We start from the raw sequence: 288,358 nt of genomic DNA, 5'->3' as shown, positions 1-288,358 counted from the left end.
CTTGCCACTTGACCAGAAGTCAGTACTGTGGGAAGGATATCCAGATGGGGAAGCTTGGTCTGTTGCCTAGAAGCCCTGCTTGTGCATGGCAGGAGTGAGAGTTTGACAGCCATGGAGAATATCAGGTTGCAGCTCAGGTAAGTGTGTGGCATCATCCCACCTGTTGAGCCATTCAAGCAACCCTGCTGGATACTTTGAATCTTCCTGGATCCTACAGAGCTGATGAGATTCGTTATGTTTTGAGATCAGAGAGGGAAGGAGATGCCCATCAGGCAGATTAACCGGTAGCTTAAACAATAGCTTGAAGGAATGCTGGAGAGGAAACATTAATGAAAGGAGACAAATACAGCGTGGTCTTAAGAATTTGATGTGACACTGTGGGGAGCCATAGAGGAAAAAGAGATGTTGGAAATGTGTGGATAGTCATCAGTGAGAAAATGTATCTGCTGGGAGGTGACCTACCCTAGCTGAAGAGACTGATTTGAGTATGTAAGACTAATATGCTAAGGAAAGTGTTGGGTGAGGGAAATGAGATTGAGAGGTGTGAGTAATTAAAAAGGTAGTTCAGACAGTGGGCAGGAAGAAGCCAGAATGTTAGAATGGCTGCAGAAAGACAGATGCAATGATTTTGGATAAGAGTGGAAAAGAAGAGAAGCAGGAAGCAGACACAAATATTGATCAAGGATAATGAGGTGATGCTTTGGGGGTGGTTGGAATGATACAGAGTAGTTAAAAGTTGGAGAAAATGGGGTGAGGTGTTAGTTGGCACAGAAATGATTGAAGAACAGCTTATAGAATAGCTTTGTTCATGCATCTGGTGCCTTGCAAGATAAATGATGGTACTGAGTGGAGTACATGTAGTGTATGAGCTCATCTGAGGTGGACTTGATGCCACTGTGTCTTACAGCCACTAAGAGGCTTGCTGCTAGCACAGTTAGCCCTCCAAATTTTAGAAAAGGAGATTCATTAATAAGAGCCAAACACGCCGATTGTGTCTGCTTCTCTTTTCTTTTTTGTGCCATACCAGCCCTAGCTAAACAGGTTTAAAGACAATTTGCTGCAGTCTATGAAGTGATTTTAAACATTTAGTGTCCTAGATTTGTTGTTGTCCTCAGCAACAGTGCAGAGCATCATTAACGTTCTTGACATCACACTGTAAAATGCAGAGTAGTAAAACTGCATGTACGAAAGTGCAGTTTTTGATTAAAATATATATATATATGTATAAACAGATTGAGGGGCTTTTCTACTAAAAGCTGTGGTAACAACAGTATTGTTGGCTACACAGTAGTTCTGTTAATTAGTTAAACTGTAACCTTATTTACAATACCTACAGATAAATTATTCTGGATTTTAAAGAAAAAAAAAATCCATAAATGCATTAAGGAGGATATCTATCACCATTTATCACCTGAACAGGGGGACAAGGTCTACTGTACTTGTGACATGAGTGCAAAAAGATCGTATTAGATTTATGAAAGTCTGTACTGGAAAATGAGACTCTTCTATCTCCTGTCCTGCAGAGCCCCCTATCTATGGGTTTATTTCACGCAACTTGATTAATATGGGGATGTCTTGCAAGCTCTTGATTTCCCCACACAGTGAGATTTTCCTCTCCAGAAAATACTATTTTGTCTTCCATATAGAGCAGCACACAAGTTTTCTTTACTTTGCTATTAAGTAGAAAGTTTTCTTTGAACATCATAGAACACTGCAGTTTGAAAGTGGATGCAGCTGCCATGTCAGAACATAAAACATATAGAAACATAATGTCGTTCCTTTCCAATAGTTAGGCACTAGCATGGACTTAAGCCAATTATTGTTCACTGCTACAGTTCAGTAAGATGAGAATAATTGTTAATGATGCTGAGAATCAATGTCTGTTATTCTTGAGATGGAGTGTATTTTTTCTAAATGTGAGTGCTCCTAGTTGGCAAATCTGTTGCCTGCAAATATGACACAAAATTGTGCCAGGAAAGCACAGCAAAGCACCAGCAAAGACGTTCAGGGAGAAGTTTCTGCCCTGGCAAAGTGGTATCACCTTGCTATCTACATTTTGAAGTAGGGGTTGAGGGAGATGGGAGGACTTGTACATGATAAATTACAGACATAGTGAGTGATCTCAGTGGTTTTACCTCCTTTTCTGCTTCTTTTTTTTTTTTTATGATGTGTCTACACTGCAGCCAAAAATGCCATGCAACTCCTGTAGGCTGCCAGCTCTGCTTCAGCAAAAAGTAGCAAAACCAGCACCGGCCTTAGAGCTTGCAGAACAAACCTATGAAGACCTTAGGTATAAAACTAGGGGATATACTCATGCTGAGTTCCCATCTGACTGCACTCCACTGCTAGCAGGACTGAGCTTGGCTAGTGTTAAAGCAGTCTCTGATATATCAGCATGAGCTACTCTCATAATTTTGCAGTTACACATGTGGTGGCTAGAACAAAGTCATTGTTGGTCAGGCTTCATTTCAGTTGGTCTGACAAAACAGTCCAGCTCCAGTGGACACATCTCTATTGCTATATATAAGTGATCCAAGGGGCCAGCTTGAGCACTGGACCTTGATCATCGTTGTATAATTATCAGTATCATCCTTTTCTGTACATTGCACTAGTCCTACCAGTTCTCTTCAATTTACAAGGTCATTTGTAGTCAGATGCATTGTATTTTATCCTGTAGTCTGGGGCCAATGTCAGTTTAACAGCCATGCTGTTAAACTCTGGTCTGTGCTGGTGCTACTCAACATCACCACCATTGGCCACATTTTTTTTAATTAAGTCAGTTCTGTCAGCATCTTTTGGACGTTCTTCAGCCTAGGCATCTAGAAGTGAATGTAAAGCCTAACCATCTTTCCAGGGGCTGTGGGACTTTGGCAAGAGATGGGTATGTGTCTCGCAAGGCAGAGTACCTCTAAGCTGTATCTAAATTTTATGTGCCCAGTGTTCTGCTTCTGATAGTGACAAAAGAGGATGCTTTCTGGGAGAGCACATAAATTGGCTTCTTTCTATGATTCCTCCCCTTATACTCCCCTGGCATCTGCAACTGTTGTATTAGAGTTGTTAGCATGTACCCCTTAATAGATGTGCTGTCCATTATCTAACCTCTTTTAAAACCTGCTGATACTGTCTGCTTCCACAACCTCTGTTATCGGAACAATATCTACTGCATAAAAAGATAACTTCTTTTATTCAGTGTAAACTTAACTCCTACAGTTCAATTCACTTTTTAGTATGTGAGATATGGTAAATAACTGTTCTTCAGGCAGCATATCTATTGCTTTCATTATTTTGCAGAACTTAATCCTGCTTATGCTCTCTGAACTGAAGATTCTCATCCTCTCCTCCTCATAAAAGGAAGATTCTCATCCTCTGCTACTCACCTTATACCACTTTAGCTGCCCTTTTCTGTACTACGTCCAACTCCACTGCACCATTCTTTGAGATGCAGAAAACAGAGTGATACGTAGGACCCAGTGTGTGCATAGTAGATTTTTTACATAGCAACCAAGTGACGTCCTTTCTGTCTTGTCCATAGTACCCTTCACAGTGATGCCCAAGATTCTGTGGGCTTTTTTTGCCTGCCACTGTGCACTAAGCCAGTGATTCAGAGAGCTGTCAACTCTGTTACTTTAAAATCTCTTTCGTTACTTTTAGTAGCAGTTCTGAAGTCAGCACCATGTAGACAGGGTTTATATTGTTTTCCCTAGATGTATTACTTCATGCTTATGTATACTGAAGCTCACATGCCACATTTTTTGCCTTAGGTAGCCTTGCTTCTGCGGACTAGGAAATGTCCCTGTTTATTCCCTTCATACTGCTGAAGACACTGGCAAAGCTAGTTCCATGCTGGTCTACAGGAGACTCCACTGATTCTTCCTCATTTAGAGAAGTGATTGATTATTAATCTTACCATATACCTCCTATTCTTTAATCAACCTTCAGTTCATAAAAGAGCCTTCTCTCCAATTCCAGTGGCAACTTGTTTTCTTTAATAACCTTTGACATAGAATTTTATATGTATGTATATATATATATACACACATATATGTATACATATGTGTGTATATATTATATATATGTACATATATATATATGTATATATATATATTAGACAGATTCCTTTTATCCAGGTAACTCCTGACACTCCCCTCAGATACCAGCAGGTTAGCAAGATTTCACTTTACAGAAGCTGGGCCAACTTTTTCCCTAGCAGTCCATTTTACCAGAAATAGAAGCCATAAACACCAGTTTGTAGCTCCCAGGATCTTCTCCAGTGCCATTCTGTAGATGGGAAGGTCACACTGTTCATCCACCTATATGATGACACAATGGCTGTTTGTAAAAATAGGTTTCACAACTTGGCCAGCAGCTCTACAATTTCACATTTAAATAAAGAAAGAATATACTGGTGGAGGGTCAAACAAATATTTTGGTACTTGACTAGACACCCAGATTCGCATATATAGTGTGTTTCTCCAGTAACACACATAGCGTACATCCTGAGTACCTTAGAGTCTCTGTGTAAAGCTGATATTGCCTTTGGCAACTACAGAATGTCTCTCACTTTCAGCTTCCAGGAGAATGGAAGATGCTAATACATTCATGTTGTTCTTCACCTTGTACTTGCTGTTTCACTCAGTATGTCAGTACTTGAAAAGTGCCAGGCGTATGTTGGTTGCTGCATGTCACTCTTGCTGTCTTAGAGTCTTGAGACACGAACATTAGATATGTGACATATGCTAAGAGTGAACAGTTAATGTTTGAAAAGGATTTCCATTCCTTAACATCAACTTTGTGAGTGTTAGCCCTCCAGCTTCTCATATCTAATTCTGTTTGTGTCCCCTGACTAGTTAACTTTGTGCTCTTATGAGCCTGCACAATAGTGGAATTTGCAACATAACTATTCAGTGAATTTAATCAGTTGCTTATCAAACCTTTATTTGAGCTCTGCTTTGTGAGGATGAATTGGTAAATCCAGAATATTTCCATCCCCTGCACTACTGTATATTCTTTCATCTTTCATCCGTTTATTTTCCTCTTAACATTTAATTATTTTCTTAGTTCTGTTTAATTCCTTGTCCTTATTTACCCTCTTCTCTGTATTTAAAGAATGTATTTTGATGTATTTATTGACTCTTTCCTATTTGACTCTTTTCTCCTCTCCGTCTTTCTCCCTTTGCATTCTCCAACTCATTTATTCAGTCCCTCACTCTACAGTCTGGCATGCTAATGCTTCCAGAACCAAATGAATTAATGAGTCCCTTGGGTCAGAGGGACAACCACTTTAGCTTTATATAATCAGGGAGAGATGGGTTGGAACTACCTGGCACTCCAATTTACTGCTAATAGGTCAAAATCCTAGACACCATCTCCTCAGCTGTTCTAAGCTAAGCTTCATTTGGACTGGATGGCTCAATGATATTTATACCAGTGGACAATTTGGCCCTTGAATATGCCTTAGTGAATGCCATTTGTGCTGCATGCTATACTTCTCATCCACATAAGGAAGTAAGAAATATAAATAATTACATAATAGTTTTACCACAATGAAAATAAGTTTCTTCAGGTACCACACATACCAGTTCAGACCTAAGCATAGTCTTAATTAAGCCTCTATAAAGATCACAGAACTTCTTGCTAGCACGAATATAGGTGAACACAGAGTCATTGAACAATTTAAAGTATAGGAACTGGGCTTTTTTATTTCATCAAATAGAACTTCAAAGCAAATTAGATATGTAGTAGGAAAGACATACCAACTGTCTGCTGACTTTTATCCAGGAGGAGCAAAAATGCCTGGTTTGCATGTAGAAATACAGTTGCAGCTACGATCATTCAAGAGTTATAAATAAGATAAATTTTGCATGGAGGTGTGGTAAGTTTGATTAAACTTACTGATATAAGTTGGGGGAAAAAAAAGACAAGCTTTTGGATTATTTTGGGGTCATTTAGAACAATTTGCATAGAGGCTTATTATGATTCAGGTTTGCTTTCTTTCAGTAATTTGAAGCATTTTTTTCTCATCCGAGTATATTTTGCAAGCAGATGAGTAGATGAAGTGAAGGACGTGGAGCTTTTTTTATATGCAAAAGAGAAAATATTTTCTTTTGCATAGAATGTCATCATAATGGTCCGATAATCAGAATTATGCATGATATATTTTATGAGGATGATGTCATATTTCAAAAGCTCCCAACAGAGATGATACAATAATTTCACAGAGGGAGCTATATGATATAATTGCCAGCAACACCACATGGATCAGTGACCCAGCAGGCTTCATTCAGTTCACATTTCCTATGATGCTAATTCATCTCTTTTAGGTGTTTTTCCACCTGAACATATCACAGATGCTTTATTTCAAATCTGGATTTTGTTTATTTGTTTGTTTTAAATAGATTTATAATACTTTTTTTTTTTTTAATCTGCTTCTCCCATTTTTTATCCTGATATTATGTTATAAAGATGCTAGGTTGAAAGATTTCTTTTTCTCCACTTTCCCGGTTGTTAGTATACTCTCAGTCTTTTCCTCGGTTATATTCTTTCTACTGAGCAATCTAGTAGGTAAAGCATGGACATCTGCTTTGAAGAATGAAGTCCAAGACCTTGGCAACTTTGCAAGTGTGGAGTCTTTCCAAATTGCTCCGTCCTCAGAGTCCACAGAGGTTCACTTCTTTTAGTGACTGAATTAAAAGATGAGTCCTCCCCTATTAGACATCTCTCTGGTAAACCATATGTGCATGATGAGACAGCTCCCAACTTCTGTAGCCCTCTTTAAGCTTCAACTGTAATAACTAGTGCCAACACCCATTTGCCTAACAAGCCAAGTTACCACACAGATATCACCGTACCACATGGAACAGGAGTAACACTGCTCCCATTGTATCCTTGCTCACCAACAATGTGCAGCCTGAGTACACAGCCCAGCTTCCAATAGGTGGGCTGGTGTGTGCAGATTTCTGTAAAGCCCCGTAGGTAATGTACATTCTCTGAGGCCTGAGATCAGTGTCCAGTAGATATGGCTAATGCGTTTAGGGTATGAGAAAAGGATATTTGTTTGGCAGGAGTTTTGTTTCAACATGTGAAAGTTGATGCAAGATTTGATGGAACAGCCATTGCTTTGTCACTCAAATCTAAATGCAAAATGCCATACAAAGAGCTGTGGACACAACCATGGCCCTTAACAAGTAGATGCAAGTTTTTTTCTTCTCACTTACAGGAACAGAAAGATTCATTTTCTGTTTCTAATTTATGCATTGGAAAGATACAATCATTACACTGGTTAGATTATAACTAGATTATATAGATTATGTATGTATTTAAAAGATACATGGTGTTAGATGATGAATCAGGATGAAGGAAATTTCAAAAATAAAACAAAAATTCAATTTAAAACTGAAAATATAGAAATATGTAGGAAAATCGTCAGTTTTTTGAAAACTACTGTCATCAAAAGCAAAAAGTTGTTAAGAAACTCAAAACTAAAATATTAATTCAGCTATCCTAGGTATCATTATCCTGTTATTCAAGCTGTGCTTAGTTACTGTTTGGTAAACTTTGTCAGTTATACTCAGAAGTGAACTAGATTTGACAACCTAGTTTCAAAATGAGCTCTATAATTTCATATATTTCTCTTAGCTGTTTAAAAATACATTGGGACCAGTTTGACACTTTTCATTTCTGAAAATATTTCTGAAGAGAAGTAGATTCATTTGCTTATTTGCTTTTAATGTCTGATTTCTCACATTTGGGTGGTCACAGCTCTTTAAGAAGTAGCTGGTTTTCCTGGACAGTATATATAAATATATATAATCGTATGTATATATAAAAGGTTAAATTCAGATCTGTCTTCATCAATATATATTTATGATTTTTCTGGATGTAAGTGTATTATTAGTTATTATTTATTACTTAGTTATTTTTACCCAGGTGTCCATCAGGTAGTCATTGGCCATTATCTTGGGCAATGCTGGACTCTAACTATTGCTACCTTTGAAATTGTTTGTTAGTCAAAAGTCTTAAAGTGAATTTCAATTGTTTCCACATTAAATAAATAACTATCCTGTCTATCCCTTTCCCATTCTGACCTTGTTCAACTTTTCAGCTTTGTTTAGATAGCCCTGCACTCCTGCATATGGTCTGTTGTGAATTTCCTCTTCAATGGCAAGAAATAAAAATGGCTTACTCCAGAGCAAGGGTTAAGAACAGAAATTAGAGGACTGTAGGGATGTTGTATTCCATTTGCTTTTATGATGGAGTCTCTGATTTCCTTGGGGGTGATTGCTCAATTTATGCTTTTACATGAACTGAAATCAAGTGATTACACTGAAAATATGTCTTGACAGATACAGCTGTGCAAAAGGCAGTCTCCATCATTTCCTCACACCTATTATCTGTAGCTTGTTCTCTTCAGGAGGGAAAAAAAAAAAAAAAAAACTATCTTCTGTTTAGATAATGATATTTTTTACCTATGATTTTTTTTTCAAGCAGAAACTATCAAGTAGAGAAAATGTATCTACCTTTAACTACAGACCTCCACCTTATGAAGCTCAAGGTAGTGACACAGAGCAGTGTATATGGCCTGAAATTTCTTAGTCAGGCCTGTACGTAACAACTAATATAACCCAATTTACAGCCTCTAAGACATTTTTAAAATTTCTTAAAATAGTTTTATTATTTGATTACAATTAGCAATTTTACTAGTCCTTCCTTCTCATTTTATTGAAATATACTTTCCTTTAAAGCCTTATTATTGCCATCTTGTTGATCTCTTTCTCGTCCTTGCACTAATTATAAGATAGAAGTATTCTTCCTTCATTCAATAACATGCAAGAAAAAGTGATTTAAAGAGAGATGCTTAGCATAGAAAACTCGTAAACTGGCACCTAAATAAGCAGTTAGAGAACAGCAGATGTTTTCAGATTGCATTGGTAAATGGTGCAGTGTTATAGACCAATCAATACAGTTAATGCTAATTGTAATGTACTTTTGTCAAAAAGATGCTTTTTCTTAAAGTTAATTTCTGATTTATATCATTTTCTATACAGTAATTCTGCAAACCTGGTGTCTGTTCTGTTGCATTTTGTGCCTGCTAATAGAAAGCTGTATTCATTTAGGTATTAATCTGTCTCAAGTATATTAAAACAGACTTCAACATGCTTGATGGAAAAGTAGATCAGATATTTACAGAAGACTTTTCTTTTTTTTTTTTCCTTTTTTTTTTTTGTTTTGTTTTAATTTTTCATGGTGTTGCATTAAGTTACATGGCTTACTCTAAGCCAAGTAATGTTCAAGAAGTTTCAAAGTCTGAAGTTCTTCAAGTTCTAATTCTAATCTCATGCTACTTTGTACAGTCACATAATGTTTTTGGCTTTGGAAGCTTAACTGTTGAATTAGAAAGCAAATTGGATTTTTTGCTATAGAAAATGGCATGAATTTTTTGCCATTTGATTTCTGAAATGGTTTAATTTAAAATATGTGTTTCTAATGTGTTGTTTAAGCTCTGTTGCAAGATCTTTGGGAGACAGGCTGTGCTTTATTTTTATTATGTACAATACTTGGGAGAGTGGAGCATTTTTCAACAGGAAAGTGCTGCCACAATATCAATTGTAGCTGTTCTGTGAAGTACAATGGTTGCTTTTTAAATAGGTCTTTTTGTCCCACTCTGTTCTTCTGGTGTCTCAACTGCCATTTTGTACACCATTTTTGGATCATAATACAATGAAAAATATATATATTATATATATATATAAATATATATAAAAGGGACTCACCTGAAAAAAAAAATGGACAAAAACTTCCTGAGACAACTGTGATAATAAAAGCAAAATGTAATTAACTCATTGAAAATATTAAAGAGATTTTATGCTTATAAAATATCAGTATTTTCCTCCATCCACAACACAGAAAGCATACCCATGCCACATATATAAAGAGTGAATTTCTCATCCCAGTTCCACAACTTTAAAAGAAACCCAAACACAGTTAGTCTGGACCTACATTGGTGTAATGCTTGGCCCATTTAGCACACTTGTATTTTATGCTTGCACTTTTATTTACTTCTGAGCAGACAACTCTCCTATCATTGAAGTCTAGCATTTCACAGCCTGTATAACTGCATGTTTATTTTTACTGATAAATACTTGTTCAGAGTGCTTCCCTTTCTGTCCTCTTTTCTTGGAATAAAACAGTATAATGCAAGTCCCTCCATCCATACAGCAGTAAAAAAAATAAAAAAATAAAAATAATAATATCACTCTGACTCCAACATACTCTTTGAAAATTGAGCTGAAAATATTCTCTTTGTGAGACTGCCAGTTTGACTTTTACTGTTGCTTGTACAAACACTGACTGACCAAGGAAGGCTCTCTCATATACCCCTGATCATCAGTCTGAAATCATCTCATTAGCCTAATGAGGGCAAAGACGGACAAAAGTTAACATAGCTGATTTGATCAGTAGGCATTAGAGTTGTTCCTGCCTGGACAGTGGTGGACAAATACATACTGTGTACTGGCAGGCAGGTCACCTCTGAATTTCGAGATGAAGGAAAAGAAAGGTTCAGTTCAGATTTTCACCTGACTTCTTAACAATGTGGTTCTCCGTGTTCCCTTGTGAAATCTTTCCTAATACATTCTGATACTATTTAGATTAAAAATGTCATTCACATTTGGATACAGCTAAATCTCCAGTGTCCTTTTCTGCCAGTGTTCACTTATCACAAGCGTGGCTCTATTGACTAGGATGAAATAGGGCTTTCTTTATATTACTAGGATTATTGGCAAAAATGACCCTCTGCTATTACTGGAATTGCCTCACTTTCATTTGAAGTACTGAGGGATAGAGAATAAAAGTTTCTCAATAGTTGAAATACATTGATATTTAGTTAATTTTTCTCTCTGTTGGTCTATACCAGACATTTTAAGCCAGAGAGGGGCTGTTTTGTCCCACACTGGCAGTTCTGTCCAGGTGGTGATGTAAAGAGTGATGGATGCTGAGTGAGGTACCATAATCCTGAGACAGCATTTGCCTGGAAAACCTCCAGATCAGTCTTACTCTCAGTGAGATTCAGCCTGAGATCTCAACCTGAGATCATCAAACTTGAGACTAGGGCTAAACAAAGCTCCTTTCTCATTCAGACAGTAAGTACAGGTTGTTCTTTTCTGGCAAGACAGTGACTGAGAGCCAGACTGCCCTTTAGACTCCTGCAGCTGGGGAACGTGGCACAAAACCATTACCTCTCCCTGACTTGGCCACAGATGTAAGAGAGGAGGGAGCCCCCTGACTTCACCTTGCAAGGAGAAATGCTGGCACAGGAAGGGGAAGAGGAAAAGGGTCTGGGTATGAAAACTTACTTCATATACCCTATATTTGAAAGGCTTTGCTGAAAATCTGAGTTGGTCTGAGAGGAAGGAGATTAAAGGAAAAGTTTGAAAAGCTGGGTCAGGATTGTGTCTACAAAAAAAAAAAAAAAAGGCACAGATCAAAACTCTTTATAGTGATGGTGGTTTGGTGATTCCAGTATCACTTTTCACATAGTTGGTAAGTAAATTAGACATTCACAGACCACTCTCTACCAATATTATCTTATGTAAAGTATATGTTTGTCATAATCTTTTCTGGAATGGGGATGGATCCTGAGCACACCTGCTCGAAGTCAGTAAGGCAACGTTATCATCAAGAATTTATCTAGTGTCCTGATAACAAAGTTGATTTCTGTGCTTCTGCTCAAGAAGATATCTTCTGAACTATTTCAGGACTCAACAGAGATTAAATTAACCTAAAAATGATGGAATGTAATAGTCAATTACACTGTATGTCAGTGATGCCATTTCACAGCAGTCACTTCTTTTCAGACTCTCAGAATTTTTCAGAAACTCTGAAAAGTCTGTGTTTTAAAATTATTTTCTGAGAGGAGTAAAGCAAATATGCAGGATATCTGTGTCATTAAATCTTCATGTGAATCTTTCTCTACTGTCTGATCAGGGCAGCATGGTGACAAACTGCTGCTTCTCTTTTTTTTCTTTTTTTTTTCTTTTTTTCTTTTTTCTTTTTTTCTTTTTTCTTTTTTTTTTTTTCCTTTTTTTTCTTTTTTTGCCCAAGTAATTAAATATTTCAGCCTTTTCAAGCTCAACCTGATGTTAAAGGATCACATCCAAAAAGGGATTGTGTGTGGAAGCCTGTCAGAGACACTTTATTGATTTAAGAAAATACAAGCACGCAGTTCACAGAAACATGCTAACTAGCCCTTTTTTCCCAGCAGCAGCTTGTTAAAGAGAAGTTTTGCCCACAGTGTAGAAGTACTCACATGGTGTTCATACCTGCTAGTATTCCTATTCTGGCCAAACTTGCCCAGGACAACAAAATTCTTGCGAAGATATTTTCTAGGAAGGTTCCCTGAGGAAACTGGGTAGGGAGACTTTTGACAGCATCAACCTCCTCTATTGTTCCTTCACAGATATGTATGTCTCTCACAGTTGGAATTCCAGAGTTTGAAAATAAAGTAATAGCAGGAGAAGCTGGTGTTAATCTCCATAGACCCCATTAGCTCAACAATGTGCTTAGTCTCAAATGTGTGATAGCAGGGTGCACAAGAGGTTGCTATAGAGTCAGCTTGGCTTCCTGTGTATCTTTTAGTCTTAGCAACTATGCAGAAATGCTAACATAACTCAAAAGTAATTGTTGCATTGTGATAATCAGAATTGCTGCACTTTGTCAGCTCATTAGGAAGGCAAGTATATTGCATTTACAAAGGAACATTTTGGCTGATGATTAAAGTACAGGACTGGAAGTCAGTTACCCAAGATCATGTTTCCATATCTGTAGTGGTATTTATTATTATTATTATTTATTTTAATTTCTGTGAAGTCTTCAATTAATCACATCGTGCCTCAGTTTCCTTTCAGGTACCAGGAAGTTAATATGTTGAAAGCTTTTGATTGACAAATTTAATGTTTGTTAGGTGCTTTGAGGTGTTTAGATAAAAGGTTCTCTTGAAGTGCAAATTACAGAGGTAAGCATGGCTGAGTTGGAAGTACCCTATTCCTGTTTTAGTGTCAGCAGCTGCTGTAGGTAGTTAGGTCTTTAACTGTTTTTTTGTGAAAACCTGTCTCCCAACACTGCCTAATATTCTGTTTCATCTCATTCATACAGAGAACCTTGCTTTGCTAGGAAGCCACTGATATATTTCTTTTCCCCCATAGGAAACTGTATTTATTTTTATAGAGACTTAAAGGCAGTTGATAAGTGGGACTTATAATACATATTGTATATGAGTGGTCTGGGTAAAGCATTCATCTTTATTGAGGTGACTTTCCTGCAAGGAGGTAAATTTCAGCTGATTAATATCTACTAGTTAATGTTTAAATGTTTAAAGCTCTAAATATGCTAAGTCTATGCTTAGCTATCCTTCAGTCAAAAGATACCGTTTGCAAAGATGACCTCAGGATGTACAATTAAGGTGTCTTTGTCCCTCTTAAGCCATCTCCACACTCAGATCATCAGCTATTACCTTTATTGGGTGGGAACCTCTTTCTCCCTTCACAGCAGAGGTTTAGAGATGAAGCTGGTTGGTGATTTCTGACCTTGTGAGTATAGCCTGCTGTTTTCAACCCCGTGTATGCTCTATTGCTGGAATTACAGAAGTGAGTCAAGGTACCTGGTAGTCAGACCTTTTCACATTATCCTCTGTACTCACAGTAGCTTCTGTTCAATGGGTATACTCCTTTGGACTTTCCCCAACTGAAATGAAAATGAATATATCTACAGTAACTCAGAAAACTGGAAAAGGGAAATATTTCAAGAGGAAGATTTTCATTAGGCTTCATTAATGAACTCTTCATTTTTAGACTTTGCACAACATTAGAGGAAAAAAAAGAAAAAAGAAAAAAGAAAAAAAGAAAAAAAAAAGCCTTTATCTACCAAAAGGGATTTCACATCAGGGCAGAGGATATGTAAATTAATCATGGTCTGTTTTGTCAGAGGCTTTTTCATCTTATCTGCATGATGTTGGGAGAGGTTGGCAATTGGGGGAAGCTATTAATCTTGCATTATTTTCACTGTACCATGTCTATTTTTGAAAAATGACCTTTGATTTAGGTACATTACTTTGAAGAAACAATTATAATTTATTAACCAAAATCTTTTCCAACAATCCACAATGATAAGCATATATGTGTGCCTGTTTGTGTGTACCCATATAGGCTTCTAGCTGTAAAACAAACAGGCTTATGTGTTCAGCAGGGATTAGTTCAACTATGTGGACTTTATGTGGCCTCAAGCTAGAGGTCGGCACCTTTTAGGAATAAGTCTGTAGGCCATCCCCCAAGTTCATAGGTCATATTGACTTTTCACTGTCATATAAGAAAGGTGGTAAGTAATTATATTTACAGTATTAGCTTTCAAATGTCCATTAAATATCACTGTCTAATAATTACTCTCAGTAGCAATGTCTCATTGAATACAGCTAATGACTAATTAATTAACATAAAAATTTGCACTCTTTAACTTTTGTAACCCCTAGATGTGTTCAATTCTCAGGAATCTGCCTTAACCTCTAAGAATGAGGCAGACTTGAGGTCCAGGAACACTTGAAGACTTCTACTTAAAAGCAAGCAAAGAAAAGGTACCTTTGCAGAGCTAAGAAATATAAAATTCCATTGGAATCTCAGCTTCTGGTGGAATTATTTGATATAATTCAATTGAAACTTTTTTGCTAGTTGGAACATTACAAACATGCTTTGTTTTCACTGCAGAAATTCGTTGTTGTTGAGCAATATCTGCAGGTTTTCCCTTGAAGGAAAAGGGACAGAAATGTCGATCCTTCTTTTCTTAAACATTGACTTTAGTAAGTGTTGAAATACTTATCTATACCCAAAAAATTGTAAGTGGATGGATAGAAAGATGTACATGCATATATATACTTGCACACATTTTCATCATGTACACTCCATAACCTAAGGAATTCAGGCTAAGAATTAAATCTTAATAAAAAAGTGTTCTAATGCAACTTAACGTGTTTCTTGCAATCTTCGGTGACAAGCTTTAAGTTGATGTAAAGATAGGATTTTCTTCCATGTTCCATGGTCTTTCCTTGTCTTGAAAGCACAGGAGACCACAGAATAGAAAATTTCTCCAGGCCTTCTTCAGAGGCAAAAATTGTGCATTGGTTGTTATTCTATTTTGCTTTTGCAAAATCTAGTAGGAAGTCAGCCCAGTTGCAAAATTCATTATAATCACAAGTGTCAGTGTGTCTGAAGTAACTGTGGAAACTGTTGAGTCCTCTAGGGGATGTTTATTTTAGTTGTTTCATTTGTTCTAGCTATTTAGATTGTCCTTTGTCTGGATTTCTTTCTCTATTTGTTGCACCTTCAAAGCAAATACGTATCTCAGAGTACTAACAGCTGACAGCTCTCTTGGGCTTAACAGAAAAAACATATTTTTCTCTCCCACCCCCCATCCATGAATAACTTAAATGCAGTGATACACTCTCTTGGGCTTTCGTGTTTCTAACTATATATAAATAAAGCAGATGCAAGTTCTTTGGAACCGGGTTCCTGTCATTTTGCATTTGTCTGTAAAGTACGTGTCTTCAGAATTAAAAAGGCAATTCAGTCTGATAAATCTGATAAAGCATAGCAAATAATAATGATTAATCATACAAAATGTAATCTTCAGTCTAGCTTTAAGAAATATCTCCAGCTGTCTCAGGATTACTAAAACCTGCTTCTTCTTTCCATGTTAATGAGTTGTTTACAGATACTAATTTTAAATCACCCATGATTTTCACACAATTTATTTGTCCTTTTTTTTTTTAATGTTCTGTTTTAAAATGATCCCAGCTATTCTTATAACCCTAATGAGTAGGTGGATTTTTTTTTTAATTATTTTTGGTGAGTGAGATATTTATTTCAGCGATGCATTTTCATATCTTTCTGGGATTCATAGGATTTCATGTTTAGTTATACTGTTAAGTTACAAGGAATTCCTCGAGGACTTCCTTGTAGGATCTTCAGGCAGTAAACACAGTCCTTCAGTGTTTCCTTATCAGCCCCCAAATTTGTTAAGAAAGAATGCTACCTGATTTTTATTTTTACTGCACTGTTACATGACTAGTACATCAGTGAAAGGTTATCAGGATCACAGGATGTTGAAATTCATACATCTGAAAAAGAATTTATCTCTGTTTGTAATAGACAACTTGATTTTGCTTTTATATTCTGTAGTAAAAATGCTGTGCACTTCTGAACATGAAGGTGGTGAACTCAGAGACAAAATTTGGATTTATAGGGTCAGTAAGGAATCGATTCCACCTTTTGCTTGATAGCTCCATATCACATGAGATGTCCTTACAGGTGAGTACACTGATGGTATTCATAGTCCTGTGTCAAACTGTAATATGCTTAGAGCAAGGCCTTTTCTGACAGTCTGATACCTGAGGGCAGAACCAAATCTCTCAGTGACTGATGCCAAACAACACCATATATTATCAAGTCCCTCCCTAGTCTTTCTTGTTCCTAAGTCACACCAAACATCCTGGTTGCAAAGGCTAAATTTCAAATTTACTTTCCAACTTATAGGCTCAAAGTCACATTAGTAATGCATATAATTCTTTAAATGTTTTCTCTCTTGTTAGGCATTTCTTCCAGACAGAAAGCAGTACTGTTCCAAGATACACAGTTCTCAAAAATGTAGTCTTTCTGTAAGAAAAATCAAGATTCCTCTGTTGGCTAAATATCACAGTCTAATCCTTAGGAACAGCAGTGGAGGTAGTCACAACTTCTCATTTATTGACAAATGCTGAGCAGCATAGCTCATATCATATTCTCATCAATATAAGAATCCATCAAGTTACATATTTTGAATGTTTTTCTCCTAGTCAACTCCATTTCTAAGCAGAAGTTTTAATTTACTTTAATACCCAGAGCATTTGTTAAAACTTTTTAATATAGAACACTATTTCATCCCGGTACCTGCATTGACAAGGAAAAATGGCTGCTATGAAATGGCCAGTTTACCTGCCTAGAGAGAAGAGTAGGAAAATATACCCTAGCTTACTTGTAAAGCAGATTTCAGCATGCATTATTGAACAAATTAATTTAGGTAGCTTTTATGTAACAATGTTTAATTTTCCATTTTTTAATTAAAAACTGTTCTTACAGTTTTTAATTTGAGGATATAACTTCACTTTTCAAGCTGCTGTTCAGTGGTTTATTTTGACAGGTAGGGTGTTCATACTCCTATCTAAAGTTCTGAGCTCTATACTTGCTGTCCAGGTCTGCACTACCTATAGAGTTCTTAGGCCAGGCTGTAGCTATGCAGGTCATTGCCCAGTCTGGAAGCCTAAGGAGATCATATAGGTCCTAGGAGCTGCTATGTCCCTCTCTTATCAGCCTGCTCTCCTCATGGTGGGACTACATGAGCTTTTTTGTACCAAACCCAGTCCTGTGCCAACCTCCCCCATTGCCTTCTTTCAAACCCAAGGCAAGCAGTTAGGTGCAACCTGGAAGGTGTAGCCAAACAAGCTGAGATGTGCAGGAAGTAGACTTGGCTCTCACTTTCTTGCTCTCTCTCTCTGTAGCTAAGGACCTTGTGCTTACCCTATGGCTAAGTACCACTGATGGGGTCACTAGCCATTTCCATCACAGGTTTGTCTTGGTGAGACCTAGATGAAGAAATGCAAGGCAAAGCCATGGCATGAGCCAAGGCTGGGATGACAAGAGGTTTGCTGCTGTGCCTTGCTCCTTGGACCTCTTTCAATTCCTCCATTTTCATTTGAGTCCCATTAGCTGATTATTTTACACCCACTCCTGGGAGGAAGAAAGGGAAAGTTCAGACTGTAGCCTCTGGGGTAGTGGCCTTTCCCAGCAACACTTCTTAAAATATCTTTCTGAGATCCTCAGGGTAGCAAAGCTTAGTTTTGCCTACAGTACTGTGAAGTTTGGAACCAAGCGTGCCATCTGATAAAATCCATAGTTTCTTGCAAGCAAGCAGAATACGTTAGGTAGTGTTTACACTTGTTTTCAAGCCTTTCAGTTTGCTCCTGCAGGTCATAGAAAAAAATCCTTGTAAGAATCTCATTGATTTGCACTTGTAAATTCTCTTTTCAGAAGTAATTTAGGAGCAAAAATTACATTAACTGTCAAGGAAACCTATGATTCAAAATGTTAGCCCCATTTGAAAATGGACTTTAGCTTCTAAATCTGGTACTTTTGGGAAATCTAAATTAGGCAGAATAGAATATGAATACTTTTTGACAAAAGATCAGATTTTGAAGATTACAAGACAAATGTATTGATCATTACATATATATGTTGGTAAATATCCAAAAACATTTTAGTTTTTCTAACAGCTGTCTGTGGAAATGTTTTCAGTTTTTGAAGAAGAACATAAAGCCAGTGTTCATCAAACAAATAATAACTTATATGTAGGACCCTTAAATGTTCAAAGGGAAAAAATAATCTGTTACTGAAAATGTTTAGCAGCAACTAGTTCCCAGCACTTTTTCTGCTGTATGCATATCTTTGCTAAAGTCACTGAAATGATGCCCACTCAGGGTCTATGGAAATAACAACTAACCATCTGCTGCAGAAAGGACTTTTTAAGGAAAAAAAAAAAAAAAGCTGCTTTTTATTCTTTTATTTTAACTGAAATACTCTGGATAAATATGGGAATATGGGGAAGTGATAAGTATCTTCATTTTCTCTGTATACTACTCAATATTTTCCATGATTTTTTTAGACTTTTCACTGAAAAAAAAAAAAAAGAAAAAACAAGTCATTATAAACCAAAATCTTTGTTCTTGCTGTGTTTTTTTTTTTTTAGTTGTTGTTGTTTCATTTATTTGTTTGTTTTGTTTTGTTTTGTTGGTGAGGTTTTTTTGTTTGTTTTTTGTAACAAATTCAGCAACAGCGACTTACAACACAAAATCCTTCTTTGTCTTGCATAACCTATAGTGTGTGCACTAGCGTGTCTGTTATCAGTCCAGTGCACTATGTGACTGCAAACAGTAATACAATCAGGTTTTCATTTATATTTATGTGACTAAGCTCTGTGTTTGATCGTGTTAGAAGATACACATTTTCTAAATGTAATTCCCATATATTAATATATTACCTACAAAAAGCCATTGTTTAGGAAGTGTGACTCACATGAGGATTCTGAATGAAAATTTATCAGTGAGATTGGCAAATATTTTCATTTAGTTTCAGATTAGAAGATTTTTTTCTTTTTTTAATGGAATTCACATGAAATCTGTGAATTACCATCAGCAGCAGATTTATTACTGGCATAGCAAGACAAAAGTCATCATTATGTACAAAGCCAAATCCCAGAGTTCTTTTCAGGAAAACATCCATTATTATTGAGTGAAAACTGAACTATGAATTCCTGTTACTCAGAAATCTCCTTCTTTATGCACATGGAAAGTTGACAAAATAAATTCCAGAGCTAAGCGTTGTGGCCCATAATGACCTCTACATTACAATTAGGGCTGTGCTGGTAATTGATTTTACAGCAGCTGATATTCAGAAAGCTGGAAGTAACCACAAGCCTTCCACTCATTAATGCAGTGGTTAGAGAACACTCTGGAAATGCAGAAAACCTGGCTTGGTTCCTTCTTTGCTTGAGGGGACCTGAACTCTCTTTTCCCAAAGAGGTCTATTTTGATTTTCCTGTTAATTGAACATGAACTGGAACAAAAACATAGATCCAAGTATTCACATGTTGAGACGTCCTACTCTCTGTTACCATAATCTTGTACTTTTCCTCACTAGACAATTTTTGTAGGATACCAGCACTGGCTTCAAACCCGTTCAAAGAAAGGAAGAAATTTAACTTCAGTCTTCCACATCCTAAGTGCACTCCCCAGGGAGATTTGAAGTAGAAGGTGATTATATATGTGCACTTGGTTTTCACAGAAGATGTCATCTAGCACTCCTGAGATCATAGGAAATTGCATTCTTCTGGATACTTCCTTATGATTTCTTTGCATGCAGCACAGATGCTAAGCTAGTTGTAACTGGAGCCCTGTTGGAACATGGGAGTTCCCATTTACTTAAAAAATGTGCCTGAATGGCATTTTATATTAATATCACTTGGCAGAGAATGAAAAGTAACCAATCTGATTGCTTATCAGTACCCAATACTCCATTTCAGGCAGATATGCTTCTTGCCAACAGTTAAATGTTTTAAGAGGCAAAATTAGGAGAATAGGGAAAGGTGTGGGAGATAGAGAAGATGTATTATTACACTATGGGGTTTCTATCTGGAGGAGTTTGTTATTGAGGAGTAGTTAAGCTGGGCAGCGAAATTTTAGTCTGCCAAGCTAGGGTTACTTTCAGGGGAGATAATGAAGCCTTAAAGATGGTGGGGTTTACTGGGAATTAAGATGAATAATAAGTTGTTACCAGCAGCTGGAAAGGAGTCTCTGACAGAGAAAGGGTTGCATAAACTGAAGAAAACAGATTGCATATACTGGGCTGACTGGAATATATCAAAACTTCAAGGAAAATCTACTTTGAGGGAGGAACGGAATATCCAAAGAAGGTTATTTTATTTTTAACTCTCTACTCTGCATGTGTGCACCTTTGAAAAAGTGAATGCTTTGTTCTGAAAAAGCTTCAGTCAGCTAGGTAGTCACAAATCCCTGAAGGAAGAAGGGTTCACAGATGCCAGATGCACTTGTCATGCTACTAGAGTGGAGAAATGGGAATGTCTGCCCAGTGATCCATTTCAGGTTTCATCTTCTGAGAGAGTAACCTGGTCACTGACTACAATGGAAGAAAGATGGAAATAGTTCACAGGGAAGCTCTCCCAAATACAGTAATGTTCAGTGTTGTTTGGTGACTGTTTTTAGCTGGTGACAACGACAGCTGAAGAAATCTCTGTCCCCAGGCACTTGTTCTGCAGCTTACTAGCCCATCGGTTTTGTCAACACTGTTTCTAAGGCTGCACTGTAACCCGGAGCAGCAAAGCCATCAGGCTGAAAACAAAAAAACAAGCCTGGATTGGGATCTTCTCTAAATCCCAGGTGGTCATTCTCCTGACCACCATGCCATGGCCACCTGGATGTGCTTTGGCATTACAGAGAAAGAGACAGACTGCAATGTTAATCTCTGAGGGAACGGCTACAGATGGAGAACAGGATGGGCACTTTTCAGCCTGCTTATCCAGCATGGTTTACACAGCTTTATGATGCTCACACTGCTAGCAGTGTGTGCTGGGACTGACTGTGTGTTGCAAATTGTTGCATATGTTTTTAAGTTGCAATATATGTTGGTTGATGATCTGTCACAGATTTGGGAAAATACATCTAAGTGAGCACAGGTTTAATGTGGGCACAGGTTAGATCTGTCAAGACAGAAAGGAAGTTTTCTTTTTCTAAAAGTATATAATAGCCCTGATTTTTTGCTTGCATAACATGAGCCAACTTTCATTTACAGAAAAGTTTAGAATAAGATTGCTAATTAGCATGGAGGTGATTAAATTCTTATTCTTACGAGTGGATAGGGGAATGACCTGGGATGTACCTTTTGTTTTATAGGTAGGACAACATAAAATCACTGAGGCAATATCAGATGGCTTTTTGACAATATGTTATATGGTACCACCATATTACTGGAGAAATACAGCCATTTTTTAAAGGGAATGTTGTGGTGCACTTTTCCATGAGATACTGATTAATATGCTATTGAGTCTATAAATAAGGTGCCAACAAATGACAGCTGTGACAGCATTTCTGCACTTTGCTAGGATGGGACGGAGATCAGTAACTTGGTTCACATAGGCCAGTTATCTACTATCTAACAGTAATGAATGGTGAAAGGCAGGATATGAGTTGCTATTTAGAGACAAAATGTTCAGAAAAAAAGGACAAGATGAGAATTTCTTCATACAACTTTAGTCATGTTACTAACACACTTGGACAGAAAAATGAGAGAAGTGTCTAAATGCAAAACAAGCAATAAATCCAAAGATAATAAAAAGCAATGACTGACAGTCCAAGGCCATACACTGCATTTCAACAGGTATTAATAAAATATATATATATATATAAAAAACTCTAGTCTGGTGTTCAGTTTAGGTTTAAGGTAGCGTGTCTCTTTCAAGTCCTATTTCGATACAGCCTCAGCTGATTTACAGTTGAACACATAAATAATAACATAACCTTTTTTCTGTGTTCTGGATCAGATTTCTAATTTTGAAATATCTTTAGGGACCTCTTGGAGATTTCTACTGTGAAAATAGTTAGGATAGAGTAGAAAAGTAGGCGAAATGAAGGGAACCATTTAATGAGCTGTTCCCTGGTCTGCTCTGCTTCTTCACTTCTGTGTGTGAGGATTTTAATTTATAAACTCCTGTTTTCCTAGGAGGTTAACAAAAGTCCATGCAGTCTTTGTGTCTCCATTAGAAGTAATGAAATGGGGTAGTTCCCTTAAAATTACAGCATATAACAAGAAATCAAAAGCCAACGGAGATAGCAATAATAATGTGTTAAGTATTCCAGGCAGTGGTTTGTATCTACTGGCAGGTGTTAAGATTTTAAGGCAGTTGTGTGATCTAACCAGTAGTAATTTATCAAAAGACTTATTCATATTTCAGTAGTCTGTATCAGTTATTTCTGTGAGATTTATTTTGCTTGAAGTTTTCCCCTGAGCCTTCTCCTCTCCAGGCTGACCAGTCCCAGCTCCACCAGCCTTTCTCTGTATGACAGATGCTCCAGTTTTTTCATCACTTTCATGGCCCTTCACTGGACCCACTCCAGTATGCCCATGTCTCTCCTGTACTGGGTAGCCCAACACCGTACCCAGCACTCCAGATATGTCTCACCAGGGGAAGGGTCAGCTCCCTCCCCCTGCTGGCAACATTTCTCTTGCTGTGATGGCCTTCATTGCCGTGAGGGTGCATTGCTGGCTTATGGGCAATCATCTGTCCATCAGGATGCCCACAGCCTTTTCTGCAAACCTGCTTTCCAACCAGTCAGCCCCAGCATGTGTTCATGCATAGGGTTATTCCTTCTCAGCACTTTGTTTCATCTTTTGTTAAACTTCACAGGTCCCTGTCAGCCCTTGAAAATGGGTCTTGCATATCAGAAAGCCTGTCTCATGTTTTTCATTTTTTTTCCTGTCCCAGCTGCAGCAGTGTGTCCATTGATAGATAGCCACTCTCCCTGCAGATTTGACCATACTTAGTCCTGAGATCAGGACAGCTACAACACTACTACTGCTGTTACAACTGATACCGTATTTAGGGTATAGGTTTCTCCTCTCTGGTGGTTTGTCTTTTTTTTTTTTTTTCTTCCCACAATTACATGAGCTTTATAATAGATCAAACAAAATCTATATTCAGTCTTTTTACCAAACAGGCATTTTTAGATTGGAATTTTGCAAATTACTTTCCTTGTTACTTAAAAAATCACCCTTTCTGTTGACAGATCTTTTACACTTTAGGTAACTATCAGGAACAATAACTTGTGAATTGTAATGGAATGTAGAAACTGAACTGCATGCTAATTTAGTAATTGTCATACTGAGGGTATTGACACTGACTGATTTTGGGCACCTATGTGTCTGTGTTTGGAGGTTAGTCTGCATTACATAGCAGCTAATACCAAATGCCTGTAGGTTTCCAAATGATGATATCATCTGGTTCTTAATATGTTTTCTCCTTAAGGGTCAGCCATGAAACTTTAAATGTCATCTTTTTATTTTTGTTTGGTTTGGCTGCTAGACATTATAGCTGGACAATTTTATTAATAGGAATATATGTAGACCACCTATAATCTTGCTGGTTTATTAATCTCAAGAGTGTCCTGTGATAATCCGTTCCACAGGCTGGTTGCATATTTTGTTTTGCCTATGCAATCAGTCTGTTGTTCTTTATTCAAATTTGGATTTGCTGTCTTTCAGTGTCTCTGGATGTCATTTTAGTCTTATCCCAAGAAAAGAAGAAAGAAGATAGCAATTATCTTTCTTTACACTATTCATTATTTATACCCTTTATTTTTTTGCATCTCTTCTGATTTAAATGCTTTTACATGAAAAATCTTATTCTCTGAGATATTTTTTTCCTCTGCTAATCATTCTTGTTGCCACAGGAGCTTTGTTTTTGCAAATGGTGTCAGCATAATCATTTTATGGTATTTTAGCTTTATGCTTAATGGTTGTATATTAAAGTATATAATCATTTATGTTTGATGATTGACTGATTATTGTTTTCTGCTGTAAAAAATGCACACAGGTATCTCTCTTTGTATTTCACTTTGCAAGTGAAATTGAGAGTTATTTTCCATTTGCTAGAAAAAAATGTAAAACCTCTTTGTCTGCATTTTTTATTTCTTACATTTCCTAAGCAAAAAAAAAAAAAAATCCCCTCCTGTTCTTCATGATTTCTTTGCTGTTTACCAGAGGGACATCGATTAAAAAGATCAGACATCATGAAAAGTCATTACTGCTTAAAGACTTTAAAATCCATGCTTTTGTGACTCCCTTGTTACCTATTTTCATATAACCTCTTCCAAATTCACTAAGCTGATATGAATTGAGATAAATTAGATCATTTGTAGCCTACTCTTTACTGCCAAATTCAGATCAGTAGTCTGAGTGCTTCACTGTACAGAGCATGGCATTGTGTGCTGGGTTGTGTTTGAAGATGAAATCTCTGATTTACTCTCAGTCCTGACAGTTATTTTGCTTCCCCAGCATAGGTAGTAGTCATTGTTTTCCTCATTTTCTTTCCACAATTGTCAATACTTACCTTCCCTGTGCCAGTTCTGTCCAACAATTTCCAAGTACATAAGAAAATGCCAGCAGGTTTGACTGCAGTGTTGCATGCCTCTTTGCATCATTTTAAAAGTATATAGTTGATAATACCCTTGCAGGTGCTTCTAGCTAGTATTCTCTCTTCCATAATGATGGCAATGTACTTCATTGAGCTCACATTTTTTTGTTGTTTACAAGGAAAGTAGGAATTCATTCATCTTAAATGACAATCTTGTTGAAATATTACCTTGACTTATTTTGTGCCAAATAGTAATTTCCAATTTGAGTATCTAATTAGACTCACACAGGGGAGAACATTTGTACTTGTGTGAACTGTGATTGACTCAGTTCTGAAATAAGTGTTTGTTTCTGTATTCTCTAGACCTTAGTTTTTGACTTTTTCTACATCTTCTTTTAAGAAACATGTATCTTGTAGAGTTCAGTTCTGTCCATAGTGCTCTTTGGAAGAATGGTATTTCTGCAATTAAAAGCGGAAATTTAGTAGAGCAAAATTTATTTGAGTTTTCAAATTATAAATCACTTTCCAAATTACAGTGACTAAGAATGGAATCTGCCTTCAAAAATGCCTCCAAATTTGGCTTTGTAACATCTGACAAGATTCTGAAGGGAAAAAAAAAAAAAAAAAAAAAAAAAACACTATGCTTTATACCTATTTGTCACTCTCAAACCAATGAGATTTGGAGCAAACATACATTTGGAGAGCAATGTTAGTACTACATGGCAAGCTGTTGGGTGCATTCACTACTTTGGAAAATTGTGTAACTTCCATATCAGTTCGAAATTCAGTGATGACAAAAGCTGTGATTGTATATAGAGACCTGGTCCTAGGCTCTGTTTGCCTAAGACTTTGTAGACCTGGTTAAAATTGGAAGTCTGTTTTTACTTAGACTCCTGCCTACTTACAAACACAGGTGCTCCAGCAAATTGGGGAGCATAGATCAGCTGTGGTTGAAAGAATGTTAAAGCTTCATTGATAGTTCTTCTGTGAGTCATCTTTTAGTGTACGTGTTGAGCAGCTGTTTTAAGGTAGGTGGATCATGGCTGCAGAGGCCATGTTTTGGAGGTGGGTCACACTTGAGGGAGAGAAGTGCTGCTACTAATAGGTTGCTACATTAAGGATGGGTCCAAAAACAATGAAGGATCTAAGAACTGGATTTATTGATTGCAGATCACAAAATGACCAACAATAATTGTATAGCCCAGCTGATCACCACAAGCTAGCTGTATTTCTCTGGCCACATAAGCAGTCAGTGGAGGAGAAGGAGGAGGTATTCACACTGTGCTGGAGCTAACCTGGTTTAGAAAAGTGTTATCACAACTACAGTACTGAAGCAGTATTGAAGTACTCTGTGGTGGTATTCATATAAATAGGAAACAATAACATTTTATTTTAAAATTATATTAAAGTTAATATTAGGACTGTGTTTCTGTGTATATTTTTTCTGTCTTTGGAATGTGTTCAGGACATGCTCAAGCTTGTCTTCACACCAAGAGACTGTGAACTTGCTCTCTACTTAAGTTAGGGCTGAAGCACTGAAAAATTAACAGAAATGATTCAGAACTGTGTAGCCCTGTACATAGCCAGAGTCATGAAATGCCAACCTATGCAATATAAATACTCAGAATTACTTTTCTGTACTTCTCTCCTGACCAAGAATGCTATGAGAACTTGGTCTACACTAGATTCACAGACACAGTTTCTCACCCCCATGACCTCTTCTATCTCCCATCCCCTTTCTCTATATTTTCCTGTAGTTACTGTGGACTGAGCAGGTGGTGACAGCATCCTGTCTTTTCCTATCCCTGTCCTTTACTTTTTGTGTCAGACACCCTGCAGCAGGCAACAGAACTAATGGACTGGAGAATGCTGTGAGGACTAATGGGAAGGAAAGGTGGGGCAGCACTACAAGTGACAGTAAGGGAACATTGAGCGGGACTCCAAAAATACAGAAAAAGTAGTATCCTAGGTTGTGATAGTTTTTGCATTATGCTGGCAGTATTCAGAGAATTTCACTGAGACCATTTCTTCTGTGAAATGAAATGTGGAATCCTCCTCCATCACGTAAGCTAGCACAGCATATGCATCAGCTCTACATTGAAGTTTATTGTGTTGTGCTGAACAGACCTCACCATTGACACTGATCAGTAGAGAAAAGCAGTATGCAAATCACTGACACACAGGACACATTGTAAAATAGATTCGTTTGTGAGATTTAGAAATAAGAGTATTCTTGCACAGTAGCTGCTAGAGGGGAAGGTAATCTGTGTGTTTCTACTTTGGTAGCAACACCGGAATGGATATGGCATTGGAAGACCTACTCTTTAGTATGTCTGTTCACAGTGCATCATACTGAGGCAAATAGACAAAATGTGAAGATTGGCTGGCATGAATTCATGCTTCTCAGGAGATCATCCACTGAAGATTTTGAAAACAGAAGTAGGGGCAAAATACCTAAAACTGGACACTTTGGGGAAAAAATGCAAAAATCTCTTGAACACTTTCTGAAGCTAGGATAGAAAAGGAATAAATCAGCTTTGGGGAGAAAAAAAATGCACGTTGTGTCACTCAGAGGAGATATAAGTAACACGTTACCATGTACCATTGGTACGGAATGATTTCCATAGTTATGTGAACTGTTCTGATCTTACAAAGATGCACTGTAACAGTGCAAAGCAGGACTGAAACCTCTAGTGAATAGGCACCCTTAAGTCTATATGTATATCAGAAGACCTGGTGATACACAGAAAGTTCTGTGCTTTTCCCTATGTAATAATAATAATAAATATACATATATAAACATATATACATATAAACATAGCTGTCTTGCTTTTACAAGTGATAATGCAGAGACTGGCTGCAAGAAAGAAAATTGAGCTGGGATCCTGTTTGCAACCTCATTCTGGAAACAGCTGGTGCCAGCTTATCCATTCATTCAAGTACAGTTACAGATCTCATAAGGTATAAAATATAATGTTTATATCCAGGAGGAGATCTGTCCACAAGACAAATTGCTTTTGTCATCAAGGTAAAAACAACATGAAGACCAGTTTAGACAGGATGGGTAACAGGAAATTGCTTCCCTTGTGTGGTTATCTCAATTTAGTATAAAAATTGGTATATTGCTAATTGTTCATGAGCTCCTTCATTTAGCAAGGACCCTCTCAGGGTACAAAATGTAATAAAGCGGGTGGTCAGGGCAACTAGAATCATAGAACCACAGAATATCCCGAGTTAGAGAGGGCACACAAGGGTTATTGAATCCAACTCCTGACTCCACACAGGGCTGCCCCAAAATCAAACCACATGCCTGAGAGCATTGTCCAAATGCCTCTTGAACCCTGGCAGACTTGGTGCCATGACCAGATTGGTGCCATGACTTCCTTGGGGAACCCGTTCCAGTGCCCAAGCACCCTCTGGGTAAAGAACCTTTCCCTAACACCCACCCTGACCCTCCCCTGTCCCAGCTCCATGACGTTCCCTTGGGTCCTGTCACTGTCCCCAGAGAGCAGAGCTCAGCGCCTGCCCCTCCTCTCCCCTCGTGAGGGAGCTGCAGGCCGCCATGAGGCCTCCCCTCAGCCTGCTCTGCTCTGGGCTGAACAAACCAAGGGACGTCAGCTGCTTCTCATACATCTTGCTCTCTAGACCTTTCATCATCTTTGTAGCCCTCCTTTGGAAATTCTTTAATAGTTTTATGTCCTTATATTGTGGCATCCAAAACTGCACACAGCACTTGAGGTGAGGCCGCATCCGTGCAGAGCAGAGTAGAACAATTCCTTCCCTCAACTGGCTAGCAATACCATGCCTGATGTGCCTCAGCGTATGGTTGGCCCTTTTGGCTGCCAGGGCACACTGCTGGCTCATATTCAATTTGCCATCAACCAAAAGCCGCAGATCCTTTTCCGTGGGGCTGCTCTCCGGCCTCTTGTCCCTCAGTCCATACACATATCCAGGGTTGCAAGTGCAGAATCCAGCACTTGCTCTTGTTGAATTTCATGCAGTTGGTGATTGCCCTCTAATTTGTCAAGATCTCCCTGCAAGGCCTCTCTGCCCTCAAAGGAGTAAACAGATCCTTCTAATTTAGTTTCATCTTCAAACTTACTTATTATGCATTTGAGTCCTGCATCCAGATCATTTATAGAAACATTATAGAGATCCAGCCCTAAAATGGAGCCAAATAGAATCAAAGGCTGAAAGAAAAAAAGATTACAAGTGAAGTAAAATTCAGCTTAACAATGGGATATGACCTTTGTTGCCCTGTTGGCCTGGTGTGTAGTCTGCCCCCCATTTCCCCGTTTTTTAGCAAAGACCATTATGCTCAAGTTTTAGCTGCTTCTCCACACAGGAGAGTCATACATGTCTTTAAAAACTCTTTGATTTACAGCAGGCTGTGTGTGGTGCACTCCAAAAGTGTTTGTCATATGCACGTTCGGTTGTGTCAGAGGCCTGCAGCATATTCTCAGGCTTTCATTATTAAGAAGGTACGACAGGAATCTCTCTTGACTTGCCTTTAAAGGCAGGCTACTCCTTTACCTACTCTGGTGTGGGGGCACAAGAAGAATTCCACAAATTCTGCTTATAAGCTAACAATTTCACGATACTCACTTTTTATTTTATTTATTTATTTATTTATTTATTCTGTGCTGTGAACTGAGTAGATTGCATGATTGCACCGTGCCTTTCCTTTCAGTGGATTTGGACAGACTGGCAACTTTGTGGTTGGACAGACCTTGTGTTTGGACAGACTGGCCTTTTGTGTTAGTGTTTGTACGTGTATATAAGGAAGCATCAAGTATACACATACATAACAAGTATGCATGTATGTGAATATAGATATAGATATACATATATATATGTTATTTCCCCTCAATCTTTTCTTTTAGTTGGTCTTTTAACAATTCCCATAGATCTTGTACTTCCAAAAGTGTTGTCTCTGTTGTTTCAACCACATTTGCCACTGACAACTCTGCATTCTTTCCACCTCTTTATTGAAGTGTGCTGCTTGAAACTGGACATAGAAAAGCTAGATGGAGTCTATGTTGTCTCAATACACATATGTGTCTATGTACACATAGGGTACAATAATTTGTGTACTGCTACATTATTGTAAATACATCCCAAAATGAAAAAAAAAGAAAAAAAAAAAAAAGGACTAATCACATAATCACAGTGGTAATCTGTTATCTGTTGTCTCAAAATAGGATTGCTTGACAATATACTGCTGAATTAATCAAGCTCTCCACATTTTTATTGTTACATTAATACTTTTAAGTATTACCCTTTTCTGTTTATTGATTCACATCATTTTTATTTTATCCTATGTCTCTAATTTACAGAGTAATTTAAGACTTTAATCCTATTATCCCAAATGGTTGCAAATTCGCATGGCCAGGTACCATCTGTGTTTTCCAGATGTAATCTTTTCTGTAATCCAACCAGTTCAAAATAGACCTGGCATAGAACTGGATCCATGATCAATCAGGATCTGGTGCAAAATGTTCTCATTTTTCTCAATGAATTACAGCTACTCACCTTGTGAAGCCTTTTTGAACAACTATGTAGCTACCATATGGCATTATCATTTAGGTAAAATTACATGGGTTTTGTTCAAGAAAAAAAAAAATGATCTGGATTGTCAGAAGCCTTAGCACAGTCAGTGCCTCAAAAGGTTTTGCTATGCCATCTCACCCACTAAATCCCATCAAAGAAAGAAATCAGATAAGTCTGCCACAGTGTATTCTTTGCAGCTGTAGGTTGGCTTTCCATCACAGCATTACCATCTAGGTCAGTGTCTGTCAAATCACTCATGGTCCAGGTGGCTGATGTAAGTGGGGTGAAGCTGGTATGTGGTTGGCATCTGTGAAAAGCTTATTTAAGAATTATCATCATCATATACTCTTACATCACAATCATCACAATCTTTACAAAGTCCATTTACATAAAATAAAATAAAATAGTAATAAAATAAAAAAAGGAATTCCCCACACCAAAATACACATAACATCATCACAACACTGACAAAATGAACAGCTTACACACACTCCATCCCTCATCCCGTCACCACATTACTACAACACATATTCTTCACAATTATTACATCGTAAATTCTTCAGAACTATTATATTCTTAGACGATATCTGGTCCATGTTTTGCCTGTTACTTCTCTCAATTCTCATCCTTATCTCAAATTCCTTAAGCCCCATGCTAGACGCCAAAAAGGACTGTGGTGGTTTTACTCAGGTGGGCAGCTGAGCTCCACCACCACCACTCTCTCACTCCCCCTCCTCAAAGGGAAAGGGGGAGAAAATACGATGGAAAGGGCTCAAGGATTCAGTTAAGGACAGGGAGATCACTCAACAATTATCATCATGGGCAAAACAGACTCAGCATAGGGAGATTAGTAAAATTTATTGCCTATCACTAGCAGACTGAACAGTGAGAAATTAAAAATGAACTAAAAACACCTTCCCCCCATCCACCCTCTTCCACCTATTTCCCCTGAGCAGCACAGGGAAAGGGGGAATGGGGGCTGTGGTCAGTCCCTAAGGTTTCATCCTTGCCGCTCCTTCACGGTCACTCCCTGCCCCTGCTCCACTTGGGGTCCTCCCCACGGGATGCTGTCCTTCCCCAGCTGAGCCTGCGGGGGCTGCCCACAGGCAGCAGCTCTTCAAGAACTGCTTCAACATGGGTCCATAACACGGGGTCCATCCCCCAGGAGCAAACTGCTCCAGCACGGGTCCCCCACGGGCATCAGCTCCCCCCAGACCCCCTGCTCCTGTGTGGGCTCCTCTCCACGGGCTGCAGCTCAGGCCCGGGGCCTGCTCCTGTGGGGGCTCTCCATGGCCCACAGCCTCCTCCAGGCCACATCCACGTGCTCCACCGGGGGCTCCTCCACAGGCTGCAGCGTGGAGACCTGCTCCATGTGGGACCCATGGGCTGCAGGGGGACAGCCTGCTCCACCAGGGGCCTCTCCACAGGCCGCAGGGGAACTTCTGCTCTGTGCCTGGAGCACCTCCTGCCCTCCTTCTGCACTGACCTTGGGGTCTGCAGGGCTGGTTCTCACTCCTCTCTCTCCCAGATGCTGTTTGGGTTAGGATGGCATCCCGTGAGAGGGACCCAGCCTGGCGCAGAAGAGAATGAAGATGAAGGAGCAGCAAGAGATGGAGTTTTATGGACTGACTGTAACTCCCATTCCATGTTCCCCTGAGCCACTCAGGGGGAAAGGAGTGAATGGGAGGAAAGTGTTTTTAGTTTGCTTTTAGTTCTCACTGCTCTAGTCTGTTATTACTAGGCAATAAATTACATTAATCTCCATTATGCTGAGTCTGGTTTGCCCGTGACAGTAATTGGAGAGTGATCTCTCTGTCCTTATCTCAGTCAATGAGCTTTTTCCATCATATATTCTCCCCCTTAACTTTTGAGGAAGGGAACTGAGAAAGTGGCATGATGGTGCTGAGCTGCCCCTCTGTTATTAAACTGACAATTTCTTTATTTTATCGATACATCTTTATTTTATCCTATCCTAGGTTTCTAGCTCCTTATAAAACCATTGCTCTACATATCTGATCACACATAAACATCTTTATGAAGACTGACAAAAAAAAAGATGAAATATTTCAGACATCTCTGTGCCCTTATTTATTTATTTGTCCTCCTTTGATTTGAATAATCAGTCTATATTTTCCTTTGTCTATTTCACATTTCTATTTTATTTGTAAAACCTTTTCAAGTTTCTTTGTAGGTCCTTTGCTACTTGTAAGTCATTTTGGAACCTACATGTTCTGATTACATCTCTGCATGCCTTGCTGCTTCTTTAATACTGATGCATTCAAATCAAGTGGTAGGTTCTTGCCTGTGGTACTAAAACTAGAGCACTACTTGTTGATACAGTAGGCAAATGCAGGAGTCCTGGTATAAAATCCCATCTCAGCAAGATGCTGAGATGGAAGATGTTCAGCCCCCGTTTGTTCTAAGAAAGCACTGAATGTCATGATGACATGCTGTAAGCATCTTTAATAGTTACAGAAAATTGTATTGGATCACCTGGAATATTTTGATTTCCTATAGATATGGTGTGGACTTACCAGGCTGTACCAAAAAAATATAACACATCTTCCTGAGTAATCTTTGAAAGTCACCTAGTAAATCTCCAATGGAATAATCCTTACAATTTTTTTCGAGTTGCTCGAAGAAAACATTACCTTTCTAAAACATATGAGTATAGCACAACTGAAATGCAGCCAATTCTGCAGTGAAGGGCAATAGGCAGGCAGGCTGTTGACAAGGCAGAGAAAATGTTGGTGAAGGACAATGGGGCAATCCTTCTTTTCATGGGAAAAATGTCACTCATTCTTTAATGTCCTTGCAGAGCAGACAAGGCCTCATTTTTTACAGTTCTGTATTATCATAATGGCTCTCTGTTATACACTGAGTAGTCACTAACAAGGCTACCCCCTGGCCTTTCTTTTTAATTACTTCCAGGTTAATGCATCACGTTTCATTGAGGTTCATTTGTGCAGGCCACATTTTTCCTTTCTGGGTGCCCATTCTGGCCTCTCTGTGTCTCTGTACCTCAAACACTGACAATATGAATATTAGTCTCAAAGCAAAAAATATCTCTGACTATCAGACAACTCTGTAATTTACATTTAGATTTATTTCATTTCTCAGACTCTGCAAGTTACAAAGCTGGGAACATTTTGGCCTGCAAAACCTTTTCCAAATAGCTGAAGCTGCATTCTCATCCTCTTTTTAAACCATCAGACACCAGGTGCTGACCCAGTCCCATTATCCAATTACTCACACGTCATACAATTAATCTTTCATTGCAATTCAATCAAGTTCATTCCCATCTCCATATTATTCTTTACAATGACGGTGTGTAAAACCTGCATATTTTTGTCACTGTTCATTTTACCCTGGTCTGTACTGCCTCAGGCTGGGAAATGAAGTGACTGTAAATGTAATTTATAGAATCATTGGCTGTGTGGAAACTCTTTTCAGGCTGACCTGATATGACAGGTTGTAATTGTTGCTTTGGAACCATTCTGGTTTGTCAAGTGGGCAGGCTCTTTTCTTTAAATATCCAAAATAACAGATTTGTTTGAGCAGGATTAGGTGGTGTTCAGAGCTCTATTGCTGTCTTATCCTTTGTCTCTTTTGTTTCAGACACTTTTTCTTGCAGCCTTCTGTTCATACTGAGCTTTGGAAAGAAAAGGAGGGGAATTCTAGCAGGCAAAAATTACGTACAGAAATTGAAATCTCCACCCTCATCTTCGGGTATTTGAAGTGAATTCAGTAAAAGCCATTGCGATAGCTGGAGTGCCGGAGCATGTACTCTGTCCCTTTTACAGAAATAGTCCTCTCAGTTCTCATTCCCTTCCTGGTATCCACAGGCAATGGACAGAGCTCTGTATTAACACTGCAGCTGCACAATGTAGGCCAGTCAAATATCACGTTTTGGTTCCAGAAAAAGAATTGCAAGTGGGCCACACATCTTGGTGTTAGCACTGGCAGATCGGCTTAGGTATCAGAGGATTACTCTGACTACTCTATCATGAAACAGGAGGATGAAAGTCCTGTTTTCTCAGATGGACAAAAAATTAGAGGGCAAGAAGGGATCTTAAGAGATTGCTTACTTAATCCATCACCCTGCCTTATGGTTCAACTCTAATTATGGAAATCCTGATAGATATTTGACTAAGCAGTTAAAAGACATGCAATGTGGGAAGTACACATCCTCCGCCAGTGAGGGGTGTATTTTGTGGTACCAGTGCATACGGTGGATTTGTTGCCTTTCTCCATAAAGCCAGAAAGTTTTCTCTATTGTCTGTCTTAAATCTTTGTCACTTCGCTTTAAGTCTGTGACTTTCATAATGACCATCATATACATCAAAAACAGATTACTCCCCTTCTCTTTGTGCTCCTTTCCTCTACATTATTTTGTATCCCTCCTCATTTTTGTCTAGGTAAGCAACCCCAAATCTTTCAGTCTTTCCTTCTCAGACAGGTTTTCTAAATATCTGATTGCTCTCCTTGCTCTTCTCAGGGTTTGTCTGAATCATTTACTATTAAATTATCATGTATCATTTATTACCAGTGCCCAAAACCTGGCCACAGCTCTCCAAGGATGTTCTACCAAGGCTGACTTAAAAGTCTTGATTACTTTGGGGATTTATCATGCTGTACAAGAATCTATAAGCCTCAGTATGATGGTAACTTTTTTTTTTTTTTTTGAGACTGCTTCAGTTTTACACAAATCCTCTTTTTTTTTTTTTCTGTGTAGTTACTTACAATTGTTTCTCATTCCTATTTGTGCTACAGGTTATTTCTGCCTACTATGGAATACATTCTTCTAATCAGCTTTGTAACTATTTGGGACTGTTTTTGTGTAGTGTATGTATTCCTCCAAAAAGGAATATATGGTGAAAATCCATATTGATGCCAGAGTGCATAACATTTTAAGCTATTGTTCTGTGGCTTTTTTTTTTGGGGGGGTGGGGGGCAGCACCATATTTACTGCTTTCCAGTCTCTTTGTACCTCCTGAACCCTTAAGAACTGCCAAAGATGATCACTGAATGAACTGGAATGAACTTCCAGAGACCCAGCTGATCGGAATGTTTTTAACTTCTTTGTGCCTTTAAGGCTCTCTAGTCCATGTTTCTCTGTTCAAAAATAAAGTCTTGTCCCTTACTTGCATATATGAACTGTGACAGCCATTTGATCACACTTTCTCTTTTTACTGAAGGCATGCAAGAAAGATATTAAAGAGCTTTCTTGTAGTTATCTTTTAATAACTATTTTTTCTATTTTTTTCTATTGAAAATCAGACCAATGCTTTTCTTAATATTTGTGTTAATACCAGAAACTGATTTATTTCTAACTGCCAGCTGAATCCCACGTTGCATCACTTTCTTTCTTTCTTGTGCTTTAATTGTTTTTCTTTCTGTCCTGAGAAGCCTCATTGTAAAATCTTTCTGGCTCTCAAATCCAACTTGCTTATATTTGCATCTGTTAACATACATTAACTTTCACTCTGCACATTTGTACTTATCCCCATGGTTTGTTAATTTTATTTGGTGGTGGTGGTGGTTTTTATTGGATGGGGCATTTGGGGGAGGGGTGGGGGGGCGTTGCAGGGGAGGGATGCCATACTTTTCTTCCATTGCCTTTGAATCTCATCCCCAGATGGCTTTACCATCCAAATCTCTGAATTTACTGGTGTGTCTATTCCAGAACTCTATTATTTTCTTTTGTTATTATACTTCTCCTAGTTTGTTTTACTCCAGTTCTGTTATCTAGTGTGCCGATTTAGTTATCATGTATCTAGCCTTCCATCTTCTCCTCTTTATTTGTGTTAGGTTACAATAACTGAATTGTTCTGGTGACTGCTTTAGCATACTCCTCTGTGGACCTTCAATCTCCACATGTTTTCTCTACCTCAATCTCCACATGTTTTTTAGGGTAGTCTGTTTATAATGTTACTCTCTTTCTTTTTCCCCTTTCACTAGCCTCTTTATTAAATGCAAATACATTGATAATGTGGACTTAATCCTTTCCCAACCACACAATGAACAGCAGCCCGCAGACGAGAAAGTCAGTACTCCAGTGCCACCTCCAAAAGCCTGCTCTGTTTTTTACCTGAAATATGATTCTTGTTAGGGAGAATTGGCACTTGCAAGTTTTTCCACCCATGCTCTAGTTCCTTGTAGTGACTTTTGGTCTGCAATGGTCATTCCTGTCAGTATTATTAATGCCATATGGATGAGCAGCATAGGGTAGCAGTTGGTGCTAACTTTCACTGGATGTCATGTCTGGTTGACAGATATGTTCCTCCGTTGCCCTTAGGAAAGAGTCAGCAATCACCACCATCGCTCTTTCGCTTCTCTCTGGAAATGATGATGAATTGCTGAACCTTTGGAGTATGTGACTCTTCTTAAACTGCCAGTGAGGTGGGAGCAATACCTGCAGCACAAGAATTAAGGCCAGCACATGGAGTTGGTAGGAGTTAAGTTCAAAATAAATAAAAGGAGATGGAGTGGGAGAGTAAATGGGTTGAGTTCCTTGCCAAAGTATATTGTGTACAAGAGATTTTTGCATGACTGGACAAATAGCATAAAGAGAGATCAGCTGGGTGCTAGATGTTTACAGAATTGAATTGTTTGCATTTGTAGCTCTTCCCACAGTGGGATAAGCAGTTGTGCTAGACACAGGTAAGTCCCTGCATTCCCCTTCAGGGATCAGGGATGGTTTCTTGTTGCTGTATTCTCTTAACTGTATTCCAGTTATCTCTGGAAATCTCATGCTTTTTTTTTTTTTTGCTTTTTTTTTTTGCTTTTTTTTTTGTGAGCTGCTGGAAACAGCAGTACAAAGCTCTTTGCTTTGGAATAAAACCTCATTGCTTTTTGTCCTGATGCCATGTGTCTGCAGCATCTTGGAGGACTGTGCATTTCACTTTCTGCATTATTATTATTAAAAAAAAAAAGGGCTGGGGGGGAGTAGATTAGGTATTTTGATATCTGGTAACAGCTATGCTTTTTAGAAGTCCTCTGTGCAAAAGTGGCACTCTTCAGCCTTTTGGAACATGACACTAGACAATTCCCCTTTGCTTTCTGTGAGACAGTGCAAATCTGCCACAGAGCCAGAGGCTTTCAGCATATTGCTGCACCTATGATCTATGAAGCATTTTGGAATACTGTGGCAGGGGATTAAGCAGTTCTGCATGCAGATACAATTAGGTGAGATAAAGGTGAAACTGGGAGGTCAGCATTCTGAAATGTCCTTGTTTTTGCAAGCTAAAGTAATTTTTCCTGTTTTTTTTTCTTCCCTTTTTTTTTTTAATGGAGTTTTCTGAGATAAAGTCTCTAAAAAAACACAGATAGTGAGCACACTGCTATGTAACACTTAAGTAATATCTTCTTTTTAGTTTTATAAAGAACTTAAAGTCATACTACAGTCCTTCAAGGTGAAGTTCGAGTAGCTGTTCTTGTCATCAAAAGCCTGATGTGAAAATACAGCTTTGTGTTGTACATTTTATATATATTATTTTTCGAGAGAATTTTCATAGTGCTAGAATATGAGAGGGCAAACAGGTTTTATAGGTGACTGCATGAAGGTATAAAGCTGAGAAATTTGCAGAAGTTGTTTATTTTCAATATAATCCATGCCATGAATAGCTGTTGTACAAGACAAAGGTTGATTCAAGGCACAGAAAGCACACACTTCCTTGCTATGCGATTGCTTCAAAGTTTGTGCTGCTGTTTCCTCAAGCTGCAGTGCCTGCTGCTTTGTTGATGGATTGTTTTTCAGTGAATCATTGTTTTGCCATAGGCTTAATGACTGAATGCTGGTGGCTGGGTCAAAGGTGGGTATTTAATTTCAAGTGCTAAACTGAGAAGAAAATCCATGAGACAATAGACAACATCACAGTGTTAAACTCCTGATGAAAATGTGCACCCTGTTGGATTGTGGTTTGGACTTCAGCTGGACTGTATGTCCAGCTTACAGTTAACTGCAAGGCAGAAGGAAGGGTCCTGGGGAAGAAAATTGTCCAGGTATTTTTTAGAAAAAAAGTTGTGCTAATGCCATTCAAGAACACAATTTTCTAGCAAGAGGACTCGCTTCACCTCCTCCTTTTGAGAGCTGTCAAGATGGCTTCTGTTTTAAGCTTGGCAAGGAAGAACAAAGCACATGAAGTTCATGACAGAATGCTGAGCAGGGGCTCCATCGTCCCTTTTATTCTAGATTTAGGTAGCTCACTGATCTCTCTGATCATTTGTAAATGTTCAGATTCATCTACTCACTTCTGAGCTGGTCCCCTCAGGCTTGCTTTCTAGTCAGAGGAGGGAAATAGGCATGGGTGCAAACTCATTTCTCTCTTCCTTATGTACTCAGTTGAAAGAGTTCAAATTGGCCTGTTCTATATAGGAGGAAAGCCAGGATGAGTAATAAAGGAACGCCAGGATGAATGATAATCTCAGTTGGAGGCTTTATCAAAATCATCTGAAGTTAGGTAAGATGAATCCCACACAAGAGACTGTGTATTGTTCTAGGCAAAAATAACTTTCCTTTCACTTTTGTTGTTAGAAAGAACAATTTGTATAAAATGCATTTTGCACTCCATCATAGCTCGACTGTGTGCAGGGCCCCTGGATTTCAGTGGTAGTGCCCTTCTGAAGCCCCTAGTCCAACGTTGTCAGCATCTTCTTTCATGCATGACATCTCCTAGGAAAGCAGAGAAATATGTCATACCATGTACTTCTGGGCCTCATTTTTATATAATTAGCTGCTTTTCCACCTGAAATAGTATAATTAAGCTTTCACGTGTAAAGCAGGAGCATATGCCGCTGTCAAATAACTGTGAATGAGATAAGTCAGGCATTTCATGTTAATTTAACTTTACCAGGATTAACTTTCTTTCACTTGTTAATGGTGACCATATGCACAAAACACTGGTGGTGATTACTTCATGCAAACAAACTTGATAGGTTTCTTAGTAAGGTTACATACTGCACCATGCTCTTATAACTTGGCATATGTTAAGGGTAGGAGTTAGCTCTGTTCAGCACGACTAACCTCAGCATCACTGAGAAAATTTCACTCAGAGATTTCTTACTTCTAGTCAGTAATCTATGCCCAAACTAGTGCTGGATGGACAGAGGATGTGTGCTAATGTACTTTGTCTTTATAAGAAAGCTAGAATGTGTCAGAATGGGGATTTCAAGTACACAAAATCTCTGCCTGTAATAATACTCTAAAGAGGGTCATGGCATGGGCCCAGGTATTGGCCCTCAGTCACCAATACTGCATAATTGTTAAACTGAACCTGACACAAGTTTGACCCATGCCAACCCACTCCCGCACAATCTGTAGGATTATCTCTGTAGCATAACACAACAGGCAATATGGAGACCATGTGTTCTGGGACAGTGGCTATCAAAATGGCTTGCCCGTTTCTTTTTCCCTCAGCTGGTTCAGCCACTATCAGAAATGCCACCTGTAGACCACAGGTCTTCACCTGTTGAGTGGACTTAATGGCTGTGGCTCTTGTAAGGAAAATGGGAACTGTACCCAAGACCCATTCTCACTCTTGCTTGATAGTCTGTCTTTCCTTTCCTTGAAAAAATGGTGTTACGGCAACACTAGGTGTTATGTGAATACTGATTGTAGGATTATTTTTGCTGCTTAAAATTTCATGAAGGCAGAATTCAATTCGCCTGTTCAGCATCATATTTATTGGGCTGGCAACTAGAAAATAATAATTATACTTACAAACTGCACAGATTGGAGCCTGGAGCAATGAGACAATAAAGCCCCACAATACCATCTGTATAGCTGCCTCCAGGCTAGAGCAGCACTTTGAGTCATCCCATTTAGGAGCTGTCTCTAGCAGCCACTGAAGTCAACAAGAGCCTTTGATTTCTTCTCAGTAGGTGCTGTATCAGATTGCTATAGTCTCCTTTTAAAGTCTAAGAACAAGGGGGCAAAAGGCAAGTTTAGAGAGCTACATTGTAAGGATAAAATAATACCACTTTAAGAAGAACCATTCCCTTTGGAGGAACATTAAATCTGCAGGGGGGATAAGAGTTCAGGGCACAGCAATTACCACATAATAGTAAAATTTCATCAACAAGCAAGGACAAAGCTGAATTTCTGGGGTACTGCCTGATGTACAGCATGAGGGAGATTTGTAAAAAAAAATAAAATAAAAAAATCTGTGCTTGGAAAATGGTCATCATGTAGAAATAAAAATGTAACAATTAACGGTACAGTTTGCCTGCAATTTTCTTGAAGTTAAAAAGGTATTATACACTCATCTGATATTTTACATCTACTGCATATATGGACAATTTTTATTTTCTTCTGGTGACCTGTGCAACATGCCAATCATTTGGCAAACAAACCTGCCCCAAAATCAGTTGGATGAATTGGTTCATTGGAGCATTACCCATTCCTTTCTCAAGGCCAGTCGTCCAGGGGTCAAGTTGTTCTGCCAGGAAAATGTCCTAAGAGGAATATTTTATTTTACCTTTGTCAGTACATTGGAGAGGATTTTACTCAAGTCACCTTTGTATATTTTATTCATTAGGGCATGATCCTGAAAGGCTATAGTAACCCTGTGCTCTGAATGTTTTTGTGCAATTTGAGTATGATGAGTACTTGTGAGGACATGCAGGGGACCTCATAGGATTAGGCCCTTCCTTTGGCCATCTGTGTTCGTATATTGGACTTCTGCTCTCAGTTGAAAAATGGGACAGGTTAATTCTTTGAGACAAGGTGCTGAAACTGTGCTAATCAAAGCATCCTAGTAAAAGGCGCAGCTGAATCTTCTTAGCTTTATCTAATTAAAAGCAATTCTAAATTTATTTTAATATAGATTTGTGTATTTAGTATTAAAGGCATTGGTAAGGGAAAGGGATGCAATGATCCTGCACAGCCATTCTCAGGAAGGGCTTAATTTGTTCTTGCCTGCTGATTTTGATGCTCTACCTAGCTGCTATTGAATTTAAACTGTTTATTAGTTTGTGGAAAGATTTACTGTAGTGCAGTCCTTCTGAGAAAAATAAAAACTTCTGATCCTTCTTTGGGGATTTAGTAATCAAGAAGTAGAAAATTGTATTCTGGAGCCAAAGTTAATGCGAGCTCATTCTGTTCTTTGTGGACCAGACTGCCCCCATGTTCCCTGCAGAGCAGACAGGGAGAAAGCTGGCTCTTCTCCCCTGCCATCCTGTGGTTTCAGCAGTGTGGTTTCTGTACTGTGGGTTTGCAGGTCAGAACCTGTTACACCTCAAGTGACAAAAAATCTCTTACTACTTGAGTTACTTTTTAATCCGATTCTCCACAATGTTGGTTGATTCAAGGATAGGTATGAAGATAGGTTTAGGTTGGAAATGAGAAGACATTTCTTCTCAGAAAGTAGTCGGGCATTGGAACAGGTTGCCCAGGGAAGTGGTGGCATCATCATCCCTGGGGGTGTTCAAGGAAAGGTTGGACCTGGTGTTTAGGGACATGTTTTAGTGGGTGACATCGGTGGCAGGGAGATGGTTGGACCAGATGGTCTTGGAGGTCTTTTCCAACCTTAATGAGTCTATGATTCTATATTACTCCAGGTATCTTACCATCTTACCATGATGTTGTAGCAAAAAATGGTGAGATGCCACCAACTATGCAGTGGGATCTTTTTTTTTTTTTTTCCTTCTGTCTAAGCATTTTTAAGGCACTGCTCAGTCACCTTGTAGATAAAATCGGCATAATTGTTTCCACTTTTAAAGGGGTGGAAAGCTCTTATCCCATTTTTTGTTTCAAACCACTGACTGTGGTTTGTCTACCTCAGTGGCTGTCTTTCAGGAGAAATGTTGATGGGTTGTGCTTCAGGATTCATTACCGAAGAAGTTCTGTGCAAAATTGGTGGGTCTTGCATTACATTGCATATATCAAGGTGACTTGTTGGACTTCACGGCTTTTCTTTCCCATCCATTAGCAGAAAATACAAGTCATTAGCAAAAAAATCCTTTCAACAGATAGCATAATTGCCATTTCTGTCTTACTTGATGGAAAGTCTTGTTGCACTGCATGTTTTCAACTACGTACAACAATCACATTAAAATGCAACAAATTAAGCAGAGCTTTTACAAAAGTTGTTTTTTTTTTTTTTTTTTTTTTTTTTTTTTTACTAACAGTTATAGACTGCAAATGTTATGGCTTGCTTTGGACTGAAAATTTCAGCTAGAGGCTGAACAGTACATAACAAATAAGCCTAAATAATGAGAATTAAAGCTCCTTCTGAATGCATAGCTTGCATGGAGTCATCAGGCTTAGTGAAATGATTAGGGATGACATACTTCCTATATTTTCTCTCCCATTTTCCATGTTTTTTTTTTTTTAAATTTTTTAATTATTTTTTCCTAAGTTTTCTTTGCACACCTTCTGTTGCAATTTTGACATCTTTAGATTTTTGGAAGACAGTCTTTTTTATTGTATTTAATTTGTGTCTGTAGAACTGTTTTTTTGTTTATTTTGTTTTGTTTTTAATTATTATGATCTCATGATATGAGCCCATATTTGTTGACCATGGCCCGTGTGGCTTTCTCCACAGTCTGAAATGCTATGAGGACATACTGCCTTCTGTGTCGCCTTCTCTATGTCAGCCACCATAGCTACCAAGAACAGCCCAGCCCAGTATGACAGAGTGGAGATATTACAATTATGTGGACTCATCTGACTCCTCACACTCTTCCTTTTACCTGTTGAAGTGAATGGGAGCCAGTCTGACCCTTGGATTTATGAAAATATTCTTAGTTTTTTGGGGGCTCATATTTATCTCTGTCAGACTTTTCCTTCCTTTTATTCATTTGAGAGCTTTGTGAACTAGCAGCCCCACAGCATTGCTATTCTGAGGATATTCTGATATATGTCTTCGAATAGACAAGACACCTGTGGCCATACCAACTCTGGATCACCCACCATCATTTCCTTCATGACCTTTAAAGATGTCAGATGAGACTATTTTTCTCCAGTTGCTTCATTCTGCACTAGATGCAATTTCAGGTCCCAGAAGTGAAATCAGGCAGCACATTAATCAACTCTCCTCCTCGGTCTCCTCACTTCCGTCTTTCCATAGTTTATTTTTCTGGGTAATATAACAGACTTAAAAACAGAGGTATATTACCCTCCAGAAATACATACAATTCTAATACCCGTAGCGGAATAAGCTCATTTAGATGAAAGGAACTATTTTCTTTTGGTGGAGTGAAATACCTTATCTGCCTCTGCTTGGATTTTGTTCAACAGTTATGTCTCTATGGTATATGACTGACATTGCATGCAAGTCATCTGCTCGGTGTATTTTTGGTATGTTGTCAGAAAATATTTCCCTTAATAATTCAGTGTATGACATTGCATGGATCACAAAAAGAAAATGCTGCATTACTGAAGAAAATAAAAGTACAGAGAGGTTTAGAATGCACTCAGCTAATGTATCAAACTTAATGGCTATCTCTGTAACTGGAAGGGAGAGAAAAATTGTATCTGGACCACCTCTTGTTTATTCTTTAGTGGTGTTACGGTGGCCAGAATGCTTTTTTGACATGCTTTTACAATGAGATGTATAGCCCTGATCTTACAGGCAAAACACAAAATAGTGCAATGTAGAAAGTATATTTGGAAAGGAAGAAAATGTGCTTGCTTCATGTGCCAGAATAATTTAAATCAAATTGATTAATTTATTGCATAATTAATGCAAGATGGTTATTTCAGAATTTCTTACATGTAGGAATCTTGGCACTGATAAAAGCTACAAGATTTTTTTTTTCTTTTTCATAAACTAGAGAAACTGTTCCTCAGACTTAGAATTACAAGTGAAGTTATTTTTCTCCTTTAGTTCAGGTGCAAAAACCCACACATCATATTAAAAAAAAAAATAGAAACTGGTGTAGTATCGCTTAATTTTGTTCTAGCGAAAACATTGTCACTGATCTCTTTCACTTGACCCTGACTGCTTATTATAATGTTTTAGTTGCCATAGCTCAGGGTTTACCATCCCCTGCTTCTTGCCCATTCGTTTTATAGTTACCAAGTGTTGTAAGACTTGGAAAGATTAGTGTGAAAATTATAATTTGTTCCTGTTCATTAAAAGTGGATGTGGAAGAAGAGTTAGCAGCAAATGTCTTTTTCAGCTTTTATTATAAAAGCCTAAAGGGCTGTATTGCCTCATGCTGCTCAGCATTAACTCATTCGGGTCGAGAAAGTCTGATTTTGGCTGGGACAGGCTGAGGATTGGTCACATGAGGTGGCTTCAGATGAGCAAAGCAAGGCAAATTGTGTTGGAGGAAAACTGTTTATAACAGCTGCATCTGAGGTATTTTTCAACATGTGGTCTTTTAAGTAGCCTTGCCCTAAGTAAGAGAACCAGAAGTAACTACAATTATTTCAGGTTCCAGGCCAAGCTTCTTTAATGATGTGCTTAATTCAGAGCAGTGTTGCATCTCATGGCAGCCACCGTCTCCTGATGCCATTGTGCAATTTTGTAATAAAGTGGCTACCATCATTTTTTCCTTCTGCATTCACATGGACTAGCATATTACCTACGGTCCATAAGCCAGATGTCAAGCTTGGTTGCAAGCAGCTTGAGGAGACTGATAGCAAACATTAATATCTTGAGAAGGTCAAAACATTAGAATTATGTAAATATGAATTTAGACCACTGCCATGAGTAATATGGCATATAAACTGAAAAATGATGTAATAATCAAAATTCTTTTACTGAGTGAAATAAAAAGTCATCCAAAATGAATGTGAAGTATCACAATCACATTAGACCTTTACAGTTTCACTGGTAAGAAAAGCCATTGCTGTCTGTGCCTTCTGTGTGCCGATCAAGGAAAGAACGAGCAGTGGAACGTACCTCACAAGATTATTTCAAATGCTTTTATTTGAACAGTCATGTTTGAAGATATCAGGAAGCTCTTTTTATAGGAATTTAATTTTCAGGTGTGAATTACAGAAACAGAGGGGTTTTCACTGAATGTGAAACCTTCTTCAATAGCTAGCAAAAGTGGTATATAGTCCAGTCCTACAGTTCAGGCAATAGACCTGATACTAAAAATGTCTTACTAAAAATAACTAGCACACAGCATTAAAAGTCTACCTGCATTTTTTAAAACTTTAATTAGCTTTAAATTTTAAATTGAATTAATGAATTAATTTTTAAATTGAATTAAAACAATTTACCCCGTACAATTTAGAAGCTGAGCTTTACATTTTAATAAAAACATAAAAGCATAGTAATAGAATGCAGACATAATATTCTCAAAGTTATTTTTATGTGAACTTATTAGGCAATTTAGGCATTTTTCATATTCAAAATGACCTATTTGTTTACTTATAAGGTAAGTTAAAGAAAGATGAAATGTAGAAAGAAAACTTGCTGTGCACTTGAACTGGACTGTGTACTTCAACTCTGAATACATCAAATTATGATGTTACAAAGAAATACTGAAGCAGAAAAATTACATATTGTATTTGCATAGGTTGTGAAAACTTGTATGGCTTTTTTTATTCTTCTGGTTATACAAAGGAAACTGTGAATTAACTTGATGGCTTCTTGAAAGGATTAATTCAGAAACAAAACGCTAAGAAGGACTAAAAGCCCTGGAATACATTTCTAACAGCTTCTCAGTCTGTGTGAAAGTGTGGTTTAAGATCTATAATTTTAAATGTAAATATTTATTTTAAAATCAGAAGATGCTAGGCTGCTAGAAACACTTTGTCTACTGAAAATTTCAGTAGGTAGTTTCATATAATTTATTTGCTTGATATACACAGTAGTGTCCTTAACTGTCATTTTTTTACTGTGTTCTATTGCCCACTAATTCAAATGAACAAACTTCCTGAAACTGTTTAGGAAAATGAATCCTACTTCCACCTTCACTTAGTAGGTCATCATGTTCATATTTCAGAGGCAGTTCTCCACTTCCAGCCCTTTCATTTTAGCGTGTCCTCCAGCAATCTTTTTTTTCTTTCTTCAACATATATTTTCATTGTGTTTGAGAAACAATTTTATTTACTCAAGCATATTGTACTTTGTAGACAGTAATTTGTATGGTACCCTGTAAGCAAGGGTAGGAAGTCTTAACAGTTGACAAGTTGCAGACCTTAGTTGAACTTTAGTAATAGCTGTATTACACAGTGATTGCTTACATTTTACTGTAGTGACTGGAGAGGACATGTGACCCACACTCTAGTTATTATGATAGTAGCAGTTGCTACTCACCCACTAAAAGGCACCAAAGGCAGCCTCATATGGCAGCTTTGCCTTTTTTTTTTTTTTCAAGTAGAGCTGAAGAAATTACTGTCTAGTAGGATTTCTCTGCATCTTTCCCTGACTTCTGTTCATACTTCCTATTTTTTTAAGCAAATGCTGGAAATGTAATTAGAGTGTGTAATGGCAGTTACAACAGCCCCAGAAACATGAGATTGATTCCCGTGATGGATGAAAAACACTCCATGCAGTATGTATAAACAGGCCCAATTTCAGAGTTCTAATTAACTTTATTAATGTTTAGTGCAGAAAGTAAGAAGGCAACTTAAACAAGGATATAAAAAGCACTGAAGCATTGAAACACTGGTTTCATGTAACTGACTCTTATTGAAAGACATATTTTTCAGCATTTTGTAAAGAAAAATAGAGTAATTTAGTAGAAAGATATTAGATACCTAATACACTCTTATAATAAGGAAGCTTTAAATAATGGACCAAAGATACTAATAGTATCTTCCCACTTGGTAACATAGGTAGCAATTCTTTATGATGTGCAATTAATAAATATGATAGCGAACATGTAAGAATGTACAATGACAGTGCGATAAAAGAGAAGCAATTATGTGCAAGTTTCCTATTGTGCCAGCAAATAAGACTTTATGGGCTACTGGAAAATGAGTTTGTGAAAAAAACACTTGTAAAAACCTTTTCCATTATATGTTTCTTTTATAGAAACATGTTACCTCACTCACATGTGAAAAGATAAAAAATTACATTCGTAAATAACTGTGAAGAAAGACCTTTTGCCCACTATGGACACAACTGCAAAACATTGCATTCATAGAAATCATATATATTATCTTGATATAATTATTATAACTAAGCTTAATAGACGTGATATATTATTCACACGTAAAGTATATTATGTGCATAGATTCTTTGTTTACTGTCCATGGATTTCCCTTTCGTAAATGCATATATAATTAAGCAAGCTTTGGTACTCTTCGATGAACTCAAACTAGAACATGGCTGAGAAATTTATATGATACACATTTCTCATTATTATAATCACAAATGACGCTATAATAATACTTTTTAGATGATAAAATCTCTTCAGAATAAAAAATGTAGTGGAAAATATAAGACTGACTTTCCTGTTATTTACTGACCCTTATTCCCAGGCATGATGATCTAACAATATTTAAAAGACACTCTACTTCTATTCTGAGAAGCTCTCAAAACATTTGGTCAGCAGCCTGTTGACTAAAAGGACTGTGTCTTGGAATAAAAAACGGTGAAATATATAATGAAAATCGTTTTGAAGTTAAGCAAAACTACAGTATCATTTTGTGGAGTCTTGCAAAATGTTTAGAAGTAGAGTATTAATACCTAGGGAAGTTTGGAACTCAAAAGTATGTGATGTCAATAATGGAAAATTAGTGTATCTTGAAGAGATACACTATTATAGCTTGTTTTTAAGCTTTGATTTAATCCTTTATATGATTACTCTATAGTGCTCGCAGTCTTGCCAGGAGAGCTTCTACTTCTGGAATGACTTCTCCCTTAGAAGGAGACCCAATACGCTCCATTTTCTTTTCTTTGTTGCCTTCTCCATTACAGGCTTCCTTCCTCCCAACAGCCTTGCTCCGTGCCATAGAAGAACTTGTTTCCACATCATAAGTAACTTCTTTGTTGACTGGGCTTCTTGTCGATTTTAAACTGATACTGTGGTGTGAACATGACTTCTCTGGCTGTGCTTTCTGGTTCTCTGTAGAAGATAGAACAAACAAACTTAATTTCAATATTAAAATACTCAGTTTCAATACTTTGTAACAAAAACACCTCTTGATCAGACAAAATTGTACATCTATGCAGATGATGCATTAGAAGGACTAATGATGGCCAAAGAGGCAAGAAAACATCTTATCACTTCAAAAGTAGTGGGCTTGGTCCCCTAGAAATGATACCCCCCCTAGAAATGATACAGACTTTACATGACTTTGTTAGATTAGCATCCATATTCCCCATGAAATCAAGAAGAGAGCCTGAAGAGCCTTCTTTCTCACTGGCGTCAAAGAGAAAACAGAATACCCAGCACTTCACAATGACTTCCAAATTTTTATCTAGTTAATTACATTTCCTATATATATCTTTAATTGATCAAATTTTAAAATATTTAAAAAATCTATTTCAATTCATTTATCCATTGTAATAATTTTTCTTTCCTTTGTGATCTTTTAGGCAGCTAAGTAATTTTAAGAATTTGCATAACCTGCTACCTTTTGCTAAACATCTCTGGTATTAACTGCCTCAAGGAGATGCACTCAGTTAAGATTTGGGAGCTTTGGTGGGTTGACATGCATTAACAGACAGATTGCTTCCCCCCACCCAACACCAAATCAAGTGGCTGTTCTCTATAACAGCACCTGAGAGGTCCCTCTCATAGATCTCCAACTCTTTAAAAACAGGCATACTCAATATTCATGTAACCTTGAACAAGGCTTGAAAATGGCTTCAACAAACTTGACATGACATTTAAAGTTTTTTGGTTATTCGCTGAAAGATGTTCCATCATCCCAATAGTAATGACTTTGGAGCACAGGCAGTCACTCATGACAGTGTGTTTTATGTGAGAGCTGAAAATTCCTACCGAAAACAGCTTGTACATTAAAAGGCAGCTGCTGAAGATATTTACTGCACTGTCATTCCCTGACCAGGGGCTCTCGGTGATGGATGAGGATTTTACACACTTTCTTGGACAATCTCAGCAAATTTTACAAGTACAATCACCTTTTGGAAAGTGGAAGAAAATAATACCTTCTTTCTATCATCTTCTAAATCAGATAAACAATTCTTAATTAAAATTTGATAATAACAGATTTTCTTCACTTAGCTGAATGACCTTTTATTTTTTTTATATATTGAAAAATAATTTGACCCTGAAGATGCAGCAGCATACATTTCAGTTTTTCTGAATCACAGAAGGCCAAAGTTTGGAGATGAATACATCTTTATAATTACACATAATAAACCCAACATATATAATTTAAATATCCCATTCCATTTAAATGTTTACATTTATTGATTCTGAACACATATTTGCAGGTTGATAAATTCATGCTACCTGTGTTAATATACAACATACTAGCTGCATCGTAGCCCTTTTAGTTTGCACTCTGTTGAAGGCAACCTAGTGGGTAGTGGGAAAAACTCTTGGAGTTTTGAAAATCAATACATTTTAAAGCAGAAAAAATAATCCTCATAATCAGAGATCAAGTGCAGATGTGTACCATGTACCAAGATGTGACCACTTTGCAGTTCAGAGGAATCTTCACCACAAAATAGTCAAGTACAAGGATCAACTAAGTATGATGAACTACACTAAATAAAAGATGAAGCGAACATTTAGCATGGAGGCTTCAAAGTAAAATCCACCAGTATTTTCCCCAGTTTCTCATACCGTTCCTTAGAGTGACTTACAACAGCAAATAGTCTAAGCAGGAAACTGCTTCAGGTTAGATATTAACAAATAGTAGATATTAGGATCTATCCCCAGTCTCATCCCACTTTGAAACTCTGATTCAACCTTGCAGAAAGATGTCTTCCATAACTTGCTGCTTACAATCTAGAATTCTTGTGTGGGGATAAGTGAATGAATAAAGCTCAGTATAGATTCTTCTTTTTTCATTTTTTTCCCATAAAAATTGGAGCAATGTCACTGATAATCATGACTTTCTAGGCATAGACTAGTGAACAGAGTCAACCTGAAAGACCAGAGTCCTTGCTTTCTGTTTGAGGGGTCCTGCAACAACAGGAAACGGCATTAGGAAAGTGCTTTAAACACCAGCCAGTTTACGTGAGTAGTCCTCACTTTGCTTGTTGTAACTCCTGTGCAGTGAAGAAGCCATAATTCATCGAAATAATCACATTTTCATTTTCTTAATACATGATACTCTAGTGATTAACACACTTCCTAAGAAATGAGAACATTTTGGTTTCAGCCGTGTTACAAAAAATATTGCGGGACTAGTGTCAATTTAAAAGAAAGAAAAAAAAAGAAAAAGATTTTCTCTGAATCTTGTTCTGTCATCTTAAAGTTGTTATTTCTGATGCTTCCTAAATCAGGTGGCATCTTTTCCCTATATGTTCTTTCAGTCAAGGAGGGTTTTTCTATATAGCACTGATATACCTGCTATGTCTATGCATGTCCATTTTGCTATGCCTACTGTATGTCTTTCGTATGCCATTTTGCTATGCCTAGGCTTGTCCATATTGCTATGCCTATTGTATGTCCAGTAGTAGCAGATTAGGCTGTATGCAATTCCCAGCTTATTAAATTGACTGTTATGATTCCTATTCAGAAACACTGAACTTTGCTGGGCCTGTCTCAGAAAGCATACATACTTACAGTCCTACATTTCACTTTGTTAAATATGCATGTAAAAAATCAACTGCTGCAATACTTGAGGTATATATGTTTCTGGTGGTATTTTTTGTAATAGAATGAAGGATCACTGCCATTTAAGTCAAAGTTTAAAACTAGTTAGATACTAGTAAGAAGAAAAGGAGAAACTCTCAGTAATTAATAAGAAATAATATTTTCTACCCTGTCAGTGGTTTATTTTAATACAACAGGAATTAATTTGTGTTAACCCCAAACTCTGTAACAACCTGTACTGTTTCACACACTAATTCAAAGCTTTCATGTGTTAGTGATTTGGTACCTCATCCATTCCAAAGTCATTTCTTTGGATTGCTACCACAGCTTCCTCAAATCCTATGCTACAGGAACAAAAGTGCATTTTCAGCCTACAACTGATGGGTGGTTTAAAAAAACCAATGCACCATACATGTGAGTGTGACTGAAACCATGACAGTGAGTTAAAAACTACAAGACTACAATCTGCTGCAGTTCAGCATGTAACCTGGATCAGGACAGTAGAAGAGCTTGTTTACTTTAGTGTGATAAAGGCTAGGAAGAATATTGTTATTTACTTTCAGAAAAGGCCCCAAATCAAGATTAACTGATAAAGTGAGCACAAGAACAAATAACTATTACAATATTTCCGTTAGAGACCTGAATATTTTGAACCATCAGACTAAGGAAGTTCTGGAATGCACATATAATAAAGTGAGAGCAAAAAAATATATAACCAGTTATAAGGAGCAATTCAATCTGTTTCTGAAGAGAATATTTTTTATATGTCTGTCTGCAACAGCAAGGAAATGGCTTAGTCACATTGGGCCACCATTTTAATACTTTCCTCTCTATAACAAGGGTACCCCCAGAAGATCCATAAACCAGGCAGAAATAACACACTTTTTCTAAAATACTTTGAACCATTACACTATGGACATTTATTAGCTTTTGCTTTTATTTGAAACAAAGACTATATTTGAAACTATATTTTGAAACTATATTTGAATCAACTCACAGAATAAAATAAATATATTTACACATTATATATCTTGGTTCAAATACAATGTTAACAGAAAAGAATAATGTTATATACAGTTAAAAGAAAACTGCTTATGGAGAGGTACTTCTACGTGAAGTCTTGTTAATAAGAAAGCTTACATTGCTGGAGGTGCACTACTTGTCCACCTACTGTAGCGAGGTGTACCTTCATGCAGCAGCAAGACAAAAAAGAAAGCAGACATTAAAAATCACTGGATAAGGACAGAATTTATTAATTTGCTGTATACATTGGAAGTAGTTGGCATCTGTAAGACTGAAGTTTCTAACGTTTGGTCACTCTTAGCAATCAAAAACTGTCATTCACCTGTATTATAACAATCACTATGTAGATGAAAATAAAAGAAACAAAACCTTTGATTTCAGAGTTAAGGTTTCTAAAGGCTGGAGTGAGAAAACATTTACCCATAACAGTTTTGACTTTACCACTACTAAACGCTTCCAGGCATGGGTTAGGCAGGGCTTGCATTGTACACTACTGAAGTCTCAGTGTTCAGATTGTATGACATTTAAATTCTATTGTAGGTCCTTGACATCTTCAGACCTATTAAAATTCAGTTTTCCCAGATATGAATTTCCTGAACATTGCTGTTAATCAAAAACATTTCAAAATCATATTCACATAACCCAGAGCCAAAAAGCTACTATCATCTCACTGCAAGTCTTTTAAAATTACTTTGATTAACAGCAATGCTCATGAAATTCAGTTGACAGAAAATTGTGCTTAATAGCTTTCCTTAGTTTAAATGGTGTCCTGGCATAGAACGACTTATAATAATATGCTTATAATCTATTAAAGGCTGCATACTTTATATTCAGAAAAAGGAAATTGTGTAATAGTATGTGAACAAAAGAAATCAGTAATATGAGACCTGCCTGCTGTGAACCTGGGAAAACAAAATATGATCAGTTGGAGATTTTAAAATCCTGCCTAATGCTTTTGTATATTACCTTTAATAGTGAAAAAAATGATTGCAAGAGACTTACTGAAGTAGAGATATGGATTTTTTTAAAGCCACTAATAAATATTTAAAATAAAAAAGTACTTTGAAAAGCTTTATTTCATTGCATAGTTTCTCAATAAAAGTCTTAATGCTAAGGACAAACTTGCTTTTTATGTAAATACTTGTACACTGATTGAAAAATAAATTTGTAAATACAATAAGGAGAACGACATTACATGGCATTATAAGCTTGTATTACAATCATACATCTCAATGTGGGGCATGATGAAATCATAATATAGGCAAGAACAATTGCAGTTACAGTCTCATTACATCTTTTACCAAGCTAACAGGGAAAATTGCTCAAAGACCCAGCGGACTTATTTCCTAGCTGTTCGGCTTGTGCTCCACACACCACATTGTACTCCTGAAGCTATGTCTATGCTGATAGATTTTCTTCAGCCAACACTTACGCACCAACCTTACCACCAACGCAAATTATTTCTTACATTATGAGTCATGACTTGCTTTTGCTAGAAGATATTCTGGGGACATGCCCCAGAGAGTAGCACGATATTGCTGATTTTGGATGCAACTATACAGCACTCCCGTAAGCCTGAATATTTTCAGCAGTCCAGCCTCAGTCTGGAAGTCCCGTCCATCTTCCACGAATTATACTGACTGCACCATCATGCATATGCCAATGAAACCTTATGTATTTAGAGCGTGGTCACATAAAATGGGCTTTGCGAGGAGATTGATGTATGCCCCCATCATCCCTGTATGCTCTAGCTAAATAAAGACAAAGCCTTGAAAAGTTAGTCTGAAAGTATCAATGACGGATTCCCTTGCCTATACCAAAGTATTAACCATCCATAAATTATTAACCATCCGTTGGCACGTTGCTGAAGAGGTAAACAGCAAAACAATTTTCAGATATGAACGACTTCTTCTGAGGTAAACCAGGCAATAATGGCTTATGTTTCAGCTGGCTGAGATTTACTTCTAAGACAGACTCTTAATTTTGAAAGGCTGAATACAACCACAGCTGGCAGCCATCTTGAGGACCTCTGTTTTCAAGTTCAGGACAAGATGGAGGCTTCAGAGGCACCTAGCTTCACCTCTAACAGGGACAGCTATATTGGATGTTGGCATCCAGGTGCTGCCATCCAGATGTTGGTCAAAGTATTTGGGGAGCTGCAGGGCTCCTCTCTGAGGTAAGGCCGGGGCTGCCCCATGCTGGACACGGTGAGTTGCAGCTGGCTCCCAGGGCCCCGCTGCAGGGCAGGACCGGGCCCAGCAGCCCCTTGTGCTGTTTGTTGCCTCCCTGAAGGGACCACATGGAACCTTGTCTTGACCCGTGACCTTTCTTGGTCCTGTTCTTCCTATTTTCCACCCCTGTCCTGCTGGGGGCTTGGGCAGCAAACAAGCAGCTGGCTGGGGGTTTGGCTGCCACCCAAGGCCAACCCACCACAATAGCTTAGAGATGAGAGGACTCTATCTGTCTTCTAGCATTCCCGATTTGAATTTCCCAGTTAGAAAGGGAAAGAGAGAAAGAGAAAGAGAGAGAGAGAGAAAGAGAAAGAGAGAGAGAGAGAGAGAGAGAAAGAGGAAGGGAGGAAGGGAGGGAGGCAGGGAGGGAGGGAGGGAGGAAGGAAGGGAGGAAGGAAGGGAGGAAGGAAGGAAGGAAGGAAGGAAGGAAGGAAGGAAGGAAAGAGAGACCCCTTCAATTTTCAAATTGTGATTCCACACTCTTGACTTTTTACTGTCAGAAAGGACAACACAAAAATCGTTTTCTTGTTTTCTTCTCAGGTAGGAAATGAGGGTCTCATTTCCCGCACTGCCCTCTCCCCCACTCCCCTCACATTCCTATTAGAGCTTAAGGTACAGGACACATGTGAGCCATGATTTTTTTCAGGCACCTATCTTTCCTTAATGTAATTTATACAGCACAAAGCTGGCCCCCTGAAACCCATTCCCAGCCCTTGGCATTGGCATTAGAAGACAGAACATCACAACACCTAATTCTCTTTCTTAAAAGCCTGCCTTACCACCCAGAAGCAGAATTTGGATGTAATAAGAAAGACTGCTATAGCTAGAAGGTCCATGCCTATCACGTAACATGACTCATAAAAAATGGGATATCTCCTTGCTGGATAGTATAATGGAAAATACTTTGAATATATTTTATTGTCACTTTTTATTAGTTTCATATTTTTTTCAACAATTTCAGTGACTGACAAGGGTAGGATTGGAGAATGTCCCCAACATGTTAAAGGAGTGCTATGTGTTGTTACGACTTATTTCAGTTATACCCTGCAGCCCCAGCACCTAAAAAGTGTTAGCTGTACTGAGATGATCTTTGTTTGATAAGTAATTTCTTACACGTTAATATTTCATGCTCACAATTTGACTAATCCAAAGCAGAAAAGAATTGATAAGGCATGGAAAAGTGTTACTAAAATTTTGAAGACTAAATAAAAAATAAAAATGTGCATTTAATTGGTACTGCTGTTCAAGTGTTTTATTAAGAAGTGTGAAATGCAAGGAATAAACACTAATCAATACTTCAATTTAAGATGAGATTCACTAAGTGTTCAGAAACACCAAATATATATTTTTTGTCATTTCACAGGCAAGAAGAGAATATGTCAGAACTAAGTGAGAATAGGATAGAGGATTTATAGAAACTAAATTTCAAAGCTAATCAATTATAAACTGTGAGCAGACTATTTTGTGAAGAAATGAACTGTGCTGGACCAGCTCCCTTTTACCTGACCCTACAGCACAGCCTTTCAAAATTCTTTTAATCCCTTGCCTACCTACATCTTCTCAAAGACTACTTTAAGCTCCTGTTGATCACTCCATTCGATCTTTTTCCTGTTTTTCCAAATGTACCTTGCGTTTGTGTTGAGATGGGACCACTTTCTCTTTTTAACACACTCTCACCTCTAATATGGCAATGACTTTCATTACAAGAAATGCAACTTTAAGTTACTGGGATTTAAATGAAAGTCTTGAGTGCCTGTCAAGATCAAAAGAGAACAAAACTGCGCATCAAACTACTGACAAAATTCATCCAAGCTTTTCATGTGAGGGAAGAAGCTTCTGAGGGTGTCTGATGGCTAATTCAGTCTTAGGGGTTTAGCCTCCTCCCTATTTCAGTCTGCATTACAGTTGATCTTCTGTGTCTTGTTCTCATATGCATATTTCCATAGATCACGGTATATTGTGGAGTTCTTAGGAAACTGCAAAACAGAAACTTCCAAATTGGAAACTTACTTTATGGTCTCTATTGATTCTTACAGCTCATGGTTTGAATCATCCTTAAAAACCTAAATGGGTAAGTCTCTTAATTAAAGGATAAATAATTTGGTATGACTGTACTATTAATAAATATAAATTAATCTTATTTATGTTGGGATTAGGGGTGTAAAAAGATAAATCTTGATCCTGTCTATATGGATGAGGCACAACCAGTGACAGTGGGCTTTCAGGTAGTGGATGGAAATGTTATGCAAGTTAGGTATTTATGGGATTTCTCCCAATGTACAACTAGAATAAACATCACCTTTTTCTCTTCTTCAGAACAGGAAACGATTGGGAAATTATAATGATCTACGATAAAATATGGCAGTTAACATATTTGGACTATTTTACATTTCTGAAATGTGGTTTTATTACGTGGCTTTTTACTTTGTACATAAGCATATTGTAGCTTGCCTTTTTAGAGTTAATAGAGTAAAAAATGATGACTATAAATAGGTGGTTTGTGACAAAATACATAGAGTTCTGTAGTCTCAAGTTATACTCAGTTCAGCTGAAGTTAATTTGTGTAGATCCCACATACTAAACTGATGTCTTTGAGCAGGAGATGCATTTAGTCTCCAAAATATTCTGCGTAGTATCTACGTATAGATGAATACTGCTTTCAAGGTACACTTTGATAAAGAATTTAAGGAATATGCATAAAGACTGCTGCCATCAAAGGAAAGCTACAGGCAGCTGCAGTGGGTAATGATAAGTAACACGCTGATGAAAATAACCAAAATGGAAAAGAAACACACAAATTGTGGCTTTCTTTTACCAATTGTTGTGCCTCCTCCCCCCCCCCCCCCAAAAAAAAAAAAACACACAAAAAACAACAGTAGGGAGCCTCATTCTTCTGAAAAATAAAAACTCAACAAATCCAAGCAACAAAGCAACAAGTCCTAAAGAATGGAACGATACTGATGAGATTCCATGCACTGCAGTTCTAAATCATGTTGTTGCTTCTGTCAAGTATTTACTATTTTAGAATAAATATTCTAGAAAAACTATGTAACTATGTCTAGTACATAAATTGCCTTTAGAATTTAACACTAAACTCTAAGTTCATCCACTTAGCCACTTTTTATGCTCTATTTCTGATAGTAAAGGTTTACAAAGACCCTAAGTATTCTAATAACTGCTAAAAACTATACCATTTGCATACCCTTATTTTAGCCCAAATTTCAATTTCCAGGTTTATATCAGCAATCAGAGTATTGGTAGGTTGAAATACTGAAGGTAAATCACAAGTATTTTGTAATGTCAGGTCAAACTGATGGGAAAAAAAGTCTTTCATCACCTGTTGCACTTCTCCATCATCCACTATTATCCCAAAGATTGCAAGAGTAGCTTTTGGCTCCCAGGCTCTTCACTTTACAGGACAGAAGCCAAGACCTGATTGTGAAGTTTGACCCGTGTACACTTAGCAACCAAGACTGCCTTCATGAACACACTGGAGATAGGATGAAGCTGAATCATCTTAGTCCATGTGACTTTCATTGTTCAATAATAATTATTATTATTATGGTTCCTTCTTTTCTCTGTCAAAATGCTGCAGAAAATGGAATAGTCAAAAGCATGCTATCAAGGAGACTGAAACTGTGTAGCAGGAAATAGTACATTTTTAAGAAGAGCCTCACACAAAACTAAATATTATGAAATAAATACACAGAAAAGTGATTTATCTTTTGCTCCTTCTTCAAGGTTGTATATAAACTCCTTTCACAATTCTCTCTCTCTTTGTATGAAGCTAATTAATGCTGTGTATTTTCACTTAATAATTTCCTCCCTTTGGGATGGACTGTAACTTGGCCTTGTTCATGTATGGAGGGAGGTGGGACATAAAAAAAAAATCTGCTTGCACATGATCCAGCCATAGGTGTGTTTGATGTACTTTGCAAGTGCAACAAAGCACTTTGAAAATAACTAGGATTTCAACAGAATCTAAATAACGAATTACTCTTTAAAGATGGCTTTTACTCGTCTCAGTATCACTGAATTATGATCTGAAACAAATTCTAGACACAATGTCATAGGTAATTAATCCAGTCTAGGCAAATTCAAAACGCTGTTTTTAACAACATTAATGGTATGCATTTTTCACTTGACGAACATATTTAATGTCCTATATTCTAACAATTACACTTTCCTATGTAAAAATTTGAATTTCAAGAAATTTAAGACATAAGACATTTTTGGTTTGCCAGAAGCCTCTCTCTCATTTAGAAAATCTTCATGTAGATAGAATGGCAAAAAAAAAAAAAAAAAAAAAAAGAGAGAGAGAGAGAGAGAAACCGAAAAAATAATCCCTTTACAGTCACTGAGAAATCAAAGCGGAAAGCTGCAAGACCTCCTAAGACACTGAAAAAAAAAAATTTTACAAATAGACTTGGTATTGCTTTGTCTGTTCTGACTTACAAAGCAGCCTTGCAACTGTGTCTAGCTCAAAAGGTGATATTAAAAACAAAAGGTTAGAGATCATCATGGTATATTAATTATGCAAAAGAAGCCAAACAGAATTTAATCAGAAACAGCAGACTCCAGACAGTAAAAATCTCTTTTTTTGACAGAGATGGTTAAGAAAACATTTATGGTAATGCCAGAGCATCTGCTGATTACAGTCAAAGCTGCAGGATGCCAACATTAAATCAGTGAACCATCTTGACAGCTTCTCGGTACTCAAGTCACATTCTAATAATAATTTGCTGTGAAATTTACCCAAATCTGAAAATTAGCCAGAAAATGTTTACAAAGAATATATGTACGAGTCAATAAAGCAGATACAAAATTGATTTGCATCTGAAAAAACATATCTAATATAGATGTTCAGCACTCAGACATTTCAGTTTATATTTATATTGATAAATCTCTATAAAAGACTACGCATTTTAAGAACAAAATATAATTTTATCATCAATTTCCTATTGATTGTGACCTATCACTTTTTTTGTTTAGAATGTTAGTAGGCTTGTTTGTTTAATATAAACCCAGATTATCCATTTGAAGAAGGTCTGCACCATTTAAAATCAATTTTTAATTCCTGACACCTGAGGATTCTACACAGAACAATATACTTCATTGTAAAGCTTTAATTGATGCATCTATGTGCTGCGGTGGGTGATTACTTGAATAATAAGTATCAGAGAGGTGTGATCTGGTTGCTAAGCAAATGTGAGTAAGAGAAAAAGCCCAAGAAACTACGTAACAATGAATCAAGGTGTGATGACAGGATAATTATTCTATGAACTGTCACATTGAAGAACTCGCAGAACACTGACCTGCACACAACCACACATCAGAAAATTGCCTGAGGGGTAATTAAAATAATAATATACAAGTTCACTCAGTCAGAAAGAGAAAAATACATGCTTAACTTACTTCTCTGTAGCGTGCACGGTCAAATGCTTTCTCATGTTAAATGTAAATGCTTGAACAGTGAAAATTCAGAGGACAACAGATTACAGCAAAGACCACTGAAGTTTATCTGAATTAGCATTAATGGTTTCCTTTCCTCAGTTACTTTGAGCATTTAACTAAATATTTTTCATGCTATGACATTAAATTATAAAACCTGTGAACTGACTTTCTGAAGGAAGTCAGAAAAAAATGTAATCCTTTCAAAACACGTTTAAGATTGTAACATCATCTGTTAAAAAGAATTACTGTTGTGGTGTATTGACCCTGGCCAACAGCCAAACAAAAACCCAGCCTCTTGCTTATTCCCCTCTCCCTTGGGATGAGAAGAAAATAGAAGGAAAGTGAGAAGGCTAGTATAGATCAAGATAACGAGAGTTTAATACAGGTAGCAAAAACTGCGTGCGAAAGCAAAACAAGGGGTTCACACTACTTCTCATCTGCAGGCAGACGTCCAGCCACATCCAGGAAAGCAGGGGCTCAGCACGCCTAACACTTGCTTGGGAAGATAAACGCCATAACCACGAATGTTCCATCTTTCCTCCTCCTTTCCCCGAGTTTTTCCTGATGAGAATGATGTTTTATGTATAGAGCATCTCTTTATTCAGCTTGGGTCAGCTGCCCCAGCTATGTGCCCTGCCAACCTCTTGCCTACTTGCTGTGTGCAAGGCTACTCGCCCTGCTTTCTTTGGGGGTGGTAAAGAGAAAGCCTTGAGGCTATTCAGCAACAGCCAAAACATTGGTGTGTTATCGACAGCGTTCTGTTGGGGAACACAAAGCACAGCACCATATGGGTTGCCAGGATGAAAGTTAATTCCAGCCCAGCCAAACCCAGTACAACTGTTGATACTGTAACAGATCTGTACTTACTTGGTTGCCATTGTATATCTAAATTTGATGAAAGCCTTTTACATGCCAGTTTTAAGACTTTTAAGACTTTCAGGATAGATGTTCACAGTTCTGATATTTGCTTAACACATTTCCATGTCTGTCTCTTCAGCTTTTGTTCGGTTGTTTGGTGTATCAGTTTATATTGGCATACAGCCCTCGACAAGTCTATACTTCAGCTCCAAGTACATAACCCATGACCACTCCCCAGCAATGCATTCTGCATATCCTTCTGAAATGCAAATGTGCAGAAACTTGAAGCACCTTAAAGTAGCCATCGGCAGTCTTAATAACTAAACAATCTTTGCACTGTCTGTGCTCTTCATTCTGCTTTTTGGGTGTGCTTTGACAAATTTCTGTAACCACTGAAAAATTACCACTTTGCAATTATAGTGATTATACACATCTATTTAGTGTAGACAAGAACTACAAAACAAGCTGGCTCTGGCAGCAAGCTCATCTTTAATGAAAACCACTTGATTGCTCAGGAGAATAAATTCAGAAATTTCCTCACTCCCCTCCTGCCCTGCCATTATTCCTTTTTTTTTTTTCCCCACTAAATTTTCATGTAGATCATGATGTCCATAGATTACCCTCATGCCATATATAACCACTGCATTTCTAAAAGAGGAAATTCTTTTTCTCCCATTGTATTCTAAAGAAAAGCTAAAAACGCCTCTTAGGAAACACACTGCATGTAATAATTGAAATTGTCATAATGACATTTTTTTCTAGAATGAATATGTTCTGTAAACACATTGCCAGCTCATCAATTAAGTTACTCAGTCATGCTAAATATGTTAGAGTTATATTTCCAAATCTTTCCTAGAATCCTCATTTTAGCACTCATTTCAAAAGGGTAATGTTATACTCAAATAGCTTTAAATGCTATGAAGGAAAACAAATGCTACTGAAAAACAACCCAATGTTCAGTAGCTAACTGTCTAGGTAAAATCTATTAAAATGCAAAGCTTGAGCACATATTTGCTCATTTCAAAGTAACATCCTATAGAACAAATGTAATTTTAGTTTTGCATAGTAAGATAACACCATGCACAAATCTAGGTTCTCAACATCAGCCAGCACCATTGAAGAATAACAATTCAGCAGACTCTGAAGACATTTGTAAAAATTTTGGCTAGATATTTATATATTACATCCTAACTGAGGAATACTATGGGGGTGAGGGAGAATACCCCACTACTCTAAGTAATACTCCTCTACCTCTAAGAATTCAGCAATTATAAGCTGCAAGTTGTCTGATGTCTTCAGTTGAAAATGTTTGCTGCTTCTGAGCATATTAATGACACAGAGTTTTTCCACAACTCAGGACAGTTTCAATAAGCTAAAGTGTATGTTTATATTTAAATCTTCTATCATCTAAGAGTATACACCTTAGAACAAAAGTTCAATTACATTTGTGTAGGTGCACTGCAACTACAGAAACAAAACCAGCTCTTTTGTTCAGTATTGTATCAAATTATTTGAAACAATGGAACATGCTTAGTCCTCTGTGTCCTTGTGCCTCGTCAAAGGCCGGTGACCCCCATGTGAGACTCACTGGACTAAACGAATTTATGCTGGTTGCCTCAGGCTCCCTTCACAGTCAATGAGGAGAAACAAGCACTTCTGAAGTGCGCTTCATTTCACCTTAATGTAGATATCTGAAACAGGTAAAGAGAGTTTATGGCAGCTAACTCAAATGTGAATGCCTGCTCTCCAGGCATCTAACAGTAACAGAGTCACCAGATACTATTTTTAAGGGTTACAATTCGTTTGTCTGAAAAGTTCCAACTTTTGGCTGCATAAAAGTCTGCATAAAAGATGGACTGTCTAGCCCGTGCATTGACAGCAGGTTGTAGAGACTCTATGTTCTACTGTTGGTGACTTTAGGGCCATATAGAACATTATGGGCATCAATCTCACCAACTATTTAACACAAGCTATAGAATTTCACAGTTTCTTCTTGATGCATACAGAATAGAACTGAAATAAATTGTACTATATTTGCTACGGAGAATAGTTTGGATGTGAACAATGGAATTCTGCTTTGTATATATTATACTGACAAGAACTGCAGATATGAAAGTAGTCATTATTAAGTATGCCACTCAGCCATTAGTTAACACATATTTTTCCTTCTCTTAAAAATCCTTTCTGTTCTCCACCTTTTCTCTAAATAGGCATATTTAGAGAATATCTTACAGTTATTAAGGTTATATCTTACAGTTATTTAGGTTCCTCTGCCTTACAGATTTGTGATACTTTTGTGTAGCTTCACAAGTTTCTGACAAGCTTGAAACATATTCAGGACTTAAAAATCAGCCTATAACATAAATGACTTCTATTTCTGTACTGGTATATGGAATCCTACCCCTCACATGAAACTCGTCACTGCTTTAAACTGAAGTTGACTTAGATTTAGTCCTGGCCATGCAAAATTTATAAATTCCAGTATTGTACATTCAAATTTAAGAATCTCATAGCCAGTGTTTGCTTTTAGTTTTTACGGATGGAGATAGAAATATGATGCTTTGTATGGCAAGGCAACTCTGATTTTTAGATATTGCTCAGTCCTATGTATTTGAATTTGTGTTACCTAAGATTACAAGATTAGTAGATGAAAGAATTAAAAGAAAAATGACTTAAGACCCATGAGAGTTTTTACAACACTCCTTCTCATAAACAAACAAATAAATAAATAAATCCTATAACAGTGCTTATGTATGTAGCAAGTTAAAAAAAAAAAAAAAATTTAAAAATAGTATGCAGTGATAAAAACTATAGCAGCACCTGTTATTCAACAGTACTTTAATTCATATAGTCTCATTGCCATTCAAAATACACAGTAAACAAAATGCTTTCATTGGATCTTATCATCATATTTTATGCATATATTAAATAACATTTGCCTCTCACTTGTAAACATAATAAATATGTTAAATTTGAATTATTCCATAAAACATAAAGCTAACGCATTAGCAAAGAAATGCATCTAAGTTCCAACATGGGAAAACTTATAAGAACAATAATAATAGTAGTAGTAAAACAGCTATTTTTCGTATGAAATAAATATATGAAGTTACTTAGACTTCCATTTTTGTTCATCTCTGGACATATACCTTGTTCACTTTTCACTAGTGTTGAATAAACTTCCATATTATATTCCATTTAATATTCAGAAACAAATCTGAGTTACCTCTGTCCACCAGAATTAAAATAAAAATGTAATTTCCCTTATCAGATTACACACAGCTCCATATTATTCCAAAAAGGTAGGAATGACCGTGCTACAGAAAAGAGATCCCGCTGAAATACATTTCAAATTTTTGAAATATCTTTTTTATAGGCAAACACATAAGCCATTTGTAGGTGGCTGACGTTGTTTAGTGCTGTACAAGCTATACAATTTTCAAGTGCAACACAAAGCGTGGGATGTTGTCTACAGATCCTATGCACCCACTAGTGCTGTACTCCACTGTGATAAAATGGTTGTAGAATATTGTAGCCTCTGTGCAGAATCATTATGCCTGACTCTACAGGACAATAATGGCAAAGAGATTGCACTGTCAAGGGACTAGTCAAGGGAAAAAGGCAATCTTCAGATTGCCTTACAATTAAAAGCACATACTTTAGATATCTATTGCCTTCTTGTGATTAAAGAGATAGCCCAGCTTAGATTAGTTTTAAAAAGATGGTTACAACAGGCAAATCAGATTCCATGAACTTTGATGCCTACATCAGACCATGAAATTTTTTTACCTGCTTTACAGGTCTTGGAACCTGCATGGTTTGGAAACTTAAAAAATGTTAGTTTTTTTTTGTTTGTTTGTTTGTTTTTAAAACACAAGTGTTGCAAATCAGAGAAGTGAGCTGAAGAAGTTAAAAAGAGTACATGGCAGACCGACAGCACTGAGCCTAGAGTTATGGATAGCTGGCTGGCTGTCGAGGAGACACTTCCCAGCCAGTGAAACCGGTACATCTTGGACTAAGAGAAATGTCTTCACCTGCCAGGGGAAGACATTTCTGCTATTATCAAAGGTAAATTAATTCTTGGCTACTTTAAGGATGACGTGAACACAATTAGGAAAAGACTGTGCTGGCATTAGTGCAGTAATAACAGACTAGTTTCAACTGCAATCCAATCGGGTGTTAATGAGATCATGTTACATTCTAACCCTGGGATCTTCACCAGTGCTTGTTTCAACTGACTGTTTTCATTTGTAGTTTCACTTGATTTGAAACTGTTTAAGACTTTTTTTTTTCTTTTTTAACACAGATCAGTAAGATAGTTAAATAAAATGAAAAAAAAAGTGAGATAAAGTTAATAATTAAATATAATTATATAGAGCATTGACTGCATACAAATAGGCATTAGATGGCATAGTATTTTGGAAGAATTACCGTAAACGTTATCATGGATAACAGGATTTTGGAAGATCACCTGACTGCCTGTCATGAAGGGAAGGATAGGGAAATGCAAAATATCCAAATTTATGATTACAGAAATCCAGCGCTCAGAACAGCATTTAAGTTTTGTTCAGTCTTACTTGACTGACAGAGATGAAATCCAATAGGAAGGTAAAACACAGAAGGATGCTGGGACCAGTTTAAGAAAGCACCCAATTGCCTGTATCTCCTAGGTTAGAAAAAGCGTTGTAGAAAAGAGTAATGAAGAAATGACATGATTATGATGCTGCTGTATATTTTAAAACAGATGGTTCATATTACTTCTCATTAAGCCTAATTAAATGTCCTTTATCATTACCAAAGCATGAGTTTTTTTAATAAGGTTGAAATAATATAAATCCAGATATAGCATCAGTTCAGTTTTTCATTCTCAAAAATATAAGTACAGTTTCTTGATATATTTATTACAATATAAATAAAATGTCAAAAAATGCTATTACAGGGTAAAACAGAATGTTCATTAATGTGATATCACCATTTCTGAAACTGATTTCACTGAAATGTAAATATTTGAAGGTTAGAAACTATAATTACAAATGGGTTATCAAAGAAAATACACTCACTAGGTGGAAAAAGCCATTAACTTTCTTTGACAAAATTTAATTTTTTATTAGTTGCTGAAGTCTTCATGTAAGATGTTTCTCATTGAACAATTGTCATCATATTTCAAAAATAACCATGAAATACAACAGCTGATTGAAGATAAACTCATCCTTCATCCTCACGATTTGAAGGAAATTGTACTTTTATCTTTGTAACTATTTACTTCACTAACAGGTTTTACTCCCACAAATAGGAAATATTATATTTGTCCTCATTTGAAAATTAGGTCTTCAATGTTCAATATCCTGTTTTTGATAATTTGGAACTCAAATATGTACAACAGTACATATTTTACATATATACATATATTACCTTTCTTTTTTTTTTTTTTTTTCTACAGAGAAACGCTCAGTTATAGCAGGACTCATCACAATTCAGCAGCAGCCAGTTTTCTAACGGAAGAAATCACGTAGTAGGAGAGAGAATGTCCTTATCTAAGACTATAAGGAATACTCTAATAGACAGAAGCAATTAAAAAGATATGCACTAGTACACCTTCTACAAACAGGCATTTGGAAACGTCTAGTGTCCAGTGTTATAGTATAGTTAAAGATATTAGGTACTTTCTTGTGGAATATAACCCTCCAGAGAAATACAAAATACACCCCACTGTGGATGTTACTGCATATGAAGGATCATCAATTCTTTAACGATCAACTATTACCACTGGTCATAAATCAGTTTATTGCAATTATCAGTGTCCTAACTAATGAGTTCCAATTTGGAAAAAAATAGTATTCTTTTCATTCTCACTGTTTTTACTGCTTTTAAGTGGTGGTAAGAAAAAATAATTTTCCAAAGCAAAACCATTCATAACTGCTTTCCTTCTTTTCCCCTCCCCAAAAAAGTAATAAATAAATAAATGCTCATTAATAAATGTTATATATAATATATATAAACATATTTTATATATAAATGTTATATATCTATATATCTACATTTTAGCTGATTTCAGTTAAAAGAAATACCAAACAGTATTAACGATACATTACTATAATATGAAATTCAGGGCAGTATAAAAACCTGTCGCTTGATGCAATTACAGTTTCACAACAGGAGGAATAATTTCTTGTAGAGTGACATGTTCCCTTATGTCACAGCTATTCTTCCTTTACAAAAGCTGTTACTTTGATGGGGAGGACAAATGCCTGCCATATATTACTATGCAGTCCATTACAATGGATTCATTCATATTTATAATACAATCTGTGATGTTGATGCAATCACTTTAGACTTCACTGTTATTTCAAACAAATCCATAACTGAGAAAAAGGCAGGCTGTTGACAGGAGTTAATGTGGGTTTTACTCTGTTTACAATTGCTTTCTAATCTACTAAATGGCTGTGAAAATTGATGCACTGTTAGAAGTGCTTTTGTACACTACTACAGATAAAGGGCTGTTATACTGAAGTAATCTCTGCAATGCTAAATTGAATTTTCGACAGTAGTTTTTTGTTTTTCCAATTTGAATGTGACAAGGTAGGCTACTCAATTTATGCTAAGTTTAATTCCATCAATTCAAAACATTTTTTTCCATCTTTATTAATTGAGATGCCTATTACTGCTAGAAGAAAAAAGTCAGGGATAAAGCTTGTAATATCAGAATGTGTGTTTTAGAGAAATCTGTTGGTGGACAAAGGATGGGCCGCAGTTAGTGAATTCTGCAATCAAATCTGTGATCTGTTGAAGCTAGTCAAGTGAATCCTCAGCAGGTACACAGCTTGCAGAACTGCCCAGCTTGTCATGAAGGTAAACAGAGTCTGCCTAAACATGACGAAACAAAACTTGGAACTGATTAGATGACTTGCCAATAAATAGTTTTATGGGACATGGAAGGATAGTTTTTTTGTTTTTTGTTTTTAATTTGTATGACCAATGAAATCTCATTCATAAAGTAGTCCAAACTTTAGCTTACCACCCTAAAAAAGAAGGCAATCAGGCCTTTTAAACTTTAGATTTACCCAAAACAGAAGATGCAAAGAAATACCAAGGCTGTTGCCAATATGGAACTACAGAAGACCTTGGTACTGTCTCTGTAGAATAGTTGCCCTAATAAAACTCCTGATGCAATTTGCTGAAATGTTTGGTGTCTCATTAAAACCTTAACCTGAGTAATGTATGACAAAAACATCTTTTTATGTTAATCAAGGAGTTGCTAATCTTCTACATGAAAATATTACTAAACATTAATTAACAAAATTTTTAGATGGCTTCTGATGAAAATAAATCCTTCATAATCAAGACATCTGCATGTCTAGTAACTTTCAAATTTGCTTATGTGTTTTAATTCTACTAGATTTAATAAAGAGGCATAAATCTCTCAGACAACAAAGTAATTTAGGTTGGAGGACACCTCTCGAGGTCATCTGGTTCAAACCTAACTTCAAGGTGTGATACAGCTGTTAAGTCAGATCATAAATTTTTTCAAAAAATAGGCAGTAGATATAACGATTCAAACCTCATAATTCAGCTTTGGTGACATTTAATCACAACAGCTGAATCCAGGAGTCAAATATACTAGGAAAAACACCTGTGCATTTCACACAGGACAGTAATATCAGACTATGAAGAGTAGTAAGTAAAACTCACTCAAACAGTCAATCAACTAAGAAACACAAATGTGTAGTAACCATGCTACACGAACAATAAAGTTCACAGAGCATTTTATTTCTTTTCCTTTACTCCCCTCTCACCCCGCTTTCTATATGACATCGTATTTCTTTCCTGAATTCTCACTTTTTTTTTCCTCTCCATTTTCAAAAGAAAATAGCCTTAAGAGCTAAATTCTGTAACTCTTTACTGACTCAAGTGAAGGAGAACTATTAAAGTGCAATTAAATATGTTTTATGGGTTCTGAAAAATAAAGAACAAGTGAAAGCGTGGTATGTAAAGACTGAATAGTTCTAGAGGATGACAGATTTGTAAGAAGGTACTTCTGGAGTTGCTCCAATATATAGTGGGAATAATCATTACTTATAAGCTATCACTGACAAACCATATTATTTGAGATAGTAACTCAGATTAAATTTAGCCTTTGTTGGCCTAGAGATAGTGACATCTCCTTTGTGTAGTCACGAAGTTGAGAAAGTTGGTATAAGAAGTGTCCCATTTGTTTATTATTTACCACACAGCACTTCAAAATATGGCTGAAAGAGGTATTTCTAAATATGCCTGAATGCCCAGACTGGGAAAAGACCAACCTTTGAGGTTATACTGAAAAAATGTTATTAAAACAGTTAAGAAACTATATTTCCTTACTTTTGCTAAAAATATTTTAATGCACTATGAACACTAAACTTAAACAAAAACACTCAAAAATTATGTCTATATGAATATTACAATGTTTTGTAATACCAAGTCTTCACTTTTTAAAAAAGTATAAATAGGAAAGTGTATAAAGATTTGTTTACTAAAAATGCTGCAAGAATCATAGTGAGTACAATGTAAGAAAAGTTGAACATTTAGCAATAACTTTGCCATAAGCTTAAATATATTAAATTATCAGTCTAAAAAGTGCCTTTAAATATTTAATGATCTAATCAAGTTGTATTAATATTTTTTCTAATGAAGGTAAGAATCTTAGCTGTTTATTCGGTAGACAATATATACTTTCTTACTATTTACACCTAAATTCCTCTTATTCTGTGAATACAGAATTGCAGAATCATCATTTGGGTTGGAAAGGACCTTTAAGATCACCAAGTCCAACGATCAAAAATCAACCTACCAAATCCCATCACTAAACCACGCGTCCCTTAGTGCCATGTCCACACATCCCTACAAGGATGGGGACTCCACTGCTTCCCTGGGCAGCCCATTCCAGTGCTTGACCACCCTCTCCATGAAGAAAATCTTCCTCATATCCAACTTAAACCTCCCCTGGTGCAACTTGAGACCATTATCACTGAGTTCCTAATTTTCTCACTATCTTCAGTATTTGACTAGATGCAACAATTTAATTATCATACAGTAAGTTTTTCTACCATTTTCCAAAACTTTTTGTGCTTCTTAATGTCTTCAACTGTCAACTCTGATTTCTCCAACCTTACTAAAGTGTCCAGCTGTCAGTTTATTTTCACCAGCCAGCTAATCCCTTTTTGTCTCTTCTCCTTACTCTCTATCCATTTCCACCCCCTTTCTGGTCAAATTCTTCAGTTCTGTTGTTTGCTCCCTGATCAAGAGTTCCAGTCTGCCACAACCCTAGAAATCAGAAGTTTCCTCCTACAGGTAAGTTTTAGTTCAGTTTCTTTCTGTATATTGTTTGGATTCCCTTTTAGTATGAGGAGAGCAGAGGAGAAAAGGCATGCCCAGAGGGGTGGGGCATCAACCTCAGGTAGAAGTCCATAGAAAAGTTCATCTAAAACAATCTAGTTTAGCAAAGACATAAGCAATTGAAAACTACAGTGAAAAGCACCAGACAAATTAAAAATTGGCACACAGGGTCCTGCTTAATATATTTTCCTGTCTACAATGAAAGCTATTCACCTTTTAAAATGGTGAATATATAAGACAACAGTTTGGAGCTTGCAGTTCTGAAAGGGAACAGAAACATAGAAAAAAAAAGTCAGAATCGTTCAGTTAAGCTCTATCTATTGCCAGATTTAAATCAGACCAAATCTTGCTGAAGGAACACAGAAACAGGTCCCACTGATTTGCTGCTTAGACATGATTAGGCACTGTAGCATGATGAACACCAAGGTTTGCTCCCACATGGTAGGACTGGCTGGAAAACAACAGATTCAAAGTGGAATCTCCAGACTGTTGACAAGGATGCTCTTATAAGCCAAAGTATAAAATCTTAATTATGCTCTCTTAATTAAGCTTAATTTCAATGATGAAGGTTCTTTGTACACAACTGTATTTCTAAAAAAAGCTCCTATTGCAGTAAATGGAATTTTCTAAATAGAAAGCATTTTCACAAAAAAAAGCGTAGTCATTCCTAACACACAGTATATTAATTTCTGTGTGCTGTATAGCATTCATTTTTATTGTCATATAACTCTAGTAAAACTTCCCCACTGGACACTGAACAAGCCATATCATCCTAACTGCACCTATAAGCTTTAAAATTTTTTTGACATTGATTAGACTACTGGCACAACCGTGGACAAAAGCCTTGTTTCCCCCTACATCATGGAAATAGGATGATACAACACAGTTGTCATCACCAATTTCACAGCAGATTCACATTCTAAGATTATTATATACATCAGTGGAATTAAATTTGTCTTTGTTATCTCACAGCAGGAAGCCACAGAGCAGAGCTCCTGTTCCTTTTATCCTCCAGTTTCTATAACTTATGGTGGCCACAGAAACACGGAGGTCTCTAAAGCAGGCTTTAGCATTTTGTGCTTATGGTGGTAAGTGATCCTCGTATGATGAAACAAAAACCTTCTACCTTCACCCCACCCATGCTTCCTTTTTCTTTTCTTCTTAAACAAGACTATAGCAATTCAATTAAGAAACTGTACATGTATGCCCACTAATGTATTTAACGCCATACAAGGAGGTATGGGGATTTAGACTACAAAATCTAAGTTAGGCTGTATTCATTCATAGCAATTACAGAATCACAGAATCGTCCAGGTTGGAAGAGATCTCCAAGATCATCTAGTCCAACCTCTGTCCTAACACTAACAAGACCTCCACTAAACCATATCACTAAGGACTACATCTAAACGTCTTTTAAAGACCTCCAGGGATGGTGACTCAACCACTTCCCTGGGCAGTCCATTCCAATGCCTAACAACCCTTTCGGTAAAGAAGTTCTTCCTAATATCCAACCTAAACCTCCCCTGGCGCAACTTTAGCCCATTCCCCCTCGTCCTGTCACCAGGCACGTGGGAGAACAGACCAACCCCCACCTCTCTACAGCCTCCTTTAAGGTACCTATAGAGAGCGATGAGGTCTCCCCTGAGCCTCCTCTTCTCCTGGCTAAACAACCCCAGCTCCCTCAGCCGCTCCTCGTAAGACTTGTTCTCCAGACCCCACACCAGCCTCGTTGCCATTCTCTGGACACTCTCGAGCACCTCCATGTCCTTCTTGTAGCGAGGGGCCCAAAACTGAACACAGTACTCGAGGTGCGGCCTCACCAGAGCCGAGTACAGGGGGACAATCACCTCCCTAGACCTGCTGGCCACACTGCTTCTTATACAAGCCAGGATGCTGTTGGCCTTCTTGGCCACCTGAGCACACTGCTGGCTCATATTCAGCTGCCTATCAACCAGGTCCTTCTCGGCCAGGCAGCTTTCCAACCACTCATCTCCCAGCCTGTAGCGCTGCTTGGGGTTGTTGCGCCCCAGGTGCAGGACCCGGCACTTGGCCTTGTTGAACTTCATGCAGTTGACCTCAGCCCATCGGTCCAGCCTATCCAGATCCTTCTGCAGAGCTTTCCTTCCCTCGAGCAGATCGACACACGCACCTAACTTGGTGTCGTCTGCAAACTTACTGAGGGTGCACTCGATCCCCTCGTCCAGGTCATCGATAAAGATATTAAAGAGGACTGGCCCCAGCACTGAGCCCTGGGGGACTCCACTAGTGACCGGCCTCCAACTGGGTTTGACTCCATTCACCACAACTCTTTGGGCCTGGCCATCCAGCCAGTTTTTAACCCAACAAAGCGTACGCCAGTCCAAGCCACAAGCAGCCAGTTTCTTGAGGAGAATGTTGTGGGAAACACTGTCAAAAGCCTTACTGAAGTCAAGGTAGATCACATCCACAGCCTTCCCCTCATCCACCAAGCGCGTCACTTGGTCATAGAAGGAGATCAGGTTCGTCAAGCAGGACCTACCTTTCATAAACCCATGCTGACTGGGCCTGATCGCCTGGTTGCCCTTCAAGTGCCGCATGACGACATTCAAGATAATCTGATCCATGAGCTTCCCTGGCACTGAGGTCAAACTAACAGGCCTATAGTTCCCCGGGTCTACCCTCCGGCCCTTCTTGTAGATCGGCATCACATTTGCTAGCCGCCAGTTGACTGGGACCTCCCCTGATAGCCAGGACTGCCAATAAATGATGGAAAGCGGCTTGGCCAGCTCCTCCGCCAGTTCTTTCAGTACCCTCGGGTGGATCCCATCCGGCCCCATCGACTTGCGTACATCCAAGTGCTGTAGCAGGTCGCCAACCAATTGTTCATAAATGAACCGATCAACCAATTGTTCATAAATGAAGCAGAAGAGGTTTTCATTGCATTTTATTGCTCTGAAGGAAATAAGAAACATTGTCTGATTGTAACCAGATCTAGTAGCTTAAAAACAACCATCTCACTGGTATACAATAGACTATCTTGCAGCTGGCTCTTATCTTCTCCAAAATGGATAACTGCAACTATTCCATAACCTTTCTATATGGATTTGTTGTTGTTGTTGTTTGTTTCTTTTTAACTGAGTTTATGTATTTGAAATTTTAAGTGTTTAATCTCAGTTTTACTTAGAATACATTGACCACATAGCCCTTTTGGCTATACAGCTTTCACAGCTCTTCAGACAACAAACAAGAAATGACAGAACTGAGTTGTACACGGGGATTTTATTTACGCTGTCTGATAATTCCCAACACTGATCTGGATTGTGCTGGATAAAGGTGCTTTCGCTGTACTGATGAAGACACTTATTTCTGCAGCTGTGAACTGGTTTCAGTTCATTTCTGGACTTTAAGTGTGTGTTTGTAGTATAATCAATTGAACAGGTGGCACATCTCACTTACATTCAGTTGCTTGCTGGAAGAAACAGTATTTCTGGAGTGTCTGACTCCAGTCCAGGGTGTACTTCACCAGCAACAGTATGCTCAGATCTTGGTACTTCATGAGGCATGAAACTTTGTTCTTAGTCCTTTTTTAATTTGATTTTTTTTTCTGCACTGCTGCATTTTTGTGTTTTTATTCTTATGTGCACTTCTAGGATGCAGTAGTAAGGATCAACTACACCTCAAAATCTCTTATAAACAAACGCTCATACATAAAATTTATACTTGCAGACATATATGGCAGACTGAACTTAAAGGGCCTGACAGAAAAAGAATTTGTATTAATACATCATAGATACCATTACTCCACATAACTCCACACTGTTATGGAAAGACACTTTAGCACTTTTAAACACTCTATTAGCTCAAAATTTTTACAAGTATCTTACATTTTATATATAGTCTTATTTGGACAATACAGAACAACACAGTATTATTCTTACACACAAGAAACATACATTAATGTAACTATAGGAAGTAAGAGACAGATCTCAGTACTTGAACAATGCAGTTGTATGATTACCGATGTGATGACTTAGTAAAGCTATGAACAAAAGATGAAATACATATAATTATTTTTCAGAAATGTATGGCACTAGAACAGTTTTGAGCACCAACTGCTTTATGATGTGCAACTCAGTCCAAGCTAATGTGAATATAACATCCTTCAGTTATTTCAAGAATCATGTTTTTTTCCCCTACAACTAAAGTTGAAATCAGATTTCTAACTTTGAACTGTTCTGCTTATAAGCACAACTTGAAAACACTCAAACACAGTCACAGACACGGTAAATTCTAACCCGGTAGGTCACATTTTTCCAGTAAGCACAGTGACCACGCAAGTCTCAGTTACAACATATGCTAACATTTTGGAAGACATATGGCAGAAAAGCAGAAATTAAGTAACAATAATATCCTGCACAACCTAAAGAAAAAGAGATGAAGGATAATAACGATACGTCTTTAAAGATGGCACACGTTTTGGACAGGAGGCATAATAAAAGTGGTAACAACTAAAGACTGGAGCTAAAGACTGAAAACTATATGGGATGTAAGGATTAGCTGGTCATTTAATGCATCATAACTTGCAGCATGATTCTGGAAGGCTGGATTTGTAAGTTGTAGAAATTAAAATTATTTATTAATTAAAACTATGTACTTTGGATAATGTGTATATAACAAGGGATTTACTTGTCTGAAGCCGAATTTGCACATAATTAACAAAAATAGCCAAATACAATTAGAGAGAAGTTTGACAAGGTATTTCACAAATACACCTACTTGTGTATCATGGAAATAGAACAATATTATAAATAAACTGTAGTTGCCAAGACATTTTTGAATTTTCAGTTAACCTCTTGACAATAAAATGGCCTTATCTTGAACAGCAGTTTTCTATGACTGCAAGATCCCACTTTATTTAGGAGAAGAAGAGTTGGAAATATGGCAGTTAGGCCATTTGATCCTTCTTTTATTCTTTCTCCCACATAAGCAAGCTCCAGATTTTCTGTCTCTCCATACTGAAATCAAACTGAAATATTAATGAGGTTTTTCTTTAGGCACTCACACAAACATACCAGAGTTAAGAAACAAGATTGTCTTCCAAATGGCATTAAGACAGTTGCATGTCTGTTGCTGTAACTATTAATAACAAGTAAGTTTCCAAAGTATCCTGTAATAGGCAACAGATATGGAGATTTGCTTGCACTAAAATGAACGCTTAAATCTTACTTGACCCTTTGATATGTTACAGATAAGAATTAATGGCAGAATATGAAACTACAGATGGGTGTAGATAATCATGTCCTATCTTTCTTAAGTCCGTACAGATGCATTCTCCTAGAAAAGAGATGTAACAGTTCTAGCAAATTGATTATCTCATATAATCAATCAGACCGGACCCTAATCTCAGTGTTGCTGCAATCTACTGTAAGTGCAAATACTCTGCAAGTACTATCTGGTTTTCATACCACTTAAGATGCCCTTGCTGTGTTTTGTAGCCAAAACCTTTCACAGTTCTGTGAAAACCAGACTAGAGAAACTGAGCTTGATAGCTTAGCTTTGACAGCTGAATCTGTTTCACCTTTTAATGAAATGTGTTTTCTGAAAATATAAAGGAAATGCTAATATATGTAATTAAGAACACGGTGAGTAAGATCTCGGTATGTAATATTTTAAATGTTTCAAATTAATGATATTTACAGTTTCAGCACTAAGATCAGGAAAAACTACTTTGCACACAATGCTGTTTCAAAAAGAAAATTGTATCTCTGAATGCCTCCATCAGCACCTGGGCTCCTCGGGAGAATATTTTATACAAGCCAACTCAGTTTCTTAAAGTATTCTTTATTTTTGTTTCATTATTTTTTTACATAAAATATCATATGAAACTTGTCTTGAAATGTATAAAACTTATCATTTAGCTTCTGTGACAATTTTCTTTTTTTCCTGTGTATCTTGCTTGTACAAAAGAGAAAAAGATATTAAATATTGCTTTTATAATTTCTATTTCTTGTAATCGTTTTTTAAAGATATGAAAATGGAAAGAAAATCAATCACAAATGTCAGTACTGTTTCTTTTAGATATACATTTGTAATATTACAGAAGCTGTAGTTTAGAAGCGTATAATTTAAGTCCAGATTGCCTGATTTACATTACTGATTCCCTGATCTAGCTTAGTTGAATTTAAATAGAGGTGCTTGCAGTCAGGAGGGACTTATGTATGTGCTTATATGCTGTATTGAATCAACATCCTATTGCAACAAAGCACCAGTACAGCATGTTTAAGGAGCTTAACATGGCAAAAGCATATTTATCTATCTATAACAAAGCCAAATATGACACATCTCCCCTAAGCATTTTTGTGAGTTAGCGGAAATCAGCTGGCAACAATAACCTTACTTACTACCTACTTTTCTTCAGAAAGAATTGTCTAGCATAATAAACCAAAACCAGCATATATATTTTGAAATTGAAAGGGAAAGGTCCAGACTGGCACAAACTGGCACACGTTAGCTGTTTGTTAACTGTGTTTTTCCTAATGAATTGCCCTGTTGCTCTGCATCACTCTGATTGCAGCGTAACAGCTTTCATTAGTCATTGTAAATAAGGCTTTGTGCCACCTTATTTACATTCTTATTGCAAATAGCTAGAACCTCACATTATAATAATTCAGATATTTCTGCACTTGCTGGGAAATCATTTGATAATGTCTAATACATGATTTCACTTTAAAGAACCTCTAAACTAAATCTTTAAGGTTTGAGGATTTTTTGTTTTTGATATGCTGACTTTGCCACCAGCATGTTTCCACCATGGCCAGAATTCTTGCCAATAACACCACTAAGGGAGTCAGAATTTTACTGTAATTAGACTTTGCAAACTGGGCTTCTCCTGTGGTACAACTGTCACAAGGGGAAACTGATATTCAAAGCTTAAAATATGATTACTATTTGAAAATGAACTAGCATTGTAAATACACATAGAAATGAGCTTTGAAAAAATCTGAATCACAAATACAAACAATGATAAATTAAATATTAATTAGCAATAGGATGATTTTCACAATACACAATTATTTTCTAGATATTTTCATTACAAGCTTTTATTTTCATCCTAACACTTCTAACAAGTCAAAAACTGTGAGGCAACAGCTGTTATCTGAAAAACAGTTTGATCGTAGAGGTTCTTTATGTAATAGTTTTTTGTTTGTTTGTTTGTTTTTCTATAAACTACACTATTTTACCTAAGTCAAAGAATTTCAGACAGAATTGACCTGCTCTGAATTCTGGAGTGATTGAAGTACAAAAGTCAGAGTATATTTTATCCAAAAGTGAAAAATTTCAAAATTAAAAACAAAACAAAAAACTGCTTTCCTACAGTTGAAAAACAGAAGTAACAAAAAAAAATCTACATTTGAATACGTTTTAGAGAATATTTATTAGTACTAGCATTCTTCACACCATGACTTTGGTACTACTAAAAATGAATATCTGATACTTAAATGAATGTATATATGTATATGTACAAAAATAATTATGTATATATACATTTTATACACACAGATATGGTGCATGCATACATATTATTTTCAGCTTTATTGATTAAACAGGCTTTAATGTAACTATTAATGCCAACACAAGTTTTACTAATGCTCTACTCAAATGCTTTGAAACAGTGACTCTTAGCAAAAACCCAGCTGGCAGTCCAAACTCAGAAAAAGGCATTTCACATTTTAACAGACTTACTCTGCCAAAGAAAGATTTATCAAGTCCATTACAAGGATTCCAAAATACTATTTACATAATATAGTAGGGAAAAGTACAAAGACATGAAAAGATGTCTATATAAGAGTCTTAGTCAACAAAAAGGGAAAAAAAGAAAAGCTAATCCATTTCTTAGAAAGGGGAACAATGCTATTTTCTAAACTCATTTTCAACCTTCCTAAAATAAAGAACTAAGCTTATTTTTTTCAAATATTAAGGTTTCTTAAAGTGAACATATAAACAAACTCTCTGGTATTTACTGTATTCATCCCTGTTCAGCTAAGTCTACATACATCTCTACATCTTCAGGCTGTATTCAACTTGCTCTGAGACACACTACTGTTGAAGACAAACCTTGTGCTGTGGTTTTCCAGGTTATAAACTGTTGGCAAATATAAAACAATTTTAAATTGAGGGGTGTGATTTTAGGTATATTTGGTATATTATCTGGCAACCCAAATTCCCAAGAGGCTTCTTGCTCCTCATAATAACTGATTATGAACCATACATCACACATGTGGCACCTACAACACAATATACCTACGTAACCTATCTGGCAAAATAATTACTTCGTTTCATGGTAGAATTTGGTCTTAGCACTATTTTTGTATTCTTTTAAATATTTGAAGCATTATTACAACATTGCACTTCTAAACACATTCTACAGGATTTTTCTGAATGATAGAATAATTTTCCATTCAGAGAAGATGAAAAACAGTGCTAATGTTGGTCAACTGCTGTGGCTGTGAAGCTATTTTACTGCTCATTTAATAAACTACATTATGGTAACTTTAATGGAAAAATATTACGTCTTCATTTCTAATGAAATTATCATGTAGTTATCGCATAGCAGATTCTGCTACTTTGCACTAACAATGAGATCAACTTGGCATCATTATACTTTACTCTCTAGCATTCGAGGATCACACAGCTCAGAAAAATTAGAGTACTTTAGCAAACAACCCCTTCCATCAATATACTTCACTCCATATATTTTAGAATACATATATTCTAGAATACATACAAGTTTAGAAAGGTAGAAAAAACAGAGAAAGTTTTTCACTATATTCAATAAATATGTTGAATTTGAGACACTGAAGAAAGCCTTAAAACATGTCAAAATAAAGAACATGGTGTCTTTCAGTGTGCGTATTGATCAATAAGTATCAAGTGGTCTCAGACACGTCAGCTGAAATGTTCCACATTTTCCAAATGCCACTAAAAACACATCTCTTTCCCACTTTTGCTATCTGATATCTTTTAAAAATAATTAATAAGTATACTATTCATCTTCAGTGCTGGCATAGCTGAAAACCAAACAGATTGGCATGAACAGCTACTTATTTTAACCTGTTTAATGTGGGAGATCAGAAATTTTATTGACCAGAAATCTTACCGCAATATGGATTTTATACTACTCTGAAAATTTTAACTGGTGTCAGATAACCAATATATCATCTTTTCTTAAATGTAATTAAGGGAATAAAACAAAACTGTTTTTCTCCAAGAGTATATTTTTCTCTGACCAGTTTTTAAATTAACGGACCTTATAAAGTTATCAGATATAGTAAGTTACTCAATCTTTAAGAGGGAAATTATTACCTATCAATAAAAACAGGTTGAAACACCAACTTTCTTAATTTAGATTAATGCTAGAAATGTCTTAAAACTCTCAAAAATGCTTTAGAAAAGGAAAAATTAATATGGGTTTTTACTAGCTTCATCCTAAACACAGCCCACATTATTTTTTACACAGAAGTAAGATCCCATAGCAAATAATACTAGAAAAAAAGAGGGCTCAAAACTGTTGTCACATTCAAAAGAATGCAATATAAAAGTCACAAAACCCCATTACTTCGATGCAGAGAAAGTACAGAAAAGGTAGTAAAGAAATCAAGTTGATTAACTCACAAGGTCTTCTATGACTTGAAATTCAGAAAAGAAAAGCACAAAGTATGGTAATTGGAGAGAATTAGTAAGGATGAATATACAAGAATAATGCTACTGTCTAAGGACAAAATAGAAACATCACTGCACAGAATGAGATACAACTAGAAACAAACAAACACTTTATACTGATAAGAAGAAGGAGAAAATAAATAAAGACTTGGTTCACTACTCAAAAGGGATGGAAATCTATGAGTGGATGAGGTTGCACCAGCTCTAATATTTACTGACTTCTTTTACTTCACTGTACACTAAAATAATATTTTGAACATAATTAATACCATTGACAGGACCACAACTCAGGTTGGAACAAAGGAAAAATATGTCATAGAATGCACAGACAGCTCTGATGCTTACTAGAAAAACCAAGAAAACAACCAGAGTGGGATAAAATCAGACCCAGAACATTAGTTAAAGTAACCTCAAAGACAACTGCAGCTACACTGGAAATTTTTTTTTGGAGAGATTTGATTTAAGAAGACTAGAAGAATGCAAATGCTGTGACTATAACAATAAAGAGAATAACGAGTCAGAGAATTGCTCGATCCAAGTCAAAATGTCAGCCTGTTTCTAGGAGGTATGAACAGGAACATCATGTTTTAAGATATGTGAAATTATACTTTAGTCCTCCCCTGCATCAACATCAACTCTTTGTCCCGTTTTAGACACCGAACTACAAGGGAGAATTTGACTTTTTCCTTTTAGTTATCAAGAGACCAATGAAAATCATGAACATCTAAAAATCTTAATCTAGAAGAAAAGACATAATAAAGAATGGGTGCTGTTTAATCTACAGAAAACAAAATACCAAAGAAAGACACAGGACGATGAAGGTACATTAAAAGGACATCTTAGCCTCTTCCTTGTTCACAAGATCAATGCTGTCTTTCTTCTGCTGTGAGATACTCCACTCAATAACTTTTTTTTTCCAAACAAATGGTAGAACTGAAGGATTTAATATTAGAATGGTATTCATACCCAGTTGTTTAGATTTACAGATTGGGCTAAGTACTCACATCCATTCCCAACTAACGATACATCAGTGTTTGGTTCCCAAAAGAGTATTTAAATCACTACGACCTATCCACAGTTTAGGATTACCCAACATAGATTAGAACTGAAATTAAAAAGTGTCACAAACTAAAGTGACAGATAATTTTCTTAACTCCCCAGAATTCCCACAAGGATAACTGGGAATAATTATTCTCCCTTTCACAGCTAGGCTTTTCCTTAGCTTTTTCCCCCTGAATTGGCACATGACTATTTTAAATTATCAAGATCAGGTGCCTGATTACTAGCCTAGACTAGTTTTAGGCTACTAAGTAGGGGCTAAGTACTTAGGGCTACTAAGTACTAGCCATTCTCTCTCTCTCTCTCTCTCTTTTTTTTAATCCACACAAAATTAGGTAGCACAACGAATACTTTTCTAAAGCTAGGTATATTCACACAGAGATATCGGGCATTTTGTTTACACATACTGAATCTGATGTGTAAGCAGGTAATGAATATTATAGACCATATCTAAAATATTCATTTGGAGAGATCTCAAAGTACACGAAATTTGGCATTATTAGAGCAGGTTTTGAAACACGCATATCTCTAATGCTTTAGGGCATATTTTGAAGTGCTACAGGCCTTAACGTATTATAGGTATACACTAGTATCTGTCCAAATATACAAATGGTAAGTGGATGAGTAAAAATCCATTTCCAATCCTAGTAAAATGTCTCATTTTAAAACTTCTGTAATAGGTGGCTGTAATTTTGTAATTTTTATGCTTGTGAAGTTTCGAAACACAGAATCTTTAATAACACAGAATCATTAATAACAATGGAGAGGCAGCTAAAAAACAAAACCAAAAAACAATCAGACAAAAAAAAACACTAACGAGCAAAAAACCCCAACAAAACAGAAAGATGGTGAAAGGAAAAACCAGAAAGCTTTAGGAAGATAAAGAATGATGGAGATTGTTGAGTACTTCCGTAAGATTTAGTTAAGCATCAGTATCTGGTTAAATGTTTTCAAGTGCTTTAGAAAAAGGCCACAGCCAACTTAAAAATCACATTTGCCCAACTGCAATTCAAAGAAATAAAATAAAGAAAATAATTTCCCTTTTATAAGGGATCATTCCGCATTATTTACCTCGCTTGGCTTACCAATTTCCTCTTTCGCATTGGTCTTTTGCAAAGCAATAATGGACAGAAAACCATGAAAATATAATAATAAAACCACAGAAAGTAAAAATGGAATACATAGATTAGGTATAAATGCATACAATTAAAATTTCAAGCTAAAATGTGTTCCCAGAAAACTCCTAACACAAAATATTAAGCTATAAATATATAATCTATGGCAATATAGCACAGCCTTACCCTTCAATGCAGGAGAAGGAGGAGTAAAATTAAAAAAAAATAAAGTAAGCTAAAAATAAAAATCATTTATAAGAAAGAAATAAAACAACTAAAGATTCATGGACAGTATCACAGAAGCAAACACTGAAAGCTTTCATTATTTTTTTCCCATGGCATTAAATAACTTTTAAACACCTTCAAGTGATTCAACTCATCTCAACTCACAGCTAGGTAACAACATGATATAGGAAAAGGTTGAAAAGTTTGTTTACAGTTTGCTGCCTGGATGTAGTAATGAACATTTTGTGAAAAAACCATGCCAGCAGGGAGAAACGTTTCCTATTTACCATCTCCTGACCCTTGCAGAGCAGGCGAATTTGAACCTTCTGGAGGTGGGGCCATTTCCTTTTTGCCTGAGGAAGTAATCATTCCCAGGTTTAGCAAACTTTCTTCATGCACAATGGAAGGAGATGAAGAGATATAATTTTTCAGAGGATGTGGAGGGCAGGATACAAATGAGTTCTGAAGTTTTTAATGTCATCCTGTCACACCCCAGTTTTCATTTTTCACTACATACTTTTTTTTAAAAAAAATACTCTTATATAACTGAAAAGATAAATAAGGAACCTTCTGGTGCACTTCCTTCAAAAATCTGGCTAAATCAGTCTCATCATAATATTCTAATCTAAAAACATGCAAGTTTCTAGGGCTTTTGACATGCTAGCTTCAGAGGCAAGAAGCACCTTGGGAAATCTCAGAGGTGATTTGGTCTCAAGCTATATCAAGTCAAAGGACTGTCTGATGAGATACTATGTAAATGTTAATGAAATCCTCTCCGAAATGTTAATGGTCTACTGCAGGTGACCAGGAGTGTCTCTGAATAAGTACACTAAGAAAAATTGGGTAGCTACATATATTATCTCCATAACGAGTTGCCAAAGAATTGAAATTACATTAATGAAAACAAGCTATTAATTTTATCCAGCTACAGCTAAGCTCAAATGCCACATCTTATTTAGCTTACAGGATATGTAAATTTAGATTTTACCTTTTAATTGTTTTGTACCCTACAAGAGGATTTGTAATACCTAAGAAAAGGTGAGGAATTTCTAGAATTTGTACTCATAAGCCCATTAAGGTAAGAGACTGGAGGATGAAAGTTGCATTCCAGTGACTTCAGTTGCTTCAAATTTTGTTAAGTGGACATAGGAGTCCAAAACAGCAAGTAGAAAATAGGAATTGTGTGTTATGGGGTGGAGAAAAATACCAGGTTAATAACTGAAGTGAATCTTCAGAATTTGTTCTGGGGGGAGGCAGGGGTAGGGGTTAGAAACCCATAGGATAATGAGCATACGATCAGTACAGAGCAGCCAGTTTTAGCTCTAAGTCTCAGTAAGAGTCCTCAGTGTCAGCTTCATAATGAGCAAGCCTTCTACTCAGCTGGGGAAGTTTATTAAACAAATCACAGTATACAAAAATAGACTGCTTGTGGAAACAAGCATAAAACGATCAGCATTTAAGATGAAGTGCAACAGACAAAATAAGGAGACAAGGACACAGAAGCAAAACTAGTTTAAATAGTTTACGCTACTTAAAGCTTAGTTTAAGCACAATCACCTTTGACACAAGCTGTTTTGATGTCTCAGTACCCCACCTATATTGAAAACCAGGAACGTCAGACTTTGGAACAGTGTCTTAAAGGTTGTAGCTAATTAAAACAGATTGTCTTCTGCATGTTCCAAGGCTGTTTCTTGTGGGACAGAACTTCCAGTGTTTGCTTATAGCTTAAATTGACTCAATCTGCAGTGTTCTCTTTAGTACAAAAGTAGCGTAAAAATAGAGGAACTAAATGCATCATTTTTTTATGAGTAAGCCGTGTAGGGTTTTGGATCAGTATTTCTACATGTATTGCAGCCGCTCAGTAGCATATTAGCCCTATGCTCATAGGTCTCACCGTGCACCTAGGTAGAATGCAAGATTAAGAACAGACTGTAAAAAGTCCAAATAATTTAACTCCCAAATCTTCAAAAAACTGGTTCCTTTCACAGGTAACAGTTTTGTGGTTTTTTTTTTTTTTGATTTTTGTTCCCAGAGTAACTCATTTAGGACCTGGAACGGTGATCTCATTACAAGTTTTTTCAGTTACAGAAACTCTTCAAGATTATACCCACAATATTGCCTTTACCTACATCTTTAATCCTAGTTGTTTCAATTTTCTCGCTCTCTCCAGGTTCCTTGCAGACTTCAGTATTCCTTTTGTGTCTTCTTTAGATCTTAGCTTCAAGTGTTTTATCAAAACACCCATGAAATTGAAGCAGATTTCCACTTCTTATCCACCTAACACCCTCTTTAAACTGGATTTTTTAAAAAGCAGTATGAAATATGAACCCTCTTTAGCTCCATGAGCCGTCTTTTCTTTCTCTGTCCTATCTATAATGTTGCTATGAAATGAATATCCATTTTGAATTCAGCATAAAACAAAATAAACACTTTTTAAGATAGAGATGGATTCTCTGAAAAGAATCTCAGAAAAGTAAGAGAGAATTTAAGTAATAAGCAATGGAAAAGATTTAGGGAAGTCATTATGTTTAAAAGATATATTTGACATTTGGAATGCAAAAAACTGCAAATGACAACTTTTTTTTTCTTTAAGGTAAACTGCACAAATGACCATCTCTGTTTCAAAGAGCTTTTTACCTAAGAGAGAGAAGCCCTGTGAGCAGATAGGCATAGACTGGGAAAAATTACAAATAAGTGTGGGAAATTCACAGTTAAAAATACAGAATACAAGTCTTAAGAGACTCCAGTTCCCTATTATATTCAATCAAAATGCTAAAATACTTTCACTTGTTGTTTAATAGGTGATATTTTAAAACATTTAATTGATCGCTCATCCTAACAGAATGCTATTTTCAAAACTTCATTTATAACTCATTTTCCCTTGCTCTTGTGCTAATGCTGTTAACATTTCTTCTCCCACACTTCCCCCCATATACATATACAGCATTATACAGTATATGTTATATTGTAATTGTATATAATTATATTGCATATGACATGTATGTGTGTATTTTATACACACACATGCATATATCTACACATAAACAAACCTCCTTCTTGCCTTTGTGAGACTAAACAGACCAGGCTGTTTCAATCACATCATTTAATTCATTTTAAATAGTCTCCATTTTTCTATATTATTCTAGCAGCTCTGCTCTACATTTACCCTAGTTAAATTAATTATTTTTGAACACCAGTGAATGGCATCAATACTTCACTTTTTTTATTGCAAAAATACTTCTTTTCCTACAGTCAAGAGAATTACTGACTTTTCTTACAGTTATACTGCAGTGGAATTAAAAAATAAGTCTCCTCTTTCCACCTGCTTACTTGTCTGAGTCCTTCCTAGCCATGAATCCCCAGTTTATAGAAAAAAATATGATCTTTTCTCATCTCTTAAGTTTTCGTGTACATACCATTATTATTGAAACATAATTCTGTTTGGGAATAAAGTCTGTATTTAATTGGTAAACTTCGTACTTATAAATGTGGACGAGGGGAATATATCCATGACTTCCATGCAATTATACCAAAATATACTTTGAATGTTTCTTAAGATAATTCTCTGCAATGTGAGTTTTTAATTCTATAATCCTTACCCTTGTAGGGAAGGCTGATTATGTGCCTTTGTTAATTAACTTAGCTGGAACCTCAAACTTCAAAATTCTTCAGGAATCAAAAAAGGGACAGAGAAACAACTAACATTTCATGTTATTTGTCTTATCCAATAGTCATACTAGGTCTCCAATAGCCATCGCTGGGTTGTTTCTTTTTTGGTTTTGATTTTAAATTAATAATTAAAAAACAGCCTATTACCGATGATCAAGGTGTCATAGTGATAATCTACAGTCGCAGCAGACATAACTGGGACAGATACCTTATCATGGCAAAAGCTTTATCAAAAGAACAAGCTGAATGAGATCATGTAAGCTGCTTGTTCAAGGCAAAGGAAAGAGAAAGTCTCTTTATCCATGCAAATCCTTTTATGTCATAAAACATCTATTAAATTAAGGCCACAATATATGGTAAAACAGTTTCCAGATTAACCTCAAAACTGTATGCTATCAATAAATTGCATCTCTGTCTGAAAATTCTGATTTATAAAATGGTTTGATAAACATAACCCTTTATATCATACAACTTTGCCTCTGAGGAGTCATGTCACTTCCTTTTCATGTCAATTCTCTGCACTGCTGCATTGCCACAATCTGCCGTGGCCACTAGAGCTCAAGACAGAGCTATCAAATCAATTATAACAGCCTGCCACTGTCTTACACCGACAACAAATGATTGATAACAAAACCTGCCTACTTTCAGTTCTCATCTGACAGCAACAAAAGTCCCTGCCTGCTTTTACTAGCATTTGTCATAAATCAATAGCAATTTCATCACTGAGAAAGGTGCTGTCAACTCTACTCAGTCCATCTGGTTTCACTTTACCATTATAATTTTTAACGCATAAACTATTCAGGAATGTTAATGTATAAAGCTGGTTTCTTTTAGAACTTGCTAGGCATTGGCAACAGAGCAACACTTACAAAATATAAAGCATCAATCATTTTTAAAGATGGGAGGAGGAACTGAAAGAATCTCGATCTGTAATCTTAACAATGTATCTGCAGCTATCTTTGCTGGGAATTTTCTCTTTATTAGGTAATACTGATCTTCTCTGATCCAACAAGAATTGCTTTTTCTGACCAATGATTATGGCCTTATAATAATTACACGTGTAAGTCAGAACAGTGAATTGTTTAAATGAAACTCGGACGTTTCAAGCACAAGGCGATAGGTAAGTTCTGTATTCTTCCTACCATGCCGAGCTAAGCTGTCAATGCTTTAAAAAAGTAGCTATTTAATATTCTATAAACATGAAAAACGAATTATAATGCTTTAAAACACTGTGAATAGTTACAAATATAACATGTACTATCTCACAGAATTCACTGATCTACCAAGTGGTACAAGGAATTGTGTGGCGATGGAAAAACTACATAAATTAACACATGGATCTACTTCATACCAAAGTTTCCAGGGCTGAACTAAAAAGAATTGTATCACAAAGTGAATTGGAATTCTCATTTGCATAAAGCAGTTGGTGAATGTTTCAACTTTATTGCAGTGCGTGAAGCTCTGAACCATGGTATTTAACAAGTTATAGCTTATACACAGAAATAATGTCTTTCACGCTTGGTTTTCTAGCAAACAACTGTTCAGATGTTGCTGGGGGGGGAATGCTGTTTTAATGACATACCCTGGGACAGAATTTTGGGTATTTTGTTTTGGTATTTAACAGGCCATGTTAATACTTTTATTTGGAATAGTGATGTAGTGGTACTTCATAGTAACATTACTACCTGGATTAATAATACCTGTATCATATTACTTATTAAGTACTTATATAAATCAGGTAGAAATTTCCAATTCATAATAATATTAGTTAAATCAGCAGAAAATAGCCCCATTAATACCTCACTCTTCTATATGTAAACACTATGATATGTACTCTTCTGGGAGAGAATACTGATTGACCAAGGACAGATGATTTTGTTTTCCCTTCTGAAATAAATAAATAAATAAATAAAGTAACACCATCAAAGGCATTCACAGGATCCCTTATGCTAATCTCTAAAAGATTCAAGAGAGAACACCACAAAATGAGTTAAAATAGCCAAAACTCATTTGTAGCCTTTTTTTCTTTTTTTTTTCTTTGACATCTAACTGTACAAATAAAGAAAGAAACAAATAAATAATAAATAAATGAACAAGTCATGCTTACGGGCTGACTGAAATTCTCTTTCTGATGTTCCTGAGCGCTGTCACCTTTTTTTTTTTTCCAACTGAATGTCCTTTGAGATCTTGCACTTGTATTCATAGCAAGACTAAGAGATTATAAGCAGTTTCCAAATGACTTGTCTCTCTGAGTTTCCTTCCCTGGGTACTTGGGGCAAATGCTATCGACTAACAGCCTTCTCAGATAGATGGTATTTAACAGGTATACTAACACATCAAAGAACTTGCAGATTTTAAAGGAACAAACGACTTACAGATTTTGAATGCCACAGGTCAATTAAACAAGAGACTTCTCTCTTACATTATGGAAAGCCATAAAACATCATCTGCTATCCAAATGTGCACTTATATCCAAGGTGCCATCTTACTGCTGCCAATCACTTACTTGAATCTTTAATGTGTAGCCAGTGGATATAAGCTTTTTTTTTTTTCTTCTTACATTTTACTGCGACAAACATATCAAAATCTAAGAATTTTTCTTAAGAAATAAATGGGCTGATAAAGCAGTGAAAGATAGGCAGGTCAGTTTGATGGTTGTACTTGACAATCTTGAAGGTCTTTTCCAACCTTAATGAGTCAATAATTCTACAATTCTAAGATGCTAGCTTAACAATGTAAAACCCATGAAAAAATATTCATTTTTTCATAAAATTTATAGAACAGGAACTATATTTTTCTTTGGTATGAAAACCTAACCTAAATGTTACCTTATAACCTTCTGTTACCGTATGAAAAACAGGAGAGACATTAGAAATATACACTGTTTTCTTCACTGCTTCTCTTAACCATAACTAATGACTAAGATGGAAGATAAAGGAAAAAGGGAAAAAAAAAAAAAAAAAAACAAACAACGAACCATAAGATATCCAGGAAATGACTGGATAACACACACCAAATCTTAATTCATATTGAGGATTATTTGAAAGAAAAATACAGGAGACATTTTTCTGAAGCCATAGAAGAATTTATCTTGCTTTTGCCTAAATTGATTCATCATCTTTTTAAAGCAATTTCTCCCATGAAGGAGCCAGAAAAGGGCAACATGGGAGATGATCTGGAAAAATATGAGGTGAAATTAGAACAGTAAATTTTCTCAGAAGTCACTATATTTGTTTGAATACTATAGCAAAACATGAACCTTCAAAAGAAAAGAAAGAAGAAAAGCATAAAAGTTGTATTGGTCCTATGATCTACAGAACTATGCCAAACAGTACCTTTTATTCCCACGGAATTCGGGGAAGGTGCCTTGGGACTGTTTTACTTCAAAGACAAAAAACTGTCATATATTGTGGCATGTTTTCACGGGTTATTACAAAAAGAAAGGGTTGTATGAAAGTTGTTAAAGAAAGGCTGCAGACATGTTTTCTTTTGATTTTACTAGCACATCATCCGCAAAGAAAATCCAGCACCTTGCAAAACAGGCCCACAGATCAATCTAAATCTTAGACATTATGCTCTGACCCAAAACTTGTCTAAATTGTAATTATTGAGGCCCTAAACCTTGCAACTTCACCTAAAAAGTTAGTTGAAGATCTAAAGCAGTGGCTGGATGTCTTGATTAACTCTGTCAAAGCCGTTTGTCTTTCAGACAAGTTAGACACTCAGCCTATTGGCACTGTCCCACTGTCCATAGATAATCAGAGTACTTGGAGTACTTAATTCATGTACTGATTGAATATTTAATCCAGTGGGATGGTGAATTATTTTATTTCTGGTAAATTCACAAATATTCTCAAGGACAGGAGAGAAACTGAATCTCTGTTTCTCATACCCTAGCTAAATGATGAAGTAATCTGGATGTTGAGCAAAGGCAGTAACATTCATCTCCCTCCTTCTCTATTGCTTTTCTTCTTTCAGAAAAGCAAATATTTCATACCAAATGGAAAGAAATTTCAGTTTTCAATACAATAAGGAAAAATGTACATATTTGGTCAAATTTATTTTTTTCTCTTTCTGTCTCCCTATTCGTGAAAAGAACAATATATATGCACAGCTCTGCTGCAGACATTTTTCCTAGGTAATAACTTCACAAACTCAAGCTCCTCACTGAGTAATCCATTCCATAACTCCACCCTTTCCACAAATACATCTACTGTTGTGGAGGTACTTCTTCATGGCAATCAGACTGTTGTTCAACAACAGATTCACTTATAAAAGAGTGAATCATCCTTATCTTCAGCCCAAGATTTCTCCTAGTACTTTCTCAGTGTGTTGTTTCAACTTTAACACCACCACCCTCCAGACAAAAGCAAAACAAAACAAAACAAAACTACAAAACCCTCACTGTACAGACAGTTCCCATCATTTTCTTGGAGATGAAAAAAGGATTGGATGTTTTAAATAGATGTAAATGCACAGACAGGAAAGAAAAGCAGAAAAACAAACATTCTGCCTTTTAAGTGAGTTATGTGGTACAAGGGTAATAAAAATCTCCGTCACTTGAAAATACAGTAACCAGTTTTAACAGTGAACCAGTTTTCACCTTTCAGAAATACACAAAAATTACGTCTTCCTTTGATGAGATTTTTTTAAGGTTGAATGTAATTGCTTATTTTACAGATTCTGGTATGTAAAGACATGGAATTATAGAATGGTTGTGGTTGGAAGGGTCCTCTGGAGGTCATCTGCTCAAGCAGGGACTCCCAGAGCAGACCACCTAGGACCATGTCCAAACACCTTTTGAAGATCTCCAAGGAGACCTCACAGTCTCTGGGCAACCTGTGCCAGTGCTCTGTCACCTGCACAGTAATGAAGTGCTTCCTGATGTTCAGATGGAATCTCTTGTGTTCCAGTTTGTGCCCATGGCTTCTTGTCCTAGAACTGGGCACCGTTAAAAAGAGCCTGGCTCTGTCCTCTTTGCACTCTCCCTTCAGATATGTGCATGCATTTTTGAGCTCTTCTCCAGGCTGAGCGGTCCCAGCTCTCTCAGCCGCTCCTCACAGGAGAGGTGCTGCAGTCCCTTCATCATCTCGGTGGCCATGTGCTGGACTCTCTCATATGTCCAAGTCTCTCTCATACTGGGGATCCCAAAACTGAGCCCAGCACTGCAGAGGCAGCCTCCCCAGAGCTGAACAGAGGGAAGGACCACCTCCCTCGACCCACTGGCAATGTGTTGCACAGGGTATCATTAGCCTTCTTTGCAGCAAACAGCTAAAGAACATGCAGCTTAGAAATTCTATTTAAAGCTGAAGAACAACGCACGTTTTTAACAACAGAAAACAGTCACTTGTGCAGGAAACTATGAGTCTGTTACTACTATCAAGGCAGATTCTTATGCATTCACAAATATGAGGGGGTATTTCACTTGTTTGCAGCTTTTATGGAAGGCAACCAGAGCCCTCAGCAGCTCTGTGCACTTCTACACGAACACTACAAAATAAAACCGTGCTGGATGCTCCACAGGTTGTAAAACCGGCCGCAGCCAGCGGCAAGGACCCCCTCCAACGGGCCGGGCAGGGCCGGGTCGGGGGGGCCGCCCGGGGCCGTCATTTGCATGCGCCCCGCGGCCGCAGCCGCCTGGCGTTGCCACGGCAACCCGGGTTGCCCCGACGACGCGGGGCTGCGGCGTCCTCGCTAGGCCGCGCCTCACGCCCCGCTTTTTTCTGTTACTATTATTATTTTTTCCCCCCAAGCAGTACATCCAGGCCAATTTCAATAAGTAGGAACAGCTGAAATACCTTTCTCACTCCTTCCTTTACACAGCGGTAAAAACAAACCAAAACAAAACCCCAAAACCACACCACTTGGAATACAGCCAAACACGCAAACGCAAGAAGTCTGTCCAAATATGCTATTTATTTATATATTTTTTTTCCACAGGTGGTTTACATTCCTTTCACAGAAGCTGACGGGGAGAAGAAAAGATTTATTTCTAAGTAACCGAGCTGCTATAGCAATGGAGTAAAGACAGCTATAGGGGTGGGCAATAGTCTGCATGGTGAGCCAAGATAAGAGGAGACAGTAATTTAATTATCCCAAAGCACATAGAGCTGTTAATTTGGGCTGAATTTGAATTAACTGAAAATACTGTAACAGAAACTAAAATGTGTAAATAAAGTGTTCCATATCCGCTGCTCAAAACTTTTAAACCAAACAACACAGAGAACTCCATGCTGATTTTTCCTGTTGGGCCACACATTTAACTCGGGAAGCTACTGTGAATTTTTTAAAACTTTCAGAGTGTCTTAGAATTAGTCCTTTTTGTTTGTTTGTTTGTTTGACAATGCTTATGCCTTTATCAATGCAAGCTCCACTCTGAATAATGGCTATGAATGCTCCTTCAGCAGATTCCTTTTAATGAACTATCCAGTAATGAAATACTCCACACAAGAAACTACTACACTTGAAGTCTCCATGTCAGTTTGGCTACGATGTCAGCTGCCACCTTTTTATTTATTTATTTATAATTTTTGGGCAGGTTCCTAAACGCAGGGAAAGAGTAAAAATGAAGATGCTTTTCTGACTTCTTTCTGCAAAATAAGTGCTTTCTTCTCTTTCTCTCAACACATAAAGAATGGCTGTTACCACAGTAGATTAAGAAAAGTGACTATCGAAAGATAAATCAGAATCTCATTTCTGGCATCACTGCTTCTGTGAAATAATTTATTTCCCTAATTCCTTTCATATTCAAAAGTAGCAAGGGAATGGGCACAAAATAGTCAATTTCTAAAAACAAACAAACAAAAACCTATAAACACTTTTCTTTAAACTAATAGCCCTTCCTTCCCTTAAGATTTTAGTTTTAAGACAATCATTTCTGTTGCATGAGAAAACAAATTCTTAGGTAAGCTCTGTTTTTGAAAAACAAATATGCAAATTTCTGATCATAAGTGCTAGTGATAGCGCTTGGATAATTTATCTTGTTGCTGCTTTGGAAGATAGTCTTATTTAACTTGCTTTAAACTTTAATTTAGTTTGATAAATAATATTGGTTAGACTATCATATTTCTTTTTTCCTTAAACTGTTGAAAATGAAATTCACCAACAAAAAAGAAACAAGTAATATTATTTGGAAACCCAAGTTTTAGAAAAGTATCCTGGAAAAATCACTGCTTCTGTGTGACGCTGCACTGTGATCAAGTTTTCTGAGTATCAAGGGTCACTCAATTTTTTGTTAATAATTAATGGAATTTTATTTACAAAAATGTGAAATGAAAATTAATATAGGCACTTTCCATGAATACAGATTACAACAGACTATCTCTTGAGCATTGATCTGTAATGAGATATTATGTGCACTTCCAACAACAAATCCCAATGGAAAGTTTAAATGATAGACATTCTATTCTTAGGTTGACTGAACAAAGCCTAAGCTGATTTACTGAGTAAACTCAAAGTTACTTCAACTTTCTTTGCATGAATTCGTTCACTTCCACATACCACTTCTATACAAGTTTACGCTAAAATTAAATGCACTGCCCTAGTCAGGTCATATACCTCAAAGATAAGAAACTCCACAGAAGGGATGGGTAAAGTGTCTGTTAAACTATATGTTACTTGTATTACATGTTGAAATCATTACTGAAAAATGGCCCAGGTTTGAAGCTCAGCTTTAATTTCTTTGATGCACCAAACAAGAAAATATTAATAGGACTTAAAATACCAATTAATTAAATATTATTTGGTGAGAGAACCACCAAACTTTTTGTCCTGAGGACAAGGGACAGAAGTTGATACCACAGAGAAGCAGCCAAGCTTCAACAGAAAGAAACAATTAAATGGCAACTTATTTTCTGAATTTTCCCAGTTGCTGCCAGTGAACCTCATAAAAACATATTAAGTGTATGATTATCTCCAAAATCTGAAAATCTTGTTTAGGACAGTGAGGTTGCAATGCTTTCTGAATATAAAGCACCTTGAAGTGGACTGGTCCACAGGCATGCCCATCATATTCCAAGAAAACTATCAGACTGTAAAATTTTACTGCACTCCATTTAATTTTTGAAGGTGAACAATTTGACGTAAGAGAATCCACATTAATAACTAACACAATTAAGGCTGAAATCCAGAACTGATGCCAAAAGCATAAGGCAGTGGAGTGTGCCATTTACTAACATACAGCTTAAAAAAAGCTTTCCAATTTCTCATATGTTCATATTGTTCTCCCTAACTTTTTGAGTTTGGCATTGACAAAACCAGACTTAGGAAGATTAGTTTTAGTCAAACTTTATTTCCACATAAAAATGCAGTTAGCATTCTTGTTAAAAAGTGTTCTTGACCAAATAAGTTTTCTTATCACTTGCAGAAATGTATTTCTTACTGCAAACATTTAAATAACTGTTTCACTATATCAATGCAGGCTAAGGGAATAAAGATTTGCAAACTTAAAAAAAAAAAAAAAAAACTATTCAAAAGGTAGGGGGGAGGGAGAGGGCTAAATTAAAAGCAGAAAAGTGCTACATATAAGAGAAAATACCCTGCAACTACTCAAGGTACTAGCACTGTAGAAGCAGGGATAAAGAAAACCTTGTCGGATTGTATGGTGTGAGACTGGAGCTATCAGCTCTTAAAGTGCATCTTACAGCAATTTCTGAGCAAATACAGATTCTGAGTGACATACACTTTGGATGGGAGATTTGAGCATATGACACCTCTGAAAAAGGATTTGATGGATGGACCACTTGGTGCATAAGGAGTTGGTTGGATGGTCGCATTCAAAGAATTGTGGTCAATGGCTCCACATCCAGGTGGAGACCAGAGACAAGTGATGTTCCTTGGCTGTTAGTATTGGGACTGGTACAACTTAACACCTTTGTGACATGGACTGAGTGGAACTGAGTGCACCCTCTGCAAATTGCAGATGACACCAAGCTGTGCCGTGCAGTCGATGTACTGAGGGGAAGGGATGCCATCCAGAGGGACTTTGATGGGCTTGTGAGAGGGCTTGTGTGCAAAAACAAGCGGTTTGACAAGGCCAAGCACAAGGTCCTGCAGCTGGGTCAGGGCAATCTCAAACATGAATACAGGCTGGGCGATGAGTGGACAGACAGCAGCATGCAGAGAAGGACTTGAAGGTGTTGGTTGATGAAAAACTCAACAAGAGCTGGCAATGTGTGCTTGCAGCCCAGAAAGATAATCACATCCTGGACTGCATCAAAAGAAGTGTGACCAGCAGGTCAAGGAAGGTGTTTCTCCCCCTGGAAGTGTTCAAAGCCAGGCTGGATGGGGCTTTGAGCAACCTGGTCTAGTGGGAGGTGTCCCTGCCCATGGCAGGGTGGTTGGAACTGGGTGGCCTTTAAAGTCCTTTCCAACCCAAACCATTCTGTGATTCTGTCTGAACACCTCCCCCAAAGGCCAGCTCCCCCCACATCTTTAAAAGGACATAAACAGTATGGTTATTTAAGTTTGGACAGTATATTACTTTAAGTCACTCCTGACCTGCTTGTCTCTTATCATTCTTTTAAACAAGCAAAACCGTACTTTTTTTAATGCATACTCTTGTAGTTGCAGTTAATAGGAAAAAACAAAATAAAAAAAATCACAAGTATACTGTATGTGCTGTTACCATAGATTTCCCACAAAAGATTAGTTGGAGATTCTTCTGCAACCTTTCTGGTTGCTTAGTTCCTTCAACATGCACAATTTCCCCAAAGCTTTATGACTAATGTGAGTATAGAAGATTCCTGTAACAAGTAATAGTCTCACTTAGGCCACAGTGTATTTTACAGTTTATCGGTGCAAGTCGAAAACACCCTTTTTATTAGGCTAAGTCTGCAGTTACACACTGAAGTAAGGGTAAAATGTTTTATACACTACAGTAAGTGGTACTGCTGAATGTTCTCATAGATAAGTAAGAAAGATGGGCTTAGAATAAGAAAGCGACAAGATGTGGTAGGGAACAAGAAAAAGCTTAGGTGTCTCTCAAAAGGCTTCGGAAATAACCAGAAAGGAAGAAAAAAACGATCCATGTAAGGTGATCACAGCCCAAACTATGAAATTAGGATATAGCCAGCTGTATCTTCAATTAAATACACAGTCATTAACAGTTTGTTTTTTTAACTTTCAATAATGAGGACAAACCTTTTTATTTTTATTTTTTTTTAATTGACTGTCATTGGAATGTGGAAAAGGAAGAAAATCCACTTTCAGCAGACTTTGTTTTCAGTCCCATAGGAAGCAACTATTCCAAATATGGTATTCAATCTTAAACTGTAAGATTCGTATATTTTTGATGATGCTGAAACAAAACTACCATTTTCTAATAGGAGATCTCACTACATATCAAGTTTTCACTAAAATGATCTCAGGGCAACTGCTGTTAGGTGGATAAACAGTGACTGCGTAAGCTCAATGGAGAGTAATTGGCTGTGTCCTGTTTTCAGTTGGTGACTGGCAAACAGAGAAAGAACAGACTGAAAGCACTGGGGTAAGCCTGGAGACTGATTAGTCAGGAAGCTATTGCTAAAGGCAGCAAGAGTAGGAGCTATCCCACGAGCTCCCTCGCAGCAGTTTTCTCTGCCCTGCGAGACACAACTGGAAATCCCTTAATGCACTCTGCCCTTCATTTATTTTTGCTACTGGACATTTGAGAGCATTTAAGAACGTTACTTTTTTGAGTAGTTGCCTGATGATGGATCACACAGAATTAAAACGGTTTTGTATTTCTTAGGGAAAGGGGAAGACTACCATCTACAGTACAATTATAAAACTAGGGATAACCTGATAGCATACTACTTTTTATCCTGTGCTGAATAGACAGAACAGAGTTTGCAACTACTCAGGCACCACTCTTTATTATATGTATATTAGTCTTTAGGCTGAAATCATGAACTTAACATATCCAATTCAGATATTTAGCTGAGTCCGTTTTCTTATAATTCCGATAAACTTGCTGTTTTTAACTATTTTAATGTATTCTAAAGTCTGCCAGAATTACATTTGATGCAACTTTTATCTTTTTATACCAGTCAGCAGTGACGAAACATTAACTTTAAATATTGCATATCAATAAGATTTTATATATATATATATGTAACATAACACCACAGTACTGATTCATTTACTTTTTATCCAGCTATTCTAATGGAACATTAGCAGACTTAAAAAGTATTAACATTGTAGCTAGCAGTATAAAATAAATTACATGAACACTCTATAGTAAAGGGAAAGACTTGAGTATCAAAGAACAAGAATTTGGAAGCAAAAGAAAGTTGGCTATCCAAATTTAATGCAAATGTTTATATATATGCATTATAAGAGAATTATTTTTTTCCCCCTCTTTCCTTGCCCAGGACAGAATATACTAACTTAAGGAGCAGCTATTCAAGCTACTGTTTTATCTTCAGTATTCATTGCATTGTGCCAATTTCTATTAACTTTATTATAGATATAGAATTAAAACATGGAGAAACCTATTCAGGTCACTTAAATTAGATGCCTAAACTCACTGACTATTAACAATTTATAGAAGCTAATTCCTGTCTAACATGGGTATGTCCCTCTCTTTATCCAGTATAAAGAGCATAAGCTTCATAAATTGGGTATCTATATTAATGAGGCATGAATACTCTTCAAGAAATTAAATACATACATTAATTTTGAGAGATAAGTTAAAAATGTTTGATACCTGATATGCCCGAGTAATTAGCATTAAAAAGCACTATAGATGCTTAATGCTTTGATCCTACTGGTTTCATCTATAGTTTTGGATGGCTGGTACATCTATAAAGCAGACCTTATGGATCGCAAGTTTCAAACAGTGAAAACTGAAACTAAACAACAAAACACAACGAAACAACACAAAATGAAACAACCACCACTACCACCAAGTAAAAACACCCAGGAACTGCTTCGAACCAGAGGAAAGGATAGGGCACTCTACCAGCTTTAAGCATTGTTTCTTTTGATGTAGTTCTCATTTCATCTCAGTTCATTCTTTAAACACTGTCCAAAATTTAACAGTCCTCTCCAAGCTCCTCCATCAGCCTAATTTGGCACCGTGATCATATGGGTTATCAGCAGGTTTGGAATAACTAGAATGACTCACCCAGTTTTTCAGCTAATGATGGCAGAGTGAAAGGAGAGATGTCATGAACTTTACTTTCTCAGGGAAAAGACGGAAGAAAAAATATTTTTATTTTAGAACATAGCAAGAAAAAGTATAATATCTCTCCCTTCTCTGGTAACAACAGTAATGCATAAAATGCACACGTTGAAATAAGAATAGGGCCTCAGATAAATTTCTCCAGACACAGTTGTTATGGGAAGAAAAAGCAATTTTAGCAAGGAATTGAAGTATGGTATTTGGGGAAGAATCTCTACTTTTGAAACTACGAAAATGGAAAAAAAATCATCAAATGTAATTACGCCTACAGTAAGAAAGGGTACCAATTTCAATTGGATTGAAATTGGATTATGAAAACCCTCACTCAGCTGCATTTAACCCTGGTTTATCCAGATTCCACCATTCCCTTAGAGAATGGATTTAAACCATATTTTCCATATCCCTGGAAAATTCCCTCTGTTCATTAGCCTCTCTACTTACACAGTTCTGCTGTAACTAACAAATGTTACTGAGCCTAGTGATTCAAATATTCATACTGAATGAGGAAAGCAGATTATGATTCCTGCCACAGAAAACATTCAGTCTTTAATCCAGTGACTGAAGTAAAATGCATATGGGGACATGGAAGCTCCAACCATGAAAGTATCAGCCTGTTAATTGGTGTCCCATAGGCAGGCATTTTCTAACAAATAGTTTACCCATGGCTTTATTAAGCTCTTTTATCCAAGATGTTTATACCAAACCAGCTCTGATTTCATTCCATTCCATGACACAAATAGCTATGATATTAATACAAACTTTATCACTTCCCACAACTGTTTATTGGTGAAGTTGTAGAAATTCATCTCAAATTTAACTCAGTCACTGAATCAAGCAAAATGAAAGGCACATCCTGTTTTTAGATTATCTAAAATGGTTTCCCTTTTTCTGTTTATGAAGAGTGATTATTGCAAAATGCTGTGTTTCTAGCCAGTATAGGTTCTCAAATGGCAGGGAAGAACCCAAGTGACAAAGTGATTCTAGATGTGAAAATACATACTCTACCCTATTAAATTATTTAATTCAGATTTTACATATAGAAAAGAAGCCTATGAAAAAGACTGTTTATTATGACAGCACATTCTATGTTTCTGTGGTTTTCTTGGACATGTCTCTGCATAGCTCAATTAGGTGTTGTCCCACAGATATCCAAATTTGTTTTAAAACTCAAAGATTATATTTTGATATCCAAAATTTGCTCCAAAAAGCTATCCAGAACCAAGCTGACAAAGTAGTCTGTCCAGTGGTACATCAAGTGTCCATATACACATTGTACTATATTGTATTACATATATATTAATTACATAAATATACAGTCAAAGTGGTAGGTTTAGATAACTGTTTTTCTTTGTTTCTTTTATAAGAAGTTAGATGAATGTCATGAGATAATAAAGCATGAGAACTCTCAGTAAAATTAAAAATGGTCATAATTTTGAAAGTCTTTTTAAGCTATCATGAAAAAATATTGTAATAGAAAGACTACGCCTACTAACAAGGAATTCCTATAGTCTTTCAAAGAAAAAAAAAGGGGGGGGGGCTGGAGCATCTCTCCTATGAAGACAAGCTGAGGGAGTTGGGGTTGTTTAGCCTTGTGAAGAGAAGCCTCCAGGGAGACCTTACAGTGGCTTTCCAGTACTTAAAGGGGGCCTACAAGAAAACTGGAGAGGGACTTTTTACAAGGGCATGCAGTGGTAGGACAAGGCATAATGGCTTTAAATTGAAAGAGGGTAGACTTAGATTAGACATGAGGAAGAAATTCTTTACTTGGAGGGTGGCAAGGCACTGGCACAGGCTGCCCAGAGAAGCTGTGGATGCCCCATCCCTGGAGGTGTTCAAGGCCAGGCTGGATGGGGCTTTGGGCAACCTGCTCTGGTGGGAGGTGTCCCTGCCCATGGCAGGGTGGTTGGAACTGGGTGGCCTTTAAGGTCCCTTCCAACCCAAACCATTCTGTGATTCTATGATTGATTCTAATATTCTATGCCAAGAACATGGGTGAAACTATATTACAATGTATACTGAAAGTGAGTAGATTCGTTATTAGCCCAATATCCTTCAAAACCCAAATACTCTTCCAGAAATGACTTAGAAAACAGTTTTTCATCTTGTATTTGTAAACTACATGAACATAAGAAAATATATTGGGTAAAACTTGTGGGTGCTGCATTACGGTGACATAAAAGGCTGCACATACGGTGTAAACTGGAAGCAGAAAGTCAAAAGTAGTGAAAATATCAGAGTGCGAGCATAATGTATTCACAAAGGTGTTTTGCATTGATGAGATGTTTAAGTGAATTGTGAAATTTTTTTGGCAGCTGCTATATTTCATCCATGTACAATGCCAGAAACAGCTTAAGGTAGATCACTATGAAACTGATGAATTCTCATGGAAGAAAAAGAAAAAAATAAAAGTAATTTCCAAAACCACTTCCATAGGATCTAATGATCTAACTGTAGTCTAGCTATTATCCTGCACTACTCCAGATCATGCAGTGTCGTTCTGGCTATCACCTCTCCTTCTGTCATTTATGTGAAACCTGTATATGCCCCTCTATTTGCCTCCTTTGCCACTCATGATCTCTAAGCCTGAGCCACCAAGAAAGACTTCTGAGCCTTCTCATTATTTTGCTATGTGGTTGATGTCAATTTTGCCTTAGGCGTGTATGATGGAAATGCACAAGACTTATCTGTTCTTGGAATGAAACAAAGACAATACCACATTTATCAAGCAACTTACAGGCACAACCACCAGTTCTGGTTCATCTTAAATGCAAATTTTCCTTTAGAGTATTCCACTTCTAAGTGTTCCTACCCTAACAAAAGGAAGAAATCATAGGATACTCTTGTTTCCCCTGCATTTATTTAATGTCCTTTATTTGCACATTTCCTGAATGTTTACTTGCAATGAAAAACATCAGGAAGAAACATAACTCCAGTATTTCTTTCACACTGCACATTTTTTGCTCTTTTGCAACAACCACTTAGGATGAAAATGAAACTAAATTCTCCCAAAGGAGGAAAAAAAACCCAGAACATTAAGGGAACACATTCATTTACATGGCAATGAAAGATGAATTAAGTGCGCTTAAAGAATTTAATGAGTAATGTTTTGTGTTTCCTCTACATCTGTTGAGATTTCACTGTTGCATTTACCAGGCATTGCCTGAGTCACAAAATGGACTCCAGTCAGCACTGATACACTGTACCAATCTAAGCTTTTGTCCGCAATGCACCATGCACCTTTTAACCAGACAAAACTAAATTCTAATGTTATGCTGATGAAATTTCACTATCTGGTGTTTCACCATTCTTTTCTTTTTTTCAAAAAAAAAAAAAAAAAGATAACGCCTTTAAAATTATATATATATAACAATATAATGAGGATTATGGCTGTTGTTCAGTTGATAGATATTCTATTTGGATCAGAATTCTTAAAGCCTTTGAGGAAAGAGAAAGGAGTTTAGATACCACTTGTTCTTAATGCTCTGAAAACAATAAACAGAAGTGGAAAAAAAATGGTAATTTATACCTAAAGCCTTGTTTAACAAATATGGAAGAGACTTGAAAAGTAGTCTGAGAAATGACAGAACCCTCTTTACTATACAGATCAACTCAGTAATTGTCTTTGAATGGAAAGTTCTGCGTGACTAAACAATGAAAAGACAAATACGGGTAAATTGTTGGTAATTTACAGCTCCCTTCACAGATTTAAGATTGTCCACTGATGCATATTCAGAAGACTGCTTTGAATATATAAGTTGCCTGTAGTAGCTCTTGGAAATCTGGCTAGCCAGCTAGACGATTATGAAGCTGACATTTACTGTATGTGAAATTATGGGATGTAACAGTGTCACTGCTTTCAAATGTCACCTCTTTGCCACAGTTCTTATCTTGCAGAAAACGTTCTTGCTTCCCTTGAAAGAAGTATTCTTATTGAACTAGTACCGATGAACGCCAGCAAGGTATTTACAAAAGCAGTTAGCTCTTCTGAGTGTCTAATATGAGGTCTTCGAAAGGTCTCACTTTAGGAATGAACTCATCAGATCTCTGGAGAATAAGTCCCATTATAAGGTCCCCCTTGTCTCAAGGTGGCACCTAGAATTTTTACTCTTAAAAGCTTTCATCCTCTTTGATGCCTATACTAAGTTCACATATAATTCTTCAAGGTAAGACACAAAATGGTAGGATGTGCACATGCTCCCTCACTCATGGGAGTCGATAACAGAAATCTCAGAAGATTTTATAAGAGGAGTAATAGAGACATTTTTTGTAGGATTACCATTCCTCATTATCTTATCTAAATGTGGGTAATACTAAGAAGTTGACAGTTTGGGTTTGGCTTATACAGAGAGCAAATTAACAGCATTTGTTTTCTTTCTATACCAATTTTTTCACAATACTAACAAGTGCATTTACATATCCATTTTCCACCACTTGGCATTTCAAAATAAAAAAATAAATAAATGGCTATTTTCTATTTCTCTTTATGTCAGTCCTTATAGTTAATGTTGATGTTGCTGACGTTGTTGGAAAGACTCTGATAGAATCAAACTACCATTTTTCATCCAAAACTCTTCTCAGTGCCTTTCATCCCTTCTGTCTCAAATACTTTCTCCACTCCAACATAAAATTACAAGAAAGGGAGATCCCTAGATAAAGATCCTAAAAATTTTGCAACCAAATTAAATTTATTCTATATATTTTGGAATGAAAACTCTTTGGGGCCACCTCTGTGACAGACTGTATTCGTGTGCAACTATGCCAGTGCAGAACTAGTTCTAAACAAACAAATAAAAATGAGTAAATTAACTTTCCTTGTCTGGTTATTTTTCACACATGCAAAATTGATTCTTATGGTCACAATTTCTTTGAACTCTGCTGTCTGCTCCAGGAAAAAACTCTTTATTATAAACAGTGCAGATGGTTTCAGGGGAATTATTTCTGTTAGAATAAGCAGCAATTTTACTTGACCTATGAAGCCAACACTGAAGTGAAGCTTTGGACTTAAAATGGGAAAACCTGAGAAGTTTTTTTTTTTTTTTAAAGAAATCCTATTAAATGTTTCCGTTTCATAACAGTGCCTACAGATATTCCAAGTCTCCCATTGAGGAAACTAGTCTGTTGAGTAAACCTTTACAAATCCTTATAAAAAAAAAATAAAATCTCTACCTTCTTTCCATATGTGAGTTAAAAACATTTAGCCAGACGGAAAAAACAGGCTAACATGCATAATGCCTTAAAAACAGCATCTACCATGAGGAACTGGTGATGTTCAAGAATCCATCTTTAGTGCTATGGGTTAAGCAACATGTACTGAAAAAAAAATATCTTAACAGGCTTCAGTGCTTCTCCAGTGTTAGGTACATCCCTAATGTTCACTAGATGCAGTTATGGAAAGGACAGCAACATACATACATTTAAGAAAAAATAAGGAAAAATTAGGTTCAAATGTCTATCATCATATGCTGCCAAATACAGCAATGCTGAAATAAAATAGTGACCTCCAAGTGGTTGCAGTATTGGTTTCAAGAATTAAGATGAGCCTGAGCTCATTGCCAGCTATGATTGTCAAAATAAGGTAGCAGAGACACTAATATGAACCTCAGATGACAGTTCTATTATGAATAAGAGATGAAAAAAAAAAAAAACACAGAACATGAAAAAAGGGTTTTCTTCAGCTTAATTGGGACCAGAATGACATTGCTGGGCAAGAGTTTTATTTAACAGAGGTGTTTAAAATGCTTCAGACTAAATGTGACATGAAAATTATTCTATTGTTTATAAATTTACTGAACAAAAAGCTATAGTAATTAAGACTAACCCTTACAATGTAATTTTGTTTTTAAAATAGAAGCAAGACTTTCTTGTTACCTTTGTAAGTGTAGTCCACGACCTAGCTAACCGCAAAAGAAAGATTTCTTTCAACCTTTGCAGTCACAAAAAAGAACCTGCATTTTTACTTCCATTTTACTAGAGCTTTTCTTTACTCACAGCATTTTGAAATCAACCTACTTGTAAAGAAAAACACTTTGCACTGCATTTGAGATATATATACGTGCAATCAAAGCTGTATCTAGAATTTGTATTTATGCATTTCAGATAACATTACCTTGGCCAATGTTACTGCAAATAAATGCGTAGCCATAGCAGCAGAGAACTTGATGCAGGCTGCAAAGCCTGACGGAAAACTTAGTGAATAATGCAGCTTTCTGTGCTGCAATGGGCTCTGAGCTGCCTTGGATATGGTGCTATGTGTATTTGAACATAACTAGCTTGAAATAAACATGCAAGCAGCTAATGTGTCTTGACTGTTGTTGTAAATAACTGATAAACTCAGATCAAGCTCAGGTATTAGCTGCTTGAAAATATCTTCTAATGTGAAAAATCCTTATGACTGATAACTAAGCGCTTTCTTCTGCTCTCTAAATAAAATAAAAAAGCTCCCCCGCTAGATGAGTCTGAATCAAAACCTTACCGAAGTACAAAGACACTAAAACTATACTAATACACTACTTGTGTCATACAGTAGTCTGAACAGAAATTACAACAAAAGCATATAGTGCAATAGTTCTGCAGGTTATGGTTCTTTTCGGTTAAAGTTAACTGCAACATTAACAGGCAGTTTTGAGTGTATATGTAATACAGCTGTTAATAAAATAAAACAGCATTAATGGAAACAAAGGAAATAAATATACCAATCATATCAACATCAACAAAAATCAAGTGAAAAGATTTGTATTCATTAGGTAATTCTGATCACAGAAATAAGAATAGAATTAAATGACCAAAACAAAACAAAACAAAAACATACACCATGTTAGGAAAAAAGGCAATCTATTTAATAAAAGAAGAGCGTAGTAGGACTGAAAATAAAATAACACACCCAAGAGGCCACCCTGGGAAGCAGCATGAGAACCAGTACTCCTTTTTAGTCAGAAATAACAATTGAATACTATCAGAGGTTTCTGTGGAGCTCAAAGGATCACGATGAGAAAAATGGCCAACCAATGGCTAGCATTTCACAAAATTTCCTCCTCCTTTTTTTCAGTCCATTTAATTAGAAGAAGAAATTTCTGTTCTCAGTTCTACAGCTATGTAGTGTTGGCTTGCTCCTTTGTATTCTTTTTCTATTTTTTAATAGAGCTTGGCTCAGCCTCACCAGTAAGTGGTAGTTTGGTACTTTGAGCAGTATCGTACTGAGGATAACAATGGCAATAGTTAAATAAATTTCCTTCCTGCTGCCATTTATATTACAGCTATGGAGAGAGTGGGCATTCTCTCCCTTGCCATTCCCTGTGAAACACGAAGCCACTTCTTTCTACCTCCCATCTGCATTGGTATACAATTTCTATTCCACTTTTTTAGACAAATATAGATGAAAGAGCCTTTGTTTGGTTTTATTTTGTTTTTAAACAAATATATCAGTTAGAACTTGATTCCATCTGCCCAATAGAGACTGCTACACTCTGAATGATTCAGTAGGTAGATATTTCAACTCGTGGCTTGTAATTCTTTTTGACTGCGCAATGAGTTGAAGAAGTACACCCTAGGTTTGAATCTGCAGTGTGTATTAATAAACCATACCCACTGTAAGTGAATCTGTTAGTCTCATCAGAAGAAGCAAACAAGAAAAGTGCTTTATCACTTTCCACATATTTTGAGCTAGTGGCTTTTTTGGCACTCTGATATAAGATTCAGCATTCATTTGAAATTTCACGTTGGGAAAAACAGCAAATCAATGACAGGACAAGCCAATCTTTCTGTCTTATGACATGTTTCTGTTTTTCTTGAGCTGAAATCAGAGACTTCTTGCTTATATGGTGTATATATAATGAGCTATAGAAAATAAACCATCATATATAGTATACATTACCTAATATGCAGATATACATAGAAATAATAGGTTATTGCATATTTATTAACATTAGACGTAAAGTGCAAAAAAAAATTACAAAGAGGACAAAACTGAAATAAATAAAACTGACATAAAATACTCAATTCCTTGTTAACAGAAAATTAAAGAAGCCTTATAATTCATGGTTTGATCAGCCACAGTACTTACTTTAGTGAGGTAACTGTTATATAAAAACAAGCTTTGCTACTGAGGGTCTAGAATACATTCTAGATAGTATACAACCTACATAATTTCTGATTTGCAACAAAATAAATTATCAACCAGCAAATTCTCAACTTAGGCTTTGAATAGGGGAAGGGAAGGGAAGGGAAGGGAAGGGAAGGGAAGGGAAGGGAAGGGAAGGGAAGGGAAGGGAAGGGAAGGGAAGGGAAGGGAAGGGAAGGGAAGGGAAGGGAAGGGAAGGGAAGGGAAGGGAAGGGAAGGGAAGGGAAGGGAAGGGAAGGGAAGGGAAGGGAAGGGAAGGGAAGGGAAGGGAAGGGAAGGGAAGGGAAGGGAAGGGAAGGGAAGGGAAGGGAAGGGAAGGGAAGGGAAGGGAAGGGAAGGGAAGGGAAGGGAAGGGAAGGGAAGGGAAGGGAAGGGAAGGGAAGGGAAGGGAAGGGAAGGGAAGGGAAGGGAAGGGAAGGGAAGGGAAGGGAAGGGAAGGGAAGGGAAGGGAAGGGAAGGGAAGGGAAGGGAAGGGAAGGGAAGGGAAGGGTCTAATAGATGAACTCAAAGAAACCAATGACCATATATTTCTATCATTGAACTCCCCAGAAACAACATCAAGTTCAGTGCTCTGTTTGGCTCAAGATAGGAAGAAGCAACATACAGATATTGTGACAAGTGTCCACAAATCAAGAACATACTACTGAATTCCTTAAAAGTAAGTTTAAGATAGTATTTATCCAGTTTCATAGCAAACAAGACAGGTGCAACAAAGGCTGGATTCATTCTAAAATGTCTTAGAATAAGATTGTCTCAAGATGATCTATGGAAAAGTGACTACGGTAAAAACAACAAAACATCCAAGAGTTTACTTTTACTTTTCTAAAACAAACATATGATTTTTAATCAAACGTGAGTATCATATTATATCCATCAGATGCATAAATCAGTGTGCAAGTTTTGCAGAATTTATAGTCTTGGTTTCTTTATTATTTTTTCACCTGGAACATAAAACATAGCCCTCATGTTTGTCCAAATGCATTTATAGTTTGAAAACTGGAAACTATATTGCCTGGAGACAGGAAGATAGAATGGGCTGAAAAGAAGCAACATTCAACATAACTATTCCTACAAGCGGTAACACTTATAGGATAAATTCAGATGTGCTCTGTAGTCATTATTTAAATATCAATATATTATGTGCCAGACAAGCACCTGTCAAATATACTTCATTCTTCTTTGGGCCAATTCCTAGAAGTGAATTAAATTATCTTTCAGCTGTCCTTCTAGCTCTATTTTATTTGATTTTGTGTTTAATAATGACAAAATCTCTATCTTCTTTTTTCTACTCTAGTCACTTAAGAAATAAACATGTAGGAAAAATGAAGTAAAATTAATATCCTCAATGTGATGGCATCTGCTTTATAAATTCTGAAGTGTATTTAAATATCAAAAGAGAATGCATTCTGCTTACAAAACTGAGAATTAAGATTTTTTTCTTTAAGTTTCTTTAATTTTTTTCTTTAAGTTTAATTTTTCTATAATAGAGATACTATGTAAAACTTTTTCTTGAGACCACTAGGTTAGGAGCCACTGAAAACATGCTCCATACTCCTCAGGCTTAATTAAAACACAGATAATGTAATAATGTTCTGTAGATTATCTAACAGAGCGACAAAACACCCATGCCCTCACTGTAACTTTATGCATACGAGCAGTCCTACTGATTCAGTGGGATTTTTTCAGGAGCTTATGCATAAACACATGCATAAGACTCATACTCAACATTTGGAGAAATATTTTGCCATGAAATAAATGACTAATTTCCTCTTTACTGATACAACATCACTTTTGAATTACTGGTAAATGATAGCTTATACCTGGACTACCTGTATTACCACGAAAACCAAGACGAACAGAATGAATTGAAAAGGTTCTCTAATTTGGTATCATAAATACTTAACATTTGAAATGTTCCACAATCTTTGCTTTCTAACACAGCTCATAATCTGTTAAAAAAATCCCTGCATTATTGTTTTTAAGGATTATCAAAGTACTACATTTTAAACCGTAATCAAATTTTAAATAAATACAAAAAACCTGCAAACGATAGAAGAGATTTGCAAAGTAATCAGCAAGTACTGTTTAAGGCTGTAATATGCATGTGAACCTTAAGAACCAGTTTCCAATACTGTTTCAGTATTCCACTAATGTAGAAAACAAAATATCACAGCAATCTTTTGAAAGCACATATCGACTACATAAGCCAAGTTAAGAAGAGCATGCAATTCATGAATATGGTTCATTACCATGGTTACAAGCTTTCAGCACAGGCCTCTGTGTGGTTGGACTGACATTTTGTGGTATGTCTGCAAAAGCAAGAAAACAATGGAAATAAAACACCTCTCTGAAAGTACTAGAGTATTGCAACAACATTAGCAAGCAGAAATATTTTAAAGTTAGATATTTCTAGGTGTACAGCTACAGTTAATACCAGTGAAATAATCTGATGCACTGGCAGGGCAAGATGACTTTTACCTCCCCCATTCAACTGTTGTTAGTATAAACCCCCAAAATGTAAAGTACACAAGGCTGTATGGAAGAGAGTTAACAATCAGGCTATGCTAAATTCAGTACACTGATCTCCAAAGCACTACGGACAACAGCAAAACAGTCTGAACATCCCTGAAAGATGTCACCGCAAAAAAAAAAAAAAAAAAAAAAAAAAAAAAAGAATTAAACACGACAGCATTTAGGTTCCGGAGCACTGGACCAATAATATTTTTATCTTTTTCTGGAAAGTAAAAAGTAAAATGTAATATTCACCTTTAGCCCTTGGTATCCTTTTCCTTCGGTCCCGAAAAGCTGCACCTGACTGCAAGGCCTCCAACAGGCTATCCATCACTCCAGTCTCCTCACCTTCTATAGCAGAGAGAGGGAAGGAACACTCTTTGATTACCACAGCAATATCAAAGCATAAGTAATAAGAATAAACAACAACAATAGAAGATATTAATGGTAGAATTAAAACTACTTATTTCAAACTTAACCAGGCTTTTAACATTTACCAATAGCTCTCTCACAACTAAGCAGAACAGATTTGGTCTTCTCTACATTGAACTAGGCCAAATTTTATTCCATTCATTTCACATTCATTCTTTCTCTACTGTAGTTTTACATGAAATGTCATTTCACTCATATTTTTATTTCAGTACCCTTTTGCAACTGCAAATAATCAGTTTCATGTCAGCTTTTGAGAGCTGTCCCTTAAATGATTTGCTATATTAGACAAAAGAGATTATTTCAGTTATTGTTATAAAAAGTTGAAATTGTTTCTCAGCAGGAAGCTGAAGGAACGATATTGGACTAGATAGAATACAGAGTGTTATCCATAGGTAGCTTTAATCAAAAGCCATTTTCCTTTTATATTTAATAACCTGTAGCCAATATTAAATAACTGATGTAGTTCAGGAAAATTCTACTCGTCATATCACGTGTATGTATAATATTCCCCTGAAAGAATTATGAATGTTACCATGAGATTATAATTAATCGCAAGCATTAAAACCCTTACTTTTATTTCCTCAAATAAAAACATCAGAAAAGCTTAGATTTCTGAACCTTATTAGCCCCTTGTCTCCACAACCGTGAGGACGAAGAACACAACACCACAGATTTCCAATACGATGAAAAATCTCCACAGAGCAATAAAGAATTACATGACAGAAAACTCATTATGCCTCACTAGGCAAAACTCCCAAGGTCAACATACACCTTGGATACAGTCAGACACATCACATGATTCTGCAGTTATTGCTAACAGTAATATTCAGATCAGAATCTAATCTAGCTAGAGAAGAGATACTACCGATTTAAGGAATTCTGAAAGTGCTGGACTACGATTAAGGAAGGAAGACAACCTTCTAGACATGAATATGGGGAAAACTATTAGGAGAAATGTTTCTTGCCAATACTATTTCTATTTGTTTCCCTTCTTTAAAGGAATTCCATCTTTCGTTAAGGCTTAAAGAATTCTATCTTTCTAATATATGTGGTTTCAAGGACAACAAAATAAATAAATAAATAAGACAAATAAAGTTCAAAGTTACAGAAGTTCAAAGACAGGAAGGCCTGGCAAAGAACTGTCAAATCAGCATAGGCCAAATTATGAATATGACATTCTAGAAACAACATATTTACTTTCATTACTCTACAGAGTCAAGCGTTTAATCTAATTTGGCTTCCAAGAATCTAAGCCTGGATATCATTCACAAACCAAAGAAGAAATCATTCCAAAAAGAGGCACAAGATTTTGTGAACTGAGATATGCAAATCATTAGTTAAAAAAACAACAACCAACAAAACACAGTCCTTGTCTCAAAATCTGAGCTTTCCTGTCCACAAGAAAAATGATCTTCAGATATGACTTAAAGCCAAATGGTGGTAACTATTTCATTAAAGGTAATAAGAGTTTCTATTTTCAAAAATTCCAGAGAAATACACATATAAACATATGTAAAGCTCACAACAGATGTTCTATAACATTGATTCAAAATTAAATTAGATTTTCTTAAACATTTTGACATTTTTTCTAACATCAGCAACTACTTTATTGCTTACAGACAGACTAAAAATATTTTTTTAAAAGCTGTTTTTGTACAATTGTATTACCACATAACAAATTGCACTTCATTAGTACTTCTTTAATTTTTGCTAATTCTACAAATGTATTTCAGAAAATGATTTTGTTTTCAGTTTTTGAATTTTCTAAAAGTATTCCCCTAAGGAGACCACTCTTCCTTCTTTGTTTCATCTACTACACCAAGATGCTGGTCCTCAAAATGACAAAACTATAATCTGCGAACATCCTTAGTTATCCTTTTTTCTCTAGCCCAAACTAGTTAACTTAAATAGCTTACCTCTATATACAAGGAGAAATAATGAAAAATTAGGAAATATTTTACAATTTTGTATAACATTTAAACCCATTTATTTTCTATGCAATACATGGCAGATATAGAGTAAATGTGAAGACTGAAATACTGATTTTTCTCTTCCTTTGAATTTAGTATAACATGCTTTACTACAGTGAAGTTTGCTCTCTCATGACCAGTGAAGCAGCACAGCTACTAATTGGAACATACCTTAAAAATTACTCAGATCATATATTCAGCTTCCTGTTGTTGTTGTTGCTGTCGCCAGCACCCCCACCCCGCCCCTTTCCTTTTTCCATCTGATCTCATTCAACTCTCTAATATTCATGTCTCAAATGAAAACACTCTGCAAGTGGTTCAACCCAAAGTGATGCTTGAGGAAGAAACCGTTAGTTACATTAAGGTACAAGAATGTTGGAGGAAAGTTTAAAAACATTTTGAGAGATAGCAATTCAAAAAAGACTCAGTAATATCACAATCCCCAAAATACCATCAATGTTTATGGAAGAAGAGTTCATAAAGTTTGTTTTAGGCAGTAGGAATAACAGAAAAAAAGTAAAATTGCTTTCAATCCTATTTCAGCATGTCACCTTTTTCCTTTTTAAGCCTTTCCATGACTACTATGGATTCCTACTTATTTCAAAAACATAACAGTTTTCAGTAGAAAACCTGGTGCATAATCTGCTATACTATATTAAAAATAAATAAATAAATAAATAAATTCAATAATAGAATAAAAATACTGCAAAAACAACTTTTTGTTGCATAGCTGGAACACATTGAAGGGTACTATCTATTTTTCACACTTATCTTAAATATACTGTAGTCGGAAATTCAACTAGAGACTAATGTTTTCATTGACATGCAAAACAGTTCATAGAAGAATAAATGGCATATATAAAACTTGAATAAAAAAAGAGAAACAAACAAAAAAACCCACACACCTCTAGTAATTTTACACTATGCAGAGCTATATTGAAGAACAGTTAACAACTGCAAATAAAAATATTCATAGTTAATGTTCTGTACCCAAAACATGCAGAAAGCCTGTTTTTCAAGCTTCTACACCTTCAGTTAGGCACCAAATTCTGTTTTTTGATGCCGAAACCAACAGTTGATTTCAACACCTTCTATAATGTTGTACAGCTGTTAATACCCATACTGTTATTGGCTATCTATAACCTTGCCCAAGTTTATGTGATGGAAAGTTTAACAAATGAATGTGTACCATGCAATACTTTAGAAATCTTTTAAATTGCCCTGGGAGAACTGTGTACAACATAGCTATTGTGATAGTGTAAGAGTGGAAAGTATTGTTCAATATTAACACTTCCTATGGGACCTTTAAATCAGCTTTCACAAGTTGCTGCAGACTGCTGTCACCAGTCCCAAGGGGCTTCCTAATTAATCAAGTGTATCAATCTTTTGACATTCTAAAACTAGTAATTCCAGTCAACTTGCAGAGAGCTGCATAGTCCACGGTAATTCCTTTGAGAAATATACACCTTTATGATCTCTTTTCCTTCAATTGTGGAAAAGGAGATTTAAATACTTTTTAATATCATACCTAATTAAAACTCATACAACTGTCTTTTAAATACTATCTAAAGCAGAAGTAAACTTACCGTAATGGCTGGTAAGTTGTGCCCTTGACATTTCAGTGCCAAGTCAGATATAAACTGCCTAATTTCATAATTATGTTTTTAAAAATGTCAAAAATACTACAGATGCTTCTCCTTTAGCGCATTATTATAAGCTTGACAGTACAACTTTTAATGTCTTATGATAGCAACAGATACTGCAGTAACGAGCCCAGCATTTTTATGCAGTTATTAAGCAGCAGATGATATATATCATAATTTGACTAGCAGTAGTTCATGACATGAAAAATCACAAATATCATTAGCAGTACTGTTTCAAAGTAAGAGTAGTGCAACAAGATTACTGTGGATTAAAAATGTTTTATTTTTTACAGTTTCCCTGCAACTGTCCAGTGTAAACTAAAACATCATACTCGATGCTAGTTCTCCAGAAGAGAAAGCAAGAGAAAAACATCTCATAATATGTCTATTTCCTCTTTCAAGGAATCAAAGCTTTAATCAGCCACTCAAATAAAACAAACAAACAAAACAAAACAAAATGCTTCAGGAAAAAAAGAAAAGAATTCTTTATCATGTTCTTTGTTGACACTACCTATTCAGTCTGCACACTTAGGACATTCATCTACAGGAACTTAGACTGTCAGTTTCCACCAGGATCTATTTTTGAGACATTGCAATTAAATACAGCTTTTATACTGTAAGTAACTAAAGGACTATGTTCCTGCAGTCAAATTCTGAATACTAAGCCTCATTTGAAATTAAAACTCTACAATTTGGATAAACATATACATTAAAACCAGACCTTATGCACTGGGCTCACGTGGCAAGGTTTTGGCAGCGGGGTGAGGAGCTGCAAGGGTGGCCTCTGTGAGCAGAGCCCAGCAGCTGCCCCATGTCAGATCAGAGCCAGCTCCAGCCAGCTCCAAAAGGGACCTGCTGCTGGCCAGAACTGAGCCAGTGAGAACCACTGGTTATGCCTCTGTGAGAGCTGATTTAAGATAGGGAAAAATGCTATGCAACAGCAGTCAGGAGAGCAGAGTGAGAAAATGCTGAGGGAAACAGCCCTGGAGATGCCAAGGTCAGTGCAGAAGGAGGGCAGGAGGTGCTCCAGGCACAGAGCAGAAGTTCCCCTGCAGCCTGTGGAGAGGCCCCTGGTGGAGCAGGCTGTCCCCCTGCAGCCCATGGATCCCACATGGAGCAGATCTCCACGCTGCAGCCCGTGGAGGAGCCCCCAGTGGAGCAGGTGGAGGTGGCCTGGAGGAGGCTGCGGGCCATGGAGAGCCCCTGCAGGAGCAGGCCCCAGGCTGGAGCTGCAGCCCGAGGAGAGGAGCCCACGCAGGAGCAGGAGATCTGGGGATCAGGGGATTTTAGAATGGTTTTAGTTATCACTGCCCTACTCTATTAGCAATAGGCAACAAATTACATTAACCTCCCTTATTCTGAGTCTGTTTTGCCTTTAATAGGAATTGGTGAGTGATCTCTCTATCTCTGTGTTCTGATCTCCATGTCCTTATCCATGAGCGTTTTTTCATCATATTTTCTCCCCCTGTTCTTTTGAGGAGGGTGAGTAAGAAAGCAGCATGGTGGAACTTAACTGCCCATCAGTGTGAAACCACAACACTTTAATATATCTTTCTCTTCAGCTCAGGATATAATTAAGGTCAGATATATTAGGGAGAGATTTAGGAAAAAAAATCAACAAAGTATATATAACAAAATATATATTTTTTTCTCTTTCAAGTGCTCCACTGTATGTTTGTTGCATAATGATTGACTGCAAACAGTACAAAGCAATGCCCATCTGATTAAAGGTTTCCATCTGAGTAAAAAATGGAAGGACCATTTTCCAAATATCACAAGAGGAAAACCTGAGCAATGGTATAGAGTTTGATGATTTAAGCTCTGGGGAGCAGAGAAGCAGATCACTGAGAGGGAGATAACTGAAGCCCTCAGTTCAGAAGTGAGCTCCAGTGTGTGGAAGTGGTTCCATCTTTTCATTCTCAGTTTCTCAGACAACCAGATTCTGTGAAAATTTTGTACTACTGACATATAACTTCTAGACCTCTCAGCCTTATACATGAACAGGGGTTGGAAGACTTTATGGAGACTTTATATTGTCAATATAAAAATACAAAGGAATCAATGTCCAGAGAAGGAAAGGTTTCAAACTGTGTATCAACATGACCCCCTAAGCTCAGACTCCTCGCTCCAATGAAATTCAGACATAAACTTGTACAGAAATTGTGGGTGGATGTGAAGGTTTGCTTTGTCCAGAAAATGCAGAATGTGTACAGACTTCAACTTGGATTTGCCTTAAAGCCTTCAATTTTTTCTGGCAAAAGCCATGCCACTAATCGGATAATCTTCACTGATAGACAAAAGTGAAGAAATATATTGCTATCAGATGGTATTTCAGTAATGGTGCACAGACTAGAGTAATAACTCATAACGCAGCACAGGGGTTCCTTTGACCCTCATAAATCCCTGTGAGAATCTTAGAATCATAGAATAATTAAGGTTGGAAAAGACCTCCAAGATCATCTGGTCCAATCATCCCCTTACTACCAACATCACCCACTAGACCATGTCCCCAAGCACCACGTCCAACCTTTCCTTGAACATCCCCAGGGACAGTGATGCCACCACCTCCCTGGGCAACCTGTTCCAATGCCTGACTGCTCTTTCTGAGAAGAAATGTCTCCTAATTTCCAACATAAACCTCCCCTGGCACAACTTGAGGCCATTCCCTCTAGTCCTGTCACTAGTTATCTGTGAGAAGAGGCCGCCCCCCCGCCCCCCCCCCCCCCCAAGTCCCCACACCTTCCTTTCAGGCAGTTGTAGAGAGCAATAAGGTCTCCCCTGAGCCTCCTCTTCTCCACACTAAACAACCCCAGTTCCCTCAGCCACTCCTCATAACTTGTGTTCCAGGCCCTTCACCAGCTTCATAGCCCTTCTCTGGACACGCTCCAGGGCTCGATGTCCTTCTACTGAGGGGCTCAAAACTGAACACTTGTTACAGTGAGGAAAATGTTACAGTGAGGAAAAAAAAATCTGGTGTACAGATACAAAGTTGAAATAGCTGCCAAGTATGTCTTGGATGGACTGGCTGAAAAGACCATTCCCTTTATATTTAACTAGTATTAAATCCAGCTTCTGCCAGGAATATCAGTATTCACTTGTCTTTCCTCAGAGGTGACTTCAGGCAAAAGACTAGTCCTCCCAAGAAACATGAGTATATACCTCAATGGAATCACAGAAACAGCCTAGTCCAGAATCAGAAGAGGTATGTTTCTTACTGATGCCCAACACAAAGTAGTAAGTGTTTGCTAGTGCTTCAAAGCCCTAGAAATTATAACGTAAGAAAGTACAAGTTCACCTAATGACTAATGCACCTATTCCATAAATAATCTTGCTGAGGAGACGGGGTTTCATTCTGTCTTGTTTTTTCTTGCTAAAATTGTCTCATTATTTAGTTGTCATATAGTGCTTTTATTGGACACAATTAGATTTTGACTCTGAGCCTATGAATGAAAGTTTGACACAAGTTCCAAAGAGTTCACAACAAGTGAAATGCAAACAAAGCTTTCATCCTTCAAAAACCCTTAAAGATCATTTGTTGAAATAAAGGTTGGTAACACCATCATTTTAACTCCCATAAGACAATTCAGACCATAGAAAACAAAAAGGTAAAATGTGGTTTTAGAAGTGGTTCTGTACAAGTGATTAAAATAAATACTTAATGATGTATGATGCCTATTTCTGCATCTCATTTGGATCCCAATTTTCCATTTAAATAATGGGACCAAGAGTAAAATCATCTTAATCTTGAACTTTGTGACAAGTATATAAAATCATGTTCATCATGATTATGCAGTTACATTCTTCTTTCTGTGACAACAAAAGATAGCAACTGTAAATCTCCTTTCCACTGAGGTTGTCCAGAATCAATGGTATTGATTCTAGATCCAATACGGAGTTTGCCACAGCAAGCTTTTCTGAGAGATATCCACAAAAAGATTTCCTGAGGGAAACTGGACTTACAGAAGAATAAACAGAATTCCACAGCTCTGAAATGGTCTACCCAGGACTTGATACTAGGGCCAATACTGTAATATCTTCCTTAAGAACCTGGATATTGCGACAAAGTGCACCCTCAGCAAGTTTTCATATGGTGCGCAATTCAGATTAAAGGTTGACAGAGTAGATAGCTGTGTCCCCATTCAGAGGAACCTTGAGAATTTGGAAGGAAGGAATCTTAATGAAATTCAGCAAAGGAAAATGAAAAAACCTGCATCATGTGGTGAGGCATATACCAGTGCAGGCAGAGGCCCACTAGTTAGAAAGCAGCTTTTCAGGAAAAAGAAAAAAAAGGTGTGTGTGTCGAGTTCTGGTGGCCAACATATTGACCATGAAAGAGCAGTGTGCCTTTGGGGCAAAGAAGGCCAAGGTAGAACATTGCCAGCATGTCAAGGTAGGTGATTCTTTCCCTCAGCGCTGGTGAGGTGGTGAATCTGAAGTGTTCAGTCCAGTTCTGGGATCCCCAGTACAAGAGAGGCACATAATTGAGCAAATTCAGTCAAGGGCCATGAAGATGATTAAGGGCCTGGAGCATCTCTGCTATGAAGAAATGCTGTGATCTAGGACTGTTCAGCCTAGAGAAGAGAAGGCTTGAAGGGGATCCTATCAATGTGTCTAAATACCTGATGGGGGCATGGGTGGGGTGTAAAGAAGGCTGAGCCAGACTCATCAAGGAGGTGCCCAGAGACAGGATCCCCTACTGGCAATAGGAACAAACTGAAATACAAGAAATTACATTTAACTGTGTATCTTTTTCTTTTATTGATAGCAGTCAAACATTAGAACAGGTTGCCCACCTACAACAGAAACTCTGAACATGGCTACAATAAAAAGTAGCTTACTGTTCCACTAAGTCCTAAGACACTAAAAATAAGTCTGAAAATGAAATGGTTTATCTCCATACAGACCCATTCTCTCACCAATGCAACAACACACAATATTCTTACTAGTGTGCTATACTGCACAATATTCTTACTAGTGTGCTATATTTTTAGAAAGACAGCTTTAAGACAAAAAATTTTGATGACCCCTTTTCTATTTATTAGGGATATTCTGCCTTTTCAACAGAAAAAAAAAACAACTGATAAATTAATAAAAATACTGAGATTTAGATACTTCTATTTAATTACTCCTAATTAAACAGACCACCATAACAGAACAAAATCAGCTACATACAAAGAGGTCAGTCAATAAATTTTTACTGTTGATGTATGACTTCTCTGTTTTCTTTACACAACACAGCTTCAACTCCAATGACACTGACAACAATGCAATCAATCTGTTTTTCAGACTAGCCAAGAACTAGTATTTCCAGTGCTGTTGTTTCAGGGAGTGAGAAGAAAAATCTATTTGCAGAGACTTGTCAATTACAATTTCATTTAGAAAGCAGTTAGAACCACTCTATTTGCATTTTTATGTGAAATTAGCTTCTTATATTATATTCAGCTACAGATATTCGCATATATGTGGGGGTGTGTATGAACATCTGTTTCTTTGTTACCGTGGGCCTTTGAAGGAGTTCATTGAGCACAGGGAAAGACATTACTATTTCCATTCAAATTTATAAACAACCAATAAATCAGAAAATATACACAATGATCACTCACAGTGACAGCTGTGCTACAGAGATGAGGGCCTGAAGGAACTTTAAAAGTTATATAATTTGTCACTTGTAGAGTGGGAACATTCAGACTGGTAACACAAATGAGCTTAGGCACAAGAAAGCTTCCATGCAGCTTTTGTAGGCGTGAGCCTTTCTATTTAGCAGCTATAAATGCACAAGAATAGCCAGGAGAATCAGATCAAAGGGGCCACCTAGTCCTGCATTTGTCTATTGGTAGTCAACAGCAAAGATATATATATATCATCTATCTATACATATACATATATATATAAAACATCTATAAAGAGGTCAAGATAAATATGCAATGACTTTACAGAATGGTGTCTTGGTCTCCAGCAGTTTATGACTCAGAATTTGTACTTGCATTTAATAGTAACTTCTGCCAGCAGGCTTCAGAAAACAAATATTTTGGTGTGCAGTAACAAAATTGTGCTTCTGTAGAACCACTGAGGTATTGCTGAGTGAAGATAAGTGTCACAGTGAACTGAATAGAAACAGAAGCAGCAACAGACTCAGTTTGAAGGAAGAGTCAGAGACATGACCTTCTCTTCTGCAAGCTTTCCGACAATGGTAGAAGAGGTTCTTGGCTTTTTTACAGCCCTAGACTAAGGAAATGAAAAATAAAGCATAGCCTCCAGTGCCTTCATAAGTATGTTGATTCCTCCCCAACTTTGCCACTGGAGAGAAGAAACTTTTGATGATTCAAAGGGAAAAAAAAAAAAAGAACAAAAAGCATTTACATGTAGTGCAAGTATGAGTTTGAAGAGGACTCTAATGTGTCCCTCTTATGGAGTCTCCTACATTGGAGTAGGAAATGCCTGCTTAATCCAAAACCTGCTATCTGCATTTCTACTAAATGTTAGTCTTCTTAATCCCAAAGATGGCTCCAGAGATTGCCGTTGTTTTTAATGGTATGTCATTTTAAGTTTCAAGCATTTTTTATATATTTGTTTAGAAATTTTACTGCTACACTATAAATGGCAAATCTTAGGAGAATAAGGGTAAATAATGTCTGTACATTTTTTTTCCAAGAGTTCTCTTCATTTTGACTATTTTTCTCTCAAATATTGCTTCCCCCCGCCCCCCCAGGGGCTTTATATAAACTTCAGTTTCCCAAATTAGTAGCCTTTCAGCGACTATCTCCATAGGTTGCACTTCTTAGTAAAATTTTCAGAAAGAATAATTGTTTCTGCTAAACTTTTTGTTCTTTTGGAGCTTAGTACTAATACTTAGTACAAATGAACAGTAACTGCTGCATTCTGTGCCCTTGGGTTACCAACAAGTGCATGAACTACACCTCCATGCTTCAGAAGATTTAGCACCTTTGAGATCTTGTTAGAATATGTCTTGTGACTATTAGTTGTTGTTTTTTAATTAATGTACACTCAGATCAGTTCTACTTTTTTTTGCACTACAGACATCTAATTCCCTGAACATCCTACAGTGTGAGACCTGATGGGGTTTTGCTGTATCTCAGCTTTTGATGTGGCCTCTGTAGATGTATCACACATTGTTTTTCAGGCTATTTTTTTTTCAGCTGAACATGCCTGTATTTTTATAATTCTCTGTATCAGTTTCAAATACAAATTTGACAAATATTCTTAAGAGAACATTTGCTCTCAATAATTTACTCAGATTTATGTTCTATTGCCAGAATACAATCGCAGCTAAAAACCAGGCTCCATTATCAGTTCATATCTCCTTTCCTGTGGATTTGTGGTCAATTTCTGTCACAACTAGTTCCTTGTTCCTCATGCATGGAACTTTTTTTTTTTTTTTTAAGAGGTATAAAACAAAATTAGATCAAACTATCCAAGCTTGTCATGAGCTTACTGTCAACTGTCCACTAACTATTAATATTAGTAAGTGCTGACTAGACTACTATATATGGTCCCACAGCTGTTTCTGCTCATTGTTATTTAACTTAAGAGAAAAAGTTGTGGTTCTTAGTTATGGAACAGATTTATCCTGCTCTGTCTTCACGGCTAAAGTGGTCCTGGAGAATAAATCTCAATAGCAAAAAAGTTACCTCAGGAATCCTCTTGGTGAAGAGGATCCATCTGAGAATCAGTGAAGGCAGTCAGGGGACAACTAGAAAGAGTTATCATCACTAGGGAGAAATTGAGATGAAGGGAGCACATGAAATTCTGAAAGGGGGAACTCCCTAGAAAGCACTTACACAAAATACTTGTTAGATACTAATATACCCTCAGGATTTCTTCATACATAGCATTACAACATATTTTGCCTACTTCACAGTAAATTTCATTGCAAAAGACATACCCACCTAACTCTGTAAAATCCAGCAATAATCCTACTGTTGTCCAGAACTTGTGGTTTGGGGGAAAAACAGCCCCACAAACATATTAAAAAAAAAACAGATTACGAACACGTCAAAAATCACTGATGATGTTTTAGTTGTTATGGAACACAAGCAGATCTTTATAATCTGCAACATTTTCAGTCCTTCACTCCCCTTCAAGGGGAGGAATACTATTAAGAACTATTGGTTCTCCTTTCTCAATGAGATAAAATTAATAAAATTGAGGCCCTTATGAACTTGATCTTCAGAGGGGAAATAGGGCCTTTGGGGGTACCTATTAATATAGGTAGTTCTGTTGTTTTATTTCAAAAACAAGCATTTTATCTGATGGAATCAGAATTTTAATCACTTAATTATGTTTACTATTTTCATTGTTTATACTGTTAGTGCTGTCCATGGTGCCTTTTTGTTGTCCAAACAGTACATAAGTTGTGAAATATGAATGTTTTCATTAGTTAGCAGAGAGTAATAAAGTAAATGAAGAATCAAAACCTAAAACACTCCTCACAAGTCTGTGAAAAGTGGACTTCTTTTTTCCCCCAAACAGATAAACAATATAAAAGCTCTTCAAAAAGAAATGCTGCAAAATTCGCTGCAGATTAAGTATAACTGTCTAAATAACTGAAACATGGATTTAAAATCAGGTAGCTGTGATAGAAGTGAAACTGAGTAACAACACTGAAAACAAACTAAACATCAGATTTCCAATCTCGAATGTTAAGATCATTTTGGCATCACTTCATTGCTTTCGCATAAGAAAGGGCATCCTTTGTAAATAATCACTGATTAAAGTGGCTTGTAACTTAAATAGTATTCAAAGTAAGACACAATGAGGATGCCACAATGATGGAGTTCTCAATTACGTTACAATAAATTTAGCTCGTGTTATCACAGTTACAGGATTCTTTACACTGTGATAAGATCAAAATAATTGATTGGTATGCTTTCTCCTGAGAATCTGAACAGCACAAGAAAGTATGTATCTGAATTTTAATGGTACGCAGAGAAGTGGCATTTACATAAAGATCCCCCTCCACTGGTTATTTACCTTCGGAACAACACTATGGGATAGTTTGAACTGGCTTCACAAAAGGAAGTAAAGCAATCTTATTGACAAAGCATCTCATGATGAATACCACTTGGTATCCCAGAGAGTATTTAGAGGGCAGATTTTATTACCATAAATTTCAAAATATCAAATATCATCATTGCTTGAATGTTCAAAATTTTTACTGGATTGCATATACTTTTCAAGTTAGGATGGAGCTGAGAGGAAAATCTGGAACTCATTTTTATTATGTAAACTTAAGACTTAGCCTCTTATAACAGTGAACCATTTAAGCGGTGATATTAGGCCACATAAGCATCACTATCTAAAATGTAAAGTAGAGATGCAGAATTTTAATAAACTACAATTTACAAGGATTTGGATCTGACATTAGGTTAAGCTTCAAGTCTCAAAAAAAACATTTATAAGAGAATAAGTCAAGCAATTCCACATAAATAACAAAAAACTATGGTCTTATTAGTAGAGGTTCAAATTTATATTATAAAGCCTACCTATTTTTTCAGCATATTCATAAAATACTAGATATATTTTACTATTTAGAAGGTATAGATATATTTACAATTGAAATATAAAAAACATGAAATCTTTATGAAAGCTTATCAGACACTATCTGTATTTATGTAATTTTAGAAAATGACCATATCAATGCTGAACTTGGTGTAACAGTATTTCAAAGGCAGTCTGATGCAGAGGTATGGATGACAGCATATAAGCTATCATCCAGATGCCTAAGTTGTCGCATGTATATCAAAGGAAAAAAAAGGCTAAGGAAGATGATTAGAGTTCATGAGAAGGCTAGCATATTTTCGGACCACCTCAGTTTCCATGTTTGCATACTAGTGATGAAACTATTGTATTCACTCAGAAGGGAAATAATATTATTTTCCTGAAGATAAAAATCAGAAGTTACCTTAAATTTGGGATCATCATCCTTTTGGGTTAATATGATCTATATAGTGCTAGACAAACCTGGTGTCGTCCTAGTGTGTTATATGCAACTTACTGACTCAACTAACATAAGGCAGATAAAATCCATATTTCTCTCTCTCTCTCTCTCTCTTTCTCTCTAAAATCTTAGTTTTACTGTTGTTGTTTTTTGTTTGTTTGTTTTTTCCTGAATGCAAAAAAGTCAGCCATACCTCCCAAACACCTATTTTTTTATGGTTACTTATACAAGACATGAATCACCTCACGCAGCAGAAGGTAACACCATTGGCAACAAAACCCTACTCTTCAAATTACTTTTAAAAGCAGATGAAAGTTGAAGAAATCTAAAGGAAGGAACAAAGGAGAATCTAGGACAGGTCAAATGTCTATGTTGTAAATAAGACCAGTGGTTAACAAAACAAGGTTAGGATGGAGATATAAATCCAGTTTAAGCACTGGATAGCAGTGCAGATCTTGAAAGTTATGGGCAAAATTTGAAAGCAGGAGCTCCAGAACTGTAAACAAGTCACTAATTAATGGTCATTGGAAAAAAAACATAAACTCAAACTGAGGAAAGACTGCTCTAACATGTGAGAAAAGAAACAGCAAACCAAGGAAAAAAATCCAGATGAAGGGAGTACTGTGGCCTGGGAGAGTAACAACACCTGAAGGATTTTGCATCGTGTAATCTAGGGATAAGAGAACAAGGGTTGGGAACTGTCTAGAAACTACATGATCTAAGAGGCTAAGATCTCAGGCTGGAAGTTGGGAGGGGAAGAGAAGAGAAGATAGAAGAGAAAAAAAATATACCCACTTCAGTTCTAGCTTCCCTTGCTAAAGAGGTCTTGAGTTTGGTCATGTAATCTTGTCAACTATCAATGGTAGCCATCATTACTACCTATACAAAATCAAATCCATGGGCTTTTATACTTACATAAAATTTAGGGCACAAATGTTAAGGACTGACTGCTTGACTATGTAGTGATAGTGATTGATAGTAATAAAAAAATTTGTAGTGATAATGAAAAATAATGTCTACATTATTAGCATAACCAGAGCTGTTAATGATTGTCAGACTAATATATATATTTTTTGAAGTTTAACAGAAACAGTTAAGAAAGTCAGGACTGGCATATAACTAAATGATACACAGGTATCCCTAACGTTTCTGTCATTTTCAGTTAAAAAGTAATGTTATTGAAAAATAAAGAGTGGAGATGCAGAGTATACTGTGTTCTGTTCAATGAAAAAGATACCTTGAAGAATTGGTCAATACATATAGACTATTCTCTACAGAATATATATATTATACAATATAATATTATAATATATACGCATTATAATATACATACTATATAGTGTGCACATAATATATAGTATAAATTATATATAGTGTATATACAGTATTTATATAGTATGTTTATTATATTATATATATCATGTATATATTATATATGTATTCTCTATGCATCTATTTGAATCCAAGAAAATATTTCCTGAAATGGTGACATTAAGAAATTTTGATTAGCTTCATTCACACAATATTTGAAATAATGTACCTACAAATCCAACATCTGATCTAGAATCACTGTAAAGAGACAATATGAAGCAAAAAAACAGTTACTCAACATTGTCACCTTCCAAATGAAAACGTTTGAGTGTTTTGACAGAGGGAGAACCTGGTTATATGTTTGCCAGCAGGTCACATGTAAACATTTTGTGAGTGATTTACGGAGAAGACTTAGTCTTTCAATGAACTATCTATAGCTAGGAAAAGAGAAGAAAAAAGTAGTAAATTTTTTTTGAAAGTCTATGCTACTTTTCTTAGTAAGCATGGTTGTAATAAGAATACCAAAGTAAAAACAAACAAAAATACAACCTCCCCCCTCCAAGCTCACACTTTGCACATTGTTGCTGTACTTCCTGACAAATCTATGTACCGAAAGTGCTTTCCACTCCAAGAATTTGGGTTCTCTAATAGACTTGTAAATTAACAATTCAATGTAAAAAGCACAAGAAACCTTACAAAGACCTCTGCAGAACAACAACGCAGCAACGGCCAATTTAGTGACTATCAGATCTAATACACTTATAGCTTCAGGTGACCATAATATCATCTTTTACTATCTTTTGCTGTTTAGTTCAGGGACCTTAAGTGGTTGCTAACAAGGGCAAGAAATCTCTTTCTGTATGTTTATATGATCTAATAAAAACAAAACCAAACAACAAAACAACCACAACAAAAACTACTAACAGACAAAGCAGCTATTTACTCAATGTCTTAGCTGATTTGTGGATGATAAATAGATAGTTCAAAGCCACAATAGTTGAAGCAGTAGGTTTAGCTACCATAGGGCTATATATATACATGTGGGCATATGACTCAGAAGTCTGTAACATTAGCATCTGTTTTACAGAAGCAGGAAAATAGGAAGAACAGGACTGGGGAGGAACTTTAGTTTACCCAAAAGGACGATCAATTATACATCCAAAGCAGTATCAGTCGTTCATACAGCATGTCTGAGAGATGAGTATCTAACCACTTCCAACTGCACGTGAATACAGACATCAGTTTTACCCTTTTTCTAGTCTTCTGGACTATCTTCTGTGAGCTTTACAAAGATTGTCACTGATACTTTCCTGATTGGGTCTTGATTTTACTTCTAAAGAATTAAAACTTCTGTGTTCAGAGAACAGCCTCTTGGTTTCCATCTTAATATAAAGCTTTAGTCTCACACCTCAAAACTGCCTACCGTGGATATTAGTGAAACGTGAAAGAGACAGATAACCATTTATGCCAAAGGTGCCAACCAGGGTTTGAGTGGGAAACTGTTAACAAGATCTGCTCAGAAAAAAAAAATGAAAGTAGCTCATGATAATTTACAGAGTAAGTCATATATCATTCTGAATGATTCCAGAAACTCAGTCTAAGGTAAAATATAGCAGTATAGAGGATCATCAGACATCTTATTTACTAACAGAAATTCACAGTGTCTGTGGTCTCTTGGTACAAAAACAACACAGCATAAATGAATAACTTTAAAAATGCATGACAGAGGTTTCTTTGAAGGTGTTTCAACAGGGACTTGTTGAAATAACAATTGACATACTCAAAGAAGAATCCATAGTACGTCAGGAAGGGCTTGTTCTCATATAGGAACAAAAATGAATATGTAACCCTGGTTAAAAGAAATAAAATGACTTTATGCTTTGGAGAGCATCAGTTCTCAGGTAACATAACAGATTCTCAGCATAACTGAATTTATACTTGGTCACACAAGATTCAATATGCTCTAATGGAAAAATATTAAGCAACATTATGAGTTCTAAAATACCTTGAGGAAATCAGATAAGCTAGAGAAGCTTGTTAACAAACCAAAATTTAAGAATCTCGTTGACATAAACTTTAACCATTGAAAAGCGATGATTTATTCTGTCTTTTCTCCATAGCACATTTAGATTAAATAAATAGCAGCCTTGCTTCCAGTAAAATGCTGGATAAAATGAGTTGTTTTCTACATTACTCACCTGTTTTCATTTCTAACAAACGCTTTTTCTTTTGTTGCCTCTCTTGTTTTTCTTTTTCTGCTTTCTCCTTAGCTATTTTAGCACGCCTCTGTTTTTCTTCTGCTTCTCTCCTTCTCATATTATCCTTTACTGCTTGCTGTGGAAAAAAAAAAAAAAAAGGGTTCCATTAAAACTGAAGTCTTACCAAAAAGAAAGATGAATCTTAAAAACAAAAACACAGCTTAAAAATCACATCTAACTAACCTTAATTTATAGCCAAATAAATATTTTGTATTCCACATATAGCACATTTTATTCAGAAAAGTAAGCAAATTCAGAACAAGGACGTTAAAAGCATACTAATTAGCCCCAAATAGGGATTATAAATTCAGCAAGAAATACAGCTTAAGAATACACATTAATGCAGGAAGAAGTCAAAATATCTAAACAACCTGTTTTACTTGTACTTCTAAAACAGTTTCAACATTTATTCTTACTCATGCTGCTCCTACACCAAAAAAAAAAAAAATTGCTTCTGTGACTTAGCAGAGTATTTTTCTTATTCTTATCTACATATGCATTATTTCAGTGGGTTTATAAGTTCTTGTTTTCTGGTTAATAGCCATACAATGCTGTTTACTTTGAATCATAAATAAGCACTCCAAAGGTTCTAATAATGCCATAATAGAACTGAGAGTTTCAGAGACTTTAAATAATTATTTTGGATATTCAGACACTAAGCAACAAAAAAAAATGCAATAATTTTTAAAAAAGCATTTTTAAGATAACCTTTCCATGATTTTAATAGCAGCCCCGTACGCTGGTAAATTCTCAGTGAATTACTGTGGCTTACATCAGTGCAACATTGCTGGAACACGCATGCCAATACACATGCTCAAATCTTCACCAGTTCTTCACCCATTTTTTGGATCTGGACAGCTCAATGTGCTCTAGATTTGGCAGTCACAGAGTATAAATGTTAGGTTTTGTGAAGTGAACTCCAACATTAGCTATAAACCTGAAATCTATGTCTCCAGATTTAAACATACTTAGTTTTCATGAACTGAAAACTCAAAAAGCATCATAAGTAGATGAAATTGTATTTAAATTGTCATCTTTGCCTGACAACAAGAATGACATAACTTCACCTTCCCACACCTACCAGTGACTTAAGTAACCTTTTCATTTTGGACTTTAAGAATTGAATGAAAATTTAGCACTAAGTTTAAACATCTTTTGAGCTAAGCTTCCAAGATGCCAAACACCTTCCATTTCTGTCAGTAATCAAAACCAATGCTAAACAATTCTGAAAATCAAACCTCAGGTGTCTCACGCTAGGCATCTCAAAAATCTTTTCGAAAAAGACTCAAACCTGAGCAGCTACTCAATATTTAGTTTAGTGTCATTGAATGATAAGTGGTTTCATGCCTTATCTACACACCCTTTTCATATAGCCTTCAAACTGTGCTCTGCAAGACAGAATTATTAATTTTCCTCAAGGTTTCTCCTATCATGCTCATCAATAAAATCTAACTGTTTCAAAGCATTAATGAATCTATCTTTATAACACTGCTGTGAAGTAGGAGGTTAGTATCGGTGCTAGTTTTACAGACACAGAAAAGTATGGGAAAATAGAGATACAGAGAAATAGAGCACAACCATTACTTTGTGTCTCCAATTCAAGACGAAACTGAGCATTTAGCATTCCTTATTCCACAGCATTTAAATGGGAGTTGTGGCTTAAACATTAGAAATTAAATTAACACAACTATTTCATAACATTTAGCATTTTTGAAATCGGACTCCTGTGTTTCAAATTAGGAACTGAGCAAGTTAGGAAAATATAAACAACGTCCATATTTGAAAAATCAGGTGCACAGAATCACAGAATAATTTAGGTTGGAAAAGACCCTTAAGATCATCAAGTCCAACCATCAACTTAACCTACCAGGTCTCATTGCTAAACCTTGTTCCTCAGTGCCACGTCTACACATCTCTTACATACCTCCAGGGAAGGTGACTCCACCACTTCCCTGGGAAGCCTGTTCCTATGCTTGACCACCCTCTCCATGAAGAAATTCTTCCTATTATCCAATCTAAATCTCCCCAGCACAACTTGAGACCATCTCCTTGCATCCTATCACTTGTCACCTGAGAAAAGTGACCCTCTTCATTGTAATCCTCTTTCAGATAGATCTTTGTAGTGAGTGACAAGGTCTCCTCTCAGCTGCCTCCTCTCCAGACTAAACAACCCCAGTTCCCTTATATGTCTTGTTTTCTACTCCTTGCACCAGCTTTGTTGCTCTTCTCTGCCAATGCTTTATCTACACAATCTGTTCTTACTGCCCCCCCAACTTTACCAGACTGAATATAGTTATAAATATCCAAGATAGTGATCCCCACTCATCCTAAACAAGAACTCTAAAAAAGTATTTCAAACCTTCTTAAAGTTGTTTGGGTATTTTAAACTGAGGGATATACCAGTCTTGAGTATGTATTCTGAAGCGTATCATTAAGTTAATCATCCTTCTTCCAGAAGAACTATACTGACAACAGTAAAAGAACTTCCAATATTTTTTAGAGAACAGCTGATTATCCTGAAATTTGCCAAGAAGACTGTTCATAGTCATATATAATAAGCCTCAAATGTTTAAAGAAATACTCTGGTGAGAAATTCCTACTTCACTTTTCAGAAAAGACTTCTGTTAAAACTCTGAAATCATATTTTGGTAGAACAAAAATAATAATAAAAAACAAACCTACAAAATAGAAAACAAACCTAAAAATATTTTTAATATTAAAAAATACCTACTATTAATATTTATAAACACAATGAAAATGTGTTTGTACTCAAAAAATACCTAAAGAAAATTTCAGATTTCCAAAAAACTTAACGCTTTTATAATGAGCTAGTACTTGTGAATGTTTGTATATTTGTATGTATATAATGCTTGCAGATTGATGTCCTGTGATAGAAGACTGAACCAATCTCAGTGTCTATGACTATTTTAGATAACTCTAAGGCAAAAGTCCCCTAACTGACAGTGACTTTGAATTATACTTTTGACAGCATTCTGAGCTTTATACATAAAAAAGCCATTTAACAATAGCCTAATGTCTGTTTCTCAAACATAATAAAAACACTAAAAGTAATAAAATAATTCTTAGCTACCTATCCCCAAAAGATCACACTTTTAGAAGGCAAAAAAAGTAAGCATTTCAAATGTATAAAAAACAAAATCCTAGATAACCTATTGTCAGATAAATTAAGAGTCCTTAGAAACAGACTGAGTTTGAGAAAATATGCTATATTTTAAGCTAGGATAAGGAGATTTGATTTTGCTTAGCAGGGAACCTGATTACATATGTAAACCTTAACACTGATCAAGTGCTGCAGGCAGAAAAAAGATAAATAAAATAAAGTCTTGGATGTGGATTTCATATGGGAGAAGCATGCATAGAATGACTGTTAAAAGGTTTAAATTAATAACAAATAACAAAATAACAAATTTTAAATAAATAACAAGCATCCTTTAAAAAGAAAACACAGATGTATTTAAGAAAGGTGGAGTTCCAGATTTTCCCGTCTGGATATACACACATGTAAGAGGTTCTGTATTAAATTACATTAATGGCTATTAAGAATTTCCATTTCTATCAAAAAGAAACAATCCACAAATTATAATTCAAAATCTCATTCTCCTAACTTTGTAGAATGTAGGATGTGCACAGTAAAATTTCTGTTACAAGCATCAGATGCCATCAAAGAGAGAGAAAACTATTTTTAGTTTGTTCAATAATGTTTGTACAAAAATAATTTCTAAGAAATGTTAGGGATTAAATAAACAGACTGTACCATGAACATCATCCTGAAGTTGTTTAAGTCAGTTAAGAACTCCTCCACAGAAACTTTCTTCAGATCGATGGCATAATATCCCATCACATTCTGATACAACTTTTCCATGTTCTCATGCATCCGTGAGAGTTTCCGAAAATCTTCTTTGGCATGAACTAGAAAGCTGTATGCTGCTGTTAAGGCTGCAAGAATTCTCAGTAAATCCAGTCAAATCCACAGTTTTTAACTTAACATAGATCTGTGTTTCATATACGTTTTCCATTTGCATTAAATAAAGTGTCAAGATAATTCCTTCTGTGTCATATACACCTCCTAGTATTTTCTGCTTACATTAGTGCTCTAAATAAATCAGGGTGTTTCCGTCAAATTTTCTCTGCCACTTTTTATTTAAAGATTATTCTGCTAGCAGGTAATTTAATATGAAATGTATGGGACTAGTCTAACTTCAAGCACCTGTTTTTCTTTGTTTGTTTGTTTTTAAATATTGCTGTCTCGTTGAAAGTAAAGGTTTAGGTATATAACTAAACAACAATATTACTATATTTACACTTCAAAAATCTTCCAAACCAACCAACCAAATAATAATAGTAATAATAATTCTACCTTTAGATGAATCTAAAAATATAGTCTCCAAATCTGTTGGAGAAAGTTACTCAAGTGCATTCTCTTTCTCTCTCTTCCCCTAGTTCTCTAGAAACTTATTTGAAGTTTCATTTAAAAACATATGTACTATTATTTTTAAGGTCAAACACATAATTTTGGTTTAGGTAAATTAGAGCCTCGGAACATATTTTTAAAATATACTCACATTAAAATAAAGAAATTATTTAATTTGATTAGAACTGGTATCTAACTTCACTGAAACGTATGCCATTTTAACACATACATAAAAGCAAGATGGTATTTAGGTAGATATCAATAACTAACCTGAATATTTTATCATATCAAGAAACACTAATTCTTACTTAAAACAGAGTAAAACCAGAAATTTTAATAAACAATAGTATTAAAAATATAAAATAAAATAAAAACATAAAAGATAAAAACCTCATCCTAACAGCTTTCTAAAATGTAGCAACAGCAATGCATCCATTTTTGTTTCTGGTGGCTACAGCAGGTATTTATGCCTTCCAAGACTATTTGCAATGTCAATACAATTTAATTAAATTAAGTGGAAAACAACAGAACTATTTCTACAAGAGATAGGCAATTTATAAAAAGCACCAAAATACTGCATAACATAAATGAAATCAAATAAAAAACAAACACGTTTATTCAAGACTTGATTACATAGTTGACAAAGTAGAAGCTCAAAGAAGAAATACTGTGTGTAGGTTTTCCTTATGTAGGACAATTTCATAAAGCGTTTAATGGAACGTCAGCTAAACAAATATGTATGTTCACTTATTTTCAAGCTGCAGGAAAGGGTGTACAAGACAAGAAATGACAATTTTACCTTTTTCTCCCATTGCCCCCATCAATTATTGTAAAAGAGAATTTATTGTGTGTGTGTAAGCCCAGCTTAAATGTCTCTATGCTAACACACATAGTATGGGGAATAAACAAGAGGAGTTAGAGATGTATGCAGGCCTGCAGGGCTGTGACCCCATTGGCATTACACAGACATGGTGGAATGGCTTCCATGACTGGAGTGTTAGGATGGAAGGATACAGGATCTTTAGGAAGGACATGAAAGGGAGGTGAGGAGGGGATATCACCCTCTTATGTCAATGAGCATCTGGAGTGCATGGAGCTCTGCCTGGGGATGGATGAGGAGCTGACAGAGAGCTAACGGGTCAGGATTAAGGGGAGAGCAGGGACAGGTGACATTATAGTGCGGTCTGTTACAGGCCACCTGATCAGGAAGAACAAGCAGATGAGGCCCTCTGTAGATAAATAGAAGTGGCCTCACATTCACAGGCCCTGGTCCTCATGGGGATCTTCAACCACCCCAAAAGCACCATGTGCTGTTGCAGGGACAGCACAGCAGGGCACAGGCAATCCAGCAGGTTCCTGGAATGCACTGATGATAACTTCCTTCTCCAAGTGATAGAGAGACCAATGAGGAAAGGTGCTGTGCTGGACCTCATTCTCACCAACAAGGAGGGGCTGGTGGGGAATATGAAGCTAAAGGGCAGCCTTAAAATGATAGATCATGAAATGGTACAGTTTAGCATACTGAGGGCAGCCAGGATGGAGCACAGCAAGCTTGCTACCCTGGGCTTTGGGAGAGCAGACTTTGGCCTCTTCAGGGTTCACAGAGTGCCATGGACAAAGCCCTTCATGGAGTACCATGGGACAAAGCCCTGGAGGGAGGAGAGGCCCAAGGAAACTGGTTAATATTCAAGGATCACCTTGTCCAAGCTCAGGAGTGATGCATGCCAACAAAGAGGTCCAGAGAAGGGCCATGAAGACAATCAGAAGGCTAGAACACCTCTCCTTTGCAGATAGGCTGAGAGAGTTGGGGTTGTTCAGCCTGGAGAAGAGAAGGCTCTGGGGAGACCTCATTGCAGCCTTCTAGTACCTAAAGGGGAGCTACAAGAAAGCTGGAGATGGACTTCTTACCATGAAATTAGTGAAAGGACATGGAGTAATGGTTTTAAACTAAAAGAGGGTAGATTTAGATAAGACATAGGAAGAAATTCTTTACTCAGAGGGCGGTGAGGCACTGGAACGGGTTGCCCAGAGAAGCTGTGGATGCCCCATCCCTGGAGGTGTTCAAGGCCAGGCTGGATGGGGCTTTGGGCAACCTGCTCTGGTGGGAGGTGTCCCTGCCCATGGCAGGGGGTTGGAACTGGGTGATCTTTAAGATCCCTTCCAAGTAAAACCATTCTGTGATTCTGTGTCTATAAAGTATACAGCTTATAGTTTTCTTCTCATGATTTAGAATCTATGCCAGAAAATCATGCGATATTGTTCTCAGGCACAATATTCAAACTGGTCACTATGATGGCTATTAGCTGGGTCTGTAAGGGCCAGAGCAGCCTCCACTATGATAGTTTTGTAGAAAAGGACTGACGTAGCTTAGATTTCTATGATTTTTCATCTTCCATCATCCCCCAACCACTTAATATCAGACTTCTGCTTCTCTTCTGCTGACAAGGTTCCTCCCTCTTTATCCAATATAAGCTTTTCCTTGTTTCTATCTACTTCTCAAGATGAAGCTTGTAAGCAGCTTCAAACTGCCTGTGCTGACTGGCTAGCAATACCTCAAAGGAAAATGACACTGCTGGCCCACTTGTTCTTCCATATTAATTTGGATATGTCTCCTTTACTTAGTTTCCAAGGTGCACAAAGGTTACAGGAAACTAAAGCTTTCAGAGATGTGTTCCTTTAAAATTATTAAGGATGTTAAAAAGTTATTGGTGGGACAGCAAGTAAAGTGGATAAGAGATTAATAAGGAACAGATGCCCGAATATTAAGAAAAAAAGGATTATGAAAAAAAAGGCATGGCACAAGCACACATTACGACCATTAAAAACAAACAAAAAGTCAGTGGTTTAAAAAAAATGCAATAATGGAAAACAGTAAAATTAATGTTAAGTCAAATTAGAAAAATATTTTTACATCTGAATTATTTTTGATCCTATAATTTAGGATACTTATACATAACTCTTCAATCATTAACAGAACTTAGGTAGAAGTAAATTATGCCTTGCAATTTTGAGCTTGTTTATTTCTGTAGAGTGGAAGGGTAAAGGAAAACCAGGTAATTTTGTTTTGTTGTCAGTAGGTATAAATGCCATATATCAAGCATGCCAGTAGGTTTCTTTAATCTTCTAGGAATGTAAAAAATCATACCCCCCAAAAAAGTTAAACTTATCAGTAAAAGGTATACTTCATGTTATAAATGAATGATATGTCACTATACACTAACAAGGAAACTTTGAGGAGAAATTTTTGTGACTAAAGTTACAGCTGTACTAACAGAGTCACAGAATGGTTTGAGTTGGAAGGGACCCTTAAGGATCATCTACTTCCAACCCCCTCCCATGGACAGGGACACCTTCCACTAGAGTCCATATAAAGTGCTTAGCTTAAATGATTAGAACTGACTCCCCTTGAATATGTGTTGCACAATTTTAAACTCAAAATACAGTATTTGAGAAAGATGTGCTACTATGCAGTATTTGAACCCCTGACAAAATGAATTCTGAGATTTTTATTTTCCATTTGGTGTGTTACGGGATACCCTAAGCTCCTGACATTCTACAGAGACTATGCTTCAATTTAGGTATTCTTAATAAGTCCTCTTCCTTTTTTCCTTAAATACAGCTTTTGTTAGCCAGCGCTAGCTAAACTGGAGACAACAGGGAATACTACTGAGCACAGCAATCCCAACTGTAATTATTATGAACAGGTTGATATATATGCATTATCAGCTACGCAATTCATTGGCTTTGGATGAATGAAGACAGAAGTACAGCAGAGCTGCAACACAGGTGGGAAGAAAAGGAAATCAAAAAGTTAGTTATTTGTTAACTTTGTGAAGTGGCTTCACTTCATGGACTGCCTTTTTTCACTCATGGGACTACAGATCATCATTCTGCTCATTAATAGAAGAGGAAAACAATGAAGGGCTGAAATGAGTAATATATGTAGCAAAATTTCAAACTGTTGTATGTTTGGTCTTGCATATTCACGGCAGCTCTTTTCATGGTGGATTGCCTGTCTTAAGTTTATACTGATTTTAATATATTGTACTATGTAAAATACTAATATAGTGTATGGTATCAAGACACGTAAAAGCAGCTGTTATTCTACAACAGATAATGAATGATGTTAAGCATGCCAAACATTTCCTCATAAGACCCCATATTTTCTACATGTGATTTTTTCACAAACTAATCTATGCATTAGGTGTAGAAAATCCAAAAAGGAATATGATTCTGCATAAGAACAAAAGATTAACAGGTGCATAGATGCTGCATATATTTTATCAGAATTTCAAAACGGAACTGAGACTGCCAATACCCAGGCCAGCAATAGTCTCTATAAAAACAAAGTAAACTTTTCAAAGGTTGGTGTAAGTAGACTTTGAGGTCACTTCCAACCAGAATTTCAACTTTTTTAAAGGCCGAAGGGTGTGAATTTTGCAGGGTTCCAGTTAGAATTTTCCACATGAAGTTCTTGGGAAAATAGCTGCAATTATCTGAAAAATACATGGCACAGAGACTTCAATTAATACAGACAGCAAGGTTCAACAGTAGAATTCCTTATCTGAATATAATAGTTCAAGAAATGCATAAAAAGTTCTTTACAGGACAGAATGGTTGAGGCTGAAAGATACCTCTGGATATCACCTAGTCCAACCTCTTCCACTCAAAAAGCGGGATGAATTAGAACAGGCTGCTTAAGATCTTGTCCAAGCAGACTCTGAGTATGTCCAAGGGTAGAGACTCTACAACTTCTCTGGACAACGAGTCCCAGTGTTCAATCACCCTTACAGTAAAATTTTCCTCCCACTTGTTTAAAAAACTTCCTGAATTTTGTTTTATGTCCATTGCTTCTTGTTCTCTCACTGGACACCACTGAAAATATTCTGCCTCTGTCATCTTGACTTCTTCCCATCAGATATTTATATACATAGGTAATATCCTCCTTGAGCTCTCTCGTCTCCAGGCTTTTGTGAAAGGTAGTTAAAAAAAGGACAATTCTTACCTTCAATGAACTATAAAATTCATCCAACACTAAAATCATAGAACAAGTCAGGTTACTGACAGGATGTCTCTTAATTCAGGACATCCTGAAAAGTCTCAAAGTCCTGCATCCATTCTACCGCAAATACAAATGTTTAGATTTTCAAATTAGTACCTTCTGAAGAGTATTTGTCAAGTAATACCTTTTCCTTGACTTACTCAATCCTTTTTATCTCTATACTGAACATAATACTAAAACAAATTGACATATATTTGTGTCAGTGTGTATATCCCACGTATTTACGAACAAAACCAGTGTTAGCTGGACTGAAGTCCAGACCAGATATTAAAGATATATATATATATATATATATATATAAAGGAATTATACACTTTAAGTTAAATTTAAATTGTTTGCCAAAACCTTCTCTCTCACTGTCCACACAGTCAACATCCCAAAGAGTAACATGCTATCCTTTTTCACCTAACCAGATCCTGTAATCTTTCAGAGCCCCTAGGATGCTAGGATATCTTACAGGTTTTGGTTTGTTGACACTGCACAGTTCAAACTATGTGGCTGATTGGATAAGCAGCAGTTTACAGGCAGTGTGAAGTTTCTGCTTTGCAGCTGAAATGGGTTTCTTCTACCTCACTTGAATCAGGCTCTGATTTGGCTAAGTACTACATCTTCCCCTAATGAATTAGCATACGCAACAGGAAAGAGGAACAGGGAACTGATCAGAAAGAAAGGACTGTATTCCCAGATGAAAGGCATCAACCAACTTATTGTCTCTCAGGTATTAGTTCCATAAACTTTTGTGAAAATTGCTATCACAAATACACTCAGTGGTAGGCTACAACTTGTCAAGTTTCTCAGCTGCTACTTAGAAAATCATGAGATGTGAGCTGGACTGATATAGAAGATGTAGACTAAACTACTTAATTAAGCTTTCAATATGTAATTGAAGTACTCTCCATAAAGGCACTAAATTTTCACTTTGAACATCCAAGTGTATTTTGTTCACTGTGATTTTTATTGAACATTACATTGAATGGATTTAATAGTCTAAATCAATATAATTTCAATATTCTTTGACTGTCCTAATTAAAGCAAGCAAATGAACTGCAATAATGACTATCACTTCTTTTCAGTTAGTATACATAAGATGACTGACAAACTAGCACAATTTAATGTATAAGAGAAACATTCATAATTATAGACTTGGTCAATAAAAGTGTATCAACTGTGCATCTATCTGACTTCCTAAAGAAACAAGAATGCTAATCAGTTCATTAGGGGCCTTTGGGTTGTGATATTTAGTGACAGGATGTAATAGCCTGCTTGTCCATGGAGCCTAATTGTACTCAGGATGAAAAATTATTTCCAACAAAGCACCATCCTTCCTTTTTCAGATTTCCTGCTGATTTCTTTTTATGAGCTGCATGCCTTTCAAGACTTCACCATCATTCAGCTTTCCTTGTCATAGGAATAAAAGTAAAGACAGGTCCAGGCTTCATCATGCTGTGCAGGATTATCTAACCTTTACATCAAACCTTTTTTGCTTCGTAATTTATTGAAGCTCCTGTTTTTCCAAAAGTGAGCTTCTTTAATTAGTGTGTTCACAGACATTACTAGAAACCACATGAAACTTTACTGTTCTGAAATTACTGCCTTTCTACTGGGAAAGGTAGTAGGTGAGGGCAAACTATTCCTGTTCATAACATTTTCTGTTCAAAATACTGTTTGAATAGTGTAATATAACGAAAAATATAGTATGGCTGGTTTTACTTGTACTGATTTATTCTGAGTAAGATAAAATATTCATCTCACCTGTTTCTGACAGCAATCAATACCCAATGATTAGGGAAAACAAGAAGGAAATAGGGTAAGTATAGCATGGCAATTAAACTGATGTAGTATTTAGCTTTAACAGTATTTAACAGTCTCCAGGTTAGTGATTTTCTGAGCTAAAGCTACCTCTGGACTACTGTGTTTTAGAGCTCCAGACATACTGTCTTTAGTTAACTATCTAAGCCTTATATGAAATTCATTTATATTACCATTGTCTACAACATCTTGAAAGTAAATGCTACAGTTTAATAATTTGCTGAGAAAACACTTCTGTTAGTACGTTCTACCCTTCTGGACAGTATTTTACATTGGTTATTTATAAATATTTATAATAATTAATATGTTCCTAGCTTTCATCTTCCATGGCATACAAAATTACAATTTTTTTTTTTTTACTATATTCTCCTATTTTTTTCATTTTCCAGTTTCAGAGTCCTGATCTTTTTAAACATTCATCATACAGAACCTTTTGCCTGCTGCTGGTTGTTGTCAGTATTCTCTACCGCATCAATAGGTGTACAATATACTTTCTGACATAGGGTAAAGGAAGCACTCAAGATTTTTCTGATTTTTACAGCAACTTATGTTTTCTCCTTGTTTTTAACTACAGTTGTTTACAAGAACTTTTCTTACAGATGTATTACACCATAGTCACTGAGGTTAACCTGCCCTTTTGTCAGTATCTACCAACATCTGCCTTTTGGCACGAGTTTTTCAATTATATTTTTTAAACTAGACATTAGTCCAGAATAAATAAACATTCCACTTTTCCCCTGAGAACTTTGTTTCCTTGGAAGTCTTTGTTAACACACCTTGTTGAAAGATGAATGAGAATTCAGTGATGCTCTACTGTATGTCTCACCCTTATCTACATTCTGTAAGGGATCTGCAAGGGATGGTTCTTTCCTTTACAAAGCCCACACTGAACCTCCCCCATCATACTGTACTCCCATATATATATATATATACATATATATATATATATGTGTGTGTGTGCGTGTGTGTTCTGTCTTGCTATACATTGGTTCTGGTTTTATTTGGTCTTCACCAGTTTTCTTGGTACAGAAGCCAAACTTACTGCTCCAAAGCTCAGATCCTCCTTGCAGCCCTTCTAAAAAAAAATTATGTTCATATTCTCAGCTCCAGTTCCTCTGGTGTCTAGGGCTTGTAGTCCCAAAGCTAACAGTCCCAACAGGCTAACTTAGTTCATGTAAGAATATGTAGTTCAATAGGTAAATATTTGAGTTCACTTTAAAATCTTTTAAAGTATTCTGTGACCAACGGGTAGTCCTGGGCATTTATTGCTCTTTATTTTATTTTAAAAAATACTTCTGCTGACTCCTTCATTTAAGATCATCACTTCATATAAAACATTGCACAGTTGGGTCAACCAAAGTTCTCCCGAGGGACAACTCTTGCAAACAACTAATTTAACTTTTTGGTTACAGCTTATCTTCTTGGCACACATTGATAAGCTACATCTTCAGTAGCAGTACTGTTTCTGAGATGCTTGAAAAGGAAAGCACAACGATCCTCCTCTTCATTTCTTAAGATGATCACTATCCTTTTTGAAGAAATCAGTTAAGTGCTTTAATATTCTTCAACAGTAGCACAGATTTATTTCTCAACTTACTTTTCTGTGCTTTCCTTCTTAAGAAGGAAACTAATTTCTTCAGGCTATCCTTCACTCATTCCCAAGTGAATTTTGTTACCTTCTTTCATACCTGTTTTATAGGTATGGAGTAGGTTTAGATTGAATATTAGGAAGAATTTCTTCAAAGAAAGGGTGGCTAGGAATTTGAACAAGGCTGCCCAGGGAGACTATGGAGTCACCATTCCTGGCGGTATTTCAGAAATGTGTGGATGTACCACTTTGGGACATGATTTAGTGATGGACTTGGTAGTATTAGGTTGATGGTTGGACTTGATGATCTTTTCCAACCTAAATGATTCTATGGCTCTATGATTACAACCACATCTCCAAAGACAGCTGTATATTAATTTATCTGTTACTTCAAACCCTAGTCCTCAGCTTAAAAATGTAAAAGGTTATAGGGTATTTTAAATGCCAGAATCATAATGTTTTTAGATTAAGAGGAGTCTGCCCTTTTTCAGAGATTTAATTTCTTAATAAACTTCATAGACTACACATCATTTTCTTAACCAAGCACAGACAGATTAGCTTTATTTCTGAGAATGTTGTCATGGATATGTTTTCCTCTAACCTCCTAGCAATACTTTACCTCTTGCCTTTCAAACCACTCTCCAAGTTCTCCTCTACGCTATTGGCTTCTTCAGATACAAAACTTACGTTTCACCCTATAGAGGCACCATGCTGGTGGGTTGCAGCAAATCTCTCAAAACAACGTTGAGCTGGAAAAGAAAGGCACTGATAGCAACAAAAACAACGAAAAACAGAACTACTTCACCAACAAAATATGTGACCTTACAAAAAATTAGTAATAACACTGAAAGGTTACTGATACCTCAGAGAGTCCAGAGAAGGCCTAAAGCCAAGTTGTATACACTTTGGTTGCAGCTAGTCTACTGAAGAGGGAATTGGTCCTAATGCAGCAATGACAAAAGCCAGTATATCCACTTGGCCTCAGGGTCTCTTGCCGTCTTTTATTTAAGAGTATTAGATTAATCAAGAGCAACGAGTACCTGTCTCCCGAGTCCTCCTGTCTTTATACATAGCAAAGTAGTCTTCCAGTTAGGTAATAACCTAACTATGCCTACTAAGGAAATTTGAACTTGTCTCTCTATGTCTGCCAGTATTTTTGCTTCCAGCATGTTCTTTGTGCCAAGCATATAGGGCCAACACCTAGTAGGGAGGTTTAACTTAAAGAACAATTTTCTCGTAGAATGACCTTCCTGTCACAAGGTTTCTTATTAGAGAAACAGGCAGTTAAGTTGGCCATGGGGTTTTGGAATAAATAGTAAGAAGAGGAATTTTGACAAAAATAAGACCAGAAACCTGTTTTCATAAGCTATGAATCTCATTTCAGCAATACGAGAAATTTTGTTTTCACGGTTGCATGTACAAAATCATTCTCAATGGTAATGCATACACTGCCAAACAAACAAACTCAAGGTGATGTACATCCTTCTCTAATATATTCTTATGAGAAAAATCAATTAAAGTCAAGTGCTTAACAGTCCTATTTTAACTACTTTTCACTAAGACACTTATACAAAGAATAAGACCTGACAGCATTTTTCCCCTCATTCCATTCATTACAGATGAATACTTTAATTAGGCTGTTCATGTATTTAGTTTTAGAGAGAAAAGAGTTATATTTTTTCAGAAATAAATGCTACAGACTAGATAAAAGCTAGGCAAAGACATTTAAAGTTTAAAGGAGTGCAGTTAAACTACTTCTGTGTGTGCTTTTTTTTTAAGGAATACTCCAAAGGATATGGACATTTTTGCTACAAACTTATCATGCTTATCTTCAGCAACTGGAAAAGTCTGCAAATCCTTCTCAAGCTGTTGGAGTTGCCTCTCCATATGCTTCAGGCTCTTCTCCAGGTTTTCTGCTGAGACTAAAATACAGTACATTAACTCTGTTAACACCTTAAATGAGAAACATTGTTTGTAAAATATGCAAGTTAAACCCTTATCCAAATCAGCATACATTTTAAATTCTGAAATAAAAGCACACTGACCAAATTACAAGATGAGGGAAGCCACTCTCCAATGCTCAGTTCTCCTCACTTACGCAGTTGCCTTATTCTGATTAGATGAATGCTGTTTGAATGCTGAATTGTTTTATTCTTATGCTTAAGATATAGCACTGCAACTAACAGTCTGTTTTAAATAACTTGAGATATACATATGCCAGTCTGTCTCTTCTGATTAACAACTAGAGGGAAAGTTTTGAAACGACTCCAAGTACCACAAAGCTTTCCTAAATCTCATTCTGTTAAAACAGAAAAAATACCAACATTTGTATGGTAGATCATGAAGAAAATAAGACCCTCAGAAACAGAGAAAATGGGGCCATTAAACACCTATGTATGAAACCTAAAACTCAACTCCTTAGTTTGATAGCACAATACCTAATAAGAAACACAACAGAATCTACCAGAGCCGAAGTGCTTTTCAAGGTAGAGGGAAGTGCAGACACTGAGGTGAGCCAGAGCAACATAGCGCTTAGGAGAATGAAAAGAGCAGAGAGAAAACATGAGGGATTTATAGCAGGATGCAGAAAAACTGTAAACTTTCTTTATCAGAAAAAGAGAAATTCAACTTCCAAACACTTGAAGGAATGCATGGAAGTTGAACACTTGATCTGTAAATAGTTTAAAATATCAAGACCATAAAGGTAAGATCAGGGTAACTCCTGTTAGCATGTATTCCAGCCTGGACTTATAGTACTGAAGTCAGTTAAAACTTATTTCCTGTCTGTTTATGAAGTAAAATTAACACTTCAATATGTTCCATTGAAAAAATATTTAGAGAAGAACATACTTTGAATTTTAGTCTAATGGCACACCTTAATTTTTTTCATCATTTATTCCGTTCATAATGTACTGTACCTATAAACATAAAGTTACCGTCATCTACAAAAACCCTGGATAAAGCTTTTGGCCCTATGGAGGCAGTAAGATCTGCAATGGATCCATGATTTTATCCTGAGTAGCATTATGTGATAGAAAGTGAGATACACTCACTGAACACGTTTCTCTCAGAAAAGTCTGACAAGGGTCCCCATATGACTGGATTAAAATGTTGCATAGCAACTACAATTCCATTCATAACAGAAAGGTTAACACAAGTATAAAATGTATAAAGTATATGTATAAAGTATAAATGTATAAAGTATAACCTGTGAAAATGCTAATGCAGCCTAAAAAAAGCCATTTCTATACAATCATTCTTAAAAAGAATAAGGGAATATAAATGTATGTTCACATTATAATTTATAACTCAATTCAGTTTATAATCATAATTTAAAGAATCCTCTGTTTACTCTAACTCACTGCTTTCCAATCATATGTCAGACATGACAGATTTTCACTCAGTGACTGGCAAACCCTAATCATCACCAGATAGGTCATCTAGCTAGTTAAGAAACTGTTTCAGAAACAGAGCTAAAATTAGAAGGTGACAATGCTGACTACAGATGTGTTTCGGTCTTCACAGGTTTCAGAAACCAACCTGTTTTTAATATAAAGTCATATTTTTGCTGGCAAAAGAAGCCTTTGAGGGTGGGCGCACATAATTTTAAGACACTAATTTACTTAGAAAGCTCCTAAGAAACACAGAATATATACCTTGTGCTTAATATTAACTATCAAAATCAGATAGTTAATATTATGATAGTTCTTCACAACATAGCTTGTCTTGCCTTAAAATGAGTTCATAGCAGAAAATTAAGATAACATACATAATATGAGGATGATAAGACCCAGCAAATACACAGGTATTTTTTAAAAAAAAATGCAGGTAGCAGCTGAGAAAGAGTCACTTTCTTTTTGCCAGATAAAAAAAGATCTCAGTGCCTAGAGCTGATTAACAGGCTGTATTATAACTCGGTGACAAAGCACTGAGATTTTCAAATTCTTGCTTTCAGCAAAGCCATTTTTTTATTTTGGTTCCTTTAGTTCTTTTGACCTTGAACAGTTATGTATTTGATCAAGGATCTTTACATCTCTGCCTCATTCTGTACCTGGTTGTTCTTTTTCTCTCTGTCATGATTTTAAGTTGTTCCTGAGTATAAACATTCAGCTTTCCTTTCATTTCAGCAATGTGAATCTTCTAGATTTATTCTCCTTTAAGACTATACTTCTGTTGATAGTCTAACGTAGGGGTTAGCTTGCAACATATCGGTATTAGTTTGGAATTATTGTTTTATCAATTTTAAATTGACTGAAAATAGTTGAAAAATCAAAACTACAAATCTAATCAGCTCTTGAAAAAGATCCCATGAAATACTTACCGACATTCACCCATGCCCTTCTAGAAAATATGGTATAAAATCTGAAGTCACAGAGAAGAATGGTACAAGAGGAAAGGGAGGGTGGGGGAGAACAAACTTTTCCTGAGAGGATTCATATATAAACCCAAGCAAATCTGAAGTGAACAACTGATATAATAAGTTTGGAAACTAAGTGAAAGATGAGGGTTTTGAATGTTAGTGAGCCCACAAAAGAAAGTTGCTTGATGAAATACAATGCATGTATGCCTGAAGAATATCTCATTTATACCCTCTGAACTCTCTTATCCTTATCAAAAAAATTAAAGACAGTATTTAGACTTCCTCACTTTCTGCTTTTCAGGGTTGAAACAACTAAACAACTTTGTTCTTCATGTTTCCTCCCTTGATTCAGGTTCTCTAATGCCATGACTATTCCAGAAGCCTCTGTACCTGCATCTGTATTAAAACCTCTCTACATAACATTTCAGGCTCACCAGCCCTTTTAATGTTTGCATTACTATTCCTACTGGAAATACCTTATCTGATTATCTTCAGGTAAAATATCCTTTTTTCTTGACCAGAGCTCTTATTACAGCATCAAGATGCATGATCTTGTACTTCATACTATCGACTTTCATTTCTTTTACTCTACGTCCTCAGGACTATTCAGTAATGACAATCTAATCTTCCTCTCCACTGACAATACTGCCTAACTGTATGTCAGATATGTTTGTTGCTTCAATACCACAATTTTATTTTGTTGCCATGTTCCTTTTAGACAGCATTGTACATTTCTTTCACTTTTTATTCTAATGAACAATTTTCCATTTTCCATTATATCAAGTGATTTTCTGAAGTCAAGATAGATTTCATGTGTCCAAAAAAATAATAATAATATTATAATAGTCAAAGCTAGCAAATTAGTCTACTACTTTTTCTATTCATTTTCATTTTATGCCATTCTGATTGACCTCCACATATTTGATTATTCTTTCCTCCAAAAACTTTCATATCATTAAGGTCAGATAAAGAGATGTGTAATTGCCTAAAATCAATCCTTTTTGCTCAGTTTCTTGGATATTCTGTAATCATACAACACTATTGTAGCCACAGTAAAACTTGGTAAAAATCGTACTTATTGAACTTTTAGTTCCATATTTCAGTTATCTCAGAATGCAGAAATGGAAAATGGTATTTACAACGCGAGTATATGGAACTCTTGTTTTCTTTAAACAAATTTCTATGGAAACCCTCTCCTCTCACCCACCTCCAGATCATTATTCTTGCTTAAAACTAAAGCAATATTTCTTCTAGCTTTGTGACAACACCCCTTTCATCTCTAATCCTAGAAATAACTCTTTAAAGCAAAGCAGTACTACTTGTGTTCTCTTTCATTTATATTGCTGCAAACCTTCAGTTACTTTTTGCAACAGATATTTCAGCTGGTATTTTAGAAATCCCACATGCTGTCCAACCTCTATGACAGTTTTCTTGGTCACCATCCCCATACCGATAGAATCATCCTCTTGCCTATGGCTGTTTAGCCTTTTTTGTGCTATTCTGGCTAGTACATTCTGAAGTGGAGAGAGTGACAGTGACATGCTGATCTCTGGCCAGATGTAAAAAACTATACCATGAAAAAAAGGATTCTGACAATATACTACTGCTTTTCCTGTTTGAACTTCACGGATACTGGATAGTGGACAAAGCCTACTGAGTGATTCTCTAAAATTGTCAATACACTATTAAAGTAGTATTTGTTTAGTACCATCGAATGACAAAATATAGCCTAAAAAAAAAGCAAAACAAAGCAAACAAGAAAACCTTCATTGTCAGATGGTCTAGAGCACTAACACAGAAATAGCATGTAAACACAGAGGCAAAATATTAGCAGGTTTCTGTAAACACCAGCTATAGTTAGTGGAAGAAGCTCAGCTATAGTCTCAGCTATCCATTAACCACAATAAAATGTAGTTGGATATATTCACTCAAGGTCACAGACGAAGACTAAAAATACAGCACGTATGCTTTATTGTTCCCAAGATGACCTCTTCTCTTGCCTTCTACAGACATTTTCTTGTTTTCTTGACTTTTCTTTTTTTAAATAGGTGCTATACATTATTCTTGTTGATTTTTTTCCCAAAGCTCTGATAATGGCATTGCCTCTCAAGCCTGAGGACTTTCCCTTCTGTCGGCACAGCAGCCTCCAGCTGCACACATGAAAGCAAAAGCTCTCTAAGCAGGATTTAACAAATTTTCTCCTGTTTTGAATTCAAATATAAGCACAGTAATGTAGCATAACTGGTAAACAATGTATAGATGTTTTTGTACCCAGGTTCCTAGTAACAATGGTACTATTATCTCTAGGAATAGACCTCAGACCTTATACTAGCTGAACCCTATACTAACTGCACAAGAGCCCTGGTCTGTTGTCTTGAGAACTTTCCGTGCAGAAAGAAGCTTGGTACCACGTCTATTTTTATGATGCACAGTTTAAGCTAAAAACATGAAAATATGGGCAAAAGTTGAAAACTGATTCCCCCAAGTGATGAATAATTGACCGTCAGTGAATTGTCTATCATTGGATTGCTGTTGAAAGAAAGAAGCAGCTGCTAACCAAGGGGAAAAAATGACCAAGCAGCAAGATATGACACCTGCCACAGCACAGGAAAATAATATCCCTGTGTTGCGCAGTACACATGTGGACAATTTGGAGGAGGGAGAGAAAGATGACACATGCATCAGTTGTGTTTTCCTTCACTGAAGAGCTTTTGAGCCTCATCACTTCACCCCTTGGGAACCAAGACCATGAAGTACTGTGCTGACTGCAGGGTATATATATTCACAGCTAATTTGGGATATGACTGTTAATAACTGCTTTCAACATGCAGTAATATTGATTTATAACAATTAAGAATGAACCATTAGCATGAAATGTTAATGAATATCAGTCCAGTAAAGTTTTGAAGTTTTAACCTGACCACATTTATCAGTCTTCTAAACAATCCCAACACCGCAATCTCTAATCTTAAGATAGCTGTACAAGTAGAGAGACACACATACAGATGCACTTGCAACACCTCCCTGCTCATTAAAATTAAACTTTCTCATCTTCAAGAATCTAAACATCTTCAGAATTTATTCATATCCAATTCTTTTCTATAACATTGCCCTTTCTGCCATTTTAATGCTCCTCTTGCAAACAATTTCTGCATAACTTGCTTGATGTTTTTTATTTGTCTTCTAGCAGATATCTACCCTTTTCATTCCAGTACATAAATAATACTCTATTTGTCTAAATCTCACTACTGCTTAATACTCTTTTTGCTCTTGAGTCTCTCTTTTTTTTTTTTTTTTTCCGGAAAAGCCATTAAAAATAAATTTCAAATGACAGACATGGAAAAAAAAAACAGACCTCTGCTTGGTAACAAGCCTTCCAGTTATTTTGCATGGTCATCATTCTTGAAAACTACCATTTAAGGCAGAGGAACATCCCAAATGTAACTGTAAATAAACTGGAAAATAAACCTTGCATTTAAAAAGGGCATTCTCTCTCAAAATAAAATAAAATAAAAATTAAGGTGTTTAGCATATTAGTTACAAATATTGTTCAAATAAAGCTCTGAATGGATGACTATTTCACATCTGAGTCTGCTATGAGAACTTGCATAATTGTGCAACCTGCAAAACAGGAATCATCTGTTGATTTTGGTACTGATTGAGTATAATGGAGTACGGAGTAACTCATGAAGTTTGTACTGTTTTCTGAACATACAAAAAAGCCATCCAACAAACAGTAATCCTGGTTACCCTGTGAATGTGCTACTTAAAATAAGAAAATAAGATAAAACAAAAAGCCCAAGCAATGCATAATGGAAAGATTTTTTTTTTTTCATACTAAGGAATTTGCCATAAACTTTTCAAAATTCTGTAATAAGAAAAATGTTCTTTTTGACATATAAATTGTGGTTAGCATATATATTAATATTGCTCTCTTAAGCTGTCCTAATGTTTTTAAATGTTGGAGGTGGGAGTGTTGTGCATTTTAATGAATCTAGATTAAACTTCACTCTCAGACTTGGTCTTTTTGTGCCATTGATGGGGATCAGAAAAAGAGGAATAGCAAATACTAGACAAAAGCAGTGATTCACAGAATCAAGAATTGGTTGAGGTTGGAAAGGACCTCTGGAGGTCATCTGGTCCAATCTTCTGCTCCAGCAGGGACACCTACAGCAGGTTACCCAGGACCATGTCCAGACAGCTTTCAAGATCTCTGTGGAGGAAGAATCTACATCTCTGGGCAACCTGTGCCTTTGCCCCACCAGTGAGTATGCTGGGGATGGGCAAGAAACTGGGAGGGGACACAATCAGGCTAGCTGACCCCAACTGACCGTTCCATACCATACAACGTTGTGCTCAGCAATAAAAGCTGGGAGGAAAGAAGCAGGAGGGGAGACATTTGGAGTTACGGCATTTGTCTTCCCAACTAACTGTTATGTATGATGCTCTGCTTTCATAGGCATGGCTGAACATTTGCCTGCTGATGGGAAGTAGCGAATGAATTCCTTGTATTGCTTTATTTGTGTGAACAGTTTTTGTTCTCCCTAGTAAACTGTCCTCATCTTAGCCTATGAGTTCTCTTCCTTTTACTCTCCAGATTGTCTTCCCCATCCCACTGGTGGGGAGCAACTGAGTGGCTATGTGATCAAGTGGTGCTTAGCTGCTTACTAGCATTAACGCACAAAAAAAGACATTATGGAAAAGATGCTATTAAAATACTTCTAATATCAAAAATAACTATGTGATAATGGTAAATCTAAAAAAAAATAAAATGTATGCATTAACACGAGTGTACGTATTAAATGTACGTGTATCAACAAAAGAGTTCAAGCAGCAAACATGTTAAGTATCTAACCCCAAAAATTGATAAGACAAATTCTTCCTCTTCTTCATTCAAATTCAATGCTTATGTGTTTACCAGTACTTTCCAAAGATTTATTTTACTCTTCCTTCTTTCAGTGAACATCGAGTAACATTTAACTGAACATTTACAATTCTCACCTGGAAAGCTAACTAATAGCAACACTTCCAATTTATTACTATTTGACTTTTTCTTCCAAAATATATCAAAATTACAATTTGATTCCTAGTTAAAAAAAAAAAGTCTGTCTATGAAAAAAGTGAATAAAGTCTCAAAAATGAGAAAACAGCTAAGTTATTTATGAAGTAACAATGAGTGATGACTTTCAGAGGAAGGAAAATCTGCAGTTTTATACAGTTACTACAATGTCAAAGGAAGACTCTATATATGGTTACCTGTAAGGCCTGAGTAAATTATAGTCAATCAAATAAAACAACAGCCTGAGTAAATGCAATATAAATCCTTAGAATACCATAAAATAAGAAATTAGTGAAGTGCACTAAATTACAAAATATTTCTCATCTGGAATACTAATAGAAAAGTAGGAAAGTCATTACATTTAAAAGAAGAGACAGCTTTAATTCTATGAATCTTCAGAAACTGTCATATCAGTAAGCTCATTAGCTACAATGAAAGTTCCTCCTGCTGATCTAAAAGTACTTAAAAAACAGGATTTGTTATACTTCAAAGCAAAAAGGTATCTTTAATTCATGTACTGTAGCAGTGAATTAAGCCTACTTCTAGTATTACAAAAGTAAAAACTATAACTTTAGCATGTAATGGGAAAAAAAGGGCAAATTAAATACCCTGAAGTAAACTACAATTGCATAGGTAAAATGTTCCTTGCTGCTTCCCTGTCAAAATTATATTTTAAAAAATATATATTTTTTTTTTCTAAAGGAGTAATTAATTTACATATTTTGAATGTTTTGTCATTTATAGAGTACTATAAGCTACATGTTGGCTTCACAACTAACAGACATCACTGCTTTTAAAGTCTTGCAAGTTACATTAACTTGCATTTAAGAGTTTAATGTACAACACTTACTGGACACTATTTAATGAAATGAAATGAGCAAGACTGTATCTTGTAAAAAGGATAAAAAACAAACTGCTAAACATTTTAATGTTCTAATGTTCACATCAGAAATAACAAAGAAGTTCTAAGAACGAGCTACTATGAAATAAGAAAAGATATTAGGCAAGCTACAAATGGACTGGCTGATAAAAAGACAGTTGTGTCATGAAAGAATTCTAAAAGGGAGAAATTTGTAGAAGACTGTCAACAACGACACGATGGTGGGAGAAACTGAAGATCAAACCTAAAAACAATAAAGAACCAACATGCATAGTATAATTCCATTTTTATACAGCGTGTTCAACTTAAAATTAAGGTGCAAGTGCCATTTGACCAACATTAACAGAAAACTTTTAATTTAAAGGACACTTGCAAATAATAGCTTTAGCCCGTGTATAAAATGTGAAATCATTGTATTTATGGAAATAAATATGCAGATAGGAAATAAAAACAGCTCACAAAAAAAAAAGCTTGCAACAAAGAAAAATATATGAGAAAAATATTCTTATGAAATTTCACTAATTTATTCTTGGGAATCAGTTTTAAAAATTACTCGAGAGCACAAAGTTCAGTAAAACCATGAAGAGAATGGCATTCCATCACCTCTACAAGACCTTAACCTTTGCTAGGACAAATATCAGAGAACAAGATTTAAAAAACAACACTGAAAGAAAATATGAACAATATGGTTCACAAAAAAAAACCTGAACATTATATGAACTAAGCCCAGCAAATAATGATGCATTTCTTCACCCAACAAGTTTCACTAACAAAGCAGCATATATGTAAACATATAAGTCCTAGCAGATGACAGAATAAAAGCCAGGCTGGCTTCTTTCCCTCAGCACTATCAGCAACCTATAACCCTTAAATGTAACCTTTGGATCCAGCAGTTCTTCAAACTTACTGGAAGTCTGAACTGCATCCACAATATACAACTCAGGAAGGATTATTCTTGTTAAGTACCAACTACTGTTTCCTGGCATGGAAGAGTAACTCTAAGCCCTCTATATTCAAATTCTACTCTAATATAACAAAAATTTCTTCTGTAAAAAGTGTATTTGGCTAAATGATCATGAAGATAAATGATTTTAGTGACTTCTCTTCTATTGCTCTCCCTAGCAGCCATAATGACTCTTTGTAACATCCGCTGTGTTTTCCAGCTCACCGTAGAAGCCACAACGTGAATCATTTACCATTATTCTTGGCAACTTATTAGTCTTCATCAGCCTGTCCATAGGTTACATCAAACCAGGTGTGTCCATTAAGTCAGACACAGCTATCATAACCAAAGATTCACAGATTTTTTTTTTTTGAACTGACCTGTTGGTAAGCTCAAAAAGAAATAAGAACTTCATTAAAAATTTACTGTACAAAACTAAGTGCATATTAAATCAACTTGCTTCATAAAAATATACTTCTGCAAAAGCACTAAAAGGTTTTAAAAATACATGAACTGTATGGGGATCTGCTGGATTTTCCAAAAAGGCAGTGCTGAAGGAGTCTTCAAGACAGAATGGAATTTTACAGGTAGGGAAACTGGTATATAGCAAGACTGTCATACAGCGAAACTGAAATGCAAAATATGTCTCATATAATACACTGAGTAAACTCAATGTATAAACTTGAAAATAAGGTCATTGATTTTCATCCTGCAACATACTGAGTGAGATCAAAGATTCATCAAATCAATACCAGATAGCTAAAAAAGAACAGAAAACCTGGACTAACTGGTGATTTTACTGACTGGACTTTGAATGGTCAGTGTTTATATCTCAGAAGCTTTACAAAAGACTATCAGGAGCTTCATAGAGGATGGTTGTCTACACTGAAATAATGGCTAGTGATATGGAACATTTTAGTTATTCTGGCTGATATAATAAATTCAAGCACAATAAAGCCAATAATATCTGATTAAGGAAAAATCAGTTGCCAGTTAACAGCAGGTTCTATGAAAATAACACATAATAAATATATATAAAGAAGGAACTCCTATTTTCAGTACAAACAGTTAGATGAGGGACTTGAAGCGTTTGACAGATATTTAAACATACTTGAACTTCTAAGTGGTTATAATCCACTAACCATAATTGGAAACTTTAGGAACCATGATAACAGAAAGCAAACTCAGTGTGAGTGACCACTATCTTGAGTTCTCTCTATCGGGAACAGTTTTTGGAAAGCTGCAGTCTATATCTGGAAGGCTGAATGAGGCACAAGAGCAATAGTGTAGAGAGCAATACAGATAAACAGTGATATTCTCTAAACTGACATGAACTAGAAAATGATTAACTGAGACAGCCCATCCAATCTTCTTTCTGCAAAAGTATGACAGTGCTGGGGTGGTATCAGTTTCTAACTCCATGCTTAGTCAGTTTAAATTACTTAGGCTGTGACATAATATGCAGAAGGATCTCTTAATTACTAAATTAAATGTAAAAAATCTGCTGCTGCTTATATTGAGATTCACTACACTCTACACTGCATGATGAAGCAGTAAAAAAGGAAGTCATTTTACAGACTTCCAACGCTACTGTTGCATGAGAAATATACATACAGGGAAGACAAATTTGTTCAGATTCATAGAAAAAAGACTGAATGATGGTATAATAGCCTTTCAGAGTTTCTGAACTAAAAGACACTCAGTAGTAATACTATATAAAAGACTGAAAGATGAAAATGATTTAAGATCTTTTAATAGAAAAGGACTTTTAGAAGAAATCTGTTTTGGACAATAAGTCTCAAAGATATGTTAGAAGAAATGTAATGGAAAATCCTGTAGTTAATGAGAGGATACATATGTTAAAGAACATTTGCAGCTGCTCAAATTTTTGATCTATGATTTGAAGACTATTAACGTGCATTTAAAAAAGGTAAGCATAAAACAAACATCATCTCACATTAAAAAAAAACACTGCAATGCACTCAGAATCAAAAATTTAAATTACTTATACAAACCTTTACAAGTTAGTTATACAAACCTTTACTAGCTTTATCTAAATGCTGAAAATCCTCAATAAAATTCAGAACATCCTGATAGCTTTCTTCACACACTTCTACAAGAAAATGGAGCAATGTTGTTTTTTGATCTGCTGACTTCGTGTCTTTCAGCTAGACAGGAAAAAAAAAGTCAAAATGCTGAGAATTAGATTGCATCAATATTTTGATAATTAATACATATTACTAATTGTGAGTACAAAGAAGGTAAGAACAAACCGTTGAACTCGAACAGCTCCCAAACAAAACCCTAAGTAATGGATTTTTTTTATTTCCATCCCTGACAAAAGTTCCTAGGAAAAAATATATTAAATACTTTTTCTCTATATGCAATATTTGAGTTCTGTACTCAGAAACAGTAAACATTTATCCTTTAAAATATAACTATTTAAGCGACATAGCAATGCTTGTGAAACTCTGAAAAGACAGAAGTGCAAACAAACAAAAATTCAGAACTAAATCAGCAAATTCTAACAATAAATGATGCACATACCCACCCCATGACATGATTTCTTATATATGAGGCTAACCCTAGCCTGTTACGATGTATGTGGTGAAAACTACAATCTCAACCTGCACCAAGTTCTAGTTGTTCTCAACAGGGCAAGTGAGTTCACAGACTTGACTGTTCAAAACCTCTGACTTCCAAAATTGTTAAACACTAACTTCTCTGTCTGAATCATTTATACATACAAAATGATTTTAAGTCTGCCCATTTAAAACTTGCATCTATTTGTGTAAAAACACTAACTGACAATAAGCAAACATTCAGTCATACATTTCTGTTGTAGCCATCTCTGCTTAAGTGAGTCTTTCAAATCCACAGAGAGATTTTTAGAAACAGAAAATGACATTGTATGTCATTTTAAAATGACATCTCATATCAAAGTGCTTGTTACTTATAAAAAATATTCCTGCATGAGCTATTCAACGAAAGAAGTACACGTACTTAGGTACATATGAAGTATGCACACATATTAAATGGTTGCCACAACTGCACACAGATTTGTACATCCGACTATTGGGGGGAAAAAGTCTTTAGCACAGTACTAGAACTAGCACTAAAAATGTAGAAAACCCACATTAGTTTGTTTCAACTTCAAGATTGTTCCTTAGTTTAGTTACCAGGAAAAACAAAAGTTATCAGCAATGCATAGTGGCATAACAGTAACTACAGCAACAAGGTTGAAAGAAAAAATGACCTTCCTTTCCAAAGAAAGTTTAAAACCTGACACAGAGCTATATGGGGATTACATCTGAATAATGAACTGAAAGCAAGATCGATCTCAATTTAAATATACATACACATACATAATGTTTATATTACCACAGGTTTCCCATGATTGTCAATTTCTTATAAAGAGATTTTTTCCACACTTCTTGTGCTTCCCAATATACTCAGAGATCACTTAAAGTGAACTTGATTGATGTGATGTAAAAACCAGATAAGAGTATATTGTTTGCTTTACCCATACTGTCAAATTAAAATGGAGAATTTTGGATGGTGCTTATCACTGAGGTTGACATTTCATACTTTTCTGTTAAAAGTCAGCATTTTATTTTCAAAGATCAAAATGATACTACCTTAATAAATCTGATGAGATATATGCATCCATAATGTTTATTTTTTCTTTCAGACAAATAGACTAATAAAAATGTGGGACAGAATTTTCAAAATAAACAGAAAATGGAACACAAACAACAACAACAAATATTCTAGGGTCATTGCTGTATGCAGTGTTATAAAATAAATTACTTCTACTGTACTGGGATTCTCAGTGATAAATATCTGAACTGTTGGAACATCACGCGATTTTTACAATGTGACACTGTTTAAAATACATGTAATTAGCGAAAGTTAGTTTTAAAAATAAATCAGTGCTATAAACATGCATTTATTCTTAATTTATCAGTATTTAATAAGTTATTATTAGCACACCAATATTATAACTCTCTTCTGAGAATATGCAGCAGACCTATTATAATTATTCATGATATAGGGAGAAGGCAAGATAGGGGATTATCTTCTGCAAAGTGGATAGTTTATATAGCTCCCTATGCATTGCTGGAGAAGAGAATGAAGAACAGCAGATAAATCACCTATTCAACAAATATTACAGAAAGCAATAGCTTTGAAGGACAGAAGTGACTGCAAATTTCTCAAGTTCTGTGAACCCCTACTGAAAACTGCAGTGCAGTCTGCCAAGCAGTCTGCAATTTGTAGCTTTCTAGTTTTTGGGCCAAGGAGTATAGGTTTGGGTGGGATCCTCTTTGAGGTTTTAATAATTTTTTTTTTTTTTGCAGTTGAACCAGTTTATTATTCTCAGAACAGAGGAGATTATGTGTTAACCAAGACACAACACACAGTTCAGAAAAATGCAAAAAATTTCACATACATACTTTTACCTCTGTATTTCCAGACAAAGTGATCTAAGACACAGTTTCATAACCAGTGAAGGCTTGGCACTCACGGACTTCCTAAATGAGGCCACAATTGGATGAGGTGAATTAGGAATTGGTGGCTAGTACCCTGATACACACTGGACTGGATAGTCCAGGGTTAACTCTAAAACCCAGCTGTTCAACAGTGAGGCTAACTAAATAGGCACAATGAAGCAAGCTAGACAAATTGTGATAGAAATTGGATCTTGAATTCTCTATCAAATGTGCTGGTATTTTGGAATATTGCCGTGTATCATGAAGGAAGAAAACTCTTGCTGATGAGCTGAATAGCTTGTAGTATTGTAGTATTTCAGGATTTGTCTGGGATGATACTACAATATAGCATTCTCAGGTGAGACTGGTAGTATTACTTCACTGAAAGAGGTTGGATGGTAAATGCAGACTCACAATGATTCTCTTTCTGGGAATGTCACCTTTCAAAACAGCAAGTCGTTGACTATATTCAGTGGAAGAAATCTGAAATCCTACAGATTATTTCTATGATGGTCATTGTCTCTGCTCTGCCTGCGCCATCAGAACCTGTAATAGTTGGTCTTTCTTTACTAAGTCAATACACTCATCTTCAACTACCACTACGGAGGCACTACCCCCCAACACCCCAAAGAAGTTTTTAAGCAGCGTGGTCTGGCATTTACAAACTATCAATTCGAAGTGATGTCAAATCAAACATATATGAAATCTTTGTCATTTGAACTTTACTTTTTTACTTGTAGATTCCTTATATAAATGAAACATATTGAATACAATCATATATGCTTATACATAATTAATGAAGTGCTGAAAGCCACAAACAGACGTTTCTAATCGTATGACATGATACAATGACAAAGTTATGCTGTACTAAGCATTCTGATCATGAGAAGGAAATTACCTTTTTCTGTAATAGCTTAAAGCTTTATATCTACTTCACCCATAGACTATTACTAGCGATGAGTATTTTTTCTGAGCAGAAGGTTAGATGCCTACTGATGTCCTTTCCAACCTGAATTATTCCATGATTCTAAGAAACCCACATGCAGTTCCCAACTAGTTAACTAAATACTGTAATCAAGTTATTATTTATTTCAGCTCTTAATTTGGCCTCATAGAGACTCGTTGAGAATCATTAGTATACCCGGATTTCAAAAGCTTTCCACAATCTTGTTCACTATCAATTTCTTAACCATCTTTGCAGCTACAAAGCTTTCTTAAATCTTTAACCAAGCTTCTTTTGCTACCAGGAAAGCCAATTATTCCATCACTACCTTAACTATATAGAAACCAAATGTTCAGATGCCTTCTTTATGACAAATTAATACCAAAAGGTCACTTGAGTCCTCCTCACGTTACTCTCCTTTCTTTTCTAAATTAAATACACCTACATGTTGTTTTTTTCTACATTTAGAAGTATTACATGTTACTATCCCCTAGATTCTTACTAGTCAGTCTATATATTTTCTACAGTAATATAGTAAAGACTTCATCAAAACCTTATCTGTACCAAGAAAGTTGTAGACAATTGCCCTCTTTATAATACACAGAAGGTCCACTAAAACAGATTTTTCTCCCCTCCAACAGAATGTTGTAGCCTCCTGTAAAGCTAAATAATCCAGAAGCTTGCAAATCTAACGAACTATGATATCCTAGTTTGTCAAATGCATTTTATACTAGAGCACTGTAAGGATAAGCCAGGACCTAAAGCCCATTTTCTGGAATTCTGTATAGCCATTCATTCCTTACTTTCATTATCTGTGCACATCAGTTCCCCTTCCTATGTGGAGTAGTTCAAACACAATTTTCATCTTCCACATCTTAAATTATTTCTCCGAAATCATTTTTGAATCCTGATCTGCAAAGTGCTTGTAACAACTATCTTCATACTGTTTTCATAAGTATATTCCTCTCTCTGTTTTTTAAGTTATCTTGTGCATTAAAAATACAGAGAATATAATTGGACCTAGGATAGATTCTCATAAAGATCATACTTAAGAAGTAAATGCACCTAATTGGAGAGAGAACCTTTAGTATCTACGTTTCTCAACATTCTCAACTCTGTATATACATTTCTCAACAAATTGTACCTTTAACTCAATAATTTCATCTACACTGTATTTCTCTAGGCGGTTGATGAATGCTTAAATGTTTACTTTAGACTAGGGAAGGAATATAACTTATTCTCTATGAATATTCAAGATACAGGTATTGCACTGAACACTTAAGAACCATAATGAAAGAATTCTGAAACATGGCAGAGTCAGGCTGATTAAAGAATGTGTTAGTTAACATAAAAGTATTGCATTTTCTCCATCGTGTAGAAAGACAAAGAAGCTGAGAGAAGATTAAAAAGTACATACTAGCATCCAAATAACTCATTTTTTATAAAAATTATTACATACACTCTCTGTGCAGATTTGGCAGTGACCTTATAGAGGACACAGGGGGAAAAAAATAAGTAGAAGGCAATTAGGCTTAGAATTGTTTATAAATTAATACTCAGGGAAGTACAGATGTCTTCTTGCATATATGTTAAATTTATTATGTCAACTTCTATATAAGAAGCATAGGGAACTGATGAAACTGAGCAACAACAAAAGGAAATCAGATAAAGAAAAAATTATGTAAAAGAAAACGTAACTATCAAAATATATATATATATATGACAGATTTAAAAGTGTTCAGGCATGTAAGACTACAATGCTATCAAGACCACATTGATATGGTCCTTCCATAACCTTATTTATTTATTGTTTTATGATTATTATTTCCTCAGTATGGAATCTTCTAAAAGTTTAAATGCAATCCAGTCTCAAGATGAGTGTACACAGATAAACTCTGTATTGTTCAAATCATCAACTAATGTTAAGAATTATGAAGAAAAAAAATGAAAACAAAGAATCAACTGCAGGGAAAACATCAAAACAAGGTATTTAAGTAGTGCAATAAAAACAAATGAAGAAGTGAATGCAATACTCAACCTGGACATTTCAAAACTCACTTTACATAGGGAGCTGAGATTATATCCAAAGGTCTGTGCATTCCGAGAACCTGCATTCATGTAGTTTCCCATTAATAATACTAGTTCCAGCAGCTTGCTAAAGCTTTTACTCTTTTTTATCTCTTCACAGGCAGCACTGACAGCCATGATGTCAGGTTTGATGTTGTTCACCTGCTCTTCAAACTGGAGCTTAAAAAGAATAGCACTGAGCCGTGGCCGTAGTCTCTTCACGTTGCTCATCTGATTGAAAAGAAAATAGGAGATTTCCTTTAAAATTCATGCTACAGTTTGGCACTGTACAAATGCATACAATCTGAAATGATTTATTGGTGTGACAGGCTTGAAGAAGCAATATATCTGCTATAACTGATAGCAAATGAACGAATGAATGAGAGACACTTGGGTAAGCAACTGAAATCCCATCTTGTGGTTAATGTGAACTGCCCCCATCCTTTCCCAATAACTAGTATGTGTAAGCAATAAACGATAAAGTGTCATCATATATCACATCTGTCAACTCATATACCAAATCCTATAAAACTAATCCAAGTTTATGACCCAGTAGTTGCAAAGTAATAAAAGTAGTTCACAAATTCTGTGTAACTCAGGATGTACCCAAACAAGGCAAATCTCATTTTCTGGTGCAAATATTTAAAAGCTGATTTCAATAATAGCTTACTCTAAACTTGCAGAAAAATAACAGTTTTGAAAAATCTCAGCTATAAAACACTAATATAACATGCATTATTATATGCCAGTATTCATATCCCACTATAGCCCTGGAACTTATACAGTTAATTAGGTAAAGCAGAGGAATGCTCCTAGGAAAACAGTAACCCCTGCAGATCATATGCAAAAGACTTGACTTTCTCTATGCTTTTCTGGTCAGGGATTTTCAACAGAAGTTTCACTCTTCCCATATGACTTAGGTCCCTGAATTCCCACCCCAGAGATACTATGCACGTTAGTTCCTACATCTAAACAAGACTGAAAATTGTATTATTTCTTTAAATCAAGGAACATGGAATGCATTCAGTAGATTAACTTCTTCCATCTCCCAAGCCTACAGAGTACTACTTATCCATCCAACTCTATCTATCATAGAAATATTCACACTTTTTTTTTTAGGTTTGGAATCACATACGATCCCAGAAGCTTTCTGTTTTCCATCCATGTCCTGTTTCTCACTACCAGGCATTATTTGTTCCTTGCTTTTTCCTTCTTCCACAGCAGAAATCTCGTTTTAATTCCCTGCTCTTTGGTTCTGTTTGCACATGAGAAATACTAGTCTCAAGATCCTCCAAGAGTATCTTCCCCCTGTTTTCCTATCCCCGTTTTCCCACCAACTCAATGAATCCTGTAAGACCTTCTCCATACTCCCTTCTCAAGGCAAAGTTGAAGCCAGTTATGCCTTGACAAGTCCTGAAATCCTAAACTGGTACATTATGTACTGTTTTGTTTTCTGAATAAAACACATATTATGGTTACCAGCTATTAGTACTTCTCAAAGCAACAAAAGAAGCAATAACACCGGCACTTCTACAAAGGAATAGGTTTCATATAGAGTGGCCTTAAAAGCTTGCCTTTAAATTGGAAAAATCCCCCTCCAAACCACAGTAATATCTAAGGATTTATGGAACATTTTTCAACCCATACATAGTCTATCAATGTGAAAATAGCTGTGACAGTACAACATTCACAAGTTGTTTGGTGCTAATCATCCCACAGCAGACTCAGTGAAAAGGATAATGGCTATACTCTTTATCCATCTCAGTGTCGAGTCAAAACAAACACAAATCTAAACTATCCTAAACTGATACTGAGGACTGCCTAATCCAATGAATGTGACATAAAAGCAAAAGAGAATGTAATTTACAGCCCATTCTATTGGTTTCTCTGTGACAGTAATACAAAAAAATCAGGTAGAGTTAGTATTTTATACTACTAGAGCCATGCCTGCAATGCCTGCCTGGCAATGCAACCACCCAATCATGGTTCTATTGAAGTAAACATAAACATTTGCATTTTGGTTCAGATAAGAAATTTTGAAGTAAAATAAGGAATCTTTTCCAGTATCCACACTTCTGTTTACATCACAGAGCAAAGCACATACACAGGACATCTTTCAGATAAAACTAAACTGAAAAGCAGCTTCAAGAGCACATAGTATACTCCAACCACTACTGAGCTTTAGTTTACAGACCACCTCTGGCCTGGTGGACTAAAATGTATAAAGTCTGGATGTTAGCTCAGTATCAACTGTAGGCAGATACTGTGTACTTATCATCAACTAAGTAGCATCCAATAGTGTGGTAAATTTACTACTGAACAATGATTAAGCAAGGATATCAGGACTTGAAGTTAAAACTGGAAATTTCAGAATGAAATAGGAATGGAAATACCTAAAACCCACCTAAAATGAATGCAGTACTTTGACAACTTCACACATAATTTAGGAATAAATACCTAAAATCAGGTTAAGGTACTGGAAGGTAAGTGTCACAAAGTTATTCTCCCAGGCCAATCAGGAAGAATCGGTATTAACTCCTTTATCTGAAACAATTTGCTTACTAGTACAAAAAAAGTGCAAAGCTACTTACGATATCAGGAAGACCATTCTGAATTGTAACTTTTGTTCCCAGATCAGACAGGAGAAATTTGAGACTAGACTTGAAAACCACCAATCTACACTGAAATTATCCAGAATTTTAGTATTTTTCCCTACTCAGAATGCAACTGAGATGACCATTAATAGCAAATCATTGGAACTAACAGAATGAAGGTGCAATGATTTTAAATGGTACCAAACTAAAGGTACTAGAGAACAGCAGATGATGCATGATTTATTGAGTCTTGGCTTCTCAAACAGGCAGGTTCCTGAAACTGAAATAATCAGATACTTTATATCACAAAGATGTGTTGCACAAATGTGAACAAACACAGATGCAAGAAAGATGCAAAGTTTTCATCAGAATGAGGTTAATAGATCAAGTTCTGTACGTCTTAAAGATGAAAGCAGAAATGCATTATCAAAAAAAAAAAAAAAAGGAACAGAAACAGGCATATACCAGAAACACAACAGAAGTGCCATTCGGCTATTATTATTATTATCATTATTATTAACACTCTGAAATTCATAGTTCATGTACGATGCATGTCTTTGGTACTATTTGTTTACCTGTTTGCTAAGTCAATAATTAGGAAGGGAGGAGATGGGGAGTTCCTTTATCAGTCTACGGCTTTCTTTGTGAAATGTTGTCTACAGTTGTATTCAAACAGTGAAATCCATACACCTTATCACAAAAGATGCTAAAAATTTAACTCTGGTAATGTTGAGAGGCTTACATTCATGCCCTGAATTTTTTTTATACTCAACTTTTAGTACCTAAATCTACTTATGTACCTATAGCAGAATACTGAAATCAGACAATAAAATAACTAAAGAGGGATATTGAGGTAGAAAGTTAAAGGACAAGTGGACAACACATAAGAGAACTCACTGTAGGGGTAATGAATTATTCAATTTTCAAGTAATAGTCCACAAGAATATTATCACTATGCATTACCCCAAATGGGAATTGACAGCTGATTTAAGCTGCCTGGTAGTAGCTCCCAGAGTCCTTTATCCAACAGCAAAGAGAGGTTTTTCTCTCAATTACAGCATAATTCCAAAGGCACCTGCAACAGTGTGCCATCTGGTAAGCGTGTACCTTCACTGTCTGCTTTGTTGATGTCAAGTAAAGGAACATGTCTCAGAAGTTACACCAACATTACATTTTCATCACTGAACGTGATTTGTTCTTAACCCAAGCTTGTAGAGGAAAATACTGCAAGGGTTCCAGTTTCACAATGTCATTTCCTTAAAGGATCAACAGTCCTGAAGTTGTCAGAGCATCTGAAAGCATTCCCATCCAAAAAGTAAAATACCAGGTACAGCCAGCATGACCAAAACGTAAAATGGAAGGATATCCCCTATGGAAAACATATAGTTGTCATCACTAGCACACTGGTGAACTCTACAGAGCACACAGGTAAGAAGGGTGAATTTTTAACACTTTAGATTCAGGCACTCAAAGAGCAGAAAAATATATCAAGGAAGGAAAAACTGAGACCTTAAAAAGGTCTATTATCAACTTTTTAGAGAAGAAAAAAGAACACCCTGCTCAATTTGAAAAAGGTAGTCAACATGTCTGGTATCTTTGTGAAGACAGAGCATTCTGGAATAGACCAAACATTTTTTCAGCGTATGGAAAGTTAACACCATAATGGAACAGCACTTTTGTTGAGTTTTTTTTTTATGGCTTTGTGGAAATAGCACATCTTCCTTCAACTTTGAGACACTTTTTTCCCAAATAAATAATACTTAGCAGCTTAAAATTACTTACAAGAAACCAGAAAATCTCCATATTTACAACGTGGTTATGTGTACAAGCAACCAGGTGAGTTGATGACTTTTCAGCCATTCTTGCATTGATAGAGGGCACATCGTGCTACTCCATTTCCTTAGTTTGAATTATAAACACCTTGAATTTGCACCACTGTCTCAGTTGCTTCCAAATCCAAGATTTTCTTAAAGAATATCCACAGCAGAAGAGAAAGGAGCATACTGTACATGACACGCGGACAACACCTATCAATTACCCCCTAGCTATACATGGATAGCCTTCTCTTGTCTTGTGGATGATAGTGCACTGATGCACTGTGCAGAAAATGCCTGGTACTGCTTTTGATGTGATTATGTTCAAAAAAGATGAACCAGTAAGGCCAGCCTGGGGATCTCAGAAGAGAGGACCTTCCTTTTGAATGCTCCAGAGGTCACCTGTCCTACAAAATAAAACCAAATCGCCAATAGGAGCTATAACAGCTGTCGAAACAAGCTGACGTAACAGACTGCTATACACTGCAATAGGCTTCATCCTGAAATTCACAGATAGGTATGTTCCACTCTGAGAAGAAATGTTTTTTTTGGTGTTAGTGGTGGTGGTGGTGGGTGTTTTTTGTTTGTTTGTTTGTTTTTGTTTGTTATCTTATCCAAAAATAGAGTTAGCACGCATCCATTATCCAGGTTAAAAAAGGGTTGTTGTTCAACCTGGACACAGAAGGGTTTTTTTGTTTGCTTGTAGGATGAGGCAGGTGGATGGAAACTATCAAACACACAGATTTACTGACATCTTGATCAGACTGGAACACAGACAGCTTTTGTTTCTCAGAGTTAAGACAATGGTATTTTACTAAAAAGGTAGCATCTAATAATAAGAGGGTCTAAATCTCCCAAATTCTTCTATCTGTAGCAGATGTAACAGCCGTCAGAAAAGCTATTTTCATTAAAAGGTACATATGGAGCAGATGCAACCAGACTGAAAAGGTTTCCTCATGGGAAACCAAGTCAGAGTTTGACATAGGAAAAGTCCTCTACAAAACCTCTAATTCAGCCAGATGGCAAAAATAAATAAATTTATAGCAGAAGTCAAGGGCAGAAGTCATTGAGAAATTTAAACAAGAATAATACAATATCGAACCACATGGAGAAGAGTCTCTAACAGTAAAAGAGATCTGGCTGTATTCTAGATGGAAAAATCTTATCAGCTTAGTTCTATATGAGTCCTTCATTTTCTTTCTGGCTGCTACCAGAAATTCACATCCTAATGCTATTACTTTGAGTGTCCCAACCCACAGGCTATGAAGATATAGGTAGATGATCAAGATCTGTGTGGGAATGTCTAAAAATGATGACAGCAGGCTTAGTATTTTCCACGAGGTTGAACCACCGTACTTACTCCAACTAAAAAGTAGAATTTGATAATATGTAATTATTTAAGCAGTACACAGCGATAACAGACAACATCAGCAGCTGATTATGATGTCTTTTATATGACAGACATGACACATTTCAAAAAAAGCTCAGATCTCTAACACATTCATATTTAGTATAGTCTTCTGTACTGACCCAACAAGGCGTCTAAGTTAATTTCCTAATCAGGAAGATATGTGTCTATGATGATGACAGCAGTGGTAGGGAAACAGCATTCTGCCATAGATCTTCTGTAGTCTTGTCAACAGAGAATTCAAAAATGACTGTGGAATTTTTATCCATATGGCTACTTACTGCATTTGGAACCACAGGTAATCCGTGGCAAAAACAGTCTGACATGAAACATCATGTAAGTGAATGTTCTGGTGCTCATATATCTTGGAAAATGTTCCCCACTTCTACAAAATGATAATAGAGAGAGTAAGTACTAAAGGACTTGGGGTCCATAGGAGCTCCTTTGAGCTCTACAGTCTGAAGCTAGAATAAGTGAAATATCTGCATAGTTGTTTCAGGCTCCAGGGATCTAAGATACTGTCTAGCCTCCAGATTCTTTTAGCACAGGTGCCCTACACTAGCCAATCCTTTGGATGCATCAACTAAATGTAAATGACTAACTTCCCAAACAATACTTGAGGTTGTTGAGAGATCATGTATTGATCAAGGTCCTCACTCAGAAGAGTTTTTCTTAACATGTTCAAATCCCCACGTGAAAATTATCTTCAAAAGGATTGTTGATATTTTTAGTGAAGCAAAAGTATTGTTCTAGTCTGTGCTACCAACACAAACTCAAATTTTCTGAAAGCCCAACAAAGCTCCATTCTTATCTGACACCAAGGTTTAGGTGCTTTAAAAGTCTTCTGCATTGATAAAATGGGGAACAGCCTCTATAGCAAGACATCAACTATCAAAACTATTGTTGTTGGAAGAGACTTTGAACAAAGACAGGAAGGATGTGCTGAAAAAGAGTAAGGAATGCTTTAAAACGTGGCAAGAGCCACCTGTATGGCATGGTTCCAAACTGAGTGGAAATTGTGCAGTCTACTCCTCAAGACTAAGAGAGTGAAAATAAAGTCATAAGGAAGTTTGTCTTCCCCTGTGTACCCTTAATCTTGAAGCAGTACCTTTCAAGACACAAGTCTGCTTTGGGTATACCTCTTCTTGATTCTCTTTCATGATCAGTGAAGGCACGGCAATAAAAAGGAGAAAAACAGATAGTAGAATCCACATTAAATTTAGTTGCCCCATGCAAGTCTTCTTTCAGGTGTAGAGAAATTGCTATTAATCTTAGAATCTTTCAGGAAAAAAAGCTACCTCAGATTTAATTTCAACTGTAATTTACATTTCTTGGTCAAGTCAAAATGTCTAAGCTTAGAATTACTTCACAGCAATAAAAGATATCATTGCTTTTTTTCTTTTTTTTTTTTCCTCCCTGAACCCAAGATTCCAGTCAAATTTCTTCAAAAATAAATCTTTTGAAAGAATTCTTGTTTCAAAAGAAATCTTACAGAAAAAATTACTCTGTTTGATTTTAGGAAACTGCAACCCAAAGTATGAATATTGTCAAACTACTGCAATATACTCCACAAGGTTGTTGCTATATGGGTAAAAGAAAGTCCAAACAGTCTACCAACACATTATAGTTTTGCAGTTACATTGAGTCATAATGAGACACTAACACCTGACAAAGCTTCTTAAGTGAAAACAGTATGGCACCAATTTTCATCAGTAACGCTCTGTGAACTGAACTGAGTTTTCACAGAGATCGCATCAAAGCAGATTCAAGACAAGTTCCTGAGACGTTTAGAGGAATCTGCAATGTGAATCACTGATTGGCTGGAGGCAAAAGATGAGGACCCTCAGACAGACAAACAGAAATTAACACAATTAAAATGTTTCACAGCACTGATACACCTCACTACTTTAGGATTTTGAATAAACTGAAATGGTGCTAGGTATGGCACTAAGTATGGTTGTGCCCAAGCATCAAGTATTAGGAACACCTCTTCAGATATAGTAAGATATTTCCCAGACACCAATGAAAGACATTAACACATTCTGAGTTATCCTCAATGCGAACATACAGGTGAAATCACCAGCTGAATATGGAATTGATTATTTTAAGTGTTTGCTGAATTATTTAAGACAAACTAGCCTTCATCAGGCCTCACTCTAATCTTCAATTTACTCTAGTGAAATCTTCTCTTTTGGTATGAACTCATTAAAAACACATCCATCAGCGAACAAGCTGTGAAGCCACGTGAGGATAGCTTGCCAAATTCTATTCAGGTTAGCTGTCATGTACTTCACAAGGTCCAGACGTTAATTATTTCTGAAACAATATTTCATAATTCCCTCAATTTTATCTTTGAGTAAATAAAAGTGATCAAGTAAAAGACTGTTTCTTTTTCTCACTCCCAAACTATATGTGAACATATTTTCAAATATCTTAAGTTTTAAGATAAACTTAAGTAGAAGCTATCACACATGGTACTTGAGACACTACCCTCAAGCATGCAATTGCTAATATAGTTGACTACACCCAATGTCGAGGGTCCACTAAAAGCATCCTAACAAGTATTAGCAACTTTTTTACATCAAATGTGTTTATAAATAATGTCAAAATTATGATTTTTGAAATGGAATTACATTTATGGATTTAAAACCATGGTAATAAATCAAATATCTCCTGGACTATTTTCTGCCACTAAGGATCACAGGCACTGAAGAGTTCACATGCCTACTGCTGGATTCAGCTCCCTCCACACCGCACAACCAGATGAGAACTACTATTAGGAACAGTTTGTGGTGCAACAAGTTGCTAATGTAAGTTGGCATGGATAGGCCTTAAGCCTTAGCATTGTTCTGTGGGCAAGAGAGTGGGGAGAAGTGGATGTGCGCCACTGGGGAGCTGACAGACAGCTATCGTTACAGAACATTTTTAGCTGGAGCAACAAGAAAGCTTAACTTACCATGACAACTTACAACTCTTTAGAGAGTCAATTATATTTCAAGTATTCCGGTACTCATTTATATAAAATGAATCCCAAAACGACCCAGGGAGGGTGAGAGCAACGATCTGGAGCCACATGACATGGGACCAAACATTGCCGTGTCCCTCTGCACTTCCAAAAGTGCTCTGAGATGCCAGGCCTGAGAGGTGCAGACATGCCTGCAAGACACTCAGGTTATCAATGGCTGGAACCAACATGCTTGTACCCAACTTCTCTGTGATGTTCTGCTCTGTCCTCCCTGTGATGAAAGCAGGAAGATGTGCTTCGTAACTGTTAAAACTTGTCTTAATAAACCAATCTGCCTCTCTCTTACCAATTTAAGTCTTCAATTATCTAACCGGATACTCAGATCATGAGATCTGGCTCATGCTCACTCCCAGACTATGCCCGGGAATGGTTTAGGAAAGGTTAATTCTGCACAGGCCAAAAGGATGACTATTCTATGCCTACAGTTAACGTCTATTCTACCAAATTAGCACTACAGACAATTAAGGTTCAATGTTCAAAACCATTCTCTGGTGCTGTTCAGTTGATTACTATAGTCAAAACCTTAAAATGTCATCTAGTAATTTATCATCCCCACAACTGCTAAAAATAGCTTTCTGAAGCATCTTGTATCCCACTGTTTTCAGAACACTGAATAATATTCAAAACCAATATAAAAACTGATGAGAACTGAACGTGGTTTTGGTCACTATTATTCCCTGAATGATTTTAGTACAAAAAAAAAGGAAAGACCACCAAGGACGTTAAGGACTGCATATTCAAAACAACACATAGATCAATAAAAGGAATAAAGGAGTTCATGACCTCATAAAAAACTGTAAAAGCTAGATGGATTCTCTGAATCATCACCATCAACAACATATTTTAATCAACCATTATTTTGCTTCCTCTCAAATAAAAATATATTGCAGAGTAAGAAAAAAAAATCCATCCAACATTTGCCTCAAGTATTTTCAGCATAAATCTGCAATGCAGATAAATTTAGTAAATCTTTCCTACCAACTCTTTAACATTAAATCTCCTATAAAACAAAAAAATATTACCCGTTTAAGCTGAGTTTTCGGAAGGCTTGCTTAGTAAAGGGAGAGATCAGATAATCATGCTATGAGCTAGGCTATAACTGAGATTTGTCATATATTCTAGGTGCAAAGTGTTTATTTTCATTAGAAAGGTGTTCCTAAAACAACTATTTAAGTAGTAATATCACACTAATTGCAATGCTTATATGCCAGAATCTATACAAAACAGTACTGTGTTTGGACATTTTAGTCAATAAATATACAAAATAAGCAGGGAAACAACCTTTGGAGGTCACTCACTGCATTCAGCCTTCCTACAGGAGAATCAGCTTTGCCAACAAAAAGTGTATTAGCTTTGTCTGCTCAAAGAGATGGCTGATTACAAAGACTCCATAATCTCCCTAGTCAATCATTTTTATTGTTTTGTTATTCCCACTATTAGAAAAATCTTCCTATTGTCTAACCTGTATATCTTTTGTCAAAAATGTAAACCTATTGCATACTGCCGTAACAACCATCAGTATTCAGGACATATTATTCCCTTTCTTTTTCCAGGTTTCCTACACATATTTCAAGAGAACACCCTGCCTTGGGTCTTAAGTTTAGAAACTTAAGCAATATTTCTTCATATTGCTCATTTCTGCAACTATTGACATTAGCCATCTCTGGAGTCCAAGTCCATGCTTCAGTTCGCACCTCTATAACTAATGTACAAAACACCCCCAAACTGGCTGTAATATTTTAGCTGAGGCTTCAGCAGTAGTGAACAGGGGGAAATTCATAACTTTACAGGCCATACTCCTGCTTCTACAGTTTAGTTTTAGGTATGCCTATTGGTTGCAATGAGGACAGAACTGAATCATGTCTGACTTCTGATCCATTACAATCCATTATTCTTTATTAGAAGTGCATCCATAACTATATATTTTAAGTCTACAATCACTGCAATCAAATTTTGAGTCACTGATGTTCCTAAAATATCTTTCACTGCCATTAAGTAACTTATACTTGTCAAAAACTCATTGGGAAGGAGGTTCCCAGCAAAAACAGTAAGTTATTCAAGGGTCAGTCACAAAAGAGCAACATAACAAGAGGATAGTTATTGTAATCAGGATTATGATGCACTGTGCCTGAATATGAAGCTCCAAGTTAACTTTGACCACTGGGTATGAGGCACTGCTGTTAAGCAAGAAGAAGAAAAAAAAAACAACCACCACCACAACCCTTCCATATCTACGACAATCAGTTTGAGGGTGTGGAAGGCAGGCTTCCAACACAAAGAAAGCATATTGCATACTCACTCCATCATCCAAAAGTCTACTGTTTGAAATGTAAATTATGTCAACATATCCAAAAGGCTTAAATTTATATTTGTCCTTTCTTCATTCTTCCAAACATGCTAATTACTCCACAATAAAAAAAGAGAGTTGTTAGTGAACAAGTTCTTTTTCAAGTGCACATTCCTTATTGAACAAATTTGTTGGAGTGAGTTAAAAGAGTTCAATGACATCTTTTTCTCAGTGCCATTTCCTGTCTGCAGGACAGGCATTCACCAAAGCTCCTTTACTCTGGCTACATAATTATGGCAATGTTAATTCCTCCTATTGCACAGTTCTTTAACAGAAATATTGAGGTTGGTACAAAAAGAAACGTGAGCATGTAAGCAGCGGAAAACAGAAGCACAAAAATATCAATAAAAGGACCTGTACTTGTTCTCGGGACACCATTCCCAGCAGTAAAACTGAGGAATTCTTTTTTTTCGTGTCACAACCAGAAGACCTACACTCCAATAAGACCACAGCACAGATGAGTCCTCAGAAGACCCTGCATAGTAGTACCAAGGGAATAGCAACAGGGCTGCATAATATCACATAAATTACTCCTTTTCTTACTAGCTGCTGTGGTTTAACCTGGCAAGTAGCGAAGCACCACACGGCCGTTCACTCACACCCTCCCCTCCCATGTGGGATGGGGGAGAGAACTGTTGAAAAAAAAAAAGATAAAATGCTTGTTGGCTGAGATAAAGACAGTTTAATAGGACAGGAAAGGAACAGATGATAATGCTAAAAGAAAATACAAAGCAAGTGATGCACAATGTAAACGCCTACCACCTAACATCCAGTGCCCAGCCAGACCCCAAGCAGTGGACACTCCCACAGCCTGGCCAGCCACCCCATATTTATTGCCCCACATGACATCACATGGTATGGGATATCCCTTCGGCCAGTCTTGGTCAGCTGTCCTGGTTCTGTCCCCTCTCAGCTCCATGTGCATCCCCAGCCTCCTCGCTGGCAAGGCAGCACAAGGTCCTTGGCTCTGTATAAGCACTGCTCTGCAACAGCTAAACATCAGTGTGTTATCAGCAACATTCTCATCCTAAATCCAAAACACAGCACCATACCAGCTACTAGGAAGAAAACTAACTCCATCCCAGCTGAAACCAGGACACTAGCCTACCAGCCAACTCTAAATATGTATTTTAAATATAGATTCCAAACCAGGGAAAGAACCCAGGACGTGGGCAGCAACATGGCCTAAGATTTACAGAAGCAGAAGTTAGGATACTCTGAGATAAAGACAGCTTCATAACAACTGACAACTTATAGCAAAGCATATAAAAGAGATATCCTAAAACTAGCTTGCTATCACCTATCAAGAACAAGCCCAGAGACATAACAAGGTGTCTGTGCTGCACATTAGCAATCCTGACAAACTGCTTGGTCTCACACATAGTAGAAGAATAAGGGTATAAAAGTACAAGAGAATTCAATCTCTATGAGACTGAACAAGTGAAAAAGTCAGTTTACATCAAGATTTTGTAAATAAAAGTAATTTTCTCTTTCCATTAGATCCTGCACTGAGAGCTTTTTTTCTATGTTCATTTTTCCACGCAAGTCTGAAATGCCTAAGCTTTAGGTTATTATAAACCTTTGTTTTGTATTTCTTCTTCAACTTCAGAAAAGTTCAGAAAGCTTACTTCAAACAAGCAAGCAATAAGATGCCCTTATCAGCTCCTTCAAGACCCTTGCAATTTTAATATCTCAGGGGAAAAAAAAGAAAAACAACCTCAGACTCAGATCTAATTAATACAAATGAACAATAATAGAAGATAATCTTTAGTGCTTGAATATTTTAAATTCAAAAACCATTGAACAAATGTTGACTCACACATATCTATTATAGCTTTATTAAAAACAATTATAATGAACAACGGCTTATATTTCAACTCTCCAGCAGTCCCTCAAATAAGCACATATTTCTTTTCTCACACTATTTCTTAAAGGGCTCTAACCTTGCTTGCCTGAAATTAATACTGCTGCATTATTGGATCACTTTTTTAATTATTCTGTATTTGAGCCACTACTACTTTTTGTTCTTATTTTCAAGAAGTCCTATGCAACTGGTAGAACTAGACCATGACTTCATATTAAATTACATATATAATGTGTCATTAAAAAGGTTTATAAGGGTTCTTGATAAATAAACTCCTCCAGAACTCATGTTTCCCAATAATGCAGCTAATCTAGCAACTTTTAGTTTTCACTTGCTTCAACATACCTATATTTTTCCTTTATTTAGTCATCCCCAAGTTCTTTTCCTATGAAGTTTAATTGCACCTCCATGGTCCAAATCCCATTATTTTACCTGTTCTTTATATGTAAGATTACCCATGGGGTGTTTCTCATTTTGAATTTCCCTTAAGAAAATATCTAAATGAATATTATTTTTTCTGAAGCTATTAACATCTTAGCAAAGTTGGAGCTTTAGAAGACCTAAGTAAGAAATAAAAACAACAACAACAACAACACAGGACTGTCTTGAAGTCAACAATGGAGTCGTCCAGAACACTGTAACTGTCTGGAGCACACAGGAAAACCATACTCGAATGGAGTGGAACTGAAGTGATGTCAGATTAGTTCACATAGTGGCATGGAAGGCCCCTGCTCCTCCTGGGAAGTGATACTATCCCCTTACAGTTATACTGGGGGCCAGCCGGAGGGGAACACAACCACCCAGGCAGTTAAAACAGCTATGCATACTGGTTTCTGTCTCAGCTATAACTGGACAAGCTGTATGGTCATCAATGTTCAAGACAGATATGGTGTCATGCCATCCAGACAAAACTACTGAAGTCAAAAGGCAGATGAAACTCAACATGACCATAGAATAGCTACAAGAGGGGGGAGATATAATTATGTGCAAGTATGAGAAACTCTTCAACTGCTGGCAGGAAACTGTCCAGTATTTCATGGTACTGTAAGAAAAAACGGAGGGAAGCTGTCAGGGGTTTTGTAAAAGGATGCAACAACAAGGTCAATAAATACACTCCAAGCTAGTAGGCTTTGGCCTTTGGAAGAAGCAATTGAGAATTTCATATACTGACAGGACCCATTCTTTGTACAATGCAGTTTTGAAAGAGAGCAACCTTTAGTAAGTACACAATCAAGATAAGGAAGTTTTATTAGCTAGACAGTAAGGGTGAGAAGAAAACAGAAAACACACAAAAAAAAATATGCAGAGAAAGACAAAAACTAGCAATGATCTCATCATCAACAATAGAATACAAGGAAAAGACAAATCATCAATACCATAATAGGGATACAAGTAAGACAATTTTATTTGGATATATTCATGCATTAGGGCGAAAGTATAAATGATGGGTGAAAGGTATATTCTACATATCTTATCATCTATACCTACTATGTATGCATATCTATTATCAGTTATGTGTATATGGACTACTAGATACATATATCTATATACATATTCTAAAGAATATGGAACAGACCAACTTTTGAAGCAAGAAATTCAGAGAGAAATAAGTTGCTGTAAGCATAAATGGAGATGATAATATATGGACAAGTATCCAGAAAGTTAAGATAAATAACTGGAAACAAAGACAGACAAATCAAATACCAAAATGTTTGCTTAAGAAGAAAAAGATGGTTAGAAGTTTTAAATCTGGCTGACATACAAATATAAGATCATCAAAATAGTCACGATGACAGGAAGCAAAAGAAAAGCAACTGCTATACGAAGCAATGGACATAAAATGTCAAATATTGGGCATTTCAGACAAAAATGCTGCAGAAGATTAAAGTATGGGTCTCCTCCTACAGAAAGTTTCCCCTTCAATGTCACAATGGCACAAAGAATTACCTTACATTGCTCTAACAGTGCAAGAAATTGTTTAAACACATGCTTCATCTTTTTTTACAGTCCTTTTGAAGAAAATAAAATTTATACAGAATAGTTAACCACAACAAGTATAGTCAAGTAAATACTATTTTTGTAGTTAACACACATTTTCCAAGGCACTTAGGAATGCCAAACAAAAAATATGAGATCCAACGAAGTCTTAATTTGTGACAATGATTTCCAAAATCTAATAATTTATTTCATAAAATTCAATTCTTATTTAATAAAACTACTACTTAAACTAGAATAAATAACCATTTAGTACATATGTTTTCTTTTTCTTCTAAAAATTCTAAACTATTGTTTGACACGCACAGATTTATTTCTAATTTATCTTTTGTTATTCCAATTCTTATTTCACAAGTATACTAAAAATATTTAAAGGATAACTGAGTTATTATATTCTCATTATTTTAAAACCTTACCTATGGTTTCAGATTCACTCCTTGGCTGTGACAACCAAAAAAAGCTCAAGAATCATAGACAAATTCAAAAAGCAATGCACCAGTTCTCCAGTGTTTTGTCATCTTGTTTGTGCAGTGAGAAATACACATATAATCAGTATACTTCAAGAACTCAAGTTCTGCTTTGCCCAATAATTCTTAGCTAAGTAGTTCAGTTCTTCAGTGCCTTTATCATCCCTTATGCAATTAGAGCATAAGCATATATGTATAGAGCATTTGAACAACAAAAACAACCACAAACACAAAAACTTGTCAACCATCAACTGCTAAGATGATCATGCAGCTGAAATCCCATTCTTCTCAGATAGCTCTCACATTATAAGTGTGCTGTCATATGACTTCTCATTTCTAAACACACACCCAATCTTCTCTATTAACAAGTTTTACAAAATAAGTCACCCAATATTGCTCATAATTGATGTAACCTCCAAGAAAATAATATGAAAATTAAATTAATTCAAGAGAAAGTTCATCATACTTGGTAAACCAAGTACAAAACATGAACTGTAGTAAAATGAAGTGCAACTGAATATTTACATTTTGGCAAGCACAAACATATTTCATGAAGCACTTGATCATCAAAATACAGCATTCAAAATCAACTTAAGGTAACACTGTGAAACTAAGTTAAAGCACTTAATAAAGTTAACAGATTTCATAAACAATTTCATAACACAGTTTTCATAAAACAGTTCTTGGATGTGTGCAAGTTAAAACAAAAAAAACCCTCTATTAATACATGATAGTATCTATGTTCTGAGACAGCAGTCTGGAATATGTGAAAGAACGAACACACAGGAAAATAAAGTAGTTTATCTAAAGAAAACCTAAAGTCTGGAAGAGAAGATAAGACTAATAAAGGATTTATTTTATACTTACTGCTGAATGAACAGAAAACATAAAAGTACAAAATGACTTAAAAAGATGAGGATAGTTGCAGAAACCACACACACACAAAAAACCTCACACCACAAAACTCTCATAGAGGGAACCTGAACTGCTTAGAGTCTTGCCCTCAATGTCTTTAAGCCAACAACAGAAGTTAATTAACCCACGTTGAAATAAAACACACAATATGTTAACAGTCACAACATGCCAGTATCTTAGTAAGTGTCTAGCTGTTTCTTTCAGAGAAACAAATCTTGACTTTGAATTCAAGGCCAGGAGGATAAAAGAAGGTTTGCATTATAAAGATTTTATTATCACTCAAGTAGTAATTATCAATTTATTCACTATTCTGGCTGTTCCTTGGGAGGCACATGGTTTTGTCTTTCCCCTGAGCACAACTTCAGAGTAAATTAACATGATCTCTGAATTCTCTGAAATACCATAACTATGAGATACTACTCAACTAAATAATAAACCTGAAAGTCTTGTACTGCGTGTTTAAGTTTGATTCTCCTCACTTGAAAAGAATGACAAAAATGAAGCAAAACAATTTATATGTGTATCAGCAGTGGTACATGGTACTTAAATGAACAGGAGTTCTCAGCCTGCTTCCCAACCAAAAAAAAAGTGACTTATGCAAAACTTTTTTTTTTTTCAAGACAGAAATGAAAACCATTTGGTGATAAAAATTAGTTGTAGCTTGATCCCTGAAGTCAGCTCCATTCAACTCACCAAAGGTGTGACACTAGAAGAATTATACCTAATGATGTCTTTTTATGGTTTCCAAGGAAAACTAAGGAAAGCACATACTTGCATTCATCAGCGGGAAGCTGGTTGTTCCTTCAGAAAAGAAAACCCACAAACAAATATAGCAAAACTTTACCTAGATTGCTATATTCTAGCTCTTCCCATCAGATGAGGCTGAGACAGTTTAACTGAATTGTAAATTTGAAATTTTTAAAGGGCAAAAGACAGACTTCTAGGTTGGCTGAGGCTCAAATATAGAGGAAAAAAAGAAAAAAATAGAAAAATAGCAAATCAAGCATTAACCTATGTGGAATTAATTTTTAAATGTCTTTCTTTTTTTTTTTTTATCAATATTTACTCAGCCCTGGATATGGGGAAAGCAGACTTCAGGCTGCTCAGGGAACTAGTCAGCAAGGTCCCCTGGGAAGCTGCTTTTGAAGGCATTGGAGTCCATCAGTGCTGGTCAATCTTTAAGCACTGCCTCCTGGAAGCACAAGATCAGGCGATTCCAAAATATCGGAAGGCAGGCAGGCGGGGCAGAAGGCCAGCCTGGCTGACCAGGGACCTTCTACTGGAGCTTAGGCAAAAAAAGAAAGTGTACGGCTGCTGGAAGGAGGGTCAGGCGATGAGGAAGGAATACAGGGATGCTGTTCGTGTTTGTAGGGAGAAAATTCGCGGGGCCAAAGCCCAACTAGAGTTGAAGCTGGCCATGTCTGTGGGAGACAATAAAAAAGTTTTTTTAGATATGTGAACAGAAAAAGGAGAACCAAAGAAAACATAGGTCCGCTACTAGATGGGGAGGGTCTCCTCACAGACAATGACATAGGCAAAGCAGAGACGTTTAACGCCTTCTTCGCCTCTGTCTTCAACACTGATGATGGACTTCGGGACCCAGGGTACCCTGAGCTGGAGGACCATGACAGTGGGAATGACAAACTCCCAACCGACCCTGAACGTGTGCAGGATTTGCTGCTCCACCTGGATCCATACAAGTCCATGGGTCCGGATGGGATCCATCCCAGGGTGCTTAAAGAGCTGGCTGATATCATCTAGGGACCTCTCTCAATTATTTTTCAATGATCTTGGGAATCTGGAGAGGTCCCAGTGGACTGGAAGCTGGCAAATGTTGTGCCAATTTTCAAGAAGGGTAAGAAAGAAGACCCTAGCAATTACAGACCTGTCAGTCTCACGTCAGTGCCTGGTAAAATGATGGAGAAGATGATCCTTGAAGTTATTGAAGCACACCTGGGGGACAATGCAGTCATTGGTCCCAGCCAACATGGGTTCATGAGGGGTAGGTCCTGCCTAACAAATTTGATTTCCTTTTATGATAAGATCACCCATCTAGTCGATCAAGGGAAACCAGCTGATGTGATCTTTTTGGACTTCAGCAAAGCTTTTGACACTGTTTCCCATAGGATCCTACTGGACAAAATGTCCAGCATACAACTTAACAAAACCATCATACGATGGGTGAGCAATTGGCTGACGGGCAGGGCTCAAAGGGTTGTGGTAAATGGGGCCACATCTGGCTGGTGGATGGTCACTAGTGGGGTCCCTCAAGGCTCCATTTTAGGGCCAGTCCTCTTCAGTGTTTTTATAAATGATTTGGATGTAGGACTAGAAGGTGTTCTGAGCAAATTTGCTGATGACACCAAACTTGGAGGAGTTGTGGACTCGGATGAAGGTGGAAAGGCCTTGCAGAGAGATCTGGACAGATTGGAGAGCTGGGCGATCGCCAACCACATGAAGTTTAACAAAAGCAAGTGCCGAGTCCTGCAGCTGGGACGGGGCAACCCTGGCTATACGTACAGACTGGGCGATGAGATGCTGGGGAGCAGCCCCGCAGAGAGGGATCTGGGGGTTGTGGTTGACAGCAAGTTGAATATGAGCCAGCAGTGTGCCCTGGCAGCCAGGAGGACCAACTGCATCCTGGGATGCATCAAGCACGGCATTGCTAGTCAGTCGAGGGAAGCGATTGTCCCCCTCTACTCTGCGCTGGTGCGGCCTCACCTCGAGTACTGTGTGCAGTTCTGGGCACCACAGTACAAGAAGGACATGAAACTGTTGGAGAGTGTCCAGAGGAGGGCGACGAAGACAGTGAAGGGCCTAGAGGGGAAGACATATGAGGAGCGGCTGAGGTCACTGGGCCTGTTCAGCCTGGAGAAGAGGAGGCTGAGGGGGGACCTCATCGCAGTCTACAACTTCCTTGCGAGGGGGAGTGGAGAGGCAGGTGACCTATTCTCCGTTATCACCAGTGATAGGACCCGCGGGAACAGTGTTAAGCTGAGGCAGGGGAAGTTTAGGCTGGACATTAGGAAGAGGTTCTTCACCGAGAGGGTGGTCGCACACTCAAACAGGCTCCCCAGTGAAGTAGTCACTGCACCAAGCCTGTCTGAATTTAAGAAGAGATTGGACTGTGCACTTAGTCACATGGTCTAAACTTTTGGGTAGACCTGTGCGGTGCCAGGAGTTGGACTTGATGATCCTTATGGGTCCCTTCCAACTCAGGATATTCTATGATTCTTGACAAAAACGGCAAAAATGTTTGCTATTTACATATGCATTTTACTAATTTGATTAAAATGCATAACCCAGCATGTAATTGTCCTATTTCCCCAATCAGTTACACATATATTACTGTTGGAATGATTTGGCTTGGTCAAACACATGTCCATACCTTAGCCAGCCATGGTTAAATTTACCGGTACAAATCCATCTCTGCAGGCATTTTGCCGTAATTTGTCTGACTCAGAAAAAGCTGCTGAAGTTTTTAGACGTGTGCTTATCTCTATCATCCTAGCAAACATGGTTTGAAACAAGGTTATCGGACAGGAGCATCAAGCTCAGTCTACTTTGTTCAGCACAGGACACTTCAATTTCTCCCAGTAAAATTGATATATATGAACCTCTCTGCTACATAAACAATCCACCCTTTTGATTTTCTAGTATCTAATTTAATGGAAACCGTGAACTTTTAATATTATGGAACGAAAGTACATTAACAAGTTCAATTCCAGAACAGACACCAATTTGTTATATATATATATATATATATATATATATATATATATATATACACACATATGTAAGAAAAAATTATTATGGAACGAAAGTACAGCATTTAACAAGTTCAATTCCAGAACAGACACCAATTTGTTATATATATATATATATATATATATATATATATATATACACACATATGTAAGAAAAAATAATGTTTCATGTTTACATAAAACTTAAAAGATGAAAAAAATCATAACAAATCAACAATTTTTTACAGTAAGAGTGTCCTCTTCTGACAAGCACAGAAGGACTTGCCTTCAGTGGCACCAAACAGCACAAGACAAAACCAGGAAATCAAGCTAGACAAAGTATTTTTAACATATCCCATTATTAACTTCTTTTTCTTTTCCTAGAATGCTTATCATGGTGTGATCTAAATGTATGTGTGAGCTAGATTCATGTTATGGCATGGGTAAAAATGAAAGAACGTTGTTGTTTTTTCCCCTGTATCATACTTACTCTTCCTAACAACATTTTTCCCTCCATTTTGTCATTTACCAACTCCTCTCCAAACATTTCAACTTTAAGCTGACATGAACCAGGGACTCTACCAACAGCATTCATTCATTACATACAGAAATTTCATTCCTAGCTCACCACCCATCTCATATAGTGATTGAGATATGGGCCTATGAGAAAACATATTGTTAGGAAGCTTACGTATCACAATATATTACTTAAATTTTGAACATATGAGACTCTAAACTAAACTTGGTACATCTAACTCCTAATTACATCTGCTTTTTAATGGAATTTAATATTAAGACTATTATTCCAGATCAAGGAAGAAGTTTGGGGAATCTATGATAGCTTTTTCACCCTTCAGGGGAGATGAAAATAAAAGGAAGGAGATAACTCTTCAGTTGATTCAGAATCTTGAGTGTTGCTCTCGCATCTTATACATGTACTCCAGATATTCTCATATCTAGGTACAAATATTTGATATCCACACAGATAACTACCAAAAATAACTATATATTGTTACAATGACATGGTACTCAATGACATGATACTTTTTCCTGAAGCCAGAGATACTAAAAGAATTCTAAAATAATTTCTTCCTCCTAGGGAAATCATCCTGGATGAAGCTGTTAGTGATCACCTTAGCTCGAAAAAACTAGGAATGAACAAGGAAAATCAAAGCCCTATATGGATGTATCCATCCAGGAAAAGAAATAGCCTTATTCTGTGTTTATATGGATAAAAAAATAATAATTATGAATTATGAGCTATATACATGGTATTCCCTTATTATTTTTCAAATAAAGCATCAACCATCAACAATGAACCAGGAGTGTTTTATTTTCTCTCTTACTTTGCAAATTCAACCTGGGATATATTAAAAACATATCTTCCCACTGGGAACGTGAAAGGTGACTGTAAGTACTCTGGATAAAGCATACTATAAAACAGAAGAGGAAGGAGGCAGAACAGGTTAACACAATGACAAGTACAGTATTTCATTCCCATTTACATACAGAACAGAAAAAAGAAAAAAACATCAATGTGTATCAGGTTTAAACGGCAAGGTTTTTTGTTTGTTTTTTTTTTGGGGGGGGGGGGGGGGGTGAAGCTGCAGGGGTGGTCTCTGTGAGCAGAGCCCAGCAGGAACAATCTGTTCCTGAAGGACTGCACCCCGCAGTACAAGCCCACGTTGGAGCAGTTCTTGAAGAGCTGCTACCTGTGGGCAGCCCCGGCAGGATCAGTTTGGTAAGGATGGCATCCTGTGGGAGGGGCCCCATGTGGAGCAGGGACAGAGTGTGACTGTAAAGGAGCAGCGGGGACAAAAGGCATTGAGTTTGTTTTGCCTGTCATGATAATTGCTGAGTGATCTCCCTGTCCTTATCTGAACCCTTGAGCCCTTTCTATTGTATTTTCTCCCCCTTTCCCTTTGAGGAGGTTGAGCAAGAGTGGTGGAGTTCAGATGCCCAGCAGGATAAAACCACCATATTATGGAAATTCAAAAAATGGCTCCATATCTTCCAGTGAACCTTGCCACAGAAAATACTATTTTTTTTTGTTTCTTTTATGTAAATTACTTTTTTGAAGAAAGAGGATGTGGCAATCAGGCCTTCCAGATCCCCAGGTATGTCCACTAAAAGCACTTACACTTTGTTTTTTCTTTTTTACTATGCCACCTCTTCATGTTTAGGAAAAAGAAGCTGTTATTGCTTCATTATTACTACTTTAAAACTGTATTTCAGGCAAGAAAATTAAAAATAGTGCTAACAAAAAAGAACTCACCACAATTCCAAACTGCTCTGGTTCAGACAAATTATTATACTCGCTCTTGAACTTGGACAACGTGTTCAGTTGTTCTTGTTCCGGAAGATGTTTTATTAAATTCTATCAAAAGAAAAGGAAGGAGGCTTATAAATCTCATATTCTGCATTTCTTTTATAATTGCAGGTAAATGGTGTTACTTATGTATCGCTAACATATACTCCAAAGACAACACTCCTGTCCCGAAGTTGACAAAGTAAATAGGCAACCCACAAATTCACGTAACCAAGTGTAAAAAGCAAATTATTAAATGCCAGTATCTTCTGCTGATTCTTTCAACATACATGTTTCTGTTGTCTTTTACTAAATACCATTTTGTAATAAGTATGTTTGATAGGTACTGTGTAAACAAAACGAAATAAGTAAATAGGACAGGGAAGGCAGAATACAAATTTCAACTGTAATGTACCTAACTGAAGGATGGCAAGAATGATTAATGCTAGACAAAAATATTTTGAGAACGGATAATTTATTTTCTAGTATTTCAGAACAAAAGCAGACTGTAAGGTGATGACAGGTAAAGCAATGCCTGTATCTACAAAAGCTTAAACCCATTAAACACTACTTAGCATGCAAACTTTCCAGAAGTAGAATTTCAAAGGCAGGACTCAGCTTCAGCTGAATTCAGGAGTCCATATAGGAAGCTTAGGCATTTACGTGAATGCCTTGTGAACTCAAGTAAAAGTCTAAACATGACACCTTCATCTGATCATCTAAGACGACTTCAGACTCCCTGGAGCTTCCAGAGGACTTTGGCACCTCTGCTTACATACAGTCATTTGCATTTAGGCACCTGAATCCCACTTAAATTACCAGGTAGGTAGTAGGTAGACTGACAATGGCTATTCTGAGCAAGTTCTGAAAGGACAGAGCTCCTCAAATATCCAGTTGGGGTATAAATTTGACAGGCAGTAGCTTAGTTCCCTCCCTTCCCAAGATGACTGCTGTAGCTATCAGGGTTCCTGTAGCCTGCTCTCTTTCTAACCTCACGAATCCTGTTTTCCTGGTTACACAGTCGCAAAGCTTCCATCCTAGTAAAAAAACAAGAAAGATTGTTTTCTTACTTAAAACACTCCCTGGCCTACTGCTAAGGTCACTCCTCTGAGCTGAAGTAAAGATGCAATCCTTCTAACACTGATTCAGGTTGGACAAATATAGCTGTACCACTACCTATTACCATATTTTCAAGAATGGATTGGAAGGACTAATTGTAGCACTTTCCCATTTCTCTATGGAAAGGCAGATGCTTAAGTTAAAATCTGTTTTATTACTCTGCAAGTAAATAGCTTTATTGCTATACAATCAACAAAATAACTTAGTCAAGTTGGTGAACAGGATCTCCCTCTGATAGTCTTAAAAAAAAAAAACACTAATTCATCTGGAATCAAAAATAATTTCTTCTTCTATAGAAGAAATTCAGCCATTTAGGATATACAAATTAGATCCCTGGGGCCAGAGGGATGAAAAGTCATGCCTACTCTTCGCATAACATATTTGCCTAATTTAAGAAGAAATAATTCAACTCTAGTACACACCAAAGTAGCCCTACACCAGTAGGTCAAACAGCGGCTTTATGCTATCTTCAAACTCCCTATTAGCTAGTTTCAAAGCGAGCCATATATGCAATAGTAACTTTGGATTGCTATAGATATTCCTCTTGTTAAAGAATGAAAATACTGGATTTGTAATTCCAGTATACATGTATCCAAAGTATTAATGTTTTTTAAAACCCACTTGAACACTTTGTTTGATACTTCTTTTAGTTTTCCTATACTCAATCTCTTAGCTCTTGTACAATCACCATTTTATGGTAGTTCAGCATTTATCAAACCTTTTTTCTGATAGATAAGAACTAGACAGTACTTCATCACTGTTCTGTTTTAGTGTAAAAATAGTCGCTATTTTAAGAACTGAAACCCTACTTTGATTCTAAGGACTAAGGTAAGTAATTTGTTTTAAAGCATTTTGTGTCATCCAGTGTAAGGACAATATAGTTTATCAAGAAAGTAAAGTCAGCAAATAAAAGAAGAAAAGGTAGACTTATGTGCAAGGACCAAAATAACCACAGAAAGAGTAAATGATAGTTAAACAATGAACTGCTTCAACAGACACTCCACTCTCAGATAAGGATTTTGGTAGAAAAAAGGAAACCAGTAAAAATGCAGGAATGATGAGGCTTAAAATAATAATGCAAAGTTAAATTTTATGGATCTGGTTTTGGACATGGCCAGACTAACTTTCAGCATGAAGAATTTATGATACTAGTCCTATATATCCTTGCTGTTATTACAATTGGAAAACATTTTTGAAAAAAAAAAAAAAAAAAAGGCTACATCTATTAATTATGAATTAAGATGTCCAGCACTAAATCTATAAAATTCAGCAGACATCAAAGGGCAGAGAGATTCTGAGTGTAAAAGGTACATTTTAAATTAGGTTTTGATACCCTACTATTTCTGTCTTGATATACACATAACAGTTATTACCAATACTTTAAATATACCACAACTCCTTAATTTTTATTGAGATTAAAAGGTCATTGTTTGATGATAAAATAATTTTCACATGTAGAAAGACCGATCACAAAACTTTTCAAAAAGAGAAACAGTCAAGTGTTATATGAATGTTTTCAATATTGAACACCAGAAGGAAAAAAAATCGAAGCAGCAGCTGGTATCAAAGCAGCTTTATGGTGTTCAGATAAAGCTTTTGAACTACTAGAGATGAAATACATTTTGAATATCAAACAGAGAATAAGCAGGAGAAAGAATTTTGACTAAGTCACGGGAAACATTCTGATAATTAGTCAATGACTATTTGGATTACAGCAGAAATTTTGGAGTTTTAATGTCTTTCAGAAGTATATTTAAATTCTAACAGGAGAAGGGAGAGGAGCAGGATGGAGAGAGACATAAATCAGACATTTTACTTATGCACTCTGTATAACAAAAAGGTAGGATTAAGGACAACTTTCCAACTTCAGAAACTGTGACATTAAGATATACTGGGCAATATTTACAGCTAGACAAAAAAAAAAAAGATGAAGATGAGAAATTTCTGAAAAGGAGAACCACCAAAATATTTAAGGTATCATATAAATACGTAAAAACAGCCACATGCTTATAAACCTATGTATGCTTTTGCTCTTCTCAGAATAACGAAATACACAGAACTACATCTTCATTGGATATCCAAACCCCAAACTTGTTTAGGATTTTAAAAGCAGACATACTTTGAAAGAGACATACAGATGGATATTTTCATTTATTTAGTAACCTCAGCATAGGTTTACTAAAGGGGAATACTAGATTTCTAAGGCAATGAGACACACGATTCAACCACTTTAAAAGGAAGATAGGTGTCTAAGTGCTTTTTGAGGTTTGAACTTAGATGGTACCGTTTTCAAAGACATTACTGAACTGTTTTATCCAGAAACAAGAAGCTTGGATAAAGCCATTTGACAGAAATTATTACACCCAAACTTGCAAAGTAAATTTGGAGCCTAAGTCCCATTGAATTTTCCATTTCATTTAGGCTTGATAATGTGTAATCACATTAAAAAAAAAAAAGTGACCTGCCATCACCTAGTAGCACGCCTTGATGTATATATAACTTTCATACGGGATACTGTGAGCACTACTACTTGTATTCTACTACACTGACTTTTAGTCAGTCGCAGCAGCTGGTAACATCATTATCTTCCTGTAGGACATTATTCCTTACCTCACTTTTGGTCCTTCAATTTCTCTCATCCTTTTCTTAAATAAGATTGTCCCCTCCCCTCCAAAACCAAACACAAAAGGACTCAAACACTAACTTGTCCAAAAGATTGTAGACTTTCATTTTTGATCTCAAAAACGCCTAAGGATACAAAAAATGTTTTGCTTTCTTTGAATTACATACAGGGAAATTATCAAGATGTCAGTTTTTCATAATATTGATATATAATATCTATTATAGACAGGTTGCTTCACACTATTATTAAGGATGTAATATCATTAAGAAGCTGAATTTTCACCACTGAAAAGAGTGCTAAGGTCAAACAGCATGAAAGAGAGTTTCAGAGAAGACATGGAAACTCTGAGACAGGTCAGACTGAACATAACAGTGTAGCATATTCTACCTCTCAGATTGTCATGCGGTTCTACAGAATCTCAGCTATTACCCCACATATATATTTTATATACATAAAGAGACACATCATGCATCTTCTAAGCATGAAGAAAACCTTGAAAAAGAAAAGGGATGTAAGCACAAACTAGCATAAACAAGGAGCTCTAAGGCATCAGCTACTCTGTTCATCCTAATAACCTTAAAGCAATAGATAGTTTCAGTGGCAATATTAACTGCATCTTGATGTTCCATTTTCCAACAAAATGGAAAGAATTACACAATGATATATATATGCAGTCACTGGAGATGATGGCTCATGTATCTTATTTCAAGTATTTCCTAAGAAAAACATCCCATCCTGCAAATCATTTAGTAGACAAACTCCCTTTAAAGGAAAGTGAAGTCTAAATAGCTCCGCAGAGTCTAAAGATCTTTGAAATCCAAGTGATAAGATATGACACCCAAACTGCATAGTGGACAAAAAGGAACATGCTGAACGTACAGTCTCCTCAGTAGGATCTTATTTTGACATTCCAATATGGTGAACATTCAGTTTGCAGGCAAAGCACGCAAAAAATATTTTTTTTTTTGACCTCTGAATCCAAATTGCTACATGTTGCAGTATGAGTCATACATTTGAATCTCAAGGAGTCTGAATGTTACAACTCATTTTATAACTCTTTTTATTATCTATATTTATTTCTTCACTAATCAACAGAACTGCAAAAAGCCTATGCTTCTAAAAATCTAACTTTATGTTTCTTGGATGTTTCAGGATGGACTGGTGCCCATCTCTCCAACAGACTTTCAATTATGTTGTACATGTCAGTAATCTAAATCCTCCTTAGGTAACGCCTACACTACATTACTAGTAGATTGTTAACAATTACAACTTGACATTTAGGAGCCATAATTACAAAAATTTGAAGCTCATCACAGTATATAGGAATCCTGTCCAAAAGAAAGGCAATCTTGGTCTAAAGAAGGATCTCTGCAAATCTAATGGAGCGTCATCAAGATGACTGTGGGACATGGCATACAACTGGGGGACACAGAAAAGAAGTTTAGAGAACTGCATTTGTGCAACTTTAACAGAACAAGATTCAGGGGAATTTAATGTAGTCTTCAGGTTCCCAACAGGTACCTGAAAGATATATAAAGAAGATATAATATGTCTCGTCTTGGAGGGGTGCAACAGAAGGCCAAGGTCTCAAGTGCCAAAAAAGAAAATTCCAGCTGGATAAACAAGAAAATGTTTTTCACCATAAGGGTAGTCCAACACTGGAAAATATATCCAGAAAGACTGTGCAATCTCCACCCTTGGAGATGCTCAAAACCTAATGGGGAAAGATCCTAAGCAATCTGCTCTAGTTGACCTGGCTATGAGACGAGATTGGACCAGATGACCTCCAGACATTTCTCCAAATGATTTTTCCCATGGTTCTAGAATAAAGCATTTGTATTAGAATTAGTTTTATGGAATTCTTCAACTTATTATCCTTTAAATAACTCTGTGAATAGAAGAACATAAGGAACTTTGAGTATCTTTTGTCTCCACACAGAATCATACTTTGAATAAAATAATGTGGAAAAGAAAAACACTATCCAAATAAGCTCTAAGGAAGAAATGTGGTCACTGTGGATGTCCTAAGGCAAGATTCTAAGTAAGAGGAAAGAGAGAAGAGAGTAGAAGAAAATATCCCTTTCCACCTAGTTTTCAACGAGAACAAAAGATTTGTGCAGCTGAGCCTGAGGTAAAAACAAATTTAAAAAGAAAATATAGTAACCAGGGAACAAACATAAGCTGTTTGAATATACAAACAAAAATAAAATCAATTTAGGTTTAGATAATAGGAATACAGAAAGTAGAGAACATCAACTCAGCTACTTTCATAAAAAATAGCTTTACAAATATAAAAAGAACTAGAGTTCACAGAAAAAAATAACTCTTGCAGTATTTAATAGTCAAACAGTGTACATTAAGAGGCTTTTTAGGCACAGTTTTCTATTTGATGAGAAGCTTACCCTGAAATACTGGGATTTCAAGTGTCAAATTTCCTTACCTGAATCATGGACTCTGACAGCTGTGTTTCATCTACTTCCAATATCATCATTTTGATTTCCTCATAAGGCACTCGGAAAGATCCAAGGAAAATTGCTGAAATAAATATTCAACCCACAATTAAAGAAAACAACAAATTATTTCTTCTTACAAAACATCAATTAAATAGGCTATAGCATCTAAAGGTCAACAAACAATACACAAAGTAATATGCATATGAGATAACAATTTAAAGTGTATTTTTATTTACTGTTCTCCAGTAATTCCAGCTTTCTCCATCCATTTGTCATGTATAACATCTAGCATCAAAGAACACTTAGTGACAAGTCTACTCTCAAGGACAATTATTGCCACCATGGTATTTTGTACCAAGATGACAGTTACGATTTTTTCTTCAACGGTCTCATTAGTGCTTTCTCACAAAAAAAGCAGTTCGAGAAAATTACCACTACCAAAACCATATAAGCAGTTTTTATATATATATATATATATATATATACATATATATATTATTTTTTTCATATAAACCTGTTTATTTCTTCACCATCACCAAATCAGTTCTTATTTTATTTCTGCCTGCCTTTAGTTACCTACTCATTATACCACTCTCCTCTGCCAAAACTTTGGCATCTTTATTTGTGTATTATTGTGCAGTACTGACTATTGCTTTCTTCTGCAAAGTGCATGAGGGTTGGCCAGACATCTTGTAGACATTACTGTCTTTATTGACTTTTTGGTTGGGTGGGCAGCAATCCTTAATGAATATGTTGAAAATAAAGACAGATAATACATATTCAGCTGTATCCTATTGCTTAGGTATATACCTAAGGAAATAATTTCATTCTTAAATGAGAGATACAGTTTAACTGTTTTCTGGTTCTTTTTTTTTTTTTTAGCATATATTTTCAATTGTATCAACTTACATGTTTGAGCTTAATGCCAAGCACTACGTATATACAGCATACTCGCACACATTTAACCAAAAAGTGGTTATGAGGCAGTCACACAAGAGAGAAAGACATTTTTAATGTAACATTTATATAACATTACTTTATCATAAAACCAAAATCTACTTACACAGATTCTGTGCAATCTTTGGGTCCAGAACTTTTAATTCCTTGATCCGTTTCTTAATGGATTTCTTTTCTTCAAAATCTTCCTCTTCTTTTTTTACTACCAAAGTAAACACAAATACACTCGCTGTTAACTTTTGATATTTAGAGAAAACATTAATGAATGCAGAACATATTTCCTGCCAAGTGTAGCCAATTCACAAAGAGAAGAACAAATCATTGAGTATAAAAACAAAAAATAGTGGTTTTGTATTTAGTGCTCGTATTCTTTAAGTTTTTGTTTGTCAGTCAAATTTGTCAGCATGTTAGCCTTCTAGAACAAGTTTGTTTGTTCAATATATGAATTGAATGAAGATGCTAATACTAATTGTAAGAATTGTCTGAAGACATGAAAAGAATCCTTAACATACCATTCAACTTACTTCAGTCAACCTGACCAGGTTAACACACTGAATTGGATTTTAACGGTAACAGATCTTAAAGAAGGTATGTGAATACCTCTCAGCATTGAGCAATAATGAAACAACCCCAAATTAGGTGGTTTTGTGCCCACTTTTGTCTAAACAAATAATTATCATAAACCACAGGCTCATTCAAAGACTAACATTACCTTGGAATATAAGTGAGTATATACTTATTACCTATTTTCCTTATCTCCTCCAAAAAGATGTCTTTTTATATATATATGATGTAATCACCTTGTTAGAAAATAACATAAAGGCAAAGTGATTGCATAAACACACATTAACAGTGCTGGAAATTCTGGTTTATTCTTTCTTTTCAGATTATAGTTCATACAAATAGGATCTTTCAAACACATTATACAAGCTGAATTTATTTCTCATTATTTACACATTGTCATAAGAATTTTACTTAAAATAACATAGATGCTTGATAATGTGTTACTAGGAAAAGAACCATTCCAGCTAGTATGGAAACAAAATAAAAGACCAAAACCAAATCTTTCCTTAAATCCAATCTGCATTGTTTTTTGTTTGTTTGTTTTTTAATTCAGCACAAATCTTCACTGTTAAACATTATTCACCCAATGCATTCCTATTGTTTACCTCATTATATAACACCTGAAATTAGTTTCCAAGCTTTACAGTATGATTGTCCTAAATTGTCACACATGCTTCAAATATCTGAGTAGAAAATATATGGTAATAAAAGTATATACCACTGTCTTCAGGAGATGGATATAAATGAGAAGGCTTGTCAATATGACTTGTCCTTTTGACAGCAGCCATATCAAATACTTGCCTGACTGATTACAGAATTATTAACCCCAAAATAGATAACCCAGTCTCTCTGATCTGGGAAGACATTCATCAAGCCTAACATTACACTTGCATGCACCGAATCTTATATTTCAAATACGTATTGAACCAATTTTGTGTTTTAGTAAATGGAATTGTTAGGATTACAATTTCTAGCTCATTGATGATTCCTGACAAAACCAGATGTAATATGAATTACCAGGAACATTTCCCTAAATTGGAATGACTTCTGTGGATTTTAAGAGAGAGCTTTGACAGCTATGCCATTCTTAAAAAACTATGTATTTTTCTAAGCATAATAAATTTTATTCATGATAGGAAGACAGACTAAATGATGTCTTGATGTCTCTTGATGTCTTTGAGCTGTGTTGTCCAGTATTACTATTACCAAAGAGATAAGAACTTAAAGACCTCACAGAGTGATTGAAGGAACTGGATTCTAGTCCCTTCTGAGTTGGTGGACACGCAAATTTGAATCATCTTTCAAATCACTTTTAACACACTACACCTGCTAGGCAGCATGATGCTGCTTTTGAAGATAAGCCACAGTACAGAAAACAACCTGGCTTTCCAAAAGATGGAATCACAGAACTATGACATAAAACAGTCCTTTGAAGAAGGACAGGTATCTAGGGTCTGGGCAAGTGGATTACAAAAGGCACAATCCACTTTAGTTATTTTCCTTGCCCTACCCAGAACCAGTTGGCCTTGAATTTCTTTTAGCATGGATTTATCAAAGAGGTTATCATTCTCCTGTCCCAGGAAAATCGAAACACTTTGTTCACTACGCATGTGAAAACAAAGGAATAGGTTTGAACCACCAATCTGAGAACTCAACATCCTGTGCTCACAAAAGGAACAGAATGACACTAGAGCTACAAGACAAAAAGGAGGTTGCCACTAAAATTTCATTTTTTTCTGGCCATGCTTTTAGAATAGTCCTCACTGAATCCAGAAGGATGTGTTGGGGGCTACGCATCTCAAAATCATACAACTGTTTTCTCCAGCAGTAACTTCTTACTGACTACATGCTGAAAACTGTCATTCTTAATAGTTTTGAGTTGCCTATCTAATCAATGCTGCAACTGCAGATGCCACTAGATCTGTGGCACTGGTTCTATACCATTGTTATGTCTTACTAGTCTGAACCATAATGAAAATACAGTAATAATTTATGTCTAGTCTGGAACATGACAAGTCATTATTTTATAGGAAACAAAATAATTTCCTTAATAATCACACTAAGATTGTGAAATTACTTGAATTTACTTAAACTTGACCTGATAGCCTTGAACTAGGTATTAATAAGGGCTGAAATAGAAACATATTTACATTTTTCCCAAAGTAGAAAACAGTATCCATGCACTACAAGTCTCATAACAGAGATAATACAGAACTATACAAACATACGAAACAAAACAAAACAAAAAAAACAGCAGTTACACACAGTTTTAACTCTCAACTTTGATATCAAGAAACAATGCTGCAAATGAACTAATTCCCTCTGGAATTTTCACCAAAGAAGAGGTTACACACAAAGTTATAACAATACTTAAGGTATCATAACCCTAAGGAAAAATATATAACTTACTCTAAGAACTCATGCAGGTATTGTATGCAGTTATACAATTATGCAACAAACTAAATTACTGCAAACTTACATGATACTTCTTCAGTAGAATTCAGGTCACATCCTAATGTTGTTGCCAGCAGAAAGAAGCAAAGCATACATATTACTTGTTTTCCCCATAGGAAATATTGTACTTTCCAATGAAAACTCTGATACTTACTACTGCCTCTAGAAAATTTTACCTAGTTTGCCGACTAATTTATAAGAGAGAAGGGAAGAAAAAAAAAAGAGAGACACAAAACTACTACCTATTTCCATAAAGGAAAAAAAGAGGAAAAGCCCACTAGGAAAAAGAAAAAAAATAATTAAAAATTGAATAGAATATCTGAACAGGTGAAGTAAATATCTAGATTATAAAGAAAGAAAGTAAGTAGACTTTTACTTCGGGAGGGCACTGGAACAGGGAGGAAAGCATATAGAAGATAGAAAAGATAGAAAATGGGAAACTTCTGCTTACACTGGAAAAAGAGAAAGCAGCCCACTGAGAGTGGGCAGCTGCTACAGAAAGGAGGTGGCTATTGAGAAAAATAGCAATGAGACATTCTTGTTCTATAAAGAGAACAATCAAACCAGGGAATATCAAAATGTACATCCAGCTCTCATGGCTCCTGAAGCTGGACCATCATATTAAACCATTAACTTATTTCAAAATCAGATGTCTTTTTTCAGGTATTATGTAACTAGACGGTAATGTTAGGCATCAATTACTGTACATCCTCACATATTCTGTCTATATTCTACACCTATTATACTGTGTGCATACGTATGGTCCCAGCATCAGACCTATATCATCTTTAGTCAGTAGCACCTTATCTGATGCTCCAACTGCTCTGACTTCTGAGGCTGGGAAACAGAATGGTATAAACAAGCAGACTTCATTGCATACCCTTCACAGTTCCAACCATAGTTCTTTATCTCCACAGTTCCACATCCTTACTAGTGTAGCACCAAAATTAACAGTTCTGAATGTGCAGGCGAACAAATAGCTCAAATGAGTTTTAGCTATTAGAAAGGTTGCTTTTTATTGTCTCTTTCAAATGTCCATCCATATACACATTCAACTGTAGTCAACTCTCTCCATCTGTGGCAGTGATCTGAATGAAATCAGAGCCTGATGGGAGTGGTGAGAAGACTATTTTACAAGTATGACATTGCAGTTGGAAGCCTATAGCATAGTGTTTTATGAATATGTGAATAGAATCCTATGTGAGCTACTTTATAGATATTTTACATAAAGCTTTTCAGCCTATTTCTTCAGTATTCTAATGTACCACAAAATACCCACCTTATTAACAATTATAACCCATTAACAATAGGACAGGTATTTTGTGGTACATAGAAATACTGAAAAAAATATGTATTTGCATGAGAAAATCATTGAAGCATTATAATATGTATGAGAGTTGAAGTAATTATAATATACCAATGCCTTTTCTTATAGATCTGTAAAAGATAAAAACATCCAAAAAGGTGTTCCAGATTGTATTTATTACCTAGCAGCTTTTATATTACTTAATACAGTCTTCTTTCAACTATTTTTTGTAAATGTACATCCCATTAAATGCATGTAAATAAGTACTTCAGCTTAGAATCTTTATAGGTGCATGCATCCTGCCCACCGAAATACTGTACAATTATGGCATGAATAGGTGGAACAACATAAAAAATAACAAACAGGTAAATAAGACAGACACATCAGGTCCTTGTTTGCAAGAAGACAATGATAACTGGCACAGGCTGATTCATATGACGAGAACTAGTACACTTGCAAAAGTGATTAAACAAATAGACTTATGTTTGGGCTTTCAACCTCCATCCTCTCTTTTATAGCAATGAACTCCAGAGTTTATAGTTAAAGAGTACTGTTTTTGGGAAACTAGTCAAATAGCTAAACTAAGTCATTAGGCAAGGTTTTTTAAAGCAGAAATACTGTCTTAATTTTATTATTAAAATATAAATGTAATTATACTGACCAAACAGTTTCTAAATGATGCTAGCTTATTCAAAAAACAATGACATTAGACTCTCTGATGTCTCTCTTCCATTTTTAATGGAAGTTGATAAAAACTTGAAATAAAATTCAATTTTGAAATTATACATCTCAAGATTTAAAATCCTGTGAGCAATACGATATATATAAATCAGAAGAATCTGTTTCTTAGCTATAATCTAAATACTTGCGTGGTCCCACGCTAGAACTGAAAGTTTTAATCGAGATTGATTCATCTCCTGGAATGACATAACACTTCTCTAGTTTTCCTGTGAGAGGAAGAGAAAGGAGATAAAGATGAGCCTTCTACTACAGTGGTGCTGGCTGAAACAGGAAAATTAAAACATAGCAGTGTCCCCAGCAGTAAAGTTATTTAGTCTAGTTCCAGTAGACATATAATTCTCCTGTGATTTTCGATAGACATATAATTTTCCTGTGATTTTCAAGACCTTCCTATTTTAAGATATATTGCTACCACCAAGACTTAGCTGCTTTGGCTTACAAGGTTGACCCATCACTTGGCAGAAGCTATCAAAAGCAGAATAACAAGATCTGAATGCAGTTGCACCTGAGGTGAGCACAGACGATCAAAGAAGCACAGCAATGTTACCTACTATTCCATGACACAGGATGGCTAACAACTGTGCAACTCTTCCTTTCTGGGTCTATTATCTGAAAGGAGGTATAGAACAACACAAGAGCTGGACAATGAGACAGCACAAGTCATTAAGTACAACAAGGCAACTGAAGTTGCAAGATTCAGTTACCAAAAGCGGTTAGAACCAGAGCTAGACTGCTGCACTTGCAAACCTCTTCAGACAAATAACTATGTCCTGTTGGATCCAAAGTCAACTTCTTCCATGGATCAAGAAGATACAAAGGAAAAAGTAAAAGAAGTCTTCTTGTACGAGAAGAAGAACTTGCTTCCTTGCAAGTCTTCATACATTTGCATTTCAGAGGCTCTCCAATTCACAAGCAAAATCTTTTCATTTAATAATCCTCAACAGATTGGTCTTCCATGCATTTCTATAATTGTTTTTTTTTATATCTGATAAATTATAAACATTGAAGTCCTTCAGCACAGAGTTCCCATTCTTAATTATGCACTGTTCAAAGAAAGACTTCCTTTTATTTGTCTCCATAATCTTGATCAGTTTTGCTGTAACTCTACTATATCTTTTAATAGCAAGAAGAAACAAAACCATATAAAGTACTACGATGCAGCAAAGCTTGGAGTTATACAGTGATGCATTTTTTTCATTATTTTGTTTTCCTTTCCTAACAGCTCCTAAAATCCTACTTGCTTTTAACCATTACTGAGATAGAGAAGACCTCACCAATGTGTCAGTCATTAATTAAATTGTTAACTAATTCTACCCTTTATTAATATTTTTCTACAATATGTCCACCATGGATATCAACTTCCACAATCACAGATCCTCAAACAGCTCATGATCCTTTTTAAAAACTGTCACTGCATTTGCCAAGTGCTTCCTTTCCTGTGACACTGGCATGGGTTCAAACTACAGTTTACACAGAACACTTAATAGCTCAGCCTTAGAGCTGCTTCATCCTTCAGTTCCATTATAGTTCTTGGGTGAATACCCCATGGTCCTAGCAATCTGTTCTGTCCATTTTATTGGTCTATTCTAAAACTTCTACTGACAGCGCAAGTTGGGATAGAACCTCCAATGCAACGCTTCCCCCAACATCCTCCCCAAAAAACTAATCTGTAGACAGCTTCACTATTGGATAAATTGAAATAATTTTAATCATTAGCATTTGGAAGTGGAAAAGAGAGGTGTTACTCAAAGTTTCTTTTCTTTTTCTTTGGAAGACATATTAAAATCGGTAATTCATACTTTTCTATTGCATTGTTATTAAAGTCTTTCCCCATGCTCAAATTTCACTAGTATGAAAATTTTAACACCTTATCTCTAATTCAGTAAAGCAGTAAGAATTAGAAGAGCACTGGAAACATGCTGAAGCCACTGAAATTTAAATATAATCATACCGTTAAGCAAATCTGAATGAAAAAGGGAACTTTCAAAGATGTGGCTTATGCTGCTCATCCATCTTCTGTAATATATGTTAAGCAGCATTAATGTACCACAGTATTTCCCTACCTATGCTATGTTGTTGATTGCAAGTAAGACTATTAGTTGAAAAAAAATGTGTTTTTTTTTAATCCTCTCATGAACAATTCATTATTTCCCTAGATGTCAAAACTCTCTCAGTTTCACTAAATGGCTTCCAGAAGTTGGACAACGACTTATTTCTAGACCAAAGTCCAAGGTACAAGCTATCTTTAGAACTCCTTACAGTGACTTTTTTTTTCAAATTGTTATTCTATTTATCGTCATTTATTTTCAAAAGTAAAAATGCCTTTTACCCATTCATATCTTTATTCACTGTACCGTCAAAAGTAATTTTATGATAATATATATGTTTTTAACCCTTGACTTTCAAAGACTCAAAGTCTGGACTGAGCATAAACCAATGTAAATCTTTTTCTCTTCAGTTTATTGTACAACAGTCATGCCTGTTTGATTGAGTGAAGCTTTTAATTCAAAAGCACGTACTTGAAAGGTTAACCTGATGACTACGTTTAAGCAGGCCTCAGGACTTACTGAGTCTTACTTACTGAGGACTTACTGACAAAATAGCTATCCTTGTCTTACAGACTGAAGTATAAGCTTATCGTACAATAATAAAATAGCCGAGGCTGGAAGGAACCTCAAAAAGATCATGTAGTCCTACCTTCTGCTTATGTTTTGTAGGTTCTTCAGAACAAAGAAGTAGATAAAAGCATCACATGTTTTTCAAACATCGCTAATATTATCTAATTCTGTTAACGCTCCAGTAGAAAACAAGCTGTAACAAGCAATTTCAAGAGGAAAGCAAGACCACAGTTATAACTCATTGCACAAACTTACTTGCTAAGTTACCTTCAAATTATTATTTTATCAGTGTCATTATTATTTTATCAGTATCTGATCGATAAGATCCTTGAAGTAATGTCCTCCAATCCAACAAGACTCTGAAGACAGAAAATCTCCAAAGCACTTGCTAAGGCCAGAAAACAAATGCCTGTACAAAAAAAAAATTCACAGTACAAAGTATTTTAAAACTCTAATTTGTCCTCCTGAGTTCTGCAAAGTCCTTCTCTCTTCAGTTTAGCTGTCTCTTGCTAGAGCAATTTCTTCTTGCCATTACCTCTCTCCCTTATTCCCCTTGAAGTCAGTGTCAAGTTTCCCACTATAAACACTTCACGGAAGTGAGAATTCAAGCACCTGAAGTCTGCAATTATACAAGTTTTCGGCTGTGGACACACAAAACAGAATGCAAAGGAGGGGCAAAAAAGTAATGATATTAATAACTATTAATAACTATGTACAGCACAGAGCACAGCAACAAGGGAGTTAGTGGAATTGTCCTACATTTCCCATTTAAAGCTTTTTCCCCTTAAATTTACAGTTCTTAAAATAAATAAATAAACAAATGGAAAATATGCTAGTCTGCAAAATCATCACTGAAAAGAAACCTTAATTATTTGCTGAATTGATTTAATTAGCAAGAAAAGTTGTAATTATGAATCACACATATACCTTGAATTACAAAGCAGAAAAAAAGTCAAAAGATTTTTCAAAATAATAAAAAGACTGACTTCAGATATAAACAATTACAGCATGCAATGACCATTGATTCCATTACTTTAAATATTTTGACCTAATTCCATTCAGAGGTTTAGATAGGTTATCTGGCATATTTCTATTATTGTATGAACCACATGCTCACCCGTTAAGACATAAATTAATATGTATTTTCTTTAAGAGACCATAAATCTCCTTTTTTGTCTTTGTTTTATGAAGTGTATATATAGAACATAAATGAATTCTTTTTTTTTTTGTACTAGTGCCAGTCTTTAAATTTAAAGTCATATACTACTCCAACCTAAAAGATTAAAGAAATTTGGAGGATTACAGTTGTAGAGCAAGTTCCAGCAAGCTACTCAAGAAGTTTACTATGTATTAAAAGTTCAAATATATTTTCAAGCAAACCAACAAACAAATGAATGCTTTTATTGTTCTGATAGCAATATAAGAAAGCTGAAAGCATCTATTTTGAGATTTACCAGTTTGCTAGCAAAGACAGCATTTAATGTAAGTGAATTTTTTCCATGCATATCATCTAAAAATCCTTTGGTTAAAATATACAAACCCAGCTTTTACACAGAAAAAGAAGGACAGTTCTCCTATCTAAGCCATGTTAAGCATATCTCACTTTAAATCCACATACTTGGACCACCTGACATTAGGAAAAAAATGCCATATTAACCCCAAATTTCTTTGCCCCTTTGCCCCTCTAAATTATTCTTTGCCTCACATAAATTTTCCCATCCATGTAGTTAAAAGTAAATGTTTAAATTAAATGTGTCAATGTCTACTTAAAATATAAAGATTTTTTAGTATTACTTTGTATTAAGAGAACTATACAGGTCACCAGATAAAATACTGAAGCTGCAGTGTCATTACACAGCTCACATTAGGCAGACATAGCATAACACTGCTGATAACTAAAGAGAATCCATTCCTCCTCTCCCTCACACACACAGCTTTTCTCCTGGCTGTATATTCCTACCATTTATGACACAGGTAGTACAGGAGTGGGGCAGGATACCTAACTAGGAGCATGAAAGAAGGTATCGGTCAGCTCTCTTCTCTTTGTCATCAATGAAGTGACGTAGGTGCCCAGCTGCACACAGAACATCACCTTGCAACCCCAGTTTAGCAGAAGTTGTCACTGGATTTGAAAAAGGCTGTTTCACCCATTTTCCTGACACTTTACACTGACCAGCATGCTTTTCTATCTGTACAGAAAATGCCAGAAGTTAGTTTTCAATCGCACCGGTTCCCTGCCCCAGTTGAGTGCATAGCCACACAAACACTCGTGCCAAACTGAAACATGACATAAACCAAATTAATAACATTGACTAACTAAATTATAAGCAAAAGTTACACATCTTCAATTAAATATTATCTTCACCTTTAAGGGTATTTCTCTCAGAATATTACACTAGAACACCCTAATAAGACATTTTTTCATAATTAATTTTATCTCCTCAGCGTAAGATTTAGAACAAACCAGTACCATCTATGTCTACAGCTAAGTTGAAGACTCTTCTGATAGAAAAATGATTCCTTTAAAATCTCGTCTCCTTCCTTTAAACTACGGCTTTAATTTCACTTCATAAATTCAGGATGTGCTGTACAGTCTTACCAGCACTCAGCTCTCAAAACCATTCAGTGCTTTACTAGATATCCTTGCAGATGAATGATACCTCAAGATACAAAAAAGACAACTTATACTAATAATTATGTAAAAGTCATTTCATTACAAACACACATTGTGCTCTTTTGTAAGTACTTTCATTAAATTCATTTTCAAAGTATACACTATGTGTTCTGACATTATTTTTAATTATTTTATTAACGTCTGATCTCACCTTAAAACAATTCAAGATCTTTTCAACAGAGAAACAGTGGATCAGGCTTTTAATCTAATTCATCAAGTGACTGCACACAAAAAAAGACACGACAGCAACAGAGATGTGGTAGTGCAAGGGCAGGAATGAATGATCTGATACACGAGGCACAAAAAACTTACCAAGCTAGCATTGTCAGTTGCCTTACATACCAAAAAGGAGGAGGCAAAACTAACCTGACAGCAGATTGATCATTAATCTATGGGAAGAAACAGCAGTACATAAGACTCCAAAATTGAACGGGCTGAGGGGAAAGAACAACCAAAATGGGATTGCTAGGGCAGAGCTAGCGTACTCTGAATGAAACTGAATGAGGAAGCCACAGTCATCAGGTGGACTTACAAGCTATGCAGACAGCAGGTGGCCAAGGACATCACAGATGATCGCACTTCCTCACACCAGCCCCTGAAGTACCTCAAACACCTGATCTGGATAGGTCATTTCTACCAACCTGAGATATCAGACATGATATCACCAGACACCAGCACATAATCAGTTAGTGTGCAATGTCTCTAGATCTTCAAGATAAGGGCATTATGCTGAATGGTAACTGAAGTAGCAGCAGCACACTTGCAAGTCAAATGCTTAGGTTTGAGTCTTCAGGGCACAACTGCTCACTGCTGCAGCCAGTGGAAGCTGCAAAACCTGGGAGGCAAATGGCTATGCCAAGATACGGGTGAACCACTGGAGATTTCCCATCCTGCATTTTGCAGCCAAGCCTCTTCCTCACACATTACAGCAGCACTTGGTGTTCACATTTACCTTATGTGGTATATGGGGACAGAGGAGAGATGATGAAGTAAAGTAAATCTGTCCTTTATTTGTAAATCTTTGCAACATGAATACTAACTATAATGTTGTCTAATAAATTTAAAATAGGAACTCTCATAATCCAAAGACCAGGTCATTGGATCACTGTCCACTGATACATGGAAACACAACATACACACTTTTTAATATTTGTATTAAACTCTACCTTCAAAATACTGAGTTCTTTTCTTAAAGATGCATTCACACGATAAGTGTGCCAGAACCTCTCTGATCTAGTTGATTGGAACCAATCTCGAGTTTAAATTTACTCATGACTATTTTATCCTGTTCCTCTTGGTTTAAACAGTTCTTTTCCCATCCTAATGCTCTTTTTCTAAAAGAAAAAGAAAACATCTTAGTGCTACACATGATCTTTGCTTCCTCTTAATTAAAGAATTCAAATCCATTTTAATCCCTTCAACTGATGTTACCAGCAGTTTCTATGCATCTGTGATTTAATCTGTCTCAGGTCTGGGACAGCAGAAGTGAAAAATCATGTTACAAAGCATGAACTGCAAAGATATTAATAACAATATTTCCCAACTGGAAACAGTTCTATGAAATCCAGAATCTGTTCTGCTCTTTTCCCCTTAACTTTTTTTTTTTTTTTTGGGGGGGGGGGGGGGGGGGGGTGGCAACAGATGATACATAAACACATACATGTACATAAAGGCCAAGTAAAAGTAAACAATTCTAGTGCTAACCCAAAGCCTATGTTCAAATCCAGGCATAAGCATCTCCTCATTTAGGCTCTGATACCCTGACAACAAGAAAAAGCAAGCTCTATGTCCCGCTCTTATATAACGTAAAATGCATTTGAATGGAGCAGTAAAGAGTTAGTTTACTTCAGACAGCTTCTTTCTCAGATGATTTATTACAAGTTTTCTGCTTTCTTGTAGCACACATGTACACTTGTTCTCATGCTCTCCATTCTCAAACACCACTGGTACCTCCTACTTTGCAAGAAGTCAGTCAGCTACTGTAGTTGTCCATAAGGTATTAACAAATGGGCACTAGCTAGGCTAAACAAAGATAGTAAGAAACGTTTTAATGACTGCTGCAAAAGTTTAACAAGGCAGTTACTACATGTTCAACCTATCCCACTGTAGTTGCTCTTCTCATCCTGCTGTCTGTATCCACCCATCTCCTACCCACTTCCTCCCAGCATCAGATACAGATCCTTTGGACTAAGTACTATGATACTGAATACCAGGCAAAGGAAGCAGCATTTGGTAACATGAACAAGCAACTAAACATACTGAAATTGCTGTTATGTACCAGAGTTCTGTTGATGCCTATTAGCAAAATTATAGGTTAAGGTTTCTATAGAAAAAGTCCTATGGTTCTTACTCTGTTGATAATGTATGCAGTATGAATATCTTGAGATGGCTTGAAATGAACTTACCAGATCTTTCACAACTGATGGACTTAAAACAGCAAAATTTGCCAATCATGCTTAAGTATTTGGCTTTGTTCCAAATTTTAACTAAATTCTGTTACTACTACTCATTTACCTTTTTACCTGTGATACCTCCTTGAACTTGCTAATGCCTTCAAAGTCTGACATCACCAAGTTCATCCCTCTTCATATATGCAACACATCATTTAGAGACTATATAATAAATACATATTCCCCAAACTGATCCTTCAGAAACTTCACAAATAGCCTCATAGTCCTATACATCCTTTTTCAATATTCCATATCTCATCTTGAACCTACCTATTTTTACAGATCTGTGCTGATCCTACTTTTCATTGATGTTAGTACAGTGGCAATCCTACTGCAGTCCACAGAGGTTAAACCTATCAAATTTACTTTGCTTAAAAAAATTATCATCTTCTTGAAAGAAATCAAATTCTATCAACTGTCTGGCATAAGTTATTATTCATGTGCTGAATCTGTCCCCCTCATTTTTTATATTCACAGAATCATAGAATGGTTTGGGTTGGGAGGGACCTTAAAGATCACCTAGTTCTAATCCTTTGCCATTGCCAGGGACACCTCCCACCAGATCAGGTTGCCCAAAGCCCCATTCAGCCTGGCCTTGAACACTTCCAGGGACGGGGCATCCACAGCTTCTCTGGGCAACCTGTGCCTCACCACCCTCATAGGAAAGAAATTCTTCCTCATATCTAATCTAAGTCTACCCTCTTTTAGCTTAAATCCATTACCACCTATCCTATCACTACACTTCCTGATAGATGGTCCCTCCCCAGCTTTCCTGTAGGCTCCCTTTACGTACTGGAAGGTTTCCCCTGAGCCTTCTTTTCTCCAAGTTGAAATACTTCAACCCTCTTTGCTGCTCTTCATGAGAGAGGTGCTCCACCCCTCTGATCACCCTCCTGTCCCTCGTCTGGGCTCCCTCCAACAGGTCCACGTCAGAACTGAACACAGTATTCCAGGTGGGGTCTCATGAGAGTGGGGTAGAGGGAGATTTGTGGCTAATACAAAGATGTGTGACCATGTAGAAAAGAAATACTGTTATTATATAATAAAAAAATAATTTAAAAATCTTGGTAAAAGGTAAAGTAATTGACTCTGTGTGCTAAACTGATTATTCAGAATCTCTTAATATAGAAGCTGCATCATCATCAGTCTCATAAAACTACAGCACAGGCTTTGAAGAACAAGAATTCAAGAAGCTTTAATGATAAGAGCTTTGTTGCATGAATTAGTAAAAGTATTAGAAGTTTTCTGGAGAGAGTTTTGCGTGTATGCTAATCAGAAGGTCTTCTAATATTTAGCCTAAAATTGTATTCACAATATGTGTCTGATATGCTAGCTTTGGTAGGTACACTGGATTTCCTATTACCCATTTTTAATGCAGAATTACATTTCCTTTTTCAACATAAGAGATTAACATTTGCAGTGAAGCTGCACTCAGTTTTATAGTATGGTGTGACAGCCAATGAAGATGAGAATTGACTTGCAATTCCATCATCACTTATACAAAAGGTACTAAGCCCTTTTTTCCCACCGAAAACAAATATTAAAACCCTTTTTTCCCCACCAAAAATAAATATTAAAACCCTCAGTATTGCCTTGCTGTAACCACATTGCTATCTTCACTAAAAAATTTTATACCCCATTTCTAACAAATGCAATGGAATGGATTTCTGAAAACTAATAGACAATTTAATAGAGAAAAAGAACAGCTCTATAGTATAAGCTAAATCCAATGTCTTTAAGTGCACAAGCAATCCGAATATTAGGCTGAAACAAAATGCACCTTCAGCCAACATTTTTCATTGCTAAATCAAGAGCTGTCTATCAGCACATTTGTTTGTGTGGTCTCATTACAGAATACTGCCTCGATCTCAAACGTCATAGTAAAGAATGCGGAGAGCATAACTGTATCTACTTAACCTTCATCAACCAGCATTCATGCACCCTCATTAATTTTTTTCATCTCACTTTCAAGCATGACATGGCTCATACCAGAACAATAACTTGCTGATAATTGTTCAAGACAACAGCTGGACAGGAACAGTGCAGAGGTGAACTTTCTTATAGATTATAAGGTGCCTCAGTGAATTACAATTAGTTTAAAAGTCATCTGTCCTGTTCAACAGCTTTGAAAAGAAGACATTTCATTAGCAACTAAAGAAATCCTAACATATTTTAGGCTTTAATGACCCAATTGCATTGTACTTTCTAAGAAAAGAATTTCTGAGGATCACATGACAAGTTTTCAAATGTTTGAGCTCACATCTCAGTAAGAGATGTAATATTTATGAAATTACATCATGTGATATAAACTGAAGGAGCTTAATTTACCATTCATTATCATCTAATAAAATAACAATAATAATTTATACATCTTCCAAATTACATACCACCTTTACAAAACACTCTGATGGTAACATTACTGTATTCTCTTGAAAGAAAATTGGTATCATATTTAAATGGGATATACAAAAATTCAGATCATCAAATACACAATGCTAAAAAATGACAAAAGAAAGCAACTAAACATATAGTTGATAGTTGCATTCCAAAACAAGCAAAAGGAAGATAGAGTTCTTGGTCCTCCCAGTATTTTTGTTTCATTGATGGACTAAGAAAAAATAAAGAAGCTATCTCCCATATCTGGAGAAACATTATTTCTTAAAAAATATTCACAGTTGGAAGGCTGCCCTCATGATAAAAATGCATGATTTCTTATTATTAAGTGACAGATAACTGCAGCAATTACTAGGCCTATATTTTTTTGATATGAAAAAAAGTATATATATATATACTATATATATATATAGATATATATAGATATAGATATAGAAGTACAGTGACAAAAGAAGAGCTACAAAACAGATTTACAATATTCAGAATCTTTTTTCAAATGCAAAAATATTGTAATGGAAGGTCCATCAGAAACCTACATGCTGCCCAAACTCTTCACGTGGGAAGAAGCTAATACATGGGACTGCAGCAACAGCTAGTGACACACATTTATACAGAACGTAATTAGCTAAGAAAAAAAGTAATTTTTTTTTTTTTTAAAAAGGGGGAAAGAAAAAAAAATAAAATTCCCCACTGCCATAGTGTGGGGACATGTGAAACAGTGTACATAATGATCATATGGGAGACAAAACAATATGTCTATTCCAAACAGAATACTGGACTCCTATCATTGAAAATTAACAAAAAGAGTGCACAATGCCTAGTTTTCTCTTCTGCATCAAACATCCAGTAGTAAGTGTCCTTCAGGAGGCAGAAAAGATTTCAGGTATCGTTTAAAACAAGTTGTTTATCAATGGACTGCATTCTGTAGCATCCATCTCCCAATGGCAGCACAGAGGAAAAAAAAACACATCAATATAGGGATGCCAGTATTACTCTGAGAAAGGAAAGTTATTTGTCAGTAACTGAAATTCTTTGAGATCCGTTATCCAGATGGACATGCACAGTTACAGTTTCTAGCATGAGTGCACAAATATACCATAGTATTTTTGCCACTGCCATTTCGCAAGGCGAAAGTCACCATAAGTCACCATGTTCCTTTCTACACATCCGTCCCCAAAACTGGGCAAGCTGCCCTACAAATATGGTGCTTTATCTTTCTCTCATCCTTACAAATTCTGAAATAGTAAAGGTTATATACATACATAGATAATATGTCTCAATGAATTCCAGTTACTAACCCTTCTCTTGAGTAGTCGTTTATATTCATAGTGAGGGCAATCAGAAGTTCTGCTCATACATCATCATTACTCATCACACTCATATATCACATTTGATTTACCTGGAAGAGTGTCCTGAAGTTTAACAGAATAAAAACCACTCTTTCAAAAGCGGTATGATGCTTAGAAATATCAGCAGTGGAGTAGCTAGTAAAAGCATAAAGGCACTTGCTGCAACCAACAACTATGTTATTATCATAAAGATTTCTCCATATGGCAATCAATGCTTATTCATCCTACATCCCACCCATTTCCCTTGTAGCGCTGCCTGACGAAGGCTCTCTGGGTCCTCTACAATCCATAACTTGATACATTTACAATGGATGGGCTGCATGCGTACTGTTTTGTTTCAGTTTAACCTGCCCAGTCTATGGCAAGAATGGATAGCTATTTAGAATTCTTCATTTGAGTAGTTGGTGTTTTTCTTGTTTTCCATTTTTTTTTTTATTATTTTTTAGCCTTTGGCATTTATAAACATTTTAGTATTTACTTGAGCATTTTTAACCAATAATTGTACATGAGTTTCACTCTAACCTCATTTGAGTTAACTACAGCTTCATGATAAATGAGAAACAGAGTAAGGTCAAACTGAGACAGTCTTCAGATAGTATTCAAATAGCTTTAGTTACTGGCTAACATACAAGTCTTGAGCATGATCTGCAGAGTATGCAAGGGATAACAGATTGTGTCCTCACAGAAGGTACATTGGAGCAAGCTGGTATCACAGAAGGGTTACACAAGGAAGAAGCGTCCTTCTGTGAACAGCAGCCACTGGGAAAGGTCTCTAGCATGTAGAGTACATATTGGGAAGCATAGCTGAACACCTCAACAATCCCAAAGGCACTCTGACATTTCCCATATGTACTCTGGAAAATGGGACTGTGAACAGGTCATTGCTAACTGTTTTATAGAAAAGAAAAGGTGGATGCAATGACATGCAATTCCCTCTACCTGTTATAATTATTTTCTCTGTTAGGGCTGCATCAAACCTAAAGTGTATCCAATGATGCAAAGACATACACTCACAGCAATTTTACTTGGACAGACTTTGGTGAGGAAATTTTAGCAAGAAAGCACACCAGAAGAAAACACTGGGGTAGGTGGGATAAATAAACAGAATCCACATCCTTGATGGATGAACCTGTCTCTAGGTAAGAAACAAACTTCTGTATAAGTAAAAAAAAATATATATATCAAGGCAGAATCTACACAAAGACTCAATGTTAACCCAAATCACAAGCCAGACAAATCGGAGTTTCCATTTTCTGCCTTCAGATATCAAGACTTTAAATATGCAATCATAAATGAAGGTTCTTTGCCAGCCCTCCCTCTTCCCTTCCTCTTTTCCAGTAGAAGAGAGGCACAAAATCCTGAACAACTCCAGGAAATAAAGTGGCCTGAACTCTGCCCACAGCCAAACAAAACACGCACCTCCACTATTTGGACAGGATGGAGATGTTCATAGTTCAGACCGTGAAGCTCTGAAGAGAAGTTTCTTTTTTATTTCCTTTTTGATAACAAGCTTCAGAGAACTTGGCTTCTTAATGCTAAACTCAGGCTAAGAACAGATGAGGACTGTGTTACAAGAAAATATTTATCGTGGCATATTTTGTAACTGGGATGAGGGCTTTAATAGAACAGGTTTGATTGCTATTCAAAATCAGGATGGTAATTCCAAATCTTACAGTAATCTTTTCTATCCACCTAAAGCACTAAGGCTTCACTTCTCAGGAATAAAATAAGGAGCTGCTGCCTTTTCAAACTTATTCAGCAGCTGCATCCAAAATGCCTTTTGCCCAGCCAGCCTGAACAGAAATCTAGCTCTGCCCTATAACAGTAAGAAGGGAGGATATACAGCAGTTTCCCACTTCAAAGTAGAGCCTTCAATTTTATTTTTTTATGACTAATATGAAAAAGTTCACACTAACGTAGTGGGTGATAGCCAGGATTGTACTGTATCAGACTCTGAAGAAATGTAAAATCCCACTCCCAAAGCTTGCCAGTCTTTTTTAGCCGTATTTGTTTCCATAAAGCTTCAAGCATTTGAAATAGCCACTAGGTACAAGTCAAAAAGAAAGACTTATGTTTGAAAAGATATCTCCACAAATATTGGAGATTTTTCTGTCATTGCAGTTTCCAAAATAAACTATGTTCGGTACCATTTCAAATCAAACAGTGAAAAGACGTTTCTCTATCCACCTACGATATTGAGACTAGAAATCCACAAGCATATCCTAGCTCCATAATGTTGATTTTTTTGTTGGTGCTGATCCTCAGTAGCAATATCATTCATTCATCAGTGAGTGGCTGGGACATGCACTTTACATCTAGAACTTGCCTTACAATCAATCAGCTTTTTCAGTTTAAACAAGAACTAGAATATACTGAAACTTCACATAATAATTCTAGTTGCTAAAGCTATCTCAGCATAAAAATGATTCATAGAGTTGCCTTCTTGCATCTACTTTCTGAATATAGGTGCTAGCACATAAGCTAGACATAAGAAACAAATAATACTGCTGTTCAGTGCTTAAAATGGTCTTTTCTTTGTCCAGTTAATTTTAAATCAACACATAGTTCTTAAATGACTCATAGACCTTGCTTTTCTCAATGGATATTCAATGTTATTGTACACCATAAACAACAACAAAAATATATAAAAGGTCAATTATATCTTACCTATGAAATGTATTTTATCTGAAGTGTTGATAGGATAAAATCCTCTTATATGTTAGAGAAATTATTATACTATATTTTTGTTCTGAGAATTAGTATGATAAAAGCCTTTTGTCAGAAGAACTGGTTCTTTGATTTAGAAATGACATAGCTTCATTAGAAACCATTGTAGTATTTCCATAATTTTCTATGAGTCTATTTAAAACCAGAAGTTAACTGTAATATAAAATACATTTTAAAAAATTGTTACTGTTTTAGAGACTTCAAAAAAATCTACATCTCAAGTTGAATAGATGTTATTTTCAACACATACAAAACTTAAAAGTAGATTTTTAAGCAAATGTATGAAATAGATCTGAAATCATAGTTCCAAACTTCAACACAATGGGCGGGGGAGAGAAGGTACTTAGCTTCATAGTCTCTAAAACTATGGCATATATATTTATATATCAGAAATACAGTTTGCAAGTTTATTATAAAGAAGCATGAATTAGTAAGTCATTCAATATGCTAAGATCTGTTTCTAATCAGGCTATAATACAATTAAAGTTTGGAACCTTTTCTAAATTTACAGTCTGACCTTACGAATAGTTTGACCTTACAAAGGTCAAATTAATATAATAGATAATACAGGCTGAAAAAAAGAACTGAGAAATGTACTAACCTCAGGTTGCTATGGTGAACACAGGAAGAAGCAGAAACTCAAATCAGAATGCATAAATACTTTTTTTAAAAGTCTTTGGATACAGAACTAAAAGGTGTGATGCAAATATGCAACGAGACATTAAACTGATGTAACATAATGTTTGTGAAATTAAAGAATAACAAATACAAAGACATAACTATACATTGAAAAATTACTGAGAAATCTAAAGCAGTGCAGAGCCACAGACATTTATCTGACCATGACCACCTCTATGAGAAAATGACAGTGCCAATCATAATTCCAGGTCTTCATTACATTTTTGTTAGGTTAGCAATCTTGCTGACTAAAAAAGGCTGCTTACATAAAATTTAAAATATATTATATTGACATGACAATCACCAATCATTTCTTTAGAATTTTGAAATTTCAGTTTCATTTACTTTGAACCCCTTAAGATCTAAGGTAACAAAATATTTTACTATTTTATTTTAGGATTTAACTTAAATGATCCATTAAATGATTGAACAGATGAAAAAAAAAAAGTTAAATCCCAGAAAATTTACCAGCTTAGACTTAAGTCACTGAACTTTCATATTTACAATTAGTTTTAGATCAAACAGCAATAGTTACAATTTTGACCCATCCATTCCCACAAATATGTATAATCTCTTCATAGTAAAAGATGGAGATTCAGCTGAAATTTAGAAAAGAGATTAACAATAGAAGTTATTTCAAATTTAGTAACTATATAAGTATTGAGATTTACTCTAGCACACAGAATGTGGTTTCATAAAGCATAAACTTGGCTGCAGGAAGTTACTTCTGTTCCAGTATATACTTAAATTAGCAATTAGAAAAAAAATATAAAGTTGACTAAGTCAAATTTAAAGGCAAACAAGTTAGTTTTCCCCTAATAAGAGGGGAGTTTATATTTCACATACCTACTTCCCTAAAAGAAAGATACAACGTACCTTAACTAAATTACACTACTTAGCACAGTGGAAGTAGATACCACAGAGACTGGAGAACGCAGACCATTTGCAGTGGGAACACACTAAGTGCACAGCTATTGCCTCAAGAGCAGCTTATAGACTTAGTCTTGAACGTCCAGGAAAGGGGGGAACATCTTTCCTCTCTGAAGCCCAGATTTGCACATATTTACAGTTTTCTAATAACTATCTCTGTGAGGAAACTTGATCTAGCATATGAAACAATATATATAAGCAACAATCACACTATACGTAAGCTCACAATTGCACAAGAGAACATTACACTTCATGAAACCCTGTCAAAATAGTTTCCGAGAAAAAACTGAGAAAAACAGAATATTTACTTATTGAAAGCAGCCTTAATATATCTTTCAAACTAGCCAGCAACCAACAAACAACAAATTAATCAATTTTTAAGTGTAACAAACAAAATTTAATGAACATCAAGCCTCCAGAGGACAACACTGGAGTACTTGCAGGATAAACACATTATACAGCTCTGTGACTAAAGCTGGTGTCAATCAAGGTCACATAAAGGTCACACATATCCTGTGTGGATAAAGTTGCCGTATTTAATAAATAAAGCCAGGCATATTACCAGCAGCCTTAACATTGATAGGTGAATATAAACAACATAATCCACATTCTGTGGACTATTCTAATTAAGAATAAAGAACCGCCTTGCACAAATCTGTATTATAGCTCCTCAACAAGCTACGTTAATAGCTTTACATATGTTGCAGTGGGAATTTATTAACCATCATGACCACTGGGCCTTCATTCACACACTGCATATCAAAGTCACTTTCCAACAACTGCTTGCAGACTTCAGTCTGAACACTAATAATTATTTTCTGGAGATATCCTTAAACTAAAGAAGCCACTCAACCTACCGTTTTTAATTTTTATTAATAGGAAGCTATATTTTTCACCTGAATTTCAATTTTGCCTTTTGATCACTGGTCCTTAGAAATTACTTTAAGAAGTATATTGGTGCCTGTAACATGAACCAGAATTTATGCCATCTTAGACAACATAGAAACATTACATTGACACCAAAATTTGTTAAAAAAAAAAAATTAAACAGGATACTACCGAAAAGAAAGGCTGAAATTTGAAATAAATCCTGATGTCAAACTACAGTGTGCTGACATCACAACAGGATGCAGCAGCAAAAATTAAAACAATTCCTATATTCATGCATTAAAACAGAAGCTGAAAGGGAGCAATACAAAAGTAACAAAAGTAAAAATTTAGACTTTTATTTAGATGTAAAGTTAAAACACTAATCACAATACACAAGATGTTCAGAAAAAAAAGAGCAAGAAACTTCCTTGTCTTGTCTTACTAACTACTATGAAACCGTTTCCTGATTTAGTAGTTATTTATACAGTACCGTTTAAGTATACTTAATAATTAGTTAGTTAAAACTATTTACTACCTAAAAGTAAAAATTATCACTTTAATAACTATTTAGGTAGTTATTGGAGGGAGAAGCCTGTGAGTATTCCTTTTCTTTCAGTTAAACTATATTACAGCATTTAACAAAGTATGTTGAGAGAGATCCACTCTGGTAACCTATCCTTGAAAACTGAGAACAAGTCAGTGGTCTCATGTACAGACTGAGGTCCAGACTTAATGGTTCACACCCCAAACACATGCCACAGCTTTCAGGCCATTAACAAAAACACTACTGATATGCTCTTAACCCTCAGTTTTGTGAATGTGCTCAGATTTAAGCCTCAAAGACTTGAAAAGTATGCCGAATCTTGGTAGCAAAAAATAAGAAGGTAATTCTGTCACCTAAACCTTACGTCTTATCAAGCTCCTCCTCACTGTTCCTGATGTGTTGAGTAATATTGTCAAACACATTTAAATATTATTTTGTTTAAATTAGATGCAAGTTCATACACTTTGAACTGGCTTAAGCTCTTAAACGACAGAAATGAATCTCAGTTTTTGCTAAAATCCCTTCTAAATCATTTCAACTTACTTCCAAAGTATGTCATTAAATAATGTTAGAAGATGAATAAGCAACAGGGGTGTTACACAGATCAGAAACGACAGGTATTACTAAGAGACTTCTACAGGCCAAGAGATCTGACTGACCTACACAGCTCAGTCACCTGGAAACAACCGGATTACAAACACACCCTCGTTGAGGAAGTTTCTACTTAACACACTACAGTTTACATCAACTTGTAAGATCACTTTAGACACATTTATAGGTTGCCTAGTCCATTAACAGTGGTTCATATAGGACATTAGGAATGCTTACTGAGGTTTTAGAAGTTTCAATGCATTGTGTGTCAAACCAAAGGCTACGTTATTATAGGATATACTGTCTAAACACGAGTTATGCTGGTAAGAATCAGCGTGCTCATCATATTAAACAGTAAACTCTCGTGGTCTCAAACCATAACAAGATTGCAAGTAAAGGTAAATGGAGCATACCTTCATTTAGATTATATGCCTTAAAATACCCTGTAATAAGGCAATTATTCAAGGCTGTTCAGAAGACTGCCCATTTTAAGTATTGATTTTGGAGAGGCCTAAAGCAGGTGAAAAAAAAACTAATAAAAAGAACTGAGAAAAACATACAAAATGAGTCACTGACCATTTATTTAATTTTATGAAATTACAGAATGTCTGTTTGTGTTCTGCTTCTGAAGAAAGCCTTGAAAGAGAAGAAAACTAACAAAGCAAAAAAGAAAGCACCATCTAGTAACTGTAGCCACGAGTTTGATTTAGCATAAAATCATTAAAATAAAATAAAAATGAACAGGTAAAACTTCTGTATTTTTAATATACTCATGAAGGTGTGTACCATATGAGGAAATCACATCACAGACCTATAGACACCAGATTATTCACGTACCACGTTATTTTCTTTTCTTTGGGATACAAGGACACTCATGTACCATTTGAATAGCAATGCTCAGTAAATTACAGCTATAGCTTCTCACTCTTAAAGATTTATCACATACTGGAAAACAGCATTTTTCAATGCAATCTATAAAAGAGACAAGCCATTACAACTCCCCTGATTGACTGATATAAATATATTTATCAATCCATATGTGTATTTAAACCTAAGAGTTAGCGAGAGAGAATATTAGATTGATACGGTTAATGACAGAGAATGCCAGTCTGTTCTTCACATTGAAAATAAATAAATAAATAGAAAAATAAATAAATAAATAAGGAAAAGTAGCATACAGAGTTCTTGGTGCTGCTTCAATAAATCAGTGTCAAAAATTGGTTATATAATAAAGGCAGTAAAACCCGCTTAATTACTCTGATACAGAACTGAGATATTGATACAAAAAGCAAGTATTTCATTCTCACAGGAAGCTTAGCTGTCATACATGTACAGGTTGATTTCGTGCAAATAGTTCTTGTTTCATTCTGTCTCCTTCCAGAATCTACATTATTTTATAATCTAAATAAAATACCATCTTCAAGTGATTTTTCTACCTTTTTTCTTTCATTTGTATTCAAAAATACAAAGCCACATGGTGAAAGCGTTTCCAAGAAACTTCATTGCTTTCCACGTCTCCATTTGTACTTTACCTTTAGATCAGTTGCTTCATATTTTAGAGCATATTTTTCATAATTGCTCATAACATTTTAGATACGAGGAATAGCTGGAGCCCAAAAACAAGGTTTCTGGGAAAGTTTAAAGTAAATTAAATAACTAATAACACTAAAATGCCATAGGTATCATAAGGAAACACTAACAAACTTCAGCAACTGTAACTTTTCAAAATAATAAAAAAACCAATTTACTTATGCTTATTCAAAACAGTTAAAGCACCATAAAACCCACAAAACAAGGTAAATGCTATTTATTCATACTCAGTGGCAAGAGATGTGAAGTAAAATGTAATAAGAACAGTAGCTCCCAACATTGAAATTTGTAATAAATCCCAAAATCTGAAATAAAGCCCATTTATGGCTTAGTTATTAGTTATTACTATGGGCTTAGTTAGCCCATTACGCTTAGTTTATAGTATATAGTAGCTATACACAAGCATAACTATTTTTTAAAAATACAAAAAAAGTTCCAACTTCTGTAAGCCATTAAACAAGCCTACATTAGATGCCTACACACTAAATGTGTGTAAACACCTTTACTTTTTTCCTCTGAAGTGGGGCTATCAGAATCTGCAATGCAATTTTCCAAGAACACATCAGCGTTCTGATCTTAGAACAATATTTAAGAATTTGCAAGTTAAAATATTTAAATCACTTCATCATAAAATTTTAAAAGATTAGAATAAATTAGTATAAGATTATCTTTAAGATTAGAATAAATCTAGTAATTTAGGTACATGATTTCTAACACAAAAGAACCTATTCTACTAATTCACAGCCTAATTACTTAGAAATATTAAGTGTACTGGTCTACAAAAATATCTGAAAATTTTGTGAGATTTTCTTTAAACGCAAATATTCTGTTAAAAGCTTTCCCTAATATAAAAGACAAATATAAGAATTGGGCACAAACAGGAATCAACTAGGAAATTGTGTTCTGGGTTCTAAGACAGAGCTCACTAATTTCACTGAAAATACAATACAAACTTACTGACCTTACTCACTTACATTTACAAAAAAAAAAAAAAAAAGAGGTGCAAATAGTCTTTTAGCTGAAAGTACATCTATGTTTCATCAGGATTCAAAATCATGTTTCTTTAGCATTATTACAGATGTACAGCAGAATCACTTCCAAAGTTTCTATTTGTTATAGTTTTATCTCATCCTTCATCAAATCAGTAACAGATTCTCAGCAATACAGATCATTCACTGTACTATGACACACTCTTGTGGTACATTAAGGAATCAAGTCATCAGCCAATTGTAAATGGAGAAAGAGATTCAAACTGAGAAAGCATCCATGGAAAACAAGCTTTAAGATACAGCATTTCAGAATGGTATATGAAAAAGCACATGGGAAAGAACTGTAGCATTTATTCTTACTGAACTACTGGTATATCGTGCAGTATTTGACAGAGACTAAAACGATGGTGATGACAGAATTGCAAGTCAATTCATGTCTTCATTGACTAGAGAACACAACTGTCACACCGTACTATAAAACTGAGTGCAGCTTCACTGCAAATGTTAATCTCTTATGTTGAAAAAGGAAATGTATTCTGCATTAAAAATGGGTAATAGGAAATCCAGTGTACCTACCAAAGCTAGCATATCAGACAAACATTGTGAATACAATTTTAGGCTAAAGAGTAGAAGACTTTCCAATTAGCGTACGTGCAAAACTCTATTCAGAAACTTTCTAATTCCTTTACTAATTCATGCAACAAAACTCTTATCATTAAAGCTTCTTGAATTCTTGTTCTTCAAAGCCTGCGTTACAGTTTTATGAAACTGATGATGATGAAGCTTCTATATTAAGAAATTCTGAGTAATCAGTCAAGCACACAGAGTCGGTTACTTGACCTTTTACCAAATATATATATATATATATATATTTTTTTTTTTTAATTATACAATAACAATAATAGTATTTCTTTAGTACTGTTGTGGTTTCACCCGGCAGGCAGCTCAGCCCCATAGAGCCACTTGCTCACTCTCCCCAGGTGGGATGGGGGAGAAAATCAGAAAGGTGAAAGTGCAAGAACTCATGGCTTGAGATAAAGAGTTTGCTAGAGAAAGCGAAAGCTGTGTGTGCAGGCAAAGCAAAGCAAGGAATCCATTCACTACTTCCCATCAGCAGGCAGGGGGTCAGCCACTTCCAGCAAAGCAGGGGTCATCATGCTCTCCTATGAAGGAAGGCTGAGGGAGTTGGGGTGGTTTGGCCTAGAAAAGAGAAAGCTGCAGGGCAACCTTATAGCAGCCTTCCAGTACTTAAGCAGGCGTACAGGAAAGATGTGAAGGGACTCTCTATCAAAGAGTGTAGCGATAGGACAATCACTAATTGTTTTAAACTACGAGCATAGATTTCAATTATGTATGAGGAAGAAATTCTTCACTCAGAGGGTAGTGAGGCACTGGCACAGGTTGCCCAGAGAAGCTGTGGATGCCCCATCCCTGGAAATGTTCAATGCCAGGTTAGACGCGGCTTTGAGCAACCTGGTCTAGTGGGAGGTGTCCCTGCCCATGGCAGGGGGGTTGGAACTGGGTGGTCTTTAAGGTCCCTTCCAAACCAAACCATTCCCTGAAATGCTGGAAGAAGATAAGAGGGTAAAAATACGTCTGTTTTGCATCAGCTTTAGTCCATTCAGTATTGATTACATTAACATCTCCAAATGCTGCAGAACAGGATTTCATCTCTCTCTTCCCATTAGATAAATGTGCCTAACTGTTGACTACTTAGTCACTACATTTCACTGACTTCTGAAGAATTACTCTAATATTATATTCATCAAGATTACTTATCAGTTTTATTTGTCAACCATAACTAAGCATTCATTCAAACTGACCCAAATAGACAACTACCAGAAGTACTGTTATCATTAAATGTGTATTTTGCAGCAGAATTATACTTTGATTATATCTATATGACTTTTTGTTTTCCTAAAAGCTGGATATAAATGTTTTCCAGAGTAAACAGAAAAACTCAACTGCGGATCAACGAATAAGGCTTATCTTCAGAGACTGGAGTCTCATTAAGTACCAAGATCTATCTAAACAATACAGAACAAACACTGATATTGGTAGGAATGAACAATTTTTTTTTCATTGTTAGTTTTAAGGAGATTAAGTGTAATATACTTTCCATTTCACCCTAAAGGTAGGTGAAAGTTCTTGCAAAATGCCGTACAGTATTTGCATGACAAATCAAAGGCACAATAATCTCTCAACACAAGAAACTCTTCACCCTTAATTTCTCTTACTCTTTTCAAGCTAGCTACAATTTTTGCCACTGGTGTTTCAGGAAGGTTTTTAATTAGTCTTAAGTATGCTTTGTATTTTGAGTTTTCGTCCACATTCCCAGACACTCTTAGCAACGCTAATCTGAAAGAAATAAGTAAGAAAAGACTCATAGATGCATATATTGGACTTATATGGAAAGGTTTTAGTACTGGGGTTGTGTTTATTTTTGCAATCTATAAAGGAGACAAGCCATTACAACTCTCATAACTGATTGATATAAATACATTTATCAGTGTGCATGTGTAATTAAATATAACAGCTAGGGACAGAGAGCATTAGGTTGATATGGTTAACTATAGAAAATGCCAGTCTGTTCTCTACATTTATTTAAAAAAAAAAAAAGTAACATACAGTGTTCTTGGTGTTGCTCCTGACACTAGTGGGTTTTTTTCCTCCAACTACGTGTGTGTCAAAAATTGGTTATATACCAAAAGCAGTAAAACCTGGTTGATTACTCTGATATTCCCCAGTACCAAAACATTAAAAAGGGAAAAAACTGCTTCACAAGAACAGAGTGGAGTGAGAAAACAGAAACAGACTTGCAAATCCTTGAAAGCATCCAGTGGAGGGCAACAAAACTGGTAAAGGGGATGGAAGGCATGCCTTATGAAGACAGGCTGAAGACACTTGGTTTGCCTGGTCTGGAGAAGAGAAGGCTAAAAGGCAACCTCTTTGCTCTCTGCAGCTTCCTGAGGAGAAGAGGAGAGAGAGATGCTTGTCTCTTCACCCTGATAATTGAGGACAGGACGCTTGGGAATGGCACAAAGCTGCACCAGGGAGATTCAGACTAGATATAAGGAATAATTTCTCTACTGTGAGAGTGGTCAAACACTGGAACAGGCTTCCTAGCAAGGTGGTTGATGCCCCATGCCTGTCAGTGTTCAAGAGATGTTTGGACGACACCCAAAATAATATGCTTTGACTTTTGGTTATCCCTGAAGAGGTCAGGCAGTTGGACTAGATGATCTTTGAAGGTCCTTTCCAACTGAACTATTCTTTTCTGTATTTTCTCCCCCTTTTCACTGAGGAGGGGGAGCGAGGGAGCTGCATGGTAGAGCTCAGTCAGCCATCAGTATGAAACCACAGTGCATCCAAGAGTCAACTGATAGCAGTGAATGTATTCTTCTTTCCCCCTTTTCAAGTATGACCAAATCCAGTCTTCCATTCATCACTGCCAGTTCAGTTCTACAGAGCATTAAAAGAGCAATTTTCATACTAGTAGATTACCACTGACAGCAGACTTTCTCCCTCAGCTTTCTTGCAGTTAGAATGATCTAACCCCATTTGATTTTAGCTTCACTCATCTGGTTTGTTTCTTTTCATAGAAGCATTACAGATCTTTCGAATTTCATCTGCCAAGATTTCTCCTGCAATGTGCAACTAAGCCTTGAATCCCAGTTTCTCTTCATTCATTCCAGTTACATCTACCTTCTATTTTGTCAGCTTTGATAGCAGCTTTCATTCAAGTAATCTTGCTGAACACTTAGGCATTTTTCCATCTTCCCACTGTTTCAAATAGATGACCAAATACTTTGAGATCTCACATTGAAATGCCAACAACAAAAAACAACATTCCGCTGCACATCTATCGAGTACGTTGCAGCCAGATTTTAAGCCCCACAAAGCATTACTCTGCATGATCAAGGAACTGCAAAGATAAGCAGTCACCCTAAGTAGTTTCATTCTACCTTGTAACCCTTGCCAGCTATACAGATGCACTTACAATTTTAGGAACAGTCATTTCTATATCAAAGGACAAGTCAGACTGCACAGCAGGAAACATTTAGTCTTATAACTGTTAAGCTGAGTAATAAAGCAGATAAGGCTTCTAAATTTCATTACTGAGGTGCTGTTAGAGTCAAGTAAGGCTATTACAAAAGAACGATTTTGTGAGCTAATATTAAAAAAAAAAAAAAGCAGTGCCCCACCAAGTTGTAAAAAGAGGAGGAGTGGGGAAGCAAAGCCATAAAACAGAAATACAAAATTGTTAATAGCTACAGAAGAATATGTTGTCCATTGTCTTTATTCCTTTAATCTAAATCAAGATAGAAGCAGCGAACTGATCCAGAAGAATGCGTCTAAGAGCACAACTATAATTATAATTATTTACCTATTATGCCAGACAGTTATTGTTTTTAGCTTTTCCTTTGTTCAATCAGGAGGAAGGCTGGTTTGGGGGCATTTGTCCGAAAACTTCATTAACAGAAAAATGGAAATAAATCTTTGTTTTCTCACCATCCAACAGTAACAACTGATTCGCAACAGGCAAAACAAAGCAGTTGTTGCTGATAGCTCATCTTCCTGAAAACAGACTTAATACCTAATCTTTCACCTGAGTAGTTCAATGGGCCAAGTTCCTATAAATTTTATAATCCCAAGTGTTTTCTTTTCATAAACTTCGTGGTAGGGGGATAGTTGGACCAGATAATCTTGGAGGTCATTTCCAACCTTAGTGATTCTATGGTGATTCTTGTTTCATAAAAATTGGAGATTCAATAATTTCATTTTTTTAAAGAGCCTGATAAGAAATTAACAAGGCAAGATAGTTACAGACTAGAGGAATCTATTTATAAGGAAGAAACTGTATGAGAAATTCATGATTTAGATACATAGATGATAGCAGAAGGCTGCAATGTAAGCCTGTTTCTCCTATGTTCACATGAAGTAATCAACTTACTGTTCTTTACATAAGATCCCATCTGAATTAACAAAAGAAGTTCTATATGAGATAAGGTCAGATGATATTTAGAGGTAATAGGTTAAAAAAAAAAAAAAGAATATATAATCTCAGTGGAAAAGAGAAAAAGGGCCTGTAATCAATTTTTACATATGAATAAATTAAAATTTTGTTCCAGCATTACCAAATCAAATGCAAATAGAACCAAAGGTTCTGCCATATATACTGCCATATTCTATAGGGCATACCAGAGTCTGTTCAAGATCAGCTTCCTGATCAACTTTCTATACAGCTTCCTCCACTAACACAATCTCATTGATTGATTGTTTTTAAAAATTGTATTGCCCTTGAAATAGGTTTTCTCTGAACCAAGCCATTCACTAAGAAACTAAATGGCAGACTTCTTAAAGACTGAAAAATAGTGCTCATGTAAATTTAAATTTTAATAGTCTTCATCAACAATGACTTTGAAGGCTTGCCAAGTGAGGTTTGTCAAACATTTCTTGCATTTAAATTTTTTCAGCTCACAATGAAGAAAAGGCTACAATAAAAGCACTGTTGTAATGAAGGTTTTATTGCACTCAAATATAGTGTTACCTTTAGTCAGATTATAAATGCTTGTAACATTACATCAGAAATTCATCAAAAAACACTGAGTACATAAACATGCAACAAAACATGAAATGTTTTGGGTTAGAAGGGACCTTAAAGATGTAATTCCCATCCTTCTGCCATGGGCAGGGACTCCTCTCACCAGACCGGGTTGCTCAAAGCCCCATCCAACCTGGCCTCAAACACCTCCAGGGATGGGGCATCCACAGCTTCTCTGGGTAACCTGTTCCAGTGCCTCACCACTGGAAATTTTTTCATAGGAAAAAATTTCTGCCTAATATCCAATATCTACCCTTTTTTCATTTAAAGCCATTACTCCTTGTCCTATCCCTACACTCCCTAACAAAGAAACCTTTCCCAGCTTTCCCTTTAGGTACTGGAAGGCTGCTATAAGGTCTCCCCAGAGCCTTCTCTTCTCTGGTCTGCACAACCCCAAAAGTTGTAGTAGGTGTGTAGAGTTTTATACGTTGTATGTGGTACAAAGACCAGAAAATTAATTCCTGCAAGATCTTTGCAGGTAAGGAGACAAAAGTACAAATTGCAGGGGAAATAGCTAAATGAGTATTGCCCATTAAACGAACAAAGCTGATCAGACTGAACAATGGCAGAAATTTTTAAGACAGAATTTTTAAACTTGCTTTTTACTTTCCATACTTGTTTTTCCATTCCATTGGTATTTATGGCTTGGACTTATGATACTAAGTAGTTTTTGTGAGATTTTTTTCCCCCCGCTCTGTATATATAAAAATAATATCTATCTCCTCCGAAAATTTATTTATCCATATCATAAAAATGTTCTCTACTAGAAATCAATAAAGGATCACTCTTGCTGCTTCTAAAACATGAAAGCCATCCAAGGTTTTCCATACCACAGTGTTGCAGAAAAATGGGAGTGGAGTGCTTTTGTTAGCCTGACTGCACTGACACATTGTCATCAAACATGAGTTGACTGCAGACCAATACTGCATTTCTGAGTAGAAATCAACTATGGAAAAAAAAAATTGCTTCTTTGAAAGAAAAAGGTAAAGGTGAACTACAGGAGCAACGCCTTCAAGACACTTCACTGAGGAGAAAGGAAAGCACTCAATTTGTTTGAAGCTGACAGGAAATAAGTAGTTTGTATGTAGAAGGTAAGAGCAGATCACCTAATAGTGATACATACTGCAACTCTCCCATGAAGGAAAAAAAAATAAAGTTACAATAAAGTTGAATTAAAATTAGGGTAGAATGGATACTTTGCTTAGGTGGTTTCTTACAAGTGCTGTAACAAACTCTTCAGCAATATCAAACAAAATATTTCTTAACTGCAAATACAAGTCAAAGCACCTGTGCTAGCAACAGAACTTTTTCTAATGTTATTTATAAATAACATCTCCTGACAGACTGCCTCTTACTCCTACCAAAAGAAAGTACAGACTCTTACTGATGATTCTTATGTGCTCAAATTAGTGTACTGACGACACAGACATTATATAATTAATAATTAACTTACAGCAGAATTCATCCTAAGAAATTATCAAAGGAAGAAAATAAAAGGAAAAGTATCACAATTATAGCTTCAAGAAGAATCAAACTGCAAAATAAGTGCTATTTTTGGATTCCTCCAACCATTAGGTAAACTACAAACACAAAACAAGAATTTTAAAGGATCGTATTTTAACGTCCTCTTCAGGTTTTTCCTTTTTGTTTGCCAAGTATTTGGGGGGGGTTATCTGGATATGAAAGTCATGTTGTAGGAGTTATTCACATCCCACTTCTTTAAGTGGATCTCCCTTAATATTTAAGAGTCAGGCAACTGAATTTTTCTCCTATCCATGGTGGGACAGTAGAAAAAAAATGTAGCTATTCCCACCCCCACCCTCTCAAATAACTGCAAAATAAAGGTTATACTTTTGACATTACACTATTATTAGGAAAAAAAAAAAGTGTGTTAAAAATTGTTTCCACTTTTCTCTGGCACACAGGCAAAACTTTATCAACACTTGCCTATTTATACTTTAGGTATGAAAATCTTTGCTGTATACCATGAGTTCATCTGTCCATCATTGAGGCCCCTCTCAAGAACTCAAAGGAGGAAAATGTTCTGCCTGCACATCAGAGAAAGATCATAGCAAATTCTTTCAAATCCTTCTTAACATATTGCATTTCAAAGCCCCTTTTTGCTTACCCCATGATACTAAGGCTGCATCTGCTGCTTCTGTAGATGCAGACTTTCTCCCTCTGGATACACTGAGTGACAAGCACCCCCATTTATAGACCCACTAGACTACCAGGGGTAAAAATATTCTTCACAGTTACCTTGGAATTATGCTTTCCTTTAATCAAATTGTGGTAAAAAAAAAAAAAAAACCACGAAGTATTTATACAATTCATCTAAGGTGGTGCAAGTGTTGGTAAGAAAGATCACACTTATCTACACTGCAATTAAAACAAAGCTCTCCCTTTCCCTTTCATCAGAGAGCTTTTTAAATATTGATAAAGGGCAAGTCTGTAAAGCCTGCCTTGCTGTATGCCTTCTATCTAAGGTTGTACTACGGAAGAGAACCCTGCAACACAGCTGTAAAATGTCAAACGATGTCTTTCTGGGGTCTTTTAGGATATTGAAATAGCTTTAACTTTTTTTTTCTTTTCTTTTTTTCAAAAAATAATTTGGTCTGTCCTTATTCATGACACACAGACACACAAAAAAAAAAGGCTGCATCACAATTAGTGTTTTTTCATCTCACTGAAGATACAGCTATCACCTTACTAGACCAACTGTCATCTCTTATACTTGATGAGTTAATAAATTCCTTCTGGTGTCACCAAAAATGTAAAAGTGTCTTCCTCCTCACCAAAGAACCAGTGTATAGATTTCCGTGCGAAATTGTATTGAGGTGTTGGAAGTGGAGGCTTCTTCGTGAGGAGACATGGGGCTGCCCCATGCTGGACACAGCTGGTTCCAGACACCTCCAACACAGACCCGCCACAGGGCATATATAAGCCTGTGAGCAAAGCTAGTAGCATCTGTGGAAAACATATTTAAGACAAGACGAAATGGTGCACATCAGTGTGAGGACAGAGAAAAAGTGCAAGAAACAGTCCTGAAGACAACAAGGTCAGAGAAGGAGGGAGAGAAGGTCCTTCAGGTGCTGGAGCGCAGATTCCCCTACATTCAACAGAAAAAGATACATTTGAACAGGTGTTTCCTGCAGCAGATGGAGGTCCATATCACAGCACATGCCCACACTGTGGGGACCATGGAGGTCCACCCATCATAGCAAGTGCATATTGTAGAATCAAACAGTTTGGGTTGGAAAGAACCTGAAAGATCATCCAGTTCCAACCCCTCTGCCTTGGGCAGGGACACCTCTCACTAGACCAGGTTCTCAAAGTCCCAACCAACCCAGCCTTGAATGCTTCCAGGATGGGGCATCCACAGCTTCTCTGGGCAACCTGTTCCAGTGCCTCACCACCAGCTGAGTAAAGACTTTCTTCCTAACTTCTAAGACTACCGTCTTTTAGTCTAAAGCTATTATGCCTTGTCCTATCACTACACAAAGAGTCCCTCCCCAGCTTTCTCGTAAGCCCCTTTAGGTACTGGAAGGCTGCTATAAGGTGTCCCCGGAGCCTTCTCTTCTCCAGGTTGAGCATCACCAACTCCCTCAGCCTTTCTTTACAGGAGAGGTTACTCCAGCCCCTTGATCATCCTTATGGCCCTCCCCTGGACTTGTTCTAATAGGTCCATGTCCTTCTTGTGCTGGGAGCCCCAGAGCTGAATGCAGTACTCCAGGTGGGGTCCCATGAGAGCAGAGTAGAGGAGGACAATCACCTCCCTCGACCTGCTGGCCACACTGATTTTGATGCAGCCCAGGATACAGTTGGTTTTCTGGGTGGCAAAATTGCCCCGAAGGAAGCTGGAGTCCCTGGACAGCCCACGTTCTAAGAGGAACTGTGGCCAGTGGAAGACCCATGCTGAAACAGGTTTATCCTGAATGACAACAGCCTGTCGGAAGGACCCACACTGGAGCACAGGAAAAGTGTGATGAGGAAGAAGTGGCAGAGAGAAGCTGTTATGAACTGACCCTTATCCTCCCGGCTTGCCCATCCCTCCTGCTGCTGCTCTTGAGGGAGTGGGCAGAGTAGTTGGAAATGTAAAAATGAAGCTGAGCTTTGGGAAATGCTCATTTTATGAGAGTGGGTCTTGGTAATCATCTAGCAGCCAGCCAAGGTCAAGCCACCATACAAGTATATTCATTCACTTATTCTCATGTATCAACCTGTACATAACCAATATATTTGATACAGATATCTAAACAAGATATGAGCACAGATCATCCTACCTGTTAAGAACAGAAACAACTAATATATTTACTACCAATGCAATAGTGAATTGCAAGATACCATTGACATTTCAGTCCTTTCTACAAGTCATTACTTGATAACCCTTGTAAACGGCTATAGCTTACTCCTGCATTCTTCAAAAATAATGAAAAAGGAAACAAGTTTCGATCTATAAAAATATTTTAAAATAATTTTGGTTTAAAATATAGCTGGGGTGATACTACAAGGGAGCCAAACCAAAACACAGTAGGCTTTACTTCTCCCTGTACACAGTTCATAATTATTAGCAGAAGTTATTAGACAGTATTTTTGGCAGTCTTACAGGTTTTTAACAATGAGATCCTACAAGTAGCACTGTTTGGAGCAATTTCTGTGTAAAACTTTTACCTTCCAGAGAAGGAAAATATGACAAGAGTGGATTTCTCCTAATCCCTCAGGTTCTATTGCTCCTGCTGAATGGGCCATAGCATATCAAATACAGCACTGATCTCATTTATATTGCTGATTTGACCTTCTTGCTTAGCACTTACTCTCTTCTGTGGTTTCAAATGCTTGAGACTTGGGTGACACCACAGCATCATAGTCCTTGCAGGTTTTTCTTATGTGGTGTATGCAAACACAGTTGGCACTAAGTCAGAAGAACACCTCGAAAATTAAAGCTGGTCTAAGGAAATAAGATCTTCACCACTTTGTCCTGAAATTCTGGAAATGAAGTCTTTTCAGTACTCTATCAATTACATTAGCCTACACAAAAATTTTCTTGAACAGGCTTAAGTTTTTCATTTTTAAAAGCCATTTACTAACACAATGACTGAGAAGTTTATTTGAATTTATGCAGATGCAAAATCATCACCCAAATATATTCTAGATGAAAATTTCAATATTAAATGTGTCAGTATACAATGAAAAGTCTTCATACAAAAGCTCTAATATGTATCTTGAAATTATACAAATATTCCTAAACTCAACTCCAATAACTAATGGAAGAAAACGCTGTATGCTTACTGGCATATTTCAAAGAAAACTGGCAGATATATAGGAAGAAAAAAAAATCAGAGAGAACTGTCTCGAAAAGGTCAATATAAGTGCCAACAGAGATAGCACTCCCAGAGAAGTGCTTTATTTTTGAATAATCAAGTCTGGCATGAGCTCTGGTGTGATGGGATCAGGCACTGCCATCTCCAATAAGGTTAGGATGAAAATCTGTCCCAGTCAATAAAAAAAAACAGTACAAAGATTATGTAGTCTTTCTCTCTAGAGTTTACTAGATCAGTTCCCTTTGATATCTAGGAAAAAAAGAAGAATAAATTTCTAATTTTCCCTGCCATCTCCCATTAACTGCAGTTATCTCCATATTATTAAAAATAATTAAGTATTTAAGAGTGGTTTCTTGTAATGTTTGATCTGCAATTTCAAATCCTCATTTGGACTTTAACACATTAAATATAACCATTATGTTAAAAATTACTCTTGTTGGATGAAGTCAAATCAGCTTATTAATAGGATATTTATAAACCCAGCACACTAATTATGAAGTGTCAATTTCACAAAACTACTACCTTTTTTACATTTTGCATACATGAAACGAATTGTCAGTTTTTTGTTGTTGTTGTTGTTTTTTGTGGTTTTTTGTTTGTTTGTTTGTTTTTCTTTTTTTAATACTTCCAAAGATTTCTTTTTGGCTAGAGGCTGCTTTCCTGTACACTCCTGTCCTGGTTTCAGTTAGGACAGAGTTAATTTTCCTCCTAGTAGCTGGCAGGGTGCTATGTTTTGGATTAGGATGAGAAGAGCGCTGATAACATGCTGATGTTTTAATTGTTGTAGAGCAGTGCTTACACCAAGCCAAGGACTTTTCAGCTTCTCGCTCTGTCCTGCTAGCGAGCAGGCTGGGGATGCAGCAGGAGCTGGGAGGGGACAGACCCAGGACAGCTGACCCAAACTGGCCAAAGGGGTATTCCATACCATCTGACGTCATGCTGAACAATATATAGGGGTGGCTAGCCGGGGTGGGGGGGCCGGCTGCTCGGGGATAGGCTGGGCATCGGTCAACGGGTGGTGAGCAATTGCATTGTGCATCACTTATTTTGTACACATTATTACTATTATTATTATTATTATTATTGTTATTAATTTTCCTGTCTTAATAAACTGTTGTTATCTCAACTCACAGGCTTCACTTTCCCATTTCTCTCCCCCATCCCAGAGAGGGAGGGGGGAGGGTGAGCAAACGGCTGTGTGGTGTTTAGCTGCCGGCCAGGTTAACCCACAACTCCACACACTTCAAAAATCTTATAATCACCTTTAGCAAACCACTTCCAACACCAGAAAGAAGACTTTAAGCAACACATAGCTGATTCTGACTTCAGTTATCCTGAACAAAGCCTATGTACTACTGTCTCACTGCATTAATTACACTTATTCATAGACATCCACCAACTTTTTGCTGTATATTCTCACACTAATGCCTTCAAAGTAGCCCCACAAACTGAGTGTATTTCTTACTGGCATTTCATTACTTTTCTCCTTTCTGTAAGTGACCAGACCATGCATTTGCATGTATATTATTTTAGCATTGTGAGTCTTAAACATAGTAGTTTGAAGGTACTCCAAGTAAACAACAGGCACACTTATACACATGATTAAGAACCTAAGAAATGCCCTACTGGGTCTGACCAGTGATCTCTCTAGCCCAGTACTGCCGCTGCAGTAAAGGACACTGTGCTAGCCTTATCACTACTACACTATTCTCCTGACTTCCCGAAAGAGGAAGTTCCTCTTCCTACAAACAGTGGCCTAGGAATGTTACATCCTTTCCTATTTCTTTTGGACCTATTGTCCCCGAATTTGTCTAATGTTCCTTGAACCTGCTGAACTTTCGAACTTGTCACCAAGTTGTCCCACCAATTTCCTAGCTAACCTTCTGTTTTCAAATCTTTAAATACACCTTTCAATATTGGCTGAAGCATCCTGTGAAAGAAATTCAGAATTCTAAAAAAGTATGAATAATGTCCTGTTTATCTTGCTACATTTAATGTGTTTTCCTGTTACATTCATTTGGGCAAGCCTTCCACATTTTAAATACTGTCCTTTTCCCTGTGATACTGTCTTTAACTTCCCAACTGAATCACACACTTTTTTGTTTTCCCCTCACAGCTTTTGTTGGACTTTTTCTGAATTACAGTACAGTGTTTACTCGACTCTGTAAGATGGCATTTTCAGAACAGCTTTTGGACTACTTGTAGGCATGAGTATCTTGTTTGCTGTACCGTTTGTCATTCAGTTCTCTGTCCTGAAGTTGAATAACCTGTATGCTAGATTTACTTGGGTTGTTCTCTCCCGGTCCATTAAGATTATGATTATTCTCCCTTCTGCTCCTACTCCTAAATCCCGTGCACAACCCAGGACCACTCCCAGATTAGCTCCGATTCCCTTTGGTTACAGAATACTGTAAACAGTCATTTGTCATATCCAAATCTTTTATCTTCTCATAACATCCTAACGAGTAATTGATGCAAGTCCATATGTAGGTAGTTAAATCTCCCACTTTACTGCCACAAAATCTGCAGTTTCTCTAATATCAGCATATTCTCATCACAAATATCATCTGATCAGAGGGCAATTAATACAGTGCAATATTTTATTATTAGAAGGAATTTCCATTCGCAAGGTTTCTACAGCGGGTTTTTCCCCCCACAAGATTTTTCACGCTGCTACACTTCATACTATTTTTCATGCTAAGTGCCACTCTCCTACCTGCACATCTAAACATTCTGGCAAAGCTGGCAGCATTTCAATGTCCTACACCATTGATTACTCTCATTCCGTCAGGCTTCCACCACATCTATCATAAAGGGTTTGTCAATCAATATCAAGCATTGTTCATTCATCTTACGTTTTAGGCTTCAGATAATACAAAAACACACGTAAGGTTTACTGTTGCTCCACTGCTCAGTATTTCACATATCAGTCAGCTTCAAGTCATACTTATTTGATTTAATGTATTATAGTAAGTGATTTCTTTAATACCATTGTTGCCAGAAAGACTCTTCACACATTTTCTTCATTGATCTGCAACTATAGTATAAATCATAAATATTTGATATTTCTTATGGTTTTTCTTTTTCAAATATCAAACTATCCTTAATACCTCATAGTCCTTTTTGCCTTTAAAATGAAAAATTATGAGGGAACCAAAGAAGATCCATGCAAAGCATTCACATTCAACTTATTTTCAGATTTTTTTTTTTTCCATTATCCATTTTTTGCCATTGTTGTTTTGGGTTTGCTTGCTTTTTTACGGTCAGGGAGAGAGCCTGGGACCGTTCCTTATTTTCCACACTGATGTTTATAAGGCAGTAATTTCACTCCCTTTTCTTTTAGCTGCTGACACAAAGCTAGTGATTTAAGGGTTCCAGAACCTTTTTTTTAATAGTTTCTTGTAACATCTCAGAATGAGCTTTCATGTTTTCTTGCAAATATCTTAAACATATGTACACTTTTCAGTCATAACTTAATCTTTTCTCAAGTATTCATGCTGAAAATATTCCATCCACACACTGATCAGTATTTCCAGATTCTGAACAAATATTCTCCTCCCACATTCCCTGTGTAGCAGTTAATCTATGTGGCTTTACAGGACAAAGGAATACGTTTGCCACTCTGCCCTTGCCTACTTCTTTCATGTATATAATCTTACAGTTCTTTAAGATTATACAGTTATTCTGAGCCCAGAAAAAGAGCTTTTCAACAATTAAATTACACTTTGTTTTCAGTAAGTTGCTACAGGAATACAATCAGCAACTCTTGCCTTGGTACTTCTCATTGTTCCAATTTAAATATGTAAAGTCAAAGAAGTGATTATTTCCCTCTACTTCCCCTTCACTCCCAAAGAGAAGTATCTGCAGCATTTGGTCAGTTTGGGGCTCTTCACTTCAAGAGAAATGTAGATATATTGGAATGGGTACAGCAGAAGACCACCAAGATGATTAGAGGGCTGAAACATACAATGCAGAAGGAAAGGCCAAGAGCTGTGATTGTCAGTCTTAAGAAAAGATAAAGGGTGAGGGAATTCTTACTGCTGTCTCAAACTATCTAACAGGAGGTTACAGCAAGAGGGAACCAGATACTTCTTGAAGGTGTACAATGAACAAGAAGCAACAGACAAAAGTTGCAACAAGAAATATTGCGACAAGATGTTATGGGAAAAAAATTACCACAACGGTAATAAACATTGGAAAAGGTTGCCAACCCTACAGCCATACATCTCCATTTTTTAGGGATATCCAAAATTCAGATGGAAAAGCCTCAGGCTGACTATGCTTTAAGAAGGTGGTTGAACCAGATGCCCTCCACATGTCCCTTCCAAACCAAATAATTCCATGATTTGAGAATGTCTTTGACCCTCCTAACATCCTCAATAAAAGTGATTTTCCAACAGTTTGAAGCTTGACGCTCTTTCATTTTTTTTCTACTCACAGTAATGTTTCTTTAATGTCTCCATAATATCTTCAGTTATTTCAATTGCTTCAATACCCATTTAGAATCAGCATCATTTCTAACTTTTATACAAACATCTGCTAAAGCTTCAAATCTTTTCAATATTATTCTGTATTCCTTTTTGTAGCAGAAATTCCTCAGTGGATTTTATACATACACATAAGACTTCCTCTTCTTGATCAACACTGAAATACTTCTGGCACATCAGCTGGTAAAATGCCGTAACTGAACATTAAGTAAGATCAGACTGAAGTATTCAAATCAGAAGAAAATTTACTTAAAGCATCATTGAGCATCCTGGTCCCTCCTTCCACAACAACTTCAGTGAAAAGAGTGCATAAGCAGACCCTTCAACAGAGTAGAAACCAGCTCATTCTTTACACTTGGTTACAGAATTATTTTCAGCTTCTCTTGTCTTTCTGGTTTCAGAGATAAAGCTTTGGAAATAGCCAAGGACTGTTCCCAAATTTAGTCTAGTGAATAGCTTGATTATTCTACATTAGAAAGCATGGTTAAAAATCTCTTTTAAGGCTGAGAGGTGTACGAAAAATGCAGGTCTCTAATACCCTTGACAAGTGTTATCATAAAAAAATAATGCATGAGCTGCAAAGAAACATCCCTTTTCTCCACAGCCATGAGTTAAAAGTAGTTACTGCACTGTCCTCTACACCAAGATTTACGCTAGTATTAAGAGACACTGAGATCCCCAGTGCTGCCTCTTTATATGTTTAAATATTCATGCAAATTTTGGTAAACCACTCACTAAAACAACGATGAAATTTAGTTCCTTGTTGCCCTTTAGATGCCTACTTAATATTCTAAATATAATCTTTAGTGTCTCCTCTTCCTTTGAAAAAATAAGACAGCACACATACCATCCACATGATACAGATAAGCAGTAAGCTCCACCTCTAAAAAATTTAAATTTATCCCTGCAAGCTTTTTTATCCACTACCACCATTACACCATTTGATTTAACAATACATCACTGATTTTTCATCTGTAGATCCAGTAATTCTCTTCTATTAGGTTTTGTCAAAACAATGTATCCAGTCCATTCAGTTCAACTTTGAAGGGATGTTAATCTTGTTAACTCCAATGTTCTTGCTGTCGGGAGATTCACAATCCTCCTCTGAGCCATTAATGTTTGGCCTCAACATCATCTAGTCTCCCAGATTTTACTGCTTAATTACACATAGGAAACAGCATTTCCTCCAGTGGCTTTTAAACCTTCCAACCTATTAATTCAGGGAACATTCTTGGGAATTCTCCTAACATTATAAAGGCACCACAATTATCTTTAGACTTATTCTAATAGATTCAAGAAAAAATGACTAGTCAGTGAGATTTTCTTGCCTTTTTATCTTTGCACAACATTTTTAACATTATTAATATCAACATTAATAACTGTAACTCTCAACTCATTAGAAATACTGCTACAGCAACTTAAGCATACAAAACCTGATCTGACAAAAACAGAAAAAAGTAAAAAGTTCTTGGTTACAGAGAGGAAAAAAACAAAAACAAGCAAACAAACAAAAAACTGTGGTTTTCTTGAGAATACCATGCATTAAATTAAATAAAAAAAATCACAATGAAAAATCTGAAACAAACTAAAAATATAATATTGTGTTTCAATTTGAAAATTTGAAAAGGAATTAATTATTGTGCTCCTTTGGCTGCCCCAAAGGACTAAATCTCTAACACCACTCAAGGAAGATAAGGAAAAAAAGTGTCAAGAAGTAACAAGATGGCATTTTATATATGGAATAAAATAATGTAACTACTATATCGGTAAGACAACTTACTTCCAGAAAGGGAGAAAAGGTTTAAAGACAGGAATACTTTCAAAGAGTTTGCTCTTCCACAAGGTGTTAAAAACTGAAGAAACTAAGCAAAATGTCAGGAGAGATGAATGTTGCTACAGTTTTATGGAAAAGTAAAAAACTTCATTAAAAAGATTCTCGACCTTCGAGGAACCAAACCAACATCAGTTAACATATGCAACCTGAGGGTAAATAGATCACCTTCTGGATTCTAGATTGGGTTACAGTATTTTATTAAGGTATTCTGACAAAATTTTATTTAAAAAACTTTCAAATGTCTGTATTATCAGGAAACATTTCCCACCATTTTTTTTTTGTTAAGTTTTTCCTTATGGGTCACACATTTTTTGCCACCCCTAAGGTAAAATAGTTCAACATTACTGCTTTAAGCAGTCTGGGATTTTCAAATGCTTTTTTCTTCACACACTCCACTGAAAAAAACGTAACTTTAATGTTATATTCTAAATCCTTTGATACAGTATTTAAGCCCCAACCACCTAAAAGATATCTTTAAAAGCTGAAAACTAAAGCAATCAATTACTTACCCCTCTGTTGACAACAAAATGTAAGTTCCAATTTGCAAAGCATGTCAGCATTCTCGTACTTGTCCTCTTCTGCCTTAACCCAGAAACAGGATTCTGTCATTTCCTGCGGCCTGATCTACAAGCAAGAGGTAAACCAAAATTAATTCAATTATTCTGATAGCACAGAGAGACCAAAGCAAATGAAATACTTAAGAGCTCTGTAAAACACATGAAGTTTTCACATACAATCCAACTTCAGAATTGTTAAAATGTTTTTGAATCAAAATAACAACACATACGCTAAGTGCTTTTGGACAAACAATATAAAGCAATACTGACAACGTACTCTGTTATCCAAGGTCTACATGTAGCAATCTTTGGTCTAGATTTAAAACTTGGGTAAGGCTTAGTCAGTCTCTGAACACAATTGATTCAAATAGATATTAAATATCTCATTTTGGCCTTTATTTTGGTCTACATAGTTACAGTTTCCAACACTCAATGTATTGATAATCCTGGTATACTTGATCCTGTCACAAGGGAGAAGAAAAAAAATAGACGGACTCTGTCCTTTTCAACTGTTAAATTTATGTAAGTACATTTACACTGAGGACAAATGGATAGACCTGCAATGCTTCTTCCCACAGTCCAGGGGCAGATAGATGCAAGACACTTGACTGGAAACTACAAAGCTATCAGTACCGTGCAGTGACTGATCCAGTGTAAACAGTCTGCTACAAGACAAGGCACAGAAGGATCCAGGAAGCATGCTGGTATCAAGGTTCTAGTACTCTAGACCGGAATTGACTTTTCCAGATATTTGCCTGAATGATGAGTCATGAGTCAATGAAACACAATTTTCAGGAAACTGTAAAAGCTAAAGGCAGAAAGCATTCATATTTTACATAATTTTAACTAATTTATCATTTGTTCTATACAGTCTTATTTCTGACAATGTATTTATCCAAAGCTGTGAGATTTTTGATCAGGTATTTGCCATTAATCAGTATTACCTTGGACCAATTGAGTCTTTTCATGGTAACCTCAGGTCTGAACTCTTTTTTAGGCTTCAGTCCAAATGGCAAAGTACATGAAGGTGGAGACCACTGTGCCCCAGGCAGGCCTGGTAGAGGTGGTGGTGGTGGGGCACCCAATGCTGGAGGAATTCCCAAGGCATTCAAAAATGGTGGAGGAGGAGGGGGAGGTGGCGGTGGTGGGATTGCCCCATTAGAAGGCAGTGGTGGAGGAGGTGGCAGCAACTGATGTGGTCCTGTAGCATCCGCTGGAATGACAGATGCAATCTCCACGTGTTGATGATAGACAACCAGGTGGCAAGGAGCCATACTGATAAGAAAAATATTCTTACTCAGTTTCACATTTTTATAAACTAAATGTCATTACAGTCATTGTTTATAGGTTAAATCCAGCAAGCAAAGTTAAAGTCAGTGACATTTTCTGTGCATAGGACAAACAAATATGAATTATAATAAAGCCAACATGTTTTTAATTTCATATTTGGAAGTCTCAATATTTGAAATAGACATCCAGAGCAGTGGGTGAATGCCAGAAATCTCAAACTGAAATTCTATATCCCACTCATATTTCATTGATCATGATCTAAGAAGTGTTCAATAGGTATCTTGATGAAATTTTATTGAGACTAACACAGTTCGATTCAAATTAAGAAATAACAACCTAGTTTCTAACATTCCTACTTATCGGACAGACTACAGAGAACTATTCCTAGGATTTAATACCGGAATATGACTTAAGATCTTAAGATTGGTAATCCTGTTGAAAAGAAAAAAAAAAAAAAAAAACATTTTCCAACACGGGAGCACTTTCATTCTGCAGGATTGAAAGCAGAAAGTAATGATGAAAAAAATCCTTCCAAAAATTATGGCTGCCTTACATCTGCAGATATATAAAGCTAGCAGCCATTCTATAAAACTAGCAGCCATCCTATTTGTGAAAATAAAAAACATTACCCTATTATAACAAAGTGGACAGAAAAATAGCATCAGGACAATATTATACAGTGCTTATTGAAGCAGTTTTGACAACTGTAATAAAAATTCGTAAGATAACACGCTGACAATATTCAATATAGTGAGGATATCCGTACTATATGGAGATGGACTTTTTCTGCTATTTGAAGAAATTCTGTCACAGCCCTTTAAACATTATTAAATAGCTAACCAACAAAAACAAAAAAAAGAATAGATAAGAAATATTTACCTACTGGTCATAATGCTAATCAACTATTTAAATTGATAATTATGAACTGGAATAGTCCATTTTAGTTTTCAAAAGTAGAAGACAATACATTAAGCAAAGGACTGACACAGTTTTACAAAGAAATAGCTAAATACCAATAAGTATAAATAAACAAATGCAGGTCAGTATTATTGCTTTCAATTGCTCAAAATCTGCATTATTTACACCGACACCAAACAATTAGGTTCTAAAAAAAGTGAAAGAAAACAAATATGAACAAGCTCTAAATACTAAAAAAGAGTAAATGAGGAATGAGACCAGGAGAAAGATAGTTGTAACAGGTTGATGCCACATGGAAACCAAAGATTTCTCTTAAAATGAATTTAAGAGTAATAGTACTAAATAGAAGTAATCGATTACTTGTTATTTGTAAAGTATTCCAAGTAAAATTAACAGTAGAATAGTTCATGAGCATAAGCATATATTATGCTCACTGTAAAAAAAAAAAAAAGCTATATTTAATCCAGTGAACAACAGAAACAGTAAAATATGGGAAATAAGACCTAATTCACTCACAAAAAAGGAACAAAGTTTGTTTTCAACAAATATCCATAAAACTACTTTATTAATTTATGATGCGCAGCTCATTATTTTTTTTAGAAAGCAACAAATTGTGTAATTACTTTTTTTTAAAGCCTGGCTTCAATATTAACAGTGAATTCTGACCAGAAACCTGAATCAAAATAACATTTTTGAGCAGACCAACGCAGAGCTGAACTAACATTCCTCACTTAAAAAAAAAATGAAACAAGCTCAAAATCATAAAAAAGCTCTATGATCAAAATATATATTTCATCATCTTTCTACATCCATGTTTTCTCTTCTAACTAGATGATCTTTAAGGTCCCCTCCAACCTGAGCCATTCTTAATGCTGTCTGTATTTAGCCATTTTTAGACTGTGCCTCATTCTTGAAAATAAGACACAGGAAAATCACTTGCTCACAAAGTCTCCTTACACAAATTTTAGAGCTGAAGCAGCTACAAGTTTACTCAAGTATTGCTCAAAAATCTGCACTATTCCTTCTCCATCACATTTTATAATATCTATTTATGTTTGAAATTTGAAAAACTATCAGAAAATGTTCTCATCAAGCCACAAGTTGTTTCTTTCACTGCTGGATACCCATGGTAAGGCTTCAGCAAATCAACTGCACAATGAATAATCTCCTGTTGAGGGATAAAGATCACAGTGATAAATGCTAGTCTAAAAGCATATGACTTATTACCCTATGTGGTTAATTACTTTGGAAATATATGACACTGAAAGCAAAACCCAAATGAAACAAGAAACTAGTTAATTAACAGAGCTCAGGCACAAAAAGGATCAACTGGGATCTCATATAGCTAATTAGTGTCACACTACAACTCTTTGTATAAAACAGAAATAAAAGAAACTAACAATCAATAATAGCATTCTTTTTCTAGCGTTCTATACCTGCAATTTAAAAGCTTGTAATTCTGCTTCAAGTTCATTGATTCTTTCTTCTTTTTTTTGCAGTAGGGCCTGGGTCTCCTGATGAAACTACAAAATCTTTTTCAAACTAAGGAAAAAAAAAGAAAAAAATGTTGATACCAGTCAGTTCCACATAGCTTCTTTGGATTCCCACTTCTCCTTTTGGGTTTCTTAACAAAAAAATTGGTAAAGTATGGTAATACAGAGTCTGCAGACACAAACAAGTAAATTCTTATTCTCACACTTCAGCTTTCTGAGAAACTGTTAACTGTTCAGATAAATCTTTCAGTTGATTTTGGGGAGATTTATATGTGAAATCTTAAAATAAATAGTAGAAAGGCTAAGTTAAGGTAACTATTTTACAACTTTTCTGTACTTCCCAGTCCACAAGAAATAGCCAATTCCCACTTCAACGTAAGTAATAATAGTAATTTGAAGTTAAAAGCTACGCCACTTTCAATTACACTATTCATGAAGCTATTAAGTAATTTCCTGTGTCCACGTGATGACCACATAACTTAAAAATTACATACTTTTCTGGAAAGTTCAGAAGCTCTCTCTTCGCATTCTTCTAATCTTGCTTTATCTACACAAATATCTGGAAAGAAATAAGCAAATACACACTTGCAAATATACAGGGAACAAGGACTCTTAACCACATATACAACTTTAATTTGTTTTTTTTGAAATACAGAAAAAAGTATGATATTGTAATCATTTCCATGCACAGTACTTACCTACTAAGTGGCTGAAATTTATATCTAATCTTTTACGATACGTGAAATCTGGGTCTGTTCCACTTCGATGTAACACTATCTGGGAAACGCACTCTTCAATTATTTTGAAATACTGTGGGCTAGAGACAGAGGTAAATTCTTTTACAACTTTTTTTTTCTTTTAACATATACTTAAATCCTGTCTATGAACACAGTTGAGGTTGAAAGATTTAGGCTGACTTATTTCTATCGGATAGATGCAAACCTCAAAGGACAAATATGTCTGGTATTTTATTCTACAAGAACAGTTACACAAAGCCTGAATTACCAGTAGACCTAAACATAAAGCATTCTTATATCATAAACTCCGCATCTCTTTTCCTATTGAACTACAGAAAGACGGGACATCTTCCTGCTTCTTATCAACAGAGAGAAGGCTTTCCTTCACTTTTATTCCTTCTGCTTTCATGACTTTTGTGACTGTGGGTACCTGCAACCCTGTTGCAGTAAAATGAATGAAAAACCACATTGTTCTAAAATGCCAAATGGTACGACAGCTGGGCCACTTGACCAGAACATGCAAGCTGTGAATTCAAACCCTTTCAGGTGGAAGAGGTGTAGCACAGATGTACCCAAGTCAGGCAAGCACTCTTAACTTAATAAGGTGAGATGTGTGCACAAAGTACACTTCTGTGCATAATGTGCTTTTTGTCCTTTGATCCAAATACACAACAAAATTACAATTGGTTATAAATCATGTCAGTAGCAGTAAGAGATCTGTTCTGATCACTTATACTTGCAGTACATAAGCTTCAGATCTCAACGAAAGTAGTATTCTACATATAAAATTGTATCCTAAGCAGAAGGGGGAAAAGAGCATATAGAAGACATTCTTATTCAAATCTGATACTTTTGAACATGAATTCACAAAGGAATACTTCCAAACTGCATTCAGCACAGAAAAATACTAAAGTGTATTTATCTTTAAAATTGTAAAAGCACATTAATGATTAAACAACCACCTAATCCATAACTGACACTTAATATAGCATTAAACATACCGTATAAAATAGTCATTTCTTATCAGCAAAAGATGTTGGAGAATAGAAAGAAAATATCCTTCAGCACTGGTGTCCTTAACTGTATTCCACACCATGTTGTAAACATCATTTACTTCAGTACAAGAGTTAAGGAGAGTAACAGCAAGGAAGAAACGTTTCATTCAAATGTTGACTGATAACTTTTTTTAAACAAAAGCTGTATCAGAAAAATGTCCATTACAGACATTATTTTGTTCATGTTTCTCTTGACAATATCAAAAGGATATTCTAGTTCAGATCTAATATCTTCTAAACGATGAGAGAACTCAATCATGTCTTCTTCCTTATGCTCATTGAACACCTTCAGCTGAATATCTAGTGCTTCATTTTTTATACATTTCAATTGCTGCAAGGAAGAAACAATTGAAAAGCCAGTAAAATTAGCGTCACCCTAAGTAAATAAACTGTATCCTTTATTAATAATTACTGCAAGTCTAGATCATTTTAAAGTTTAAATAACAATATCACAGAATTAAGTCAAATATTCAAAAGGTAATCATGGCTTCAACCTGGCGTAACTAGTGGCTGCACTATATTCTGTCGCATGTTCTAAATTAAAGTTCTAAAAGGTTAAGAATTCAGCATAAACTTCAGAGAGCACACATCACCTTTTCATTCTTATTTTAAGGCTGATTCTCATATCTAACTGCTTATGCTCCAGCTTAATAAAATGCCTTTGAGAATAATTTATTACAACGTGTTCTCTGATTCCCCCTCAAGCTCAAATAGTCCAGTAATTTAAATAGTAATACAAAGAGAGACTACAAGGCACTTACTGGCAATATCTCTTTTAATCCACTGCGCATAAATTCATTTCTGATGTGAAGCCTAAAATCCAAATCATCAGGAGATGTAACAAGAGCATTGATGAGCTGCATGCAAGCTACCTATAACAAAGGAAAAATAAAACAATTTTTAGTTTTCAATAATTATCACAGTCAAAACAAGACATAACAAACTACCTAATTAGACACACCTAATTATGTCACATCTGATTATCAATACATTATAATCATATAATTAAGATACTTAAATTTCATATCAGCCATGAGGTATAGATACCAAACACAAATCATAAATTTCCATAAAAATTAAGTGTTTTCTCACTTCATTGAATTTTGCCGTTTTATACAAACGGCAAGTTCATTTACCTCAAACACCTTGATAAGCATAATTCTCAATACATAAATAATTCAATGTAAACATAAATAATTCAATGTAAACATACATTTCTGTAAACATATATATATTTAGTGACGTAACAGAACTGGTAAAAGCTAAAATCTATGTATACAGTGGAAATCATATTAGAATGCAAAACACTGATTTAAACTAAACTGAACCTAAAGAGCAGAATGCTTTTTTTTTTTCCTTCTCTTTTTAAAGTCTTCCCTCTTACAATGTACTGAGTTTCACAGAACACTTGATGGGAACAGTACTTCAGCTCAAAAGCAAGCATTAAGTCAGCTGATGCCTATACAAGTCCATGATCAACTAGCAAGTAGTCTCTCCTCCCAAGAACAAAGATTTATCTGGAGAACCCACAGCAGGAAGCAGCAGGAATTAACTATCCAGATTCACAGTCATTTAGAACAACAGTGAATTATTATTATAATTAATCACAAAGAAGGACCTGCTAGGATAACAACAGCCATTATTTCCTTTTTTAATTTGTTGTTGTTGTTTTCCTTTTACCCTCTTTATTGATCACACATCTTGCTTGAATGCACCTGAAATCTGTTATTCGTGCATTTCCAGAGATTTAAGCTGCTTTTAAAAACACAAGTCAATTAGGATATTTGGCCTAATATACTATGTAAACAAGTAAAACAGCCCATGTTAAATGCCTTCTCTGTTGTAAAGCCTTTTGTCATCTAAAAAGGACAATGCATTATTTTGTGGTCAAGGAAAAGGCTCTATAGGGAATATACTGTATCAGTCACCTTCAAAGTAAGTATAAGTCCAAGTAATGAATTTATATAAGGTCACCAATTCCAAGTAATTTACATATAGTACATATACCAGAAGAACTACATGGCCAAGCTACTTTGGTACAGACTGTAAGTAATACAAAGGTACTCACTCATGAGCTTTCCAAGAGGAAAGTACTTATACTTCAGAACACATCAAGATTAAATGATGACACAGACTGACACATCATGTCAGACATGATCATCATTTATCCTACTGCAAAGAATGTAAGTATGAAAGTAGTTGTATATATCACTTTAAATAAACCGTTTTGAGAGTACATGGCAGTCCATGTATATTAGGCCTACTTGAAAGCAGCATTAGAACACGTAGATTAACTTTAGTTAACACTGCAGGGGAACGAAGTAGCTTAGTTATAAGAACAGAGACGTAAAGAGTGTAAACAATCTGTAAATAGTGGTGAGAGCTGCAAACCTGTCGAAAACATCAATTCAAGCAGAGCGTAAGCTCCATCGAGTATCTGGGGACCAAGCATTAGCACATTGTGTCAGACATTCTCCACCCAGTCCTGAAAATTGCACTGTTTGGAGTTACTTAGTACAATAACTCTGCACCAGGACTTACGACCATCTCTCCATCCTCAAGAGAGGCATGAGGACAAGGAGGCACGGCATGGCTGGAACCACTATACTAACTTCTGTCCTGGAGAAAAAGTACCATAACAGCATCTACTCTTATATTACTACACCGTATAACGTACCTTGTATCATTGACAATTTTAAAACAGTAATAGGAGGAGGGAGCAAGCTGCTTTCCTCCTTCCCCTTACTTGAATGAGCAACTTAGAATTAAGTTATCTTCCTTTGAAACTTCTATGAAGCTCAGTACACGCCAATATCTAGATTCACATAATAAAAAACTATTGTTCTTACCATATTGACATCAGTAGGACACAGCACACTAAATTCAATTATTTTTTTAAAATCAACCGTATAAAAAATGTTAAGGCAAACTTCTGTATCTTACTCCAGTCTTAGTCAGTAATTATTCAAGACAAAATATCTAAATAAAATAAATCAACTGGAAAAAAAAAATCAAAACTTCAGCCAATTCAACATAAAGCTGTATCTAAGCAGGCTAAAGAACACAGTTTGAGGGACAATCTTCAGAAAATATCTACAACAAACAGAGAAAGAAGGAAGTCAACCAGATAATCTGTAGGGTCAGTAAAAGATCACAGTAAGAAGGAATACCCAGAGAAAACAAACTTCAGCAACACTTCATCGATGTTCTGTGTGTGTGAAAGGAGTTCCCACAGTAGAACACAGAGAGAAAGGATATCTTTCACAGGTTCAGGGGTTGGCAGAAGAACTTATAAACAAAGCCAACAATTAAAAGACATGAAAGAGGATTCACCCAAAAGTTAGGAATAAAATCAAATATAAAGTTACTTCAGTACTCACTATTGCATATAAATTCTTACTTAAAAGTACATTGACACACCCAGGAAGATGACAAAAAAAATGCTGATATTTACAGGGATGTTTTGGGGGAAAATCTGGACAACTACAGCCTGGTAAGCTTGACTTTTCTACTGTGCAAATATATTGAAAGTATAATATATAGAACAGAAAAACAAAATTATTGAATAGCATGACTGAATGCAACATAAATGAACAATGTGAAAAAATGCAGAACAGCTCTGTAAAGCAAAGACCTTTTTCACAAACTGATTAGACATGTTGGAAAAGCTCATGGAATAGACAAAAACACTCTGACTGGCCAAAGAGTAGACTTGAAATAAGAAAAAAAAAGTTTGTAAAACGTCAAAAAAATAGAAAATTTTAGGATAGAGTTTATTAAATAGCCAAATCCCATAATACTACAAAATGGTATATTTGTTTGAAGTTTCTTTTTTTAAAAAAAAAAAAAAAAAGCTTTTAGAGCTCAAAAATTATTTGAGCTGTATTAAGATTTGATGACGTAATGTTTTGTTGCCACTTTTTTCCTTGCTGTAAGTCTGTCTCTATTTTATGAAAGCAAAATGTGTAACATAAAAAGTTAACAAAGTAATAACAAAATAAAAACACTTATAAGGCATTAAACTGCAAGGCAATAAAGACGTTCTCCCTTTCTATGCCCTTTCTCCACATTCTTCTCAGAGTTCATCTAGACCATCACCTAATGAGTAGCAATAAAAAATATACATATTAAAGAGGAATATACCAACAGTCTGTTTTCTTTCAGAAAGAAATATACTACATTTCTAGCAGTCATTTTTAAAAGAACTCAGTTAAATAGGAAGACGAGTAACGGGACTGCAACTTTGACCGTTCTCTCTTAACAAAATACATTTCCTTGAGAAAGATCTTTCAGATTTGGGGCTGCTTCATTAAAATTATAAATAAGAAATAATCCCCAGTTATTCTTTGAACAACCAACTTGAAAAGTGGCTAAATTGATAACAGTTTGGGGCTTAAACTCTCACAGTAGATCCTGTCATCTTTGTAGTGCTTGTCAGAACTATTATTCTGAAATCTTCAAGTAATTGTCTTAATAGTACCCAATACAGGAGAAATTAAGACTCTTCTCTTGCACAATCAAGCTTTTTTGGAAACTGAATAAGCTCTTCATACCCAATATTTGTCTGTCATGACCTTTAAAATCTTGCTTAGAACGTGCGTTGCAGCCTGGTAGCCCAGATATTTTTACTAGTAACAGGCTACAAGCTTTGTATTAAGCTAAGAATACATGCCTCCAGACTTTTCAGGCTCTACTGAGACTTTTCTTGGCCTGCCTGGATCTTTGTTTTGGCTTATTTAGCTGCAATAGGAGTAGGCTAGTATCAGAATGACTACTACCCCATTTGTTTTAGATTTGACTTAGCCTTGTACAAGTTTGTGGCACACAGTTCATACGCACAGTTTACTGTTGCATATATTTCTATAACTAGCAGGCAGATATATGACCCTAAACAAAGTGCAGCACAGAGGAGCAGAGGCATGGGATAAGAGCAGATACATGTTTATCTGACAATAAAGTGTTAATGGACTAATCAAATTATTTAAACTAATGATAAATCCCTGGCTTTTAATGGAATCTGTGTTCCTTATGCCCACACACAGCACAAATTGCAGTAAAACAACTTGGAAGATCTGACCAGAGTCGTCTGTAACTTGGATGCTACAAATGGCAGAGAGTAAACAGTTGAAATGTACTGCAACAATTCCTTACAGAATATATTCTCTTATTCTCTAAGTATGGGCTATATTGTTTATTCTTAAACTTTTTTTGTATTTGTTTTAGTATAGGTCCCCTTTCAAATCCATCCACATCCACTGTCAGTATTCGTATTTTTCCCTCAGTAGCCTTTTTTTTTTTTTTTTTTTTTACTGCCCCTGATTTTGTAGTGCTTTATCTCTCTGGAAAAAGAGAGTCATTCATTCAATTTTATTTTCTTGATTCAATTAGCTCTTCCATTCAAAACTAGTAATTCAGTATCTCTGGTTGCATTACCAGTATTACTGGTTGAGACTCTACAAACATGTACATGATAACATACAGTCAGTTACAATGTACAATACTGCACATTTACATTTATATTTCGATAAAACAGAAACTTTATGGTGTTTGATTACAACAGAATTGGAACCTCTGACATTGTTATCAACAGTTTAAAACAGTATACTTACAATACTAACATGAAAAAATGTAATAAAATGGATGGACATGTGAGCAAGGAATTAGCTTTTATCTAATTTGATTTAAACTATCAAGGAAGAGGCAATCAAGAAAGCAGACTACAGTGTAAATCCAGACTAAACTAGTTTAATCTTTGATGTAGCAATGCAATTTAGATGAAACAATGTCTACAGATGCAATTGCTGCTAATTTTTCTTTCTTTTAATTCCCCAAATGAACAAGGTACTTGTACACACGTGCTCTTCAAATGGAAAACAGACAAGATACCACAGTGAAAAGCAAGAAACCTATCAGTAAAAAGTACCACTGTTCTAGTATTTGAGTCAAATTTGATCAAGTGGGAATTCAACTTCAGTTCGTAACTAGAACATAAGTTAGTTTTCCTGGAATAAACAAGGCAAAGACCTAGTGGATTGTGTTAGCAAACTATTCCCATAGGAATACAAAGACAAATCAACAGTGAAAGTTCCAAACAGAATTCTGCAAAAGCAGAATGAGAAGCGGTTATACAAGAGGAAGCAAGTAAGCAATGCCTCATTTAAATCTACCTTTGAGTAACTTGCTTCATGAAACTTTAAAAAGAAGAAAAAAAAATGAGAAGAACAATGGCAAGAGCCTATTACTATTTCACAAATGTTTATAACGTTTCAAATGAAACTACCATTTAATGGCAGCTACAAAGAGGACAAGGGGCAACAGGTACAAGCTGCACTGGGTGAGGTTTCACTTTGATATAGAAAATAATTTTTTAGAGAGATCAGTCAATCACAGGAAGCCTCCCCAGGGATGTGGTGTAGTCTCCATCACTGGATGTTTTCAAGAAGTGACTGGACAGGGTGCTAGATAATCTCATTTAGGCTCCTATTTCCACAAAAGGTTGGACCAAATGATCTTTGGAGGTTCCTTCCAACCTGGGCTGTTCTCTGATCCTATGATTAGTATGCAATACTTAAATTATTGTGATAACACATGATAAGAACTTGAAATCTGTTCGCTCATATCAGTGTAGAATACAAGAAGATCAATAATAACAATGCAAGTAAGGAAAAAAATATTTTAAAACTGTCAAAAAGAGGAAAAAATAAATTTGTGAACATTTTAGTAACACAGCTGTTGGGCAAATTAGATTTTGGGGGCACATACCAAAAACAAGATAAAAATATCCTTCTTATGCTTGAAGAACAGCATCCAAGTGGTTTAATAACTGGCAATTTTAACCAATAACCCATTGAAGATTCAAGAACAAAAACTTTTTTCTAAAGTTTGCAGTTGGAATAAAATATATTAATATTACTCTATGTTTAAAGGTATGTCAATAAAAATGCAGCAAACCTGGTACAATTAGTGTCTGCATAAGGCACAAGAAAAAAAATCAAGAAACAGAAGTGTCAGGAGTTTTCCAACAGAATATAGCTCAAATTTCAGATGCTTACATTTAGATGCCTATATGTAGACAGATACCCGCATGCAGCTGTGTGCTTTGCTAAACTCCCATTCTTATTAATTAGTTGCCTACTGGATTTTATAAGCAGTTCAGATCTTTACGATACCCATGGAGTGACTGGGGCGTTCTAGGATCCATTGCCTGTATGGACTAGGGACACATTTCATCAACTTAAACATAAATACATAGTACAGCTAATACCATTATAGCTGCTTCAGTGCATCCTACTGGGCTTCCAAATTCCAGTCCAGAAGAGTGAGAAGGAAGCGTGAGAAGAAACCTCTTGAAGGAAATTTGTTGTATCTGCAAATACTGTACACATTTGCTTAATATACAAAGGCATCTGAAATGATGTGTGAGAAACTAAATTGCACTTCAGATTTCCCTTGGATACATGAGAATTCAAACCTCTAGCTCACATGCTTGATGGGTTGGCTTACTTGCAAACTCACTTGTTCCCAATCAACAAAGTTTTGATTAAGTCTGATATTTTGCCTCTACCATATGAGTCTACTTGCTTAAGAGGAAGAAAATCTCAACCACAAAAATGCCCCAGAAAAATAATAAGTAAAACCTGTCATTTTTTAAATAAAAAAAAATAAGTACATGTCTTTTCTTTAGAAATATCAGATTAATAGCTCTTCATTTTAAAGCAGTACTAAAGCTGTTTAACAACATGTTTTAAAAATTCTGAAGATTCACATACAAACTGGTATCTACAACTGTTAAATTATAGGGAGCACCACTGACTTCAAATCTAACAATAGTCAAACAATAAGTTTGCTCCCGTTTCCTAATACATTCACTGCCTATTCACAGAGTCTATTGGAGGAGTGTGTAAACGGGGCCTTTCAGGTTCCCTGTCCAACTTCTAATGCTGCAAATAAAGGGTCAGACCAAAGAGAAAACAGGGTCCAAATAGTTGAAAGAACTTATTCAGGGAGAAAGGAAGCTACAGACAAGTAATTCTTTTCTTCAAGCATTTGTCTCTACATATACAATTCTAAGCAGTACCCACTCATAATTACTTGTCTTCAATGTTCCTAATTAAGCAAAAATTGAAGACCAGTTATCCCAAATGCAACATCATTCTTTGACAACTCTCAAAGTACAAAACACTTATTGAAAATTCTGTGATGCTCCAGTTGACAGCTCTATAAGTGTCAACTATTGGTACACAGAAGAATCAGTCATTATTTGCACTCCAGAGGAGTGGGCCCAAACTGACAATTCAACAGTATTCTTTTACACTCTATTACCTTGAATGAAACTGACAGTCTTTTGAATTTTCAGCCATGGGCAAAAAGAGGCAAAGCCATGTCCATATCAAAAAGGCAACTCGTCTTCAATAATGAAGAGGTATTCCTGCTGAGGTAGCATGAGGTTTAGTGAAGACAGGTCAATTAGCTTCCTCAGAAGTCATTGTGACCAAAATATTCTGGGCAAATGGTCTATACCTAAAACCAATTCATCAGAAGTTGTAGATTCTGCAGATGGAGGTATTTTGTCAGTCTGTCCTTGAGAAGATGCCTGAAAAAGTCAAATTATTTTTGGCTCTAACACTGAAAGACATACAGTAATACACAGCTCTCTGGTGCACTTTCTAAAATTTTGCTGTGTTGCCAAGGGTTGTAATTTCTATGTTATTTCCTGAGGGGCAGCTCTAAACCAAACAGTATTTTCATCCTGAGAGTATCTTGTTTTTTACAACAGGCATGCAGTTAAGGCATATGGAGGCACTTTCTTCAGGGAAAAGCTTAGAGCAAACCTTTCAGTTCACCTGTCCGTGTGGTTAGATGCTTCTTTCCCTACTTCATCCCTTAAGAACTGCAGCTGAATATAGTCTACCACGTTAATTTTCAAGGGACTTTCAGGTCTGAAAGTATATTCCATCTGGAATGCTTTAAACTCCCTGCTGCCACATGGTGGGCAGGTACAATACTTGGCTTTGTATGTTTATCTCCAAGGTGGACACACACTGATAGGAAGATAGGTAGACAGACAATATTTTTGGTAGGGAAGAACTTTGCATGGATGATGATAAGAGTTCACCTAGAAGGGCAAAATTTTGAATGTTTTTCTATATGAGAAAGTAGACCAATGAGATGAGATATATTCTGCTAAGTGAGAAGTTACAACTTGAAATTTTAATCCCGATTTTCCTCTGATTCTAAACAGTGGTGTCTATCAAGTTACAGAATGCATTTTCTGAGGATTACACAGTCAGTAGATCAAACTTCTATTCTTCCCAGCTGAACACAAGGCAGAATATACCTGGTGATTTTCTAGTGGAAAATGCTAGCCGTATCTCAGTAGCTCAGAGAAGCTTTTCCTCACATAGACAAGATTATCATTTCTAAATAGGTGGCTAAGTATCATCTTATGTCACATCTTGAGAATAAGAAAACTGCAGCAAGACTTCCTACTTCATTTTTCTCACTCTTACTGCAAGTTGTAGAAAAGACTAGTGATAATGCAGATTTAGTTAGATTTTATTTGCCAATATTAAACCAGATACAGATTTGGTTTTGGTATAGACCCTACTGATGTTCATCAATTATTTCCCCTTGCTAATGAGAAAATGTTTTTAACAATGGCTTTGAGATGTATTGTCTGTACAGTTGTACCTTTGCACATTTACATGAATCTTAAACATGTATTATCAGTCTTTGCATTTAGACAAGGTAAGCTTTGCTCGTATTAGATAATCAGTTATGGAAAGTATCCCATTAGCACTGAATGGCCAAGAATCAGCAAGTGCTAACTAAAATACCACAGACCATATGATCCCTCATTCTTATATTAGATGAAAAAGAAAGATGAAATGTTATTATCTGACAACCTATAAATAGTGAGAGTAATGTTACTGATGAGAACTTTGACGTGAAAACGCTTCTTTTAGGATAGGCATAAAGCATCTGCAGGTTTCCACAGGAATAAGCAACACTCATTTTTCAGGAACTTAATTGGAAAAGGAAGAATAGCAACTTTGTCGTACCTCTTGCACTTTGTACCTCTTCTCTGTTCTAACTGAGAAATAATAAGATCACATCTGCCACTAGAACTGAACAGAAGAACGTCTTTCTTCCATTAGTTAAACTGCTTGCCCAAGGAACAGTGATGGAAGATGATGATTAGAGAGTGGAAGCATTCATTTGATTCTACAAGAAGACTGAGGAAGAACTGGGCAACTCGCATCTTTTTTGTTGCTGTTGTGGTCTTAAATACATCAAAATGGGTTGTGACAGAAGAACAGTATTTCCTGCATCCATGACTTCAACAACTAAAGTATTTAGACTTCTCCAATTGCTGCCACAAGTACGTAAGGTACCAGGATGCATTTTCTTGAGCACAGGTATAAGATATTAAACTACCTTTACTTTAACAAAACCATAAACTCAGTATTATTCTTGGCTATAGCAATATTCTCAAACTAGGATCACCAATCTTGCCTTGAACCAAGAATATTTAAGTACTCTTTCCATAATTTTGGATGATCTTTAAAAAAGTTCAGAATTAGAACAGCCTTTGCTTTCAGCAAATAAAAAAGAGGGAGCTTTCACTAAAATGCAAAAATTATCATACTAAGGCTTCTTATATATTCAGCCTTCAAGTAACAGAAATGTTAGTCAATTCAAAATTGAAAAGGTCAGTTGTTAGTGTCAAACTGAACTGCCACAAAGCAGACTACATATATCATGTAGATAATCAAGGCAAGTATGCCAAGTAACTGACAACTGCAAACTTCTGTCTCATTAAAACACTGTCAAATGAACCACCAGGTCAATGTCATTGTTAAAAAAGTTTACAACTTGTTCACACGAGGAGCCTCGATTTTTCTGGTCTTAAACAACAACAACAAATCTAGCCACCATTTGTAAAGTCAAAAAAAGAAAAAACCTTTTTAGAATTGAAGTGTTCAAATGCAGACTTAAATAAAATGTGAACTTTCATCAGAAATTTCCATGTCCACAAAAGATACAGTAAATGAAACAGCGAAATCTTACCTATTTTCAGGAACCTTAGAGTAACACTCCAATAAATCCAAATTAACGTATTTAACGTAAGTATTGCAATTGTAATATTTAGAGTAAATTCTCAGTTTCTCACAGCAAATGGAGGTACAGCACAAGCATAAGAAGCTATAACTAGTAGAAAAGTACTTGTTTAACATCTGAAGGGCAGTCCTAGAAAAATAAGTGTTACTACACAATTAACAAATCAGTTGAAGTTTTCTGCACCAATTCAGTTATCTCATCAGCAGTATCATACCAATGGTAAGCATCACAGGAAAAAGTCCCTTGGAGACCCAGGAGTAGGACTCAACAATCCTTGTGGGTCCCTTCCAACTCGGGATATTCTATGATCCTAAACAAATATGAATGCACTAATATTTATAAAAAAGATCTAACTACTTAGAGATAACAGCTATTACTGCTTCTCAAAGGGGTTGCTTACCAACAACTGCTAACAAGAGACTGTAATTTCTGAAACCTAGTCAAAAATGTTAATCTAAAATAGCAACTATCATCTTAAATAGCAAGTATCAGCTCATCTTCAGTTTATCCTGCAAGACATGTTTATAGGTTTACAGAGGCCTTTATACATTTATTTAATTTTTTAAAATGTAGAAGTGGGGGCTAGGGTAAAATGTGAAGTACATAGGATTAACTTACTTTATTTGAAGCAGCAGGTAAATTAAGGCGCTGCTTGTAAGGTAGTTTTCATGCCCTTTTTGAACGATATAGGAAAGTGAGTCATAGCTCTTTTCTTCCTTATTAAATCTACACACGTGAATATATGCAACTCTGCAAAGCAAGAATCACATTTGGAAACTTAGCACTCAAAACAAAATGCTGTTATTTCATGACTGAATCCCTACAAAGCTCAAAGAATGGTCAGAGAAATACTATACACTATTAAACTTTAGGCATCTCATGTAAGTGGTGTGATTCACCTTCTGGAAGTTCTCAAACCATTACATGCTCTGTAGAAAATACAGGCTCTTATATTTTCTGAAGTTGGATATAATCCCCTACAACAAGAAAATATTTTCCATGATCTAAAGCATTTCTCCCCACTAGATCAAAGTATTTTAAAAGTTTTACTGATATTAACATTCATGTCAAAGAAAGAAAGATGCTCAATTAATAAAAAGAGAAACTGAACTACCAGTATTCAACATTAAAACTAATTTGTGTTGTTGATGTCTTGTTGTTTTTTTTTTTAATTCTTTTACTGATTATATTTCTGATTAAAATTTTCTTAGTGTATACTATTATATATGAATTTCTTCCATATTTATTATACTAACACAATACCAATAAGAGTAATAGAAAATGATCAAATTTTTCATTTCTTCAGGTTGATCAAATACGAGGTATTTTTTTTTACTTATATCTCAACCCAATATCAAAGTACGCAAGCAAGTCAAGAAGGAAAAACCAAAGTAAAAAAAAAAAAAAGAACAGGTGCATGGAGACAAATGTTATGTTGTCCTGAAACTGACGTGCCCAAGCTTGCACTTGCACTCCTGGCCCAAGTACCTACTGCCTACTGTCTGCAGGATGCTAAAACATGGAGCAAAAATCATACTCAACAGGAACTTACTAACTGAACATCACTCACCTTGAAGTTTAGATGAAACAGAGATTCCAGAGGAAAAGAGAAATATATAAGATCATATATGTAAAATTAATATTGAAGAACTGCAAAGACACTTGCAAAAATACCAAAGGTAGAGACCCAATACTACATGAACCCAGTGTTCAGTCTGGTAAATGCAGACACAAGAGCCTTGAAATATTGGAAGGAAACTTGTTTTACAGTCTATAATTTCCTTCTGCAGCCCTACTAAAACTGGGGCTTTAAGCTCCCTCTCCTCTTCCTCCTTTTTTGCTTTTCCCTCCTCTTCTTGCTTTTTTATTATTAATATTTATCTAAGTTTTAGCTGATATCGACAGAAGTGAGATAGTATTTCTGCACTTGAATGCATGATTCATGCTTTATTTTAAAAGGCAGTATAAGTTTACTTCCTAAAGATTTGTGTAAACGTAAGTCAAATTAACCTGCAACATCCCAACACTTGTCAAAATTGAATCTTCCCATGATGCATTTTAAAAGATTATATTTTAAAAAACATTACAAAATTTGACCCTCATTTGAAACGATCTCTCCTACTTCCTCCCCCGCCCCAAAATAGGAAAATATGTAAGTTTATTTTTGCTTGTTGCAAAGACTATTTGTGCGAAAAGATTTCTTACTTGCAGCTGAACTGAGTTATCCTGAAGTCCTTCCACAATAGGAGAGAATCTATCAACATTCTTTTCCTCTGCTGCTGCTGTTATAGCTTCCAAAATTTTTTCAAGGCTATAAGAAAATAAAAGCATTTCACTTAGAAGAGGTTATATAACCTTGTTCATTTGTTATCTGAAGAGTCGTGCTGCCAAAAAATTCACCTGTTTCAGTATCTCAAGTACAAATGTAGGAGTTTTAAGCATTATTTGGTTCCTTTGGAGACATTTGTAAGTGAAGAATGACTTACTGGATTACATTGGTTAAGATACCTGAAAAGCAATGCTAAAAATCTTCCAGAAAAAAAAATGGCTACATAACTACTTTCCATCGAACCAGTCCATTCACATGACAAAAAGTCTTATTGATATGACCATAACAAAGATTACAGATAAAGGTATTTTCAACAATGACAGCATAGTACAGATATTACTTTCAAACATAAGTTGAAAAATTCAGCATTTCATTTAGGTACAATTATAATTTTGGATATCCTAAAATCACTTAACTATTTCTGGCTAAACACAGTACTTACATGCTTTCTTCTCCAACAATGCACATTGCAGAAAGGAGTTTAACTATATCAGTCATCATACTAGTTTGCTTGGGATCAATTGCTTTGATCAGCAACAAAAGGCTCCTCTCTTCTCCCAGAATTCTTTCCAATCCATACTAAACAACAGAAAAATGGTTTTAAGAAGAGCTGGAGGGAAACCAAGTGACAATACTGAATACCAAGCAAAATGTAACAGCTCCCTCAAGCAAGTATTTCAAATGAAATTTAAACCCTTCAGATAATTAAAAAAATAAATGAGGAAAAGGTGCAAAACAAGTCAGTCATTCTGTAATAAGAACAAACATCAGCATCATAAGTTTACACTATTAGCAGAGTATATTTCTATAGAGGAGAAGTAGCAGAATGATCTTCAAGCCACAGCTGACAAATAAGTTGCTTCTCCAAACTGCACAGGCTTACCTATATTGATCATTTACATCATCTGATTGAACAGCAGTAATTCAAATTTCCAGATTAATGAAAATCCCATACCTTATTGTTCATGAAGGCTCTCAAACATTGTATAACCTTATGCTGACTCCTCTTCACAACTTTGTCCTGGCTGAATAAATTTAAAAAAAAAATATTGTAATTAAATGCTGATTATGTATTAAGAAAAGCTGATAATTTTATAGAAAGACATCCTTACTGTTTTGTCTCAACCAGTCTTTCCAAAACGTCCAACAGCAGCCCCAGACCTTCCCGGCCAAAGTTTTCAACCCAGCTACAGGGAAAGACAGACATTAAAATGATTGATACTTCAAAGACTAATTACAATAAATGAAAATTTTCAGAATAAATAAAAGCAGTATAACTGGATCATTTTAAGATCAACTCTTTACTGAACTGAGGATCAAGATACATTGCATTCACCCATTGACCCAATTACATTAAAAAAATAAAAAATGACAGTATCCATTAAATTTTTTAATTTTATTTTAAAACGAACAGTTATACTGTCTTTGGTAGAGAATTGTAATTATTGAAGATCTTGCAAAAGAAGAGAAGAAAAACAACAATTTCTATGACTCAATGTTCTAGCACCTCCCAGAAAAGTTAGAATATAACCAGAAAAGGCAGAGAAGGAGGTAAATACCTAAAGGAATTGCAGAAATGGCTGCCTGAGATATTAATCTATATGAATACTTCCAAGAGAACACTACAACAACAGGTAATTTGCTCTTGTCAAAGCTATCTTTGGTGGGGTTAAACCTGGGCAAGTTGTTTCTACACCTGACAACTGCTTCACATTCCCATTTACTATTGGTCAAAACCTCTCTTCTCTGTAGAGAAGTACTTCTCTACAAAGTCCTTCTCCTCAGTGGCTGACAGCAGTACTGCAACCATCCCTTTGACAGTAGCTGTTGATCTTGCTGAAGCAATAACGTTTGATCAATTACCTAACCCTACGTTTCATGGACAACACTATTATTTATAGTCATAGCAGTAGGCATATTCTGCTCTTTGCACTTCATTGTCATTTAAGGGAAGGTGATACGTGAAGACTCATTTCTTTCCATAATTGGCAGGAAATACTTCCTGACACATTGTCAACTTTCCATACTACTGCCATAAGGCAAGTCCTTGGATCTCTTATTACTGTCTTTGGCCAACAAGACGAAGTTATTTCATAATGGATCTCTCTTGCATACTCTTTCCATTTCCACTTTTAAACTACCATACTACTTTTAACTATTAACTGATTAGAAAAACATCTCTATCTAGAACATATATAGCTAGCAAGACACAGATGCAATACTTTTCACCATCCCCATCATCAAAACACACATTCTGTTGGGGGCGTTGTAACAATAGTCTCTCTGAATTCTTTACATTATTACTTTTAAACAGTTTAAGCTAAGGAAATCCCTTGTCATGTACTTAAAAAAAATGTAAAAAGTGAGCAATCCATGTGTAATGTCAGAAGTTCAACATCATAAAGAGATTGATCAGAATTAGTCAAAAAATTATCATGTTCACTTTACTTGCAGTATAGCCTCTCCATTGTTTTATTTGTTTCGTCTATTTACACACACCCCATAAAAATTATTGATTATTGGCTAAAATTTAAGTATTATTACAGTAATTATTATAGTTTCACTTTTTAATAATAACTGGAATAATGAAATACTTCTATAATACTGGGATCTTAGCAATAACAAATAACAAGCTATTCTGTTGGAAATAGCACAAGGTAGATGCAGCAGCTCTTTTGAAATACCAAATACTTCCAATCCCATCACAGGAAGGGTTCTTTGCATCTGCTAGACACAGAACTGCAATGCACTTAAAATTATAGATAGAACCAGATGAGATGCTTTTATATGTTCTTCGTATACACCTAAATATATATGAAAATAGGTTTTTTCCTTCCGAGATTGGTGTTTTGTTCTAAACACACTTGATGGCAAACAACCATCGAGTATTTTGAGTATAACTGGCCATATCTGATCTAAAAATGATCCTCCTAGCTGTTTCTGAGCACATTTTGTATTAGAATTGTGAACAGCCACTTTGTCATATGTCCAGCGGTTGAGAACACTGAGAATGATTTAGTGCATAAAATACTGCTGCATTATTATTGTCCTTTCCTCTGCTTCCACAACAGCAGAACAAAGATTACTTGCACCATCCACAGCCAACACAGCTTTTTGTTAGTCTAACAAAATACCAAGCTATCAGTGCCCCATTCTCACATTATTTAAGAAAAGTTCTCTTAATGAAAATATCCAAATTTGTTGCAACTATTGTTCAAAAGGGAAAAGCAACAATTGTAGATAACTAGTTATCTGTACTAATATGTTATTTGTAATACTATTTAGCTGTAGTACAGCTAGATCTCCAAATTACTTTTTACCAACTGTGTTGGGACCTATGAGGTAATAACATCCTATTTATTTACCTGAAGAACAGTGATCAAGATCAGTGGATACATTTCGCTCTTGAGGCTTTCTTTTTTTAGTGATGGGAAACAAACACTATTTTTTGCACTAAGCCATAGATTTCAATTTTTTTTTTCGAAGTACCAGGATCAAACTATTTAACAATACCATTTGATTCTGATTTTCTCTGTGAACTAAAAATATGCTTTCCAAAAACAATTAATTGAAAACAATGTTGTGGAACCTGATCTTAATTATCAACTGGAATGTCAAGAAGAGTTAAATTGATTAAAATAAAATATTTGGAAGAAGATTTTTTTTTAAAGTATATATTGTCAAAAAGATTACAGCTGTGTAATGTGAATTACAGCTGTGTAAATGTGAATATCTGCACCCAATAAACATCAACATTCATGGGGTTACTCATTATGTTCTAATGTTAACTCATTAGAAAGCATGTGCATGTCCTTTAAAAATGTTGAGCCTGCAAGTGTTTATTATGGAGAACAGTGCACTGCCATTACATTTCTGCTGTTTTTTAAGAAAGTCCTAATGAACAGCTTTTTGTTTTTGTTTGTTTGGTTGGTTGGTTGGTTTTTGTTTGTTTTTTTTTTTTTTTTTGTTTTTCTTAAGACTGTTTAAAATGCTCTGTTTAAGTTTAGTGAGGTCTATCTTAACAGTCTTTTTTGCCACCAGTCTATATATCGGAAGACTGTTTCAGAACCTCTATGTTCTTGTGGTTGGGATCCTTTATTTGATTTGTAGACTAAAACGTGTTCATGGACAAGCAATATACATTTTTTTGCAACACTGATGCCTACTGCTGTTTTTACAAGCCACTGTCACTCTCCTTCCAATTCAGACCTATTCTTAGGGCATATATCCTTTATATCATTAAATTCCTAATGAGTTCTACTCCAACACAAGCATCGTATGTTCTTTCACATAGCAGGATTAACTTTTCTCTTGGTGTGTGGGAAAAGTGCAGCAAAGGGGATGACACTCAAAAAAATGAAATGATCCAGTTGTATCAAGAACAGAGAGGAAAGGTTGCTCTAAACTTAAGAGCACATACTTCTTATAATTTGTGTTTCTATTCCAGACACATTACTTCTGCAGTTAACAACCAAGGTTTTCTTTGTTAAATCAACACAACTGTAAGTAAGAGATGCCCTAAGCTGTTGTTTGTTTTGAAATTAAGAAGGGAATGAAACACTATATCAAAAAGTAGTTTCACGTTCATGGAAGAAGTGCAGAATCTACTGTAAGACCATCTGTCAGAAGAACTCAGGTTGATTCAAAGCATATTTCTTCCATGTGGACCATTATATATTCTGAATAAGACAACCCAATCCAAAACCTAATGAATAGAAGGAAAGAAGCAAGTGCCCATATGGAGGACAACACAACAACTCTGCCAAGCGAGCTGCAGAAGGAAGAAAATTGTCTAATCCTCTTAATCACATACCATCATAAGCATCCCCAGCAGTTCATTTGTATTATTTCACACTAAAACAAAAACACTTCACAAAATCATGTGTTCAAACAGTGGCTTAAATAGATGATCTAAAGCAAAAAGCTATAAATTAGAGTAAAATTGTGTAAATTATAGAGTATAATAGAATAGAATAAAATAGTGTAAATGTGTGTATATATTATACATATATTATGTCTGTATATATATATATATATATATAAATAAAACGTGTGTGTATATATGTATGCATGAACTTATGTTTTTTGGCTAAAAAACTTACACAAAGGTGCCTATCTCTCATTATTGATCACCCTGACGAAGTAAATTACAAGATTAAAGAATTGAGAACATTCCAAAAAGAAAAATGAAGAAAACTTTTTACTATTTAGCACAAGAAAACAGTGATCTGCTCTGATCTGTACTTGTTTCACACTCTCTTAGAATTACTTTGTACAGATCAGTGACGTCTACTTAAAAACAGACCTGCAGAAGATACATAATCAATGCAGAAAAAGAAAAAAGGTATAATCATTCATTAATACATATACATTCATTAACTGGAAAACCTTGAAACATGCACATCTACAGAGCCATTAATTTTAATCCATGAAGAAATAAAAATGTGATCAATCTTTGCAAAATTTGTTAATGATGTTCAAATTCTGTATTACCTGACAGGATTACTAGTCAAGGACACACGAAGTGATTCTAAGCAAGTGACTAGTCTTTCATCTGTTGACCCAGATTTTAATTCCTGCATAAACTCTTGGGGTGAAATCTTCCGACGGTTCTTGAGACTTCCCTGAAACACAAAAAACGCATTCATTTTTTTATTTGGTACACTTGAATAGATTACTAACAGCTAACCTTTGGTTTCACTCCTTAAAATAATAGGAAAAATATTTTAGCCCTAAATCAGTAAGTATTTGTTGTCCATCTACTATGTATGCTGAATGCTGACTACATTTTTGCCAATTTATGATCAAGTTTATGACCAGTAGTCAAAAGCAGCAGACAACAAATGTATGCATCATGCATACTTGGTGAAATACAGTTTTTGTAATGCATGGATTCTGTTTATGCATTGCAAACATCTTAATTTTCAATTCTCAACAGAAGAAAAAAAGATTCTGAGTTGATCACAGGGCAAGTGTCCAGAGAGGTCACTGCATCCATATAAGAATACAGATGGAAGAACTTGAGCACCAGAAGAGTCTTCAGGATATTACTGTGGTAACTTGAGAAAAAGAAAAAAAAAAAAGGACTTTTTAATAAACACTGGAGTTCTAAACATAAATCCCAGCTCTTCACTAGTTGCATTTGCCATCTGTACAAATGCAGTACAATACAAATATGACTTGATGCCATAACATAATGGCTTCAAGATGAGAATTTACTCCGCATTTGGGTTTGGATTTTGCCTTGCTTTTGGGGTTTTGGTCTTTTTTGGTGGGTGGGGGAGGCAAATGGGAACATGGAGAGCTAACAGATAGAAAACAAAATGCAATGGCAAGTTACTGCAGCACTACATAAGCAGTTTAGCTTTGTGAAAGCCAAATATTTCCTATTCTAAGCAATACAGGTTGAAAGACTGACTGATTCATCATTGCATCTGTGGTGTCAAATGTTGCTTAAAGTAAGTTCACGATATTAATGACTTGTCTGGAGGATATAGAATATCCAACGTTTCAAAGAAAACAACAGTTATACTGAACCAATGAAGCCCTACAATTTGCAATTAAAACTGCAAATCTAAGAGGCATTGACCCTATTCTTAAGAGCATTCCCTCCCCTCCTCCCAACTTTTTTTTTCTAAATTAGCAGCAAAGACAAAATTTGTAGACACTGGAAAATAAGCTTACTCCACATAATTCCTACCTATGACATAATGATAGATATATTTCTTAGAAAAAATAACTAAATTCAAAAAAAAAAACATCAACAGCAACAAATAAAAAATGTTACACAACCTATACCAGTTTGATCTGCTGGAAAGACTCCCTTTTCTGGGAGCAGAGGAACATTTCTGTGTGAAATACACACTATTCTGTGATATGGCATTAAAGAGAGTTACTTGATAATACTTGATTATATAATAAACCTGACTTGGCTTAAATCAGAAAATGAAGAGAATTATTGCAGTGCAATAATAACTTGAAATTATCCACCATAAAAAGTGAGACGGTCTCATTATTTCATACAGAGCCTCATATAGAAGATATTTTCTTATTTTGGTAGATCCTCAAGAAGCGCTGAAAGCTATCATTTCCTGCTCCTGGAAGCAAAACATCACAAAAAAGTTTCTGGAAGAGGTGAAATCAAAAATTGGGAAGACTAGTTTACAGACCAGACAGATGTACTGTTGTGCTGACATTCAGAAGGCTCTCAACAGGCAGGAGAAATAGGCAGAGAGGGATCTCATGGAGTTCCACAGCAGGAAATGTACCTGGGGAATAACAGTGCCCAGGAGGTCCTGGTGGATAACTAGCTGACCACAGGGGAAGAGCATCACTAGCTGGTCTAGGGAGGTCATCCTTCCCCCCTGGTCAGAACTGGTGAGACACATCTGGAACGCTGCGTACAGTTCTGGGGCCCTCAGTACAAGACAGACTGGGACACACTGGAGTGACTGCAGCAAAGGGTCATGAAGATAGTAAAGGGACAGGATCCTCTTAAGTATGAGAAGAGGCTGAGAGAGCTAGAATTGTTTAGCCCCAAAAAGAGAAGGCTACGGGTAATATTATGAATACGTGTGAATATTATGAAGTATTTGACTGGAGAGAGTAAAGCAGGAAACTTGCCAAGGGTGCTCAGTGAAAGGACAGAAGGCAGAAACTAGAATACAGAAAACTGTAAAGACATAAAGACCACTTTTTTTTTTTTTTTTAATATAGTGTGAGGGTGGTCAAGCACTGAATAGGTTGCCCTGGCAAACTGTACAGTCTCCACTCTTAGAAACAGTAAAAAATGAACTATACAAGGGGTTGGACAAGACAAACTCTAGAGGTCTCTTCATCATTCTATTCTGTTTCTGTGATAATGGAACATTGAAGGCTATACTACTTCTCTGCTCCAATTATCTTTCCTCAGACTTATAAAAATGGATGTTCCCAATGCCAAAAAAAAGAGAGTACAGTAAGGAATCTCCATGAAAAATAGCAAGTCATTTTATTTTGGTATACCATATGTAATAAATGGAATGTCAGTCCAAACATTCCTCTGAATTGACAGAGATCCATAACTGCTCAAACACGAGGGTCGATTCCAATAAATGTCCACCACAAAAAAGTACATGAGGTGACTGGAGAGCGTTAGAATCAGAAATCGAGGGAACCCAGAGAAGAATAATCCATAATAGAAAATGTTCCCACAAACAAAAAGACTCAATGTTTTAAATTTTCTTTCATGTTCTGTGGTTAGTTCATAGCTACATAATATTCAGGTTAAAAAGTTGCTAAAGAAAGGAAATTTACTTGAACCTCTTCAGATATTCTCCAGATCCAAGAGTTATCAGTGTGCATTAGTAATGCCAGAAACTAAACACCTTAGAAAGCCACCTAGTTGGCAAATTTATTCCATAAACTAGAATGCTACCAAAATCACCCTCCTCGCCAAGATGGTGTAATAACTTCTTTCCGTCAGGCAAGAAAGCCCAGCTCCCCTATAGCTTCGACACAGCTATATTTAAAGAAGAAGGAAGAAGTAACTGGAGAAAATCTTGAAGCCAAATGTAGAAGATCTCAAAAAAAAAATCATACGGTTAAGAACTGAGTAACAGACTTGGTAAAACATGAAAGGTAAAAGCAATTACACCATAAGTTGCACAAAACACTACAAATTAACTGCCTAAGGGGTATCAGTGACAAGGGTTGCTGTCTGATTATTCAACAGCTTGTATACAGAGCACATCCTGTTACAATACATGCCCAACCATTTTAAGAATAGACAGTGTATATCCCTGAGGCACAGTCTGTGGAATTTCAGATACAGCTGTGATATAAGGGGGAAATTTAAGTCACATGTGTGGTGTAATGGTGGGTCAGGGCTATGCTTGTGTGCATATGCAGCACATACCTGGATCTCCCCAGCTAGTCTCTGGGAAGATGAGATAACGGACTGACTACAGACAAGATGGCCAACCGCACTCCTAGCAGCCATCACAACAAAGTATTTGACTAAATGTTGCAGGAGCTCTCCAGGTGGGAATTTCAAAAAGTTCCAGAAATTCTCCTGGCAGCTCCTGCTGTGCATAGACTAATTGATAGGCACTGCTTGTATGCCTAAGCATATGGATTAACATCCTGGGTGGTGAATCTGTCATTTCCAGTGACATCCCCCAGCAGTTCTTGCTGTAAAATTGACCAAGTTGGACATAGCTAAGACATTTATAAATAGGCAGTAAAATTGCTTTCTTTCGATGCAGAAATGGTCATATAGGACAGTCATATGGACAGGTCATAAAGTTAAGATAATTAGAAGATGTTTTGGAAGTAATTTGGAAGTAAGAACTACACATGAGGAGGTCACAGGGAAAAAAAGGCCCAGCCAGACTAAAAAAATTTACTGGAATGACAATTCAGGGAGTCTCATCTGACCTATCCAAAGACATCATCCCAAGCAATGGAGACTCTCATCAGCACCTGGCAATCCCGTTTCAGATTCACTACTCCACCTGAACACTACCCTCTGCAAAAGATGCCAGTAACCCTGCAAAAGTGTGTGCACAACATATCCACAGTACCAAGCACCACTTATCATTCATAGTTATACCACACAGCTCTGCAACATAATAAGAATATGATACATCTGCCGCTGCTCAAGTAAAATGAGAACTGTAGTTGGTATCAATTGTGAAACTGATTATATTAGCTATATTTCTGCATGGGAAAAGCTGCTTAAGTTCAAAATGCTCGAGTTAACTGAGAAACAGGAAATATCTTGAGGCATCAGTGCCTCTAGAAATTTAATTGCTCAACTGAAGAACAACTGGTCTGTGAGCAGATGCAGTATGAAGTCAGCATTAATTAATTCAGTTACAACATTACAAGGGAGTAAGCTGCACAACAAAAATGAAATCTTGTGAAGAAAACTCACTTTAAAAACCCAGTCTGTGTGTGTTTAACATACAGAGCAGCCAAACTTAAGGCAGGTTAACATTATGCTGCTTTTATTTCCACTTGAGTATTAACACCATAACATGGAAATTGTTTTTTAAACTTTTCTGGGATGGAACATCTTTTCATGTGTTTATATAGCACTTTAAAATGTGACACCGTCTCTGACCTCAGATAATCATAGTACATACAAACAACTACAAAAACACTGAAAATACACTGGGGACTACAATCTCAACAACAGACAGAACCACACCACATTTGGTAGATGAGAACACACAGCCTGTAAACACAACTGTTGTCCCCTCTTTTGACTGCTTCCTGATAAATAAGACATGACACCATAGCAAACAGAAATTTTATTCAAGACTTTCAAGCCCTGATGGTTTAAGCAGTGTGATATATATCTCTCAGGTGATAATGTTTTTAAAGGAAGAAATAAGGCTTCATCTAAACACAGTACTTTACAAGAAAACAAAAATGTACTGGCAGAATACTCTGAAGTACTTGTGCAGAATTATTCCAAGCATGCAATTTATATTATTGTTCAAATTTTCAGTAAGTACTACTAGTACCTCATACAATGAGGTCATTCATTGTTAACAATTCTTCTCCAGGAGCCTCTTAAAATGTTATACAGACTGATGAACACAGCATGCTTACAGACATACAGAAGCATACAGTCAGCTAACCGTTTAAGAAGTTTCTAAGCAAAGTGGAGTCAACTGAATGAGCACTGGACTATGCATGTCAATAGAACTCTGGTTATTTACAAGTAACTTTCTGAGTCCTGAAGTGATGGATTCATTTTAGACATCTCATGCACAAGTGGAGGTAGCTCACAGTTTTCTATACGTAAATAAGCACCTGAGCATAGCCTTGCGTAACCCAGCATAATCTCTACATACATCAGCAACAGACCCAGGTTTTGAGAATACTGGAAAAAGAGTTCTTCACTTCTGAGAAAGCCTGATGCTGAAGTCAATGATGTTCTTAATGTTAACAGTCTTTGTAATAACGACTGCTTTAAATGAAACCTGGTAAGAGCTCTGTAGAGGGGTTGTAAATAAGTATTTTTGTCCCAACATAAGATAGCTTGGCATCTATCTCCTTAAAGTTTAAGAAATATGAACTACCAAAGGATATTACTATGGTGTTACTCATAGGAAGAGAGACGTGAGATAGGATTAGTTATGCATAATATTCAGGAGTCTATTCAGCACTTCAGCTCTTCTGAAAAAGTTTGACACCTCTTTCGTCAAGTCAAGGTACACTGAAAGTTTGCAAAGTGCCAAGGGCATGCAGCGCATTATTCTTTCCAGACAGAGAAGGCACCTGGAGAGTACAATACTGCTGAGGACTGAAAGAGAACACTGGAAACAAAGAGTTCACAAGGGGGGTGGGTGGGAATATGGGAGTTTCCCATCGCAGCAGCTCCAGCACTAAGCTGAATTCACTTGAAGCACTACTGTATCAAACAGCTATATCTGTGCCTCACAAAAACACCTCCTCCCACTTACTGGGTGGCTGAATTATTATGTTACTATCTAAACCTACTATTATGTTACTTTTTAGACCAAACAATTTAACTCTTAGAATGAGTGTGGAGTCTTGGGGTATCAAGAACATATAAACTTGGCATGTTGTTTTGGGCTGAGAAACACCAAGAGTGTTGTAAGACTGGCCTAAGTTTCCTGATTTCCCATGAAACATCTAAAAAAGAAAAATAGGCTAACCTTCATAATCTTCTGGTACAAAGGAATTTTTATGCTACAGAAGGACTGGTGTCTCATCTTAAAAAAATCTCCAGACAGCTTGGTCCTACACTAGTTATCTTTCATTGCAGCTTGCAAAATTACAAGATAATACCCTTTAAAAATGTTTTTGTCTGAGGAACAAGTTAGTCGGAAGAAAGTAATACGCACACATAGGTTTTTCTCTCCCATAGTAAATAATGTAAACACTAAGTCATGTTTAATGTACTTGGGCAAAATTTACTTACAGACTTTGAAGCAGTGCTAAGATACTGCATCACCATTTCTTTTTTGGTATTAAAATCCTTTTCTCTCAACGGCACTTTCTTGTCTTCATTTAAATTCATATCTTCCTAGAATGGGAGGGAAAAAAAAAAAAGAAACTTTAAATGGCACCAAACAATACAGTTGTTTAACCATAAAAGACTGCTTTTAAAAAAGAAAGACACAGAAATATGAACTTGAGCAACTGAAAGTCATTACAAAAACAACTAAGTTAGATGTTATTAAAGCCATCAAAAAGTTTATCTATCTTCCCCAGCAGCTCAGACTAAAAAAAAGAAAAAAGGCAACTGTGCCAGGATAAAAAAGTGCATCACAACCATTACCACCATAACCTCTTCTTCAAAATCACTTACAATTTCATACACACTGAACTACCGAAAGAAGTCATTTAACACTTGCTAAAAATGTACTTAAACCTGTCTCTTTAAAAAGATCTTTCTAAAGACATATCAATTCTATATTTTTTTTCCCCTCAGTTCCCAAATACGTAATGCTGGGCAATGGAATCTGCTTTGCCCTTAAAGTAGTTCACAGAATAATATTCACCTTTTAAATACGTGAGGACCAAATTCTTGATGATTTGATCACAAAAAAAACATCAAAACCACTGTCACATTTCATGCCAGCATAAACCCCCCAGGGCCAAAAAGCGCAGAAGCAGAACCATATTGAAAGCCACTGAGCAGCTCTTCGGTGACATGACTGATGCAGGGAATTGTAGTGTTGTAGCCTAGGAATGCTCTGATCATTGTAATCAGTTCTACATTTGTGAGATCGGACATTTCCTATCAAGCTGAAGGTAAAAAGGGCATTTAGAAACAATTTATACGCGCACACACGTACGTGCACATACAGCATTATTATGGTCAACCAAGCTTAGCAAGAATTACTGCAGTTACTTTCAGCTGAGACTCATGAGACAAAACCCCACCATCTTTGGCAGGAACAGTGCTACAAAAACAGTGGGCAACATCTCGATATCAAAGTTCATCTCACCTAGTCAGAAATCTACGACAAAAAGCAATCAAATTCATTACCTCAGAATTTTAGGAAAGCAAGCTAAAGACCAACATAAAAACCACCGAAAGTTATGTTTCCTTGTCTTTTCCCAGTTTTCATATTGAATAGGATAGAATCAAATGTTTCTAGAAAGATTTAGAGGTTTGTATAAATCTGAGCTGTGAGAAGATACTGCAGAAAATGCTGGACCCTGTAAGCTGAACGTCTTCAAAGTACAATCAAGGCAATTTCATGTGCATTCTCTCTTTTTTTTTCCTCCACAAATATTACCACTTCCTTTCCTGAAGGACTAGAAAAAAGTTCCTCACTTCAGTATAATATGCATTTAAAAAATATCTTTGCTTTTACCTGTAGTGCCAAATAAGCACAGGATGCATGTTGTAAAACGTTCTTTCACTCAAAAAAATTATAATAGTACAGTCTTTTGCCTCCTTAGCAACTAGTTTACATATTAGTGCTGCTTCCTACATCTGAAAATTAATGCAAAAATCTTAGCCTAAACAAGCTGCAAGAAAGGCCACACGTACTTTCATCTTTCCTCACGGCTTTTCTGTTTTCCAAAATACTGTATCTCCTTGATCAAAAAATCATAGAGAAACTATTTGCTTACACCCTGATCAAAATTCCAGCAGTACAAAAGGACACACACTCCTGAATATTATTTCTTCACATCGATAGTCACATCTTCTCTGCATAGTTAGTTATGAAACTCTCACCAATTCATCTTTTTTTTTTTTTCTTCTTGTTAATATCTTTCCTATCCATTTCACGTGGTATAAGAACTCCCTTGAGGGTAACTCAAATGTTCTTAAATCATTTATTTTCTTATTTACCTGGATCTGGAAGAAACAGCTAAGCACTGTGTTTGTCCTCCTGACAAACACAATCCATGAAAGAATGTGACAACTGCCTAATGTAGTACCTATGTACTGAATGTTGCCTCTTAGTAAACCAAATGGTGGAGGCATTAGCCTGAAAAGGAATACTGCATTTTCTAGTTTTTCTTGGATCAAAGTAAAACAATAAACCAGTATGATTTACTTAATGATGGGAAAGTTGGAGTTATCCAAAACCTCTGCACTGATATTCAAGTATTCAAAAAAATAAAAAAAATAAAAATAATCAGGCTTAAGTATGCGTATATTAAAAATATCGCTGGGATAACATTTGAGACTCATATGTGTTGGGACAAAAAGTAGAAAAAAAGTTTTATGTATACAACATTTGGAAAGAAAAGAGGATAGTTATTTAAAGTTACTTGTCTGTACTAAAGCTTTCAAAAGTCACTGCAGCTCTTTTTTTTTTTTTTAGGACAAAAAAGTGCACATAATCAACCACAGAAACTAGTGTCTTCAGTACGTTAAAATCAAAGTCAACTTCTTCAGTAATCACCTGCTCAAAGGAAAAGCATGTGAATTCCTATGTTAAAATTCCTGTCTTAAATGGTAATTTGGAAACCTAAATTTTAAGCTTTTAGCAGTTAATTACATAACTAGCCAGGACTTTTACAATTCATCAGTGAGTTCAGACATTAATATATGGTTTTAGATATAAAGCTTTGGGGACTTCTAAAAGGCATTTAAAATAAGAACAGACAAGGAAGATGCTCCTACTTTACAGGCTTTGAAAGAATTTTTGTTTATGAAAAAATATTTAAAGAAATGATACATTTAAATTCTCATCAACTGCACGAAAATATTCATGCCTTATCTACAATACCTCCTTAGCTTAAAAATTATGAAAAAAAATCAAGTTGGATTGCCAAAAACGCAATGATGTTAGTGTTCTCTCTAGCCTTTCCCTTGTTATCATGGACAGCTATTTCTCATTTCATGTAATGTTACAATTTAATTCTTTACCTTCTATTAAAATGCAGAACAACATATTTATGGCAACTCTCATTACCAGGCAACATATCCATTATGATATGCACATGACAGGCCGTACTCTAAACAACTAAAATCAAGTCCATCATGGCATTAACAGATTTTATTTATTGGAACTTGCAGAAAAAAAAAACTCTTTGGAATTCTGTGCCTCAAGATTCCTTTCCACAGACATACAATTGTATAAGAATACTGGCCTCAAAAGATAATATATTTTACATATATGTTTAATAAGGTTAGCTGGATTTTATTTAATACTTAAATTGCATTTTTAAAGCTCATATAAATAGAAATGTAAGAACACTGAAAACAAAGTATTCAGTTTTAAGTTTCGCAAAAATAAATGGCTAGATCTTTTTCGACATTTTCTAAGACTTATCACATCTTCAGTACCTTGCCTGCAATATGCCAAAGGTTTTCTTTCATAATAAAATCGAAATCCACATATATACTACGTAAAGGAGAAGGGAAAAGAAGAAAAGCTTTTTGCATTTGCCTGTAGCTACTGCAAAGTTCATTTTTCTGTTTAAAGTAGTCTAGCATTTCTTTCAGACTTGCTCTTTTTAAGTTTTCTGAAAAATAACTCCTGAAGGTATTAAACAAACAAGAGAAAACAACAGGCTTGTTTTTCTTGCAGAAAATATCCAATGTCTAATCACATTAGAAAAAAAAAGAAGGCAGGGAAAGTAAGAAACCTAACAGTACTAAACATATTCCATAATCCTACAATCCTAATGTAACGGAGAGTTTATTTACAGGAAATATTCTGCCCATATGTGCAGTAAGAAGTCATTTCTTGTTTTTGTTTTTAACGAAGGAAATATCACTAAAGCAATTGAATTAGAAGTATAAAATTGGTTAGAAGTATAAAATGGCACAAAGGGCATGTCAGATGTGACTTAATTTTCAAAAAGTATTTCAACTCCATTCTTTTATTTCCTTTTAAATCATTTAAAGTTATTCTATGGGTGAGTGACACTTTGAAAAATAAGAGTCAGTCATTTCACATGGTTATCTTCCTCATTGCACTAACCAGAAATGAAAGGAGCTAAACAGTTAATGACTAGATTCAATGCTGTGTTTGTATAAACTTTTCCGTAATTTCATCATCAAAATTTGAGCTCTTTCATAATTTCAGCCATCAAAACTTCACTGGATGCCTGTGCATAACCTTTTGAGAAAACGAAGCACTGTGCATCCATGAAAACTGAAAAGGTAAAGTAATTCATTCCATGAAACGCCAGAATTTAGAAGCTGCTCCCTTCAGTACTGACCAATTGACTACTTTTATTCTGGGCAAAAGTACCTCTAAAAGGCAGATTACAACATTCAAAAAAAAAAAAGTTAATTTGATCAAAACTGCAAACCAGAAGCTATAATATGTAATTAGCTACATAATCCACTGTGACCAAACTAGCTTTATCCCAGTCCATTCAAATGTGGATAATCTGAAGAATTCCATCTGTATTACGTGTTACGGCTAATACAATACCAATAGCTTCCTTGATACACTACTTCAAATACTTTGTTACTTAAACAAACAAGGTAGGCATTCAAATCATTCAGGATCTTATACTTTAACATACTAAAACACAGATTTGGCAAAGAAGTTATAAAACAGGTATAATTTGCTTCACGATCCATGGTGAACTACTTCTCTTTACCTACATATGCAACAGTGGCTTTCCTAGGATTTTTCCTAGGATTATGTTTTTTTTTTATTTAGGTTTCCATTTTTCATGGCATAGTCCCAACATCACACACTATCCTACACTGGAATCTCCGCAGGATGGTGGAGAAATACAGCCAAAGCTTGCATAGCAGAGGACTGTGCAAGAAGACATACTTTGAGTGCAACTGTACAAAAAAAGTTTCCATTTTTTAACATTTGAGCAACTACCATTCATAGTAGAATTTGTTAACAGAATCAAAATAGTTAGACACAGAGGTATACCAAGAAAAACAAACCATGTATGAGCAACAAATAGAAAGTCAAGAAGCTGGTAACACAGTGAATCAATCCTCCTCTTTGTCAGCATAACCACGAAAATCCTGAATCCTACTTCTACAAATATAAGAACAGAATACAACCTCCAATTGCATCAAAATCTCCCTCAGTAATTAGATAGGCAACAGTAACCAACCACTAGACTTAACTCACACAAAATCAATGGAGAACAGAAATGCCACACACACAGAGTAAAAAGGTATATAAAAAAAAAGTAGTCACTGATCTCTCAATCATAACTCTCCACAGTAGTACAAATACATCTTCAAAACTAAACATTGCTGAGTACTAGGAATTATAACCTCCATAAAGGCACTTCTCTCTCAGCACATTTAATTTACTCCACATCCCAGTCCCTGGTAGCTGCTTTGTGCTTCACAGGGGACAATTACTTATTATTACTTGAGGCACAGAAAGAAAGAATCTAGGAATCACTCTCCTTGTTAACATCCTCTTGTGCTCTTCAGAATTAACTCTTCTCTCTCAAGGCCATTCTATGTTTACTTTTCAATTGCCAAAATGCCATCATCATCAATGTCAAAAAAAAATTTTTAAGATGAAAAAAATCAACCTATTGAGGTGGTACCAATGCCACATGGTCTTTCTGGCAAATGACAGCCACTCTTTTGTAGCAAAGCAATGATAGCATCTAAAGAAGGAAGTAAACTGACTGTGTGCGCTTTGTACAGCAGACAAACACTGCTTTAGAAGCACGAACGCTAAGTCTTTTTTGTGTAAAAAGTGGCATAGAACATTAGATCAGAACAAAACCGTGTCATGACATTCAAAGGTATAAAGCCTCTATGTTTCAAGTCATCTTAAAAGCAAGTAGGATTCCACTTTTCTTGTTCCTCCTCAAAACCTGTTGCATAATCTCACTTCTAATAATCAGAAACCTCTAGTTTCCACTTTAAGTATTTGTAGGGCAAAAATTTTGTCAAAATAATTCACAGGTTTTATCCTCCTCAGAAACACTCTAGAAAACATGTAATTACAACTAACAACAATAATAATAATTCAGGTAAAGATCAAAACGCATGCAGGAAAAGAAGGCTTCCATCCATCAGCCACATTATTCTTTAAGTGAAGAAAGTTACTACAATACACTTACCATCATTTTTTCAAACAGTGCTATGATTTCTCTTTCTGACAGGGGTTTTGGAACAAAATCCTCCACATCAGTAGTTGTGGATGACCAATCTGTAGAGTGGGACTGCTTCATATGTGGCAGAGGAGGTCTTTCCTTTTTGCTTCCTGGAATTCTTATACTGGCAAATCTATCCAACTGAAAACAGAAAGGATATAATATATTACACAATGTTCCCATTCTGGGTAGTCCTAGTGGGTATTCTTGGAATCTTAACATTCTTATTTTTCTAACTTACCTATTATTTAACTGTGTTACTTTAAAGGGGTTTCCTACCTATAATGGTCAGTTGTCTTAGCGCTTCAGTTAATAGAAAAGAATATGGAGAAACCATGCAGGACATGAGAATTTTATGGAAAAAGTTTTGAGGAAAATGCTATCTACAACACCAGCACAAGATTTATGAAGAGTTCTTCATAACCATTACACATAGAATAGGAAAAAGTAGGCTTATTTACCAAAGCATGGTTTTAAAATGCTTTTCCTTAGTCTGAAATGGCAGTACTTCTGACATTGCAATAAAATATACAGATATGCAATGAAATTACTTTTGATTAAAAGACAAGTTTGTATGACTAAGACACTGTTCTCTTCCTTCTTTATTTGAACTACATTATCCTAAACTTAGCACTTTTGTGTGTTACAATTATTTAAAAATTAGTTGAGGAGAAGAATAAAAACTTTCAGCTCCTTTGTTAAAGCTCTGTAGGATACACTCACAGTCTGATAAATAATCCTTAGCCTTTATCACCAACATGAGACAATCACTCTGACTTCACTTTGTTTTTTGTTTTTTCCTGGTTTGGTATTTAACTACTTTTCAGTAAAGACTTAACTAACTGGAATTTTAAAACATTTTCAGTGTTAGAGACTGTATATTTTAATGTACAGGCAGAGCCCAACAGAACACAAAAGCAGCTGACACTCAATTAAATGTGCTAAATCTTAATCATCTTTGTAGCAGCCTTTTGAACAGATGTGAACAGCAACATTAAACTTCTCAACACAAAAGAAAGTTACAGTAGCATTTGATGCATAAAATTTTGGACAAGATTTTAACCATATTGATAGCCTTACATCTTTGAAATGCTATGCAAAAAAACATTCTAAGGCTTCAATACACATTGAAGATGAATATCATGACATACCATTTAATAAGAACAAAGTAACCACAGTAAATGACAAGTAAAGTCTGTGGAGTTAAGATCACAGAGAACAAAGAAAATTAGAGGCAAAAACTGTGTACAAGTGGTACCACTCTAGTCAACACAGAGCAGGAATTGACTATGCATGAAGAGAGGTTTAGAGGGGAAAAAAAAATAAGATTTTAATTCTTCCTGTTCAAAATTGAAAGGGAACGTTTTTGGAACATAGAAATAGATTGCAAGCCACTCATACAGATGGTTGTAGAACATGCAAAAGCAGAAAATAAATATAGCATAAACATAAAAGAACTCAGCATGGAAGATAGGGCCCTTCAGTGTCACATCAAACCAGCAGGCAGCGTGGAAAGCACACTCTAAAGGAATAATTACACAGGCAAGACCCAGGAAGAAAGAGAACGCAACAAAAGCAAAAGGGAGAGGAACATCATTGGAAGCAAAGTATAGAGTTGTCAGTGACAAAAGCCATCTTACATCTTGATCAAACAGCAATTTCCCTTCCTGTCTTTAAAAAAAAAAAAAAAAAAAGTCTACGGCAAACAAAGGGGGAAGAAGCTAGATTGCAAACTGCAATGACTAGATCGGAATCTTAAAAACACACCATATTATAAGGGATCTGACACAGCCCGCATGACTTCACCCAGGGCAAACTGTGCCTGACCAATCTTGTGGCCTGGTACTCCAATGCAGTGACCACATCAGTCAACAAGGGAAGACCAACCGATGTCATCTGCCTGGACTTCCGTAAAGCCACAATCCCACATGGCACCCATATCTCCAAATTGGAAAGAGATGGATTTGAAGAGTGGACTATCTGGTGGATAAGGAATTGGCTGGATGTCCGCAGGCAGAGAGTGGTGATTGATGGTTCTATATCCAGGTAGAGGCTGTTGACGAGTGGTGTCCCTCAGGGGTCTGTCTCAGGACTGGTGCTGTTTACTGTCTTTATCAATGATGTAGACAGTGGGATTGAGTACACCCTCAGCAAGTTTGCAGATAACACCAAGCTGGGTGGTACAGTCAATACAACAGAAGGAAGGAAAACCATCCAAAGGGACCTGGACAACCTAGATAGGTGGACCCACCTGAACTTAATGAGGTTCAACAAGTTCAAGCGCCAGGTCCTGCACCTGGGTCAGGGCAATCCCAGACAGGAGTACAGGCTGGGAGAAGAACACATTGAGAGCAGCCCTGCAGAGAAGGACTTGGGGGTTCTGGTAGAAAAAAAACTTGACATGAGCCAGCAGCATGTGCTTGCAGCCCAGAAAGCCAGCTGCATCAACAGAGTGGCCAGCAGGTCAAGGGAGGGGACTGTCTCTCTGTCCTCCCTGGGGAGGCCCCACCTGGAGCAGGACTCCAGGATGCCATGAGAGGCAGTACACCTGCTCCAAAAAAAAGTGTGTTAGCCAATAGCTTCTCCGTGCCCATTTGCTATCTAGGGTACAACCTAAGAAACAAACCATTACATTTGAAGATTCTTAGTACTCAGATTTGAGGCAGAGGTACAGGAAAGACACTTAGGCTGAAGTAACAGATTTCAGCACATGATTCAGTGGGCAAAGAATTTGTAATTTAGATTTAAGCAAGGTGTGCCCTACGCTCTCCTGAAAAATCTCAGCCCTTTCTTTAGACCACTTGTTCCTCCAAACGTCTTTTTCCTTCCCAGACCCTTCTTTACAGCTTTCATTCCCCAAGTGTCCCCTCTTCCTTCTCCTGCTCCACAAAGAGGAGCAGTAAGAGTTCGTAAGACAAAAGGAAGCTGGTCAAATGGAACCACCTTAGCCTGTAGTATGAAACACCCCACACAGTCCCAGAGCTACTCTTACTTCAGAGGAAGAGAGTTCAGGGACAAAGGCCAAAACATCCTTGAAAAGGGACATTTTACTTACTTTTGCTTGTTGACATGTTCAGTTTATGCTTTGCTTTTAACCTCCTTTAGCATGCTAGGCTGTATGATAGATATTTTGCAACACCACAGATTAGGTCATAATATTCATATTCCCCATAATTACCCAATTCTATACCATTTGTCCTAAAGAAGGGAAGCGTGCTCTCAGAATATGTTTGATAAGGCAGAACAAGGAAGAGAAAATCAGATCCTAGGATTACAAGCACATTACACATGTCGAATTATTTTAAATAATTTAAAACGATGCATTCTAAAAATATGAATTCCATAGATTAAAAAAGGAAGTTCACAACAAGACCTGAACAGTGTAGTGTGGCTATTCTACATATATTTCTCTTTTGAATTTCGCATTAATGGTGCTTCAGAAAACTTAATACCTCTCAATACTCCAATACAAGTGAATAATTTCATGGTCCACCGGAAGCACTTTACAGAAATTTCATTGCTTGGTTGTAATGAAATTTACCACTGATGCCGCTGGCGATCCAAGTGCATAGAGGAAATGGCAAAAATACAGTTCAATAATCTTCCGTGTTACATCAAAAATATTTTTAGCCAGGCTAACCGATGGGGAATATCTAAAGACAGCTTTGTATCAAAGTGTCCCTAGAGTTTAAGGAAGGTCTGACCTTCTCTCTGTAAATTAAAGATGTCTGCCCTGCACTTACCAATAAAAACATACAGATCCATACTGAAACAACGTGTTTAGAACAATAATTTTCCGAGGAGAAATTTTTCCCTTAGAGTCTTTGTAGAGTCACTATTAAAATTAACCAAGAATAAATAGTGTTTCATACGTTCTTGATACAAAATATATCCATAGTAAAGTCTCTTTGAAATTCTCCAAACAGATCAATCTTCATGCACTGACTGAACTCAGAAGACTATCCAGAGTTCAAATGCAATAAGGAATGAAGGCTTCTGAGCAGTCAGAGGAGAAAGCTAGAATTTGGCTAGAATTAGGGTTCTTTTTTTTTCTTTTTTGGGGGGTTAGGTTGCTTGGTTTTCTTTATTTTAAGATGGAATTGAAGAGTAGAAACAGAAAAGATAATTCATTTTTTGTTTATGACAGCGGAGAAGCTATCAACAACAAAATATATATAATTCACACAGTTCTCATTACTAAGACTAGATCTCCCAATGTGAGAGGCATGAGGAGTCTTTTCTCATAAACTTGAGTTTAAAGCAGTGGTTTGTTTGTGTATACTTTAGTTTTTTATGTCTGCATGCCTGCTACTGCCAAAGATTGGAACTTCCATAATTAGCCATGCACTTCATTCTGCCAGTCTGCATTCTCTGTACTCTGCAAGACAAAAGTGACAAGGCAACTGAAACAAAAACTTCGCGTCAGAACTAAAATACCATGAAAGTAAACCACAGTCAACACACTAACTTGAGTTACCATGAGGCAACTTTCAAGCAGCCTTTTATGTTCATCAGCCTGTTCTGAGGGAGTCTTCACAGAAACTCTCTATAGTGCCTTACACTCTAACAGATTTTAAAATTATCTTATAAGATAGTAGTTGAAGGAGTGCTACAAGACTACTAACTTTGTTGCACAGAAAACCTCTGTGAAACTACAACTTCGGTAATACCCTCTGTACAAGCTCTATCAGAGTAGGAGACTCTAAGCAGTGTGAGACACCATTACTGTGTGCAGAACACACTGTTGACAGCACCTACACGCTAAGAATTGTCTCGGTCATCTTTGGCAACACAAGGTATGTGAGTGAATGAAGCCCTCATGACTTCAAATATAAAAACAATCATGCACACGGGGCTAAAAAGATGGGAGTTGCACTTTTTTATTACTAGAAGAAATGTAAAGGTGACCATTTATTTCAAAGGTGGTATCATTGGAGCAACATTCAATTCCTTTAAGGACTTAAATTCTAATGAACATTTTTTGAACACAGCCATATTAAAGAAATTGCTTAAAAGGGAGCAACTGGCAGGACATATCCAAAGTTTTCTTCAGTGTCCCATCACCTGTATGAAGGACAAGAACAAAAGAAAGGCATGCAGCAGTAGCATCAAAATTAAATGCAACGAATTTCTATCAAGACTGTGCGATAAAAAGCCATCCCGCACAAAGGAGCACAAAAGGTGGGTGGTTAGGCCCAAATACTACTTTCACCTGGCTTCTCCTAAATCCATCACGGGACCAGTCACCCCATCAAATCTCCATAAGCCAGGGGCACAATGGCACATGGGAACACCCCACATTGTTGACTCAGAGGAAGGTCCAGACTCCTGCTAAGGTTTTCCCAGCAGAGTTTCTTCCCCGTGGTCTAAGTGAGTCAGCATCCCATCCCGTGAGTCAGCACGATGAGCTCTCCAGACCACCTTTTAGACTGAGGAGGGTCGCTGCGCTGCAGTATGGGACACATTATGAGATGCAGGGGAAAAGTATTTGGGGGTTGCACAAGACATCTTGGGACATCTCAGGAGGAGCCAAGGGCAATGAACACGACGGTTCTCAGAGAATTGGAGAGGAACAAGAACAGGTAATGAAGTTACAAGGCATTTGGCTGGGCCAGCTGTATGTAAAGAGTTTGCTGGTTGGTATGCTTGTCCATCCACACCCTGTGCCCAACCACTGCAGTTTGTCTTATCTTAATAAATTATATTTCCAGCTCTGTTCCTGAGTCAATTCCAACTCTTCTCCTGACTCTCTACTTCATGTGTATGGAAATTTATGTATCAGCAATATGAGTAGGACCATGGGTCTGAGGGCTGACGTGCCAACTGGAGAAATCTGAGTGTCCTTAAGTACCAGCAACTGGAGTGGGACCACAGTTGTACCAACGGTACCAGCAACTGGAGCAAATGAGGGTGTGTGATCAGTAACGATCAGCCTCCATGTGAGGCGGCCTGTGCCAGCACCCAGGCTGAGGCTGCAGGGGCTCGTGCGAGCAGGTATAGATCCCTGCTACTGAAGGGATCGTTGTGCGTGCATTTCCCCCTAACATCACCGTGATCAAACAGAGAAGGGAATAGAATGAGGCTGTTGGCGCTGCTTGTGTAAGCGCTGAGGGTGGCTAGCTGTGCTGATCAGTGTGGCCAGGCATACGCATGTACATTAGCACATCTGTGCTTGTGTGTACGCCTGCTCAGCCCCACTATGGGTCGGACGTGGGGATGGGGAGCTGCAGCCTTGCCTCTTCTGAGTTATCACATTCATTTAAACCCCAACATTTTCCTTCCCTACCAGAAAGAAAAACTTATTCTGCCCCACATGGCTCACACACATATAGCCAACTTGCTTGCAAGGTCAAATATTCTTAGCGCAGGAACAGTATTTTTGCTACTTAAAATATTAATAGGGCTTAAAGCCCACACACTTGCTATCAAACATTACACAATGTTCCCCTTCACTGTTTGAAACAATGAGTATTCTAGACATTCTCAAAGCCTATAAAAAAGCCATGACACACAATGCTAAGGAAAAAGATAAAATGGCAAGTCCAGATAAGCAGTATTCAGCCCCTCAGAGTTGATTTCAGACTGAATGCAAATTAGGTATCACAACTTGAATCGCTGATAATGAGAATAATAGCTGCAAAAGCCAAAATGAAGCAGCCATCACAGCATGAATGGCATCCAAACTTTTATTAGTTTTCTATTTCATAGTCTCTCTGTAGAATAATAGAGAGCCTATGAAATAAGAAACTGATTTTATGCACATACCGTGGACCTGAAGATCAAAATTATAACGAGATCCAAAAAATGTCCTAGGTCAAACCTTCTGGCTCATCCCACTTTCTGATCAGGTCCCTCAGAAGTGCATGTATTTGTGCTCTCACTTTGATCTCAGTGAAAACTTCTTATACCATTCTCCATAAAACAATACTGTCTATTGAACTTGCACACTTGATAATGCAGGAATCAGTGGATTAGTTATCACTAGATTAATTGCTGGCTCAACATCACATCAAGACCCATGCTGAACAAAGCATCACCTTCTAACAGAGCTGCAGGCAGGAATTAAAGGTATTACTCCACCTGCCACCCTGCCTTGCTCATCTTTATCTCCCCCTTTTAATTAACACAAATCGTTTATTGTTGTAAGATTATTATTTTTAATTAAAAATCCAACAGATGCATGTATAACCATACTCATGATTACAAAAAGAGCTCCTTAGTTCTGTCAGTGCTCCACTCCAGCCTTGATTCAATGCCTTCCTCAGGAAGAGAAAGCTACTCAGAAGAGAATAGGACATCCATGGAAAAACCCGATGGCATCAGCTGCTACTGATGGAAAATGACTTGCTAAAAGAATTTTCATGGGATCTTTGAGGCTGCTAACAACTGAAGGTGAAATTTTACACAAAACAGACATGCAGGATTACATGTCGCCCAATAAATCCAGATTCATTCTTACGGACACAGATGGTCTACTTAAAAGCACAGTTTTATTTGCTTTATATTGTTGAATTTGAACTAAATGTAAAAAACAAATGCCACAATAGATTCTCAAGCACATTTTACTGTAATTAAATTATTACAGCTCTCAAAACCCGTGGTGCTTGTATTCAGTTTCGTGTTAACTGAGCAATTTAGGTTGAAGGTGATTTACCATTTGCAGATGACAACTCCTAGATAAAAGTGATTTTCTGAGAAATGCTACTAATAGCTTTGCTTTGTAAATGTTCTGGGAGCCAACAATTCAAGCAAAATCAACTGGCATGGCTGGTCTTATTTACAGCCACAGAGAAGGAGTGTAGGGAACAACTGAAGTGATTTAGCAGCAGAGGTTACCTACATCAAGGACAGAACATTACATCAACTTGGTATTGGCTTTCTTCTCCGTGTCTTAGTTAAGCTCAAGGAAGCAAATGCACAAAGAAGGGAATAAAAAACCCAAACAGTTCTCAGATCCTCATATGAGCAGGTTCTGAGTGTCTTAATAGAATTATAACCAAGATTAATGAAGTGAAATATGATGTTTTGGGGAACTGTTTTCTGACATGCCTTTAGAGCACCTATATCAAACTTGGAAACACAAAGTTCATATTTCCGTAAGCACAGGAATACTAAAAACACTCACTCACAGATCCTTGATACATGGAGTACTTAAGATTTACTGTCTAAAGAAGTTGAAATTCTTTAGACAGAGAAGAAAAACTGTCCACCAAAACTGTCAGTTGTGCATTTCTTCCAAAGTTCATGGTTGCTATAGCATGACGATTCATCCCCTCAGATACAATTGCCACAGATCTATGGGAACGGTACCTATAGCCATACTTGTAAAATAAATGAACAATCTTGACATCAATATTGTTTCCTCAGTTCAAGCCTGCAACTTCCTCTAAATTGACATTGCATGAGAAGGTGGAAGGGAGAGAGGAAAAAAATAAAAGCCAACTGTAGACATGATGGTCCTTCCAGTAGAAAGAAGCTCCCACCCCTATGATGCGGTGCTCAGTGAAGGACTTGGGAAACACCCAATTTGCTATGCTCCTCTCCCAGACTGAAGCCCTCAGACCCAAACAGGCAGTGGAAGAATGAGCATGACTCCAGAGAAAAGGAATAAATACCAGGAAGTATTTGTAGAACAACTTCTGACAGGGTTTAGTCAGACTTTTACAGAGATAATTTGGACTATGAATATTGGTATCAATGCAACTAGTAACAACTGGTTATTGTATAAAGATTAGATCCATAAAGTGAGACTAAAAATTTTTGACTATGCATACAAAGTTCCTACTTCCTATTCCAAATTTCTTATTACCCATATTTGGAGCAAAAACTCGAGTGCAACATCTTGTAGGTCTCCAAAATTAAAAGTTACCATGCACACTGTCCACATATCTCACAACGAAGAGTTCATCTAAATGGTGCTAAACATAAAGTGGTGCACTTAATCCATTATCTCATAACTGGCTAAGCAACCTAAATTTTATAAAATACACCAGGAACATAAGCTATCTTTCTTTATATACTCTGTTTAAGCTATTTACTGTAGTGACAGGACCCCAGCATTTGGGGAGGTGGGAGGAGAGAGAACCAAAAGAAGCAGCTGCACCAAATTAGCAGGTACCAGATGGAAATACTAGGTTTATGCAGGATGCAAGAGTCTTGGTTACGACAGACACAATTCCATACAAGCTAGGTAAGCAGTAGCACAGTTACAGTGGTTTTGCCACAGAAGATATACTTCGCACTATACTGAAAAAGAAGCAAAGAACTAGTTCCTTCTTCTACCACAGTCAGATTCCTTGACTTCTCCTTTCTTACCTTTCTTTTCTTCTCCTGATCTTACCAGGTCAGACATGACGTGCCTTAGTCTGGACCTAAGCTAATATGCCAATGCAACAGCTGCATCCTACCATGTAGATTTGAGGTTTCTGGCATTAGTTCTGTAATCTCTGCATTTTGGTTTAGCGCCAGGAACAGTGATGCCTGGACCACATAAAGCACACAAGTCAAGTTATGCAAAATCCTCTCAAGGATGAATGCAACAGATTTGACAACCTTTAAACAAGAGGGAGAATCACTCTTGTATCTTCATATTCCATTTGTCCAGCTATACCAAGCAGATCAATCTGCATCAACTTTACAAGACAGAAATTGTAAAATGTCATGCTCTGTTTCCATCCAAAAATCACTGTGCAAAGATCTGGAATGTTTCTGGAGAAGAAAATTAACCTAAAAGTCCCAGATTCAAGTGCTAAAAGAGATAATTGTTATGAATCCTGGTGTTTTCTTCTTTGTCCGATGAAGAGCAGACTTTCCATCCTAGACAAGTTTAAGGAGTATGTATTGCTAGAGGATGTTGCTGCACTACAGGAAAGTCTTTATTCTAGAAAAGTAGGAGACCTTGTATCACAGAAAAATCCTGACTACCTGATGTGCGTTGTTTGTTTACTACTTCTAGTACCTCATTAATAAGAGGCATGATTACAGAACTGTCCAGTTTTAGCCTAAACTGCATTATGGTAAGTACTGAACAAACTTCCCCTCCTGTTATCAAAAAAAAAAAAAAAAAGCACACACAGACCATCAAGACACTGGCAATGATCAGTGACCACAATCTAATAGATAAGATCTGGTATTAAGTATACAGGTACAAAACCTTTATTTCCTGCTTGATGGGATAAAAACAAGAGCATTGTGTATAGCTTCTCTTTCTGCAGGTGCCCCTCACATTCTGCCTTGCAAGTCTGTAGGATGAAAAACTAATGCCACGCTCCAATTTTCAAGATCATATTTTTGACTGCCCACTATTTGTATCCTCAGTAAACAGAATTTAATATCTGGAGAATCTACCTAACTACTACAGCGTAGCTCAATCTTCCAGACATCTTGTCAGTCATTTCAGTCAGACAAGTCAACAGCTCAGTCATGGAAGTCTGTGTATCTATTAGGGTGTTAGAGCAAAGAATTGCTATAACATTAACATAGAAAGGAGAGAGAGAGAGAGAAAAAACTCCTATGCCTCCATTTGAAATATTTATTAATCTTAGAGAAGGGGGAACATACAGCAAAATAAAGGTTGTATCAATTTAGTTCAGTGTGTTTGAAAGTAAAAAGAAACCACTACTTTCCTTTACCAGATAAAATATTTCATGTAAGATCAAAGAAGTTACTGACAAAGATTCTCAGTCAAAGACATCTTAACTTCTTTTTCTTCCCTAAAGCTTCAGAAGATTAGAAAAAAATAAAGTATATTCCTTCTTTGACAGTCAAAGATTAACTTCTTAGTATAAGAAATTCCACTGGTAGCAGTAGAAGCAGTAGAGCTTAGTAAGAGAAAGACTTACATAAACAGAGACGCACAGAAGAACACCTTTCATTAGATGACTTCTTATTCCCAATACGTTTTTCTCCCAGAGATGATTTTAGCCTTCTTTGAAAGCACACCATTTAACTCATGGTAGAATATTACAAGTTATGGAGTTTAGGCCTGTACATAGTCACATCTTAAATGTGAATCATGAATCCTGTTCCTCTATATACCACAAATTATAAAGCCTTTCCTTCTATACAGCAGCTGCTAAAAAAAAAGTCTACACAACTGATAAGCAATTTTAGTATGCACTTATTTTTTGTCTACATGTAAGCAGATTTCTTTTAAAAAAATCTGTATTAACAATATTTTTGAGCCTTACAAACCATTTACCGGAGTGTGCAGCACTTGAGTTAGGAAACAGGCTTGTTTCCACTGTGGTCTTTCAAGTAGATACTTGGTCAGATACCTACTTGCAGCTCTTCTGTGCAATAAGTTTCCTGCCTTCATAGTGTCTGAACAGCGAAGCTAGAAGGAACATACATTAGTCCACTGTGTTCTAAAAACAAGGTGTTTTAGGTTTCATCGTTACAAGGATTCATCTTTATAAGTAGACAATTCATTGGCACCATCTCAGGAATAATCCAGTACAATCCAAATATGGAAAAGCAGTCTGCATTAAGGATACTGAAATTTTGCTAACTTATCTGAAATAAAATTAAAAAGAAAAGATACATATTCCATGGTTCCTGGTATACAAAACTGTATTTGTAAGAAACAGATTAGGATTAATAAAATATTTGTATTTTGTAAAGCATAACGCAGCTGAGAGCAAGTTACCATGCAAACTATCACCCATTGGAATAAATGATGTAAAATCTTTCCTTAAAAGCTACAGAGTAAAGGTGACAGTACCATGCTCAATGCTACCAACTTTGCACAGCTAATCAACAGTAACTGGATCATTGTTTCCTAAACTAAGGAACAGCACTGTTTCCCGGTGCAAGTGTGTTGTACATTGTCCAGTGTAAAGCTCTCTATATTTAGCTCTCAGCTATGCACAGAAGTATTTCAGCAGAACACTATATAGCAAAAAATAGATACCGAAGTTGTAACAACTGATCCTTAAATGCCTACAGAACATCATTTCTTAGGTGAATTCAAAGACTCTGTAGAACAATCCACTTTCAGAAAAGCTATTCTTATCAACCAAAGAATAGTACAGACAATGAATCAAGTGTATTTTAATTACAAGGGAAATAAAAACCTGTTTGGTGATACCCTCTTCTGCTGTTCAAGACAGATAAGTTTGAGAAACACTGTTAGCACAACAGTGAACATACCTAACATTGTTTGAAGTAAACATTAATGAGTTTTTACAAGCAACTGTTAGTCAAACATGGTATTTTAAGCCAGACGTGCAGTCTAAATAACTTTAATATTAAACACGCAATCATAGATCCCTTAATTATACCACAAATAAAATGGCACAATTATCTGTCAAGCTCATTTAGCCATGCTTACAACATACTTCTAGACCATCCATAGATTTTTCACTACTCAAACAGAGTATGTTACAGATAATTAACAGATTAGTGAGACTTTACTAATTAACTAAATTAACTCCCCAATTAAGACAGTTTCTTGTAGCAAAAAAGGTTGTTTATATTGCATTAGCAATAAGGTTATTAGCTTAGCAAAGCCAAAGCGAAACATAAGTTGTCTTACCACATCATCAGTCAGTGTCTTGATATTTAAATGCTGTAAATCAAACAGGAAACCAGTCATGTCACAATTGTGTAGTCAAAAAAAAAAGTGTCAGTTACAGTTAATGTTATTCAAAAGAAGATGCAAGTTCAGTGTTGAATTGTAATAATTTCCTTCACAAGCTGTACTTTGTTGACACAGCAAATTGGGAGGGGGGGAATACAGTGCAGACAGAAAAAAAATGCAATCTGATCTTTAAAAAGAATCACCATGCAGAAGAATACAGACAAAGGAAAGCTTGAAACAAGTTGTGTTTTATCATATTTACAGCTAAATATACTAGAACATATATATTAGAAAAAATATACTGCCCATAAGTCAGCAAATAGAATTGTCTTCTGGAAAAAGCTGTGCGGACTCCACCAAGGAATGAGTGAAGAGGTTTTAAGTCCAACGGAAGAACACAGATCAACTCAGCAGTTCAGAGCTCTGACTGCCAAGCTGCAATACTGAAGCAAGTAAGACTGTTCGCTGCTCTCAAGCAACGCCTCTTGCAAGTAGAACATGAAGTTCTCACGAGCAGAAACTCACACAAGTATTTCTGAACAGCAACATTCAAACATCCATGACCAGTTATTGCTATGGGAAACAACAGGTCCAGAACAAACTCTTGTTGCACTCCATTGCACACTGACAAACACAGCAAGCATTAGGACAAAGCTCTTTCATAAAACCCAAGAGGAGCAGCAAAGAATATATGGACTGAGAAGTCAGTTTTGCGTGGATCCCATTCATAGCTTTTTTGACAAGGCTGAGAACAGGCTCAGCAGGGAAATGGGAAGAACAGTAAGCCACACACTTGGTGATATTGACTCTTTCCCTATTCTTAGGCTCCCCTCCCTGCCTAGTATGCAAAGCTTGGCAGCACTTACAGCAATTGTCAAGGGCTATATCCAAATTAACCAGATTTAGAAGCTCATGCGTTGTCATGACCAAATCAACAACACTTCAGTACTACTGCTTGCAACATCTTTGTTGCCTCCTCCTTCAGTACTGAAGAGTATTTTGTGCTAAGCCAACTATTGTACTATGATAGCTCTACCCTCAGTATTATCGAGACACTAAGGAAGAAGTGTCTGATAAGTGGCTATGAAGTTAGAAATAAAAGCAAATCAAGTATGAGGAAACGCTCACTACTCAGTGACACAATGCAAGTTAAACCACCAATAATAAAAACTGGAACTAGGTCAGTACTGAATACTTATGGCAACCCTGCTCTGTGCTACAGACAATAGTAAGTGGGAAAACACTTCAATGTAGCCAATAGATTGAAGACCTGTACCCCAGATTTACCACTGCAGGGGCAGATCAGACTTGTACCCCACACACTGCTGTGGAGCGCTGCTTTATGACTCATTTTGCAAAACAGCTACAAGGACAACATAACTGGTAACTTTCGCAATTTAAAGAGCTCCAGACTTCACATTTGGAAAGCTGTTGATATCTCTGTCTTTCAGTGATCAAAATTGCAAGAGAACACAGTAACACATGGTCTTACAATGGAACTTTGTAAGAAATAAGTATTTATTCATTTTTCATATGCTCAGCTAAGCCTCAAACAATACAGACACCATTGTAAAGCTCCTCCAGCATGGTAGGAGGCTGAGTAATCTGCTTTGAATGAAAGTTTGAGACACATCAGACAGCATGCCATTGCACTGACACACAGCACACCACATTTTTAGGAACAGTCTGGATGTTCTGCAGCGCTCAGCAGAAGATGCTGTCAGCATCCATGGGATCAAGGGCACATGCTTCAGCTTCAGGTTTTGTTCTTCGAAAAAGACCAAGAGAACGGGATAGTTCAAGCCAGTGTTGTACCTTTCAATTACACCACGAAGTTTAGCAATGGAATTGACTGTTGGAAAGGTTAAAAGTTCCCTATGCTGCACATCAGAACACCTCATGATACAAGTCATCTGGCTAATGACTGGAGGGGAAAAAAGAAAAAAAAAAAGACTGCTGTGCAACCAATTAAAGACACCATAACGGCATAAGAAATTCAATATACAGATATGAGTCTCCTAAGCCTCCAGCTTGCTGACTGCTAAGAGAGCAGGAGGCTGAAAATATCTGCCTAAGAGCTTATGCAGATAGTGTTATGGGGCCTGGTTTGTATTTACAAGATTCCTTAAGAGAGCAAGAGAAACCCCAGAGTAACTACAACCTAATGTTCAAATCCTTCAGCATTCTAATATTAAAGTGCTGTAAGACATCTCAGAAGATGTTAGTCTGTGAATATTATGGTAAAATACTTGTAAGTTAGAGAAGCTGGTTAGAACATGACAACTCAGGCAACCTTTTCCTTCTCCCTCACCAAATCCTCCTCTTCTGGCAAGGATCCATAACATAAAACCAGTTGCTAGTAGCATTTGACGATACAAAGATAAGGAAAATAACATGGACTCAACAACAAATATTTTATCAGACTATATGCTAGGTTGATCTCTTTTAATGTCCTTCCAAGAAAGAAAGAAAGAACATCTCACACAAATAAAAACACCACACATATACAGCTTGATACATAAAGAACAGCTTACAGACTACACAAGAAAAGAAAGAAAACAGATGAATTTAAACAAGATGCAGTGAGTTTTAGAACTGGATGACTTAAGCCTGGATGTTGAAATTGTACATTACCTAGACAAAAAATGTATATATAATCACACAAACCCACGGTACCTTTTTAAATTAGCAGGCAAGAGAGAAAGAACTCATCACACACTGCCATTGATTCTATCACCAAAAAGATTCAATACAAGCTGTTTTTCCCCAAACATGATCCCACAGTAGAAGCACAACTGTAGGTTGTAAGGAAGCCTGTGGACTCAGTCACAGAGACGTAAGTTAGATTATAACAGTGGGTGTTATTACTTCAGGTGCTCCTTTGTCACAATATTCCCTCAGTAATTTTGCTACCTCAGTCTGTAAGTGCACTTTAGAAACTGCAGTATAACCCAACAGCATCTCCTACTTTTAATTTCCAATATACTACTTCAGCGTTTATTTAATGGCTTTTTCACACATACACTCTTTCTTTGTTGCTTGGAAAGTAGTTTGAAAAGCAATTAAGGGCAAAATTATCTTAACATGACAGTTTCTACATAGCGATATTCTTTAGACATTGATGAGTTAAACTCAAAATTGGTGCTTACAGGTAAGATTATATAACAAAGTGCTAGAACACAGCACTAAAATTTAATTTCATAACCCACAGTGTTAATTCATGCCAACAAAAATAACAGCATGAGGAATTTACAATTTTACAAAGCAGCAATAAAGTGTTTTAGGTAACATCTGTTCAGCAATCATTTCTTTAAAAGACTAATTTAGATTCAAGGTCTTACACTGCAGTGTAACTGCAGCAATAACTCAGTCACTTCATAATTAAAGATATTGACACAGATCGGTCTTACCTTTCTCCTCTTCGCCAGTCAAACAGAAATGCTTTTGCTTTTAACTACATCTTTCTTTGATTTATAAACGCTACTAAATGCGAGTGTTAATTTGTCTATTTTTAACAGATCGGTGCAAACAAGAAAGTTTCTTGACTCATTCAAATTTCATAAAGAATTTAATCAAAAACATAACCTGGAAGTCACTGAGGACTGGTCAATGATATACTGATATTAATAGAAACACTTCTAACTTCAGCTAGGAAATGAAGATGACATTTTGAGGACTAGCACCTACAAGGTGCAGTCCCAGTAAAGTGCAACTAAAAGTCACTTAATCAAGTCATCCAGCACCCACTTCCATGATTTCCTAACATTTTGAGTCAAAAAATAAAAGTATCATAGATAGAAAGTGGCAAGCAGTTGCTGAGCAGATATCCGAAGTTTCCTACTCAGTCGACACATACATGGAAACAGGTACCACCTCTGCCATTCTTCAGTCCATTTCTGCTTTTTACCAAACTCTAACCCTCAACGGTGAATGTAAGAGCTTTCAAAAAGCTAAACTACCACCGTATCATAGCCTATCTTCCACCTTTCCAAGAATCCCACTCTTCCAAAACCCTGGACCTGCTGAATAAATCCAAGCAGGTAACTGCTTCAAAACTAACCACCACTTTTTTTTTTTTAATGTTATTTTACTGAATCATAACAAAGAGAACTGAGGAACTACAAGTCACATTCACTTCTTCTAAAAGCTAGTTTATTTGGGAATGCAGTACTTCAAGAAGACATTTAATTGGAATTAACAACAATTTAGCCCAAAGACTCTTCCTCCCTCCTCTAAATGAAGTGGTAAAAATCAAGAGTTTTTCCTCCTGCTAAACAAGAATATTCTTAGGGGGAGAAAGAAAAAAAAAAAAAGTGCATGTTAACACTGTCAATTTTGTTAACCAGCAATCCAATTTCACCTTAAGGTCTGTCAGGGAATGAAACTCTTTTCCAGACCAGCCTAACTACTGTTGACTCGGTAGCTCCCAAGTGATAGATCAATACGTTGCATTGACTGGAACAGACCAACTTGGAATTTATTTTGAAGTCTTTGTCCTAAGAAAAATTAGGCTAATACAATCTGGATGACTTTAGTTCACTGAATCTAATGGCTAATTTTAACCACATTTGATAAATGTATAATACATAAGAAACATAATTCAGGTTAAATGAATAAGTATTGCACTCTAAGTATGCCAAACACAGAAAAGGCTCACCCTGTATTTATGACTGGATTATAGATAATTCAAAGGGGTGAGGAGAGGTTTTATGTATTCTGACACCAAACTAATTTAACTAATGAAAGTATATTGAAGATGTATTACATGGAAAGTTAGATATGAACAAGTCAAGGCACATATACCACTTTTCTCACCATTCAACCCCACCCCCACCAATGTCTCCTAAGAAAGCAGGAGGTAGAGGGGAAAGAATTTACCAATTTTAGGCTTAAGAAGTGATAGGTATTCTTTATGTCAATATCTTAGGGCAGAAATGTATGATGTGACAGAAAGAAAAGCATTTCTCTTAGTACCCTTCAAGTGATCCAGCCTAAATCAGAGAAGCTGGTTAAGGTCTACAACCATTAGCGTTATTTAGATATTCACAACCTGTACTACCACATCTGTTTCTTCAGCAGAAGATTACTATTTGGGACAAACCAGGGATTAGAGACTTCAGTTCAAAGGTTATAGCACCTACAGCAACTCCTTAAATTTTGGGGCATGAAATTGTCTGCTGCTCTTTAGTAACTGTTAACTTCCACAAGTGAGATTGTGAAACTACACTCCTCCCAGCAGTTTACATGAAGACAGAGACAAAATCCCCATACTCTGCTCAAGGAATATCAACTCTGACTCTTTTTAAGGCCTTCTGCTTGCTAATGGCCTATCTAGAACACAGCCCAGGTTAGAAAGAGAACTGTCATTCTTCAGTACCATAACAACATCCCAAGGCAACATCTCTGCTTTGAGGGTACTTATCAAGATGCAGTATGGGACTGCTGTCTAAGGTCAAACACTTCTGAAAGTTGCAAACACAAGACATTCTCATGAATTCAGGATATTCTCAGTCATCCCTACTTAGAGAGTTTCGGAAACTGGGGGAAAAATATGTAAAGCCACACCCTCAAGATGACCGTATACAAAAGTGAAGTAAAATTCCCAAATTCAACTTCCTTTGCTTTCTGTGGCTTGGTGTGTGTGTGTGTATATATATATATATATATATATATATATATATATATATTAATATTGTAGCCTCAAAAAGCCAGTCAGCTGATGCCCACATCCTCACATGCTCAAAGCCATTCTTTGATACGTGCCTAGACTTTCCAGGCCAGACAAAAGAAACTCATCTGCACCAAAAGAGAGGCATCCTTTCACTGAAGAGCCAATCTGACTTCATCTCCAAAAATAAATCGCAGTGCCTTGTATCACATATCTGGCAGTGTTATAATTCCTACAAGTTTTTGTATTTCTATTTTAACACATGGTCAAAGGGGGGACAGGGGACTGCTGGCAACACCTTAATTCCTTCTCTCCCCCCAACCATGTGTTAAAACATTGGAAATGATGGCAATACCCTATTTGAGTAAGAACTTAATAGCTATTTTATTGCCAGTAAATAAAAGATCTTGACCTCAATACTGTTGTCAGTCTCCATTACAAACAAATGTGTCTCCTGCTTCCCACAGGAATAACCCAGCCCTCAAGTCACAGAGCAGTAATACATTCCAACCTTTTGGAGTGGGCAGACCACACAGGTTTTCCTCCAGGGCCCCTAGGCTGAAGAATGTTCCCAGCCATGTCAGCTGCATGGCTAAAATGCAAGCACCTGTAGAAAACACTTAACCAGTTATGAAGATGAGCAAACAGCTCTTGGCCACAGGTCTAGATCAGGCTGGATGGGGCCTTGGCCAACCTGACCGAGTGGGTGGCATCCCACCAGATGATCCTTAAGGTCCCTTCCAACCATAGTCATTCTGACATTCTGATTCAATACACGCACATTTTAATGTGCAAAAATAGGCATGAGGCCTCTGCTTGAACAGCAATCAGAAAGCAACCACAACACAAGAAGGATTCCAGGAACCAGGAATGCCAGGAGCAACTTGTGACCTTCCCAAACAGGTTTGTCCAGCCAGCAGTTTGATATCACGTATTGGCTAACTGCAACTACCTGCAAGTGAAGTATGGCACACCTTTCCAAAAGCTCCAGTGACAGCTACTCAGGTACTGCACATTGCGCAAAGAGGTCTTTGAATCAGGGATGTAGTACACAAATATTACAGTAATTGTTCTATAAGCGCATAGCACAGCTCAGAGCACGTGAGCTGAACATAAAAATTAATGTGTATCACCTCAATATGGACATGGCATGCACCTGGTCTGTGTGTGGTGGATACAAGACTTGTAGAACATGTATTTATCCCAGTTTTACCATCTGGAAACCTCAGGTAGTTTATAGCAAGCACATCTTACGTGCACATTATTTTGTAGGCAATTGTTTGCTCTTCTGAGCTGCCCAATTTCTTGGTGTGCTAACCAAACCTTGTAAAGGCATGGTTAGGAAGAACTAAATCCTTTACATTTAGGAGTCAGTTTTTCACTAGAGAGGTCACACTGCCGTGACAAAACCAAACATGACAGTCCCAGTAGGAGTACCATCACTTCAGGGCTGCAGACCTCCTGGATACCGCGCAGCGACTAAGAAAATAAAGCTTTGCCAAAAAAAGACCTGAAAGCCTGTGCTGCGAGAGAAAGCGATGCCCTTTGAGGAAGGCCAGGCAGAGGGGACAGGGAGCAGGGGGGCAGGAACCTCAGCCGGGGGGGGGGGGGGGTTGTACTCACGAATTTGGGCTTCCTGCCCTCCACGGCCTCCGGGGCGCTGCCGGCCGCGGGCGGGCCCTTCCGACGGAGCCCCCCGGGCTCCCTCCCGCCGCGGGATGGCGGCGAGGAAGGGGCGCGGTAACGGGGCCGCTGCGACTCCATGACCGTGCCCGGGGGAGGAAGGGGAGGAGGAGGAGGATTAGAGCGGCTTAAGCCGGGCAGAGCGGGAGGGAGGGAGCCGGGGGTAAAGCCGCCGCCTCCAGCCGGCGGATTTCCAGGCGGCAGCCCCTAATCCCGGAGGAGGGCGGCGAAGCAGGGCAGGGATGGGGGTGAGGAAAGGGCGGGGGGGGGGGGGGGGATGGCCAACGGCCGCTCCCTAACGGCCGCCAACGGCTGTCAGCACCCGAGAACGTGCGGCCGCCACCGCCGCCGTCCGAATCGCCCCGCCACTGCCTCGGTCCCGCCCCCCGGCCTCCCCACACCAGCCAATCGGCGGCGGCGGAGCGGCGGCGTCCCTTCGCGGTTGGGTGGCCTCCTGCCAATCGCCTGTGAACGGGCTGGCGCGGGGTGGTAGTGACCGCACCTGGTAGCGCGCCTCCCTCACGCACCCACCCCCAGCCTGACTACGTGTCCCAGGGAGCACTGCGGCACGTTCCCGCGCAGGGAAGCGGTGGCCGCGCGGCGAAATGCATGACGGGAGCTGTAGTCCCGAGGAGCTTGAGGGGGACATGGCGCGGGGTGGGAGCGGAGGGGAGGGTCCGGGTCAGTGGGATGTCGAAGTACTTTTTGTATTGTTTTGGTGTGGTTTAATTTTGGCCCTAATAAATTTTATCCCGCTACGTAAAGCGAGGGAAGCGGTGGTTTGTGGTGCTTGGCCCAGACAGGGTGGTTCCCTCAGTGGGTGAAGGGTGTGTGCGCGGAGAGATAAACGCGAATAAACGATATATTTGTGCA

General features: G+C 36.3%; 1 protein-coding gene across 1 annotated transcript; it reads right to left on the bottom strand.

Moving 5' to 3' along the window:
- Positions 1 to 45,181: 45,181 nt before the first annotated feature.
- Positions 45,182 to 287,704, bottom strand: DIAPH3 (diaphanous related formin 3). Its single transcript, XM_050709286.1, is given in 30 exon segments — positions 45,182 to 48,300; positions 108,204 to 108,263; positions 108,721 to 108,816; positions 125,978 to 126,113; positions 129,813 to 129,978; positions 140,727 to 140,850; positions 152,209 to 152,338; positions 157,662 to 157,901; positions 180,121 to 180,222; positions 186,336 to 186,430; positions 187,412 to 187,507; positions 230,531 to 230,645; positions 231,523 to 231,807; positions 231,809 to 231,853; positions 234,223 to 234,306; positions 234,308 to 234,328; positions 234,774 to 234,838; positions 234,978 to 235,096; positions 236,018 to 236,134; positions 236,284 to 236,402; positions 236,833 to 236,943; positions 249,398 to 249,503; positions 249,964 to 250,100; positions 250,477 to 250,546; positions 250,634 to 250,708; positions 255,015 to 255,145; positions 261,460 to 261,564; positions 267,522 to 267,695; positions 280,090 to 280,122; positions 287,426 to 287,704. Coding segments are annotated over 30 exon segments (3,558 nt in total). The 5' UTR covers positions 287,567 to 287,704; the 3' UTR covers positions 45,182 to 48,040.
- Positions 287,705 to 288,358: the final 654 nt, after the last annotated feature.

This window comes from Cygnus atratus, chromosome 1 (assembly GCF_013377495.2).
Source record: "Cygnus atratus isolate AKBS03 ecotype Queensland, Australia chromosome 1, CAtr_DNAZoo_HiC_assembly, whole genome shotgun sequence".
Classification (NCBI taxonomy): domain Eukaryota; kingdom Metazoa; phylum Chordata; class Aves; order Anseriformes; family Anatidae; genus Cygnus; species Cygnus atratus.
Note: the sequence above shows the minus strand (reverse complement) of the source record. Positions and strands in the feature narration are given on the sequence as shown.